This window comes from Hylobates moloch, unplaced genomic scaffold (genome assembly GCF_009828535.3).
Source record: "Hylobates moloch isolate HMO894 unplaced genomic scaffold, HMol_V3 SCAFFOLD_5, whole genome shotgun sequence".
Taxonomy (NCBI): Eukaryota; Metazoa; Chordata; class Mammalia; order Primates; family Hylobatidae; genus Hylobates; species Hylobates moloch.
In genome coordinates, this window is record NW_026652280.1 from 25066142 (window position 1) to 25339647 (window position 273506).

At 38.0% G+C, this 273506-nt stretch overlaps 5 protein-coding genes and 1 pseudogene across 24 annotated transcripts; 1 reads left to right on the forward strand and 5 right to left on the reverse strand.

Annotated features, from left to right (window-relative positions):
- Positions 1-1339: 1339 nt before the first annotated feature.
- Positions 1340-2720, reverse strand: LOC131383560 (uncharacterized). The gene is made up of 2 exons (XM_058439684.1): positions 2589-2720; positions 1340-2465 (listed from the first exon to the last, which is right to left on the reverse strand). The coding sequence occupies exons 1-2, from the start codon at positions 2718-2720 to the stop codon at positions 2034-2036; spliced, it is 564 nt and encodes a 187-aa protein (XP_058295667.1). The 3' UTR covers positions 1340-2033.
- Positions 2389-102671, reverse strand: LOC131383561 (mucin-2-like). The gene is made up of 6 exons (XM_058439685.1): positions 102452-102671; positions 101788-101956; positions 9317-9392; positions 7388-7552; positions 3623-5356; positions 2389-3536 (listed from the first exon to the last, which is right to left on the reverse strand). Exons 1-6 carry the CDS (start codon positions 102669-102671, stop codon positions 2799-2801), a joined length of 3102 nt encoding a protein of 1033 aa, XP_058295668.1. The 3' UTR covers positions 2389-2798.
- Positions 102672-110550: 7879 nt separating this feature from the next.
- Positions 110551-122334, reverse strand: LOC116467783 (uncharacterized; annotated as a pseudogene).
- A 25783-nt stretch (positions 122335-148117) lies between these two features.
- On the reverse strand, positions 148118-172709 carry CUNH18orf54 (chromosome unknown C18orf54 homolog). Of its 5 annotated transcripts, none has more exons than XR_009213452.1 (10): positions 171692-171801; positions 169707-170035; positions 168127-168915; positions 167643-167793; positions 164715-164817; positions 157922-158053; positions 155901-155971; positions 154669-154750; positions 151840-151992; positions 148118-149268 (listed from the first exon to the last, which is right to left on the reverse strand). XR_009213452.1 is itself a non-coding variant. In XM_058438317.1 (9 exons), the coding sequence occupies exons 3-9, from the start codon at positions 169987-169989 to the stop codon at positions 151920-151922; spliced, it is 1602 nt and encodes a 533-aa protein (XP_058294300.1). In that variant the 5' UTR covers positions 169990-170035; positions 171692-171789; positions 172655-172709; the 3' UTR covers positions 148118-151919. The 5 variants fall into 5 exon arrangements, 2 of the variants coding, with proteins under 2 accessions (XP_058294300.1, XP_058294301.1); XR_009213453.1 differs by having other exon boundaries at positions 154659-154750; XR_009213451.1 differs by lacking the exon at positions 154669-154750.
- A 17-nt stretch (positions 172710-172726) lies between these two features.
- STARD6 (StAR related lipid transfer domain containing 6) lies at positions 172727-191578 on the forward strand. 11 transcript variants are annotated; one of them, XM_058438329.1, is made up of 8 exons: positions 172727-172837; positions 174183-174266; positions 176055-176148; positions 176512-176561; positions 178759-178885; positions 184189-184306; positions 186608-186701; positions 191158-191578. In XM_058438329.1, exons 3-8 carry the CDS (start codon positions 176059-176061, stop codon positions 191339-191341), a joined length of 663 nt encoding a protein of 220 aa, XP_058294312.1. In that variant the 5' UTR covers positions 172727-172837; positions 174183-174266; positions 176055-176058; the 3' UTR covers positions 191342-191578. The 11 variants fall into 11 exon arrangements, 10 of the variants coding, with proteins under 10 accessions (XP_058294312.1, XP_058294311.1, XP_058294305.1 ...); XR_009213455.1 differs by adding an exon at positions 190318-190447 and having other exon boundaries at positions 172760-173573; positions 174183-176148; positions 191158-191303; XM_058438322.1 differs by adding an exon at positions 173417-173573 and having other exon boundaries at positions 172762-173085; positions 174183-176148.
- A 2996-nt stretch (positions 191579-194574) lies between these two features.
- POLI (DNA polymerase iota) lies at positions 194575-234241 on the reverse strand. 6 transcript variants are annotated; one of them, XM_032152257.2, is made up of 10 exons: positions 234034-234232; positions 232192-232317; positions 230269-230433; positions 225789-225941; positions 222789-223025; positions 220672-220850; positions 219668-219759; positions 216261-216391; positions 211666-211871; positions 205460-210049 (listed from the first exon to the last, which is right to left on the reverse strand). In XM_032152257.2, exons 1-10 carry the CDS (start codon positions 234143-234145, stop codon positions 209231-209233), a joined length of 2220 nt encoding a protein of 739 aa, XP_032008148.1. In that variant the 5' UTR covers positions 234146-234232; the 3' UTR covers positions 205460-209230. The 6 variants fall into 6 exon arrangements, with proteins under 6 accessions (XP_032008152.1, XP_032008148.1, XP_032008149.1 ...); XM_032152258.2 differs by lacking the exon at positions 234034-234232 and adding an exon at positions 233663-234021; XM_058438319.1 differs by lacking the exon at positions 234034-234232 and adding an exon at positions 233228-234021.
- Between the last annotated feature and the right edge of the window lie 39265 nt (positions 234242-273506).

Sequence of the window (273506 nt, forward strand, 5' to 3'; positions counted from 1 at the left end):
GCATTTATGAATAAGTAGTGAATGGCTATGAATAACATGCTAATAGAAATTGTAATGCTTGTAGATTCCAGTGATAGGGTACTAAAAGGTTCAGTAAAGTTTTGTCTATTGTAGGAGTACATAGAGTAGAAATTTCAGTAGATGTCATGGGAGTAGCACATTTTGCTGATGTGGCATGGTTGCTGTGGCAATGAATGGACTCATTTGAAGGGGCCACGGAAGAGCTGGCAGTATTATGATAGCAGATTATGTAGAAACTGTAATTGCATTTTCTATTAACAGGTAATGATGCTCATGGAGATTGTAAATTGAGCTGACATTGCTAGGGAGTTGTGATCAAAGAGTCAGTTGAGTTAGTAGTGTATGTGTTGGCTTTCATTTAGTTGAGTTGGTGGCAGTGGAGGTTAAAGATGATGTTTTAGTTGTATCAGAAAACAGAATAGATTCAGTAACTGAGTTGGAGGTAGCTGTTGTGAGGGTTGTAAATTCAATTAAAGTGCTGGTAGTAGTGTCTGATGATTTTGTTAAAGTAATAATCATTTGTAGGTTCATTTGACATGAGAGTAATTCATGGTTGAGTTAAAGTTGTTGGATGATTTAGGTAGTTGTAGCTGTAACTGAAGTGGGAGTTTTGGCCACTGTGGATACCAAGAGTGAAACTTTTATTGTAATCTTATGATAGTAGATTCAGTAAAAAGTTACAATGGTTGTAGACTCAGTTAATATGAACCTGGTTGTCATGGCTGTGGCCTCAATTGAAAAGATAATTGTGATTGTGGTAATGTATTCAGTTGAAGGAACAAAGCTTGAAGTTACAGTGATAAGTTTGGATTAAGAAATGGTGCTCACAAATATGCTGACACGTTCAGATGAGGTGCTACCAGTAGGTGGCCTTATAGTAACTTCAGTTAAAGTAGCAGCTGCTGTTGTGGTTATTAGTTTATTTAAAATGGTAGCAGGCCAGGTGTGGTGGCTCATGCCTATAATCCCAGAACTTTGGGAGGCTGAGGCCGGTGGATCACGAGGTCAGGAGATTGAGACCATCCTAGATAACACGGTGAAACCCCATCTCTAATAAAAATACAAAAAATTAGCCAGGCGTGGTGGCACATGCCTATAGTCCCAGCTACTTGGGAGGCTGAGGCAGGAGAATTGCTTGAACTCAGGAGGCAGAGGTGGCACCACTGCAATCCAGCCTGGGCAACAGAGTGAGACTCTGTCTCAAAAAAAAAAAAAAAAAAAATGGTAGCACTACTAATAGCATCTACACACTCATTAGATGAGGTCCATGTTGTTGTTCTGTTAAATTCAGCTGAAGTGCTATATATGGTTGTGTGGTTTGTGGTTAAATTGAAGGAATGGCTGCTGTTGTGATAATTGGTTCTTTTGAAGCAATTGTCCTGGCTCTTATACTTACAGGCTAGTAGAAATGCTGCCTATGATTGTTATGGTAATGACCGTAGTAAAAATGGCGGCTATTTCTGTTTTCCAGGTTTAGTTCAGTCAAAGTGGTAGATGCTGTTGGAGTAGTGGGTTCAGTAGAAGTAGTAATGGGGACTTTTGTGGTTGTAGCCTGAGTCGGAGTGCCTGCAGTTGTTGTGGTGGTCAGTTCAGGTGAACTGGTGGCTGTAGTTGTGGTTGAAGATTCAGTAGAAGCAGAGTTGGGATCATTGTGATTGATGGTTCAGTGGAAGTCCCTGCAGTTGTACTAGTCTGTTCAGTGGGCATCATGGCTGCTATTGTGGTTGTATACTCAGTGAGGGCAATAGCAGTGGCAATTTTGGTTGTACCCACTATGGAAGTACCAACAGTCATTGTGGTAGTCTGTTTAGTTTCAGTGCTAGCTGCTATTGTGGTTATGGGTACAGTAGAAGGGAGAGTAGTGGCTGTTGTAGTTGTAGCCACAGCGGAAGGGCCTGATGTTATTATGGCAGCTGTTTCAATGGAGGTACGGGTTGCTATTGGTGTTGTAGATCAAGTAGAGGAGGTAGTAGTGCTCACCAAGGTGGTAGCCTCAGTAAAAGTGCTGGTAATTAGGTGGCTGGTTGGCTTGAAGTGGTGACTTCTGAGGAAGCAGTGGTGGTGGCTAATATGGTTGAAGACTCAGCAGAAGTTGCTGCACTTGTTGTGACAAACTGTTCCATTTCAATGCTGGCTGTTGTAGTGCCGGGCTCAGTAGAGGTGGCAGTGGTGGTAATTGTGGTAGCAGTATCAGTGGAAGTGCCTGCAGTTGTTGTGGCAGACTGTTCAGTTGCAGTGCTGGCTGTTGTTGTGGTTTTAGGGTCAGTAGAGATGGCAGTGGTGGCTGTGGTGGTTATAGCTTCAGTGGAAGTGCCTGCACTTGTTGTGGCAGACTGTTCAGTTGCAGTGCTGGCTGTTGTTGTGGTTGTGGGTTCAGTAAAGGTGGTAGTGGTGGCTGTTGTGGTTGTAGCCTCAGAGAAAGTGCCTGCAGTTGTTATGGCAGACTATTCAGTTGCAGTGCTGGCTGCTGTTGTAGTGCTTGGTTCAGTAGAGGTGGTAGTGGTGGCTGTGGTCATTGTGGTCTCAGTGGAAAGGCCAGCAGTTGTTATGGCAGACCGTTCAGTTGCAGTGCCAGGTGTTGCTCTACTACTGGATTCGGAAGAGGTGGCAATGGTGGCTATTGTGGTAGAAGTGTCAGTGAAAGTGCCTGCAGTTCTGGTGGCAGACTGTTCAGTTGCAGTGCTTGCTGTAGTTGTCATTATGGGGTCAGTAGAAGTGGTAGTGGTGGCTGTTGTGGCTATTGTCTCAGTGGAAGTGCCTGTAGTTGTGGTGGCAGACTATTCAGTTACAGTGCTGGTTGTTGTGGTGGTGGGTTCAGTAGAGGTGGTAGTGGTGATTGTTGTGGTTGCAGCCTCAGTGGAAGTGCCTGCAGTTGTAGTGGGAGACAATTCAGTTGCAGTGCTGGAGTTTGTAGTGCTGGGTTCAGTAGACGTGGCAGTGGTGTCTGTTGTGGTTGTAACTGCAGTGGAAATACCCCCAGTTGTTGTGGCAGTGGTATCTGTTGTGGCTGTAACTCCAGTGGAAGTACCTTCAATTGTTGCGGTAGACTGTTCAGTTGTAGTGCTGGCTGTTGTTGTGGTTGTGGGTTCAGTAGAGGTGGTAGTGGTTGCTGTTGTAGTTGCAGCCTCAGTGGAAGTGTCAGCAGTTGTGGTGGCAGACTGTTCAGTTGCAGTGCTTGCTGTGGCTGTCACCGTGTGTTCAGTAGAAGTGGTAGTGGTGGCTGTTGTGATTGTAGTCTCAGTGGCAATGGCTGCAGTTGTGGTAGCAGACTCTTCACTTGCAGTGCTTGCTGTGGTTGTCATGACGGTTTTGGTAGAAGTGGCAGTGGTGACTGTTGTGGATGTAGCCTCAGTGGAAGTACGTACCGTTGTGGTGGCAGACTGTTCAGTCACAGTGCTGGCTGTTGTTGCGGTTGTGGGTTCAGTAGAGTGGTGGTAGAGTGGTGGCTGCTGTGGTTGTAGTCTCAGTAGCAGTGGCTGCAGTTGTGGTGGCAGACTGTTCAGTTGCAGTGCCTGCTGTGGTTGTCATTGTGGGTTCAGCAGAAGTGGCAGTGGTGGCTGTTGTGGTTGTAGGTGGTAGTGGTTGCTGTTGTGGTTGTAACTCCAGTTGAAGTACCTTCAGTTGTTGTGGCAGACTGTTCAGTTGTAGTGCTGGCTGTTGTTGTGTTTGTGGGTTCAGTAGAGGTGGCAGTGGTGGCTGTTATGGTTGTAGTCTCAGTAGCAGTGGCTGCAGTTGTGGTGGCAGACCGTTCAGTTTCAGTGCTTGCTGTGGTTGTCATTGTGGGTTCAGTAGATGTGGTAGTGGTGGCTGTTGTGGTTGTCTCAGTGGAAGTGCCTGTAGTTGTGGTGGCAGACTGTTCAGTTGTAGTGCTGGCTGTTGTTGTGGTTGTGGGTTCAGTAGGGTTGGCAGTGGTGGCTGTTGTGGTTGTAGCCTCAGTGGAACTGCCAGCACTTGTGGTGGCAGACTCTTCAGTTGCAGTGCCTGCTGTGGTTGTCATTGTGGGTTCAGTAGAAGTGGTAGTGGTGGCTGTTTTGGCTGTTGCCTCAGTGGAAGTGCCAGCAGTTGTGGTGGCATTCTGTTCAGTTGCAGTGCTGACAGTTGTTGTGGTTGCATGTTCAGTAGAGGTGGCAGTGGTGGCTGTTGTGGTTGTGGTCTCAGTAGCAGTGGCTGCAGTTGTGGCATCAGACTCTTCAGTTGCAGTGCTTGCTTTCGTTGTCATTGTGGGTTCAGTAGAAGTGGTAATGGTGGTTGTCATGGCTGTTGTCTCAGTGGAAGTGCCTGCACTTGTGGTGGCAGACTGTTCAGTTGCAGTGCTGGCTGCTGTTGTGGTGGTGGGTTCAGTAAAGGTGGTAGTGGTGGCTGTTGTGGTTGTAGTCTCAATGTAAGTGCCAGCAGTTGTGGTGGCAGACTGTTCAGTTGCTGTGCTTGCTGTGGTTGTCGTGGGTTCAGCAGAAGTGGTAGTGGTGGCTGTGGTGGATGTAGCCTCAGTGGACATGCCTGCAGTTGTAGTGGCATCCCTTTCAGTTGCAATGCTGGCTGTTGTTGTGGCTGTGGAGTCAGTAGAGGTTGTTGTGGTGGCTGTTGTGGCTGTTGTCTCAGTGGAAGTGCCAGAAGTTGTGGTTGCAGACTGTTCAGTTGCAGTGCTGACTGGTGTGGTTGTAGGTTCAGTAGACGTGGTAGTGGTGGCTGTTGTGGTTGTAGTCTCAGTGGAAGTGCCTACAGTTGTGGTGGCAGACTGTTCAGTTGCACTACTGGCTGTTGTTGTGGTTGTGGGTTCAGTAGAAGTGGCAGTGGTGGCTGTCGTGGTTGTAGACTCAGTGGAAGTGCCTGCAGTTGTTGTGGTGGACTGTTCAGTTGCATTGCTTGTTGTTGTTGTGGATGTGTATTCAGTGGAAGTGTTAGTGGTGGCTGTTTTGGTTGTAGCTTCTGTGGAAATTCCTGCTGTTGTTGTGGCTGTGGCTTCAGTTGAAGTGGTGGCTGGTGATATTGTAATTGCAGTTGAAGTATTATTGGAGGTCATTGTGCTGGTAGGTTCTACAGAAGTGCTTGCAGTGGTTCTTATAATAGTAGGTTTAGGTGAAGTGGATTTTGTGGTAGAATTTATTACAGTAGTGGTAACAGTAGGATGAGAATCTGTAGATGAGGTTATTCCAGTGGCAGATGAGGGTGTTCCATGGCTTTGGGGAAACTGGATAACAATGGAGGCATTATTATTTTTCCCGTTATATACCAGGGATACTATGAGTACTCCAATTGCTGTCGTTATCACACAGGCTAAGAGACAAGCCAGAAAGGTTTTCCATAGAGACCAGTCACAGAAGAAATTTCGTGTCACCTGGAACGGATTTAAATAAAATTACTAAGGATGAAAATAAATATTTTGTGAAAAATTAATGCCATTGTTCATCCTTTTTATATGTTTTCTTCTAGTAGCATTATAGTTTCAAGTCTTACACTTGAGTGTTTTGCCATTTTGTGTTGATATCGGTATATGATGTGTGATCAGAGTCCAATTTTCCTCTTCTCCAGGTGGATATTTAGTTTTCCCAGCACCATTTTTGAAAAGACTGTTCTTCATTGTGTGTTCTTGACATCTTTGTTGAAAAACCAACCGATCGTTAATGTGTGGATTTATTTCTGGACTCTGTCCTCTTCAATTCGTCTGGTTTTTTCGTGCCAATACCATCCTGTTTTGATTACTACAGCTTTGTAGTAGATTTTGAAATAGATTACTTCATTGAAAGAATGTATAAATGAAACCAACTTTGCAAAAATTATAACAGTGAGAAAATTTTGATGGTGAAAGATATTTGATCTAATCAACCCTCATCTTGCCTTTAACCTCCAAACTGTCCTTACTTGTTCCTAGGCATAATAGCCCTTCCCCAAAACTAAACTGCCTTTGTAAAGCTAATGAAAGACCACCAGGTTAGGAGGATGAGAGGAGCCTGAATTCTGATCAGGTGTAGACATAAATGATTACCTGTCATTATTCTGGAGATCACAAGATTTACAACTTCCCCAAATACTCCTGCAGATTCCTTCACTATTGCAGCACCTAAGATTGGTCTTTTGAGATTCCTCTTCAGGTTTTTGCATTTCTGATGACTGGTGGCCCCAAATGGTCCTGTGGCCCCACCCAGAATCAACTTCAGTGGCCATGAGGACCATTTCCCACACTCCTATGATTGCACCCCCAACCAGTCAGTAGCACCCATTCCCTAGCCACCTCTCCTTCTCCCAAACTATGTTTGAAAAACTCTAGCCTCCAAATTTGGGGGGAGGCGGATATGAGTAATAATAAAACTCTGGCCTCCCATTTAGCCAGCTCTACGTGTGTAAAACTCTTTATTGCAATCCCCCTGTCTTGACAAATTGGTTCTTTCTAAGCAGTGGGCAAGAAGAACCCATTGAGCATAAAACAGGAAGATAAAAACTATTTTAAATGACAAACACTGGGGCCAAATTTTAGCTTTTATTAGGAAAGCTTGTACTTTTGTTTCCTTAATGTTCAAAGAAATTTCCACTTATCTCTCATGCTTTCTCATTCACATGAATATATCTTTCTAAATTAAAAAATAATAAATATCTTCTTGGAACCTCTTTATACCTCCCAGGGTACATAAACCATCTAAGTCAAGGCTGAAAACATATGAGGTCAGAGGCAGGAGGGCTACAGGAAGGCCCACGGTTAGGCTCAGAGGCACGCAGGAAGGCAGAGTGAGACAGATCATCCACAGATTAGGGCCTGGACCTCAACACATGACATCATCTTCCACCTGAGCAAGGTTTACAGACAATGTCATTCACTGCCAATGTATTTGTTATGTTGCTACCTATTCAGTACTTCAAAAATAAAAGCCTCTAATTTTTGTTTTCTTTGACCCTCTCTAAACTCCTTATATGTTTTTGTCTTTCTATTAAGATGATTAACTTCTTAAACAAACAAACAGCCCCATAAATCTTCTACCTCTCCTATATTCCCTCTCAGTGACTTCACATTTTCAAAGCATTTCTCAAAAGAAAAATGTTAATGTTGGCCAGGCACGGTGGCTCACGCCCGTAATCCCAGCACTTTGGGAGGCCATCCTGGCTAACACAGTGAAACCCCGTCTCTAATAAAAATACAAAAAATTAGCCGGGCGTCATGGCAGGCGCCTGTAGTCCCAGCTACTTGGGAGGCTGAGGCAGGAGAATGGTGTGAACCCGGGAGGCGGAGCTTGCAATGAGCTGAGATCGAGCCACTGCATTCCAGCCTGGGCGACAGAGCAAGACTCTGACTTGTTTTTCCTCCAAATATTGGATCAAGTGTATTTTCATGTGGATTATATCTTAATCTAGAAAACAGTGTTGTCCCAAGTATTACCTGATAATGTTGGAATTCTCTGTTTGGAAATTCTGAGTGTTCAAGGGTCGCTGGGCTGGTGCAGACACCAGTTAAATTCGTACCAACATCACCAGTTATTTCAGTCGATGTAGAGAACTGACATGCTGAATTGTGAGCTTCATGGTTTCTTGGACTCAGGAAAGGCTATAGGCAGAAAAGAATGGGAAAAAATGTAAAACATATACTACCTATTGAGATGTCTGGCTCCAGGTCAAAATTCTATATGTGACCTTTCAGATGCAACCATAGGCCACTGCAAAGTCTTCACCTGGAAAGTCTCAAAGAAGAAAGCTGCCCTCCCTGAAGATTTGGTGCAGCTGTGCATTGCAGTTTCTGGAGGAAGCTGCAGTCAGGAAGCTGCATTGCATTTGTGTGCTGCAGTCTCTGAAGGAAGCTGCAGTCAGGAATTCAGCCACCCCTTCCCCCATGCCACCCTGGGCAATCATGCTGTTGAGCATATCTTCATTCCTTGCCTAGGAACTTCCATCTGGAGGCTTCCTTGTTTGGTGAGGGGGTAGAAGCAAGGGTTGCCTCAGGGGAGATACTGTTCAAGCACTTATGTGGAGATCTCCTTATCAGGGGCCTTGAAGACAATTTTCTCCACCCTGACTCAGTACTCAGTTCTTTCCCACTTCTAGACCTTCTTCCTCTTTCTCCTTCTATCTCCCAGGTCCATAAAATGGCAGAAGCCCTTTGTTCAGTGCTCCCTTGGCAATGGGGTCATCCTGCTCTATGCTGATCCACTTAACTCTTGCCCAGTGCTGTTATGCGGAGAAAAAAAAAAAAAGGAACATTATGGTGGCTGACACCCTTTCCTCTTTGACCTCTTGCTTATACTATTGCAATAAGTGAATAAGGGCTTAGTCATTACTTTTAGCTTGGCTCAAAGTCCTAATTGAACACCTGGACAGCTAGCAGCTCTCAGCACCTATCACATGACACAGTCACTGTGTTCCTGCCTGTACATCCAAGAGCTATGAAAGTATATGTGCTCCATAAGCCATGGACAAGGAAGTTTGTAATGCCTAACCTTGTTTTCACCAACCCAGTTTTTAGACTCTCCCTTTTTCTCCCTTAATCACCTAGCCTTGTTTCTACATGAATAGACTCTCCCTTAGCTGAGAAAGCCAGACGAACTCTATCTGGCTCCCTTGATTTACAAGACATTAAGGACTCCTTACCATCCCTTTTCCTAAAGGAGTTAACTTGTGTAAGTAGATTCTCAACATATCAAAAGAGTCCAATTAAATGATAAGGTACTAAAACAAGCAATGTATGAAGTTCCCAGGATTTTGCTCAAAAGATAACACCATAAAGCTTTGAGTTTATGTCCGGCATAGCACCCATATCTGACATCTTATGAAGGATTTAGAGCCCCCGCACCTGGTACTGTTGCTTCTCTGTAACCATTTGTCTTTTAAATTGTTTCAATGTAATCATTTGTACTTTTTAATTTTTTTGCATGTTTTACCTCTGTAGAATTATTGCATCTGAACCCCCCTCCCCTACCTAAACCAAAGTATAAAAGAAAATCAAGCCCCTTCCTCATGGCCGAGAGAATTTTGAGCATTAGCCACCTCTAGGTCGCCGGCTAAATAAAGGATCTTAATTTCGTCTCAAAGTGTGGCATTTCTCTAACTCGCTCAGGTACAACAAGTTCACAGAAGCTTGATTCATAACAGCAAAAAATGAAAACAACTCAACCGTTCGTCAACAGGAAAATGGATCGATAAATTATGGTTTGTTTATGCAAATGAAATATTTTACAATAATAAAGAAGAAACCAGTGATATAGATATGGTGATGAGCAACATAAGCCACACACATAAGAGTACTGTACAACTCCATTTATGCAGAATTCAGGAAAACGCAAAACTAAGCTGTGGCAACAGAAGTAAGAGTGCTTACCTCTGAAAGGATGGGGTACTGACTGGCAGCAGCATAGGGGGTCTTCTTGGATGTTGCAAATGTTCTGTATTTAGATCTAGGGGATGTCACAGGTGATCAGTGACTATCTGGGCCAGTGGCATGGGTGGTAAAAATAATTTATCAAAACACTTGTAGGTAAAGAAAGGTAGATTTATCAGAGAAAGGGGCAACATAAGTTGCAAGGAAACAGTGGGCAAGTTAGCAAGAGAGGAGCTGACAGCAAGGAGATAAAGGCTTGCTGGGGATTTTGTAGGATGGTGCCTGTGCTGTGTGCTGAAGAGGGATTTATGCAGTATTGATAATGCCAAGATTGCAGTGAGCTAACTTGCAGGTGTCTGGTGATCAGTTGGGCACAGGAAGATTGTGAATTATTTGCACAAGACAGCTGTGTGTCCTGGACCATGAAGAATGGCAGACTTCAGCTTATCTGCTTTTGGTTTTTGCTTTCTCTTGGTTCCACCAGCCTGACTCCTTTTTCCTAATTAAGACTCTACAGGGGATGGTTACAAAGGTATGTGTTTGATGTATACATGTACGTATATGTGTGTAAAAATTCATTAACCTGTTCACTTAAATATAAGTTTACTTTATGTATATTTTACATAAAGTATATTGTACCTTAATTTTTAAAAATTCAAAATAATGAGTATACTAAGCTACAGCATGAATGAACCTCAATATATGAAAATTTTTGAAAATCATGTAGGACATTGGAGAATCCCAAAATGGAATGCAGAGTAGGATGAAACAAACTGACTATATTACAAATGTAAGAATCAACAACTTCACTGAAGTGGATGGAGTAAAAAGGTGCTGACTAAAGGAACTTTGGGAACAAGTGGAGTCTGTCACACTAAAAGCAAAAAATTGGACACAGCATTGAATCATAGTTGATGAGGTTGTTACCTTAATTATTTCTGGAATGAAATATTTAAGCAAACGGATGGAGGATGGCAGTGTGGGAGCCAGGTTTCTCCCTGTTAGAGTAGAAGTTTACGGATAAGCAAGATAAGAAAGTATAAACCAACAGTAAAATTCTAAGCTGCCCAACCAAATGAACAGACTCACCTCTTGGCCAGGGGATCCCAAAGAACCCTGAAAACCTACTTCAAGCCACAAAACGAAGGGCAGGTCAGACATACTGCATTGTTCCCTCCTCCCTTTGGAATTTAGGCACAACTGACCAGAATTAACATTAAAATAGAGATCATAGACTAACAAAACAGACTCTTTGTAGCAGTGAGATACCCAGCTCCAACCTGACCTTGATTTAGCATCACATGACAGACAGCAGGCACTGTTGGAAATAAAAGAATTTTACTCCAAAATATATTTCTTTGACATATTTTGAAATGGCCCTGCAAAGCCATCTCTTGTGGGGGAAATTTGTGCTTTGTAGAAAAAGCCCCTTCCTTTTCCAGGTGTTTTCCTGCTTCGGGAGAGATTTAACTGAGCCTGACAGCTTTTAAAGTCACATAAGAGGCATTTACCATCTATTCTCTCTAAAGCCTGCCACCTGGAAGCTTCATCTACATAAGAAGAATCTTGGCTCCCACAATCTTCCTTATCTTAACTCAAGCCTTTCTTTCTGCTGATTTCCACTCTTCAGGCAAAGATCAACGCTTTCAACCAATTGCCAATCAGGAAACCTTTGAATCCACCTATGACCAGTGTGTCCACTGCTCCCCCACCCCACCCACTTTGAGATGCCCTGACTTTCCAGGCCAAAACAATGTATACCTTACATGTATTCATTTACATCTATGCCTGCAACTTCTGACACCAGAAAATGTATAAAACCAAAAGCTGTAACACAACCACCTTCGGCACATGTTCTCTGGACTTCTTGAGGCCTTGTCATGGGCCATGGTCACTCATATTTGGCTCATATAAAACCTTTTCAAACATTTTACAGTTTGGCTTTTTTCATCAGAGGAGGCTAGAATGATCCATGGATAATTACAGTTGGAGACTGGATGAATTATAGTTGGAGATATCAATATAAACTCATGTTTAGCTTAATAGCAACACTGATAGTTACATATAGAAATATTTATAGATATGTTTATATGCATGGGTTAGTACACTCACATATGTCTCCTTGCTTTGTTGGCTGAGAGGACCCAGAATCAACAAAATGCCAGTAGCAACAAGCACATCCAGCACCCAAATCTTGGTTTTTAAATACCATTTCCAATAAAAGGACCCAGGGATCCTTGGAGAAATGTCTGATTCTAGTGCTAGAGCAGGAAATATATAAGATGAGCCTGAATATCTTGTAGTATCAGAGAGTAAAAAAGTCTCCACTCCCTCCTTTGGAAAAACCCACGGCCAGGCGCAGTCGCTTATGCCTGTAATCCCAGCACTTTGAGAGGCTGAGGTGGGTGGATCACCTGAGGTCAGGAGTTCAAGATCAGCCTGGCCAACATGGTGAAATGCCATCCCTACTAAAAATAAAAAATTAGTCAGATGTGGTGGCAGACACCTGTAATCCCAGCTACTCCAGAGGCTGAGGCACGGGAATCACTTGAACATGGGATGCAGAGGTTGCAATGAGCTGAGCTCATGCCACTGCACTCCAGCCTCGGTGACAGAGTGAGACTCTGTCTCCAAAAAAACAGAAGAAGACTCCATCTGTGTTTGGTACATGGGTGCCTACTTAAAATTTTTTTAAACTAAATGCATTAAAAATGTGAGTTCAAATGTGAAACATTTTGGGGGTTAGGTTTTTCTTAAAGGGAGGTTGAAAGAAAAACCAATCTCAGAAACAGTTTTAAGAAAAAGGAGAATAATCTGTGTTAGACATTCAAGGGACTGCAAATTGGTCCATGTAAATTTGTTACAATTGAAAAATATTATAGAATTATCTAGAACTTTTTTTCTAATACAACAGTAAGAATATTATTTAAATATACTCTCCTGGCCAGGTGCAGTGGCTCACGCCTGTAATCCCAGCACTTTGGGAGGCTGAGGCGGGTGGATCGCCAGAAGTCAAGAGTTCGAGAACAGCCTGGTCAACATGGTGAAACCTTGTCTCTACCCAAACTACAACAATTAGCTGGGTGTGGTGACATGCACCTGTAATCCTAGCTACTTGGGAGGCTGAGGCAGAAGAATCTCTTAAACCTGGGAGGTGGAGGTTGCAGTGAGCTGAGATAGTGACACTGCACTCCAGCCTGGGCAACAAGAGTGAAACTCCACCTCAAAAAATAAAAAATAAAAAATATAAATAAATAAATAAAATAAATATACTCTCTTGACCTTCTTGATTACCCAATCCTAAATGGATTTTTAAAAAACTATTGACAGATCAATTAATCTCTAAATTCTATTAAAACAATCAAACCATATGTATATGCAGACACTACTCAGTGAGAGACTATACATAAGAATAAAAGAGAGTTTAATTGTGATTAAATACAGTCAAGAAGGAATATATCTGGGTGTAAAGACGTAGCCAGAGTCTAATTTTTCTTAAGGTACAATAGCAAGCCAGAACATTTTTTAGTAGCTATTCAGTGATATCAAATAAGATAAAATCTGATATACACAGGTACTTTAACAAAATTCCATCTGTTTTTCAATCAGAAACTTTGAGAAAAATAACAAAGATTTATCTTTTATAAAAGCTTCACCTGGCCGGGCGTGGTGGCTCACGCTTGTAATCCCAGCACTTTGGGAGGCCGAGGCCGGCGGATCACGAGGTCAGGAGATCGAGACCATGGTGAAACCCCGTCTCTACTAAAAATACAAAAAATTAGCTGGGCGTGGTGGCGGGCGCCTGTAGTCCCAGCTACTCGGAGAGGCTGAGGCAGGAGAATGGCGTGAACCCGGGAGGCGGAGCTTGCAGTGAGCAGAGATCGCGCCACCGCACTCCAGCCTGGGTGAAAGAGCGAGACTCCGTCTCAAAAAAAAAAAAAAAAAAAAAAGCTTCACTTATTCTTCAGCAATTTAGTATACTGAGGGTGATGAACTTAGATTTTGTTGTTGTTGAACTTATATAATTAAGTAAAACCTCACTTTCCAAACTAGCTTGCCTGAATTTCTTTTAAATTCTTTAAAGGAAGGGACACAGTGGGTACCTATACCAAGAATGAAGAACCCACCACACTGGAGCTTTGGGGGTAATATAATTCGTGCTATCTCAGTTTCTCCTGTCAGTCTTTAAAGTTAAAAATTAAAGTTAAAAGTTGTCCTTTTTTTTTTTTGAGACGGAGTCTTGCTCTGTTGCCCAGGCTGGAGTGCAGTGGCACAATCTCGGCTCACTGCAAGCTCCGCCTCCTGGGTTCACGCCATTCTCCTGCCTCAGCCTCTCCAAGTAGCTGGGACTACAGGCGTCCGCCACCACGCCCGGCTAATTTTTTGTATTTTTAGTAGAGTCGGGGTTTCACCGTGGTCTCGATCTCCTGACCTCTTGATCCGCCCGCCTCGGCCTCCCAAAGTGCTGGGATTACAAGCGTGAGCCACCGCGCCCGGCTTAAAAGTTGTCTTAAAGTTAAAAATTGATCAGTTAGGGAGCTATGAATTATACTTAATTAGCTTTTGGTAGCAGCCAATAATCTCCATCATGCATCTGATATGCATTAGCTATACTCAAGGAGTAAAATTTTAAATTCCCTATTCACAGATTTAAAGAGATTAATTTACGAATTTTTGTTTCCTAAGAGGGAAAAACAAACTCCTACATTTTATTTTTATGTGGCCTTCAATTTCTATTCAATCCATTGATCAAAATGGCCCTCAATGAAAAAAAATTTTTTTTCTGTCACTATGTCCAAGTATACACATATAAGTGAAATATTCAGTCAGTGTTAAAATATGTAACCTTTATTTGAAAACAGCATTGTTTAGGAAAACACTCAAGATGACTAACTGATTCCTTACTATTACCAAAGAAATCTTTTATTTGAGTATGTTAACACTGTGAAGACACAGTAACAGATTTGCAGGGCTAGATAGACCATGAAGACTGTCTTCAGGGTAGAGGGGTCCTGATCCAGAATCAAGGGAAAAATTTATCTGCCTTATAACTTCCTTGTTAGTGCATGGAGGGAAAAATATTTTTCCTCACAAAATGTAACTATCCATTCAAACTTACACTGATTTCATTCAGCACATTTCCATTTCTGTTTCCAATATCAAAGACTCTAGTTAGACATGAAGAGTTATATAAAATGCAATCATAAAACATACAGAGCTAAACTGTTTCTTCTAAAAACCTAAACAATAAACAAGGTTGTATGTAATTGAACTCTAAAATATTACCTAAATACAATTCTTTACCAAAAAAGAAATTCATAACTACTTAAGTACAGGCCAGTCTAAAGGATTTGCTAGATAATTTGCTTCCTAGGTCTCAGCTTTACTTACAAGATTCACTTCTGACTCCCAAAGATATGTAGAAATATCTGGGTTCCGACAAATCTAGATACTACACTAACAATCTTGGCAGTTAACACAAAAATCTACACATCACATTTTAAAAGTTTAATTTGCTAATGCAATCAAACCCACGTTTGTTGTCTTATGCTTAAATTATAATAACTGTAAAGTATTAAACATATCATTAAATTGTTACCCCCCTAAATTGCTAATGTCTTAGATCAGTGATTATTTAAAACAAGTTTCTCTGCTATGCATGTATTGATATGCAGAAAAAAATACAAGTTTTCTAATTAATAAGTTGTAATAGAGCAGCTAGAAATTGGCTTCCATGTAAAATTTTAAGAATTCCATTTTGGGAAAAACTATGTTATAATTTTTAAAAATTAGAGTTTCATAAATATTGAAAATAAGACTCTGGACTGTGAGAATATATCACAGTGGTGCCACCAATACTCACTGGCTGGTTTCCAGAGTGTTCAATGTTCACTATGTATTTCCCATGTTTTCTGTCCATTCTTGAACTGCAAATATCACAAACTTAACTCCAGAAACATTTTTCAGCCTCTTCATTGCCCTTTATACCTAAAATCTTGAGAAATAATTGAGTTGATTAATAGTAAATCAACTATGAGACATCAGTGCCAGCGTGGATTAGACTAAATAATAAATAATTATTCTTTACATGGGATCCACCCACCTTAACACCTGCGGTGTTAAGTAATCACGTAAAGGCACAAGAAAATCAATACCACCTCTGTGACTACACTCTCAATACTCCTCCCCAAGCAGCCTGCTTAGTAGAAAGAAACTGCAATCAGATAGATTTCTTCCTTCTCTCCCCTGTCACATCATTTCTCAGGACTCTTCCTTCTGACCTCAAGAACAGCCCAAGACAGGAACAGAATTCTGGTATAAGTGAATGTTTCTGTTGCTTCTTTTCTAACCACATGTGACTGTCTTTTCCTCCAATAAGAGGAAAAAACTTTCAGAGGAAACAACTTTTAGAGGCTCACCACCCACTGCTCATCAAGTCTTGACCTTCTTGGGGAACTTTCCATGCTCTACAACTTTTCCAGTCTATTCTCTCTCTCCCTCTCTCTCTCTCTCTGCTTCTGAAAAAAAATTAATTTGACATGGCTTAGCCTTCCTCAAGCCTCAATACACCACAGATAGTTAATCTGATGAACAAATCTCTACACATCTATTCACCAGGGTCCCTCTTTCTTCCCATCTTGTGGGCTCCAATTGGCATGGCCACCCAAGCGATTACTTCTGATTGTGCTTATGATTTAATAACAGGGTATGTGAGCAAACAAGGCTCTTTCAACTTTTGCAAATTATACTCCAAGGCAAAGGCTTTTTTCTTATCTGTAGAATATCTTTGGCAGGATCTAAAAGACAATTGGCAAAAGTTAAGAGATTATTTTTAACCTCTGAAATGGAAAAAAAAAAAAAACCAACCACCTCCCAATACACGTATCTAGGGAATCTGAAATAAAATTGATGCAGAAAGTTGTTGGCGAAGAATGGTGCTTAATAACCTAAAAGACTAAAAATATCTCTTAATAATTAATCCAGAGATTATTTCTTGCAAATGAAGCAACAAAGACAAAGTAGTTGTACTCTTTTGTGGAAAATGTCTCATGATCAGATATCTACCAGGCTTCAAAGATAAGAACCATCTGATAATAGAGTTGCAAGAGATCCAAGAGATCTTGTAGCTCAGCCATGTCATTTTAAGGTGGAGGCAATTTGTGTCCAGAGAGAGGAAGTGGTAAAAAGCCAGTTACATGGTGGAACCTGGCTTTTTTGCAGTCTAATATCTTCTCCACAACTACTTTATCAGTAGTGACATGGTAGAAAGATGGACAACTTAGTAGGAAGTCAAGGAAATATCCTTTTGAAATTAAAGTAAGACGAAGATTTCAAAGACTTGGAGTTGGAGAGGATCCTAGATGGAATGCCTATTATTTATCTGGCATTACCTGAGACAAAACCAGACTCTCACGGGCAGGATCTGGGAGTCTGAGTTTTGGTCCTGTTTGTCCAAATGCCAAGTAATCTTTATTCAAACAATGTTTGAGAAATATTTTACTAAGCAATGATTCCAAGGGTAATCATGCAGTAGCTTAGTGTCTTTGGGAAGAAAAGTGTGTGTGTGAAGAAACTTGAATTTTCTTAAATAAAAAATGGTTACATTTTAAATGGTTTATTCTTTAACAAGTAATTATGGAGTCTCTACGATAGCCAAGCATTGTGCAAAGTGCTGAGTGTTCAATGGTGAAAAAGAGCGAAGATTATGTATTTTAAAATTTTTTGATCCTTTCTAAAGTTATTTTATAAATGCATTCTTCAGCAAAACATTTCCATTGGAATCCACTGAAGCAAAGAAAAACAGCCCTGGGGCCTATACTACAAAAAAGGCATGAAAAATCTAGGGAAGAGATTTGGTCCAAAAAAAGAGTCCAAAACAATGGCTTCTGGGACTGTATAGGTAGAGTGTTCATGTACTTAACCATCCATTTCAAAATTTCCTTTTGAAAGCAAAAGGAAGCACTAATAGTAATTTCATAGAGATAACAGTATCTCATGCAAACAAGACAGGTGGTCACTTAGCTATAAGGAACCTATGTGAGTTGGAAGATTCACTAGTACTAAACAATACCACTCAATAAGCCACTGACTCCAATGACTTAAAAATCAATTCATATCTCTAGTGAACACATATGTCAGTTGATTAGAATATATATTTTAGTTGAACTATTTTAAAATTTAACAAAGCATTGTAATACTGAGATACAAATATTTAAATTTTGCACTAGAGTTTCGTAACCATCGAGTATGTGGAATTCCACCAATGTATATCATTATTTCAGAAATATATGGAGTATATACATCATTCTGTTATTGACAAAATAATATCAAAGTCCCTCCCTCACTATCATGAATCGATTAGCCATTGCAAGAGCCAAAGTAAGAATGAAAATGTAAATTACCATGTTCTTAAATTTTCAGTGGAAAATTCAAACTTTCACTATTTTTTCAAAGAACATATTTTGTTCATTTATTACATCTTATATCACAGGCCAACCGCTAGAGTAGAGTGCACCTGGATTATTACAATGTGCAAAGAGAATACAGATATCTCTCATTGGTATGCTGAATATCTCCTACAAAAGCTTTTTATATCTGCAGAATTTCAAGCCAAAAAATTTGGAATTCTACATTAATTAAGAATAGTTGACAGTCCTTCAATAAGGGTTTCTTTTTTTAGCCAAAGGAATGTAGAGTCTGTTAATATGTCATCTAGCATTATAAAATGAAGCACACTATAGTCCTAAAGATTACAATGAAATTGATTTATTTATCATGTTACCCACATCAAACATTTCTGTGGCTGAGATTTCACCATGAACTGATAGTAATCAAAACATCTCTGTGTCTCTGCTTTGATCTTTTAATGTGATGAGAATCAATATGACAGCTCCAGGTCTATCATCTTTAGCAATTTTTTGATGCCAGGGCCATTATTATAATTCATCATATTGTGTTGAGTGATCAAATGGTAATGAAATAAATGGATACCATATTTCAAAGGCTTCAGTACAGAATTCAGATTTACATTTCCTGTCAATTAAACTTGAAAAGATAATTGTTCAAAATGCGTGGAAGTTAAACATCAAGTAAAAAAAAAACCAGTAAAATGACTACGTGAAAAAATGATCAAGTGGAAGACTGAAAAAACCAAAACTATCTGAAAATTTGTTCAACAAATCATCTCTGTCCTACCCCTCCAATGACCACCAAAAAATGTGCCATAAATAAATTAAGGGTTATTTTTCCTTGACTTAAGGAAAAGGCTACAAGAGGGCAGTTCAAGTGTATGTGAGAAGTAGGAAAATAAAAGTTTCATCCCTTGTTGAAGAATGTCACTGGGGCACACTAACTGGCTACTGTTCCACACCTGGGCGGCATCTGACTCAGCCACATCTTATTAATAATGTTATTGCCATTTCTTGTGAAGGAATGCCTCTTCCAGAGCATACCACACTGATCATATCTAATCCTTCTAATATCTTCCTGAATTAAATGTCATTACCCCATTTTTCTGATGAAATACCAAAGCATTTAGTGATATTTTATGAGTCCTAAGGTAAGTTTGTGACTCCCCATTCATTTACCCAAGAAGTAGTTATTAAACTCCTAGTACATTCACTGTGTCACATTAGATGCTGAGAAAAAAAAAAAAAAATTGGGAAATGGGGGAAACGAAGATATATTTAGAATCTTAATCTCTTATGGACAGGAAAAAGATCAGAAAGCAACCAGAGACTCTGCCAACACATCTCAATATATTAAAACAATATGATTGTTTATTGACAGCAAGAAAGGGGTGGTGGTAATGCCTAAAAACTTGCCTGCCCACTAGCAAGAGGCTGCTGGAACTCAGACCTAAATTACATCACAGGCTGAAAATTCTCAGGGAGAAGGCAAAGTTTATTATTTTTGCAGACTCGGAACCTCTGCCCAGGGTTCAAGCAAATGATCAGCATGAGAGAAAACAACCAAAAATATCAAGGCCTTCTACAGGTATAATTCAATTAGACAATCCTCAGGAGTCCAGGCATTCATTGACATCTAAGCCATAGTCTGCCTATAGGGAGTAGGGCTCTAGCATCGGAATAGATGAGCCTCCAGCCTATAGGAACGGAAACTGGAAAAGGACAAAACAAGGCTTCCAGCCCTGTTGGAGAATGGAGGAGAACAAAGTGGTTACTAAAATAGGACTCAAAGGGAAACCCAGGAAAAAGTCAGGTGTATAAATTGAGTCACACAGAGAGGGCTTGGGCTTGTAACCTCTGGTATCATAGTTTGATTATCAGATCTGAGGCACCATGGAATTTGGGTTGAGTCCTGATCCTGAGACCAGAATGAAAATACTAGTCATTCGTGTTGTCAAATGTTCTAGCTCTCCCTTTTCCAACACATGATGAGGTTGCACTTACTAGCCTTCTGTGTTTCTTCTCAGTCTCCTTGAATTCAGGTTTCTTTTGGCTACAGTTGTAAGTAAAAGATGTATTTATCACTTTGAAGCCAGAGATTTAAAACTGATGCAAACCATCAGCCATGATCAAAGACAATGTTCTACAAAAAGGCCAGGTTCCATTAGCCCAAGTTTCAGAATGAGGACAATGATAAATGAACAGAGCCCGTAAGTGACCAGTAATGGTCAGATAGTGTGAGCAAGAAATAAACCTTTGTTCTTATAAATCATTGCAATACTCAAGCTGTTTGTTATTGCAGCAAAACGTAGCCTGTCCAGACTAATACAGAGATCTAAGGAGTCACCAGTGGGACATTATACTTCATCAGCTCACAGCTGCAACATAGGTATCAGGGCCATAGTAGACAGAGGAAGATCCTGGCACCTGATTGTTCAAAATTGAAGCTTTAAATATCCGGTCAGTGAAATCTCTCAGTCATGGTGGGTTAGGAATTTAGGCAGGACAGAAGCCATTGTGGGGTGCTGGAGTAGACTCTGGAAGGAGGAATATGGTAAGACAGTTAAGTCATTCAGTATGTACAGAGAGCAAAGGCAGTGACTGATGTAGAATAAAGCCAGTTGCTGATGGCTTCTTGGAGGGCGTGAATCTTGAGCCAGATCATAAAGGATATTAGAGGTTGGCAAAAAGAGCAAAAGTAGGTGTTGTAAAAGAAGAGAGCTTTTAAGAGGAAGTAGAATGGGCAAAAATAATGAATGTTGCTGAGAAAGATGCTAGCAAATACCTTGGTTGTAGAGAAGAACTACAGACAGGAGACTTCCTACTAATTGCCAAGCCCTGTGGTAACGAATCTCATAAATCTCTTCCTCTGGTAAGGACGGAAGCCTCAATGCTGGCCTTCTCTGTCAACTCTCCTCCAAGAATGCAGAGTGATTCTTAAATGCCACCCCATGATGCCACGCCATACTCAACACTCTGATGGATTCTTAATGCATTCAGATAAAAGTCCCAAATCTTTAATAAGGCAAAAAAGGCCCTGCAAAATCTAGCTCCATCTACCTCCTTAGCTGGCTCTGCTCTCCCCTTCAGACACACTCTTCTTTTTTCATGAATTCAACAGAATCCTGACTCAAGGTCTTCTGCTTGTGATATCTTCCCTCCACCCCTGACCAACTTCCCCAGGATCATGCCTACTCATCTAGGCAAAATAATGACCTTCCCAAAAATGTTCACAGACTTAATCCTCACAGATATGTTAGGTTATATGGCAAAAGGGAATTAAGATTAAAGGTGGAATTGAGGTTGCTAATTAGTTGACTTTAAAATAGGAAGATTATCCTGGATTATCCAAATGAGACAAATGTAATCAAAGGGTCATAAAAAGTGGAAGAGGGAGACAGAGTGAGCCTCAGAAAGAGATATGACTAAAATAATGAGAGATATGCAATTTTGAGGGCTTTGAAGATAGAATAAAGGGACCATGAACCAAGGAATGTAGGTAGACTCCAAAAGCTGGAAAAAAGAAAGAAAATAGGTTCTGAAGGCTCCTAGAGGCTCCAGAAAGAACTCAGGCCTGCCAATACCTTAACTTTGTTGCAGTGAGATCCATGCTGGACTCCTAACCACCAGAACTGCAAGATAATTAATCTGTGTTGTTTTGAGTCACTAAGTTTATGGTATTTGCTATAGCAGCCATAGAAACCTAATATATCATCTTCCAGGTCTCGGTGTGAATCTCACTCTCCAATTTAAATTAATTCTTCTACTTTCACAACCTCTCCAGTACTGTGTTCCTTCTTAGGACTTACCACAGTTGGTCTTTAAACATTAATTTTATGATCTGTTTAATATCTATCATGCCTCTTGAATCCAAATTATCATATGGATGGGGACTGTGCAGTTTTCATCATCATTATATCTCCAACACTGGCATATGGTGGACCTTCAATAAGTATTCATTGAATAAACATAAAATAATTCTACACGTCTGCAATGTATTTAACAAGTTTAAAAAATCAAAGTTCAGGAAGGTGGAGGTTGCAGATTTGGAATTCAGACATCAGTCAATCTCATATTAGACCCAGGTCTTCCCTCTAGGCCTGTGGCTGGATCATTCATTATCCTTTTCTTAGCTGAACCTTTAGGAGTAATTATTGCTAACAGTTATTCCCTCTCAGTGAATAATTCTGTCCTTAACAGCTTGTGCCTTAAAGCCACTAGAAGTTCTGCAGTTCATACTCAACATCTTTCAGATTTTACTGAGACCCACTGGCTACCACGTCCATACCTGTCCCCAAACTGATCCACTTGAAACCCCAATGCTTATTCATAAAATAAAAACTAAAATAGAGGACAATAAAGAATGTTAGCCTTCTTTAATTTTGACCTTGAAATAAAGAGATGCATGTCAGGGGTTCTTCATAATTTATATTTTTTAATTAAGTGTACTGAATAAGAGTCAATCAACCAGACAACAATCAGGCAGTGTCCCTCTCTCACTGGCTTTGCCATGACCTTTCATCATGGCACACCCATGCACACACTCATTCATTCGTGCATGTACTCAATAAGTGTTTGCTGAGCCTTTTTCTATGTCAGGCCTGTGTTAAGCCCTTCATAAGCTTTAATTTTTTTTCATTTAATCCTTGCAACTGCATTTACAAGCAGGTAATATTAGTGTTCCCATTTCACACCTAAGGAAACTGAGCTTCTCAGGTGTCAGAACTTGCCCAAGGTCACACAGGCAGTGAGTAATTGAGTTCCAGTTTTCCTCCTAGCAAACTTCTACTTTTCTTTCAAAACCCAGCTTCAACATACATCACCACTTAATCATAGCTTTTGCATGTGGCCTTGGGAAGCACTTCCCCTGTCTTTTGTCCCCATCGCCCTCAGTCTTGCAAGTTAATGGCTCTTAGATCACTGATTTGTGATTATCTATATTTACTTGTATCTTTCTAAAATTTGAGCTCCTCATGGTATGAAATGACAGAAAATTATTTTTTTCCACCATTATCTCTTAGCTAAAAAAATTAGTAAACTAATTAAAGGTGAAGAAAAACTCTTGACATCCAAAAGGGGCCAGGAAGTGTAACTGAGGACTTTTTTTCTTTTTTTATCTCCCATTTTTGGTAAGAATGATTCAGCCTTAAATAACATCTGAAAACTCATACAATTAAAATTAAGGAGAAAACAAGTGTTCCTCACCTAGCACAGTGTGAAATGACCTCAGGTCATACCTTCCCTTCTCCTCCGAGAGTCACACGCCATGCAGCCATGCACGTACTAGTTCACCCAAAGCCTACGCTGCCCTCAGGCTTCCCAGGCCCCAGAAAGGCCTCTGTCTCAGAGGGTGGAGCTGCTCACTTTTTCCAGGTAAGTGGACTCACCATAAAGTTCCGGTCAGCCACACAAAAAGAGCTTGCTCTAGGGATTAAGGGAGGAACTGAGGAGAAAATTACCACAGGTTTGGGTGTTCATGCTGTGGGTCCTAGAAACAAGACTCAGTCTCTTAGGGGCATCCAGGCTCTGTATCAAAAATGGAGGCCACAAAGCCCATCCCCTAACCCATGATGCTTAGAAACTGACATCTTTCCATAATAGAAGTTGTCCAGCACCAATTATTAAGTAGGAAAAAGAGGCATTTGTATTGCAAACCTAGAAATAAAAGAGTCATTTATTTACATTTATTTAACAAACACCTAAATAGTACTTACTAAGTTCCACGATCCCTAATTCTGCTGGGGCTGAGTAGTGACTCGGGAAGCAGTACCTGAATAAGGAGGAAGTGACTTCCAAAGACCATAGCCTCATACAATGAGGTAGATTTCCTAATCCCATGATCACTGAGGCTAAGGGAGCCAAACTGCCCCTTCCTCATGTGGTTTCATCTCTCTCAGTCTGTGTGATTTTTTTCCCCTTCAAACATATACATTATCATTTAAACTTGCACCCAGTCATGTAAATATGCTGGGGAACAGATAATTTACTAAAGAAGAAACCCCAAAAGTTAACAAGCTAAGAAGAGATATCCAAAACCATGAGTAATCAGAAAAAAGCAAATTAAAACACTAAGGCAGCACTTTACACCAGAGAGTCCCTACCTTGGCTGTGCATTAGAATCAATCACCTGGAAAGATTTTTTAAAACCTAAATTTCTCAGGCCCTACCCTGAGAAATTTAAATCTAAATATTCTGGATGGGGCTTGGGCATTGGTTTTATTTAAAAGTTCCTGGGATGTTTTCACAAGGTATTGCATAGCTAGAATTCAAGGCCTATTGCACTGGCAAAAAATGCAAAGCTGAATAAATGCTGGGCAGGGTGGCAGCAATTCTAGAATCTGGCATTACAGGTCCTTGGTAAAATTAAGGCCACACATATCTATGACCCAGCAATTCTGCTCCTAGATGTATGTATGTATACACACACACACACACACACGCACACACACACATAAATTATATATATAACTTTATACATGCACGCGTTTTATATATGTATAATTATATATAATTTATATGTGTGTGTTAGATTCACTCATCCCTCTGAACCTACTTTATATTATATATTTAATCTAAATTATATGTATAACTTTATACACACACTATATATACACTTACCTAAATATATGTGTATATGTATGTATACATAAAGTTATATATATAACTTTATACATGCACTCTATATATGTGTGTGTATGTATATCCTAAATCTCTCTGTGTACATATATTAATATAAATATAAATACATAAAATATATGTGTATAAAGTTTTATATATACATATATGTGTATATGTGTGTATATACAAATAAAATATAGATATAAAACTTAATACACTTACACACTAACCCTATATATTAAAAACACTATATATATAGTGTGTGTATAAAGTTATATATATACTTTATATTATATATAAATACATATACTATATATACTATATTTTATATAGTATATAAAGTGTCTATAAAGTTATATATAATTTTTAAGTTTTGTATATATATAATTGTTTATAAATATATATATTTATACCAGCTCAAAAATAATATTTCTGGGCTAGGCGCGGTGGCTCACACCTGTAATCCCAGCACTTTAGGAGGCCAAGGTGGGCAGATCACTTGAGCCCAGGAGTTTGAGACCAGCCTGGCCAACATGGTAAACCCCATCTTTATTAAAAATACAAAAATTAGCTGGGCATGGTGGCACATGCCTGTAGTCCCAGTTACTCAGGAGGATGAGGCAGGAGAATCGCTTGAACCCAGGTGGCAGAGGATGCAGTGAGCCAAGATCACACCACTGCACTCCAGCCTGGGTGATAGAATGAGACTCTGTCTCAAACAGTAATAATAATAATAATATTTCTATATTAATTCATTTCACCAAAGTAACATTCCATAAATACTTATTAATGCCTTTAATGAAGCAGATACTCAAATACTGGCATTTTATAAATAATTGAATTACACCCAAGCCAAATTAATAAACGTACAATAGTTTAAAATAAAAATAATTTTAGAGGGTCTTACGACAAGACAAAGGAAAACAGAAAATCATACTACTTATACCCCCGTGATTGACAATTCTGACTGAGCAAGAATCTGTGGGTGTGAATTAACACCTTTGAATTGGTTTCACACTTTCCATTTGCTGTTCTGGCTATACCTGAGCTGTGGTTGGTGGCTCTGGTTACTTAGACTCAAGAAAAACTTCAGAAAGGCAGAAACAAAGTAGGTGAATGAATCAGCACACTAGTGGAAAAGAGCTTCCTGCAATAAATGTATTCTGTACTATTCTTAAAAGGAAAATAGCCTCAAAACACTTGGATTCCAGAAACCCAACTGCTCCATGTACTCTGAGCAAGTACTTCATAGTTTGCATTGAGCAAATGAAACAATAAATATTAGGAGTTACAGCTGAAGAAACCAATTAGCAGAAACAACATGTTCCTTCTAGCCCATTGTTCTCCAAACCTGCACATTTAGGTATGTGGTAGTAAATTGGTACTCTTTCCTGCCTGAATACTGTTTCTTTCACTAGGATACGTGCCTCTTTTCTTTAAACACTACCTTCAAATCCACACTCATAATCTGGGCTCAAGTTCAGACTTCCAAGAAACCTCCCAGACCAGTTTAAACTTTCAGTAATCTCCCTGTTTTATTATCGTTCGTATCATGAAATGTATCACTTAATTCTTATGGAAACTTTTGTTATTTTCAGTCAGTTACTGTATCAATATATTTGCTCCCAACTATAGCTTGTAAATATATTGAGGATAAGACTAAGACTTATAATATCTTAAAATCTATAGCTCACCCTCAATAAGTACATATGGGTTATCTGGTAGACTGTAATTCATCACCGAATGTTCTAAACGCTATTTACGCAAAATAATATGCCACCTAGAGCTCTGTCCAGCACATAGCGGTATTCAGACACAGCATACGTAATGGGAGAATATCATTTAAAATAAATGAATAGGCTGTGTCAGGATGGGCCAGTGGGTTCCGAAAGCTGGAGCTGAACTTTCAGGCTTACCTTGGACCTGGAATCACTAACATGCTGGTTCTGGCCCTCCACTCTGGCTTCTTCATGGTCCCCTGAATTGTTTTTAATCCAGCAAACAACTTGGAGGAAATCTGTACTGTCTTTGACAACCTCTTTTAATGATTTGCTGGATGATGGGTTAAGGACAAGCCTTCAGCTGGGATCCACTCATGAAGGTTGATTTTGCTCAGGAAAGCTGGAGCACATTGGGTACAAATTGGTCACTCTATTCAGTAGGATAGCAGCCAGTCCCGGGAACCGAGATCCTAGAGGTCCAAGCCTGGACACACAATCTTAGCCTAATATCAACCTGAACACATTTGAAACACAGTTCCTTTTCCACCAGGACTTTCACGCCTTTATTGTCTGTGTTTTCAGCAAAATTGATTTTTCTGCTATAGCTCTGGATGCCTTCTTATTTAAGAGAATCAAAATTTTCCTGGAGCTGTTTTCCACTTTCGATTTGTATGTCTTTTGTTTCATTGCCAAGCTCTTTCTGAGACGAAATTCTGAGGTCATTTGCAGAAATTTGAGGCTATAGCTGATTCTCGCTCTTACTATTATAATGTTTTTTGGTCATAAACTTTATAACAATCATAGAATTATACCTTCTACAGACAGGAGGGACTTAAAACCTACCCCTTCAACTGGTCTCATATAAATCAAACCAGCAGTTTTATTGGTGTCTCTTTAAAGGAACTTGATTTCCTGACCCCTCCTGCCTTAGCAATAAGCAACATTACAGGAGAAGACTAAAACTGGTTTACTATCTGTCCCCCACTCTAAGATCGGCAGGGCAGACATCTTTGTCGCTTTTGTTCAGTAATACATCTTCAGTTCTAGAAAAATGTCAGCAAATAAAGCCACTCATCAAAGACACGTTGCTAAATGTAAGTAACTTTGTTTTCAACTCCATTAATACTTTCTCTTGCCTATTTTTACCCTAAGAATGTTCCTGGAATCTGCATATCTCAACCTCAGGTTATTTGCTTTTTAATTAATTTTTTAAATTAATTACTTAAAAAACATGCAAACATAAAACTACATTAAATATACTTGTACATTTTAAAAAAAAAGATAAAACTCACACCTACTGCATCACCACCCAATCTGAGATATAAAAATTTACCAGTATCCCAGAAACTCTCTGTATGCCTTCCAGGTCACAGGGATACAGATACCTCCTGCTTAAAGGTAACACTATTCTAATTTTTATAGTAATTACATTCTTGCTTTTTATAGTAATTACATTCTTGCTTTTCTTTATACATGCATATGCAAGTCTAAGCAACTTTTGTTACTCCAATTTTTTCCCTCCACAAGTTTGAATTTTTTATATTTATCCTAGAATTTAGAATTTATCAAAGTCTAAGCTTATTCCAATCCTCACCACGCTCACCCTGAAAAGATAGTAACTTTTGAGCCAATTAACTCCATTTACCCTCCCTCTGACATATATAGACTGTGTTTTCTGGCATTTTAAATGGATCTTGTTGGGGTTTCCCTAACCCCTGTGCATAATATTGTAACTATTTTATACAACCAATGTTTGTTTGCATTTGCTTGGATATTTACCACTTTCTTTGCTTGTCATTCCTTCTTGTCTCTCAAACTTTCCTTCTAGGATTACTTTCTTTGTGCCTGAATAATATCCTTTAGAATTTGCTTTGGTGAGGGTCCTTGGGCGACCAATTCTCTGTTTTAGTTTGTCTTTCAATGTCATTATTTTGCCATCTTTTTTTTTCTGGCTGCTTTTAAGATTCTGTCTTCATCTTTGAAGTTTGATAGTTTCACTGTAATGTGTCTAAGTGTGAATTTCTCTTTATTTATCTTGCTTGCAAATGCCTGGATGTCTTAACCTGTGTAATTGTCTAAATGGGGATGATAATATCTACATCATAGTATTTGGAGGATTAAATAAGGTAATACATGAAAAATTAAACACATGAAAAATTAAATAAGGTGATACATAAAAATGCTTAGTAAATCCTTGATGCTAGAAAGTAATTAATAAATATTAGCTATCATCATCATCACCATTGTCTTTCTGCTATTGCAGGTATCTCTCCTTGTCAATTCATTCTTCTTGCCTCATTTCTTCCTGGAGCATTTTAGTTATTATTTTAGTTATTATTATCTAAGTTATTATTTACTAGTCACTATATTGTGCTATCAAATAGTAGGTATTATTCATTCTTTCTAATTATTTTGTACCCATTAACCATCCTCACCTGCCCCCAAGCCGCCTACTACCCTTCTCAGCCTCTAGTAACCATCCTTCTACTCTCTATGTCCATGAGTTCGATTGTTTTGCTGTTTAGATCCCACAGATAAATGAGAACATGCAATGTTTGCCTTTCTGTGCATGGCTTATTTCACTTAACATAATGATCTCCAGTTCCATCCATGTTGTTACAGATGACTGGATCTCATTCTTTTTATGGCTGAATAGTACTCGATTGTGTATATGTACCACATTTTCTTTAACCATTCATCTGTTGATGGACTCTTAGGCTACTTCCAAATGTTAGTTATTGTAAACAGTGCTGCATCAAACACAGGAGTGTAGACATCTCTTTGATATATTGATTTCCTTTCTTTGGGTTATATACCCAGCAGTGGGATTGTTGGATGATATGGTAGCTCAAATTTTCCTTTCTTGAAGCACCTCCAAACTATTCTCCATAGTGATTGTACTAACGTACATTCCCACCAACAGTGTATGAGGGTTCCCCTTTTTCCATATCCTCGGCAGCATTTCTTATTGCTTGTCTTTTGAATATAAACCATTTTAACTGGAGTAAGATGATATCTCATTGTAGTTTTGATTTGCATTTCTCTGATGATCAGTGATGTTGAGCACTTTTTCATATCCCTGTTTGCCATTTGTATGCCTTCTTTTGAGAAACATCTACTCAAATCCTTTGCCCATTTTTTTAGTCAGATTATTAGATTTTTTTTCCTATATAGCTCTTTATTTATTCTGGTTATTAATCCCTTGTCAGGGTAGCTTGCAAATATTTTCTCCCATTCTTTGGGTTGTCTCTTTACTTTGTTGATTACATATTTTGCTGTGCAGAAGCTTTTTAACTTGATGTGATCCATATTTCCATTTTTGCTTTGACTGCCTGTGCTTACAGGAAATTGCTCAAAAAATATTTGCCCAGACCAATGTCCTGGAGATTTCACCAATGTTTTCTTGTAATAGTTTCGTAGTTTGTGATCTTAGCCTTTAATCCATTTTTATTTGATTTTTGTATACAGTGAGAGATAGGAGCCTAGTTTCATTATTCCACATATGGATACTCTGTTTTCCCAGCACCATTTATTGAAGAAACTGTCTTCTTCCCACTGGATGTTCTTGACACCTTTGTCAAAAATGAGTTCATTGTAGGTGTGAGGATTTATTTCTGAATTTTCTATTCTGTTCCATTGGTCTGTATGTCCGTTTTTATGCCAGTACCATGCTGTTTTGGTTACTATAGCTCTGTAGTATAAATTAAAGTCAAGTAATGTGATTGCTCCAGATTTGTTATTTTTGCTCAGGATAGCTTTAACTATTGAGTCTTTTGTGGTTCCATATAAATTTTAGGATTCTTTTTTCTATTTCTGTGAAGAATGTCATTGTTATTTTGATAAGGATTTCATTGAATCTGTAGATTGCTATAGACATTTTAACAATATTGATTATTCTAATCCATGAACATGGAATGTTCTTCTATTTTTTGGTGTCCTCTTTACTTTCTTTTATACATGTTTTATAGTTTTTATAATACATATCTTCACTTCTCTGGTTAATTCCTAGGTATTTAATTTTATGTGTGGCTATTTTAAATGGGATTGCTTTTCCTGTTTATTTTTTGCATTGTTCACTGTTGATATGTAAAAATGCTACTGATTTTTGAATGTTGATTTTTGCATCCTGCAACTTTACTGAATTTGTTTATCAGTTCTAATAGTTTTCATGTGGAGTTTTAGGCTTTTCCAAATATAAGATTATATCACCTGCAAACAAGGATAAATTGACTTCTTCCTTTTCAATTTGTATGCCCTTTATGTCTTCCTCTTGTCTGATTGCTCTAGCTGGGACTTCTAGTACTATGTTGAATAACGGTGGTGACAGTAGGCATCCTTGTTGTGTTCTAGACCTTAGAGAAAAGGCGTTCAATATTTCTTCATTCAGTATGATACTAGCTGTGCATCTGGTCACATATGGCTTTTATTATGTTGAGTTATGTTCCTTCTTTACAAAGTTTTTTGAGGGCTTTTAATCATGAAGAGATGTTGAATTTCATCAAATGCTTTTTCAGCATCAATTGAAATTATATGGTTTTTAACTTTCTAGTACTTTAAAGAGATGTTTATACAATATAAATCCATCTGAAACACAGTGTTACATATAAGATCAAAATCTATGTATTTGCTAAAAAAAAAAATCAATGTCATAATATTTGCCTACCACATCAATTTTTTAAAATCTCATAGGTGTTCAATTCGAATTTTGTTAATAAGTGGTGAGGTTGAGCCAAATTTTATTTTAAATTACTTTTCCTTTTTGTGCAGATTTATAAGTGTTCTGGATGTATGTATTATTTAGGGTTCCAGTTTAGCTGCTAAAATTGACGTTTAAAATAATAGAAGCTTAAACAAGATTGGTGGGATAAACTATAGTCGAAGCTGCTGCATTTGGTTCCAAGGTCATGACTGATATTCTTCATCTCTCTCCTCTACTACACATTGTAGAGGCTTCACCCCTTAGACCAGAACTTTTGCTCATCCACAATTCTGATGGGGTAATATAGCACTCACCCATGAGTAAAACCTACTTACTTCACCATAGTAGATTGGGCCATAGCTCTTAAAATTGGTCTTTCATTATTATTATCAGGACTAAAAGCATCAAAAATCATTGCAGTATATGTGCTGAATCTCAGATATGTCTTTCCTACTCCCAGCTAGGTAGAAGCCAGCCTATCTCCCCACAATACTCATGATCAAGCGCCCTGGTCAATATATTAACTCCTTTCTTTGCCTGCTGATCTACAGGAATGAGAAGTCCACAATAAGCAGGTCAGCAGCTGTAGCTTTAAGGTTAGTGGAACACGTACGTCCCCCACCAGATACCATTCCCTTCCACCACCCAAGAGCCAGGACTCTAATATAACAGAGCTAAAATTTCTGAGACAGAAAACACAATTTCCCCCCAAATGATCAGCAGAAGTAACGGTAAAGGGACCACTCCAACTTCCACTCCTTGGTTCCTGGACCCATATGTTCCTGCTATTGAGGCCATGGCACATACAATGACCATTTGGTTCTAAGTATCTAGAAGAACAGCACTCTAATGTTGCAGACTATTTTCCCCTCACTGGTACATTAGCTGCTCCTTTAAGATTCTGACAGGCAGATTTCAAAATGGTGCAGGATATTGAAAGACCACTGGATCTGGTGGTTTTGTGCTCACTATTAAACTTTGTTTACCATAAAGTGATTCCCTTTGTCTGAAACCAGTGGTTCTCAACTGGGAGCATTCCATCCCCTAGTGAATATCTGGCATTGTCTGGAGACATTGTTGTTTTTCAAACTAGAGGGACAGGGTACATGATGCTACAGGCATCAAATGGGCAGAAGCCAGCAATGCTACTAAACATTCTACGGTGCCCAAGTCAGCCCCCCATAACAAAGAATTATCCAAATGTCAATAGTGGTAAAGTTGAGAATCTCAATCTAAGACAATGTTATGTGGGATTCTATGTCAATATATCAGAAACTCTGTGAAACCTCAGACAGTGATCCCAGCTGAGGACTGCAGGCAGAGAAGGCAAACTATTGCCAGTGAGGTATTAAAATATGTATTAATCCCTGTAAGGATAAATTGCTATGTGCTCCAGAGTGGAAGGGGTCTGATGTAGTCAATTTATCACTAACTGGCTGGTTGGTTTCCCCAAGAGATGGCACCATAGTGAGGATGTCTCTGGTACTATCAGGGGACACATTCATCAGAGTGGTAGCTATATCAGCCATGGGCAGTGGAAGCTGATGCTGTTGGTCTCAGGTATAGTCTCCATCGTGCCATAATATCTATTCTTCTTATTGACCCATTGTACCAATACTTGGGGAAACAGAGACAGAGGATGGCTGGGCTCCACGGATGATTAATCTCAACCACCTGACTGTTGATGGCACATTCTCTCTTAGACACTTTCTATAGGGCATTGCAGTAGCACAAGCCAAGCCATACATTTTTTTTTTTTTTTTTGAGACAGAATCTCACTCTGTTGCCCAGGCTGGAGTGCAGTGGCACGATCTCGGTTCACTGCAAGCTCCGCCTCCCGGGTTCACGCCATTTTCCTGCCTCAGCCTCCTGAGTAGCTGGGACTACAGGCACCCGCCACTGCACCTGGCTAATTATTTTGTATTTTTTTTAGTAGAGACAGGTTTTCAGTGTGTTAGCCAGGATAGTCTTGATCTTCTGACCTCGTGATCCACTCGACTCGGCCTCCCAAAGTGCTGAGATTACAGGCATGAGCCACCACACCCGGCCAAGCCATATATTTTTAACTGCACCATGGCCCCATTGGTAACTGTTACAGATACATGCAATTCAAAGCCTTTTTTTACTCTTCAACCATACTGCCAGTATGGTAGTTTTATCCACTCACCCAGAATGTTAAATGCCACCACCAAGCCACTCTGTTATCTCAGTGACATTAGGAGCCTGATTCCATAGACCACATCTGGCCTACAGAGGACAGCTATCACTGAGCTTCTCAACAATGCCACCAGCGTCCCCCTCAGTGGCATGCTCCTAGCACTTTAATGAAGAGGGCGCCCTTTGGGCTCCTCAAGGAACATAGTCAATTGGTGGGTTCTCTGGTTTTACAGAATAAATCTCTTTTAACTTGGCCATTTATCTGATCCTTTTGATCCCTTCTCCAATAATTTGTCAAGATAATTCTAGCATATCTACTGTATTTCCTGTGGGCCACCAATGTGCTCAAGCTTCAAAGGAGACATCCCAGCAGGGCATGAGGACTGGCTCCAGGTGTCCTTGACAAGATGTTAAATCCTGGATCATTAGAGAATGTCCCCATATCAATTATCTTTAGCCTCATAGCCTGCCCTCCCCGGCCCGGCATCCTTAGGTTCCATCCCCAGTCATGTTCTCCTAGTTCTGCTGGTACCTATTAGCCAGGTCCCACAGCTCTTTGGGTGAATAAACCTTTTCCTCCCATAGCATAGGCAGTAGGTGCTCAATCCAGCCATGCCTTAGTTATTTACTTTTGACCTTAGTTACCTTGACCTTAGTCATTTACTTTTAAGTACTGAGAGGAAGCAGGAACTGATTTCAAAGAGACAAAACATCTCTTGCAAGGCCATTACCTCAGGCAAGGCATTGCATGGTCTTCAGGACCAAGAAGGCTGTTTTCTCCAGCAATCCAGCCCAGCACATCCCCAAATGAACCTGCCTCAAATCTAAGAGCCCTACTCCATGCCTGTCAGATCCTTGACTTTCAACAGGAGATTTTCCAGGGCAGTGAATTCAGCCTCTTCTGTATCTTCACCTGTAGGTGAAAAATAGGCCCGCAGTGGGACTTGGCCCTTGGGCTTTAGTCTGTAAAGCCCCTTTCTACACAGTTTTCCAGGAGTTTTTCTCAGCAGGATTGAGCTCCAGGTGCCTGCAATATTAACTTGCTAATTTACATGTGCTGTGTATTTAACTCTTACCCTTATAACTTCACTTCCTCATTGCCTAGTTAGTACTTTCTGGGACCTCCTCCCACATAGACTACTTTACTCAGATACTTACCTCAGTGTAGATTTCTGGGTAAACCTAAATTAAGAGAGTTGCTAACAAAAATGAGTATAGAGAGCAGACCTCAGGGTGAAATTCTGGGAATCGAGGCAACAAGGACCCAGGAGGACCTGAGGGCCCCATTTCTCTCTCAAGTATGGTGGTACCTCCAGCACTCAGTAGCATCATAAAATTAGTAGGATTTCCACCAGTAGTGGATTTGGATGGGGTGCAGGCAGAAAGGGATGCACTGACTTCTGCAAACTCTGGAGCTTGAAAGATATGTAGAGCTGGTTAGCTGTTATTACAAGCCATAGCAGCCCTGAATGAAGAAAACAACAGAGTTAGGTCAGCCAAATATCAGCTCAGGGTTCTCTATGAAAGCCAAAAGGCTATTGCTCCTAGACTACGAACCTGTACAGCATGCTATTGTACTGAAAACTGTAGCCAATTGTAATACAATGGTAAGTATGTGTGTATCTAAACTTATGTTAAGATGGAAAAAAATACAATAAAAATATGATATGAAAGATTTTAAAAGATGCATCTGTGTAAGACCCTAACCATGAATGGAGCCTGTAGAACTGAAAATTGCTCTGGGTGAGTGAGTGAATGAGTGATGGGTGAATGTGAAGACCCAGGTCATTACCACACACTACTGCAGACCCTAGAAACACTGTACACTTGGCTACACTAAATTTATGTTTTAACTATTTTTCTTTCTTCAATAATAAATTATCTCTAGCTTACTATAACATTTTTGCTCTATAATCTTTTCCCTTTTTAACTTTTTTACTCTTCTGTAATAGCACTTTTAGCTTAAAACACAAACACATTGTACAATAGTACAAAAATATTTTCTTTGTTTTTATCCTTATTCTATATCTTTTTCTGCTTTAAAATTTTTGAATTTTATTATTTTTAAAAACTTTTTTTAAAAATGAAGACAGAAATACACACATTAGCCTAGGCCTACACAGAGTCAGGATCATCAATACCACTGTCTTCTATCCCCCATCTTTCCCTACTAGAAGGTCTGCAGAGGCAATAACAAGCATGGAGCTGTCATCTCCTATATCATTGCCTTTTTCTGGAATACCTCTCTAAGGTCCCGCCCAAGGCTATTTTATAGTTAACTTTTTTTTTATAAGTAGAAGGAGTACAATTTAAAATAACAATAAATGTATAGTTTAGTGAACTCATAAACCAGAAATATAGTTGTTTATTATCATTATCAAGTATTATGCAGTATACACAATTGTATATACTATACGTTTATATGACTGGCAGCACAGTAAATTTGTTTACACCAGCATCACCACAAACACATGAGTAATGCATTATGCTAAAACATGCTAGAAATTTTTCAGCTCTGTTATAATCTTATGGGACCACCTTCATACATGTGGTCCATCCCTGACCAAAATATCATTATGTAGTGTAAAACTGTATCTCATAAATTTCCTTCTAGTCTTTTTCTATAAATATACAAATATGAAGGTAAATGAGTATCTTTTTGCCAAAAAAGAATCATACCAAATACATAGCATAATGCAACTTGGTTTGTACCTTGAACAGAGTGTCATAGACTTCTTTATGTAACATTTCATATAGATCTACTTTCTGTATTTTGAGTGGGTACATAATATTCAATAGTATGAAAAGACTACAACGTATCTAATCATTCATTCCTCTGCTCATGTTCTTTGGTTTTCAATTTTGCACTATACAAATAATGATACAATGAATATCTTTACACAAATATTCATGCATATTTGCATAATAATTTCTGTAAAATAAATTTCTGTAAGTTGAAGTGCTGGATCAAAGGGTATGTGCATTCCTCGTTTTTTATAGGCTCTATAGGTTCCATTGAATTGAACTTATAGAATTTGTATCAACAACACTATTAATCTTTTTATATTTTGCAATTCTGATAGGTAAAAAAATCATATCTCATTGTAATTTTAATTTATGTGTCTTCTTTTCAGAAAAATTATGTCAGTAATTGACAGAATAGCCCCTCATAATAAATAACTATTATATCATGAACTATTATAATCGTCCAATTAGAATAAAGAATATTATACAGGTAATATTATAATAGACTGTCATAAAGTAATAGCTTTTCTCATCATCTCACCTAAAGATTGTCATATAACAGAGAGTGACACATTTAGCTTCTGGTTGAATGCTAGCTTTTGCAGTTTGCTACTTACATATATTAAGCCCTTAATATATGCCGGGTATTAGACTAATTGCTTTATGTGAATTGTCTTATTTAATTCTCATAACAGCATATGAGGTAGATACTGATAGTATCTCCATTTTACAGGTAATGAAGCTGAGTTACATATAAATGCAAAACTTGCCCCAGGACACATATTGGTAAGTGGCAGACAGGGAATCAAACCAGAAAATCTGACTCCAGAGTTCTTGTCCTTGACTGATATACTCTGCTGATCACAATGTACCACATAGAATCTATGAGAGCTTTACCTTTGCTTTTGTAATAATATAGAATAATAGATAAATCCCCTAATTTTAAGCATAATTTAAATAGAGGAAGATATGTGACACATGATTAGGTAAGTTTTCTGTGGTGATTAGTTGTCTACCTAATACAGAAATATGATAGCAATATTTCCAAGTTGCCTTGATTTTTGGCCTCCTATAAAACCTCATCAGTTATCAACTATCTTTCCCAAAATGACAGGTTTACCAAATAACAAAAAAGCGCATTAAAATTAAGATTAAATTAAAATAGGAAGCCAAAAATTTATGTAACTTGGAAATATTATTATATCTCTGTAGTTTTGTGCATTTTTTACAAATAGTATTTGTTTAGAAATAAATGTTTAAGTAAATTCTGCATCTGAAATTATCAAAATAACCCACGTATGTGTAGGGTCTGAAGAGTCTTCTGTTGTGTTAAAGTGCCATCTACAGGAAACATTGAAATAGCTGCACAAAATGTGTCTGTGGGATATTCCTTTCCATGTTTATTTCAACATCAACTCCTTACATTAAGTCCCACTCCATCAGCCATGGTCCATGTTTACCCCATGGTTATTTTCGTTCATTATTAACATCTCTTGGAATGCAGGGAATATTTTTGAAAGGAAATGAGTCAGGCAGACATATCTGGAGCCTTCACAGATGGCATTTTTTTAAGAATAGTTTTGTTTCCACTTTGCTATTGAAAAGTCCTTCTAGACCCCTTTGCAACATGCAATAATGCACTCACATTAACTGATACATGATGCGTGCTTCTGCTATTTTTCCTGTGCTTCACTTGGCAATTAAACACATGATTTCCCTGCAAATGACTATAATTTTTTGCTTCCATAATATTTATGTCAACTCCAAAGGAGCTGGGAGTTGGCACCCTGAAAACCTGACCATCTGAGGCAATGGCAGCAGCATGTAATTTCATCTGTATCCACTAATTACTGGATGATCAGAACACCAGAAATAAAAAATCATATGCTAAAAAACCATAATGCATGCCCTCAGCTGGCTAAATCAGTAATTTGAAGCTATATGCAAATGAGCACATAACTTTCTGAGTGATTTATTGCTGTTTTGGGAATACAGACTGAGCTCTGAAAATATCTCATTTGACCTGAACCACAAACTTTAAGATGACTGTGACATAAAGCCCCACTCAGATGATACGAAGATGTCTGTAGAAATGGCCCTTTCTATGTCAAAAGGCATGATGAGAGAGCACATGTTTTGGAGAACTGTCCATGAGATTGTCTGAACAAGGTGGCAGTCAGTTGAAGGCAGAATTCAGACTCTGAAACTCCTGTAGTTATTTCTATTTCTGCATTTGGGCCTTGTGAAAGGAAGAAGATGTGCCATTTAAGCTTTTGTTGCAGCCCAGGAACTGCCAGCTCCCTCTTTTCATATTCTAAGTTCACTAAGCCTTCAACATTAAACTAGCCCAGTTGCCCCAGTTTGCATATGATGAAACTGAGGTCAAGAGAGATAAAATCACTTTCTCCAAATGACACATTGAAATAGTAGTAAATGCTGGCCAGATGCGGTAGCTTATGCCTGTAATCTCAACACTTTGGGAGGCCGAGTCGGGTGGATCATGAGGTCAGGAGACTGAGACCATCCTGGCCAATATGGTGAAACCTTGTCTGTACTAAAAATACAAAAATTAGCTGGGTGTGGTGGCGCACACCTGTAATCCCAGCTACTTGGGAGGCTGAGGCAGGAGAACCGCTTGAACCCGGGAGACAGAGATTGCAGTAAGCCAAGATCGTGCCACTGCACTCCAGCCTGGTTACAGAGCAAGACTCCGTCTCACAAAAAAAAAAAAAAAGAAGAAAGAAAGAAATAGTGGCAAATGCCAACTAGGAACCTGGCCCATTCATTCCAGAGTAATTTCCAGGTCACCACACAGGGTCCTGAGTGTTCACAGGTTGGTTCCTTGCTTCACTCTAGAGGATTCACTTTGGCTTGTTGGACTGGGCCTTCCCCAGTCATGGTAACTGCCCTGACCAACAGACAGATCCCCAAGACCCTGGCCTAGCAGAATGTCTTCCCTGCTCTGCACCTCCTACCACATTCCTGGTTTATATTCACTTGGTGAATATTTGGTGGGCACTGACTATTTCACTAAATAAACATATATTGAGATTTACCATTCTCTAAGCCATGGAGCTATAAAAACAGCATGCAGTCAATTGTTGTTCTTTGCAGTAATTATATCCTATCAGTCACCACAAACACTGAATTAGCAAATACTGAACCATTGCTCCTAAGGGAAATATAGGGCTAGGTTCCTGAGAGCCTTTGGTTACAACATTTGAATCAAGTGATCAATACATAACCTTGTTTTATGTATGTTTCTATTTAAAGACACTTAAGATATATTGCTAATTCATTAACACTGAACTCATGGCCAACAGCACTATAACTCATGCCTGAACAAAGCTTATCTAATAAATATTTTCTTTTTTCTTTTTTTTTTTTTTTGAGATAGAGTCTCACTCTCGTCACCCAGGCTACAGTGCAGTGGTGCGATCTCACTGCAACCTCTGCTTCCCGGGTTCAAGTGATTCTCCTGCCTCAGCCTCCCAAGTAGCTGGGATTACAGGTGTCCACCACCATGTCTGGCTAATTTTTGTATTTTTGTATTTTTATGTTGGCCAGGCTGGTCTCAAACTCCTGACCTCAGGTGATCCGCTCACCTCGGCCTCTCAAAGTGCTGGGATTACAGGAGTGAGCCACTGCACCCAACCCAATAAAAGCATTTTCTCAGTAAGTAATGTCACAGCCTTCTTGAGCTTAGGAACACTAGACAACGCATCTTCACTACATTTGAAAGCCATTTTAAGCAATTAAATCAACAACAAAAACATAAAAATTCAAAATACATGTTACTAAATAGAGCAGGAAGGGGACCCTTGTCTACAATATGAGAGCAGAAACAAGAAGGCAGAGCATGTCCTTGTTTGACCTTACCTGGGAACATGCATCTCAGGAGGCTCAAATATTTTGCCACTCTGCACATCTTCATGAATGGCCATAAGAGCACCTTGGGTGTTGATTTTAGAGTTACAAATAAACTTTAGTTAGCAACCATTTACAAATACAAAATCCATGAATAATCAGGATCAAATATGACTCCTGCTCTTGCTGAAGCCATAGAGCTATGTGTTGCAAGAGTCAGAGGAGAATAGATATAGACAGTAGGGTAGCTGGGAAAAATGTCATGGAGGGAAGCATATAAAATGGGTTTTAAAGAACTGCCAAAATCTAAATAGCAAAAAAGGGTGTACAGGTTGATTCTGTTTTTCTTCTTACTCTCTAATATAGTAAGATAAACATGTTTTCTTTCTTCTGGAAAATCTGTTTTAAGGGTCTTGCTACCTTAATACAAAGAAGCAAGAGTTAGTTACCAGACAAGGCCAGTGTGGACTAGAACTCAGAACACTTTTCAGATCTCTTGTGTCATACAATTAATAGAGCAATATATATTCCTCTTAACATCAAACATAGCAGAGGATCATAGAAGAACCTCCAATGCAACAACAGAGGCATTTAGCAACCACAGCTGAACTTCTAGAATGAAGTGAAGAAACATCCACAGCCTCGTGGTTCCTGTCTTGAGACTAAAGCAACAACAGAATGTGTACATGGTATTTCTGAAAGCTCCTAGTCAGCTTAGGAAGGACCATGAGCTCAACAAAGGGGCCCTACAACCTTTATTCATGAGTTAACAATCGGGGCCATCTACACAATCTCTTTTCCAAAAAATAACTTAAGTCATATTAACTACTGGAAGGTCTTTGTTAATACGGATCATTAGACCAAAAGCCTGTGCTGTTATAAAGACCCCTGTCAAATTTATAATTGGATCATTAGACTGAAAGCCTGTGCTCCTTATAAAGACCGCTGTCATTGGTGGTCTGCTAAAGAAGTCTCACTGGCTCATTACACTGGGTATTAAAATCCTGGTAGTAATGGCATTCATGACTATTCCAGGGCCAGCTAAGCAGATTGATGATTGCTCAGACATTTTCACAGTTCTTCTTTTCCAACGAGAATGAGAGGGAAAAGAAGAGACTGTAATATGTATCAGTCAAATGTATTATTTAGAAACTTACTTTTATGAGAATTTGATGGGACTAAAACTTGGAATTGATAGTCAAAGTAGGATTTAGAAGCTATCAACAAATTCTGACATAACAACCTACTTTCAATATAATTACCTTTCCCTGTTTCTCCTTCTCTCTCTCTTCTCTTTTTTCTCTAATCTTTACACTAAATCAAAAAACAACACTTTACTAGCAAATGCAGAAAACCCATTATATAGTCATTTTTTAGGTTTTTTATTTTTGAATATGAACAAAGACTGAATATATTCAAGGTGTGCAATGTGATGATTTGATGTACATATACATTATATAATGATTACTACAGTCAAATTAATTAACACATCCATGACCACTCATGCTGTACATTAGATCCCAGAACCTGTTCATTTATAACTGATAATTTGTATCCTTTGATCACTGTCTGCCTATTCCCCCCATCCCTACTCCCAGCTCTTGGCAACCACTGTTTTCTGTTTCTATAATTTCAACTTTTTTAGATTTCACATGTAAATGAGATCACACAGTATTTATTTTTCTGTGTCTGGCTTATTTCACCTAACATAATGTCTCCTAGGTTCATCCATGTTGTTGCAAATGGCAGGATTTCCTTCTTTTTATGGTTGAATAATATTCTGTGTGTGTGTGTGTGTGTGTGTGTGTCTGTCTGTCTGTCTGTGGTTTGAATATGTCCCCACCAAAATTCATATTGAGACTTAATCCCCATTGTGGTGGCATTAAGAGGTAGAAGGCCTTTTGGCAAGTAATTAAGTCAGGAGGACTTTGCCCTCATAAAAGGATCAGTGCATTGTAAAAGGGCTGAAAGGAACTATTTAGGCCCTTTGCCCTTCAGCCTTCCACCATGTAAGGAACATCATTTGTTCCCTTTGGAGAATGCAGCAACAAGGTGCCATCTTAGAAGCAGCAAACAGGACCCTCATAAGACACCAAAATCATCAGTGCCTTGATCTTGAACCTCTCAGCCTCCAGAACTGTGAAAAATAAATTTCTGTTCTTTATAAATTACCCAGTATCTGGCATTTTGCTATAGCAGCACAAATGGACTAAGCCAAAGAGAGAGAGAGAGAGAGAGAGGGAGAAACATTTTCTTTATCCATCCATTTGTCCACAGACACTTAGGTTGTCACCATATCTTGGTTGCCATGAGTAATGCTGCAATGAACATGGGGATACCAATATCTCTTCAAGATACTTATTTCATAGCCTTTAGATATATACCCAGCAGTGGGATTGCTGGATGTTATGATAGTTCTATTTTTAATTTTTGGAGGAAATTGCAAACTGTTTTTGGACCCTTGTTTTTACACCATATACAAAAATTAATTTGAAATGGAATAAGGACTTCACGTAAGATCTGAAACCATAAAACTCCTAGAAAAAAAATATAGGAGAAAAACTCCTTTACATTGTCCTTGGCAATGATTTTTTGGATATGACACCAAAGGCACACGTAACAAAAGCAAAAACAAACAACTGGGACTACTTCAAATTAAAAGCTTCTGCGCAGCAAAGGAAATGACAAAATGAAAAGAAACCCTACAGCATGGGAAAAAGTATGTTTGCAAACCCTATTCTGATAAGGGGTTAGTATCCAAAATATATAAGAAACTCATACAACTCTATAGCAAAAACAAACTTGATTTTAAAAATGGGCAAAGTACTTGAATAGACATTTCTGAAAATAGGACATAAATGGCCAACAGACATATGAAAATGTACTCAACATCGTTAATTATGAAAGAAATGCAAGTCAAAAACACAAGATATCACCTCATACCCATAGGCTGGCTATTACCATTCTATATCCTTCTAAAATTTCTCTATCACTCTGGTTACTTAAGCGATCTAAAAAAATTATCTCTAGATTAATTGCTTAGCTTAAATAAGCTTGAATAAATAGAGTCCTAACATAATTCTGGAGTAAATATTATGAAGATACCAATGATTTTGAAATTAATTTATAATATATACTTCAGAACAAAGTCTAAAATATATCTGGAGGAATAAATGACTGAGAAAAGCAAAGTTTTGAAAAAAATTCATTAATAGATAGTAAAAATATTATCAAGCCAAAATTTAGAAAATATTTTAAGTGTGTTACTTTCTGTCAAATATAGCAGTAGATTAATAGGGCAGAATGAAATTCAGGAGTAGGCCTAACAGAATATAGTTTAGCATATGACAAATCAGAAATGATAAGTGGTTCTACTTCAATAGATAACTGTTTGGAAAAAAATACATCAAATGAAATTATTACCTCATACCATATGCTAAAATATATGAGATAAATTGCAAAGTTGTAAAGAAGGAAATTACTGAAAGAAGTATTAGGCCTATACAATAGACGGACAGCACCCATTTGTGCCAGCATAAATGACTGTGTATCTCACAAAAGCTTTCCCACTACAAGACACCAGGAAATGAAACTGTGAGGCAATAGAGGGAGTGGGAAAGGACTCTTCATCATAGTAGAAATCAGGGACTGAAGTCATATCTTCCATGAAACGCTATTTGGGGTTTTAATGGCCTCAGCAGGATCAGGGTCAAGGCACGAGGTGAAGATATGAGATTGAGATTCCCACAAATGTGGGAACACTCCATCAGCTATACCCTCAGAGACTAGCCCTCATTCAGGTGTGGAATTAGAATGTACACTCCTTCAATGGGACCAGACACCCCAAGCAGGGGCATTACCTCATATTTCCCAGGCGATTGCACCCTAGGGCATGTAGAAGATGCAAATCCTGGTCCTCTTTGGGGAAAGCCATTCTCAACCTAGGCTTCCCAGAGCTTCCACAGACAGAAACTCACTAAATATAAAATCACAATCAAAAATTCCAAAACACACAAGAAAACAGGAAAACATTGCTGAATAACTGTCTACTTTTGGGGTAGAAAGGGAAGAATTTTCCAGGCAAAACTACAATGAAAAAAAGCACAATTAAAAATAACACTAATAAAATTAATAGCTAACATTTATGGAGCATGTATTAAATGCCAGACTCTGCTAACTGCTCTACATACATTATTCCATTGGGTTTCCTACAGTAATCCTTTAAGGCAAGTAGCATTATTCCCCATGTGCAGAAGCCCCATCGTGTATTAACTATTAGCAAATATTAGAGCGGTTCAGTGGTCATGTGCTTGCAGGGACACAGAATTTCTCTACCCTGAGGAATGAATTATAACTGATGTAATACCACTCTCCTTGCCAGTGATAGGTTTAGGCACAGGCATGTGATGCAATTTTGGTCAATGAAACCTGAGAGTGTGTTTGCTTGATATATTTCTTGTTCTTAAAAAATAACACAGAAGATACTTTATTTTTGCCTCTGGAGTTGTCCATCTGCATATGCTAAAGCCAGCTTGAGAATTTGAGAGAAACCAGTCTAAGGGCATGAGCCAACAGGCTGAGAATGGCAGTGCAAAAAGATCCAAGAATCTACGTCCCGGATGGTGTGGAGCTGCAGGATCTAGAAAGCTTGCAACTACCTGACCTTTTTCTAGACCTGTGCTTCTGAAAGTGGGGTCCATGGAATAGTAGCTATTGTGAACTTTAATAGGCCTCAGTGAGATATCATACGCTAGGCAAAAAGCAGTGTACCATTTCCTTCACTGAGAAAGTCTCACTACCAAAAAAAAAAAAGTTTACCAGTCTTTACTTATCTACTAAACTAAGGGTGTTTGTTTGCTTTCCATTCTGGAGCAGGCTACTTAGCTCATCACTGGCTGGTATCAAATAGTTTGCAAACTGGCATGTAGAGTAGCACTGCTGGAATTTTTTGTTGTGGAAAACAGTAATTGCCTTTACTGTTTAGGTCATTTAGATTTGGGTTTTCTGTGGTTGGCAACTGAAAGCATTTGAACCAAAGGTGATATCAAATACGGTATGTTCAAATAACAGGATGTTATGCACCCATATTTCCAGATGTTGTTTTGTGGTACACCTACAAATATTACATTAAAAAGTAGGATACAAAACTACTTATGCAGTATGACCTCACTTTTCTACATACATGGTAACATATAACAAGAGTAAAAGGGATATATCAAAATGTTATTAGTGAGTTAGCTAACTAACTAAGTAGCATTAAATACATGCTATTAGTTAATGCTAAAAGTCATGGGCATAGTTCCCAAAGTGTTTATACATATTTTCCAAAAGTGCCACAATGAACACGTTAATTTAATAATTATTAAAAATTTTTAAATGTGCCTTTTCAAAGTAATAAAGCCCTGCCCTAAAAGGAAGTTTTATGTTCTGTTTGAAACTATTTGACTTTAAAACAAAAAATAAATGCTAAAAGGTTAAAAGTTTAAATATTAAAATTTTAAAAATATAACGAGGTGTTAAAAAATATATTCATAAATTTGAGGTGAGGAGGAGACTTTCATAAATGAGATGAAACACCCAGAAGTCAAATGAAAAGAGATACATATTTGCACATACAGAAAAATTGGACCATAAATAAAGTCAAAAGATAAATGATGAACTCAGAAAAGATTGCCCCATATAGCAGACAAATACAAAATATAATGTTATCTATAAAAATAGAAAATATACTATGAAACATACTATAAAAATCATGGTTTCAAGTTGATAAGGAAAAGGCACAAGCCAATAGAAAAACGGGCAATGGATATGAAAGACAAGTCTCACAAGAAAAAAATCTAAACTAAAAATACACTCAACTTCACTTGTTATCACTGATCCAAGTGGTAGTACTGATACAAATTCATAATCCAAGAAAATATAGTTTTCCCCCAATATATATTGGCAAAGGTTTTAAGAAAGCAGTATCATCCAGTGTTCAAGAATATGCACAGAAACAGAAGTTGTATACACTGCTGAACACTTACATTTTGCTGGTAAGGTTACAAAATATTATTTTTAGAATGCAATCTACTATTTCAATAACTATTGAAATTTAAAATATCTTTTTAATTTTTTTTGTCTTTTGATTTCGCCTTCTCTCAAGAATCTATCTTGCAGAAATAAAGGCACTATGACACAAGGATAACTATACAAAGATGTATGTTGCAAAGTTGCAATTCCAAGAACTTTAAACCACCCCTGAATGCCCATCAAGAAGGGACTGGTTGAATAGGTTATGTGTCATTCATACTACTTCAACATATTGCAGTTATTTCTTTTTCTTTTTCTTTCTTTCTTTTTTTTTTTTTTTTTTTTTTTGAGACTTTGAGATGGAGTCTCACTCTGTCACCAAGCTGGAGTGCAGTGGCACAGTCTCGGCTCACTGCAACCTCTGCTTCCTGGGTTCAAGTGATTCTCCTGCCTCAGCCTCCCGAGCAGCTGGGACTACAGGTGCATGCCACCACGCCCAGCTAATTTTTTGTATTTTTAGTAGAGACATGGTTTCACCATGTTGGCCAGGATGGTCTCAATCTCTTGACCTTGTGATCCGCCTGCCTTGGCCTCCCAAAGTGCTGGGATTACAGGCCTGAGCCACTGCGCCCGGCCTGCAGTTATTTCTTGATGAGTTTGATATCCATTTATGGTATTCTAAATGTCCTGCTAAGTTACATGCTACTTATTTCACTGATGCCATCTCCACCATCCTTCATTCAGTCACGTATCTCAAGAAATCTCTTCAACACAGGTTCTATTCACCAAAGAAGAGCCTCCCCAAGGCCCCCAAAATTTGATCACACACGCCTTCAAATCTGCATTGACTCTACTGCTTGGTTTTTCAAGCATTCCCAGAAGACCACTAGAACAGGACTCTGGGGCCATTAGCCCTCTGTTTAGAAAGCTGATTTTATAGACCTACCTGACATTGGCCTGCCCCCTTTCCTACAAGGAGTCTGTCTGGTCATGGTTTTCATATTTGTCTTTTGTGCTGTGAGTAGAAGTAATGGTAACCTACCATTACTTAGATGCTATGGCACATAACATCTAAGATCCTATGAGGCTGGGCACATTGTATCACCCTTAAGGCATATGGATTATAGACAGTGGTATGTCAAAGAAAATTTGTACCAGTTAAAACAAGCAGGGAACACTTTATTCAAGACTATTGGAATAGTGGAGAGAGATTCAATTTAACTCAACTGAAACAAAAGGAATGACAGATTTTAAGCATTAGGCTGAGCCAGGGAAAAGGCACTGCAAGACATTAGAGGGGAGGTTGGTCAATGTGATGAAGCCATCTGTACTTGCTAATTGGTGCTTATCCGAGTTGGGCTCCTACTCTTCTACAGAGACTGGGAGACAAGGGCACTATTCTCCTTGATGATTACATCTAAAAGGGATGGTTTCCAGGTCCTTGAGAAAAACAGTCCTGGGTTGTGCAACTAGCAAGACCCTGGGAGAATATTTCAAAGGGGCAGAGAAAGAATTTTCAACAGAAATTTTTCTAAAGTAAATGCCCTAAGAATCCAAGAGGAGCCTACAGTCAGGAAGAAACCTATCTACAGTTTAGTCAAGCTGAGAGGACTGTGAGGTTGTCTTGGCCAGGTGTGATGGTAAGTGCTTAACAATCAGCTCTTGGGAGAGAGGGCCTGCTTTATAGCATAGGACAATTTCCAGAGTATAGATAAATATTCCCACAATGGCCAGTTTCAGGCTATCCACATGATGTCACTGAATGCAGACTTGGAAGGACATGTTGACAGTCAGCTCCTCTGAGCCAGTAGGAGATGGCACAAGCTCCCCACTGGCTGAGAGATGTGTTCACTCTGTCCAGCCCTGCATGTGGCCCAGGAAAGATGTCCATGATGTATTAAGTAAAACCTGAACATTATTACTCTGCTTAAAATTGAGAATATGATTCCATTTTAAACTGTGTATATGGTTGCAAATTTTTACGTAGGCATAGAGAAAGATGAAGAGAATACACATGATTAACAATTGGCTTAACAGTTTATGGTTTATGGTTATGATTTATGTCCCTGTTGGTCATGAACTAGTTTTATGTCTAACCCAACAAATTTATCCTAACATTAACTGTAAATACCTAACTTCTTCAAAGATCTTTAAACCTGTTTTTAAATCTTACTGGTTCCCTTGTTAATTAATGAGTTGAATACAGCCTTTGATATTCTTTGAGATGTATCCATTTTATATTTGCAAGAGAATCATTATAAAACCTTCTTGAAAGTTATGCTTTAACACTTTGTTTATTCCCTGCCTCTTCACATTACAATGTAAGTTGAATGAGGAAAGGGATTTTTGCCTGCATGACCAGTGCCTACTGCCATTCCAGGCATGTTGTGAGCACAAAACCTTGAAAATAGAGAATTTCACTTTCAGAAATTCTACATCATCTTGAACATCTTCTTCTTTCTGTTGACTTTTACACGTGATCCCATAAATCTCTGCTTCTCTTTGACTTTCTTTTTTCCTCATAAGGGCTAGGGGGCACACAGGCAAGAAAAAGGTGTTTAAACTGGTTTCTGTCATGGCACTTCCTTCTTGGTACAAATTTGTGGTCAGACAAGGTACTTAAATGAAATGTCTAGTGAAAGAGAACATGAGTCCCTGAAAAGTACTAATAAATCATGCCTATTGCACACATGAGCAGAGGCAGGTGACCTCAAACTAAACGGAAAGCCACTGACCTGCAAAGAAAACTCATAGTTTCCATCTATTCATTAACTGAAGGAATTTTTATAAGAACTTTGCTCAAGTCATTTTAAATCAAAGTTTGTCTTCTCTCCAACCAAGGGTAGGGGAAAGAATGAAGAAAACACATGAAAACAGGAGGAAAGAATGATTGGCTTCTTATTTTCCAGGTAACCAAACTTGATACCTGCTTTGGCAGCTTAGCCAAATGGATGAATCCAAAAATCCATCAAGGCAAGGACTTGCGCCTTTAAGACACACTAGGAAAGATCTCGGGGAGCTCTATTCAATGGAAATACAATGTAAGCCACAAATGCAAAGTACATATGTAATTTTAAATTTTCTAGTAGCTACATTCCAAAAAGTAGAAATAAAAATGAAATTAATTTTAATAATATATTTTACTTAACTCAGTACATCCGAAATATTATTAGTTCAACGTGTAATCATTATAAAAAATTAATGAAATATTTTGTGTTCCTTTTTTTCACGCGAAGTCTTTAAAATTTGGTGTGTACTTTACACTTACTACACATCACAGTGCAGACTAACCACATATCAAGTGTGTAACAGCCACACATAACTTGTGGCTGTCATGCTGAACTATGGAGGCCTGGAAGGAGGTTATCTTTTTCATATAGCCCTGGACTATACGCATTTGCATCTACCTTTTTGTAATCCAGTGTTATAGCTGGAGATGTTATCTTAATCTGGCTAGGTGAGGAGAGAGAACCAAAATTTGTCAAAAGGCCACCAGAGTTCATACGCAGCAATGATTTTCCTTTTTCATTTTGATTCCTGTAAAGAATAAGGCTTTAGGCCATACCTTTAATCAAAAATGCAGCCCTAAAGCAATTTCTTCCTGAGAGCTTTCTGTCATACATTAGTTAACTTCAACGATGAAGGCAGTTTAAAAAAATGATTTAGAAATATGTGAAGGGTTAGATTTTATCATGTATTATGCTTTGCATTTTTAGGCTTCTTTATTTAGCTTCTTCTAGTTCTATGGGAATCTACACAAGCTAAAATTTATTCTGTGGGTCACCAAACTGCTCTTTTTCCCAGTACCCTCATTTTAACCTAATGACCATAATTGTTTCTAATAATAACCATAATTATCCTTCATATTTATATTGGTTTTTCACACATATTATCATGTTTGAGCCTCAGAGCAATTTCATGAGATAAACCCAGTTTATGGGGGAGGGGACTGTGATCCCATAGGGTTCTGGGGCTTAGCAAGGTCAGACAGCTTTTATAAGTGGGGAAAAAAATCACAGCTGAAATAGGTCTTTGTTCATGAAAACGTGTAAACAAAGATCTTCCTGTAGTGAATTTTTAGATATTTTTGGTGCTGGTTTTATTTTTTTAGAAAAGTTAATTATAACATTATTGATATATAATTGTGAGCATTAGGCTGCATGAGTGTTTGCTCATGAAATTTTCTTGGACTTAAGTAGTTTCCTACACCTATTAAGCAAATCACCATTTAAGTTTTCCGTCTCCCCGAGTTGCCAAAGTCAATGATTGGGAACTATTCAAGAGTAAGCAACCCCTAGCTTATTGTTTGGCACACAGTAAATTCAAAAAATACTTCGATGAATGAATAAACTAATGCACAAATTTGTTTCCAGCCATTTTCAATACTCATGTTGAGGCAATGAAGAAGGAACAAATCATACAATGTATTTGTCTTATTTCATTGAAGAGGAAACTTATACACAGAAAGGTCACCTTGGGTCAACCCTGTCTAGTAGAAATATAATCCAAACCACATATATAATCTTAGATTTCCTAGTAACCACATTTTTAATGTAAAAATAAACAGTGAAATTAATTTTAATGATGTATTTATTTATCCCAATATGTCCAAAATATTATTTCAACATGTAGAAAATGTCTTTTTTAATTACTAATGAGATATTTTACATTATTTCATTCATTTCAAACCCTGGACATTAGGTATGTGTTTTATACTTGCACTGTATCTCAGTTCAGACTGGTTACATTCCCAGTGCCTACCAGTGGCTATTTTGCTAGATGGTACAGTCTCTACAGCAGAGAGAAAGAGGACTTCAGCCCTTTTCCATTCTTCACCATCCCACACATATTTATCAAGTACCCACCTTTATGTGGTACTGGAGATAAAATTTGTGGGGAAAAATCACATGAGGCCGTAAATCACTAAACAGAGAAATTGAATATACAGATGGACAATGGCCAGACCATAAACGACAGTAGAACTCTCACTCATAACTTCTGGCAGCAAGCAACCAACCAGAGAAGTCAAAACACAACCTCAGCAACGATTGGCCTAGACTGGTCAGGACTTCGTCAATGACTGTCAGTTTTCATAATTTTTGCCCTCTCTCCCGGTTCAGGACCAACCAGAGAAAGCCAAATATACTCCCCAAACCAACTAGAGAAGAGAAGCTGCTTCCAGGTAGCCCCTACAGCTGCCCCAAGTTGACACCTCCAGTTGGGCACACCTGAAGCCTTCCCTTTTTATCACTATAAAGCTTTCGCACTCCTCTGCCTGCCTCTTTCTCTGTGACAACTGCAAAAGATAGTGGCTGATGCTCTTGCAAGCTCTGAATAAAGAGCTTCTCTTTGTTCTCTTATGTGTACTCTTCACTTGTTTCCACAAAACCGTCTTCTCATAATGACTAAAATAATCCAATTTCCTCTTAGTTTTCCCTGTGGGTTCAGTTTTTTATATCATTTGCATCATTCATTCACGCAATGACTCTTTACTGTGTTCTATTAGGTGTCAGCCATTGTGCTAAGTCTTAGAAAGTAAGTAAAGGACCAGAGATCCTTTCTAGTCTTTCCCTCAGGGAACTCATAGCTTAGCAAAAGCATACACAAATAAATGTTTAATAAGCTGTACTAAACACTACAAAGGAAAAGTGCACTATGAATGAAAATCTATAATGGGACTTCAACATTTTAATTTTCATAAGATGTGAATGCCAATTCTTTGCAAGAAAGAACTTCTATCCTGCTACTTACTTGAACCTCAACAAATACTTGGCAAAATGAAAAATAGAATTTTCCCAACAGACTTGCACATTGAAGATCAGATATTTTTCTTTGTCTCCCTATTTTATCCCTTTTTGCTTATTTCTCTTGTTGCTTCAATAAACATTCCCAAATGGTTTTGGCATTCCTTCAGCAAAAGATAAAAGAAAGAAGACAAAAATTTTCTATTAAATAAAATAACTATGGCTCACTCGGGTAGTTTAAATAATTGTTCTCTAATTTTATGTTTATTAATAGTTCCCATTTTACTCAGGCAAAGAACTGTGCCAGGGTTTGATTGCATTAAACCTGAAATGTTTTCATTCCAGCTGAATTTCAGATAGTTCAAAAACCAAAAGTGTTTTCTTTTCTTTACTTGGGCACTCTGAAAAATTTCACTAAAATTAATTTTAAATCTTAGAAAAATACGTTTACTCATATTTTTATTTTACACTTATTTGAAAACTACATACTTTTCAATGGTTCTTTCATTTCATGTACCTCAATCTACATGGCTTCTCTTTGATTAAGAAAAACTCGGGGAATTAACTTGAATATTTTGTAAAATAATGCATGAAGTGTTCTGAGATCTGGAGCTCTCGTTAAAGGCATCCAGCACTTAATTTCCCTTCAGAAAGTCTTAAGCAGGTTATCTGAAAATTTTTTACTTCAAAAATGTCTTGATTCATAATGATATGTATGCTCTTATCACCTTTTTGTTGCCAGTACCCAATACCCAGGGAGTTCTCATATCTAACTGGTCTAACATCATAAAATCTAGACTGACTCAATTAATTTGAATTGGAGACACAGCAACATATCTATTGGCCTCACTTAATGATAAGAAGTCACTTTTATCTTTCAAGACCATTAGTTAAATAATTTAGAGATTTTAAACATTGTATATTTTATGAAATTCTAATGTACCTTATCAAATAAAATATGAAAATTCTAATAAAACATTTATTTAAAAAACTTGTGAAAAATAAAAGCCTTTGAGTTCTTCAAAATGAAATAACATCAAACACCAAAATGCTATTATTCTCAAAAGGGTCTCTGAATTCCTGGATAATTCCAAGCAATAACTGCCAGAAGAACTAGAGTTTTTTTTATATTGTCACTTGTAAAAGAAGAGCTTTCATTCAGAGCTTGAATACAAATCAGACACTTTTTGGTCTCTGTGAGTTTCGTAGATCATTTTATATCCTATGAAAATTAAATCAGTTTTGTAAAGCAGTATAACCCTTCAATAATGAACAAAGAAATAAAAGAGGAATAGATATTATAATCCCCTCTTCATTTACTGGTTCAGAGAACAATTTCCTTGCACTTGTGTAAATCATGCTTAGAAGGGCAAAGGCCTCACTGCACACTGAAAAGAACATCTTTCCTGGTAGTTTGTCTATCTGGGTCTTGCATAATGTAAGAAGGCTTTTCCTGTGCCTTATGAACAAGTAGCTGAAGCTTTGGGGTAAGAGATGATAAATGATAGACAAGAATGTCGCTATTTATCCACTTCATGGCTGAGGAAGGAGCCACAGAGATCTGAAAGGGTCTCTGACACAGGGGTCACAGACATCCTGACATACAAATTCTCCCACAATTTCAAATACATGCTCTGTTATCTGTCACTGTCCTCACAGGAACAATTTCTTAAAGAATGACTCCTCCTGATAGATAGATCATTTTATTCTTGCTCTCTATCAGTGATATGGTTTGGCTCTGTGTCCCCACCCAAATTTCATCTCAAATTGTAATCCCCAGATGTTGAGGGAGGGACCTGGTGGGAGGTGATTGGATCATGGGGTGGTTTTATCCCATGCTGCCCTCATGATTGTGAGTGAGTTCTTACAAGATCTGATGGTTTTATAAGTGGCAGTTTTTCCTGTTCTCTCTTTCCTACTGCCTTGTGAAGAAGGTACTTGCTTGTTCTTTGCCTTCTGCCATGGTTGTAAGGTTTTCCTAAGGCCTCTCCAGCTATGTGGAGCTGTGAGCCAATTAAACCTCTTTCCTTTATAAATTACCCAGTCTCGGGTATTTCTTTACAACAGTGTGAAAACAGACTAATATACTCAGTATGAAGTTTAGTTACTTCTTCCTCCAATCCACTAAATCAATCCTCCTTAATGCTGTTTTCCAGACCCTTCAGTCTTTAAGTCTCTACTTACCTCATTGTTTTGTTTTCTTTTTTCTCGCTACATTTCTCCTGACTACTCCTAAGGCATACTTTCTTCTCTAAATTTCTGTAGTTCTTGCTATGGCTACCTGTCATCAGACATGTAACTTATGCTGTTTTTTATTATTTTTTCTATGTTTGTTTTTCCAGTTGGTGTGTGAACAGAAACCATTGTCCTACATTTAGATGTTAACATGCAGGTGATCAAAAATACCTGAAGCAGTAAAAGTCATCCCAAATGATGTTTAAGTCCAGGAGAGGAAAAGAACTTTGCATGGGTTTACATTGTAGAATTTAGGTTACGTTGAAGTTAACTTAATTATAAAAATGCTAAAAACCTCTTAGCAGAAAGACTTATAATGAATTAGGAAGCCCAAACTCTAATCTTCTAAACCATGCCTTGTTTATGAAGAAATATATTACCTGGAGAAGCTGGTAAGTCTAAAGAATATAAAGAAACTTGGTCCTTTGGACTATTTGAAATTTTCAAGGAACATTCCAACAAGAGCAAGCAAGATTTTTTTGTTACATTTTTGCTTTTAAGCTTGTGTTGAACATTTCTTAAATAAAAGTTGTTACTCTGAGAGATTTAACAACAACAAAAAACCTATCTGAATGTCCAAAGGAAGGCAAGAAATACAAATATGTCGCCAAATAGCATGAGGCTACACCAAAATGGACTCCCACCACTCTGTATTTCCTGTGGTTCTTCCAGATGTCTTAAGCAATTGATCAGCTCAGTCAAGTCCTACCCAGCACTCCATCACAAAAGTGCAAATTAAGACCTGGGATCCAGCAGCATTTTTTGTCATATGTCTTGGTTTAGCCAAACCTGTGAGGTTAAACAAAGAAACCTTAAAGATGAAGAGACATCACAATACTTCAAAGAGTGGAAGGATAAATGTCCTTTATATGAATTGAAGAAGGCTTGTTTTTTATTTTTAAGGAATTCAACAATGGCTGGGTGCAGTAGCTCACACCTGTAGTCCCAGCACATTGGGAGGCCGAGGCATGTGGATCACCTGAGGTCAGGAGTTCAAGACTAGCCTGGCCAAGATGGTGAAACCCCGTCTCTACTAAAAATACAGAAATTCGCCGGGCATGGTGGCAGGCACCTGTAATCCCAGGTACTCAGGAGGCTGAGGCATGAGAACTGCTTGAACCCGGGAGGCGGAGGTTGCAGTGAGCTGAGATTGCCAAAATGTCACCACTGCAGTCCAGCCTGTGTGACAGAGTGAGACTCCGTCTCAAAAAAGAAAAAAAAAGAAAAAGAAAAGAAAGAAAGAAATTCAATAACGAAAAACATAGCTGATACTAGCAGTGTTTTGAGCCATGACTCTGTCTCTTGGCATGTTGCTCTATACTAGCTGCTTTACCTCAGTGTGCTCATCTATAAAGTGGAAATAGTACATAATAGTACCTCACAAAGTTGCTGCAAGGATTAACAAAGGAACTCATAACATATGCAAAGTATGCTGTATAAACTAAAAGCCATTATATACTTCTGATGCTTTAAGTCAGTCAAATAGATTTTAACTAGTAGATAACAGTATGTTTAAAGGGCGGTCCTACTGTCATACTAGTTAAAATATTCCCAAGGACTTTCCTAGCATTTATCTCTTTTTATGTATTTCCCACCTGCTTTGGTTCACACTCTGACTCTGAATGACTCTGAGCTTCTAACACCCCATTTTGTCTCTGGCTTTGAGTATAAATTGTTCTTAGTCTCCCCAGCCCATGAAATGCTTCCCCAAGTATTTTGTCTCAGATTAGCCTTTCTGCTACCAATGACCTTAAATAACTCTATTTTAGGGTTCAGTATCTAAATAAAGAACATGTAAATATACAATCAAAATGTAATAGGAGCCTACATTTTTAAAAAAATAAACCTTTAATTTAAAATAATTTTAGATTTGCCAAAAATGTGTAAAGACAGTAGAAAGATTTTCAAATATACCCTTTGCCCAATATCGATTTCCCTTAATGTTACAATCTCACATTACTGTGATACATTTGCCAAGTCTAAGAAACCGAAATTAGTGCACTACTATTAACTAAACTCTAGACTTTTTTTGGATTTCACCCGTTTTTCATTAACGTCCTTTTTCTGTTCCAAGCTCAATTTCATGATACCACACTCCATTGAGTTAATATGTCCCTTTAGTCTTCTTTTGTCTCTGACATTTTCTCAATCTTCCTTTAAAAAAAAAAAATGACCTTATCACCTTTGAAGGGTACTGGCCAGGTATTTTGTAGAATGTTCCTCAATTTGGGTTTGCCTCATTTTTCTCACCATTAGATGGGGTTATGGGTTTTTGGAAAGAATATCCCACAAAGGTAAAGCACCCTTTCTCATTACAGCGTTCCAGGGATATCTAATACCCATACGACATCATTGGGGATATAAGCCTTAAAGGTAAGGTAGTGTTTGCCAGGTTCTCCACTATAAAGTCACTTTTTCTCTCTGGTCTTTGGAAGTGTAACCCTTACATTTTTCAGAGGCAGGCAGATTTAAAATATGCTAGGGGAAACTTAAGGGGCAGCAACCAAAGAAAGAAGCAGGAAGAAAACCCAGAGAAAGTGTTGTTCAAGTAGCCAAGAAAGATAAAGGCATTTGGGGGGTGAGGGCATTGGGAACAATGTCAAATGCCCCAGGAAATAAACTAAGATAATTACTGAAAAATGCCAAATGGGAGGTGGAAATGACTCCAATAAGAGGAATTTTAACTGTGTGATGGAGCAAAACCAAAATGTAATGGGAAGGGGTAATCACAGAAAACGAACCTAGAGTGTAAATGACATATTCTGGAAGCTTGACCACAAATGAAGTATGTGGAACCAACCAATGGGGGCTAGAGAGGGAGTCACAGAGTCAAAAGACGTTATTGAGGGTTCTGTGATTTGTTTTATTAATGTGGAAGAGACTTAAGAAAACTTGTAGGCTGAGAAGAGAGAGAGAACTGAGAAGGAGGGAAAGAGCGACAGAGGGATGGGGATTAAAGATAAAGCAACTTTGCTGGGTAGTGTTAAGTGTACATAGCAGTCACAGTATCTATCACAAGGTTAGTTTAGTCTCCATTGAGCAATATGTCTGAATTATTACTGATTAGTTTGTTGAGAATTCTTAGAGATTTACTGAGATAGAGGCTACCAGCTCAGAAAACACATTCCTTTATAAAAATAAAATAGTGATATCATCTCTTAGAGGTGTCCAAATATCCAAGATGCTATTCTTCCAGAATTTTAGTTGACTGTTTAGATAAGTTGTTAATTTCATTTAGTAATTCTCATACCCTGGGTAAAGTTGCTTCTCTGGCCAGGAAGGCCAGAAACTTGAAAGAAATGTTTGGTTTCTAAAATTCTGTTTATTTTTAGTAAACTCCTTTGGTTCTTATGCTTTCATTTTTAACATGAGAAAGCATATCATGATATTTTCTATGACAAATATTATTGCTTGTCAGCAACTTGAAATTAGGAAGTAAAAGTTTATTTTACTAAAGCATAATGTTTCCTTTTTAAAAAAAATTTAGAATTCATTCCAATGTTCTTATTTACCCTGGGACAAACACAGAGGTTTTTGTGATGGTTGCAGTGGTGATGGGGGTTGTGGTGGTTTTTGAAGAGTTTGTGGGCAATTCCAATAAAGTAAGTAGATTTTTCAAATGCATGTTTTAAACATGAACTAAATATATAGCATGGGACAAAAAACATTTAATAAAACATCATAAATTTAACACAATGGACAACTTTGAACAAAATTTATAAAGACATAATCTGCTACATTTGAGCAATTTTTCTTCTGAGAATTCATAGTACTTTTTATAATGGGTTAATTAGTTAGTGAGTTAATTAATTAATTAATCTGTTTTGGGTACATATTGTAAGGGTGAAAAAATGTGCATATTTTTATTATTATTTGCAGCAGCAAAGCAGTAAAACCATACAGTAAGCTAGAAAGATGTTGACGAAAGAAAAAGCTCTCCTTAAAGGCAAGTTTAAGTCTTATTCATGTTTATATTTCTAGCATTTGGTACAGTGCCTAAACTCAAAATATTTGTTCTTTGCTATATTAATTAGTGATTAAAGAAATACACAAATATAATAATCATATGAATCAACAAATAGCAAACATGACTAGCAAAATTAGGTTGGCTAAGCATCAGTCTCATTCTCAAACTCTATGGCTATCAAATGGTCCCTAACCAAATAGTAAAGTGATCCTGAAGAAGCTAAAAGGGTATTGACAGAGAATAACTTAAAGATAGATACTTAATTGTTATCAAGCTGTTTTATTTCCAGCACAATTGAGATGAAGCTTGGAAATTTGTGGGTTTTTTAAAAAGCTCACCAGGTGATTCTCATGATTGGGCCAGTTGGAGAGATGCTGACTAACACATCTACTCCTTCTAAAGAGCAATATTTATTCTCAGTCTCTACTGGACTTTTAAATGTCAAGATTAAGAAAGACAAGGGCAGATCTTCTGCATGGGGAATGGTCTGTTCCACTCCAAGTGGTAAACCCTGAGATCTCTCCCTGAAACCTACTGTATGAAACTCCTCACAGCCCCAATCTCAGAGGCTGACCCACAAGCTGATTCAGTTTCCTGCGCAAGTCAGCAGCAAATCAGCCACTAAACAGTACCTACTTGCCTACAAAGAAGCTTCCAGAAGTGCAGTTTCTTTACAACCAAGAATGTAAGAAGCGTAGCCCCACCTCACCTACATGAATCTATCATTTCCTTTCTTGCAAAGAAATTAGGCTGCTGACAGGACTGTTCTGTGTGGATGCATTCATGACTGGCTGAAAGGGTTGATGAGAGGCCAGTAATCCTCCCAACAAAACACCCTTTCACACCTCTGACGCTGCCTCCTCACCCTGCGTGCTGAGGGGCTTAGCTTCGGCTGCTCCCACTGGGCGAGTCCACCTGCAGTTGTCTCCCAGCAGTCCCCGGCTGGGCTGAGCTATGGGAAATCTGTTCTCCAATCCCAATTGCAAGGTCCTGCCATTGTGTAAGTTATCTCCAAGTCCTGTCAAATTTGAGCATTGCATGAGATATACATATAAAATGTGCTTTGGGCATCATAAGAAGGAAGCGGTCACTTCTAGCCAAGGGAATTTGGAGAAGCTATCTGGCTGCAGTGCACCTCATCTGGACATTCAAGTGAGAGGAGCTGAATTTGAACATCAGAATGCTGGGAGGACATTGGGGATGGAGAGGAAAAAAAGCAGAGCAACGACAGAAAAAAGGAAAAATGATAGTGTATGGGAGGAAGGGAGGTTTGGTTATTCTTTGCTTCCCAAAATTAATTCTTAGCTAGTTAGTTTTTAATGCAGTTTTATAGGCTTTAATTCTCTCTGGAAAGCCAAACTTACAAAAACTGTTTTAAAAAGAAAATGTATTAGGGAAAAAGGAATTAATTGTTATGGAATACCCTCTAAATTATTTAACTCTTCAAAACAACACCAAAAATATATTATCTACCTCACCATCCTCCCCGTTTCACAGATGACAATAATGAAGATAAGAAGTTAACTTGTCCTGACTCACACCACTTACAAACAAAATCAGAGAAGAGATTTAAACTGAATTCTGTTTGTCCCTAAATCCCACATGGTATCACCTAGACTGCCATTGCCTCTAGAATGACATAAAGGGGTCACATCACTATTGTATAACATTTGTCAGCTGAGATCTGTGCACCTGTGGTCTGAAAATTCTCATTAGAAGAGAAAATTTAGTTTTAGCAGTATAGTATTATACATCACATCAAATTAATGGTATCAATTTGAATTTTATTGGTTTTAAAGTCTCATTGGTATTTAATTTTTTGTTTGTTTGTTTTTTGAGACGGCGTCTCACTCTATTGCCCAGGCTGGAGTGCAATGGCACGATCGCGGCTCACTGCAACCTCTGCCTCCCGGGTTCAAGCGATTCTCCTGCTTCAGCCTCCTGAGTAGCTGGGATTGCAGGTGTGCACCACCACGCCCAGCTAATTTTTATATTTTTAGTAGAGATGGGGTTTCACCATGTTGGCCAGGCTGGTCTTGAACTCCTGACCTTGTGATCCCCCACCTCGGCCTCCCAAAGTGCTGGGATTACAGGCACGAGCCACCGCACCCGGCCTATTTTTTTGCAAGTTAATTTTTGTCATATCTGTTTCATAGCTAAAACTATGAGGCATGCATATGTATTTTTATAGTTGTATATTTCAAGTAACATTATAATAAAAATATTCTTCAACATTCCAAGTTTATGAGTTTTTTTATCCATTGAAAGTTCTCCACATAAAACGTCTCCAGTTCTAAGAAAGTTGAATGAACATGTTACTCAAGAATAACCATTGGTCATAACACACTTTTCTCATGCAGATGAGTCTCTAGAACAGCAATGTGTCTGTACGATGAAAAAGCTGAGATTTTTCTATGACTTCATATTCTTTCATTTGCACCAGAGCAGAAAACAAAGCCCAGGATGGTGTGTCCTGTGAAACTGAAAGTTCTATACTCATGTCTGTTAAACTGAAGTCAAACTTGCTGGGGAAGAACTTCTTTTTGAAACCTATATCATTTTTACATTTCAAAATTTTACAGATAATAAAAGGCCCTGGATTTTTTCGAGTTTTTTCTCCTAAGAAGTAGGTGTATCTTATGTATCCTCTGATCCCAGAAATATTTTAAATGTAAGACACTTTAATCACTTTAGTTATCTGAGTGATGTTCTTCCAATGCATATTTCACATTTCTACAACACATTTCACAATGCACATATGCATCTTAAATATCTGTAATTTATGTATCCCCTTTTCTTCTTCTCATTCCCATTTCCAACCCGTTTCTCCTATCATGAAGTTAAATATTTGAGAGATAATTCCCTCCTTTTAAAGAAGAAGGAGAAATCTCACATCCTGTCTGGCAAGTTTTCAAAAGTAAAAAATTGGAAAAGCCATTGACTGCTGCACCCTTCTCCACACTGGATGACTTTAATTTACTTTTATTAACTTTAACTTTTGACTTTAATTAACTTTAATTACTCAGAGGGTATTAAAGTGAAAATATGCTTTATGTCCATTATTCCAGCCTTAAACCCCGTGCCTTTTGAACCGGATGATGGACACATCATCCTGCAGTCAACACCTAATGGAAGAAAGTCTCAGGCAACCCATCCGTATTTATGACCAAAGACATGTGCCCTCTTGCCTCATTTCTGCTTTACGCCTTTACTTCAGGCTACTGAACTCTGGAAAATCTCCCATATTTGCCCCCATAACCATACTGCCCCTCATTTGATGACCATCAAATCTAGTATCTAGTTTTGATCCTGGGTGCCTTCTTCAGACATGGTTTTGTCCTTGTTTCTGGCTCCATCCTCTTCTGCTTGTTGTAAATGACCAACACTGAAAATACTGCCCAAGTCCCTGTTCTGGAAACTACACCCAACCACGTGGCACTGGCAGGAGCACCAGCCTTGCTTGCATGGTTTCCTTTGATGGAAGATTATAAATATCCAAACTTACATATTAAAAATAAAGTTTCAAATATCAGTCAGCATAAAATAGCACCCTAATATTTGATAGGGTAGGGAATAGAAGAATATATATAGGACAAAACTATCCCAAGTGGTCATCTTCATATCAGTAAATCTGAACATAAAAGAATGAAGAAAAGGCCGGGCATGGTGGCTCGCGCCTGTAATTCCAGCACTTTGGGAGGCCGAGGCGGGCAGATCACCTGAAGTCGGGAATTCGAGACCAGCCTGACCAACATGGAGAAACCCCATCTCTATTAAAAATACAATGGTGGTGCAAGCCTGTAATACAGTGGTGGTGCATGCCTGTAATCCCAGCTATTTAGGAGGCTGAGGCAGGAGAATCGCTTGAACCTGGGAGGTGGAGGTTGTTGTGAGCCCAGATCGCGCCACTGCACTCCAGCCTGGGCAACAAGAGCGAAACTCCGTCTCAAAAAACAAAAACAAAAACAAAAAACAAAAATAAAGAACATTGCTTCTGTGGGAAAGGGACATCTGCTGCCACTTCCACTGGTCCCACATAAAGAACTCCCATTCAGAACAAGAACTTAGAGGGACTCAACTGCTTCATTTGCTACTGTAGTCCACGGCACCAAGGGACAAGTTTTCTTGGAAGCTAAGGACTTTTTATACATGTGTCAAAACGACCATTTTTTTATTTATTTTTATTTTTTATTTTTGAGACGGAGTCTTGCTCTGTCGCCCAGGCTGGAGTGCAGTGGCGCAATCTTGGCTCACTGCAAGCTCTGCCTCCCAGGTTCACGCCATTCTCCTGCCTCAGCCTCTCCGAGTAGCTGGGACTACAGGTGCCCGCCACCACGCCCAGCTAATTTTTTGTATTTTTAGTAGAGACGGGGTTTCACCGTGGTCTCGATCTCCTGACCTCGTGATCCGCCCACCTCGGCCTCCCAAAGTGCTGGGATTACAAGCGTGACAAAACGACCATTTTTTTAACAGCTTTATTGAGATATAATTGACACACAACAAATTGCAACATTTAAAGTGTACAGTTTATATGCAATGGTGAAACCATCAATCAATACTAAGAAATTGAACATATCCCTCCTCTCCTAGAATTTCCTTGAGCCTTTTTCTAATACCTCCCTCCTGCTCCTCCCCACCACTGCCCATCCCCAAGCAACCACTGATCTGCTTGCCTTTGCTATAGATAAGTTTGCATTTTCTAGAATATTATATAAATAGTTACACAGTACATACATTTGTAATCTGGCTTTTTTCATTTAGTATAATTAAGATTCATTCATGTCATCACATGTATCCCAAGTTAATTCCTTTTTATTGCTGAGTAGATTTAATTGTATAGATATACTATAATTTTTATTCATGTGTTGATGGACATTTGGAGTTGATTCCAGTGTTTGGCTATTACACATAGAGCTACTATGAATATTTGTGTACAAATCTTTATATAGACCTATGCTTTCATTTATCTTGGTAACTACCTGGGAGTAGAATGACTGGGTCATATGGTAAGGATATTTTTAACTTTTAAAACCTGCCAAACTGTTTTCCAAAGATGTTATACCATTTTTTACATTCCCCAAAGCAGTGTGCTTACTCTACATCCTTGTCAACAGTTGGAATGGTAGATGTTTTCAATTTTATACATTCTAATTAGTGCAAAGTAGTATTTCAATGTGATTTTGTTTTGTTTTTCTCTAATGACTAAATATGATGAGCATATGCTTATTTGCCATCAAATATTTCCTTAATGAAGTATGTCTGTCTTTTCCTCATATTTTAATTGGATATTGAGTTTTTGGGATTCTTTGTATGTTCTGGATACAAGTCATTTATATATGATGTGCAAATATTTGCTCCCATAGGGAGGCTTCTCTTTCATTCTCCTAGCTATGGTTTTTAAAGAGCAGAACATCTTAATTTGAACAATGTCCAATTTATCAATTTGGTTTCTTTATAGACCATACTTCTGGCATCATATCTAAGAAATCTTTGTATAATCCTAGGTCTCAAAATATTTTCTCCTATGTCATCTTCTAGAAGTTTACACTTATATGTTTTCAATTTAGGTCTGTGGTCATTTTGAGTTAATTTTTGCATATAGTGGAAGGTATTACTTCAAGTTTAGATTTTGTTTTTGCATTTATTAAAGTATTTTCTTTTTCCACCGAATAGACTTTACCTATTTTTGAAAATTAAAGTGACCATACATAAGTAGTTCTACTTCTCAATTATTCATTTTTTCCCATTTATCTATTTGACTTGACACCAATTCCACATTAACTTTACTCTTGTAGCTTTATAATAAGCCTTGAAGTCAGACAGTATAAGTCCTCCAGTTTGTTCCACTTTTAAAAAATGATTTGTGCTGCTATATGTACTTTGCATTTTCATATAAATATTAGAACAAGATTTTCCATTTCTATAAAAAGTTAATGAAATTTTGATTGAGATTCCATTGAATCTATAGGCCCATTTGGGGTGAATTGATATCTTTAAAATATTGAGTCTTCCAATCCATAAAGGTGACATGTGTTGCCATTAAATTAGATTTTTAATTTCTTGCATTTGCATTTTGAATTTTTAGTGTAGGAATGCTTTATATTTTGGTGCCTTTATGAATGGTCTTGTTTTTAATCTCAATCTATTATTTATTGCTAGTTGTATTAGTTTCTTGTTGCCACTATAATTACCACAAATTTAGTGGCTTAAAGCAATAGAAATGTATTCTTTTACAGTTCTTAAAGTAAGAAATCTAAAATTCATCAGTAGACCTGCATTCCTCCTCGAGGAATCCATTTCTTTGGCTTTCCCAGCTTCTAGAAATTTCCTGCATTCCGTGGCTTGTGCCAACACATCTCTCTAACCTCTGCGTCAGTTATCGCATCTTTTTCTCTAACTCTCACTCTTTCTTATAAGGACCATTGTGGTTACATTAGCCCCATCTGGATAAACCAAGATAATCTCCTCATCTCAAAATCCTTCACTTGGTAATATCTTCAAAGTCTCTTTTGCCATGGAAGGGAACATATTCACAGGTTCAGGGATTAGGTAATGAACATCTTGGGAAAGGGCCGTGTTTTTCAATCTACCACACTAGTACATAAAAATATGATTATTGAATATTTTTTGTTCTGCAACCTTACTAAACTCACTTAATAATTCTAGTATCTTTTTTGTAGATTCCATAGTATTTTCTACATACGTGATTATTTCATCTGTAAAAAAAGACAATTTTACATAAATACAGTTTTCCAATCTGTATGCCTTTTATTTCACTTTCATGTCTTATTGCACTCATTTGGACTTCCAGTACGATGTTTAGAAACAGTGGTGAGAAAAAAATACTTGCCTTGTTCCAGATGTTAGGGGCACACTTTATTATTCCATCTTTCATTATTAAATATGGTGTTAGCCAGAGTTCATTTTATACACACACTTTGTGAGGTCAAGGAAGTTCCTTCTAGTCTGCAGTTTGCTGAGAGATTTTTTCATAAATGAATGTTAAATTTTATTAAATGCTTTTTCTACATATATTGAGATGATCATATGGTTGTTTTTCTTTCATCCATTGATAAAGTAAAGTACATTGATTGATTTTCAAATCTCGAAAAAATTGATTTTCAAACGAACCTTGCATTCCTGAAATAAACCCTACTTAGTTAAGATATATTATCCTTTAATATGTTTTAGATTTTATTTACTAAAATTTTGCTAAGAATTTTTAAATCTATATTCATGAGTCATATTAGGCTGCAGTTTTCTTCTCTTACAATGTCCTTTTCTAGGCTTGGAAGCAGGGTAATGCTGACCTTATAGAATGAGTGGGGAAATGTTCACTCCTCTTTAATTTGGGGAATCATTTTGTAGAGAGTTGGTATTAGTTTTTAGAACTCACCATTGAAGCCATCTGGGCCTGAATTTTTTTTTATGGGAATATGTTTAACTTCAAATTCATCTTCTTTAATAGATGCAGGGCTATTTGGGTTATATATTTATTCTTGAGTGAAGTTTGGTAGTTTATCTTTTAAGAAACTTGTCAGTTTCATCTTTGTTATTGAATGAATTGGCATAAAGTTGTTCATACTATTCTCTGATTATTATTTTCACATCTGAGAAATCTCTACTCATATCACTTCTCTCGTTATTGATATTGATAGTTTGTCTTTATCTTTTTTCATGTATAGTCTGACTAGAGGTTTATCCATTTTATTGATCTCTAAGAAACTGGTTTTGTTTCATTGATTTCCTCTAATTTTCGTTTCTATTTTATTGATCTCTCAGGTCTTCATTATTTTCTTTCTTCCGCTTACCTTGAATTTCATTTGTTCTTCTTTTTGTAGTTTCTAAAGATGGAAGCTAAGGTCATTAATTTAAGATCATTCTTTTTTTCCAAAGGAGAAATTTAGTTCCACAAATTTCCCTCTAATTACTGCTTTTGATATATCCCACAAATTTTGGTATCTTGTTCGTTCATTTTCACTCAGTTGAAAATATTTTATAATTTCTTGCTGATTTGATTTTTGATTCATCTGTTACTTAGTTTCCAAATATTTGATGGTTTGCTAAAGACATTTATGTTGTTGATTTCTAATTAAATCCCATTCTAGTCAGAGAAGATACCTTGTATGATTTTTAATCACTTTATATATATTGAGACTTGTTTTATGGCTCAGAATATTATCCATCTTCATAAATTAGACATGTATCCTTGCAAGGAATATTCTGCTATTGTTAGATGGAATGTTCTATAAACATCAATTACGTCAAATTGATTGATAATTGTAAGTCTTCTCTATCCTTACTTTCTATATCCCTATCTTCCGCCTACTTATTCTATCACTTATCGAGTTTGAATATTGAAATCTCTTACTATAATTTTGAATTTGTCTATTTCTTCTATCAGGTTTTGCTTCATATATTTTAAAGCTCTGTTATTACCTGCATAAATATTTGGGATTGTTATGTTCTATTGATGAATTGACCCTTTTCATTGTGGAATAGCCTTCTTTACCCTTGATAATGTTCTTTGTTCTGAAGTTCTACTTTGCTTGATGTTAATATAGCCACATCAGCTTTATTTCAACTAGTAATATCATGCTACATCTTTTTCCATGCTTTTACTCTTAACCTATTTTTTGTATATTTGAAATCAATTTGTTATAGACAGCATATAAATTTAATCATTAATATTATTTTTCATCATCATTAACATATTGTTCCAAAAAGCCTTAATCTTGGCTTCTTTGGAAGACAATTTTTTTCATTTCCAAAGCTTTCTAGGCATTTTTAAATGTTTGAGGGAAATTACCTTCAGGGAATGTAAAAAATTAAATAATATACTGATATCTTTGCTATGTGGAGACCTAATTGATATTTTTACATAAATATTATATCACTTCAAAAATTGAGAACACTTACTCTACTTTTTGTGAAGTTACTAAGTAAGACCACATTATGGGGGCTGTCCATTGTCTGAGTTTTCCTAGTGCAACTTGTTAGCCCCCCACCTCCATATTTACCTTTAAGAAGTGCGGGCCAGAGTGGTGGCTCACCTCTGTGATCCCAGCACTTTGGGAGGCCAAGATAGGAGGATCACTTGAGCCCAAGAGCTTGAGACCAACCTGGACAACACAGAGAGACCACCTCTGTATAAAAAAAATTTTTTTAAAAATTAGCTGGGCATACTGGTATGTTCCTGTAGTCCCAGCTACTTAGGGACCTGAGGTGGGAGTATCGCTTGAGCCTGGAAGGTCGAGGCTGCAGTGAGCCATGATTGTGCCACTGCACTCCAGAGTGGGTGACAGAGCAAGACCCTGTCTCAAAAATAAATAAAAAACAAGAAGTGCCTGTTCTCTGCCTAGGGTTTCTCTACCTGGAGAACATGTCCATTTACCCAATCAGTAGGCTCACAATGTATGTCAGTGTTCTAAATGAGGACAAGTAGAAACTCCTGTAAGAAAAATTTCAGATGCATGTCTGCCAATGATGGGTCAGAGTGTCACCTTTATTAATAATAATTAAAATAATAATTCACATTTGTGGATTGCTTACCATGCACCAGGGCTTTTGCTTTTGGAGTCTTAGAAACATTGTCCCATTTAATCCTCACAACAACCTGAAATGTAGGGGCTATGATTATCCTCATTCTGCTTCAGAGGAAACAGAAGCTTAGAGGAGTTGATAAACTGGTCCAAGTCACTGTACACATAAAACAAATAAAATGAAGGAATAATAGGCCCCAAAGAAAGAAGCCAACTAGCCTTTCAGACAAGAACACAAACGCAGCAACAGTCAGATGAATATCAACATTAATTTGAAAGTCAAAAAGGAAATTATAGGAATTTCCACATAGACCAGTTCCACTATCATTAGACCTTCTAGAGGAAATTGCTATCCAAGAATTCTTAGCTACATTCCTCTTCCTACAGAATGCATCTATTTCTTCTTCATGTAGAAGACAGAAAATAAGAAATCATTCTTCACCCAAATGTCTTTTGCTTTTTATAAAAGAAGTTATTTTCTTCAGATTTCAATCTTTTCAACTTTCATGATCAATCCGATTTTCTAATTTCTCTCTCTCTTCCAAAATTTGTTTAAATGTATATATCTTCAGATATTTTACAACATTAATAAGGGGATTATACAGTAGGAAAAATCACCTGACTTCTTCAGGTGACCTAAATTTGACAAATTCAAAATTTGGGAACTCATTTTTTTGACAATAGGACTGTATAGACTTTTGAGTTAATGAATAACTCTAGTGCAAGAAAGCTGCCCATGTGCTCAAAAAGGATAAAGGAAAGGTAGTTTCATTCCAGGAGCACTTACAACATAGTTGGGGTTCTGCAAATCTCTTTATCTTTTTGCTTTTATATAAACTTTATAGGTGGTAAAATGCAAATGAATTCCTGCGTACAGGAAACATCATATGTAAGAGTAACACAGAGTGTAAAAGAAGCACTAAAGACCTGGGAGGAGATCCAGAAATTTGTTTTTTTATTTTTCACAAAGTTCACGTCATAGTAACTCATCTCCATCATAGCTATCCATACTCTCTAAAACCCAGGGAAGAGTCCCTTTTGACAATTACGGATTAAGAAGGTTGTGTCCTCCTAACCTACATTCTTATTATTGCATGCCTTCTTGATCCCACTTAGCCCATTCCCATGATTAATCTCAAAGATCATTGACTAACTCATCAGCCTCATTAACCATTACTTTGATCCAAGATCTATCTCTAAAGAGAACTGACAGGCAGCGCTGGACTTGTCTTTATCAAAGCATTCATCACACCATGGAAGAATGACCCATCCATTTGTCTCACTCATGGAAAGCTCCCCTGTGGCTGGGACAATGTCTTGTTCACTTTCTGTTTCCTAAAACTGGCAGCACAGCACTAGTGCCTGGGAAATAGGAGGTACTCAGTAAACGTTCTGAATGAGAGAATAAATTCTGCTGGAAAACACATACAAGCATGTCATAGTATGCACTCCCTGACCCCCGCCATGTAGTTATAAGACACTGGAGTTGGGAGAGAACAGTGTTTCCAAATTTTTATTCTAGAGATTTTATTTGCTGAGGACTATATTTAAATTTAGCCCTAAATTATGAGTATAAATTAGTACATTTGGTAAAAGAATTGATCTTAGTATGTTTTTCTGTTTTAAAAAGTCACTAGAGTTAATTTCACTTTTCATGTCCATAATTGAGCTCTACAAAGTATATCTAATTTGAACTCTGAATATGCCAATGAGTGAGACGTAGGGATTGCTACCATATGGGCCCTTAATTCCATCAGTTTCATCTTACAGCTTAAAGAGAAAACAAAACAAACAAGCATGCGCACCTTTGTTTACAATGAAAACACATGAACAGGATGGAAGAGAGATTATTAAACAATACAAACTTATAGCCAGATAGAAGAAACAAGTTCCAGTGCTCTATATCACTGTAGGATGACTATAGATCGCAATAATGTACAAATAGCTTGAAGGAGGCTATTGAACTTTCCTGACACAAAGAAATGATAAACGTTTGAGATACTGATATACTAATTACCCTGATCTGATCACTACACATTATATGTGTCAAAACATCACTATGTATCCTATGAATATGGACAATTATTAATTGTCAAGTAAAAGAGTAAAATTTTAAAAAATTTTAAAAAGAAAAAAGAAAATACCACAAATGTTTTTAAGTGTTTGGCAACAACCTGGATTTTGCATTCTTACTAGGGTTATGCATAGAACAATTATTTTGGGGGTATTTGATTTTGGTTTGCATGTTTTTAATTTCTGTCCTTCTTCCTGACTTTAAGGAAGTATAGCTGAGAGTGACATACTCAAGAAGAGCAGAGGATGTGGTAAGGCAAGAGATTGGCAATAACAAAACCATTCTGGAGAACAATGGTGAGCATGCATCACCCACTGTGGACATTTAGGGACCATATCATGGAGCAACTGTTAAAGTTTTTGGAATATTATACCTAGATAACCCTGTAAAATGACAAGCAAAATTAAAAGGCTCCTTGAAAGGGTATTGGAACTTTCCTTAAGCCCACCATAAAAACTGCAGATACAGCTGCATTTGTCAAATCTGTCCCATATTAACTTATTGGTGAGCTGAGCAGTTTTCCTTGTACAAATAAATTTTATGGCTTGTTTCATATGAATTTTTTTTAGAAAGGAGTAACTTCCTAAATTTATCTATCTCATAAGGCCCTTTGCTGTGGAGATGGGCATGCCTCTTAAATTCTCTCATCTTCTTTGTCAGTTCTAATGATGTGTCTAGACATGCATAAGGAAGTTAAAAATTGAAGCAATCAACTACATAATTTGGACAAAAATCACAAACAGCTGAAATATTGAGTTGATTGGATAAAATGAAATAAACTGCCCACAAGTCTTCACTTTTCGCTGCCTGCTCAGACAGAATTCTTGTCTAGGATGCAGTAACAGGGCTCAAAATTGGCAAAAGTCTATGTAATCCATGGAAATTGTTGATAATCCGTTCAGCCTCACCACAGAAATAGAGATCACTAGTTATCACAAATAAACACCTGCTCTCCCTGGTCACAAATTCCTCGACCAGATCCTAAGTGTGCATGTACAGTACTTTCAAATAACTGGATGGAAATTGGCATTCCAGCCAAATATGCAGATTTGATGAACATGCAGATATGGCATCTGATATTTTGATTTTCAGATTTTCTATATATTTACAAAATGTCTTTTAACTAAACCTTGTTCTACAAATATAAAAGCAAAACTGGAACATTTAGGCATTGAGTGGGGTTGACTGGGAGACAGGAAGGAAAGAAGGTTCTAGGAACCCTACAGATAAGTTGTCTCATATAATCTTCAAAAAAAATCTTCCAACAATTTACTCTGTTCCACAAAAAGTGATTGAGTGCCCCTATAAGAACACAATCTGCCGGACATGGTGGCTTACGCCTGTAATCCCAGAACTTTGGGAGGCCGAGGCGGGCGGATCACGAGGTCAGGAGATCAAGACCATCCTGGCTAACACAGTGAAACCTCATCTCTACTAAAAATACAAAAAATTAGCCAGGCATGGTGGGGGGTGCCTGTAGTCCCAGCTACTCAGGAAGCTGAAGCAGGAGAATGAACCCAAGAGGCAGAGCTTGCAGTGAGCCTAGATCATGCCACTGCACTCCAGCCTGGGCGACAGAGCAAGACTCTGCCTCAAAAAAAAAAAAAAAAAAACACAATCTAACTTAAAAAAGATATTACTTCTGCTCTCAAAGGGCTTACAGGGACTTGACAGCAAATAATTACCACTAAGCTCTGTGCTCTGATGGAAAAGACTGTAATTCTCTAAGAGTAGATGACAAAGGAAGCTGGCCTAGACCAGGGATCCCTCATTTCAGAGATGAGGCCACAGAAGCTCAGAGAGGTTATGGGACTTGATCAAAGTCACACAGCCAAGAAGGAATGGAGGTAGGATTCCTTCTCAATCCTTGCTGGCCCCAGAGCCCTTTCTCTCTTTTTCTATTTTTTGTGTGTGGCGGGGGTAGGGGTACTGCTTATTAAGATGACTGCTTGAGATATGAGAGGCAGTTACAAAACTGGGAGGATTCCTTACAGTGGATTGCACCTCCTTTTCTTTCATCCCATTTAGTTTAATATTTCCTGAAGAGATCTATTCACTTCTGAGGAAAAGGTTTCCAAATGCTCACAGGATTAGTTAACTATGCTTTTGTTTCTACATTGTACCTCTCTGGCTCCATGCTGGGACTTGATGTGGGTAGCTGAGTTGGTCGATGAATTCTTGGTTGGTCATTATCTTTCACTCTTGTATGTTACAAATGCCATTCAAAAGATAGTGATAAAATACTCCTGAGATGCAAAGCAACCACAGGTCTTATAGTAAGAACATGGCTACCTGTCTTTTAGGCCTAGAAATTAATGTTAGGTGGATTCCACACTATCCTAGTATTCGGGGGTGGCACATATTAACCAAGTTTTTCATATCTTGGTACGTCACCATCAGGGTGATCAACTCATCCTACTTTTCCCAGTACTTTCCTGATTTTAAAACTAGAAGTCCAGCATTCTTAGAAATTCCTCAGGCCCAGGCAAACAAGAATGGTTTGTCACCCTAGTCAGTGTGCTACTCAGAGATCAGAGACCTATAGGATGACCATAACTTTGGAAACACAAATAGACATAACAAACAGATTGGTGACATTACATTAAAATACATGGGTGTTCAATGACATTACATGAAAGTTCAGTGTGTTGTTTCTCATTATCAATGCATATTTCCCTATGCTGGGCAAAATGACAATGAATGTAATGTATTAATGTAGCATTACCATCAATCCCTGTACATCCATCTGCAATGTGTTGCCTCAGATGATTTGTATCTTTGGTGCTCACTACATAAACCTATGCCTTTAGCCTACCCTGGAAGAAATAACCAAGGGCTTCTTATCTTGGAAGTAGGCATCTCACTCCACACAGCCACATAGTTCAATAAGTTTTGTTTAACATCATCCCACCAGGTGTGGGATGGTGTGACGGGGGGTCATGCACCACCCTACAGGCCCTACTCCATGAGACCTCCCCCAGCCTGTCAAGTGCAATCAGCATTTGGTGTCTTGTTTTTTGTTTGTTTGTTTTGAGACAGAATCTCACTCTATTGCCCAGCTCATTCTATCGCCCAGGTTGGAGTACAGTGGCATAATCATGGCTCACTGCAACCTCTGCTTCCCCGGCTCAAGTGATCCTCCTGACTCAGCCTCTCGAGTAACTGGGACTACAGGTGCACACCACCATACCTGGCTAATATTTGTAATTTTTGGAGAGATGAAGTCTCACTATGTTGCCCAGGCTGGTCTTGAACTCCTGGGCTCAACCAATCCACCTGTCTTGGCCTCCCAAATTGCTGGGATTATAGGCATGAGCCTCTGTGCCCAGCCTACATTTCACGTCTTGACTAAGTCAAATAAGGTGTGTTTCTAGACTTTATAGCCACACTGTGCTAAAACACCTCTCTGCCTTCCTGGGTAGTATGTATAGTAGCTTTTGTTTATTTTTCATAGAGGATGACCAAATTAACAGGTAAAGATTTCTGTTCACTTGTGTTTATATTTTCTTAGAAATAAAGTTAAGGAGTCAAAACTGATGTACATTTAGCTCAACTTTCTCTACTGAGTTTATTCTTACCAATCCAAGAAGTTGCGAAATGTTGAGTACCAAAATCAAATTGTTATAATAATAGATATACAAAACCTTAAAACATTGAGACGCATATTGTCAGTTTCTTTTACAGCAAAACAATTGCAATTATGGCATGAGAAACTATACATGATGAAAGGGCAGTTCTATATGTAGTCATGCTACAGTCACCATCTGGGTCAGTATCTAATCTCCAGTGGGCACAATTTCCAGGTTCAATTTATGTGTTATGTTACGTGCAAACTTCAGCTTTTTAGAACCTTAGCATACCTCTAAGGTGATCAACAGAAATTATATGCAATTAACCAAGAACAGGTTAGGGATAAAAGTAAATAATTATTCCAGGGTGTTACAGGAAACAACCCATGGCCTGAAAAACATGTTTAGTCATGATTGTTATAAGGTATTATTTTTCTCTCTTTCTTACAAAAAAGAGGTGAAATGTAACTTTTTGTCAATAATATGATGTTATTTTCTCAGTGTTGTTACTTTAGATATTTGAAATAAGCAAAAACCAATAGTTAACAATTCTTACCATTTTCACTTTCAACTTCATCAAACAGAGAGAAAGCTAGTCAAGCCAGCATCACCTTAGAAGGAAGAACTAGCCTGCTTTGTTGCAGATGTTACTCTGTTTACCCCATTCAGTCATTGAAAGTCCTTTGAGGGTTCATGTTCTGCACAATTCTAGGCTAGCACAGGTATATATCATTGATTTTATTATTTTTAACAGCTACTAATTATGGAATATTGGTACCAGACTCTGTCTTAGGCTGTCTGCATAAATTATTATAAATCCTCACAACAATGAATGGCAAAAATTATTTTCTAAGATTTTACAAATAGGGATAGAGCCTCAGAGGGGCTAAGTAACTCTGCAAAGATCACCCAATAGGAGCAGTGGCAGCAGAGTCAGGTATGGGTGTGTGGGATTCTCTATAACATGCCCATATATATAGCACACTGCTTTCAAGTGTTAAACATGGCATAAATTAATATTTTAGTCACAGTAAAACTTTCTCTTCTCTCAGAATTATCTTCAGAAAATGGCAATGTTCTTAATTTTGTTTTGTGTTGTAAATAGGGCATAAACATTATCCAGACAATTTTTACTGTGATATTTTTAATATTATAAACATTCAACTCTAGAATAAAAAATTTTTTGCATATTGTTGGCATCTAGATCAATTTTATTTCCAAGAGATAAGTATTCTACATTTTGTTTGAAGTATCCTAATGTCTATGAAAAGTGTCAGTAGTTGGAGGCCTTGCAGCATTATTTCTTGTTATTGTTGTTGATAGGGACAGGAGGCAGGAAAATTCTGGACAGAAGAGGGCAGGTCCCCAGAGAGGGGCCCACCCTCAAGTCTGGAACTGCAGCCCATAGTGAGAACTTACATCTCTCTTTTCCCACTCGGATGTTGTGTTTTCTAAAACCACCCATAGCCTGCCCTGCCCTCCATCTTGTGCTGCCCATAAAAACCCCAGGCTCAGCAAGCAGAGAGAGAGAGAAACAGCTGGATGTTGGAGACTACGATTGGGCATCAGAGAGAAGGGGCTTGACATCAGAAGGATGGCTTGAAAGCATAGCTTCAAAGAGGAGTCTGGCCACAGGGCCCGCACGGAGTTTTGCTCCTGCTGGCAGTGCCCAAAAGCACTTGTTCCAGCTCCTGTACCCACTAACCTGCATTCTCCCCTTCCTGCAAGGGGTGAGGCACAGCAGGTCCAAAGCTGTCGGATAGTTCCAGTGCCCCTGCACTCCAGTTCCTGCCCATGGAGGGGGAACTATCTTGCTTCATTGTGTTTTAATTATGTTCTCCTCCTTCCGAAAACCAATTTGAACAGAATGGAATGTTAAAAGCTATGTAAAATAAGACAGCTAATTTTTTACAATTATAAAATGACTAGAAATAGATGTGTTAAGTATCCAAAATAAGATAATTATTGAAGTTAGGCACAAAATTTCGTTCTGAATTTCTATCAGTTGTATTAAATAGATAAATATGTGTGAGCATATAATTCTTGTTTTTTGTTGTATTAAAAAACAAACAAATTTCTTAGAATAGTCAAATATTTGTCTGGCAATAAATCTTAAAAGGAAATTTTTAAGATTACAATGGCTACCATTTAGTGAGTATCCACTCAGCTAGGCCCTGGGCTTGGTAGTATATATATATATAACCTCCTAAGAAATACAACCATTAAATACTAAATCTTATTTAAGATCTAGTATTCAGTAGCACAACAGAGTGACTACAGTTAACAGAAATTTACTGCATATTTTAGAGTAACTAAATGAGTAGAAATGGAGTGTTCGTTAACACAAATGATAAGTGCTTCAGGTGATGGATACCCCAATTACCCTAATTTGATCATTACACACTGTATGCTTGTACAAAACATCACATGTACCCCATAAATATGTACCACTACTATGTATCCATAATAATTAACAATAAAACAGAAATACAAAAATAATATTAATCCTTCCAATATGCCTGTGGAATATAATTTTTTTAAATATCTTTGACCACAGTTTTTTAATTACTCTGATTCATTCTTCAAATGAATATTTTTATCTGCCTTCTATAAAAGTAGAAGATATAACATTAACTATTAATGCAGGAAGAACATTTCTGAGAATTGAGATAAAATAAAAGATTATATGGCCTGGCATATTTTGACTTCTGAGGAGCTGGCTTACTGAAGGGATAGAATGAAAGAAATGAGAGAAAGAAAGAAAATTCTTTCACCAGCTCTGAGAAATATCAAATGCCTTAAGTAAGCATTTAGCATGTGCAAGACTGCAGTCACTTTATAGATGAATCCCCTAACATGTTCCTGTGTCATGGTGTTCTTTGTTGCCCCAAAATCCCTCATATGCAAAAAGCAGTGTTAGAATTCTGTAGTCTTGCTAAGAATTCTTATATATAGAATCTGTCATCCTGTCTTTGTTTTAAATATGCTAAATGCATATTTTATAACTTGGAATAGGTAACATTCACATTAGAAGTTGCAGATATACACTGTTTTTTAAAATGAGAAATATGATTATTTAGGACTTTGGGTAGACTGTGGAAATTTGCCTTGCTATTGTATATTCCCCTTCAAAACATTCTGTTTTCATTATTTGAGATAAGCAATGCCTACTTTCTGCAGTTCTTTATTTCTTTGTACTTTTTTAATGAAATGAATCAATCACTAATAAATAGTAGTAAATAAGGCATTTCCACTTTTTTATTTTTTGTATTATAACATTTTTAATGTTTGGACCCATCCAATTCAGGCATCTGCCACAATATTTATGTAAAATGGCATAGTATTTGCATATCACCTATGCACATTCTCCAATATACTTTAAATGATCTCTAGATTACTTATAATATCTAATACAATATAAATGCTATATAAATAGTTGTGATACTCTATTTTTATTTGTATTACTTTTTACTGTTGTATTGTTAGTTTTTACTGTTTTTCTCAAATATTTTCAATTTGTGCTTGGTGGAATCTGTGATGCAGAGCTCATGGATATGCATAGCTAACTATATGTGTATGTGGGTATATATATTATATATATATATACACACACACACACATGCATCACACAAACACACACATGATATACACACACACAGTATACACACATGTATCCTATTGATTCTGTTTTTCTGGAGAACTCTGACTGATACAGAGGCTTTAAATAGCAGACCAAGTAGCAGAGCCTTTCTTCTGTAGTTAATAGAGAGACTTCAAAGATTTCCAAGAACAGAAGTGACTTGACCAAGGCTAAGCTGAGCTGTGGGAATCTGAAAGTGGAGTACAGTATAGTTTAGAAAGGATAGGCCAGAAACAGGATGACCAATTAGGAATCTACTACAAGAGCCTAGTGTGGCAGCATTGAGAAAGGAAAGAGAGGGATAGATGGAAATTTTCAGAAATAGAATCAGTAGAATTTGATGACTGGTTAGAGGTGGAATATGAGCAAGGGTGAGGGAGGAGTAGGTAAGAACAGGTTTGAGGTCAGGGATCTAGAAAAATGGTGATGGCCTTATGAGAATAAGAATGCCAATAAAATGAACTGATATATGGGAAGATGTTTGTGAGTTCAGACTGGAAATACTAAATTTGATTTGCTAGTGGGATATGTAGGTCAATTAGACTATTGAAAAATGAGACTAGCATTAGAATAGAAACAAGCATAAACATTTATTGAGAAATTACTATATACTATGTTCAGCGCCTAGAACCTTACAGGCCTTATCCAATGTAATCTTCCCAAGTATTCTATAAAAAGACTTTTCATTGTACAAATATCCCCATTGTACAAAGAAAACTAAAGCATAGGGAGCTAAGGCTCTTAGCAGAGTGCATGCACAGTGAGTCAGGTAAACAAGAAGGCCAGTGTGGCTAGAAGGCTGTGAGCAACAGATGAGAGGTGTAGAAAGAGAGCTGGGTCAGAGATGGCCTATGTAAGAGTGTTTGTATCAATCTGAAGGGTGATGACAAGTCACTCGGGGAATAAGGGACTCATTTTTAAAGTGACTTAATGTTACAGAAGAATCACTGTGGCTGCTGTATGAGACTAGACTTTAGGGGCAAAAGTGGAAGCAGGATGGCAAGGTAGGAGGCTCTTGTGGTAACCCAGGGCAGAGAAGATGACACTTTGGACCAGGGCAGAGGAGACAGGATTGGACTGGGTGGAAATTAGAGTCTTAAAGCCTTATTTAGGAACTCAGTATGGAATAGTAGAGAGGGAAAAAACAAGCATGACTCCAAGGTCTCTGGACTCAGCCAGTGAAGGCCTAGCAGTACCATTTATCAATATGGGGAACACAGCCCTGAGGGGGAACCTGTAAGAGCAAGGGTGAGGGAGGAGTAGGTAAGAACAGGTTTGAGTCAGGGATCTAGAAGAATGGTGATGGTCTTACCATCACTACTGGTGATGGTGATGGACATGTAGCGGTTATCATCATAATTTAGTTGTAATAATGATATCCCACATCTGGACAGGCTGGATGTAGGCTGACAAGGCAGAATCTGAAATACTGAAAAGCGTTCCAGAGAAAAATACTTTCTCCTTATTACCCATGAAAGATGATCCCTTTGGGGATTGAATTATTTTTATATGTGAACCCAACTATGTTATAAACTCTAAACCAAACAGAACTGCACTAACATATCATATGCCACACCCTAACCAAAACTTTGGAGAGCACCAGTGATGGATGAGGGGCTTAACATTTCCCTAGTGGAGAGGAAGAAGCCAATGATGACTTAGCAGTAACAACATGGGCCACTATTTAATGAAGCTCTACTGTGCTGTCTACCTGTAGGTTTCATTTAAGTGTCACGATAATCATATGAGGTTGATAGTATTATGGCTTTCATTATATAAAGAAATTAGCTAAGCAACATATTAGAAAAATTAAATTGCTGGCAGTCTGCTAAACAGAGTAGAGGGAAAAAGTTGAAGTCCAGGGAACTAGTCAGAAGTCTATTTACAATAGCCCAGGTTTATTAATGAGGGATGGCAGCAAAAATGAAGGAAATGGAAACAGTATTAGAGATGTGTTATGTTAGAATGTAAGCCTCAGGAGGGCAGGAACATGATCTGCCTTGATCACTACTGAACCTTATTGCCTATAGCAATACCTGGAGTAGACACTCAATGAATATGTGCTAAAGAAAGAAAGAAGGAATCATTCTGTTTCAGCTACTCAACATGTCTATCACCTCTATGTAGTTATCACTTTTGCATGGGTGTGTGTGGTAAGAAGATTTTACTTAAAATCTATCATCTTAGTAAATTTCAAGTAAACAATATGGTATTTTTAACTATTGTCACCATGCTGGATAGTTGCCAATTTTTATTAAGTTCAGGAGATCTTAACATATCACCATGTTCAAGATCTCCAGAACTTATTCATCCTGAATAATTGAACATTCGTACCCTGTGACCAACATCTCCCCATCTCCTTCTCCCACCATGTAGATGTATATCAAAACACCAAGTCATATACTTTAAATATATATAAAAAAATTTATATGTCAATGATATCCTAAAAAAGCTGTTTAAAAACGAAAGAAAGAGATAAAGGGAGGCAGGAAGGGGGAGAGAAGGAGAAAGGAAGGAAGGAGAGAAGGAAGGCAGGAAGGATTGAAGGGAAGGAGTGAAGGAAGGCAGGGAGGGAAGATGTAAACAGCAATTATACACTGGGACTTTTTACTGTGAAACTTCTCAAATTTTTGAAATGTCTGTCTAGTTCTCTTTAAGCAAGCTCCGTTTTCTCCATCTAAACTTGCCACCTAGTATTAGAATTTTTTTTCAGTTTTACACCCAACTATGTGTTGGCAATTTAATATAATTACCATTAGGTGTTCACTAACTTCTTCCTTGTTCCTCAAAAGGTGTGCTAAATGTTTGAAGGTGTGCAGGTTTTACTGGAAAGATAAAACACCCAACCATTACAACTGTAAATTGTTGTTATTGTTGCTCATATAATCACTTTACTATATCTCTCTGTATTTTTTTAATTGATTTATACTTACATGGACTTTTTTAATAAATAAGAATTAAGCATAAATAGAAATTTTTGGCCCAAAAAGCTAACATTTTTTATTCAACATATTGGCTGTATAAATGATTTATTTTAAAGTACATTAGTAGCTATTTTTGCCCCAAAGATGATATCTAAATGTACAAATACCTGACAATGTTTTTTGAAAGAATGTACTAATAGAAAGAAAGAAAATTCTCTGAAAATTCAAATATCTTGGTAAACACTATTCACAATATGCACTGAATCTGAGTGACTTGTGTTAAAATAAATTTGACATATGTTGTTTTTCTACTCTGTGTTTTCAAGGCCTCATCCTCTTGTCTCCTTTGCTTCCTTTTTCTTTTTCTCTTTTTCTCCTAATTAGTTACTTATGAATGAGTGTAGGATTCAAGATCCCAGTATTATCGCTCTTGAGAATTATTAGCAAAAAATAAATTAACTAGCTTTCCTGGAATATTGTTTTCACTAATTGCTTCGAAAACATTGTCGCAGATACACTCATTTTCAATGAAATAAAATAATGTTTCTCCCAACAAAATTGTCCTTGAGAACTCTAAGTTTTCTATACTGGACAATGTATAAATTTTGTTGTTAGCAAAGCAAAGGTTAAGAAATAAAAGATGACTCTGTGTTTTGGTGGCAGCATAGGACACTGGTGAAGTGCAAGGCCCTGGAGTCAGGCTGCCTAAGTTCAAATTTGGGCTTGGCTGTTGGTATTTAGTACCTCTGTGTCTCAGTTTTCTCTCTAAAAAATCAGGATGTTGATGATAATAATAGTACAATTATAAGATTAAATGGGTTAATTTACATAAAGAATGATGATGCCTAGCACTTAACAATCATTTCTTTCTAAAGCACACACTGATGATAGACTACTTTGAAGAAATCAAAGTGATAAGATTCTTTACTAATCTAGGATTTAACAGGCATGGAGATTCCCATTTAGAGAAGTTCATCCACATTTTCTGATTTTGATAGGAGCTACCTATGGTTATCATATATTAAGTTCTGGTGGGGAGGAAACAAAAACAAAAAAAAGTAAGATCTATCTCGGTTGTTTTGTAGATTTTAGAAGGCTTGGTGAATAATAGGTTTTTATTTAAGTTCACAATTTCTTTAAATATGCAAACGTCTGGCCCCAGCTCTTCATGTCCTGCCCCAAGAAACTTTTTCTTACAATTTTTATTTCGCTAGTATCCTCTAATTGTTTATTGTCCTCTAATTGCCTTATTCCCTTCCGAACTGAAAGTTCACTAAGGCCTGAAGTCACATCTTACGGACTTCTCTCTTTTTTCCTTCAAATCCAACCACCATATATCAGGCTCTCATAAAGCACTGTTGATCGATTGTTAGTAAGGCCTTAACTTTGTATAGCACTTAATAATTTACAAAGCAGTTCCACCTATAGCATTGCATCGATTCACCTGAAAAAGTATCTACATTTTCCAGTTTAGGAAACTGAAGTTGAGGAAAATTAATTTGTCAAAGATCACAAAGTCCAGTGAGTGATAAAAGCCAAACTTTGAGCCCATGTCCTCAGAGCAAGCCCACTGTTCTTTGCACTACACATTCCCCAGAACCAGTTTCCAATCCTTGATCTCCACAACCTGGGGACTCTCAGGTATGCCAAAACCCTCATTTTACACATTCAGGGGTAAAATGGATTGTCTGAGGCCAAAGTTTGGGATTTAGTGTCCTGACTCCCAGCACAGTGTTCTTTCAACAGATAAGAAATTGTAAGTTATAGAAGAGATAATAAAGTTGATGACTACCCTCTGCACTCACACCCAAAATTTTGGCCACATGATTTGTAAATCCCTATAATTTTAACATGTATATATTCCTTAAAAGAAACCTTGCCTAGGGTTTTTGAGCTGAGTTTGTATAGAAAAACAAACCCTGTACATTTATTCACATGTCGTACTTCTCATCTCCCTTGATACAGGTTATATGCAGTTTCTGATTTTGTTGGGACTTACTCAGACATTTGCCTTTGGTGTGAAAGATCAATATTTTCCCTTCAAATCGATTAGCCATGAATTAATTCTAGTGTAACAGATATGAGTCTCAGTGCACAAGCGCAGGTGTTCAAGAAATATTACCATTTTATTGCTTTTTAATCAACTTAATATAGCACCAAGCCTGCATTTTCATCCCAGTTCTTATGAGAACTCCCTCCATTCTCAGGCTGCAGCAGAATCAATTAGGGTTATGTGGAGTGCAGAAAAGGTAGGAAGAGCCTCTAGCCAACAAGTTGTAGCGATGACCATTGACATCCTCATTCTCCAAGCCAGAGTTTTCCTGGAAGGCCAGAGACTCTGGCCTCCATGCCATCTCCAGAGATTAGGGATCTTCTGTTGGTCCAGAAATCCCTGTGTCCAAGGTCTCTCCTCCCCTAGGTGCCATTTTTCTGGCACTAGAAAAATGGGAATGACTAGAATCTTCCCACCTCCGCAGTCATTGCCCTGACATAATGCCTTCACTCCCACTTCCCATGGAACACTCAAACCTCCCTTCTTATTAGTCTGGGAAGAATCTTCCTCCTAGCTTTCTCCAGACTCTCAAAGACTTTGTCCATTTCCTTTTTCCTGGTAGGACATTTTCATTAGCTCTTAAATCCTCAAATCTTTATGAACAAAAGGAAAGAAAAGACAAAGAAAGGTAGGGCTGCCTCTCTTTTCCATCCCACAAAAGTCCCTGAGCCGTGAAAATAGGACCAGCTAATATTTCAGTATTAACTCTGCCACACTACGAAGGTCTTTGAAATAAGTAAGGCATTGTCACAACATCATTTCACATGAAACAAGATTTAACAAGACTGACTCTTCAAAACTATAAAGTCAAGCACAGTTGAAAGCATGCATTAAGAAGCATTATTCAAACATAAACTTCCAACAGGCCCTGCAGACATGGTGCAAACCTGCTGGATAAACCATAATCTTTCTTCTGGGAGGGAAGTACGTGATGCCATGATGGCTGAGCCTTGCTTAACAAAAGTAGAAATCCCTGACACTCCCAGTGTCCTTTCAGATGCTCCCTGAGCCTTTCACACCTTCACATTTATCCATCTCTTCCAAGGCTCACCAAAGGGGAAATAGAAACATCCCTTGGAGAATAAGAAACAGATTTTTTAAACTTTTCCAAAAATATGTGTCCTTCACTAAAGATATATTTTTGAGTACCAATAAAATAATATTTGGTGGGATCAGGGGTTGGGGGAACAGGTAAAGATGGAAAGAAAAAGAAAGAATGAAACTTTCAAAGCCTATTATCCTAGACATCAGCAAAACATAACCACTCCAGCCCGTTTTTCTGAGTGAGGAGAAAAAATAAAAGTAAAAGAACTGTAAGGGATCATCAGAACTCTATATTACTAACTAGCAACCTTAAAAATCACTTACATAGGAAGAACCACAAGGGCTCCAAAGTTTTCAAAGACAGAAAGTTATCCACATCGTGTTAGTAGCTTTTTGAAGACTATCTCTCTCCAACCTCCTTAACTTCTCCAATGTTTAACTCGTTACCATTAGACTAATGTTAAGACTTCTTTAGGAGATACTACTGGATTTCTTTGTCATTAATGTTTGCTTTGTTTACATTTAGGCACTAAGCTTTGACCTAGTATTGAAAAATGAACTAGACCTTGGAATTATTTGCAATGATTTTGCTCAGATTTATCTATTCTAACACCATTTATTTTTTAGTTGATTATTTATACCAGTATTGATATTTATTTTATACTTTGGGTTATAATCCAACATTGTTTTATTTATTTTGTTGCCCAAATTGTTCCAGCATTATGAAATTAAAAAAAATAATATTAGTGATTTTTAAAACAGCAATCAAAGACAATCTTACAAAGATTAGTCTTTCTCAATTTTTAAAAAGAAAAACTGAGACTCAGAGACCTTAAATAATTTTCAAAAAATAATGATTTGAACCCTTAATTACAAGACTCCAAGGCAAGTAAAAATTTTATACACCATTTCCTCCAGTGATTAGCACAAAAAACTAAAGAAAGGCCAAATTCAGTGTTTGCCTTACACATGCAGGAAAAATGAATGGCCCATTAAAACAAATTATTATAGGACAGAAATGTAAAATGAGCCAAAACGTAATTGTTTAATGTTATTCTATCTGGAAAAAACACCAGGCTGGGCACGGTAGCTCACACCTGTAATCCCAGCACTTTGGGAGGCTGAGGTGGGTGGATCACAAGGTCAAGAGATCGAGACTATACTGGCCAAAGTGGTAAAAACCCTGTCTCTACTTAAAAAAAAAAAAAAAGAAAAGAAAAAAAGAAAACACCAAATAAACGCCTACAAAGAGCAAAAATACCTTTGAGGAATAAACTTAGGGCAATACCAATGTTATTTATCCAAGCATCACCAGCTGGCTCCATGTCTCCAAATTTTGATAGGCTAAAAGTGACCAATTTGAATTCCCTCTCCTTTTCATCCATTTCTTCTATCTGTCTCATTTTAAAAACTGCCTTCTAAAACCCCTGGATTTCAGAGGTGAACAGAACCAGGTGGTAAGGATGTAAAAAGTGATTTAGGAGAATGTAAAAGACCAGGTCAAATCTAAATTGACCCTAGGCTGAGTAAGAATTGTCCATGGTCCCCTGGTAGGAAAGCACACAGAAAAAAGGTCGTGAGGAGAGGCAGAGTGGGTCCAGCCTGCCTTGCCTCAGCCCCAGCCAAGCAACTCTGAAACACGGACACTTTAGAGAAGGGAATCCTAACTCTACTCAGTGCTTGGGATTCCTCCTTTCCTGTGCACTTTCCCAAAGCACACAGTAAATTTAAATCTTTATGATCAGAATTTTGACTCTGAAGGCTAGAGTAGCAAAGCCTACCCCCTACCCTCTCCTGCTTGCATCTGTATACTCACTGACTCCTGCCCAGCTCAGTCACCTTTGTCTACTATCCCCACAATGACACGTGTCTTGCTTCACATGGACCTTACTTCATTTTGGATCCAGCGGACTTAGAATCTCCACTTTATATAGATATAAATTCTATATCAGGTAGAATTAGATTCTACCTGATCCTCAATGCAGCTCATCACCTTATTCTACCAGCCAGACATAGTGCTTTAGAACAAAACTTAAATAAATCATTAGCTCAGAATGGTGTCCTAGCAGAAATAGCTCCATGAAAAGGTTGAGAGCAGATTTCCAACAGTGGCTGCACACTAAAATCATCTATTAAATCATAAGACCCAGGCCATGTTCAAGGCCAATTAACTTAGAATCCCTGGGAGTGAGACTCAGACACTGGCATTTTTATAGTCAAGTTTGAGAACCACCCTGTGGAGACTCATGACCCACTACCAGGAACTAGGCTGGGTCAACATTTACTTCTAATTAACTTCTGAAAAGGAAATAGTTGATGCCGTGAATAAAAAACCACTTTGTCTGCCTTTGTAACACTCTTCTATTATGTCTGTTCAACTTGTAATTTTGGTAACTTAAAGTGATCTTTGAGACCTAAATCACCCTTAAGTTCTGAGAACTTCATTGTAGTCAAACATCTGATTTCCTTAGAAAGAAAGATGCAAGGAGACAAGTCAAAGGAAAGAAAAAATAAAAGCTATTCACCCTAATGGTTGTCACTTATAAATTTAGTGTTTCCATGTAACATTTTTCTGTCTTGTTTTGATTTTGGAGGGGAACTGTTGAAGAACAGAGCTGTTGGGGAAAGGCAATTCTTCAGTTAAAAATAACTACACTCATGTGACACATAGTGACATTTTGGTCAATGACAGAACAGTATACATGACAGTATTTCCATAAGATTATAATGGAGCTGAAGAGCTCCTATTGCCTGGTGATGTCGTAGCCATCCTAATGTTGTACTCTAACACATTACTCACCTGTTAGTGGTGATGCTGATGTAAACAAACCTATTGCACTGCCAATCACATAAAAGTCTAGCACACACAGTTATGTGCAATATAGAATCATTAATAATAAGTGACTATGTTACTGGTTTATATATATACTATACTTTTAATTGTTATTTTAGAATGTACTCCTACTCATAAAAAAAAAAAAACTATAAAATAGCTTCAGGCAGGTCCTTCAGGAGAGATACCAGAAGGCCTTATTATCATAGGAGATGACAGCTCCATCCGTGCTATTGCCCCTGAAGACCTTCCAGTGGAACAAGATGTGGAGGTAGAAGACAGTGATATTAATGCTCCTGACCCTGTGTAGGCCTAGACTAAGTGTGTGTTGTGTCTTTGTTTTTAACAAAAAAATTTAAATGGTAAAAAATAAAGAAATTTTAAAATAAAAAACCTTATAAAGATATAAAGAAATATTTTTGTACAGCTGTATGTGTTTGTGTTTTAAGTGTTATTACCAAGATAGTAAAAAAGTTTTCTAAAACTAAAAAGCTTATAAAGTAAGAAAATGACAGTAAACTAAGGTTAATGTATTATTGAAGAAAGAAATTTTTTATAAATTTAGTGTAACCTAAGTGTACAGTGATTACAAAGTCTACATTAGTGTAGAGTGATGTCTGAGGCCTTCACATTCACTCACCACTCACTCCCTGACTGATATGGTTTGGATTTGTGTCCCTGCCCAAATCTCATATCAAATTGGAGAAGGGGCGTGGTGGGAGGTGATTGGATCATGGGGGCATATTTGTCCCTTGCTGTTCTCATGATAGTGAGTCAGTTCTCATGAGATCTGGTTGTTTAAAAGTGGGTGGCACTCCCCACTTCGCTCTCTCTCTCCTGCCACCATGTGAAGAAGGTGCTTGCTTCCCCTTCACCTCCTGCCATGATTGTAAGTTTCCCGAGGCCTCCCAGTCATGCTTCCTGTTAAACCTGTGGAACTGTGAGTCAATTAAACCTCTTTTCTTCAGAAATTACCCAGTCTCAAGTAGTTCTTTATAGCAGCATAAGAACAGACCAGTACACTGACTTACTCACAATAACTTCTAATCTCACAAGCTCCATTCATGATAAATTCTCTATACATGTAAGTGCCCAGAGTGTACCATTTTTATCCTTTATACCATATTTTTACTGGACCATTTCCATGTTTAGATATGTTTAGATACACAAGTACTTGCCATTGTGTTACAATTGCATACAGTATTCAGTAAGTGACAATACTTTACAGATTTGTAGCCTAGGAGAAATAGGCTGTACCATAGAGCCTAGATGTATAGTAAGCTAGACCATCCAGATTTGCGTAAGTACACAATGATGTTTGCACAGAAATTACCTGATGACACATTTCTCCTCATGATTAAGTGACACGTGCCTGTATTTAGCAACAGAAAGGATGCAATGCATCCTGAGTTAAAGTAGAGCTAGGAATCAAAGGAGGCACAGCCAGACAGAAGAGACATGCCAAAGAAAACTCAGCACACCAGAAAAACTTATCATCATCACAGGATGATCAAACTCAGAGACGTCTCACATTTTTAAGGAAATGTGTAAATTTACTTAAAAATTGTAAAGCAGCTTTTAACCAAATGTAATTAGAAGTAAAACTCTAACTACCACACCTTCACAAACACTAGAGTTTACCTTGAAAAGAAGCAAATACATGTTCATATTTTGTTATATTGTGAACTTCATAGATTTGTTTGGAGAGACAGAAGTATAGTTTCAGTGAAACTTTTGTCTGAGCCAAAGGGAAAAAAGTGGAATTTCAATGCTTCTTTGAATAGCTGAAGAGCAGTTCTTAGTGGCGGATGGCTCTGATGTTTGTAAAGAATAGATCTCCTGTAATCAAGAAGAAATTCACACTGCTCCATGTAGAGCATCAAGCCCTCTCCATACTGTGGGTTGCATATCTGTGCAGATTATGCCTCTAAACAGTGTTTTCTTCATTAATTTGAACTTAGATTGCCCCAACTCTAAGAATAACTATTGTCCCTGTGAGTGGGATATGAGTGTGTATCTGTGGGTGTGCATACACACACATATTCCATTAACCACCTACATGGTACACAAGAGAATGAAGCAACATAACTTCACATCAACCAAAGGTGACCCTGGGGTTTTCTGCTTTATGTCTCTTGTGGCCAGCTCTAGATAGGATAACTCAGAATTTTCAAAGGTGTGGCTGCATTTTACTGTGTCTAAGAATAGTTCATGGGGAGAGATCCAAGGGTGAGAAAAGGATATAGTTTCCTTTAAAAGACTAGAGATGAGACTAAACTTGGTGGCTTATGCCTGTAATCCCAACACTTTGGTGGCCAAGGTGGGAGGATTGCTTGAGCCTTAGAGTATGAGAGCAGCCTGGACAACATGAGATCCTGTCTCTACAAAAAATAAAAATAAAACTTAGCCAGGCATGGCTGCACACACCCGTGGTCTGAGCTACTTGGCAAGCTGAAGCAGGAGGATTGCTTGAGCCTAGAAGATCAAGGCTGCACCGAGCTATGATTGTACCACTGTACTCCAGCCTGGGTGACAGAGCAAGATTTTCTCTCTCAAAAAAAACAAACAAACAAACAAAAAAAAACTAAAGATGTACCTCTGGATGTCTCTCTCTCTCTCTCTCTCTCTTTCTCTCTCTCTCTCTCTCTCCCCCCCACCCCACCTTCTATCTTTTCATCTTTCTCTCTCTCTCTAAAAGAAAAAGGCACATCTGAAATAGGAAATATTGTAACTGAACAATGTCTTTTATAGGATAGAATATCTTCACAAATGGATTTAAATAATTTTATCTCTTATTAGACTCTGGAGATGGCCATATTTGTCATCTAAGTTTCATAGTTTTCTCTGTTTTTAGAATTACTTCTATAGCAGTGATTGCTAGTTATCCCTCAATATTCATTCTCCTCTTTCCATAGTCAGGGAGCCTTTGAGTTTTACCTGGCTTCTTGGCCACCCAGAATATAGACGGCAGCCTCCCTTGCAGCTGGATGGGGCCAGGTGACTAAGTTGAGGCCAATAGGTTGATTGTGAAAGCAATGTGCACAGCTTCCAGGTCATGTACTAGGAAGACCTTAACAGAATGTAGACACAATGGTGTACCATCTTGGACCTTGCATGCAGCTGCCTTGCAGTAGTAAAACAACAAGGTGGAAATCTCTCTGTCCCTGTCATGAAGAAGCACCACCATAACAGCTCAGACTCTTATATGGCAGATAAACAAACTTCCACTTTAGTTAACCCATTACAAATGTTGGGTCTCTGTTTCCATAGCTAAACCTATATCCTAATGAATATAACCTCCAGTTAATTTCCTCAGTAATGTTTTGTATTGGTGGTGTGGTACAGAATTACATAACAGAGTAGTAAAAGATACTGTGTTCTTCTCAACATCACCATTTCACTGATGCCAACATTAGAGTAGCGGCATCATATCATGAGGACAATGGCCATAGGGTCCACGCAGTGGTCACCTATGAAACAAGCAGAGACCCAGAGCCAGTCTGGGTCTCACGTTCCCAGAGATAGGAATATGTGACACCAAGAAATAGCTCAGGAAAATAAAGGTATAAACCCACCTTTACCTAAATAGACTAAAGGAAGAGAAATCTTCCTTGGACGTGTATGTCCACTTGGATTATATCTAAATTTGGACAAATTGAGATGGGAGCAGATGGGTCAGCACACAAACCCACGTGAGGGACATGGGACAGATTTGAGGTTAAGTATCCATTCTACCACTGGCCAGCATATGACTGTGGGCAAGTGACTTGCCCTTTCTTAGCCAGGATTTCCCCATTTGGAAATGGGGTTAGTAACAGCTAATTTCCAAGGCTATTTTATGAATTAAGTTAAATAATACTTGGTAGAATGCCTGGCATATAGTAGGTGCTGAATATATAGCCTTTTAAAAAAATTTCCCACTCCAGCTAAGAGAAAATCATTACTTTTCCTCAAAATACAGACCTTATTCATTCCTGCTTTGGATCACAGTTTCCCTCCACTCATCTAAAGGGCCCTTCTTTTCCTCTCCCTGCAAAGTCTAAACAGAATTTTACCTCCCTCACAAGGCCTTACCTGCTCCTTCTCTCCATTCTCTGAAGTCTACAGATGTACTGTCTTGTCTGTGTCCCTCATTGCCACTTAATCCCACACTGTTTTTCATTGTAACTTAAGACATTGATGTTCGTTAGGTCTGTCTTCCATTAGAGTCTAATTTCAGAGTATGTTCTTTTCCTTCTGATCACACATCCTATTTAATCCAACATGGTATGTTCCCAAAATACTCATTAAAGGGATAAATGATACCCTTCAAACAAATGTGCATGTGTAGCTTACAAAGAGCCAAGTAGAATAAATGTCATTCTATTCATATACTGGGTAACCAAATGGCAGAATACCTTAAACTTTAAAAATCAAATTAATGGAATTTTGACATTTGCAATCATGTGCGAAGCCAATACCATGTACTTTAAATTTTTTCATGACAGGAATAGTTCCCTCCCTAACAGCAGGTAGTTCTAGCTGCATACTCATAGCTGTTTCCCCTGCCATTTTAAAGCCCATCGTGATGCTGTTATTTTGTTGGCTTTACCAAAGTAATATTCATTAATTTCTTTCTCAGTCATTTATGCACTAAGTAAGACTTGGGTCATCAAAAATAAGTAATTCAAGGAATTGCTAATCTAGTATATTTTGCTAGTCATCTACATTTTGTAAGCTATTGTATTATTTTGCTAGGTCTTCCAGAACAAATTACCACAAACTAAGTAGCTCAAACAAATGAAATTTATTGTCTCACAGTTCTGGAGGCTGGAAGTTCAAGACAAGGTGTCAGAAGAAATGGTTTTCTCTGAGGGCCCTGAAGAAGAATCTGTTCCAGGCCTCTGCCCTAGCTTCCCATGGTTAGCTGGACACTGGCATTCCTTGCCTTATGGAAACATCACCCTATCTCTGCTTTCATGTTCACATGATGTTCTCCCTGTGTGCCTGTCTGTGTCCAAATGTCCCCTTTTTATAAAGACACAGTCATATTGAATTAACTGCCCTCTCCCCACTCAAGTCTGATCTCACCTTAACTAATTCTCTCTGCAACTACTCTATTTCCAAATAAGGTTACATTCTCAGGTACTGGGAGTTAGGGCTTCAATGTAAAAATTTTGAGGGGACACTATTTAACCCATAACAACTATAATACCTGTACTTTATGTCCCAAAAATAACCTAAGGGGAAGACAAGAGACATCTGCATTCATTAGAAGCCTGACTTCATGGGAAGATATAAATTACTACTCTGCACATTGATGGTAACTGATGTTTTCAATGCATGAGTCAATTTATGTAAAGAACTTAGAATAGTGCCTGGCAATACTGTAAGTTCTTGACAAGTGTTAGCTATGTGTAGTAGTAGTAATAGTAGTAATACTCATATTATTAAATTTTAGATTTAAAATCACAGTATTCAATGTAATGTCAAAAATAATTCACCCTCAGCTATGAGTTTCAATAACAATTGAAACCTAGAAAAAAGTGGAGGTACCCATTCACAATTGCTACAAAGAGAATAAAATACCTAGGAATACAGCTAACAAGGGAAGTGAAGGACCTCTTCAAGGAGAACTACAAATCACAGCTCAAGGCAATCGGAGAGGACACAAACAAATGGAAAAACATTCCATGCTCATGGATAGGAAGAATCAATATCATGAAATAGCCATACTGCCCAAATTAATTTATAGATTCAATGCTATTCTCGTTAAACTACTATTGACATTCTTCACATAATTAAAAGAAACTGTTTTAAAATTTGTATGGAAGCAAAAAAGCTCATATAGCCAAGACAATCCTATTCAAAGAGAACAAAGCTGGAGGCATCATGCTACCAGACTTTATACTACAAGGCTACAGCAGCCAAAACAGCATGGTACTGGTACAAAAACAAACACATAGACAAATGAAACAGAATACAGAACTCAGAAATAAGACCACACATCTACAACCTTCTGATTTTTGAAAAAGCTGACAAAAACAAGCAATGGGGAAAGGATTCCCTATTTAATAAATGGTGCTGGGAGAACTGGCTAGCCATATGCAGAAAATTGAAACTGGACACCTTCCTTACACCTTAAACAAAAATTAACTCATAATGGATTAAAGACTTAAATGTAAAACCCAAAACTATAAAAACTCTGGAAGAAAATCTAGCCAATACCATTCAGGACATAGGCATGGGCAAAAATTTCATGACCTAATCGCCAAAAGCAATTGCAACAAAAGCAAAAATTGACAAATGGGATCTAATTGAACTAAAGAGCTTCTACATGGCAAAAGAAACTATCATCAGAGTGAACGGGCAACCTACGAATTCGGAAATATTTTGCAATCTATCCATCTGACAAAGGTCTAATATCCAGAATACACAAGGAACTTAAATTTCCAAGAAACAAACAACCCCATTAAAAAGTGGGCAATGGACATGAACAGACACTTCTCAAAAGAAGACATTAATGCAGCCAACAAACATATGAAGAAAAGCTCAACATGATCATTAGAAAAATGCAAACCAAAACCACAATGAGATACCATCTCACACCAGTCAGAATGGCAATTATTAAAAAGTCAAGAAACAACAGATGCTGGTGAGATTGTGGAGAAATAGGACCTCACTTTCTGGTTTATAAAGAGAGATTTTGAGACTATGTGTTAACACATGAAACACACTTTGAACAGTCAGTGCCTGCCCATAGTAAGCACTCAAAATATGTTAGCTATTTAGCTCCCCTAAAGCCTAGCCCAGTTTCTGACATAGAGGATGTTTTTCAAGAAATACTCTGGAATAAATTTCTTGGAAGAAACATATTTTTCTTTGCATCTCTCCCAGAACCTAGCACAGTGACTGATTAACAAATTTTGTATTTCAAGAAAGGCTGCAAGAAAAAGATCCCACCAAAAGGAAGAAACAAAGTCATTAGGGTAGCATTCTAAATGCTCAGGAGAGGTTTTTTTTCCTGGCCAGAGATCTTCTCTTCAAATAGTTCTATTCAAGCATCTCGGTAGTTACCTATTTTGTCTTCCAACACATGAGATCTCTCTGAACTTTACCTCATACCAAAAAAAAAAAAAAAATGTTTACAAAGGAGAGGTGAATATAGACAGGAATGTGAAGGAATCCACCCTTCACTGCTAAAATTGATTGATTTTCTACACTATGTATGATGCTGCCACTACATCTTCCTCAGGAATATTGGAGCCATTCTTCAATAACAACTCATAGAAGCATTACAATTTTGGAGCTAATCATTGGTTTGTGAAACATGGCCAACAATCAGCAATAGGCAGGTATAAGCCTGTCCAGAATGTTATGGGTGGAGTGTAAGTGGTGTGGATCACCCCACTCAGACTAACGCCAGTGTTACTTAAAAACAATTCATTTTGTTCAAGATTACACTGACTTTCTGTCAGATATTTATGCTGTATCTCACCCCAAAATTCTTATATAGGAAAGAGAACTCCCACAAACATAAGGATGAGACTTTGGTTCCAAAGATGAAAATAAAAGAACACTGGAGTAAACATTTTTCAAAAAAAATCAAAAATCTTGTTCTCGCTCCACTCCCTTGTGAACAATATGACTTGTCCCTATAATTCAGAGATTTAATATTTCTGCAATGGGTCAATAATATCCGCCTTGCTTACATTAGGGTATCTGCCTTGCCTACGTTAGGGGATTGTTGTAACCATTTATTCATTTAACAAGCATTTATTGAGCACCTACTCCGGGCCAGGCCGAATGAAAAGTGTTAGGCTAAGAAGACAAATTTGATAGGATCTCCCAAAGAAATATGCTAATATAAACTGAAAAATGGATGGTATCATTACATTGTTATATAGTTGCATTTGCAATTTAAGAATGATAAAGAGAAAACCAAACACTGCATGTTCTCACTCAGAAGTGGGAGTTGAACAATGAGAACACATGGACACTGGAAGGGGAACATCAAACACCAGTGCCAGGGCCTGTCGGGGGGTGGGGGACAAGGGGAGGGAGAGCATTAGGTCAAATACCTAATGCATGTGGAGCTTAAAACCTAGATGATGGGTTGATAGGTGCAGCAAACCACCATAGCACATGTATACCTATGTAACAAACCTGCACATTCTGCACATGTATCCCAGAGCTTAAAGTAAAATGAAATAAAATAAAAGAATGATAAAAAGAAAGATCTTTCGGCAGATCATGGCCTGCTTCACAACCTACTCCACAGGGAAGTGTTCACTTTATCTCCACTTACACCGTATTTTGATTTGACCTCCCACAGATAGGCTTTCTCTGGCCATCGTATCTGAGGTATTCCTCCACTCACTGTTACTTTTTTAAAAAACCATGGCACCTGTTTATTTCCCTCATAGTAAATATTTGTAATTACACATTGTATGTCTGTGTACTCGTTTATTGCTTATTTCTTCTACAAAACATGCATTCCATGAGGTCAAGGATTTCATTCTTGTTGTCTTATTCTTATCAGTACCTAGTATAATACCTGGAGCATAGTGGTGCTCAATGAATACTTGTTCCATACCTGAATGAATGGATAGATAATCATGTCCCAAAGAGTCAGCCCAATTGAAGTGAAACAGATATGATGTTTTGGAAATCATAAGACTGAAAATGAATCCACGAAGGTTGTGGACTCAAATTCTTAGCCTTCGTCTGCATTTGTTGTCTATTCAAAGGTAGAAGAAAGCAAAAGATTCATTGTATACTTATTAGTTTGTTCAATACTTACAAAAACAACCTTTCCAAATAGGTATTTTTAACCCCATCTTACCAATAAGTAAATTGAAGCTTAAGGAGGACACTAACTCAGGGTCTTATCATTGGTAAACGGCCAAGCCTGTTGTTTCTTTTTAACCATTTGCTTCCTGCAGATTGATAAACTACCCCTAATCTCTCCCTTTAGACCCAAGAAATCAGAGAGGAGAGAAGGCAGAAGGAGAGGGATCAAGGCACAATCATACTTGTACATCAAAGAGATGAGAGTTGACAGTACAGTGTAAAAATTCACCTCCCTTTAAAGATCAGAAAACATTGAATCAAGTGTCTTCATTCCTGTGTGAAAAACCCAGAGTAAGTAATTTGTCCAAACTCACAGGCTTCTGCCCTGCATTTCTTTGTAAATTATCAGTAACTCTCCAGTCTAAAATACTCTGCTTCTTTAGCTTTCTTTCCCTGCTCTTTCCTTTAGCCTTTCTCTCTTTGTAAGGAAGCTATTTAAAAAGCTCAAAGACCAAGCAAGAAAAGAGTGTCTGTGTTCACAGAAAGAGGATTTGCCCTTCAATACAGCTATTATAAAGCCTGGTGCTTTATAATAAGGTTTTCATGCATGTGTATTAAATTCCCCTTTGGAGACTAGAGCTATGGCCCAGAAGTCCACAGGAAATCTATTTTTTTACAGAATTCCCCTGAGAGCCACAGCTATCCCATTTGTAAAACAGAAACTTCAGAGTTGCAAAAACTTCTCTGGTGGTGTATGAGCGCCACCTGATGCCCAGAGACAGGGTGGCTTCAGTTTCAGGGCTCTGGTTACAGGCTTGATATCCTAACCACAAAATGTCATCAAAACGCGAGGCCATCCACTTGGATTCCATGAAATTCTTTGTCAATAACATGGAGACAATAACATCCATTATAACTGTTTAAAACTTCTGTTGCAAATATTTGTCTTTATATGAATTTGTACTTGGAGCCTGAGTCGCATCTCCAATTTTATGTGTATATTATGTCACCTCTAAGTTTATTAATTCAACCAATATTTGTTGAACACCTACTATGTGTGACACCCTGTTCTTGCTGCTGCAGAGGGAACAAAAATGAATGAAAAGGAAAAATAAAATCTCCACTTCCAAACAGTTTCCATTCTGCAGGAGAAATAAAATATCTTGATGACTTGGGGGAAAAGTCAGCATAAGTCAACATTCTAAGTGTTACGATTGGAAAAAGCTCAGGGAACATCCAGAGAAGGACTCGCTGTCTGAGGTGAGAAGACCCATAGAGTGAGTCCCCGTGTAATGTGGGCAAGAGATTACCTGGGAGACACCGCACTGGGGAAGGATTACTTTTCTCCTTGAGGCCAGTGGCTTAGTAAGGGTGGGTCATGATAGGTGAGGACAGGCCTCTTTACTGAAACCTGGGGGCTGGGGGAGTAAGGGAGACCCAATAGCATAGAGAGAAGGATCAGGCAGAAGAACGAAACCCAGGCACAATGAGAACTTCCTTCAGGTGTTGATGATGTGTGTCCGATCGATTGACCGGCCAACCAACACTTAAAATGGCACAAATAGATGAGATAAATGAGCTCCAGCTACAGGCTCCTCACCCGGCAGATCTCTTTCCCTGTGGGCTGCTGAGACACCAAAATTGGGCTTTGAATTTAGGAATGCCTCCCGGGGGAAGAACGAAGGCCCTCTGCACTGCCCATGACTTAATCAGAGCTGCCTCCTTTCCATTACATTCTTGTTAGTTCCCTATCGGTCTTTTAATTGACATAAGATTCTGGTGCACACAAAGGCTGTGAGGGGAATACATGGGCTGGACACTGTGGAAGGAGTCAAGGTCCAGGTCCTCGACATTCGTGTCTTTTCTTAAAAGTTATTGTCCCAGCACGGCCTCTGATGGTGAGGCAGGGTCCCCTCCGTCACCGCCCCTGTTAGAATCCTCCTCTCCCTCCTCACAGAAGAATGGCATGGCCCTCCCCAGTTTTACTGTGGAGCATCACCTCAGGCCAGAAAGACCTCCAAGTCACTAAAACCATGGGCAATTTGAAAAAGGATGACCCCTGAGAAAGAGCTCTGTGAGGGCAAACGAAGCCAGTGAAACAGAAAATATGGAGGAGGCAAAGTCTTATTGCATCCAAATGACAAACTCAGGTTAATCTCCCAGCCTGTTTGTATTCCCATTCCTTGCACTCTCTCTTCTTCCCTCTATTTTAGGATGAGAGTTGAGAAGTGGGATGGTTATCCCAGGAATGCATTTGAATGGAATTTTAAAACATCAAGGAAGCCACTTTTTGTCAGAAAGAAAGCTTAATTTGGCTGTTTGGGTTGACGGTGAGGAATGGTTTTGTCAATTAATTATGTGGTGGGCACATTCTATGAAGAGATAACTTGGGTAACTTTCACTTTGGTTTTCTAATGCATTGTCTTCCTTCCTGCCTGCCTGCCTGCCTCCCTTGTAGCTTCCTTCTGTAGCTCCAAAAAATGTATTTGAAGCACAGATATCATATACAATAATCTGATAACCATGTCATTTGCAACTATTTAAGTTTACAATTTTTAATATTTCTATGTAAAATATAAATGTAAGAGGAAATATATAGGTTTTCAAATTATTTGGAGGTGATGCAAGCCAGGAAGGAAGGAAGAAAGAAACATAGGAAAGGAAGCAAAGAGAAAGAGAGGAAAGCAATGCACTAGAAAACCGAAGTGAAAGTTACTTAAGCCCTGTCTTACTGTCATTTTTACAGCCCTAGAACCTGAAGCAGCCATGGTGTAATTTTCATGCCTTACAGCGTTCTCAATCCATAGCCAAATGTCCACGACTTGAATGAGTCAGGATACCAGAGACCCTGTATACCTGTATGACAGGGTCTATGTAAGAAAGAAAACCTGTTCAATATTCTTTAACCCACTGTGTCCCAGATTACTTCCTTTGTGTGTGTATGAGTGTGTGTGTGTGTGTGTGTGTGTGTATGTGTGTTTGTCCTACTAAAATACTTTGAAATGAAGAGATAACCCTAGAGGCAGTAGCAAATGGTCTTGTTCTTCTAGTGCTCCGATGACCAATTTGGAAATAATCCCCTCACTTGGTAACCCATGTTGCTTCGGGCACAGTTTCACTCGTGGGTACAGAGGATTATAGGAATATTCATTCCCCATATTTTGCTGGCTCTTACCCTTGCCTGCCACACAGGTCCCTAAGCCCCTCAAAGTCCTCTTGTATACTTTTTAGAATATCCAAGGGCTGCCTCAAATGGAATCACACAGGCAAGCCCAGTTAGGTATCACATGAAGTCCCCCAGCCACCATCTCTGGTGCCATAAAGTGCTGCCATGCCCACTGGGAGCTGCTTCATGACAAGCACCTGTGCCATTTCTTCCAGGGAGGTCTGCATCCTCCAGCCCCTGCTGCTACCACTAGGTATCATGATTATGCCTGGAACCAGTGCTTCTTCTGCCAGTTGCTATCCCATTTTCCAGGCCTGGCAGCCCATGCTGCTGAGAAGCACACTGTCCACCATGCTGCTGCTCTGGAGCCCTGAAGAAGTCAAAGTTGCTCTGCAGTCTCTGGAATCCTCAGCATGCAGATGACATGTTGCATTCCCTCAGCAAGTGTGGAGAGCCTCTTTCCTGTTGGAGGCTACACTCTGTTAGCTCCATGCCAAAGAGGTTTCTCAGCCCCTAATAGACATAGGGCTTCAGTTGTAGCCAGCCTGCTAGTACTGAAGACTTCCCCAGAGACACATCTGAACCCCAGCAATAGATGTTGCCTGGTTTTGAGCAATGCACCATCCACCAAGCCAACTAATAGTATGGCCCTTGCCTCTGCACTTGCTGCAGAGCTCCCCTCTCCTTTCTCTCCTCCTGTGTGCACAGCAATCAGATTTCCACCCCCACAATTGTACAGGAGCTGATAAAAAAAAAAAAAAACCTGGAACAATTGTTATTGTTTGCAATGATATGATTTGTATAGCTAAAAATATCAACTTGAAATATTTTCTAAAAACAACCAGAGAGCTCAGTAAGATAGTCAGTTACAATATTAATATACTAAAGTTAATGGTTTTTCTAAATATCAAAAAATAATAATAAAATATAAATTTAAAAATCTATTTTTACATAAACTGTGTTATAAGAAATGTGAAAAAGCCACACGAGAAAAACTATAAAATTCTTCTGAATTATATAAAATGTGACTTAAAATATGATTCAAAATATTGTGTTTCTAGAGGAAATGGTTCAATATTTTTTAAATGCCAATATTTTTTCAATTACATGTTTAATACCACCCCAATCAAAACCCCAGCATTCCCTTTTTGAAAAAATAATATCAAGTTCATCTGGAAGAATAAAAATGTAAGAGTAGCTAAGATTGTAGGAGAAAAGAGTAATGAAGTCAGACTTGTCCTTCCAGATACTGAAATGTATCATTGAGCAAGGCCATACCACAAACGACAGACAAATCAAGACAATATATTTGAAATAAAAGCAACATTTTGAATCAATGGAGAAAAGATGAACTATGTATGTAGTAGTGATGTTAGAACACAGACTAACCTTGGATAAATAAATGAAATTCCCTACTTCAGATACCAGTTAACTTCTACTTCATAATAAGGCAAGCCTCAGAGCATAAAAATACCACCATTTGTCTAGTTTACTTTTCTATGGGTCATCAGTTTGGCCTGGACTCAGCAGAGAACCTCCGCTGATCTTGGCCAGGCTCATCTCGGGTCTGCCATCCATTACTGTCCAGCTGACTTCTTGGCTGAGGGTCAGCTGGTCTAAGATTGCCTCACTCATGTCTCCAAAAGTTGGCTTGCTATCAGCTAAATGATGAGAGTAGCAGGGTCATATGCCTCTTGCTGCCTAGCAGGCTTATTCCTATGGCACTGTAAGGTTCTGAGAGAGCAAGCAGAGCATGAAGGGCCTTTGAAGGTCTAGTCTTGGGACTAACAGAATATCATTCTCACTACATTTGATTCGTCAAAGCAAGTCACAAGGCCAGCCCAGATTTAAGAGATGGGAAAACAAACTCCACCTCCTGAATAACAGAACAGCAAAGTCACATTGCAAATGGGGGTTCATACTCAAAAGGGTGCAGAATTGTAGCCATTTTTCTAATCAATCAGGCATACTAAATCTAAATAAACTGCAAATTCTGTATGTCAATGTACTGATAAAATCATAAACATCTTAGAATAAAATATGAGTGACTATTCATATGAGGGATTGCAGACACTTTTCTAAGCAAGACAAGAAAACTAGATCCCACATAAGAAAAGGTAAGCCCAGGCACAGTGGCTCACATCTGTAATCCCAGCATTTTGGGAGGCTGAGGCAGGTGAATCACTTGGGGCCACGAGTTCGAGACCAGCCTGCCCAACATGGTGAAACCCCATCTCTACTAAAAATACAAAAATTAGCTGGGCATGGTGGCACACACTTGTAATCCCAGATACTTGGGAGGCTGAGGTGTTCAAGGATCACTTGAACTGGGAGGTGGAGGTTGCAGTGAACCGAGATAGCGCCACTGCACTTTAGCCTGGACAACAGAGTGAGACTCTGTCTCAAAAAACAGGAAGAAAAGATTGACCTAGTTGACATCTAAATATCTAAAACTTTTGCATAATCAGGAAATCACCATAAAAAAGATAAAAGGTAAACCAGGTACAATGTGTAATACTAACAAATGGTTAATTCTTAAACACCTTTAATAATTTGACAATTTAAAAAAATACACAAGTGATAATTTATAGAAGCACAAATCACAAATTATGAATAAAGATGTAAAAAGATAGTCATCCTCAACAGTAATCTAAGGCATCTACAATTAAAACAATAATAATTTATTATTCTTTGACTATGGGATTGGCAAATATGGCCTTAAATGATAATTCAGAGTATGATTAAGGGTTTGGAGTAAGGAAATTAATGTGCTCTTGGTGAAAATGTAAACTGGTAAAGACTCTCTGGATGGTAGTTTGGCAATAGCCAGTAACATTTTAAATGTGTATAACTTGAACTCAGCTAGTCCATATCTAGAAATATTTCTACAATATCCATATGCAAAAACTGGAGGCATGGGATGATGTGTGGAGTGGCAGTCATTTTTCCATTTTCATTGGGATGATTATTGAGAAAGTGACAGTTGAGCGAAGTCCTGAAGGTGTGGGAGGTTCAAAATCTGGCTAGAGGGAACCACCAGAGCAAATGCTGTAAGACACAAGTGTGCCAAGGGAATTGGAATCTCAGCCCAGAGGCTAATGTGGCTGGAGGGCAGTGAGTGACGAGGAACAAAAGTAGTAAAGATGAAGTCAGACAGGGAGTTGTGGTGGGCCATGGACAGGTGGGACATGGAGAGGGGCAGAGAATACAAGATAGATCACATAGGACCCTGTAGGATTCTAGTTTCTCTCTGGATGACATGGGGAGCCACTGGATGGTTTTGACGAGAAGATGACATGATCTGACTTAACTTAAAGATCCCTCTACTTTTCTAAAAATAGACTGAAAGTGGGATGCAAAGGCAGAAGTAGAAAGCCAACTTAGGAAGTCCCTGAAGCAAGTCGGGAGATAAATGATATGACTCTGCCCAAGGTGGCAACAGTGGTGGTAGCAAGAACTGGTCAAATTCAGGATTAGGTCAGAGTAGACAGAAAATGTGAGAGAAAGAGAAAAGGCAAGAATGACTCCAAGGATTTTTACCTGAGGATAGAATAGATAAGATATTTGGAAGGATAGAATTGCCGGGAACCAAAATGAAAAATGCTCAGGGAGAATAGGCTTAGAACAAAAGATTAGAAATTGACTTTCGTTCCTGTTGAGTTGGAGATGTTTATCAGACAAGCAAGTGGAAATGTCAAGTGGGGAATGCCTACAAGAGTCTAGAGTTTTAGAGAGAGGGTCTAAAGGAGAGATGGGCTTAGCCAGGTAGAGGAGTGAAAGCAAAGACCTCCAGCATCATCACAAGTCATCCAGGAACTGTGCGGTGTGGATTAGGCATGTATATAATTTGATCATGGTTTTCTTTACGGCATGTAAAAGGAGAGCTGTGCACTAAAGGTAAGCTTTAAGTAACTAACAGTCTTCACTATAGTATCCAGTGTTCAGCCTAACACTGCCATGAGAAGCACTAGATGAAAGTTGCCATTAAATTCTTTCCTGGCCAAGTACAGTGGCTCACATCTGTAATCCCAACATTTTGGGAGGCTGAAGCAAGATGATTGTTTGAGGCCAGAAGTTTGAGACCAGTTTGGGCAACATAGAGAGAACCCATCTCTAAAAAAAAAAAAAAAAATTGTAATTAGCTAGACATGGTGGTGCATACCTGTAGAGCCAGCTGCATGGGAGGCTGAGGCTGTGAAGCTGGAGGATGGCTTCAGCTCAGAAGTTGGAGGATGCAATGAGTTATGATGGTACCACAGCACTTCATCTTGAATGACAAAGAAAAACTGTCTCTTAAAAAAAAGTCCTGCAACAGCATGTACAACTCTCCAAAGCTGTGCTCCAATAATGAAGAGAATCAAAGAGGTGGCAAGCACATTCTAGGTAGGTTAAAATCTCTAAATGAAACCAAAGCTTTACAAAGTTGTGTTACCTTTTACCTCTCTCTTCCACAGTGAGACTAGAGGTTCAGTTAACCAGGTAATATCAGTTTCTAGAACAGTTATATCATTATCACTCTCATGTGCTTTGTATCTAGAAAAGCAGCTTTTCAGGTCCATTTTCTCACCTGAAAAAGGAAGGGATTGGACTAGGTCATTGAGTTTCAAACCCTTTTCTGTTTTGTTTGGAGCAGGGCAGGGTGAAAGCTGGTAGAGGCATTGAGCACCCCAGTTTGACTCACCCCTTCTCCAAGCCCAACTCTATGGAGTCCGCTTTGGGCACTGTTAGGAACACACCCTGAGCTTCCTGGACTAGCTGGTCCAGATGGTCCCTTCCCAGCTCTGAGGGTCCCTTTTTGTTAAATTGAATATAGTTGTAGGGTAACAAAGTGACAGTGAGGGTCTGGAAGTCTGCGAGTAGAGTAGCAGACATGTACAGTAGCAGACGTACTCACAAAGGAAGTGGTTTACTACAAGCAGGAAGTCTCTAAAATACAGCAAGAAGCCATGTGGAATTCCAGACACTGAGATGCTGTAGCAAGTGACAGAGTAATCTGGCTGGGACACTTAGTGAACAGCGTTTTTTCTCTCCTTTAAACAAAGACACTTTGGGGAAGAGTTTCAGCTAGTAATTCAAGTCCATACGAATTTCCTATATGCCTATTGTGGATACATGACTGATGGGGCCCCAGTCTTACTTGAAATTCATCATGCAGATCAAGTTGCCCTTAATCAGTGTCTGTCCTAAAATACCTAAAGTCAAATTTTCTACTCATCTTCTTAAGTCCTTTAGAAAGAAGTTTCTGATTCCCTATGACCTTTATATGTTGGGTTTGGGGAATTTTTAGTGCCTGTATATACAGGTTTTTCAACATTTTATGTTGTAAGTCAGAATAGTTCTCATACCCCACGAAGAGGAGCATGCAAGGGGCCTCTCTGAATGAGTCATCACGTCTAGAGTGGCTTTCCCAGAGAGGCAGCTAGCATCAAGTAGCCTAAGAGGAAACTTGCCGGAGGATTCACCAGCTCCTACTCCATATTCCACCACCCTGACTCCCCTTCCTGCTGTCACTGTAGTTACAGGAAGCTCTGTATCTTCTGTAGCATCTAAAATCACAACAGCCATAACTGTTTTCCTCCCACTTCCTCCAATATCCAGCTTCAGCCTAAAATTTTTCCCAGTGCCACAAATGTCAATTGTAACATACAAAGAAGTATTCAGAAAAGAATGCATATTTATCTCATAAATACTTTGTTTCATAACCACTTTGACTACAACTTAAAAATCTAAGTTGACTGCATTCCGATAAATATTCTTCACCTTTAAGGCCAGAAGAGTATGTTGAAAGAGTGGTTAGACATCCTATTAATTTTCTTGATACTGCATTAGGAATTTAAGTTGACAAATTCAGAGAGCTATTAGCTTTTGAATGGTGCATGAAAATGAATGAATTCGACTAGTATTTTGTGAAAACATGACAAAAATTACAGAGCTACTAATATCAACTTTGTACCACAAATTGTCTTGGAAAAAAGAAATCTTCATAAAATTGCCCAAACTTGAATTGATCAGAGCCCTTGGATTGCTTCATCTATGCTATGTGCCTACACAGTTTAAATCTCTTTCTCTCTCCTTCTTTCTCTCTTTCAAACCATACAACATGTTGTTAAAGTTAAATTTAGTGATATATTTCATAAAGTATTAATATGGTCAAACTCACCAGAAGAGGGGAGAAAATCATGAACAAATTATCACCTAAACAAATCATCCCTTTATGAAAGCTAGTAATCTGTTCCAGAATTCCCTCCTCTACTTCTCCCTCTCTCCTGCTTGGGAAAAGGTTGCCATGGAGTTTGACATAGTCGGTGTAGCTGGTATCTACAAACTCCTCCCACTTCAGAAGTTGGGTTATAGTAAAAAGGAGAGCATTAGGCACTGGTTTGGAGGTTTTGTTGTTGTTTGGTTGGGTTTTTATTTGAGACAGGGTCTCACTATGTTACCTAGGCTGTTCTCAAACTCCTGAGCTCAAGTGATTCTCCTGCCTTAGCCTCCCGAGTAGCTGGGATTACAGGCGTGAGCCACTATGCCTGACCTGAAAGGCGGAGTGTTGAAGGAAAAGATGCCACAAGGCAGAGGAGAGCTGACCTTGTCTTTTCCTCCTTTCTCTTCTTAGCTTTCAGTTCTCCCCAGATAACTGCAGAGGAGATAGATCAGGGACAAGCTCAGCCATCAAAGCCACCATGAGGACATGGCTTCGAGTCACTCTATACTATGTATATGCCATGGGTGTCATGACCGAATCAAGTAGGTGACAGATAAAATCCAAGTGTTTGTTTATCAGAGAAGAGAGAAGAAAAAAATGAGAAGCATGAAAATGAAGGAGGAAGCATAAAAGTGAAGAAATCAATGAATTTCCCAAACATAATGTTGAGTAAAAGAAATCAGACATGAAAAAACACATTTAGTATGACTTTATGTACATAAAGTTCAAAAATGGCCACAAGTCTTTTTATCCTATTGGGAAGTGGTGGCTAGAGCGGGCACAAGAGGACTTGGAGTTAATATCACGGTTCTTGATGGAGGCTCAAGGCACTGTTTAGATGGGCATGGGCACATTCAGTGAGCTGAGATCCATCGGGCTGTACACTTAGGATGTGTGCACTTTTCTCCATGGATGTTTGTATTGAAATAAGTTAAACATTAAAAACCTAAGGAGTGGTCATTGAAAATATGGCTGAAATAGATCATGCCTGGGTAGAAAAGTGTCCCATCCAAAAGCAAATATTTTATAGAGAAATGCACAAGTCAAAAAATTTCATTTGGAAGAAAGTTGAAGATTTCTACTGCAGCCCTTGGTCAAGTCATGACATTTCAAAACAAAAACCAGACCTACAGTTTTCCCCTTTATTTTGTGTGTCCCTGCTTCTCTCTGCCCTGTAACTATGTATTTAAAAACTCATTCCCATACCCAGGCTAGTTGGGAGCTCAGTACTACACACTTGTAAAACCATCTACAATGGCTTATTTTACAAGATAAGAAAAAGTATACTTGAAAGGGTAATCCATCCTGGTTGACAGAAATTTTTTCTTGTTGGCTTTTACTATCTAAAACTCTTTATGAACAGAGACAAAACTGTCTCCAAGGACAATAATCGTTTGAGCAGTGCTGATACTGGGGAAAAGGTTATCTAGGTACAAGAGACATTTAAAGGTTTTACATGAATCACTTGAGACCAATTTTACTAGCCATTGTTCTATTTTTCATTGAATTTATACCTGACACTTTAACACCTACAGCACACTGCATCCTTAATACCAGAATAAAAACAAATAAAAATCCCTTCTTCATACCTGCCCAATTTCCTGAAAAAAGATACAAAAATTAATACATGCTTACTAATTGCCTTTTTATCTGGATGATGATTTAAAATTTTAAGTCTGTTCATTAACTGACACCAAAAGTGGGCCTTTTGAATATGTGCTAATGCATTGGCTTACAAAGAATCTAGTGGCTTCCTCGCTGCAGCCCACATGGTACAGTATTCTATGTATGTAGGCTGAACACTGTGGTTTCCTTCTTTTCAGCATGAGCTACTCCTGCACTCTGAACTGAGAAAGAATCTGAATACATCAGGCTCAATTAATAATGTGACAGCTTTATTGGCAGTAGGATGAAGTTGAACATACTGAACCAAGATGAGAGATGAGAAAGACACCAGTTTAGGCCATTTGGGTTTCTTGCTAATGTTGAAAAAAAAAAAAACTAATACAAAATTTTAAACAGTCTTATCTGGATGTTTAAAATTTAGGGATTAGAATAAATCCAAAAAAGCAGGAGCAAAGAAATGTTAGGTGATTTATAAAAAATTGGAGGACTAAGAACTGTTAAGACATTGGAATAGGAATCACTGAAGGAGTGTGTGTTGCCTTCTCTGCAGATATTAAAGCTTAATATAGACCCACCTATTTAATTTTTTTCATATCTGTTAGTGCAAACTCCCTAACAAAGTCTAAATGAACAAGCATTCTTTTTGATGCTCAGGATGTGCAAAGGGCTGGGTTTATCCAGGGCAGGGGTAGGGAGGGAAGTGAAATACAGAACTGAATACAAAACATTTAAATTGTATATTCTCTGAGACCACATCCTATGTCTCTCATAGAATCCTAGCGCGATGTTTTAAGCACATAGTAAAGGCACAATTTTTTAAATGAGCAAGAACTTAATAAAAACAAACATTGAGTAATATTGTATGATTCCACTTACATGAGGTACCTAGAATAGGCAAATTCATAATAACAGAAAGCAGAATACAGGTTACCAGGGCTGGGGCAGGAGAGAATGAGGAGTTGTTTATCGGGTATAGAATTTCTATTTGGAATAACGAAAAAGTTCTAGAAATGGATGGTGGTGATGGTTACATAATATCATGAATGTATATAATGCCACTGCATTGAACATCTAAAAATGGTTAAAATGATAAATTTTATGTTATATATATTTTACTACCTTGAAATTTCTAAATAAAAATAAAAATAGCAAGTATTGAGTGCTTGGCTAGACAGGAATAGTGAATTGTTTTCTCAGGAGGCTCTGGCCACCTCTTCACAGAAGCCTCTGGAACTCAAGCACCCCCGTGTGTAGGAAGCCCCACAAAGGAGCAGCAGTGCTGGTACTGGGGCTGGCTGATTTGTGGGTAATAGAAGCTGTCTCTCCCACTTGAAGATGGTGTATTTGCTAATAGAGACTTCTGCTTCCTGTGAAGCAATCTTTCACACACTTGAAGACACTAGCCCCAAAATACTATGGGGTGGAGGTGGGAAGACCTGAACTTTGGTCTCAAATATCTTACTTGCTGTCTGGGCAATTTAGACTTCTCAGGTCTCAGTTACCATTTCTGCAAATTAAAGTAATGGGACCAGATGGTACATGGCTTCTACCAGCTCTACAATTCTCTGATTCAAATGTATCCCTTAACTGCTTTTTTCTATATAGTTTCTACTTAATTACATGATGAAAATAGTTTCCCGTTTCTTTAGCCATCACTATTATTTTCTGGACTCTCCAGTTTCTTCCCGTTTTTTTTTCTTTCCAGAGGAAGAGTGATCCAAAGTAAACATATCAGTTTCATAAAGTTATGATTAGTGGATAATATGGAGGAGACATCACTTGTAAATTCTAATTATAACACAAAATCACTGTAACTTTTTCTTTCTTTTTTAGTTTTCTAAGCAATAATATTATACTGCTGACTTGTTTTTGACCATTGATAAATTATGGTAGTTGAGAATCAAGTTATACAGTAACAGTAACTATTTTCCTTTCCTTAGATCATTTGAGTAATAAAAAGCAGCCCAGTGGCTCCTCCATCCATAGGTAAGGATGAGAGTATGAACAAAGAAACTTTTATAACCACTTTCCATTATTTAGAAGCAATAAGGAGCGTGCAGTGGTTCTTTACCTAACCTGTAGTTCCTCTATTCAGATTAAATTCATTCCGCTCAGTCAAAGCTGCTGTTAAAAAGAAAATTCTTTTTAAAAATCTTTTTCAACATCTAAGTATATTTTACGTACTATAATTTATGCCATTTCAAATTCATCAAGTGTGGCTATATCATAGAATGTGTGTATAAAGTTGTTAGGGTGAATTCAGTTTTAAAGGAGATTTTCTGTTAAAAGTCTGTTTACCTACATAATAACAAATATCAATCTGATTGAGCAATTCACACTCCAGTACAGTCATCTTTTAATAAATGAAGTAGATACACAAAACCCCTAAAAGCACTTGCGGGGTAATAGACAAACTTACCCTGAATATTAAAGTAGTATGAAGAAATAGATACCATCCCAAGAAAGGGAAAAATAAAACAAAATTCATGAAATGAAAGAACACATTCCCATTGTAAAATAATATACCAAAAATATTTCAATGGGATGTTTTATTAGGTTATTCTTATTTTTAAGGTTTTTCTTTTTTAATTTCATGGTAGATTAAGTTTCTAAATCAGACTTCAAGTATATTACTATCAGAAAATACAGAAAGTTCCTGCACTATATATAATATACATATTTTTTTCTTTTCTTTTTTTTTTTTTTGAGACAGAGTCTCACTCTGTCACCCAGGCTGAAGTGCAGTGGCACAATCTCAGCTCACTGCAACCTCCGCCTCCCAGGTTCAAGCAATTCTCATGCCTCAGCCTCCCGAGTAGCTGGGATTACAGGCGTGCACCATCGCGCCCAGCTAATGTTTGTATTTTTAGTAGAGACAGGGTTTCACCATGTTGGTCAGGCTGGTCTCAAACTCCTGACCTCAGGTGATCTGCCCACCTCGGCCTCCCAAAGTGCTGGGATTACAGGCGTGAGCCACAGCGCCCGGCCCATATTTTCTTTAGGTAATGATAAATCATATTTGAAGAATGCCTAAAAGGAATCCAATAATGCCTCAAATGCACAAACCTATTAGAACCGATTTTATTCAAAATTACAATGACAAAATAATATACAGAGGCAAAAATCTTTATTAAATGACCATATTGTAATCTGATACAATATTTCCTGATATAAGAGAATGAATTATGAACTGGTTTAAAACATATTTTTTAAAACCCAAGGTAAAACAAAACTAGTAGATAAACTGCACACATTATCATTTAAATTTTGTGATTATTTTCTATTTCGACATCCTCTTCCGTATACCCATTGCCCTGTGCTTTTCACTGCGTTTCTCAACTACACTCCCCCTCCTGGATTGTGAACATTCGCTACAAAATCTCTTTAAAACACCAACACCACCACAAACTTCCCATTGCTGCCAGGCTCTCAGATTGTCTAGCTCTCCCAGAAAAGGAGAATAAGCTAAATTCACAATAAGGTGGATCTAAGGGATAACAGGTCTTTTCCAACCTGAATCCTCCCTTCTCCTCCACCCTCACCTCTCACCACTGGGCCTCTCCTTTCCAGCCACGGTAAACTGCTTTCTCACACTTCCACGCCTGGCATGATTGGCTCCTTCAACCTTCACCGTGGAGCAGCCTTCACACACATACATTCCCTCTTCCTCTTCATGCTTTGGCTAACTCTTAATCTTCATTCAGAGAGACTCCAGGAAAACTTCTTGACACCCTCTACCTCACACCCCATAGCTGAGTGTGATGTCTCATTTAGGTATGTATGTACAGATATATCCTTTGTATGTGTGTATATACATATATATCACTTATTATAATGTATACTTATCATAGCACTATTACAATGTGTCACTGTTTTTACTGTGTCTTTCAATAGGCTGAAAGCTATTTCAGGGCAAAGATCATTTAACAGAAAATTTTATATCCCTAACATCTAACATAATGTTTCACTTATAGTCATTGCTTGCAAATGTTTAGTAAATGAATAGCTAGATAAACAAATAGTCAAGGGCAGGGAGAGGTTGTCCTGTTCCTAAAGTACATTATGGAGGTGGCCACCTCCTGCTGCAAAAAGTGAGCCATTCCTAATTTTCACTACATTCTGTACTTGTGGTCAAGTAACCATTCAGAGATAGAGATAGATAGGTCAATGGATGTATGGATGGATGGATAGATAGATAGATAGATAGATAGATAGATAGATAGATAGACAGACAGACAGACAGACAGACAGACAGACAGATAGATAAACACAGATTCTTTGTAGCCTAGGAACAAACAGCCTAAAATATCTTTTTAAATATCCCACTAGATCTCGAGGCAATGACTGAAAGGGGTTGGATCAAAGACATTAAAACCCAGCTATATCTACTTTAAAATTTTATATAGAGTAGCCCAAAACTGTGGTGGTACCCAGTGTACTGCAAGGGTACCAAATACCTGTTGAAATAAATTGCAAACAAGTCTGGGCGCAGTGGTTCACACCTGTAATCCCAGCACTTTGGGAAGCCACGGTGGGTGGATCATTTGAGGTCAGGAGTCCATGACCAGCCTGGCCAACATAGAGAAATCCCAACTCTACTAAAAATATAAAAATTAGCAGGGCATGGTGGTGTATGCCTGTAATCCCGGCTACTTGGGAGGCTGAGGTGTGAAAATCACTTGAACCTGGGAGGCGGAGGTTGCAGTGAACTGAGTTCACGCCACAGCACTCCAGCCTGGGTAAGAGGGTGAGGCTCTGTCTCAAAAAAATAAATAAATAAAATAAACTGCAAACAAAAATCCAGTGCAGATTAGGTCTAAACAAATTATTTTTTACTTAAGACAGTGTCCCCCAAATTGAAAATTACCAGCTTCAGAATCATAATAAAGTATCCTTGAATTCACATTTACAGGCAGCATTGCCAATAGACAAACCATATGCTTCTCAAACACAGGGATGACTATTTGTCAAGTATAAATAGATGATGGTGTGATTAATAAAATCCAAATAAATTTAAAGATGGTATTGAATTTATAATCAGTTTATCATTAAATATTTTCTCAGCTAATGTAAAATAAGTATTAATGAGTTCTTGAAAATGTTGGCATTATTAAAAGTATCTCATGCCAATGAAAAGATTGAGAATTGCTAGTCTAGGGTTCTTTATAAACTCTGCAGAGGAGGTTTGAGTTTCTGGGTTCCAGTGCCTTAATAAGTATATATGTAGGCTAACCTCTTTACTTCCTTTCAGAAAGATTATCAACAAAAATACTTGCAATGTATTAAGTTTTACTGATGAACATGACAAGAATGGACTTACATTTGGAGTAATACATTTGAAGTAATAAAAGGAAAGTAAACAGCTATATACACACATGCTAAAGTCCATATAAAAATCTATTAATTTAATTTATTGGGTCTCCTCCATAGATCTGCTCATCTACAGAGTGTACTGAAACTTTCCCTTAGCACAAAGTTAACTGAGCCCCTCAGGCTGCTTCGAACCTGCTTTCCCGCCTCCACTTTGTAAAGAGCTCCAAGTTCATTAACCAAGTGGTCCTTCTTTAACAGCAATAACAACAAATGGGAAGAATAGATAGGAACTCATCAGCAACTCTAAGGCAGGTTGATTACCTGGTGCTCCTTAAACTGGGGGCTCTTGTTAAATTCACTTTGCTTCCTGAAGAAAGCTGGGTCTGCCTGTAGCCTAGATATAATCGTCCATGTCAAGGGTTTGCAGCTGATAGTGTAAACCAAAAGAAGATACATCAGCATCTACTACTCAGATCCCTGCAGAGGTCTTACAACTGTCAAGGCATTTGCAATACTGCACGGTACTTGGCTACCTACACAGCTGTGACCTCCTGCAAATGGTCACCTTGTATACCAGTTTTGCCTTGCCACGGGGAGCTCACCTTTTCAACTCTGAGCGGTAGGGAGAGTCTGATAACTAGAAGGACTGAAGCATCTCAAACTTTCTTTAGAAGGGACCTCTGTCCTACGGGGGAGGTGATTCTCCTTAAGGATGGAGCAGGACCATCCGTCTTCCCATGAGCAGGACCTAGAGACAAAAAGCCTTCTCAGAACTCCATGCCCAGAGGCTGCCAAGTAATTGGTCCTGGTGCTCTGCAGCCAGAGACTGATGGCCTCTCTGCTGGGGCCAGTAATCACCGTCTGCCGGGCCTGGATGACCAGTGGGCTGGGTCTGATGCTGTCTGCCTTTGTCCCCTATATGGCTGTCACTGTCCTTCTCTTTCTTCCCCCCACTCCTCTCTGACATTACCTCTCTTTCTCACTCTGCCTCTCAATTTCTGTGTGTGTATGTGCACATGCGTGTCTACCTTTCTCACTGAGTGTTTCTTCCTGTGTCTAGGTGTGCACACGTCTGTGCACATCTGCCTGTGAATCTCTGTCTTGTCTGCATGTGTGTCTATGTTTGTGTGAGTTTGTCTTTATGTCTGTCTGTCCTTATGTCTGTCTTTCTTTCTCCTGTGTATAGGTCTGTCTGTATGTAGACATGTGTGTGTCTGTGTGTCTTTCCTTCTATCTCTCTGTCTCTCTACGGGTCTCTGTCCCTCTTTCTGTGCATGTCTGTGTGTCTCCAATTTGTGTATGGCTGTGTTGTTTCTTTCTCTTTGTGTCACTCCCTTTTCATGTCTGTTTCTCTGCGTCTTTCTCTTTATTGGGCCTGTATGTCTGTGTGTGTATGTGTGTCTCTTCCTCTCTGTGCATCTCTCCATGTATCTCTCTCTGTGTGTCTCTGTCCCTCTGTATGTGTGTGACTCTGTGTTTCTCTCTGGGTATATGTTCCCTCTCTCTCTCTGCCTGTCTGTCCTCCTTCCCTCCTTTTTCCCTTCACACTCCTGATGCAAAACACATCCCCATCAGAAGCACTTCCAAGCATCACTTACTCTGATGGGGGTTGGGGGCTGGGGGACTATCCTCCATCAAGGTGCAAATCAGGCATTCCTGAGGGTAGGTGAGGAGTGAAGAACTTCCTTCTACCCCCCAAATTCTGATTCATTTATTTCTTTCCTGTTGCAAGTCGATTCTTGTTTCCTTTCATTTAAAAACTCCATATTTCTATTCTCTTTTTAAAAGATTTTTACTCCCTAATTTGGGATTTGTATTTAATGGTTTTCAGTTGTCATTTTCACCTTTTATAATTTTAAGCTTTAATTTGTTGGTATTAGCCTTTCATGTCACATTAAATCTTGTTTATTTTGCCTCCATATTAATTTTGATTTTTAATATTTTACCTTTGTCATATTTTGCACATACATAACATTTTTATTCTAATCATTTTTCTATTCTCTTTTCTTATTCTTCACTTTTTAAACTTTAACTTGCTATCTTTGAGTTTTCCCTTATTTTCTTACTTATATTTTATTTGATCTCATTTTGCTTTATGATTTGTTCTTATAATGGCTATTGAGAATGATGACCAAGAGGGTGGCAGTAGCAGTGAGACCCACACCGAAATTCGGGATCACCAGAATCCTTCTTCCCTGCCACCCCCTACCAATAACATCTACAGCCAACTTTCCACTCTTTCTCATATAGCTCTCCATAAACCTCTCGCCAGGTAGGCCCAGGAAGGTTTTGAGACCCAGGTGCTAGAATTAGCCAGTCTCCCTCAAAGAATGGAGGGGGTCATCCTGGGAAATGAGTGTCACCAGGATCAGATCCACCTTTGGGCTTAGGCCCTGTTAAGGAGACTGCAGAATTCATCTGTGCTTCTCCGTGGAGGCCTTGTTGGGTCTCCTTGTAGGAAGAACCACAGCCAAGAGAAATGCCTGTCTGTTCCCGGACTCACCCCAGGGAGTCTGCCCAATCAGACTGTTTTACTTCCCACCCAGTCTCAAAAGGCAACCTAGTCCTAAGAATTTTTAAAATATAAATTCCACAATGTATCTCCGTTTCTCAAACCCATCATTTCATCTCATCAAGGAGCCCAGGGGTGAATTTTTTTTAAGCAAGTAATTATTTAATGCAGTGAACAATTTATCTTAGTCTGTTTTGTATACACAGGTCATCATAGATTTCTCAAAGAATGAAAGGGAAGAAATGCTACTTCACTACTCTTGAAGTTTCTCTTCATATAGAATAAACTCCATTTCTCTCTCTCTCTCTTTTTTTTTCTCTCCCCACCCTTTACCCCTCAAGTATACTTGAAAAGAGTAAGTTGGGCATGCTCACTTCGTCTCCTCCCTCTTTTTGCTTGGGAGCTGGCAAACCTTCCAAGAGCATGCACTTTTACTTTATGCCATAAGATATACAAAGACCTGCCTCAACACGGGAGGCCTATCCAATTCTGGGGACCACTATTAGGAAACCCACCTACCCACAATATTAGTACATTCCCTAATACCTGATTTATTACTAATAAAAGTGACTTGGATCTCTATATATTGACTTTTTGATCTTTCAGGGTTCAAAATTTGGAGCATTAAGAGAGAATGTGATATATTGGATCCCTTTATAAACAGATGAGAAGACTATTTGATTCTGCTGTTCACATGTTGATTCATCTGGTTTATTTATTCACTCATTTAATACACATTTACTGAAGGCTCCCTTTGGTCCAGACACATTGCTTAGCAGAATATTGTGCAGAACACTGACACTTGGCAATCTCTCTCAAGCTGACTTATTCTCACCTGGTCTTCAGGGTTGAAGGCAAGAATGAAAAGCAAATCCTAATTACATGTGCTCTTAATGTAATGCGGGGTTCCAATAGTGAAAAATATCACATCTCCAGTGTGAGTGTTGAATTCTATGGTACCCTGAGTGCCAATAATCTCCACCTAAGGAAGAAAAAACTGTCTATTTAACTTTAAGCAAATAAAATGTACACTTGTTGTCTTGGTGAAATTATTGATCATACCCTTTTGACTCTCCAGAGAGCCTAATTTGGATGATCAATTATATGGATACCATCAGAAGATCCAATTCATTATTCAATCAAATATTCATTAAGAATAAGTATTAACAGTGAAGAACAGGTGAATAAAAGCACATGGTTATACATGAACTCCTTAGTAAGGGTAAGAGTGGAAGGTAGAGGCCATCCTTCACTCCTTCACATAAAATCTCCTAGCCCCACAAAAATCAAAAGATATTAAAGTAAATGCTCCTTAAAATGTATTAGTGAGTTCAATACACAGAGTATCATGAAAAAGGGCATCAATTGCCATGTTTTAATTAAGGGTTACAAATTATGTTCCCTAACACAACAGGCAGAAGATTTACATTTCAGTGTTTTACTACCCCCATGACTTCCTCTGCACTTGCTTGGCAAAAATCATCCTTCTGGGATAGCAACATCCTAACAATCTTCCTTAAAAGGGTTAAAGACTAAATGTGTACACAAATGCTCACACACAAACATGACAAAATGAAGTCTAATCCTTGAAAAATCACAAAGCCCTTTTCCGATTCATTATAGTTTTCACTTCTAAAAACATAAAACAAGACTTTCGCTACGATGACATAATGAGTAAATTCCAGTCTGGTTTTAGTTCTTTCTTTCAAGAGGGAGAAAGGTACAGGCTTCTTAGAGCTAAGCCCATTCCATCTGTGTATACTATTGTTGATTTCCCCAGGGAAATCCATGAAACTCTGGAAGAACCACCGTCAAATCATTATAGAAACATGCTACACAGCTTGTTTTTTCTTATGGTACCCATATAATTGATCATCCAAACTAGGTTTTCTGGAGAGTTAAAGATGGTGATCAATAATTTCACCAAGACAACAAGTATACATCGGGGTACCCTGGACAAACTGGAATATGGCCACCCTAACTGATACTCCATGTCTCCCCAGCTACTCACATTCACAGTGCACTGAGAGGCAATCTGTTATTTCACACTCTCCCAAGGGCGGCACCTTCCACTATGCATTACCTGAGGATGCAAAACTGAAAACCTAATAGCAAGTGTTCCAGACTTTCCATCATGGTGATAACATCTTTACCACTTCTGAAATATTCTTAGCCTCTTTTCATGCACATCTTGAATCTTTCTGTCTCATTAAACTCAGAAACTACCTTGCAGGATCTTCATGGTTTCCTCTGTAGCAACTGTGCCCAGAAAGCCATTAGGACTGAGTCATTTTATGTTATTAACAACTGAAGCAAAACGAAAAATTCCTCCCATTTGCTTCTTTTTGCATTAAAAAGTAAATCCCCTCCCAAAAAAATTGTTTAGAGATAAATTACCTTTCCACATCCACTTAACACATAGTGCATTTCATTTGCATTAAAATGAAAATGTGGCTGTCATAATCCATTATAATTCTGTTACAAATTCTGAGTGCACTAAAGGTGAGGGCATTTTGATACTTACAAAAGAAAAAGGAAAAAGAAACCCCATTAGCCAATATCTTACATAGCGACTTAGCAATTCATACAATCATAATAATAATTAACATTTATGCAGCCCTCACCAAGAACGTGCAATTTTCTATGTCTTTTACATTTATTATGTCACTTCTTCCTCACAACAACCTTATAACGTCAGTGGCATTATTCTCCCCACTTTACAAATGATGGAATTCAAATCTAAGTTGGTTGAGGAATTTACCTAGGTCCTCACAGCTAAGAAATGGCAATGATATAATATAACCAGTTGAGCATTTAAAAACAAATGAAAAGAGAACTCTCACAGGCATCCAGTCTTTTCATTAATATAATTATCTATATCAGAAAAGTTTAGTTCCTAAATCCACACTGAAGCCTCAATCAACCATTGAAAACATGATTGCATTATCTGCAGCAAATTTCTTCCCATAGAAAGAACGGGTGAGTTTATGACTTTTGAGAGATACAAATTATAGCAAGTTTTCTATTAATTATATCATAATCTTTCTGCCAATACATTACAGTTTCCTATGGAAGACTAAAATTAAAGGAAATAAATTAAAGGAAATAAAAAACAACTCAATTTCAACAAGACTTTGTCATTAGGAAGAATATAAGATGTACTTTTGAGTCCATTATCCAACTTTTATTATATATACATATTAGTCAATTTTCCCTGGACTTAGCTGACTGCTGCCCTAGAAACACAAATACTCATGCTCTCTTTGTGTCATAACTTCAGGGTGATATGTGTTTTCAGATATGGTACATAATACATACCTTCAGGGTGATACGTGTTTTCAGATATGGTACCTATCTTAAGTTACCTGGAAGCAAGGTCTCAGTTACAGAAAAAAACACATCATCAACATTCAAAGTCTGAAGTTCATCATGTGTGGAAAAGGAAAGCAAGAAAAAACAATCTTCATTCCCCACATTCTTTATCCAGTATAGTATATTTTTAGGGAAGAAGATTACTTGGCCAGCTATAACATTGTACGTGTAACTACTTCACCATCATCATCAACCACCCCAATCTATGCTGTTCCCTAAAATATAAGCAGAAAAACATAACCAACATCATTTTGAAGCAATGTTTCTCAACATCTTTTCATTACTTTCCCTTTAAGGTATGCTTTTAGACTCTGTTTCTATTACCACCCTATGCAATTTTAATACCGTACATATACTGTAGATCAGTATACCGTATAAATCCATTGTTTATATACTCTATGCATATCTATTCTTTATACATAAAAAGGGTAAGACTTTTGTCTCCCTCAAAAGCTGTTGCCCCCTTGGGGGCAATATCACCTCCTATTAAGATTGCATGTTTTATACTTTGGGAGGCCAAGGCAGGTGGATTACCTAAGGTCAGAAGTTCGAGAACAGCCTGGCCAACATGGTGAAGCCTCGTCTCTACTACAAATACAAAATTAGCCAGCCATGGTGGCTCATGCCTATAATCCCAGCTACTTGGGAGGCTGAGGCAGGAGAATCACTTGAACCCGGGAGGCGGAAGTTGCAGTGAGTGGAGACTGTGCCACTCCACTCCAACCTGGGCAACAAGAGCGAAACTCTGTCTCAGAAAACAAAACAAAAACAAAGACTGCAGATTTTAAAGTTTAAAAAGACCGAAGCCACTTGGGGAGGATGTGTGCATGTTCTTAGTTGGTTGTACAGGTACAAATGTATGTGTTTGTGTGTATGTATGCATACAGATATGTGTGTGCTTTCCAGATAAGAAAAAGTCTGCATACAATTTTAACAATAACAGCTAACGTGTAGTGCCTTTACTATATGTCAGGTGTTCATGTGATCACTTTACTTGATTCAGCTTGATTATTCCTTACATCAATCCTATGAAGCATGGTAATATTATTATCCCTATTTTACAAAAAAGAAAACTATGGAGGGAACTTATTTTCCCAAGATTACTCAGCTAATCAATGTGAAAGCCGAGATTTGGACCTAAGCACTCTGGCTCCAAAGTCTATACTTTTTATTCATACTAAACCATATTTTGATTCTGCTTCTATAAAATTCTATACTGTCTCATTCTCTAATCTGTTCCTCAGCATTACCCTGTGAGGTAGGCAGAGAAGATACCATTATTTCTGTTTTACCAGAGACTCATGGTCACATAGTGGAGCAGCCACAGGGGCGGATGAAAAAGAAGTTTTCGTTCTGTCTACATAGACATGCATAACTCAAATCCAGATGGGTATTATATATACAGGGGAAAGGTGGCCCTCTAAAGAGCATGCTCTTCATCCACAAGCAGGGAGCAGCAACAATATGTACCTATTCATATCAGGGCACCAATTACTCCAGATACAGAGCAGAGATAGCATGGGAGTCAATGACTTTGTGGTGAAGCCAGGCACACCAGTCAGCTTGCCCACCCTACTCTCAGAGTCCCTTCCAAAGCTTCCATGAAGACACTCAGAAGCAGAAGCAATCTCCCTGGACGACTGGAATAGAGGGACTTCTTCACATCCTGTTGCTTAGTTTCTTACCCTGATTGTGAGAAACAGTAATCCCACAATTTTCTGGGTATCTAGAGAATATTCAACTCCACATAGCTCACATTATGAACTGTCAGGACTGCCTGAACAACCTCCTCAGGCTGAGCTGGGTCCCAGGGCCTATTTTCAACTAGAGAAGGCTCCAGATCAATTTCCCTAGCTTGAAGTTTCTTTTTAGGGGTCTCGCCCCAGGAAAGTCTACTGAGCTGCCTTTTCTTTTTCCTACTGCTCTGCCACTGCTCAGTCAAGGCCATGAAAATGAATGTTTTAGACATTATCCTCTTTTACATATTTTGTCTATGTGGAAAAAGACAAGAAGTCAGAAAACATGAGCTTTGTCCCTGTGAATCCAATGACTACAGTTTATCTTTAGAAAACCCAACTAATCTCTCTGACTTCCTGTTCTCTTATAAGAAAAAAAAGAATAGTTTGTCTCATATAAAGGAAACTCTAATCTCTCTCTCTGTTATAAATTCTAAAATTGAATGCATTGTCCGAGAATAAAAAAGAGGGCTTTATTAACTACAACAAAAACATCACATAAAATTGGCTCTGCATCTTTAACTAGATCACCAGGGAAAGACCAAACTCTGAAAGCTCTGTGAGGGCTCAGTCACTACTGCTTCCCCAGTGTCTGGAATGCAGAAGGAAACCAATAAATACTTTTGGGAATTAATGAATTATTTGGAATTCAAGTAAGGACACTCATTTTACCTCCAGCTATCTCTGTTTCACTAGACTTCAAGAACATTCTGAAAAGTCTGAACCACAAAAGGGCATCCAATTGGCCTGGTCTTAGAGACTCCAGACTGACTGAACACGGCAAACTACTTTGTTATTCTGGTTGCTGTTATTTTCCTTAGAGAAAAGCTGCTGTTTCTTTGATCATTAGATCAGAGCTGCCGGTTTTAGCTTTGGCTCAGAGGACCAAACAGTGATCTTATTTTAACAATAGTGTGTGAAAAATGATTTCATACTGAAGAAAAGAGTTCAAAGTGATGCCGAAAATAATTTAAACAAACAGACTAATGCTTAAAGGCACTGCTAATTAATCTAGTTGAATATATAGCCAAAGCCTGAATGTTTGTCTATCTCTTAGTTAGTTAAGCAGATTTTGTAACAACTAAAATAATACTCTCAGGACAAAAAACATAGATGCTTAAGAGGATAGTGTGGGCAAACTAGTTATACCTGAGCAAGACAGTCATGTTCATAGGCGTTGAAGTGCCAGTGAAGGGCCTGGAGGCCATTGCTTTTTATCCTAAGGGTCCCCAGAGTCATTTGTGATCTCTGACTGTTCAAGCTGGCGCCAAAGGCCTCTTCTTCATTTCTGAGATAGTCTTTGACATTGTTCCTGTACCGGGCCCACTGGATTGTACCACCAAGGAAGTCAAACGCCTGGAAAACCATAAACAAGCCACCATAAGCATGGAGGCCACCTCCTAAGAGCATGGGGCCTATAGAGTAAGAAGGAGGCAAAAGGGAAAAGGCAATGGTGGTGAGGTGAGTTTTGGAGTCCCAGAAAGGAAGAGGAGGAATAGGTCTGTAAGAGTCCAGGAATGGCAATAGTAACACATGCAGTGCTATCAGTCTAGACCCTGTTAGACATTTAAAGAGACACCTAGGGTGGCAAGAGAATAGGGGAATTTCCATTTGTCCATGTGCAATTCTCTACTCTAGTCAGACATGGAACTATCTACTGAAGAACATTTCTGTCCGAGGTCAACATCAACGCAACTCTCCCCTCTTCTCTATCTCTCACCTTCCTTCATCCTGGCTCACAGTTCATCCCTTCCAATAGAGAAGCTTAGTAAACATGCAATGAGAAGGTGGTTTTAAAGTTGCCATTAAGAATAATTATTTTTCCTAAGGTGTGTGATTCATACTTTAGATTTAGGTAAATGATTAAGAAACTGAAATTCTGGATCAATAGCTTTTGATAACTATGGGAATCATTGTTTGCAGAGGCCAGGCTTCAGGTTTGAAATGAATGTCTGCATGAGTTGCTAATATAGACCAAGGAGAGCATCAGCACTCCTACTGCTGTGGTAATGATGCAGGCCAAAAGACACACCAGGAAAATGCTCACCCGTGACCATAGCCTCTTCTTTTCCTAGGGAAAATTAGAAAGCCATTATTCTCTGCTTAAGACACATTAGAAATATTGCCTCCTTTCTCGGTTCTTAAATTTTTCTTTATACTAACTTCAACTAAAATTCACCGACAAACATGATGAAAGGAGTTATTTTTTAAAATATACTTAAAATGTATGTTTTAATTATTTCATGTTAAATCAGGACATGATCAGAGCAGGTGGTACTACATTTCTTAAGATGATAGCTGGCTTAAAGAGTCTTTCCTGAGCTCTGTGTTAAGGGTCTTAAGGGGAACTAGTCTCAAGATATAAACACCGAAATGCTGCATTGTAAAGAATACTAAAGATTCCAGCTTAGCTTCTATGTCTCATTTTCCTGATGAGGAAATTGAAGCCCAGGGGGGAGCAATGACTTGTGGAAAGCCACACTATTATCTGTAATTGTAGGTGTAGAAAGAGTTTCTCCTGATTCCTCCGTTATTCTACTAAATCAAAGTACTATCACTGCATATCATTTCAGGATCATTAAATTATCTTTTTTGTTTTAGAAATCGAGTCTCGCTGTGTTGCCCAGGCTGGCCTCAAACTCCTGGCTCAAGAGATCCTCCTGCCTCAGCCTCCCAAGTAGCTGGGACTATATAAGTGCACAACACCAAACCAGATCATTAAAATGTAATACTTATGATCCAGCATTCTCAAAGGAAAGCTTACATTTACACACAACTGTAAGGTCACATTTACATTTTTAAAAGAAAATGATAGCATATAACTTTATATATCTAAGAGTAATGCTTTGCTAGGCATTAGTATTTCTTCCTTAATCACTGGCCTTGATCAGTGTTTCTCAAACTTTTTTTTTACTACATTCACATCAAGAAATACATTTCACCCTGTGATCCAGTACATGTACAGATATACATGCACAAACACACACATATACATACACACTACTGAAACAAAAGTTTCACAAAACAGTATTTGTTATTGTATTAATTTTAAAATGGCAATTCAAATCCACAATATTGATTTCATGACTAATGGATTACAACTTGGAGTTTGAAAACCTCCTGGATCCCTTTAAATAGAAGATAGGAAAAATTATTATTCTGCCTCCCCAAATTGATAAAGCAAACACTAAAAGAAGGACAATGAAAAACCAGCTGAACAAATAAATAAATAAATAAACAAGTTTCCCCTTTTAACTTGTCTGAAGCTCACTGATTGGCATGATTAAAGACATTGCCCCTAGAAAATCCCAGTTAAGAGGCATATATTTTACCTGGTGATAAAAGCCATTAAGCTGAAAGCACTCATTAATACTATAAGCAACAATTCAAAGGGAGTTGGGCCATTAAAGAGCTAAATGGGTGTGAGTTTAGAGTTTATGAGAGGGGGCAAATCGAGAAATGTTCATAAGAGGAGATGCTATCTTTCTGAAGAGGGTCACTTAAGAAGAACTGATCTAAAAAGGGGTTCTTGCCTGAGCTCTGCATAAGGTCTTGGAGGGAACTAATCACAAGATATAAATCCCCACCTTACCATTCTAGAGATAGTGTTTATTGTCCCCATAGACAAACTATTCTGTGTTGCATCTTCACGCATTTCAAATGCTGAGCTGTCCGTTGGCTAAAAGGAACAATCAATTCACTGAAAAAGAAAGGAGGGGAGAGGAAAAGATAGCTCTAGCAAACTGGGAGATCCCAGAGGAGAACAATGAGGATTCCTAAGTAAGGGCATACTTGCATAGAGCTGAAAGTGAAGGACATGGAATAAGGAAACTATCTATTCAATCATAATCTTGGATTTAAAAAAAATCCTTGCAAGAATTGCCAAATGAAAGACCAATAAAACACTTCGTTTGGTCCCCAACTCTTTGCCCACTGATGACACATATAGAGATAGTAACAATAATAACTCACACTTATCTCCTTCTCTTACTATGTGCTAAGTACTGTCCTGAGTGTTTTACAAACATTATGTGATATCATTCTTACAGTGGTTATCAGGTGCTATTATTATTTCCATTTTACAGAAGAGGAAGCTGAGGTATAGGGAGGTGTGGTAACTGCCCCAAATCACAGACAGAGCCAGTTTAGTGTTGGAGCAAAGCACCTTTTGTCATAATATTCTTCCATGACATTGGTTCTTTTTGGCATCTGATGGTGGGGGCTTAGCCTAGTAAACTCTTTTTTTTTACTCAAATAAGTCTTATTTCTTAATAATGTAGTTTTCCTAACAGTTTATGAAATAATCCTGTTACCTAAAAGTTACTCTTTACATAAAATTCATTTTGCATCTTTTTTCTTGTGATGAATGGTGGCTGAGTAATCTAAAAACCCCTAATATAATCCACAAAACAGTCAGCCACACTTCTTTCCTTCATACCTTTGTACCTTTACTCCTTCAATAAACATGATGGGTGCCTACTATATTCCAGGCTGTACGCCACTCCTGTACAACATTAAGAGAATTTTGAGTAGCTCATAATTTAGGAGAAGAGGCAGAAAAGAAAGCAAATAACTACAACAAAATGTGCTAAGTGTTATGTAGAAATATATACAAAGTCCTGTGAGTATACAGAAGACTGGTTGTATCTGAGAAAGTAAGAAGGCAAGTCTTCACTGAAATTGCAACTGTGAGCTGAGCCTTCACATCCCAACATGGCCACACTAGGTGGGCACACTTAGTCAATTACATTCTAGTCCAAATTTCTGACTTGTCTCTAAGTGGCTCTATGACAGACCATATGGTAAGAATGTAGACCATATCTGTATCGGGCAGCCTAGGCTCCAAGAAAGGCTGCACGTTAATCTATGATCAAGTGATGGAGAGATGACCTTGGGGCTTTCCTACCGTATTTGATCAAATCTAAAATACACATTTTTCCACATTTTAATATCTCTGAAAATGAGATATGTTTTAAAATGAGTGGTCTTTTTGACTCCATGAAATATAGTGTGACCACTTTTCTTTGGTCTTATCTGAGAATAGTACTATGTGAATCTTCAAAACAAGTTTTACACAACTTCACCATTTACTGTTCTTTCTTGGAAATGTGAAAATGCAGCCTTCTGTCATAAGCATTATCTGGGGGCTGTGCTTAGCATTCATTTAAATGGCAAGACAAACAAATCATTAACTAAACTACACTAAAACCCACTGAAGCACTGAATCAGAGAAAGCTGCAGCTGGATAAGGTCATTTTGATCTTTCTTTTTTTGAGACGGAGTTTCGCTGTTGTTGCCTAGGCTGGAGTGTAGTGGCGCAATCTCGGCTTACTGCAACCTCCACCTCCCAGGTTCAAGTGATTCTCCTGCCTCAGCCTCCTGAGTAGTCAGGACTATAGGCACGTGCCACCATGCCCAGATAATTTTTGTGTTTTTAGTAGAGATGAGGTTTCACCATGTTGGCCAGGATGGTCTCGATCTCTTGAGCTTGCGATCCACCTGCCTCGGCTCCCAAAGTGCTGGAATTACAGGTGTGAGCCACTGTGCCCGGCTGAACTTTGCAGATAAGGAGCCCAAAGAGGCTAAGGATTTTCCCCAAGGTAACAGAGTAAGTCACTGGCAGAGCCAAAACGAAAGCCCAGCTCTCCCACTGAGTCAGCCAGAGCTTTCCCTACAATTTCTATTTGCTGCAGGAGAACTTCATGCCTTTGATATACATGTAAATGGTTCATGGTGAATTGAAGCCATATAGCTGAAAGCAGGAATATTTTTGAAATCATTTAAATGCACATGAAGGTAATTCTATGGTGTAGTGCAGAGGACTCTTGCACCACCACCAATAAAGGGGACACCAGTTCTTCACATAAACCAGAGAAATGCAGTGAGTTCTTTAGACCACTCAGAAATGCTCGGCAGGCTGCTAAGAAAATAGGCAGAATTGTAAACTGAACCAGATTCTACAATAGGAGCCAAATCACTAAGCAAGTGCCAGATGTATAGAAAGAATAGAAAACTGGTGACCCTACTTAGATTTCCTTGTAACTTATCCAATCACCCACCTAATAATTACCTTTAAACAAGAGCCATACTACTTATATACTGTGGCCATGGACAAATGTGGACTAATGCCTCAAAATCGGGAAGAACAATTAACAAATACATGTCCAATACTTCTGTTTTCACTTTAATGTTTAAATTATTGTGCTTCCAATCATAAACACCAAAAATACTTCCTGAGGTTCACTTATTTCAAATGGAATACATGCTCAATTCAAACATAACTAAGATGTACAAATATTTTTATTTACCAGTACCCAGGCTTATGCCCAAAATATTTAACAACCTATTTAACAACCCTGTTAAATATAAATTTTTAACAAAATATTTACTTAAATATTCAAGAACTTAAATACTTCAGAACAGAAGCAGTTAGTTGATATGGCCACGCTAGCATGTACTAGATGAACATCCGTTCTGCAACCAGGGCACAAGTATATAGTGAAGTGGTGAAGAGTCCAAACTCTGGAGCTGGACCACCATGGTTCAATTCCTAACCCCACCATTTATTGACTGTGTGGCCTGGGGCAGGTTATTTAGCCTCTCTGGGCCCCAAGTTATTCATCTATATGATGGGGCTAATAACATTGCTCTCATAAAAGTCTGAGAGGATTAAATTAGTTAATGGATTCAAAGCTTGGGCCTGCATATAGTAAATGCACAAAAATGTTAGTCTTGTTCCTTTTAAATAAGCACAAGTAGGCTTGCTCCACTTCGATAATACATATATTTTAATTGGTATAATAAGGACGCTCCAAATTCATAAAACAGATATTACCCTTCCTAGTAATTCAAAGTACTGCATCCTCACACATTACTTTGGACAATGTATAGAATTACTCTTATTTTACAAATTAGAAAATTAGAGTAAAAACAGCTCCTTACATTCAGCCAATAGTAGAATTGTAACTGAAACCCTGGCCTTCTTACTGCCATTCCAGGAAGCTTCCCATTTGAACCACATCTAAGCACTACAGAGCTGTGGCAGTGACCCTTATCCTTTAACCCTTTTGTTATCTTGAAATGATGGCTTAACATCATTTAAACCATAGTCACTTTAATCTCCAAAATAGGGGGCGTGGAGAGGAGGGCAAGGATCCTTAATATCTATGTAATCATCAGATAGCCACCAAAACTTTATTTTTTAATGAAAGAAACATAAAATTTTCATTAGAATATCACAGTAAAAATTACTGTGGCAAGATCGCTTGATGGGTGCTAAAATTACTAATTGAAAGGTAAACTGTAAACAATATTTGCATATTCTTAAAGTATCTCTCCAAGATATTTGATAATTGCCAAGGGAAAATAGTAATTTTACTTTATTTTAAAATTTTTTTTGTAGAAATAGGGTCTTGCCATATTGCCTGGGCTGGTCTTGAACTTCTGGGCTCAAGTGATCTTCTCACCTCAGCCTCCCAAAGTGCTGGGATTCCAGGCACTTTAGTGTCACCATGCCTGGCACTTCTGGTGAGCCACTGCACCTGTCTAGAAAATAGTGATTTTATAGTGGAGGATTCTGGTAGACACCACCTTAGCCAAGTGATCAAGGCTAACATCACCTCTAATATACATCAACATCACATACCCACGATTTGGTGCACTGAGAAGGGCAGATCCCCTCCAGTCTATGGTAGCCTTCCCTAGAATGCTTAATTTCAATCATGAGAAAACATAAAAAAAAAAATTGAGTGACATTTTACCAAACTACTGAACAGTAATTACTGACTCTTCAAAAGTGACAGGATTATAAAAAACAGAAAGACAAGAACTATTACAGATTGGAGGAGACTGAGGAAATGTGACAATTAAATGAATTGGATCCTGGAACATAAAAATGACATTACAGGAAAAACTAGTGAAATCTGAGTAAGGTTTACAGTTTATAGTATTGTGCCAGGTTTTGAAAATTCTTTTATCATTATGTGGATGTTAACATAAGGATAAGCTAAAAGAAAGTTATTCAGGGAATATCTCTGCAACTCTAAAGTCTAAAGTCTAAAATTATCTCAAAATAAAAATTAAAAAGAAAGAAAAGGGAAAGGAGGAAAGAAAATCATGAAAAATATCCATGACATCTTTTCCCTGGGCACGTGGCTACTCTATCTTTCCCACCATCCCTTACAGTCAGGTTTTGCCATGTGGCTGAGTTTTAATCAACAGACTATGAGCAGTAATGCTGTGTGCCATTTCCAGGCTCAGACTTTTAAAAAAAGAAGGTAATCTCCCACTATTCCCCCTCACCCTTTCAGCAGGTGAATGCAGTGATGCCCTGTTGGGAAGGTCAGATCCATTAGATGGAAGGAGCCTGGGTCCCCAGGTCACTGCAAAGGAAACCCACCAGACCAGGGAAAAACACCCTTTTCAAACTCTTGCATAAACAAGCAATAAAGTTCTGTTGTATTCTACCATTATACATTTGGTAGGTCTATTTTTTACCACAAACTAAAATGAAAACATATTGATAACTTTTCTAGCTCTTATTTCTCACTAGGTTATGCTACAACTTTTATTATTTGAAATGTTTATCTCCATCACAAGGGCTAGACATAACTAATAATAAATTTGGCAAGTACAAAGAGCTGCTGATCGCAGTATCTGTCAAAGAGAGAAACTGAATATATAAGATATAACTCTTCATTATATGATTTGAGTTTATTTTCCTGGAATATATCCAATCACAAAAGAATATTGTTTTCCGCAGAAAAACTGAGCCAAGTAGATTCTTATTTATACCATACTGGTAAAGGAGAAAAAGCAATGCTACTAAGTTCCAATAAGAAATTTCCCCCATCTCTATGTTAGTCTACCTTTATAACCATTCAGGTGGAAAAGGCTGATAAGACAATGTTGGGCAATTCTTTCTAATTACTTCCTTTGAAATGTCTACTACTAACAGGACTGATCAATATTCTCATTATGTAAATGTTTCTTATCTATTATTCAACTTTCATATGACCACTGGATATCAGAGACCTATGAGAATGTACTATATAACAGACACTGGGAAGAGTTAGTAAATTTAGAAGACACAGACCCTTGCCTCAAAGATTTTACAATGTATGATTCACTCCAGCTAACAAATATACAAGGAAAATTAAACAGGAAAAAAATGTGTTTTATGGTATCCTGAAAACAAGATGGTAAAATCACCTTACTGGTCCCATAGATAAAACTTAAATAAGTACTTTAAATATTTTATCACCTCAAAATCCATGCCATACATTTAAATTCCTTTTCGGGAGAGGCTCAATACAAATTCCTGCTGCTCCCACCCCCACAATTACCCATTCCGGCAACACCCTTGTTCTCAGGAGAACCCTAACCCTGCAGGCATTGGGCGGGTGTGGGCTTCTAATACAGGCATCAGAGAATGTTGGGAAGGACCTCTAACCTTGTGAAGTTAAAAAAAAAATGAAAATGTTCTATTCATTCAGCTCTACACTACATAGCAATATGACTTTAGGCTAGTTCCTTAACCGTGCTAGGTCAGTTTCCTCATCTGTATACAATTATGACTGGATTAAATGACTGTCCAGCTATGCCACCTGAGTTGGTGATACAATTATTTTGAGAAATAACATCAAACTGCTAGCTTCCTAACACTCCCATTTTTTGGGATTCCATTGGACATCATGATAAAGATATTCAGGCCTGGCACGGTGGCTCATGCGTGTAATCCCAGCACTTTGGGAGGCCGAGGTGGTCAGATCGCTTGAGCACATGAGTTCAAGACCAGCCTGAGCAACATGGCAAAACCCTGTCTCCACCTAAAATACATAAGTTAGCCAGGCGTTGTGGCGCATGCCTATAATTCCAGCTACTCAGGAGGCTGAGGCATGAAAATCACTTGAACCTGGGAGGAGGAGGCTGCAGTGAGCCAAGATTGTGCCACTGCCCTCCAACCTAGGTGACGGAGTGAGACTGTCTCAAATAAAAAAGATATTCAACATTCCAGCAATTCGTTTTCCCAAATAAGTACTCCATATATAATGTATAATGCCAATCTAATGGTATAATAGAAGATAAGTCAAACTTCAGGATGGCTACTGAGTGATCATATGGACAAGACCAGCTGAGTCTAGCTCCAGAAAACTTCTGGTATAGCTCATGTGCATTCACTCAACAAATATTGACTGAGGACTCACGACGTCCAGGACACTGTTCTAGATGCTTCAGTTTTACTGGTAGACAAAACAGACAAAAATTCCCTGCCCTCATGCTGCTTACATTCTAGTAGGAAAGTCAGAATTAATTAATAATACTATGTTAAAAAGTGATAAGTACTATGAGAAAAAAATTAAACAGGGGGAGGCAGGAGTGTGTGATGTCAGAGGGAGCCATTTTAATTAATAAGGTGATCATATAAGCCTTGTCTGGAGTTTAGCTTAGAGTTATATGCTAGTCTCAGTTTTATTGGTAATATAATATGTGTAGGCAAAGAATATAAATTCCTGTGCCTTATTCACTCTTCAGATAAATGGGTAAAGTCATAAAGGCCACTCCTTGCTAAAAACCCACTTCAGGAATAAGAACGCTTGTTGCCTTGGAAGAAGATTGTGTCTACATCTAGGGTATGAAAAAAAATCAATAGAATCCAGAACATTCTGTTGTTGCCAGAGAGCAATGATGCTTTCAAGAATGTCAACACGATAGAGGCTTTCAAGGGCTCACACAAAGCCAGACTGTGACAATCTGAGCCTCAAATATGTAATAGTTATATTGTGGTTAACTGGAATATATTAAACCTATGAAAGGTCCTATGTTCGTAGTGATACTCTAAGGTTAAAAGGTAATATAGAGTGTTGATAAACGTAGTTGTAATATAAAAGGATAAAGTAATAGAATATATGCTATATTTTATGTATATATTTATTTATCTTATTTTTATTTATTTTTTGAGATGGAGTCTTGCTCTGTTGCCCAGGTTGGAGTGCAGTGGCACAATCTCAGCTCACTGCAATCTCCACCTGCCAGGTTCAAGCAATTCTCCTGCCTCAGCCTCCCAAGTAGCTGGGATTACAGGCGCAGGTCATCATGCCCTACTAATTTTTGTATTTTTAGTAGAGGCAGGGGTTCACCATGTTTGCCAGGCTGGTCTCAAACTCTTGACCTCAGGTGATCCGCCTGCCTCGGCCTCCCCAAGTGCTGGGATTACAGGTGTGAGCCACTGTGCCCGGCCTATATGCTATATTTTAATAAGTTTTAAAAGAGTATTACTATAAGAACTTTGTTTCTTCTATTAATGATATATCTCTTTATAAATTATGAATATATGCTTTTTCTGTTTAGGCACAACAGTAAACATAGAGGAGGGAACCACTTCAGAAGGTTGTGATAAAAATCCAAAGAGAGATTTGAGACAGTATTTTAGAAAAATTTTAACTCACCATAAAATGGAAAGGATTAGCAGTTGTCTCTTCTTCTCCCATTCAGGGGGAAATAAATATACATTTAGATTTCTCACACTCCTGGCAATGCTTCCACATCACTCTTCCTTCAAATCTTCACCTGCCATATTTGCTACAGACCCACTGCAGAGATGGGATAAGATCTATCCATTAATGAACTCCTTCTAGTTAAAACTTAGAGATTTTAGGTAATTCTTCTAAAAGATGATCAATCCACTGGAAGCTGGGTTACTGTTCAGACTTTATTGACATTTCACTGGGCTTCACACACCTGGAACAGTCTCTGCCTTTGACGTCATCCCCTGAACTTGCATACCACAGATGAATTTTTTAATATACAATGGCAAAACCTGAGTTTTAAGAATGGAAAAACAAAGAAACACCAAATATGGTCCTAAGAATGAAGCAACCAATTAAAAGGGCACCCTTTGTCAAAGCCATTACAGCACACTAATGGATCAGTTGACATGCATCAAGTGCCGGTTCTATAGAGACAGCATGCTGAGGAGCTGAGAATGCCAGAAAACATAAACCATGATCTCTACCCTCAAAAAGTAAGCTGAAATTTTCCTTTTCATAGAACCTACCCTGGGGAAAAAATAAACACACTGCAGAGAAACCTCTGTATCATTCCAGTGCCCAGTGGTCATACCAATGACCCAAGTATATAATGTGAGATTGTGGGTAATGACTGCAGGATCTCTGAGGCAATCATACAAGTTTAGAGGAACTTGTTTTGAATAATGGTCCGTGTGTATTTGCTGACAAACACTGACGTTATGGCTACCATTCATGGTGGCACAGATGCTCACTTCTTTTGCGTTCTTAGTATGAATGAACACTGTAAACATGGACTTCTTTTGTAAATTCACAAAGCTTTAGAAGCAAAAGAAATTATTTCTTAAAAAATAACAAACCTTCAACGGTTGCAATTTCATTTCTGGATGGGCCACTTAATGCCTCCAAATACAGCAAGTTCCTTCTGAGCATGGTTCACTGTTTTTACCACCAACGTGCTAAATGCCATTTCCTTTCCTTGCACACATCTATCAAAACTCTCTAATATCCTCAGAACTAGGTTAAGTGCTCCTGTAATACATTCTCAACACACCCTGAATGTTTCATTCAAAGTGTTCCTTTCAGTTAATAATTGTAGAATTATTGGTTACATGAATGCCTCCACTGCCAGACTATAGATTGCATAGAGCAGAAACACCATTATTAAAGCTTAGCATAAAGCCTGGCACTTAGTAGGCTTAAATGAATAAATGATTGACTCTTACGTGATACTTATAATTCAGTACAACCACATTTCTTACCCTAAACCACTAACAAGAAGTGACCAATGCATCCAGCCTTCATCATTCTCTCCTTCTCTTACCTTTCTAAAAGTGTTGTTAACATAGGAGAAAATTTAAGTGGTCAATTAAACCATATACAGTATGGTTTTAAAACACATAGAAATGGTACAGCAGTACCAGATGCTAAATAAGAAATATCAATGTGAATTCATGTCATTTTCCAGCTCCATTACTACCCAAAACAGTCCAACAACAGCTGCAGTAGCTGTACTTTTGCCCTATGTTCACTCTCATATGTTTTGCTAGTATTCAGACTACGGTACCTTATACTATTCTTTACCATGGGGAGCAAGAACTCTTGTTTCCTTGGAAGGAGGTTGTATTTACATCTAGGGCAGGAAAAATCAGCAGAGTCTGGAATATCCTGTTGTTGCCAGACAGCAATGATGCTTTCAAGAATGTCAATACAATAGGAGGCTTTCAAGGGCTCACACAAAGCCAGACTGTGACAATCTGAGCTTCAAATATGTAATAGTTATATTGTGGTTAATTGGAATATATTAAACCCGTGAAAGGTCCTATATTCATAGTGATACTCTAAGGATAAAGGGTAATAGAGGGTGTTGATAAAGGTAGTTGTAATATAAAAGGATAAAGTAATAGAATATATGCTATATTTTCATGAGTAGAAGGGTATTAATATATAATACCCTTTGTTTCTTCTATTAATGATATATTTCTTTATAAATTATGAAAATATTTTTGTCTGTGTAGGCACAACAGTAAACATAGGGAAGGGGACAGTGAGTGAACTGAGTCATACTGGGAAAAGCAGATACAGTACCCAAGATAGGGAGGACTGAGGATCACCAATGATCACATACAGTAACTGGGAAGAAACGGTGCTCAACATTTTATCAGCACCTGTGGTCATGCATAATTACCAAGTAAAAGAAAGATTTGACTGTGTGTCAAAAATGATGGATCGGCTAAATTTCTAAATAGAGAGGGTAATTACAGAGCCAATCCTCATCTCCTAGGAGAAAAAAATCTTCTAGGTGATCTTACTAATTATAGTAAAATTCTTTAAGGAATGAATATGTTTTCATAACAGGACAATGGCTCAGGTATTGCTGGCTATGGGAAATCTAAAGACTAAATTATTTTTGTGATAAACACCATTCAGAAGTTAAGAACAATAAGTACTTAAGAGTCTCATGATACGATACATAAAACTTCACTGTCAAAAGAAAAGCAACTCCATCTAATGTTCCTATAAGCAGGTCCAATATCTCAACCAATAATTAACTTGATATTCAGTTCCTATAACATCACATGAAATTACAAAATCCCTGGAGAAAAAATCAAAATAATAAAACCCTAGGAAGCTATCAAAGTAAGTATAACACTTGGAAAACATAAGATCTAATACATAAGTATGAATTAAAATCATGGTGCTGATGTTTTAGGTTTAAGCATAACTTTAGAAATGGTTTTGAAATGATTGTATTTGTGTATAGTTTATCTTCTGTTAAAAGAATCAGATATACTAGTTTGAGTATAATCTAAATTGCTTCAGGGAATTAATCAACTTGTAATTGTCGTTTAAATGCTTGGAAAAGTTGGATTTTTTAAATTTTATGTATTTAATTCATCACCAAAATGCACAGTGGTTGGTGTTGCTTTCCATGTTCAGAGATCTCTGGGACAAAAGACCTATCAATAAGAATTTAAAATATATGGAAAACTTCAGGCCTTAGGCTGCAATTGAGTCCCCACAAGAATGTAAGTATTCATATGCATTTCTGCCATGACTTAAAAGGTTACTTCAACCCTATATTCTAAGAACACTCTGCCAGAGCAAGGGTTTAGGCTTTGTAGTCCAAGAACTAAAATCAAAGATATTATGTAGGTACTTACATGCCAAGAGAGAAAATTAATTTCAAAACAAATTTATAGATAAAATTTAAAATATAATAATAATTGAGTATAATTTTTTGTAATACACGTCTACTAATGAGAAAAATTGAACTCTTCTTTCTCTTCTTTAGAAGATAACATTTTGCTTAATTGGGGTTCAAAGTTAGTGCTCCTTGTCATAAATGTTCATCTGTTAATGATGAACAGTTGCAAATTGCATCTTTGAAAATGTTTTTGCACACAGATAGGTACTGCCCAATACTAATGTCAATCTATAAACATATTATTTTAGTTGAACATATTCATGATTAGAAAGCATTTATGAAATTCTATTAGATTCTACCTTTGATATTTGCTTTTCAGTATGTCATTACATTAATAACCTCCAATTGAAGGTAAGGTGAAAGTTCCTCAATTGCACAATTAAATGAATCTTTAAATATAGAAAGTCCCTTTGCATTTGAATTGAAGTCCAAAAGTGCTCCTGAAACTATAATTTGAGCTTGGAAATTACATCCACTGCAAATCTGTGTAGGAGTGGAGATTTCACTTCTTGTTTTACCATTTGGAAACATGAGAACTGATGACATTACTTGTGATTCAAATGTTAACTGTCATCAAAATAACTTTACCACAGTATATTTGCATGTATGTGATGTTTTACCTTGTAATTTTAAGTTGAATTCATTAAGAAACATTACGAAGTCTACCTCAAGTGTTAATTTCAAAGCCACATAATGTTCCTTAATAGTTGAAGCTAATTTTTCTCATTCTGAAAAATTTTAATTTTCCCCTAAACTCGAAAGTATCACATAAAACTTAACAACTACTAAGTTATCAAACTGCTGTGTAGTAGGGCAAGAGAGAAGATTAAATTTCTATTTCTGACCCCCAACAAATGCAGAACTGATGATGATTAAATCCACAAGAGTAAATGAAGTTCACTGTTGATACTAGTGGTTCAGTAACATATGGTAGACCCAAATATTTTCCGCAAAGAACTTGCTAATGAATAATGCCATGAATAGGATTTCAACATCCTACATTTTGATAAGATTTGTAAATTTGTCCAACTAAGCTTTTTTTCTGCTTCACACATATTTTTACCACAATGAGTTGTAATAAATCTTAGCAAATTCCATTTCAAGTTTACTGGTTAGTTTTTCTCAACTTCTTTGAAAATACTCCTCCTGTGCTTGTGACTTGCAGACTATTCATAGAGATTAATTCTTTAGACACTTCAAACTTGGGATTGACTCCTTAAATAAAAAACAACTGAGCAGTATTAGTAACATCACTGACTCATCAACAGACAAGCAAAACCATTGAAATGAATTTTTCTCTGCTTTGTATTTGACTATTGATGTCGCTCTCAATGTCTTCAATTCTTTGAACAACTATTCTCCCCAAAGGGCCAATAGTCTTAAACACGTGTATTTTCTCTGCACACATTCCTTCAGTTGCTGCAGTCAAACTCAGTTTAAATAACCTAACATTGATAAACAGATTTCCTTACTTGACCCACAAATGAGCCACTCAAAACTTAGTGACCACATTTCAATTTTTTGTTTTCGTAAAGAAATTCTACAGTGATGCTATTAAATGTTCTAGTTTATCTCACTGTTGCTTTCCTGTCAGTTGGAAATACTGTGATAGATCTTCAGCCTAGTCATGCTCATGTACATTTGTATTCTTTTAGCACAGCTGTAGCGTCAGTGCGTAACAAACACAATGATTTGCCATCTAATTTAATAACAAAATAATCCACACTCCACCATGCCTAAAATTATGACATTTGAAGTTCATTTTCCCCATCTTGTTTGACATTATGGGTATGCACTGGCATTAACAAATAAATAAAATGCTATTGTGGCAGGCCAATTCCCCCGACAATCACACAGACAGGTCTGCACAGTACTTCAGTTACACAAACAAATTTCCACAGCACTGCCTTAACATTGAGCAAATAGTTAAATCTAGGGAAACCAGTGCCCAGGCATCAAAGCTAGAAATGAAACATATGGTCAGTAGGAGCCTTGCATGGGCTTCTCCCTAACCTGGAGCGAGTCAAAATAATAGAGACAAACTTAAATTCTTAGTGCCGGGATCTGTCTGAGAGTCAAGGTAACAGAGGCAACTGTTTGAATAGATTCATTGGAGAGCGCAAGGCAGCTCTCCAGACCAAGCTCTAAAGAAGATAAGATAGAAATAATCACTCTGGTTCCACAGCAGATAGGTCTGAAGGTACTGGGGGTACTGGGGCCCTTTTAATCAGACTTAGCAAGCATTTTTTGCTTCTGACCTTCTAGTTGAAACAAAATTAGTTACCAACAGACTTAGGCGAATGCTGTACTGCACATAGACACATAACCCCAACCTATATAAGCACTAAGAAAATTGTAACACTTTGAGTGAGTTGGTCTGATGGAATTATCTCTGACCTTCTCCCGGTACCCAGTTACAACAATAAATTCCCTTCTTTCCTAGTTTGTCTGCTTCTCATTCCTGGGGCTCGAGAAAATGCAGCCAGAGCCAGCTTGGTTCTGGGAACACTATGGTACAGTTACATGTGCAGAACTCAAAACACTGACAAGTAATAACTACATCACTTTAATTCATAGTGCATGGAGCAGCAGTGCAGTGATGAAAATACCATATATGGTCTCTGTTGCAACTAGTCAGTACTGCCAGTGGAGTGCAAAAGGTAGCCTGTAATCCCAGCACTTTGGGAGGCCAAGGCGGGTGAATCAGTTGAGGTCAGGAGTTCAAGACCAGCCTGGCCAACATGGCAAAACCCCGTCTCTACCAAAAATACACAAATTAGCCAGGTGTGGTGGTGCGCACCTGTAATCTGAACTATTTGAGAGGCTAAGGCAAGAAAACCGCTTGAACCTGGGAGGCAGAGGTTGCAGTGAGCAGAGATCGCACCACTGCACTCCAGCTTGGGTGAAAGAGCGAAACTGTGTCAGAAAGAAGGAAGGAAGGAAGGGAGGGAGGGGTGAAAGGGAGGGAGGGAGGGAGGAAGGGAAGAAAGGAGGAAGGGAGGAAGGAAGGAAGGAAGGAAGGGAGGAAGGGAAAGGAAGAAAGGGAGGGAGGGAGGGAGGAAGGGAGGAAGGAAGGAAAAAGAAGGAAAGAAAGGAAGAAAAGAAGGAAGGGAGGAAGGGAAGGGAAGGGAAGGGAGGAAAGGAAAGGAAAGGAAAGGAAAGGAAAGGAAAGGAAAGGAAAGGAAAAAGGAAAGGAAAGGAAAGGAAAGGGAGAAATTGGCCAGGCACTCACACCTGTAATCCCAACACTGGGAGCCGAGCAGGGATGATAGCTTGAGCCCAAGAATTCAAGATCATCCTGGCAACATGGAAAAAATCCCATCTCTACAAAAAATAAAAAATTATCCAGGCATGGTGGCATGTGCCTGTAGTCCCCTCTACTCAAGAGGTTAATATGGGAGGATCCTGTGAGCCTGGAGTTCAAGGCTGCAGTGAGCTGTGATCGCACCATCACACTCTAGCCTGGGCACAGAGCAAGACCTTGTCTAAAAGAAAAGAAAATACATAAATGATTAACTGTGATTATGTTCCAATAAAACTTTATGAACACTAAAGTTTAAATTTCTTTTGTCATAAAATATGACATATCTTTTAATTTTTATCCAACTATTTCAAAATGTAGAAAACATTCTTAGTTGGCAGGCCATAAAAAAAACTGGTAATAGGCTAGAGTCAGACTGTAGTTTACCTACCCCTGATTTGATCTTACTTCTCCCCACTTCCTGGTTCAGGACCTAAGATGATCTAGAAAGGTGCATGATCAGAACGAGTTAATCGGCACTGACAGGCTGGCTCCTCTTCCAGGCAGGGTAGATCCTGCTTTATTAAAAGGATGATTACTTCTACTAGATTGCTAATAATCTAGCTCAAGAAGAACCAGTGATTGACCATTTTTAACTACCTTTTGGAAAACCTCTAGTCATGTCTCAATTTTGACCTTTATTACAAATCTGTCAACATCAAAATCATTCCTAACTTGCCCTCTTTTTATTCAAGGTGAGATGTGTGGTCCTGAGAAGATGCTGTTTAAATTATTGAACCAGATCCTCGATTTACTTGCCTCTCCCAGATAAGGAGGCCTGTAGAAGGATTTGGCTCATTCTTAACAAGTGAGAACTTCCAATAGCCAGGGAACTCCAGTACACAGTTGGTGCCATGTTTGCACTTTTTCATTTGAGCCTAAGATCACGGGTCATAGAGACTGCGGCTTTCCAAAAACTAGAGCAGGGACTCCATCTCCCAGGTACAATTCAAGATCTGTCATTTATAAATAGTGATGTTCTCAAAGTTTGTATCTCATCCTTTTTCCCCCCCTTCTCTGCCTGCCTTTTTTCCCATCCCACATTTTCTGTTTTTTTCCCTAACTTAAAATAGGAGAGATGTTGGGGAGGCTACACCACTGGTTTAGTCCACTAGGTAGACTTGATTTAATCATGCATATGAGAAGGAGGCCTCAGGGTAAGAAGTAATAAGGACAATTCCTTTGAATCCCTGTTCCTAGCTCACTACATCAAGTCTATGTCTTGCTGAACACCCAAAGCCAATTATTATTACATTTTTTACATTCTCAAGGACCGCCCTTTAGACTAGCAAAAGCCTATGCCAAGGCTAAAACATCCTTCCATTATGTGAGTGTGGGGAGGATGACCAGGGAGAGACCTGGCATAATGTGAAGTTATTAGTGGTCTAAGAGGAATCGTGGGGCTGAGGATGCTAAAGGGAAGGGAAGTGAGTTGGGGCCAGAGTCATAATGCTTTATGGCTACATCAGATTTACAGAAGGAGAAAGGTGCCCTCTAGTGGAATAAAAAAGCATAACAGCTCTTACTATTAATAACGCTTCTGTTTCTACAGGCAGTCATTACTGGCTGAAATTCTGACACCGTGAACTGGCATAATTCTTTTTACCAGCAACAACTAACACAACTCACTTATTATATTCTGGGAACTGTGCTAAGTAAGCACTTTACAAGCATTACCTCACTTAATCTTCACAACCGTATGAGATAGATACCATAGCACCACTTAAGAAATTGAAGATCAGAGGTTTAATTTGCCTAAGGTACTCCAGCTAATAAGAGAAGAAAAAGATTACAATTAAATTTTAAACCCTCCTAAGAAATCAGCCTCATAAAACTATGTATATGCATACACAGAGAGAGAGAGACAGAGACAGAGAGAGAGAGAGAGAAAGAGAACAAGAACTAAATTTTTGAAGTATCTGCTACTCTTTGCTCATTTTTTCTTCCCCCATCTTTTTTAAAACCATTTTATTAAGGTATGATTGATGTTGCTTTGCTCATTTTTAATAGAATATCTATTCTGCTTTGGCTTGGAATGAGCAAATCTGTTTCTGAATAAAATTTAATGTTTCCCCAGGTTTCTCTTTAAAAAATTATTGAATACTTGTGATTTAAAGAGGCATTGACTTTTTAATTGTTAAAGGCACCATCATGAGCCAGGTCATGCACGATATTATTCCTTACTGTCACCAGTGCTTCTGGACCACCTGCCAAAAGAAACTTCTTTGTGTTCATTTCTGTTTTCTTTTACTTGTGTCCCCCAACCCCAAAAAAGTAAATTGTTCAATAAATTAAATATTATCTACTACTGCAACCTAAAATAAATCAATAGCCCTTTTAACATCATTATTAAAATACTATATTCTGGGAGCTTATTTTACACTAAAACATCACAAAAACCTCACGAAGAGTAGCTCTATCTCTGAACAAAAACAATAAGCCTTCATTCTACCTTTCATTACTATCTAAAGAAATTAACATAGTGTATTATTGCCATGGCTTCAGGTTTTAAGGACTGCCTACTAAAAAGAAAAAAAAAATGGCTTTAGTATCTGAAAAAAAGTTCCACTTACTGCAAGCACAAATTAATATAGGGACTAACAAAAAATTAATATTCATTTTAGGCTGCATCAAAAATGCTAATCCCCTTCCTTTTGCCCACAGCATAAATCTAAAATTCTTGGCTGAAAATATCAAGTACCTCAGATGGGCCCCCAAGCCACCTTCTCAGCCTCATTCATTCAGAGAGCAACTATTTTTGGAGCATTTTACATAACTGCTAAGCGTGCTTCTAACTGTTAAGGATACAGCAGTGAATGAAACAAAGGCCCTAACCTCAATATTAATTAAAGAAAAATAAAGGAGGAAAGGGGCAAAGAGTAATGGCGTGAGCAATGGTGGTGGCCAGGGTTGGCCTCTGGTAAATGACGTTTGAGCATACACCCGAAGCGAGGAACTGAATCATGGAATATTTGAGGAAAGACTATCCAGGTGGAGGAAACAGTGCAAAGCTCTGAAAGCAGAAAATCATGTTCATAGTAATTGAGGACAGCAAGACCAATACGGCTGAATTATACAGCAAAGGGAGTGGTAGAAAACGCACTGGTTTTGTTAGGCGAGGGGACTGAGGGATACTGGCATACCATAGAGCTTTCTAGACTATGGTAGGAATTTCTGTTTTACTCTGAAAGGAAGGCACTGGAAATTTTAAGAAGAGATAAACATCACATGACATGTTTGTAAAAGATTGTTCTTGCTGTAGTGTGGAGAATAGAATGGGGAGGGCATTTTATTGCCTTAGAGGCAAAAGCAGCTTTGTCTTATTCCTAGTGTCTCCCTCAACTAAATGTATTAGCCCTTTGGCAATTAGTATTTTCTGAGCTCATATGAGCCAGGCATACGTTTTCTCATTTAATCCTCTAAACGAAACTGCAAAGTAGATATCAAAAAAGAGAGGGAAACCAAAAAAGGCTCAGGCAAGGTCAGGACACTTGTCCACAGTAAAGAGCTAATAAAATAGTGGAATCATAAATCTGCTGATTGTGAAGCCCAGACTTCTTTTACAGCACACACTATTCTGATTCAACAAATTCTGTAGCAGGCTTTTCACCACTCAATCTTTGCACACATATTATCTCCTGGCTAGAAAAGACACCCTTCAGGCCAGGCGTGGTGGCTGACGCCTGAAATCCCAACACTTTGGGAGGCAGAGGCAGGTGGATCACCCGCGATCAGGAGTTCAAGACCAGCCTGGCCAACATGGCAAGACCCTGTCTCTACTAAAAATACAAAAATTAGCTGGGCATGGCAGCAGGCGCCTGTAATCCCAGCCACTCAGGAGGATGAGGCAGGAGAATCGCTTGAACCCGGGAGGCAGAGGCTGCAGTGAGCCGAGATCACGCCATTGCACTCCAGCCTGGGTAACAAGAGTGAAACTCTGTCTCAAAAAACAACAACAAAAACACACACCCTTCTATTCAATTTCCTTGATGGCAAACTTCTGTTCGTTTTTCTGTATCAACTCAAGTATCCTCTCCTGAGTGAAATCTTTCCTGGTTTTCCCCAGGCTACTTAGCTGATCCATCTTCTGTGCTTCTTTATCAGTTGTCCTATCTTCATTTCTCTGAAGCAATACTTACCTCGTTGTAGTATACATTTCTCCATTTATATATTTCCTCCACTGAGTTCCTCATGATAGAGCGACGACTTATTTGTGATCACCCCCCCCACGCACACACACACACACACACACACTCACGCCCCTAGAATAGTGCCAGGAGCCAAATAAATACTAGTCGAATAAAGTGCCATAATAAACTATTAAACATAGAGTCCCCACATTCTACTCTATGAAGTCTGGACATCCGGTGCCACATTAAAAAAAAAAATGGAAAGCTGGAAAGCATCTAGAAAGGTGAAACAGTAAAGAAGACATAAAACTTTTACCAAAGAAATAATTCAGAAACATTGAGCCTAAAGGATGGAACATTACTTCTGTTGATTTCAACAGAAATTAGGAAGATTGAAATATGTATATGAAATTGTCTTAAGAGGCAAAATTGAGCAAAATGTGAAGACAGAAGTGTAAATCATGACTTAACTGAAGCAAGTATATGCTAAGAAACAAAGCATTCCAACTGCAGAGAATTTTCCACTTCCAGAATTGCTCATATAAAACTATATGACCATCTTGATGAAAAGTAATGAAAGGAATGCTCTATGCTCCTGCTATATTGAGGGTGCCATTCATGTAACTCCAGAATATATACAGTAGTCCCAATTTCTAGTTCATGAACTATTTTATGAAGTTATCAAATTCATTAGATTTTGAAAATATTGGCTCAAGGTTTTTCACGGTCCCTCAGTTTTCTAAATGACCTGATATTTTCACTACCCTACCCATATGCCCACATTTCTTGGACAGGCTATGCAATATGTTGCAAAACAAGGAGGGCAAAGGAGGATGAGTGAGACATTTTATATTTACCTTGTGATGAGGTCTCTCATCAAAACCTTCCTACAACCTGATCAGCTTCTGCACTAGTTATCAACGTATGGTCTCTCAGCTCCCAATTCACCCCGGAGGGTCTCTCCTGCTGCTTTCTGGCAGCTGCACCATCAGTAAGAAGCGTGAGTGTGAAGACATCTGGGGCAGCTCTGCCCTAGCCACGCTCCGGTAATGTATTATTCTTAGTGACTTTACAGACCTCATCCAGGCTGGTGATCACCTCCTACGACCCTCCCAAAACAGACACTACTAGTGCCCCTCCCCCGACTCCTTCTGCATTCTCACACACTGAGTCACCATTGTGGCTTCCTGCTTGCCTGGTAACTAAACACCAGCACTGGTCTGAGCAAACCATAACTTTCACCGCAATCCAGCGGGCCACAGTTACCCTTTTTTCAACAAGGTCTGAATCCAGACTTTGGGCTCCCTCTTCCAAGTCTTCCCTCTTTCTTGGGTACTCTCCCTCAACTAGTTTAAAACTTTTATATTAAACTTCCCTTGTTTAAAATGACTGTTTGGTTTGCTTCTAGATTAAACCCAAACTGATAGTGACCATCGAGCCAGGCTTGAAAAAGCAACACAATGCAAAACCAGTACTGTGGTCTGCATGTGCTCCCTAAATTCATGTGTTGGAAACTTAATCCCCAATGCAACAGTATTGGAAGATAGAGACTTTGGGGAGGTATTTAAGTCATGAGCAGAATCAATGTCATTATAAAAGAGCTTGATGAAGGAAGCTGGTGGATCCCTTTTGCTTTCTGTCCCTTCCATCATGTAATGACACAAAGTTCCTCCTCTCCACAGAATGCAGCATTAAGATGCCATTTTAGAAGCAGAGAGAGCCATCACCAGACAGCCAAACATCTGCCAGCACCGGACTTCCCTGCCTCCGAAACTGTGAGAAATATATTTATGTTTTCTATAAATTACCCAGTCTCAAGCATTTTGCTGTAGCAACATAAATGGACTTGACTCTTTATAATGGACTGAATTTTCCTAGATTTAGTCCTAAATCTGTAAAACTGAATATATAACTGATGAAATGGAAAACACTTAAAAACTAAAAAATCTCAGTTTTGAGGGCTCAAGAGGTCAGAAGGCTACAGCTACATCATCCAAAATACAAAACTGTTGCTCCTATTTAATGAACAGGAGCAGCAACATCAAAAAAAGAAATAGCTCCTCCAAAATAGGTTTAATTTACCTCATTTTAAAGTGGATTTTCAGGCAGTTGGAGTTGGGACCAATAGGCGGAGCACAGAGGATTTTCAGGGCAGTGAAAATAGTCTGTATTGAGACAGCCAGGTGGAAATGGGTCCCCAGGGAAATTCCAACAGGCCTGTGCACTGGGATGAGCGTGCACTGGGGTGGAGCCACAGAAGTTCATGCCATTTGCAGCAAGGAAAAGCCTGGCCCTTCCTCTTCCTGAGTGAAACCTGGAATTTGATTTGGGAGGCAGGAAGCACACTAGCAGGGACTCTGGTTTTTCAGAGTCCCTGTTTCCCTTTTTTCCTTTTTGCCCAATAAATTCCATTATTCTCACAATTCAAAGTGTCTGCAAGCCTAATATTTCAGGGCTATGTCACAAGGACCCAGCTCTTAGCTGAACTAATAAGTCCTACAACAGCTTTGGGGCCCAATGTGAGGCTTACGAAGAAGTGAGTGAAATGGGGATTCAAAACCTCTCACTGTCCTTTCTAAGCCTTTTCATCCTCGGACTTCTAAGGGTAGGGGAAACTGTGCTCCTACCTCTGTCACTCCCAGGAGTCGGGGCATTTCCATGGCCTTTTCCTTTTTGGGATAGACAGGCAAGCAGGGGCTTCTCACTCCTCTTTCCCTCCTGGTGTTATCCGGGGGTCTTTGCTCCCAGAGCTCCCAAGATGGCGGTGGGCCACTTCCAAAATGGCAGCGGGCCGCTCTCAAGATGGTGGCAAGCCTCGCGTTCTCTGACTTGGTTTTCTTGGCCTCACAGATTCCGAGGAATGGAATCTTGGGCCATGCGGTGAGTGTTATAGCTCTATTAGAAGCCGTGGGTCACAGAAGAGAACCGTGAAACCCAGTGACTAGTGTTCAGCTCGATTAGAACAAACCTGGGCACTCAGCCGTGCAGGAACAATGGCAAGCCTTTAGCCCGATCCGGAGCGGCAATGGGCGTCTCACTGGATCAGGAACACAGCGGACACCCTGCTGGATCCAGAGGGATGGAAGTCAGCGGCGGGTGTGTGACGGCAGCAAACAGCAGTGGTGGACGGCGAGCAAAAGCTCAGCTCGAGCCATAACAAACGTGGACCAGAAAAGAGTGCAGTTGCAAGATTTAATAGAGTTAAAACAGAGCTCCCATACAAAGGGAGGGGACCCAAAGAGGGTAGCCGTTGCCGGCTCCAATGCCTGGGTTTATATCCCGATCATTGTCCCTCCTGCTGTGCTCTCAGGCAATAGATGCTTGGCTATTTCTTTACCTCCCGTTTTTGCCTAATTATAATTTTAGTGAGCTCTCCTTATTACCTGATTGGTCAGGTGTGAGCTAAGTTGCAAGCCCCTTGTTTAAAGGTGGATGTGGTCACCTTCCCAGCTAGGCTTAGGGATTCTTAATCAGCCTAGGAAATCCAGCTAGTCCTGTCTCTCACTGCTGGGGCTGGGGAATGCCACGAGATCTTCCCCTTCCCCTGCCAAGGGGATCAACTCCAACAGATAGTAATTAAGTTTTTCTCCCTGGTGGAGGCACCAGTTGTATAAGAATAAGATGCTCTTCCTCGGGCATTTTTAAACTGTTTCTTTTCTTCCCCTTCTCCACCCCACCAGCAGTTTAACTTTTAAGTGAGGTTTTTCCTTTTAGAAGATGTTTTACTAGGCTAGGAATGATAAGGATCACTGTTTGTATTCTCTGTAAAGTTTTGTGAAAAAGGATTTGGGAGGCTGGTCTTAAGCTGTAGCCAATCTGGTGTGCTTTGCATGTTTGCATGTCTGCATGGTTCATAGCAAACTTTGCTGCAGGCCTCCATCTTGTTTTACATCCTGGGGGTGCGGCAAGGCTTTGTTTAGCAATCCTGCCTTAGGGAATAAGTCCTTTCTGGTTTGATATCTGTATGTTTTCCTAGCCCGCTCTCTTACAGGGCTCCATCAGGGGATTGAGTTTTCTCCTGCCTGTATGTGTAGCTGTATGTGTTGTGTGTATGATGTCTATAAAAAGAGCTCTAATTAATTTGACCTAAAGAAACACAGCACTTAGATCAAATATTTTTTAAAGGGAAGATAAAAGCTGTGGTACCTCTCAGTTCACATGACTTTAATCTTTGAGAAAAAATAAAATAGCCTTAAAGATTATTGGTTAAAAGCAGATGCCATCAAAATGTAAATAGTTAGACTAAATTATGCAAGTTAGATGTAAAGTTTGCTAAGTGTTTTGAGGTTATAAGCTGCTTTTTGGGTGTTGAGAACTATCCGACTTGCCTGATCCACAACTGTTAAGGCCTGGGGACATATGGAACTAACCGCGCCTTCTGTTATGCTGGAAGGAGTCAAATCTTGGTTGTACCTGGCACACAAAACAACTTACCAGGTTTTACATTAAAGTTAAAATTGCTAGGAGTTACCATTATAACATGTAACTGAAACTACTGGAAATATATTTACATGCAAGGTTTGTAAGAACAGTAAAATGTGTTTTTTAGTAAAAGGTTATAAGAAGGCATGGAAATGTAAGTTTTTGCCTAGGGATAAAGGATTGTTTTAAATTACATAAGATAAAGCTGGAGGGTCAAACAAGTGGTGAAAGGATTGTAAGAATCTTGCAGAAGAGGTTCTCTGTTTGAACATATTGACTAAATTCAAAAAGGGTATTATATGTTTTTTCTGTAAATTGAGAATTAAAATAAAAGCACAACAAGGTATTCTTAAGGTGCTAATCTGCTGTTTAGCAAAATTTGTAAAGGGTTATAAAAAGGTTTTTGCTTCTTTAAAATTTTGGAGTCATCATTTTGGCAAAATAAATAACTTATGGTAATCTGAAATTCTATTTCATAATACCAAGTGCTTTGAACTTCTAACATATTTAATAGGCTTCCCAAAATCAAACTTCAGTTTTGAAATTGTCTTTCCTGATGCCTGGCTTTTTGGATGGATCAGAGGGCCCCGAAACATGCAGAAAACAAGTAAACATGGTTATTTGACATACTTAGTTACATGAGATTGCCAAGATGATGTTCAATCTTCTTTAGGTTATATTTTGGTGACTAATACTAATATATGTTCCAAAATTATATGTGACTTCTAAAATTCTAATGTCTAACTATATGCTATCAATCATAATTAAGGTTGTAAACCACAGAGATAACCAAACTTCTTTGTCAATTGTGTTTCTAACCATCCTGGACATTTTGCTATTGACAATTATTATCTTGTTTTAATCCTTTTCAAAAGATGGTTTATTATAAGCCATAGGACTGACAGGTGCTCTCAAATACAGGTTTCTGATAAGTTTGGAGATTGTGACATTGGAATAAAAGAAAAATGTACAAGACTCAAAGAGCTGAAATGTTCATGAATATCAGGCAAAACGAGTTCACTAAATGGACTGGACTCAGGAAACTAAAGCAAATCTTTTTGACTTTTGCTTGGAACATTGCTGATCCATGTTTTGTTTTTCAACGTCAAGGAAACTTATTTTGCACTATTTATTTTACACTCCTGTGAACAAAATTTGGAGTATGTTTGTTTCTCTCTGCCTGGTTCCTCTAGAATTTGGAAACTATCTGTGAGTATTCTTAACTTATGGCAATATAGTTATTTGCATCAGTGCAATAAGGATTCTTTTTTTTTTTTTTTCAACAGTATGCGATTGGAGAAACTGGTTATTTTACCAAGGCTTTGACTAGAAGGGTATGCTTTCCTTTAAGGAGTCAATCTTGACTTGCAGAGCTGCTAAAAGCCCTGTAGGAAGAACTGGCCTCATACCCTTGCGTACACAGTCCCTGTACAGGGTTGCTGGCCTGTGGTCAGTAAAGAATGTCACTTTGTAACAGGCCTAGGAGCTCCAAGTTTATCTTGGGACCTTAAAAGGAGAGAATCACCCAACTCAAAGGTATTTAAGGATACAAACCCATGGCTAGGCTCAGCTTAAAAAGTCTCACCTGAGATTCCTTGTGGACCAGAGTTCCATCAAAGCCAATCCAAAAGGACGATGTAGAAATAATTATTCTTATTCTTGCTGTACCTTATGCAAATAATCAGGCCAAGTATAAGACTAAAGTCCATTTTGGAAACCACTTAGTCCTATGATGGTTTGTGTTTTTTAAACAAAAATGAGGACTGGTGACAGAAAAATTAGGTTTCAAAATTTATCATACATTTGTTATTAAATTCTAAACTCATTAGTTGTTTTTAAGTTTTCACCTACATTTTAGACTAACCCTACTTGTTCCTCTGAACCAACCAGCAATCTCCAGCTGCACCTCAGAAAGAACAGAGGGATGGGTAATGTAAAAATCAGTATTCTAGTTCTAGCAGTTATCCTGCAAATCCTGCCAGGTGATGGGAATAAATAGGATGCCCATCACTTGGAGGTTTCCGTTATGGGAAAGTAAGACCAAGGGAGCTAACCAAAGCCAAGCACAATGCACCCAAATCTTAGCAGCATAACTATAGCCACCAGTTATCTGGATGTATCACAAGACATCCTTTTCTCTCCCTTGTTGGAGGACTCAATTCCACAGCTTCACCTTAGCATTTGGCTTATGGTAATAAGTCCGTGCAAATCCCCCTGAGACATAGTTCTGTCCCAAACTCAATTCCAAGCTTCAGGTCAAAGCCCTAGGAAGGAAAACTGGATCTGAGTGATCCAGAGGCAGATGATAACGGAAAAGGCACAACACAGGTGAACGTGGCTTATTCCTGTCAATTAAGCCACGCTTCCCATTTCATAGATAAAGGCCATGCTAGTATTCATGGCATAAATGAGGTCTAGGGAATTCAAGGCTATGGACAGCAGGGGAAACAGAACATATTTGGAAAGAGTGGATAATTCCCACCCCCTGGGCCCCGTTAACATGAGTGAAAGCCACTTTAACATCCATGGCGGTACCTGCCAAGGTCGCCAGGACTCAGGGATACAAGGACAAAAGAGGAGAATGCTCACCCTTCTCTCTATAGCAGGTACCCCAGGTATCTGCTAAAAAGAGAAGGGAAACAGGGATGCCTGTTCCCCTCTTTCTAGATGGGTGGCCTTTCTTCTTCAATTTGTACCCCTTTCAAATGCATCCTGAACTCCTAGGACTCTTGAAAAGAGGCTTTTTCTTTTTCCCTCCTTTGTCCTCTCTTCACAGATAGGTAATTGTGTCTCCAAACGACAGAACACTCCCCTCAGATGCACCCTTCATACTGGGAAAAGTTAATTTCCCAAACCTTAAACTGGTTGGCTTAGAATTGGGCTCAGGGGAAGGGAACCCAGAAGCCCAACATGCTGGCAAAAGGGTAGAAGTGTTTATTACCAGTCAGGCTTTTGACCTCCCTATCCCTGTGCAAACTGGTAAAAAGCCTTGGGATCTTTGAGCTGTCCTTACCTCTCCCTTTGTTTCATTTTGACACATATTTTTTAATAACCCGGTTTGTCTGTTCTTGCCTTTAGGCCATCAACAGACGGTCATGCAACCGGAGCCTCCGATGATGGCCCCTTCTGCTGGGAACCCTTAAACAGGCCTATGAAGAAGCTCTGACTGCCATTTTCCCAAAACAGCGTTCCCTGTCATCAGGAAGCAGTTAAGATGGGTCTTCGTCCTTATCCTTCTTCTAACGGCAATTAGATGTACTTTAGAGGGGAATGAGACAGCCAGGTGGGAAGGGGTTCCCAGAATCCAACTGGCCTGTGCACTGAGAGGATTGCACAGTGGGGTGGAGACAAAGTTTATTATACATCTGTCCAAACTCACAGAATGTACAACATCAAGAGTGAAGCCTGACATGAACTATGGACTCTGGGTGATTATGATGATTCAGTGTGGGTTCACAATTGTTCACCACCCTGGTGGCAGACAAGGAAAATGGGAGGTTGGGCATGTGCAGGAGCAGGAGGTATATGTGAAATCTCTGTGAAGATTATTTTCTTCTTCATTTTGCTGTGAGCCTGAAATTGCTCTTAAAAAGGTTTAAATTTAAAAAAAAAAAGTTATCAAAGTGTTTTTTAAAAAGAAATAAAGGATTTCCAGAACCTCACGTAAGTAAAGAATGTGGTCTCTTTATCTTGAACTTACAACTTTATATAGGAAACCAGGTTTAGAATATCAATCAATCAATACTTACAACCACTATGTAAAATGCAGTTTACTTTTTCCTGATTCTGTAAAGCAGTATAAGAGGTGCTATCATCAAGGAGATAAAACAGTCAATCATCTAACATATTTTGATATACATTTCCTTGCCTAGGAATACAACATGGTATAAGAGGCACTACCCAAAACATTAAAATGAAATACAACAGCTAAATGAATGACAGGGAAGGAAAAAGAAAAGCCAACTTACCACAGTTTGGTGGATAGTTAGAATGTTTAGGGACAAAATAAAATACTTGGCCAGAGCTTTAAAGAAATGTAAGAGTAGGCTTTAGATAAAAAAATAAAAATTGAGTATTTCATGCATGAGAAATAATACGCACAAAGGTGAGAATACACATACAAAGTTTGGGGCAATCTGAGTAAAGCAATTTAACTACAGCAAATTTGCTGAAACAAATCAGTAAGGTTAGAGTGGTGATACACAACAGAGTCTTGCCAAGACCAGTCACTCTGGCTTCTGCGTAAAAGACAAAGACAGTAGAGGTTAAAGGTTGAAATAACTATTTGAAAATGAATGAACTAGACCCAATGAAGGTCCTGACGGGTGGATAAAAGTTGCTACATTGTGAGAAAAACTGTTACACAGAAGGGGCTGATCTAGGGTAAGGACAATGCAGAATACACTGGGAGGATAAAAAGCTAAGATTTTTTTTCTTTTTTTTTTGGTCCAAAAACGGAAAACAATCTTAGGGACATATGATTATAAACAAAAAAAGAAAAAGGAAATGGGAAAATAATAACTTCAAATATCACAGGAAAAATATCTAACAATATGCTCTATATATGTTCAGGATTAGGCCTCAATTTACTCCAATCACTGTATGATACGCACTGCAATCCAACGCAACATTTAATTAGGCATGAAATATCCAATTTATACATCTAATAGGAAGACACACAGTCTTGCACATTTGAAGAAACTTCAAGTGCTCAGAAATTATCCACTGTATTGGCCTTTTGCTTCTTTTGTCTTCTTTCATGCTACTTGCCTTTTGACAAGTTCACTTCTGGATAGCACTTCTACCAAAAATGTTCTGAGATACAGAGAGTGAAAGGTGGGACAGAAAAAAAATGAAGCAAAAATTCAAATCTACAGGAGCAATTCCATGTATCTATAACACAGGAATAAACAGGGGACCTTGTCATGATTTATCTTCAGGCAAATATTTTGGTATAACTACATATAATTTAATAACACATTATACACCATTAAATGCTAAAACAATACAAAAAACCCACAATTATAAATTTCAACAAGAAATAACATAACTATAATGACATATACCCAAAACAAACCCAGGAAAACAGTGTTCCTTAATTTGGTCAGAAATCTCTAGAAAGCTGAAATTAACTGTCCGAGAAAAAACTGAAAGTAGAGTTCTTGATAGTAAAGACAATACATTTCAGTCTTGACCCTTCATATTGGTCACACCATTGTCCCTTGATCTCAAATAGTTTTTTTAAATTAGGCTTTTTATTATGTTTTTCATACTCAAAGATCTGAAACATCTTATTAAAATTTCTTAATTTTTTCTATTTAACATTTTCTCAATATGTCTAAAAGAGAGCAAAGGATTGATAAAAATTTTACATTCACAATGCAATTTTAAAAATCTCATGTTCTCATTTGTTTTAAATTCTCAATTTAGCAGTCTCCACAATGTTATCCTGCTCTTTTCCCCTGGAAACCTAAAAAGAACCCTGAGATATTAAAATTGTAAATAAATCTCTTATTTAAAGAATTTCTTGAATGTTTATCACTTAGATTCATTATTTTTCTTAGTTGACTCTCCTAGATATTTCTTATAAGAAGGTTGGAATGAATCATTTTGCTAAAACTAATTCCTTTGTTAGGTAAAGGATTAAACCTCTCCATATTTAAAACAAGAGAAAACAATGTTCCTTTGGTAAGTATAATCAAGTTTCTTAAAATACTGGCTATAAGATTTTAGAACAGGCTTATCTCATTTAGTATTGGAGATATGTTCTCATGAATAGGAGCACTAACCAAATAGGTGCTTTTCAGTCATTATAATTTCCAGGCATAGTATATGTTATGTATGATCAACATATAATATTCAATTAGAAGTTACCACCTGATGCCTTTATCTCCTTGCCTTCTTTAGAACTTGTCTAATAGTGTATTTTTCTAGGCCTAGAACATGACCCACCCAGACCTACCTGATGTTTACCCACCTAAAATCTGCATTTTTAATAGCCAGGCATACTTTAATTCCAAAGTAACTCCCTGTTTGATTATGCAGGCTATTTTCTATGAAGCAGACTATAATTGGAAAACAGTGTCAGTGGCAAAAACATCTCCACAGAATAAAGAGAACAAATCTATTGGTAATTGCCACTCAAACTGGTCAGAGCAGCATGGTAAAAAACTTACTGGCAAAAAAAAAAAAAAAACCCCACAGGGCTCACTGTAGTGTTTGACATGTCACCTCTAACAAAGATATTAAATAATGCTTTATTAACTTGGAAAAAATGCTTTGACTCAATGTGCTTAGAAATTCCTATTTGACAATAAATCTACTGAGGAAAAATGCTATCATTTGGGTGAACTGTTAACCTGTAGTAGTTATATATACACATAGTACTCTGTAATTTGGTCAGGCAGTAATGTGCTGTATTAGTTATGTTTTATGACTTAATTCTCAGTTGTGTTAGTAAAGATGCTTACTACTTATAAGAAGTATTAATAATAAGTGCTTGGTAAAAATTATAGAGCTTTGTTCAGTTCCAGCTGAACAAACTCTAGTTCCAGCTAGAGACAAACTTAAGACTACAGATTGTGTTAAAGAAAGCACAACTCTTACAAAATAGCTCTAAAATACAGAGTTGCTTTCTGATTTTCCGTATTCACTTTTAGTTATCAAATTTGATAAAGCAATTGGCCATTGAGTCACAGTTTTCACTAGTTTGAGCTAACCCCAAAATTAAAATCTGGGAAACAATCTAATATCAAAGTATTAAATTCTTAAATATCCCTCCAAAAAAAGGTTTGGAAACTGTCAAGCACTACCAAGATTATCTTACACAGAATCAAAGTACTAATTAAACGAGGAGGTTCTCTTGAATGTCACAACACAATGTTCCTTTTAACACAGTATCACCCCACTATTAATGCAATTTTCAAATACAATGTATCTTAAATATTAAATTTATGAAAATTTCAAAGTAACAGACTTCCTTATAGATGAGATACACATAACAATTTTGATATTCCTTTAAGCTGTTTGAAAGTGATGCTAACTATATCTTTAAAAAAGTCTATTTAACATAAAAGATTTTGGATAAAAACCAGTAAGTTTCTTAATGATCCTGAACCAGGTAATAAAATGTTGAGGATGCTGAAGAAGGTTAAATCCAGGTAAGCTTCAAGAACAGAAGTCATCCAACTTTAAATATTAGACATTTGCTGGCCAGAAGGCAAAAGTAAGACTTTAGGATACATTGTGGGTCCTTGCAGTTCACATTCTAGTATGTTGGCACAAAATAAAGATAGGTCCCAAAACCTATGAGTATTTTCAAGTTTAGTGTTTTAGAAATATATAATCCTTGAACCAACTACAAAATAATGTATGGCTTATATTTACTTTGTCAGTTTAAGTAATAGAAAAAATGCCTATTTGTTCTGTGGTGACTATTTACTGTGGTGACAGTTTCATTTTCCTCTTCACATTTTCGGTGACTGTTCTCCATTCGTATCATCAACCAGGTCTCTCAGGCGAGATAAATGGTGCAAAGCCCTTCATTAAAATGTATAAAACACATTATAAACCAGTTATTAAGAACTGAATAGCCAATGCAGACAGCAAAAAATAAATAAAGTTGATTACTTTATTAACTTCAAAATTGGTATGAAAAGTAAATTTATATAGAATAAACTTTGAGACTTATTCCTTATAAAACCTTGAGATCTGAATAATTGAGGGTTAAAATAATTTATCTAAAGTTCTATAAACATTTACTTTAAAAATTATACTTTTTGACATTAACTTTTTTTAAGATAGTCTGCCAAGTGCCCTAACAAGAAACAATAGGTATCAGTTGTATCACACTTAACAAAAACACTTTTTTCAAGTAATTTTCACTACAGCTCTGTGAAATGACACCTTTGCTTTTGGTATCCTGTGTGTATTAGTTAAGAAGTAAAATACAGAAATTATTTTTAACATTTACATTCAAGATAGCTATTTTTTAAATAGCATTTAAGGATTAGTTACAGATCTGAACAAAACTCATTTTTATTGATCGTAGGGGAAGCTGCCAACTACTCCAATAAGTCTATATAATGTGTTGTTATACCAACAACCTAGATTTTTCTCTGAAATAATGCCAAGATGGTATTGCAGTTCTCAGTGGAGAAAACTCAATCATTCCTCAAACCAGGAAAAGAGGCCCTTAACTTTCCAAGCCTTCTCTAATTATATTTTTCCAGTTTTTCTCTCCCCCATCTTTCAGTTCCTGGAGGACCACTCAGAAAACATCAATTAGTCATATTTCAGATCTTTGATAAATAAGAAGGACATTAAGGAAAAACAGAGTGACAATATAGGAATTAAGATGTGCAGGAAGGGCCGGAAGCGGTGGCTCACGCCTGTAATCCATGCATTTTGGGAGACTGGGATGGGCATATCACCTGAGATCAGGAGTTCGAGACCAGCCTGGCCAACATGGTGAAACCCCATCTCTATTAAAAATACAACAGAAAATTAGCCAGGCATGGTGGTGGGCATCTGTCATCCCAGCTACTCAGGAAGCTGAGGCAGGAGAATCGCTTGAACCCAGGAGGTGGAGATTGCAGTGAGCCAAGATCACGCCACTGCACTCCAGCCTCCAGCCTGGGCAACAAAAGCGAAACTCTATCTTAAAAAAAAAAACAAAATTAAATTAAAAAAAAAAAATAAGCTGTGTAATAACCTCCAATGTTAGTAATTTCCATTTATGGTGAGCAGAAAGGTAATGACTACAACACTCTATTCTACAGTCTCTAACACACAGTAGTTGTTCAATAAATGTATAATAAAGTGCATCTTCCACTTTACCCAGGACAAGGAGATGGAAGGAAACTAGTAGCATTAATTACTGCACGTATATCTATTTCCCTGTACTCTACACTTGTTGGATACTTTTACTCAAATATAATAAGAAGACTCTCAATTCTCCCACCTTTTTTGGCAATTTCAGTTAATTTTTGAGATTCCCACCTTCATTGACTAAGTGACAATAATTCACCCAAAGTTACTAATCAATCAGAGGTAAAATAACTAAAATTTTAAAATATTCGGCTGGGCATGGTGGCCAGCACTGTAATCCCAGCACTTTGGGAGGCCGAGGTGGGTGGATCACCTGAGGTCAGGAGTTCGAGACCAGCCTGGCCAACATGGCAAAACCCCATCTCTACTAAAAATACAGAAATTAGCCGGGCATGGTGGCACGTGCCTGTAATCCCAGCACTTTGGGAGGCCGAGGCGGGTGGATCACCTGAGGTCAGGAGTTCGAGACAAGCCTGGCCAACATGGCGAAACCCCATCTCTACTAAAAATACAAAAATTAGCCAGGCATAGTGGCATTCGCCTGTAATCGCAGCTCCAATGAGTCTTCCTAGAGAACACATATTTCTAATTGAAGAATATAAGAAAACTGAGTATTTAAGGGACTAGACAAAGGCCAGACTACTAGCTTACAGTTCCCTATGGCTAATGAAATATATCTTAAAACTGGTTAGCCATCCAAATTATTAAAAACAAAAACTGTTATTTGAGGAATATAAAGAGCCATAATAGGACTTTTACCTTAGGAAAGGCCAATAAAGCCTACAAAGTATAATCAGTAACTTTTGAAATATTTTGGAAATATTTTAGAAATTTTGAAATACATTTGAAATATTTGAAGTATGAAAAGATGACCATATACCTAACCAGAATATTTTGCAGACTGGAAAAAGGAATTCTGAGACGTAATTAAATTTAAATTGTCCTTAAAACAGTTAATCTACAGACTGAAAATAACTTTTGTAAGTCTAAGCTTACTTCATTACAGTACAAACATCTTACTGATAATACTTTCGAAATGTAAAGACAAATTAAGACTGCTCCAGTTAATACAACAGAATTAATAACTAAAGGCCATCTAACAAAACATAAAACTTACTCTCTCTAAAAATGAAACTCCATATACAGGTAAGACTATTGATTGCTTATAGTAGAAAAAAAGTTACTATTAAAAAAATTCTAGCAAATGGTAAAAGCACTTATAGATCAGTATCAATTTTTGTGGTGATTTAATGACTTGCAATCCACTGTTAGTTTTCACCAGGAAAAACATCTAGGATATGTACATTAACTCAGAAAACACATATAGGTCTGTGACAAGTGCAGTATAATGCTTTAAAGAGCAATGGAAAACTTACGGTCATTCACCTCAAATTTTAAAGCAGAATGAAATCTTCATACTAGATGGTCAACTGAGGCCCTGTTCTTAGTCTCAATGAATAATTCATCACTATCATTAATGAAAGGAGTGTTAAAAATACAGACTTCCAAATCAGACTACCTGATCTGAATCCCGCTTCTTTTACTAGCTATGTAACACTGGGCAAGTTAGTTTACTACTCCATGCCTATTCTCTGGTCTGTATTATGAAAATAATAATAGTACTTACCTCATAAGGTTGTGAAGATCACATGAATTATATTCAATAGCACTTAGAATACTGACAGTTGGTAAACATTAAATGTTAGCTATTACTATCATTATTCACTGAATTCTATTAGGTATGGAACATTACACCCCAGTACTATGGCAAGCTACAAACAAAGGTGCATCATTTATACCCTAAAGATAATATATTAAGTAGAGAGAAAAAAGTAATCATACATGATATATTTTAACTATGAAAACTATATACACATTTGTGACAATTAGATTCGTAAGTTTACATGCCTAGTGTTTTATTTTTCCACCAGTTCCTTAGATCACAGAAGCCTAAGCAAATTCTCAAAGTACGAAAGGTAGCCAAGTGAAATGGTGTGACTAGAGTAGAAACTTTTAATCTCAGTATTTCCTAAGTTCAGAATTCCATCTTCTGAGGACACTTCATAGTCACACAACAAACTCCAAAATAAACACCCTTCTCTTCTGTCAATATCATGACTATAGAAACAACTTGTATGTTTCTCCATTTTATTATTTAAGACAATGTAACTAAGAAAATTAGACCTATCTTTATATCCAGGTCATTATATCTACTTTAGATTTCTGTAACGATGTTCCAAATAATGATCCATTTATTATTAAATTTATTCTAGAGAAAATATATGAAAACACATTTCATACAAGTTACTATTATAGGATACTCACAAAAATACTATCATAAATTGTTGCTATTACTACTCAAAAATGAGTCTTTCATATCCATTATATTTTAGAGGTCTAAGGCTATCTTATTAGGTCCTTAGAACATTTTGAATAGGAAAAAGCACAAGTTTAAAAGAAAACAATGTTTTTTACTGTAATTAAACAGTGTGCTCCAAGAAGCTTAAATATGCCTAGTACTGCTACTCTTGAAACTACTTACTTCTACCCTGTAACTTTATATATGTGAAAGGAATGGCTAAGACGGATTTGTATCCATATTAGTAAAGAATACTTACTTCTGAAGTGACCTAGTAATAGGAATCATACTTTCCTTCAACTGTAATTTAGAGAAACCATCTTCTGAAACCTATTATTAAAAACACCAAATATAACAAAATATTAAAAATATTATATAACTACAAAATTAAATGGTATTTAAAATGTGATTAAAACATTAAAAAATATTTTCTACATTTCCAAAGAATCCTAATAATTTTCAAAAGAGCATTAAATATTTTTATTTTCCATTTACTGTAAAAACACTACAACTAACAGCCATTTTTCAAGTGTCCTAAAGTATACTTCTACACATATGTTCATTAAAAATCAAGTCTTGGCTTAAAATTATGACTTTATTGAACAGTCTTATATCTCAATGAATGTTTAAAATGAGAGGGGAAAGAACAATAGATTACATATTAATGTTATGATTATTAGAATGTAAGGACAGAAATTAAGAAATACAACTCAAAGGAGCAGACTATGAAGGTTCTCAAAAGCTGATCCATGGCCGGGCGTGGTGGCTCACGCTTGTAATCCCAGCACTTTGGGAGGCTGAGGCGGGCGGATCACGAGGTCAGGAGATCGAGACCACGGTGAAACCCCGTCTCTACTAAAAATACAAAAAATCAGCCAGGCGTGGTGGCGGGCACCTGTAGTCCCAGCTACTCGGAGAGGCTGAGGCAGGAGAATGGCATGAACCCAGGAGGCGGAGCTTGCAGTGAGCCGAGATTGAGCCACTGCACTCCAGCCTGGGTGAAAAAAGCGAGACTCCGTCTCAAAAAAAAAAAAAAAAAGCTGATCCACTCATTTGTAATGAAAACTGAATTTCACAGATCTACTAAATAACAATAAAACAATGACAATAAAAAGAGCCATCATTTATTGAGCATTTACCATGTACCAAGCACTATACTAAGTACTTTATACAGTTTGTCTCAGTTTATCTTCTCAACAACCTCACTGTACAGAAAAGGAAATTGATAAATGAAATAAGCCCAGCACAGAAAGACAGACACTGAATAATAATCTCACTTATATGTAGAATCTGGATGTAGGGACGGGAGTTGCAGAGATGTTTTTCAAAGGATACAACATTTTAGTTAGGCGAGAATAATAAGGTCAAGAGATCTATTGTACGACATGGTGACTAAAATTAAAAACAACACATTGTATACTTGAAAATTACTAATGGAGCAGGTTTTACATGTTCTCCACAAAAAGTATGTGAGGTAATTGGCTCCCCTAGCCATTCCATGATGTTTCAAAACATCATGTTGCACACCCAAAATATATATATATTGTCAATTAAAAATCAATAATTTTTTAAATAGGAAACTGAAACTAAAGAGGTTAAATGATTTGCACAAATATTGCACTTAGTAGTAAGTGACAGAATTAGAATTCACAGTCATATTTGGGAAAACATAAACTCTATGTTCTTAAACACTATACTTTTGTGGGAAAAAATTCATCATATAGAATGGCAGCCTAAAACAGAAACAGATTCTCAAATTCCCGGGAAATACACAAATTGAAAAAATAAAATGGCTCTAAAATAAAACTTGATATAACTGTATTCATAACAGCCAATGAACACACAGTAACAAAATTAAATTTCAAATGACAAAGGTGTGTGAGTGTGTGAAGGAATCTAATACTGAAAAAGTTTTCTAGGCCTCCTTGAATATAACTACCAGAAGATGGGCCACACAGATTAATTTTGTAGAGCATTACAAAACAACTCTTACAACCCTTTGATACTACAGTTGTAACATCATCATAACTAAATAAGATGTTGGATTTATAACCATAAGTTAAATAGAACAATCTGTTTAGAGATAAACACCTACAGAAATCAAACAGAATTAAATGTGAGTACATTACTTCCTAACAAAAAAAGACTACTGCCACTTACAACATGTGTAATGTGGCATGCTTACTAACATAAAACTATAAGTGGGTCTATTATAAGATGTAGAAAAAGATCTTTATACAAATTCACAAATCTCAATTCATAAATCATGTTTGTGCTTACTTGTTTAATCTCTTCTTTTGCATCTGTGGTCTTATTTTGATTAAAACGTTCTTGTACTGCTTGAAGGTTAAATAACATTTGTTTCAGGGCTTCGACAGGACCATGATGTTTGCCTCCAGAAAGAGTACAGCTCTAAGGTTAAAACAAATGATAGTATAAAGTTAACCATCCAAACTCAGGGAAAGAAGAGTTTTACTTTGTATTAATTTCCCCTAATAGAAAATTAATGTAAAACTCCAAACAATATATGTCAATAAAGTATTTTAAAAAATCAAAATTGTAACTCACCACTTCCCCATCCCCAGGCCCCAGGTGAAGTTACTTAGAGACAATCATGATTAACAGTTTGGCATATCCTTTCTAGTCACTGCTGTTTTAAAATAAATACTGCATGTTTATATTTTTGACAAATTAATTTAGCACATTTAAAATCACAAATTGTAAATGAAATGAAAGGTCTTCAGAGGACAGGTAAACCAACATGTTCTTTTCAGCTGATCAAGGACTAAAATTTCAAATACAGTATTCTCTGCACACTTTAAAATATGTTTTTATAACAGAATGCTAGCTTTTCACCTCTTCATGGGCCATACATTCCTTCTACCTAAATAACACTCATAGCTCGATTACCCCGACCTTATTTGTGTTCAAAGAATGCAGCAGTACTTAAGACACATAAGATGGTCAGGATTCTTTTAAGATAATCGGTGAGGGATATTTTAAAATTTCTTTTTAAAAGTCTTACCAGTCTATTATTTTACATCTTTCAAGTCAGTTTCTGTGTTCTAACAGCTATCTACCAAGTAGCAAATAGGCCTCTACAGATGTCTGTAATTTAATATATTTCAGCATAGACTGTGCACCATAAGTACTACTTAAACTTCAATTCTATAGAGACTTGTTGATTAGCCTAAGATACTCAAGGTAAGCAGTATGGCTAAAAAGATTTTAAAGACACTTCCACAGTTATAGAACAGGATATAAGAAACAGGGAGCAGAAAGGTAAAATGCTATAGCCATTGTGGAAAACAGTACAGGAATTCCACAAGAAATTAAACATAGAATTACTGAATGATCCTGCAATTTCCCTCCTAGGTATATATCCAAAAGAAGTGAAAGCAGGGACTTGGGTAGATATTTGTATACCCATGTTCACAACAAAATTATTCACAACAGCCAAAAGATGGAGGCAACCCAAGAGTACAACAGATGAATGAATAAACAAAATGTGGTACATACATACAATGGAAAACTGTTCAATCTAAAAAGAAAAGGAAATTTTGACAAATGCTACAACATAGATGATCCTTAAAAACATTATGCTAACCAAAATAAGCCAGTCACAACAAGATACATACATAATGATTCTTCTTACACGAGGTTCCTACAGTAACAAGTCCATAGGGACAGAAAGTAAAAAGCTACTTACCAGGGACTAGGGAGAGGGCGAAATAGGGAGTTAAAGTTTAATGAGTACAAAGTTTCAGTGTGAGAAGATAAAGTTCTGGCGATGGACGATGGTGATAGCTACAGACAATGTGAAGGTACTTAATGCCACAGAACTGTACACTTAAAAATGATTAAAATGGTAAATTTTATGTTATGTATATTTTAACACAACAATATAAAAACATTTTAAAAAGAAAAAAAAAAACAGGGTAAAAGGATCCAGTTAGGATACACTCCCATACCCTGGGAGATAGCATCTGAGGCATAATCTCCAAATGATCTGCATCCAGCCACTATCTTATTTTAGAACTTCGGCTGCCTTATGCCAACCATAATAGTTACAAAAGGCTGCCTCTGGAATTTATGTCTGAGCTAAGTGACTTTTCATGCAAAGTAGTGGTCAGAGTATCAAAAGAAGAAAGAAAACTAGAAAACATATGAACTGTTTGTGCCAATGTTAATGAATGTTTTTAAAATATTGTATGGATAATACAATTTGTTCTGAGACTTGTCATTGAAACCTGCTAGTAAATGTCTCCGGGTACGTCTCTGTATATCTTTGACTCTTAGAACCATAGTGACATTTCATATATTCAAAAAACAAATTATTTAAACCAAACAGAACAAGAGGAGAACCCAATATATAGTCATCATTGGTTTCTTGGGAGACTGTTTCCAGGACCCTGTGTGAATATAAAAGTTCAAGGAAGTTCAAGTCCCTGATTATAAAATGGCACAGTATTTGCACATAACCTATGCATATCTTCCTGTAAACTTTAAATCATCTCTAGATTACTGATAATAAATACTACAATGTCAAAAGTCTGTAAATACTTGCATATTGTGTTTTAAATTTTTTTTTTTTTCTTTTTTTTTGAGACGGAGTCTTGCTCTGTCGCCCAGGCTGGAGTGCAATGGCACAATCTTGGCTCACTGCAAGCTCCGCCTCCTGGGTTCACGCCATTCTCCTGCCTCAGCCTCCCAAGTAGCTGGGACTACAGGCGCCCACCACCAGAACCGGCTCATTTTTTATATTTTTAGTAGAGATGGGATTTCACCATGTTAGCCAGGATGGTCTCGATCTCCTGACCTCGTGATCCGCTCGCCTCGGCCTCCCAAAGTGTTAAATTATGTTTTATTGTTGTATTGTTATGTTTATTATTATTCTCCAAATTTTCAATTTGCAGTTGGTTGAATCTGCAGATGTGGAACCCACACATACAGAGGGCCAATTGTATACAAAGACAAATGAACCAACTAACAGTATTATAAACAGCACAACCACACCAAAGGGAGTTAGGAAGAAAATAACCTAAGTAACTCTGGAAAACAGTATTTTGTTATGATATTATAAGGCTAAAGACGAAAAAGAGCAATATTCAGCTGGGCATGGTGGCTCATGCCTGTAATCCCAACATTTTCGGAGGTTGAGGCGGGTGGATCACTTGAGGTCAGGAGTTCAAGACCAGCCTGGCCAATGTGTTGAAACCCTGCCTCTACTAAAAATACAAAAATTAGCAGGTTGTGGTGGCGGGTGCCTGTAATCCCAGCTACTTGGGAAGCTAACGCAGGAAACCTGCTTGAACCTGGAAGGCAAAGGTTGCAGTGAGTAGAGATTGTGCCACTGTGCTCCAGTCTGGGAGAGAGAGAAAGACTGTCTCAAAAAAAAAAAAAAGAAAAGAAAAGAAAAGCAATATACAAATAATGTAATCTAGTTAGTAAATGTGTTAATTACAGGAACATGGGTTAGCAATTCTAAAACTACTTTGCATGTGTAATAAGACTGAACAAACAAGTAAATTTACTGTAGATAATGAAAGGATTATCATGGGGAGAAAGTTACAAATAGGGAATGGGAAAAGCTAAAACAAACTGCAGTATTAGACTGGAATCAGAGGTAACAATACTCATGATTTTATACATATAGGTGTTTATTTATATGTACACACACATATATACATATATGTACACAGATAAACAGATAAAGAAATGTACATATGTGAGTGTATGTGGGTTGGCAAACTTGTTTCCTAGGTCTTCCTGCTGACATAGTTTAGAATGAACAACACCCTAGTAGCACTCAGCACAACTAATGCCTAGATCCTAGTTTCTAAATGGCATTTTCCAATACAAAGAACCATGGCTCCTCAAAGAAATGCTCAAAAAAGAATGCAGACATGTAAAAAGGCACAAGAGCCAACATGAAGGAACTCCTAATGGCCTAACCTGAAACAATTTGAACAGCAGCATAACTAATTATAGTGTACTCTAAACCAAGAATAAAATAAATTAGTGAATCTGTACTAATATTATTTACTAAACAAATATAAAGGAAAAGATAGTTTTTCATTATACAAAGTTTTCAGTTAATAAATATAGAAAAAAGATAGGATTCATAAATGGACACTAAAATTAGTAGACAAAAGTTTGAGGAGAAACAGGATATCTGCAAAGTCTCAAAGTGCTAAGATATTTAATAATTACAAGGAAAATTGGTATCTTTACTAAGGATAAAGATCACCCTAACCAAGTGTTCAAAATTAATACAACCAGTTTTTACATATTATATCTTTATTATATATTACTATTATTGCATTAACTTATCAATATATTAATGATATCAATATATAATGAGCCCTCTAAGATAATGCAGTAAGAAGAGCACATCACTTCTTCAGTATTCTTGCCAAAAATGCATAACCTCATTCTAATCATGAGAAAACTTCAGACAAATCCAAACCGAAAACCGCTGCAAAATAAGTGAGTGATCCTAAAGACCTGCAGATGATCTGGCAAACAAATAATTCAAAATAGCTGTTCTAAGAAAACACAGCAAACATCAACAAAACACACAAAAAATAATTGAGAAAGATGCCCAGATACCAACAAACAATCACAAGAAATATGAAAAACCAAGAAAATATGACACCACCAAAGGAATATAATAACTCTAGTAACAGACTCCAATGAAAAGGAAATCAGCAAATGGGTGGAAAAAGAATTCAAAATCATGTTTTTTTAAAAAAAACTCAATGATACAAAAAAACACAGAGAGATAATTTGACCAAATCAGGAAAACAATTCGCAATATGAGCAACAAAGTCAACAAACAGAAATCATAAAAAAGAACCAAACAGAAAATATGCAGTGAAGAATTCAATGAATGGAATTTTAAAATACAATATAGAGAGCTTAACAGACTTGATCAAACAGACAAAAGAATTTCTGAACTTGAGGATAAGTCATCTGAAATTACCCAATCAGAGAAGGAAAAAGAGTAAAGAAAGCCTACAAGACTTAAAAGATACTATAAAATGAACAAATGTTATTATCATGGGAATTCCACAAGGAGAAGAGAAGGCAAAAGGCACAGAAAACCTATTTAATGAAATCATAGCTGAAAATTTCCCACGTCTGGGAAGAGATATGGACATCCAAATCCAGTAAGCTCAAAGGCCCCCAGTAGATTTAAGCCAAAAACATCCTCCCAGAGGCACATTACGGTTACACTGCAAAGGCAATTCTAAAAACAGCAAGAGAAAACCATGAAGTCACATATAAGGAATTCCCATTAGACTGACAGTGGATATGTCTGCAGAAACCTTAAAGGCCAGGAGAGGGTGGGATGATATAGTCAAAGGCTGAAAAAAAAAATCGCAAGCCCAGATACTATATGCAGCAAAGCTTTCCTTCAGAAATGAAAGAAATAAACTCTTTCTTACATAACCAAAACCAACAGAATTCACCACTACTAGACCTGCCTTACAAGAAATGCTCAGGGGAATCCTACATCTGGAAGCAAAAAGATAATCACTATCATGAAAACACATGGAAATATAAAACTTACTGGTAGAGCAGATACACAAAGGAAAAGAATAAAACACTACTATAGAAAACTACCAAACCATAATGATAATATGAAGGGAAAAAAGGAAGAAAGAACATATAAAATGACCAGAGTACAGTAAACAAAATGACAGGAATACATCCTCACTTATCAATATTAACCTTGAATGTGAACAAACTGAATTCCCCACTTAAAATTTGAGATGGACTTCCTGAATGGATAAAAATAACATTATCCAACTATATGTTGCCTACAAGAAACTCCATTCACCTTTAAAGATACACATAAAGTGAATGAATGGAGAAAGATATTCCACACAAGTGGTAACCAAAAGCAAGTAGGAGTAGCTTTACTTATATGAGACAAATCAGACTAAGTCAAGTCAGCAACTGTAGAAAGAGACAAAGAAGGTTATTATTATGGTTTAAGATTTCACATTACAACTTACCTTTAAGAAATAATCACTTGTGGAATATAAATTAGTATTATCAATTATGGACCTTTTTTTTTTTAACACTCAAAAAATCCTCCAATCTTGGCCACCCAAAGTGTTGGTATTACAGGTATAAGCCACCACGCACAGCCAGACACAGGAAAACAGTATGAAGATTCCTCAAAAAATTAAATATATACTAGAACTACTATATGATCCAGCAATCTGACTACTGGGTATATATCCAAAGGAAATGAAATCAACATGCCAAAGAAATATCTGCACATCCATGTTTACTGATGTTTACTGCAGCATTATTCACAATAGTCAAGATATAGACTCAAACTAAGTATCCATCAACAGATAGAAGGGTAAAGAAAATGTGACATATATAGACAACAGAATATTGTTCAGCCTTCAAAAAGAAAGAAATCCTGTCATTTGTGACAAAATGTATGACTCTGGAAGACATTATGTTAGGTAAAATAAGCTAGGAGCAGAAAGATAAATATCATAGTTCTCACTTATATGGGAAAGCTTACTAGCTGATCTCATAGAAATAGAGTAGAATAGTGGTTACTGGAGACTGGGAAAGGTACGAGGGAGGTAAGGAATAGGGAGAGATTGGTTTAAGGATAAAAAAAATTATAGCTAGATAGAAAAAATAAGTCCTAGTGTTCTAAAGCAGTATCAGCTGACTATAACTAACAATAAATTATTATATATTTCCAAATACCTTAAAGAGAGGATTTTCAATGTTCCCAACACAAAGAAATGATAAATATTTGAGATGATGGTATGCAAATTACCCTGATTTGATCACTGTATATTCATGGTGTATCACATCACCATGTATCCCATAGATATGTATGATTATTATGTGTTAATCTAAAAATTTAAAATATTATAAAAAATAACATAATCAATAATTCTGGAAGGAATGATGTGTATTTGAGAGGAGATGAGTCTTTTTTGCTTTAAATTATCTAAGTAACTTAAAAATTAGTATCTACATATTATTCATAAATCTTTTAATAAGTTTTAAAACTTTTAATTTCACCCACCTGATTATCATCATTTAGAAAGTCTTCAAGAACCCCTTTAGCACTCTTTGCCCTTGAAGTTTGTTGAGGACTATCATCAGAGTTAACGGGAACAGGAGATTTGCTAAACAGGATTTAAAGGATGCAAGATAGCAATTAAGTTCCCAATTTCTAAAAAGTAAACAGTATATAATTTAAGAATTCTCATTTAAATACAAGTAGTCACCAAGAAATAATCATCATGGATATGATTCATATTAACGTTGTATGGTAATTCCCTTATCTTCTCCCTAAACTGATACCAGAATCCAACCCCTTCTTATCTCCCTGCTTCTGTCTTCAAGCTTTAAGAAAACACTATGAAGAAACTGAAGACACTAGCATTCCGCTAAACAAGGCCTGAACTACAGACTATGCTCCAAAAGCTCACCTTGTTTGAAATAAACAGTACATTTTTCCAATTAAAGATTGTTACCATCTAATAATCAACAATCCCATGAACTCTTAAAAGTTTTTACTAGAATGGCGGTTAAATGTTCTCCTACTTGAAGGCAACAGAACAGACTTCCCCTTTATAACTGGTATCAACATAAAGGACAGATTATTCTGGGAAAAGAATTCTGAAACTAACATTCCTGCATGCAATCTCAGTCCCACTCACTGTATGACCTTAAGTAATTTATCTGAATTTCAGTTCCAACATTTGTAGTCCCATCTATCTCACAGACATATTGCATAAACTGAATTAATTTTCTATGTACCTAGTACATTTAATAAATACCCATTTCTTTCCTGATATTCACAGGATAGTAGAGGAAAGGGTATCCCCAGCAAAAATAAGAATGTTCCGAGAATCAAATTCTATTAATCACAAAAATGAATTCAACCTATTTCTCTCTTATTCTTACATCACTATGAGGTATGTTTCTAACTCAAGAACTCAGATATCTAAGAATCTTTTTTTAACATTTACAGAATGCTGATTTTTTTCTTAATAAGCATGCTTCTTTATTGACATATTTGATTTCTAATTCACAAGCTCTTTCATACTATCAGGCAGTCCTTTCCCCTATTCTTTGCTAACACTTTGTAGAGCCACCCATCTGTTATTAAAAAACATTTACCAGATTGTTGAAGATGGGTGAAGAGTACATAGAGGTTCATTATGCTATTCTACTTTTGTAATTTATTTGAGCTTTTCCATAATAAAAAGTTTCTTTAAAAAAGCAATGATCTGATTGTGGTTTTGCTCTACCACTTAAAATACTACCTTGAGTACTTCCTATTCAATTTTGTTTTTGATGACAGGTTGATAATAATTTCTCAATCTCTAACTGAGATCTATTCCTTCTCAGCAATTCATCCTTAGTTTTATCTACAAACATTCCCATCACAATATAAATTCAGTCTTCCAAAAACGAATTACTATATGCAAGGTACTGAGCCAAACTATTGATAATATTAATTATACAAGCCAGAAGTTACATTATCAAATAATAAAATACATTAAGTGCATTCAAAAATTTTAAGCACCTCTGATACTACTTGCTTGCCCATTTTGGTTCCAATTAAAATCAAAGTATTGCAGCTATGATACTTTATTAATAATACACAGAACGAGTGATAAAATAAGCAACTAGGAAACAAGAAGGATAAGAGAAGTTAAGCATTACGTGAACTCATTATCAACCCAAGTTGATAAATATATATATGTTTAAAAATATATATGTATATATATCTCAACATATATATATGAAATATATATGGAGAAATGAAGCTAAAAGAAGAAAATAAAATATTCCAGATAATCATCATCACTACTAAAATTTATAACAGAGCTCATCCTAGGTCAGAAACTTCATTTTCATTTTCTAGTCAAATTAATCCTCACAATAACCCTGAAGCAGACATTATTTCTCCATCTTTAAAGTTTAGAGAAGTCAAGTAAATTGTACAAGGCAATACAGCAAGAAAATGGCAGACGTAGGCTTCTAAATTGGAATTATAGTCAATGTCTACATTCTGAAAAAAGACAATCAACTGAGAATGAAAAAAAAAAGAATCCAGGAACTAATAGACTCTCTCTATAACAATGAAAGTTTAAACAACTAAAGATAATAAATTATCAAAGCCTAAGGCATGATATGGGGTTAGCAATAATGCATTTCTGATAATAAAAAATGTACCATCATTTAAGGAAAACAACAACTAAAAGGGAAAGTAAAAAGCAAATGATAAGAAATTTGTAACTCCAGGCCGGGCACAGTGTCTCAAGCCTGTAATCCCAGCACTTTGGGAGGCCAAGGCGGGCGGATCATGAGGTCAGGAGTTAGAGACCAGCCTGGCCAACGTTGTAAAACCCCATCTCTACTAAAAATACAAAAATTAGCTGGGCATGGTGGTGCAGGCCTGTAATCCCACCTACTGGGGTGGCTGAGGCAGAAGGGCAGGAGAATGGCTTGAACCCAGGAGGCGGAGGTTGCAGTGAGCCGAGATGGTGCCACTGCACTCCAGCCTGGGTGACAGAGCAAGACTTCATCTCAAAAAAAAAGAAAAGAAAAAGAAATTTATAACTCCATTATATGGAGAGACTATAGAGGAACACACGAAAAGCTTTAAGTCAGAAGAAAATAACAAGAATTTCATAACACTGCTCTGCAAAATAATTGTTTCTGGTTCTAATCCCTCCTAATAAGACACTTATCAATATTTTATAATGAAACAAAATGAGCATGTAACAAAGACCAACGTTATATAAAGTACCTAAGGTTATGAACCATTATACCACCTTGTGGTAATAAATGAAAAATTCAATTTAAAGCAAGTAACACAAAGCTATGTTCTATGGAATTACAATATTAATTACTGTTCGTTTAAATATAAATCAGATATTCACATGACATTTTTCATTTGGAAAACAAAACAGTTTTTCCATTGTCACTTACTTACAAAGTAACAGGAATATTTTCCCATGATCTTTCTGCCTCAAGTTTATCTAATGAGCAAGGACTGTCATCCTTTTTCATGGACTTTGGTAATTCTTCAGTACACTGCTCTAGATTTCTCTTGGCCTTCAAGATAAGCAATTCAATTTTGTCACCTAATTGTAAAAGATGACTATTAATCCTTGAAGAAAAAAATTAATGTGAAGCATAGCAAAATCTCACAAAGTCAACAAGAGTTCTGATCATTTGGAATGTACATTCATCTATAACAGCAAATTATGTTAAAATGTGACGTTTCAAGCAAAGAAAAAAATGGGAGAAAAGACATTTTCTAGTTACAAAATGCTGTATGTGAAGATTATAAGCATTCTAAAAAGATGTATTACATGAAAACAAAACATAAAAGCTCCCAGATATCACATCAACTTTACAGCACTTCTTCTGGTTTAAAAAGAAGAAAAATAAATAAGCAATAAACAAAGTATTACCACTGAATGGCTTGGTGGATTGTCCTGGGAGAAGTGGATTCTCACATTGACATTGGCTATGTTCAAAATCACATTTGTATTCATTAACTAATTCTTTATCATCACTCAAGGAATTTGAAAAGTTTGAAGGTTCAAAAGCATATTCAAAACAATCTAATTTATTCATAAGCCGAGAAGTTCCTTGTGCCTGATGACTATGTCTAGGGGAACACTGATCATCTTTAAATATTTGATAAACCCTTTGACTATTTGCATCAGGTAGCAAGTCTTGATTGTGGAGCCAGACTGGGTATTTGAAATCAGGTATACTAGTTATCCCTGAAACATTAAGGTCAGATTTCTGGCTAGTGAGCCATCTTGGATAATTCTTTTCAAGACTGTGTTCTGAACTGTCCTTGAAAGACGATTTCTTGGGAAAAGACGAAGATGATTCAGAAATGCAATTATTAGTCCTATTAATAAGTTTTGGGTTTTTTAGCCTACCACATTGCTTTCCATTTATATTTGTGCGTATAACAGGAGTAACAAAGTTATCCTTGCCCATGGGAGTGTAGGGTCCTTGAAAATTTGGATTCTTCTCAATGTCCAATGAACCCAGTCTTTCATGGCATTTCTTGCTTTTCTTGCTCGTTCGGTGACTCCGTCCAACATAAGCACAAGAAAATGATCCATCTGCTGGAAGTCTTAATAGATCATCAGTTGTCAGGCTCATGGAGTCTATGTCATTAATAGTCTGTCTTCTACAGGATATGAAGTTTGAGTGCTTTTTGTGATCGAGGTTTTCAAAAGCTGAAAAACAAAGAACAGTTTTGTTTATTACATGCAAATATTTTATAATATCTAACAGTAAATGAGAATTAATAATTTAAGAGGCATTTTGCTGCTTTCCCCTTATCCTCACTAAAGCTTTGATTAAAAGCATTAAAAGGTATAGGTGGATAAAATAGGATGTGCTTTTTTTCTCACGATTCTTCATTCTGTGTTAATTTCTACATGTTTCTCTCCAATTTCCTGAACTTTCCTGTGTTCTCTAATTTACTGTTTCTTCAACTTTTTTCATCTAGACATATCTGATACACTAATATAATCACAGTAACATTGGTCACTCAATACTGGTTGCAGCACAGAAAAAAATACGCTATTAAACCAGGTGGAAAAATAACTTGTTTTCTCACCTACAAACCCTGCAATGGCATGGATTATACATAAAGAACAGCTGTTCTCATTCTTTTCTTCCAGAATATATTGACCACATCCCTCCAAGAACTGAATACAAACTTTTTCTATTCTAGGGTCATTATGCAAGTGTTCAGTAAAATAGTAATTGACTTATCAACAACTGCATTTTCCAAACTTGTCTTCAAGGAAGGTTTATTATGGACAAACTCTTAACATCTTGTAAATATTACTGTTCCACAGAGAATTATATAATCATTTTACAAAAACACCCAGATCTCAATATTCTAAGTTATTTTTACTCCAAAATAACAAAAATAATGTCAAACTTTATAATACTACGGTACATCTCTCAAATGCTTCAAAACATCTGAACATAAAGAAAACAAACAATAAAAGCATACCATTGTTTGGTTTGTAAATATAGTTGCAGAACTGTGACGTATTAGCAAAATCCTCATCAATGTTAATTTTTCCAGTGCTTGCACCAGGATATATTTGGCTTAGATCAAAATCATCAATATAAGCCTGTAGAGCTTGAGAAGCAGATCTGTACAGCTTATCTTTATAGTGAAACGAGCCATCAGAATTAGAGGAATTACTACCACTCAGGCTGCAGCTTGCCAGCAGCGCAGATACTGAAGATTCCTGAGAACAAAGTCTATGTTTTGTCTTTGATTTTGCCATGGCTTCTTCAAAGTGGATTATTTCTATTCATTTCCCTTAAAAACAACTGGAATACAAAAACGAAATGTCAAGAAGCCAATTAAAATAGTGACCATATACAAACAAAATTACTAAATATGTAAACCTTTTATAATTTTCTTTAAATAATAAAATCCATTATCTATAACAGACACTCCTTGATAGGAATTGTACATTTTTGTTATCTTTATTATTGTGAATTCCTTCATCAATGATTTAGAAAACATTTTTTGAGTACCTACTATGTGCCTGGAAGTATGTATACAAAAATTACCTGAGAATATACATGGAAAATACCAAGGAAAGAGTACTCACTTCTTAAAAAGTCCTAAAAACTACTTATGCACAGTCTTTTCTCTTATGGTGATATATTCTATGACATCACAATACCTAATATTCCCCTATACATCATATTTTTCAAATCATAAGCCTACTACCATGTGCTGCAGATAATAGCGCTCAATAAATTTTTTAAAGCCATCAAATGAAGTATTCAAAAGAAGGAACAATGGAGAATATTCACTTTCAATGTTATAAATGCTAGTACATTTACAACATTTAACTGTAAATAAACTGCAGGTCTTATTCTGGAATGAGCTAGCAATATACACTTTTCCTAAAATAGTTAAATCATTTCCTGACCTTCGTTTTTCGTACCACCCTCCCTATTTTCAATTCTTATGTTAAATGGATTCAGCTCACCTCTTTTAAAGGAAGCTTAAATAATGTGAAAATCAACTCAATGTGTTCTTCTTACTGTTTTCCCATTATTAAAATTGAGAGAATCTCTGTCCACCTCAGTACAGTAACAGGATATATATTTGAAAACCTAAGAAATCACAGAACGAACCGGCACTAATTCAGTCCATGATGACATTCTTTTTAAAATTAAATCAATGGATTTCCTATACTAAAAAAGTATTAATGTTGAGGACTTAACACATGCTATGATGTTATAATGTTTAATTTTTGGCTATAATTTTAGAAATATTTGTTATAACAACTTTTAATGTAATCTTAGTAACTATTAAATTTGGCTTTAAAACATCGAAAGTTTTCTAATTAAGAGACAAAGTAAAACATCCTGCTACCACAGCGTTAGAGCATGCAATGGCCATTACAAGAGATCTGACTGTGGTCAGTGCAAATGGCAGAACATAAGGTAACAGTTGTTTCGTCTCACTGATTTATCTGAATGCTGTAATACTGCTATATCTCTGACGAATGGCTAAACTAAGCCAGCTTTACCTTTTTCGTATCCCTTTTATTTAAAGAAGTTTAAATTCACTCAAGTAAATTTGTTTGGATAAGCCTGACCAAATGTTTTCTTTGAATGCCGAACAGGCTACTGATTTTATTTTACAAAACCTTGAAAGAGAAAGCTGTTGTATTGGTCTCCGTAAGTGGGTGATAACATTTACTAGTTATTTCAACTCACAGGACAGACAAAAAGAAAATGCACAATTTAAGTTTTATTTTGAAAAGTTTTCCAACTTTTCCCCAAAGAGTATACAAAAGTAGAATCGTTCAATAAACCCCTATGTACTCATCATTCTGCTTCCAACAATCACTGAACACACCCCAATTGTAGCTGAAGTGGGTATGGACCCACCCACTTCTCCCCACTTCAGCCACAGGATTATTTTGAACCCCACATATCTCATGCAAATCCCATATATCTTACCATTTCCTCCGTACAGGCTTCAGTTCAAATCTCCAAAAGAAAATCCATCATGCGGAAGAACAGAATGTTAAAACTTATTGACAAGAAATTTTAACTACCTTTGATTCAAAAACAGAACGTTCAACGTTAAATAGCCAATGGGAATATCGCACAGGAAATTAAGAACAACTCTTGGAAATAGCTCTGTGACTGCTAAGTTAGGAAAAGGAACGTTTGTTTACTCGGCAGCAGAAAACCAGGAACCCATCGACCGGCCAGCGAAGGTCGCCCGCCCCCAGCGCTGCGCATCTTTCCCCTACCCGGGGCGCCCTGAATTCCAACTTTTCCAGACCCAATCAGGCGACACCCTCCCTTTGGTGTTCCACCGCCCGTCAGTCACAGACATAGACAAGTTCTTCAGTGAGATGCTTTTCACTTCGAAACCATTTATTCAGCAGCCAGGGCGAGCGCCGCAATGGACTGAAGGAGAAGTGTTCGGAAGCTACAGCCCCAGAGCGCAAGCCCCTTCCCGTAGCCACCCAGACGCCCGTGTCAGCCCCCTCCGCCACGTCCCGCGACCTTCCCTCGCCCAAGGGGCACTCCCCCTACAGTGTTCTTCCTTCCACAGAGTCTCCACAAGTGCCCTCCGAGCCTCAGGAGAGGTCTCCTCCTCTTTCCTCGCCACTCTCCTTTCGCCTTTTCTCGGCTGTCACAGCATGGGACAACCCTCGAAAAGACACTCTCCTTTCCGGCCTCACTCACCCCTAAGGCCCCAAAATAAAAATAAAGGAAAACAAAAAAACCGCACACTTCCACAGCTCTCCCCCGAAAGCTCAGGCCTGTTACCCAACGCGAGACACCGCAAAGCATCCCCAACCCGGACACCGCAAAGCATCCCCAACCCGGACACCGCAAAGCATCCCCAACCCGGACACCGCAAAGCATCCCCAACCCGGACACCGCCCCGACTCAGGCTCGGCTCACTCGCAGCTTCCTCCGCCGTCACAGCGGAGCTCGACGCCCGCGCTCGCTTTCAAACCGCCCCAACATGGCGCCGGCCTGCGGTGCGCATGCGCGGCAGTGGGGTGCCGGGCGCGAGCGGAGGCGAGGGAGCGGCCGAAGAGGAGAGGATGCCGTGGAGCGTTAGGTCGCGACCTCTGCTGGGAGGTACTGTTTCTCTCTCCTTTCTGGGGCTGGGAGTGGGGGGATGTGGGCTGCATCCAAGTCGCTGCCCCCCACGCCCTCCCAACCTCCGTCACAGCTATTCTCGGCCAGTTTGCGCGGGAACTGGCCGATCTCCCTTCGGCAGGCCCCGGGGTCTGCGGGAGGGGACTGGCTGGGGAGGGAGACTTAAGGGCGCTGGCGGCTGTCGTTCCGGTCGCTGAGAGTCGGCCCCACAGCTCCAGTTTTACCAAGTGAGTTCAGCCTCCCCACTTCCAGAGCATCCCCCGCCAAAAATAAGACATCGTCTCAGCTAGTAGGCAGTCCCCCTCACCATTTCTTTCACTCCCTCTTCAGTGCCTTTCCTATCACACCCCGGAGCCTCTCACACACAAAGCAGATGGGAGATTGGAGACCCGAGTTTAGCCAGGGATGGGATTTAACAAACTCCTAGGAAGCCTTGATTCCCAGGGAAGAATGTTAGTGACCCAGCACGGATTGGGGACCCAGTCAGGCAGCCCAGAAAGAGGGACATTATACAAACAGATGTAAAGACCCACTAACATGTGTGAACCTGTCTTCAAGTCTGGAAAGAATCCAGTTTCAATCAATTGGTGTATCCAAAAAAGAGGCCATCCCAATGTTGGTTTATGTTTATTTTCCACTGACCCTATGAGTGAAGATATCCTTCACCATGACTCCATCTGAGTATGTTCCAGCTCATCCGACGTTCCATCACCAGGTAATACAATTGTAGTCTTCCTGTTTGCGCTTTCTTCTTTTTACCCTTTGTAGCCTACTAAATTTTACTTTCCCTTTTCTCTTAGCAAATGAAAAGGTCCGGAAGCTATAACGTTCAGTTTAGTGGTTAAATTAAATACAGGTCTATTGCGCCAGTAATAGTTGGTGACTTGAAAATAAGACATACCCTGCTAGTGGTATGTCCCAATAATCTTCAAAGTCTCTAGATCAATTAATATCAAGTAGGTTCCTAATAGGAAATCAAGAATGGTGTTTTATATGCTAAGACGAGCCCTGGTCAGGGATTAAACAAGGATTGCTAATGACGTGAGCTTAAAAAGTTAGATTTTTGTATCCACGTTCCACCTAAATGTCTTTTTAAACTGAATTTCTTTAAAATAGTTTCTTAAAGATTCTTTTTATAAACAGTATCTTTTAAAGTTTTTTGTACTATCTTTTTCTTTCATCTTGGGGCCTATATGTAGCAAATGTTTCCTAATGAAGACAAAGTATAGATAAAGGACATTGAGAAGATATAAAGGAAATTATCAAATATATTGACCTAATTCATGGATCAAAATAATTCTGCTTCTGCCTTGTTTCCTCACAGGTTAAGAGATATGGAGATTTCCACAAGGATTTGGAGAGGAGCCCCAGTAGTTAATAAAATTCTGCATTAGATCTGTCAGGAAAGGTAAAGAAACCAGGACTCTGCTAGGAAAGAGGAGGTTATAATAATGGTTTACTAAAACTTTTCAAATATAGAGACTATCAACTACCTGTTGTGCCTTGCTGAAGAATTAAATAAGAAAATAGATTTATGATCCAACCTGAAGAGTTTTAAGTGAGAGCTAAGGAAGAAATGTTCCAATAATTAAACTTTAAGGTTTATTTAAGTGCTTAAGGAGGCGGATCTTTGGAGAGTTTTTTAAATGATGGATTTACATGTGTCCATTTTTTTAAAGAGAAACTAACCATTTTGATAACCTGGTATAGGGCTCCACACTGTTTCAAGCATTTTTACATATATTAACTCAATTAATCCTTATAATGATTCAGTGAGATAGATATTATTATCCCCATTCTATAGATATGGAAGTTGAAGTTCAAAGGTTAAACAATTTATCCAAAATAATATAGCTGGTACTAAGTGACAAAGTCAGGATTTGAATCCAGTTCTGTTTTCACCTTACCTGCCAGCTTCCCCTAACTGAAAGCTGGATGTTGAGCCAAAGGACCAGTGAGACTGCAGCTTCCGGAACTCATTCACAGCAGAAATAGTTATGTCTAGTCTCTTACTCAAAGGTTGTTGCTACACCTACCACAGTGCCTGTCTCAGTCCTTTTGGGCTGCCATAAGAAATTACCAAAGACTGAATGACTTGTAAACAATAAATTTAATTCTGAGTTCTGGATCCTGGAAGTCTGAGATCTGGATGCCAGCATGGTTAGGTTCTGGTGAGGGCCCTCTTCTGGTTGCAGACTGCTAACTTCTGGCAGTGTCCTCACATGGCAGAAGGGGCCAGTGAGCTCCCTGGGGTCTCTTTTGTGAGGGCACTAATCCCATTCATAAGGGCTTTGCCCTCATGACCTAATCATCTCCTAATATCACCCTGGGAGTTAGGATTTCAACATATGCATTTTAGGGAGATATAAACATTCAGTCCATTGCAGTTTCTAACTTCAAGTAGGGTTCAATGTGTTTAAATTGAGTTAATTTAAACTTGATCCTATCTGAGGAGGTGACATTTAAGCAAAGATACCTATGAAACAGTTATATGAACACATTGCAGAAGAAAGTGACAAGCAGAAGGAACAGCAAGTACAAAGAACCTGAAGTCAGAAATTGCTTTATTGTATTTGAGGAACAGCCAGGAGATCAAATGTTTGGAGCTAAGTGGACAAGAAGAAGACTGGTAGGAGGTATATTTGAAGAGGAAGCCAGGGGTCAGATCATGTAGTGCCACTGCTACTCACTTTAAAAAGATTAATCCTCAAGAGCACATAACCAACAGCTCATGATGCTTCACAAGACAAAGGATGCATGATTAAACTGTTAGAAATTAAAATTATTAAAAAAAAAAAAAATTACTTATTGAATGACTATCGTATGCCAGGCACAGGATAGAACCTTAAGCATATCATCTCATTTAATCCTCACGCTAATTCTACATGACAGATATTGTATACCTTGAGAAAAATGGAAAAACAGAAATATTAAGTAACATGCTTCACACAATAGGTGGCAGAGACAAGATATGACCCAGGTTTCTGATTCCAAAGTCTAGATTTTTCTACTGTACCACAGTTTCTCATTTGAAAGACTCTAAGGAGACAGCAGTTCATGCATATATGCATTCATCAAGAAATTATGTTCATTTCTATGTGACAGGCACTATAGAAATAATAAAATGTAAGATAGCACTTTTTAAGTTTTTATATGATTACATTCTTACCAGTTGTTTGTTTTTAAAACTTTGCAGACAGATGGACTACAAGGCAATTGCCCAACAAACTGCCCAAGAAGTTTTAGGTTATAATCGAGATACATCAGGCTGGAAAGTGGTTAAAACTTCAGTAAGAAAATAAGTTAAATTATGTTTCAAGAGTTTTTAAGTAAGAAACAATTCATTGTAAAGACTTTTAAAAAAAAATATTTTCTGTGCCAGGTGCAGTGGTGTGCACCTATAGTCCCAGCTACTCAGGAGGCTGAGACAGGAGGACTGCTTGAGCACAGGAGTTTGAGGCTGTCATGCACTATGAATAGCCACTGTACTACAGACTGGGCAACACAGTGAGACCCTATCTCTGAAAAATATATATATATATTTTTTCTTTTACAAACCAGAAAAAAAAGTTTTTTTACTTTTGTTAGTTTTTCATTTTCATTTTTCCTGCATTTGCCAGCTAATTATTTGTGGATTTTTATTCCCCTTTGAGAAAAAGATAACTGTTTCCAGTAAGGCTTCTAGAAAATTCCATGGAAATCTGTGAGTACAATCTTCTATTTACAATTACTGTTTTAAATTCAATGCCATTGATGTATCTGCAATTTCAGTGCTGCTTCATTAGCTATAATAAATTATTTTATAGTAATAAATAGAAATTATTAAGTCACTAGGCTGAAATGTGATAATAATAAAATACAGCAATCAGATACCATCTAATCTTCTATTTTCAAATCTGATGACAATCAGATAAAAAATCTCTTCTAATTGCTAATTCACTAAAATAGGAAATTTTCACTTCAAGAAATAATTACTATAAAAACAGATTGATATTTTCTTACTAACAGTAATATTTTATGGAATTTTAAACCCTTCATGTGGACATTAAATGAACCACTAACAAGTAAAGTTTATTTCTTCATTTTATTTTATTTTTTTGAGACAGGGTCTCACTCTGTCACCAGGCTGGAGTGCAGTGGCACAATCTCGGCTCACTGCAACCTCTACCTCCTGGGCTCAAGCAGTCCTTCCACCTCGGCCTCCTGAATAGCTGGGACTACAGGTGCACACCACCACGCCCAGCTAATTCTGGTATTTTTAGTAGAGACAGGGTTTCACCATGTTGGCTGGGTTGGTCTCGATCTCTTGACCTCGCGATCTGCCTGCCTCGCCCTCCCAAAGTGCTGGGATTACAGGAGTGAGCCACTGCACCCGTCCAAATTTTTTCCATGATAATTCCAACATCTTTATATGATAAGGCCCCCTAAAACATAGTTTCTCCTTCTTGCTGTTTTTCCTAAGTATAGGTCACACTTTTCATATTTCTTTGCATGACTCACAGTTTTTTGTTGAAAACCATGTTTTAGGTAAAATATTGTAGCAACTCTGGATACGGACTCCATCCACCCATCCTGGGTTTGTGGTTATTTGTGTGGTCATTTGTTTATCTGTTTGGTGATATGGCTGGACTAATTCTGTGAAGTCTATTTCCCCCCCAGTCCCTAGCCTCTAATATCTCTGCTCTGACTTTTTACTTGTGGTTATCTTTTAGCCTGGCTTCCTAGGGATCACTCCTTGGTCAACATAAGCCATTTCGTGGTAATTTTTACCCTCTACTGTCAAATATGTATGTGGATTGAAGACTGCTTTCGTAATTCAGGGAGTTTTGTGGTTTTACTCTGGATTTAGCCAGGGACTGGTAGCTTGGAAGTTTTGTCACCAGTCACTTCTCAGAGGGTGCAGCCTTCAGCATACACAGTCTTCCAGACCCAGCTATGAGTATATTTTATTTTAAAGTGGATAGAATAGATTATTTTCCAGTCAGTGATGCATCACAGGTTGTACTATACTTATGTCCCTGAGTCAGTAAGGCATCAGCTCTTTGCTAATCAATCTGAACGTGGCTTGGGGAATACTTACAAGTCTGCACTACATCTTGCTCTGATTGGTACTGAGTAGGCAGAGCCGGTGCATAAACACAGCCTTCCAGACCCCAGAGATGAATGTGCTCTTAGTGGGCCACTTTAGCTGTATGTTTCCCTGCTTCTCTCTGTTAAACTTCTGGCTGGTCCTCTTTGTTTCTATGTTGCTATTAGTTTTATGCAGCTATTAGCCTTCTAATTGTTACCAACAAAAAAATTATTTCTGCCTTACAGCCATATAATATAACTGTAATTTGTACTTTTCTTTCCTTTACAAAGTGACTGGAAAATGAAAGATTAGCCACTGAGTGGACACCCTAAATCAGGGCTTGGCAAAGTTTTTCAGTAGAGGGACAGACAGTAAATACTTTAGGCTTTGCAACCCATATGGTCTCTTGCAACTACTCAATTCTGTCATTATAGCACAAGAGCACCCAGAGTTAACACATAAATGAATGAGTGTGGCTGTGTTTCAATAAAACTTTACAGTTGACCCTTGAACAATGTGGGAGTTAGGGGTGCCAACCCACCGTGCAGTCAAAAATCCCATTATAACTTTTGACTCCCCAAAAACTTAATTACTAATAGCCTACTTATAGAAAAATGAATTTTGAAATAATGTATTTATTGCAATGCATATTTAAATAAACCTTGCTACTTCCAATTGAATATTAATGTATTGAATTGCTGATAGTACCTTCAAGTTTTCTTCACTGCTGTTTGCTAAATTAGCCTACCTTTATGCTTTGATAGTATTATATTTTCAGCTTAGACTAAACTTTTTAAGCTTTGAATTTCCTTTATTTTGTTAACTGTAGATATCGTGTTGAAGGGATAATTCCAGAATCAGCAGCTAAACTATCTGATTTCCTCTACCAAACTGGAGACAGAGTTACATGGGATAAATCATTGCAAGTGTACGATATGGTACACAGGATTGATTCGGTAATTTGTTGTTTAATAGTGGACTTTTAGAACATTAATATATTTTTAGTTTATACCTTAGTGAGTTGATTAAAACTATGTTATGTAGACACAGTATTTTATAGTTTCAAATTGACTTGAAGTCTTTATAAAAGCTTTAAAACTTCCTTACTTTCCAAGAGTTTAATTCCAATTAGCTTTATTCTGCTTGTCAATGCATATTACATTTTGAATCTGGTAAGCTTTCCTGGAATGCGTGCCATTTGTTATAAGGGAACACAACTCAGGGATTCACCTCCAGTACATGGAAAACAAAGGTTAAGTATGCCTTATTGATGGGAAGTCTGTAGACTTATTTTAGTCATATTACATTAGATATTAGGAAACTTACAATCATGGCAGAAGGCGAAGGGGAAGTAAGCACATTTTACCATGGCAGGGCAGGAGAGAGAGGAAGCAAAGGGGGAGATGCCACACATTTTTAAACCACCAGACCTCGTGAGAACTCACTCACTATCACGAGAACAGGAACAATGCAGACACATACCATAAGGACTTAAAGAACAAACGGCATATAATTTTTAAGAGTAGGTGTATGAGTCCGTTCTCATACTGCTATGAAGAAATACCCAAGACCGGGTAATTTATAAAGGAAAGAGGTTTAATTGACACACAGTTCCGCATTGGTGGGGAGGTCTCAGGAAACTTATACTCATGGCAGAAGGGAAAGGAGAAGCAGGCACCTTCTTCACTGGGCAGCAGGAGAACAGCATGGGGGAAACCACCCCCATGATCCAATTATCTCCACCTGGTCCTGCCCTTGACATGTGGGGATTACAATTCAAGGTGGGATTTGGGTGGGGACACAGAGCCAAACCACATTAGTAAAGATAAAGTAGGGAAATAACATTATATAGAAGATTGAAGTTTAGGAACACTTTCAAATACATTATCTCAGTTAAATAGAAAGAGAGAGAATAAAAACAAAGAGAAAACAAAAATAAAGGTAATTGGAGTAGAAAGTTGAGAGGAGAGAGAATTTGAGAGGCAAGTATGGTTTAGAGAGAAACAGAAGAAAGGATAGTATGAGGTAAGGGCAGAATGAAAGCTCAGGAGGAGAAAAAAATGAATGAAATAACAGGAATAATGATACATGGTAAAAAGAGGTTGCATTAGTCTGTTTTCACACTGCTATAAAGAACTACCTGAGACTGGGTAATTTATGAAGAAAAAATGTTTAATTGACTCACAGTTCTATAGGCTTCACAGGAAGCATGACTGGGAGGCCTCAGGAAATTTACAATCATGGCAGAAGGTGAAGGGGAACACCTTGGCATGAGGTAACAGGTAACTCTCCTGTTACCATGGCAGAAAAGGAGAGAGAGGGAACTAAGGGGGAGGTACCACACACTTTTAAACCATCAAATCTCATGAGAACTCACTCACTATCATGAGAACAGCAATTGGGAAGTCTGCCCCATGATCCAATCACCTCCCACCAGGCTGATCCTCCAATTCAACATGATATTTGGGCAGGGACACAAATTCAAACCATATCACAAGTAGAAACAAGGATGAAGAAATGGGATAAGTGATTCCAAACTTTGGTCCAGCACACTATAGATATCTCATTTATTTATTAAGACCATTATAAAAATAACCACCTGGGGCTGAGTGCAGTGGCTCACACCTGTAATCCCAGAATTTTGGGAAGCAGAGGCAGGTAGATCACCTGAGGTCAGGAGTTTGAGACCAGCCTGGCTAACATGGTGACCCCGATTCTACTAAAAATACAAAAAATTACCCAGGCGTGGTGGCATGCGCCTGTGACCCCAGCTACTTGGGAAGCTGAGGCAGGGGAATTGCTTGAACCCAGGAGGCAGAGGCTGCAGTGAGCCAGGATCATGCCATCGCACTCCAGCTTGGGCAACAAGAGTGAAACTCCATCTCAAACATAAATAAATAAATAAATAAACAAACAAGAGTGAAACTCCATCTCAAAAATAAATAAATAAATAAATAAATAACCACCTGGAGGGATGGGGGGATGATTTTCCTCTTTTCCATTAATGTATTAAAATTCATTCTCCATTCCAGTTGTTTGTGTTTTCTCCATCTTAGGAAATCTGTTTTGGGGGGAATCCTGACTTTGTTCCAAAGTCTCCCAGACTGATGTTTATGTTCTTTTGACTAATTAATTCACTTGACAAATACTTCACAAAATACTTCACAAATACTTCACACTTCACAAATACTTTTTGAGCAACTATTGTGAACTCCATACTGTTTCAGTTCACTAGGGACACGTAAGGGAAGAAGACAGAAATTGTTCCTGCCTTCACAAAACTTACATTCTCATCAGAAGAGACATAATAAACAAATAAACAATTTTTTAAAACTTACCAGATAATGAAGGCTAGGATTGGTAAGAATAAATGTTATGTAGGATAATAGTATAGGCAATAACCAGGAGAAGCTAATTTATAGCTAGAGAACTGGGAAAGGCCTGAGTGAGAGACATTAGAAACCTGGGTAACAAAATGGAGGTTAGGGAGATAGACATGCAAAGATCTGGGAGAGAGTAGCAGACACAGGGGAAAGCAAATGCAAAGGCCTTGAGGTGGAAAGAGTTTGGCAGTGTTTAATCAAGAGATAAACAAGGTCTGTGGGGTTTGACCATAAAAAGCAAGGAGAAGAGTGGTTAAGAGGTGAGAGGTTAGGCTGGGATCAGATTCTGCAAGAGTCTCAAAGGTCAGGGGGAGAAGTTTTGCTCTACGTTCAGTGGGAAGCCATAGTGTTTTAAGCAAGGAAGTGACTGATTTGATTTACACTTTTAAGAGACAGCTGCTGAAAGGAGCATGGATTATAAGGGGGTAAGAACGAAATCAGCAAAAACAGTTATGAGGCTATGAGAGTAATCTAAATGAGACATCATGGTGGCTTGTGCAAGAGTAGTAGACATGGAGAGGGAGGTAAGTCAGGGAACCCAAAGATATATAGAGTCAATAGGGCTTATTGATGCAGGGAGAGAGGAATCAGATAAGTCTTCTAAAACTGGATTGTGATGAAATTGCACAAGTAAGTTTCCTTTGGGAAATTCATTGAACTATATACTTAAAATAGGTGAATTCATGGTATGTATATTATACTCAATAAGCTGTTTTTAAAAATAAGTCCTAGATTTTTGGCTAATAATAACTTTATTTAAAAGAGATGAGAATGTGAATGATGGAATAAAACTAACTTTTATGATTTTCACAAATGATTACATTTGTAAAATTTCAGATCACTAGGCCTTTAGTTCTTTAAGTCTCCAACCTGCATTTCATTTATCAAAGCAAACAAAAATAAGTAAATAAATAAATAAATATCCCACATATCTGCCTTCATATTATCATTTATTTAGAACTCTGTAATTTTACCTACTTTTATTAAACTCATCTTAAAATCTAGGGGAGAAGAGTTACAGAAAAGCCCATGAAGGTAAATCTGTTTCATCTTGTAGAAAGTCCTTGATCTTCATCTTGTAAATCAGTTTTATGTTGTAGAGAGGAAGTTCCTATCCACAAAAAACACATGTCCATGATCTTCTTGGGATTTGAACATTCAATTTGAGAATCATTGGGTATCACAAATGAAAATCCAAAAATTTAACTATTTCATTCATCTTTGTATGATACTAATCATACAGTTTGATTAGCACTTCAGATTTTTTTTTTTTTTTTTTTTTTTTTGAGACAGAGTCTCGCTCTGTCACCCCAGGTTGGAGTGCAGTGGCGCAATCTCGGGTCACTGCAAGCTCCACCTCCGAGGTTCACGCCTTTCTCCTGCCTCAGCCTCCCAAGTAGCTGGGACTACAGGTGCCCGCCACCACGCCTGGCTAATTTTTTGTATTTTTAGTAGAGACAGAGTTTCACCGTGTTAGCCAGGATAGTCTCGATCTCCTGAATTCGTGATCAGCCTGCCTCGGCCTCCCAAAGTGCTGGGATTACAGGTATGAGCCACCGCGCCCGGCCCAGATATTTCTATTGTTGTTGCAAGTCATATGTTATAATAGAAGGAATACTAGACGTGACATCCGAAAACCTGAAAACAAATTCAGAGAGATTATGTGACTTATTCAAGGATAATGCAGCCAATATGTGGTAGAACCAGGACTCATACCTGGTCCCCTAATTCTAAATTAGAATTATTTTCCCTTTCTGTAAAGCTTTATAGTATTCATCTCCAGGAGTATGTTTTATTTACTTATTTATTTTTATAATTATCATTCTTTTTAGAGATAGGGTCTCACTCTGTTGCCCAGGCTAGATTGCAGTGTTGTGGTCAAAGCTCACTCTAGCTGCAAACTCTTGGGCTCAAGTGATCATCCTACTTCAGCCTCCCAAGTAGCTGGAATTACAGGCATGTGCCACCATCCCTGGTCAAGGATGTGTCTTAACTGCCTCCTCTTCAACCTACTGGTGAGGGAGAGAGTCCCACTCTAGGATTATGGGGGTGGCCAAACACATAATACCCACCAATGGACAAGTGAGGTAGACTGAAGTTTATTAATCATTAATCACAGACCAAGGAGGGAGAACAAACTATGCCACACAGGGCAACATGGGAACAGGGTGAACACCTAGGGGCTGTGGGAGGCAGCCTTTGTGTCAACAGGGTAGGGTGAGCCCCAGTTCCTGCAGAAGAATGTGATTGACTTGCTTGAATGATTCCATGGGCCAACAGGGAACTGAAACCGCTAAACAGGGATAAATAGTAACTGTGCTGGTCCTGTTGAGAAGGAGGATTGTTTGGCTAGGGGATTTTATCTGCAGAAATGAAGAGGGAAAGGAATGTGCAGTTAGGCCATTCAAGACCCTCCTGGTTTCACCATATGCTGGTTTTACCAGCATACAACACTGGTCTTTAATTTTAGACCTTACACCACAGGGTGCTAAATCAATGTATTTTTCAGAATATATTACTTAGCCTATGTGTAGTAGTAGAAATAGTACTGTATGGGGAATCAGGAAACCTGGGTTCTATTTCTGTACTTATCTCTAGATGTGAATGTGATTTAATCTGTTAGGCTTCAATTTCTCCATCTAAAAATGGAAAGAGTAGATGATCTCAAGATTGCTTCTTGAATTTTCTACACTCATAGATTTAATGCTCCTTTAATGCTCAAAATCCAAGCTGATTTGGTGACGAGGTCTTAAAATTTCAAAGCCCTGCTTTTTCCAAATAGAGGCCAATCATATGCAATAAAATTTGCAGGGGGAACAATAAAAAGAATAGATATTAAATAACGGTTGTTATCATTACGGTTTGATTTGTTGCAGGACACATTCATATGTCATACCATTACACAAAGTTTTGCCATGGGCTTCATTTCCCCTCGAGACTTTATAGACTTAGTGTACATCAAGCACTACGAAGGAAATATGAACATTATCAGTTGTAAGTTGGAATATTTTGCCCATATCTTGGAATTACTGTGAGCCATTAATAAATGTTTTTCCTTTATTCACAGCTTCAAAGAAATTATATTTTAATTATTTCCTTTTTAAATTTACTCATGGGATCAACAATTAGACGTATCATGTAGATATGCCTAGTTACAGTCTGAAGGTGCCATTTATATAATGGTCAATGTTTACAACATCTCTTAGACTTTTGCAGCATATATCCTGTACCACTGAGTATAGATAGATACTCGTAGACTAAAACTTCAGGTATACATTTTTTAAATCCTAAGAAACAAAATTAATTGTTAGATATAATTTCATATTTGAATTGCTTATAATGCACATATCCAATAACTGATAAAACTGTTAAAGAAGTTTCCACTAGATGGCTCTTTACATAAATGTGCTTTTATTTCTTTTAGAAACTGCAGGTTTTAATATATCCCTATCCCCACTCCCAAATATGTCACTCTGTAAAATGTAAATGTGTAATCATTTTCTAACTTGCATTATTGATCAAAACATACCATTTCATACCATAAGAATCTATGGACTCAGATAAGATAACTCATGATGAAGGAACTTTGGTAGCACAGTGGCACAGAGCCTGTTTTTCTCTATAATTTGAATTAATTTCACCATTTCTACTTGGGACCAGGGACAATTACGTTTCGTTAATTATTATTTCCCAAGAAGATTTCAGTTCCTCCGAGATGTCTTTAGTACTCTACATTTCAGAGTCCAGACTGAGTCATAGCACTCATTCAAACCCAGTTAGCTCTTTCTGCAGCATACCACTAAGGGCTGATGTTCATAATGTTCATATATGTTTAGTTGTCTCATTTTTGAAATGAGGGCACATATAATGTATTCACTGCCTACAACATAAAATAGTCTGTCTGAACAGATCATAGATCTGTTATTTTCCACATTTTGAAAGCAGACCATTTCTGTATAATTATTAGTGATCAGAGGGAAGCTTAAAAAAGAAGTAGAGGTTAAAATCAACAACTAGAGGTAATCAACCACGTGGTGCACAAATCACTACTGAATTTGCTTTTAAAAGTTTCCATTGAATGAATTTTCAATCAGTACTCATAGTTTTCTTAACATTTCTTTTTTTCTTTATCCTACCCTGCACCTTGCTTTAAGCTAAAAATTTTGCTTGCATTATCTCACTAGTGAGGAAACTGAAGTTCATGGAAATTAAGCAGTTAAGAAAGTAAGTTACATAGCTAATAAGTAGGTAACCCAGAATTAAAACTCAGATCTTTCTGATTTTCCAAAATAAGTGCTAACTACCACACCATATGCTTCATAAAAGACCTATACCTGTTTATAGACTACAACAGATTTTTTTTTAAAGAAGACAAGCATAATTTCCATATTTCAAACAGGGAAAAATTCTTTTATAATAACATCACTTCTGGCAGTACTATTACAGGCTCTGTTAAGATAATGATATAAGTGATAAAAATGGAAAATTCATTCAACAACTCTAGTCTCCTAAGTTAGTGTTTTACATTGTATTTCCCATGGAATTGAATCGCTTATGTTAAAATCATATCAGAAAATCCATCTTCTCTGACAAGAGCAGGATTCAGTTGCAGAGAATAAACAAATATATTTTTAAAATATTTTTAGAAAAGTATATACATTATCATAAATTAAATCATAAACCACCCCCCTCTGCATTTACATAGAATACAGATACTGGGTTGCATAATTCTAAAATAAACTCTACTGATTTTTAGTTAGAGTTTGAAGTTGGCTACAGGGAATTGCAGAAGGGAGCATTTTAAAGTATCTTTATTGACAGAGCACCTAACTACTTCCAATATTTTATTTAAAAAAGAAAACATGATTAGCACCAAAATCTATGAACCCAGGACCCTAGTAGAATAGTTTTCACCCAAAGCCAGTTAACGGTTTTCACTCAAAACCAGTGAGATTTAAGTTAGTTATCAGCATTAACTATTTTCTGAGATTTGAGCTATCTTTTGCTTCAAATCTCAGAAAATAGTTCAATGATACTTTTAACCATTTTTCTTGTATACAGAAGTTGACAGCATCTTTAGAAATAACTAGCAGGAAAAAGTTTTAGAGGACAATAGTGCTGATACTGGTATTTTCTCAATTTTGGTTTCATATGTGCAAATACACATTCACATATATAAAACTAATGTTAATGCTATTGACTAACTTAAATGCTATATGTTTTTAAAAATATGCTGTTGGAAATAGTTTTTCCTCTGTGAAATAGGTTTCATTTTAATTTTTTAAAATCTCTTAGCTAAAAGTGTGGATTTTCCAGCATATCCTTCATCTTCAAATTATATCCGTGGTTATAACCATCCTTGTGGCTTTGTATGTTCACCAATGAAAGAGTAAGTGTTATTTGCACTTATTTACTTTAACAGGTTTTTTTAGTTCAATTGTTATTTAGCTTAAGATTGCTGGCTCATCAGTAGAAATATGTGCCAGCATATTCTGTTGGGGAAAAATAACTGCCCCTAAATATGATTTTAAAAATAACTTCTTATAATCATTTTCATTTTAAGTATAATCAGAATGGATACTTCCTTATAAAATATGATCTGAGGTTTCTGAGAGCAGTCAAACACACATAAACATTTCCCAGCAGTTAAGCTTCCTTGATGTTTTCTATTTCTCCATTAGAGTCATTTCTGTAAATTATTAAGGAACTTTTGTGAATTAAAAATAAACTTTCCTAGAATTATAACACACTTACATTTATCAGTAATGAATGCTTTACTTTGAATGAATTCTTCCCAATGGACTACCTACTAAGAGGAGATACCTGCAAAATGAGATCCAGTAAGTATATTCAGATAAAAGAAAAGCTGAAGAAATCAGAGATGAGTCACTGCCTAAAGGTGGCCTTGGGATAAAATGGCAGCATAAAATATATATATTTTGTAAAAGCATATACTCAAATTCAATGTATATCATTTCACAAGTTCCTTAAGTTTTAATGTTTGCTAAATGATTTTTTATTAAGTAAAAGATATTCACACATGAAAACAGATGTATTGGTCAGATACAAATGTCTCAGTACCAGAAAAAAAATGTATGTGAAGGAAGCCCAAATGAAATTAAATTTTGGACCTGTATTCCTTAACATTTCCTCTACTGAACTAGAAAACTAAAAAACCTCACAATTATTCATGTTAATGTATAGGATTGTTGATACCGATAATAATAATAACAATGTGTGGTCTTTCTACCCACTTGTCAATTTTGAATCTATGGCCAAGACTTTATTCTCCATAGCAGGAGAAAACAAAACAAATGAAGGGTAATTACTCCAATTCAGCAAAGTAAATCAACTGCTGGCACGGACTATGGTTGGAAAATTACACATCTTAAAGTGTGCTTCACAGGCTAAGTCCCCTTCTTGCACCTTGTCAATGTAGAAGTGCACTCCAGTAAATATTAGAAAGGCTTTCTTATGTGTGTAAAGCCATTGTAAACACAAATAAAGATTTAAGACCATATAAACTACTAGTAAGGACAGTAGTCCCCATTTATCCATGGAGATGCGTTCCATGACCCCAAGTAAATGCCTAAACCCCTGGGTGGTACCAAACCCTATGTATACACCATGGTTTTTTTAATCTCATAATCAAGACGGCTACTAAGTGACTAATGGGTGGGTGGCCTATACAGCCTGAATACACTGGTAAAGGGATGATTTCACATCCTGGGTGGGACAGAGCAGGATGGTGTAAGATTTCATCACATTACTCAGAACAATGTGCAGTTAAAAGCTTATGAATTTTTCTTATTTCTGGAACAGGTTGACCTTAGGTAAATGAAACTGCAGAAAGTGAAACAGAGCTTAAGAGGGAACTACTCTGTTCTTGGTGTAGCCATTTGAGGCACTGTAAAAATAGTATAAACCCTGCATAGAGAAAAGTATAAGAAAATGGACGCTCACACTATTTGTTGGAATGGTGTCTTCCTTGAAAATTTTATAAAACTATATTCTCCCTTGCACATTTTTAAGTTGACATTAAAATTTTTCATATGGATTACACTGATGAAAAGTAAATTACATTCATGAAAATACAATTCCTAGCATGTGCTAAACATTGACATTTTTTAAAAAATGGTTATACCATCCTTATAAACATATCCAGTAGATTATAAATACCATAATTTGAAGCCCACCATTAAATTATTCATTTCAAAATAAATACAACTTTTAACAGTCAGAAAATTTATATCATTCCTTTCCTCGAACTCACATTTTTATTTTTCCCTCATATAATTTTATTCTAACAGAATATATTTTATGCTTTGAATTATTTCGTAGTCATCCTAATTCCCTGTAAAACTGACGTGTTTAAAGTTTTAAAATTTGTTTTATTTCCTATAACCATACTATCTAACAATTAAAAATATATATATGCCTTCTGGATTAAGTTATCATTATATATTGATCAAAATTAAAAATGTTTATATACAAATATTAAACATAATGCAAACTGTTATTAGAAACACATATTTTATTATTAGCAAAACTGAAATAACACTTACTATGTGCTAGGCACTGTTATAAACAATTTGCATATATTGACTCATTTTATCTTCAAAGTAACCCCATAAAGTAGGTAGTGTGACTATGCCCAATGGGAAGGAAAGAAAGTGGAAGCCCAAAGAGATTAACTATCTGAAGGTTACATATAGGTAATAGCAAAGCTCAGTTTCAAACCAAGGCAGACTAGTTCCTGAGTCCACGCTTTTAACCATTACACTCATTTCATTTAACTGTGGGTGTATATTACTGAAAAATAAGACAGCATTCAATATCAAGTCTACTACTGCTTTCATTTTAAGAAAATTGAAGAAAATTTATTAACATAAATTGTGTTAAAATGGAGAGAGTATAATTCCAGCACTGTCATTCAATTAAATAATTTTTGATTTAATAATAAATAAAAATAAAATTTCAGAATTATATAAAAATTTTTATTTTATTTTTATATAAAAAATTTATGAATTATATACCATAAATTATGTAGTGACCTATTATCAAAAAATATTTATCATTAAAAAAAGACCTGGCCAGGCACAGTGGCTCACACCTGTAATCCCAGCACTTTGGGAGGCCGAGGCGGGTGGATCACCTGAGGTCAAGAGTTCGATCAGCCTGGCCAACATGGTGAAACCCTGTCTCTACCAAAAATACAAAAATTAGCCAGGCATGGTGGTGCAGGCCTGTAGTCCCAGCTACTCAGGAGGCTGAAGCAGGAGAATCGTTTGAACCCGGGAGGCGGGGCTTGCAGCGATCCCAGATAACTCCATGGCACTCCAGCCTGGGTGACAGAGTGAGACTCTGTCTCAAAAGAAAAAAAAAAAAAAGACCTGTCAGCTGACAACTCAATTAGGTCCTTAAGTTTTACTGAAAAAAAAAAAGGCATGACTTGGAAAAGAATTTTTTCTCAACTCGCTACTAATCAGATTTTGCCTTTAGCATCTCAAAGATTTTTATATACCAAGGTAAAGCACCATAGTACCATTTAGTGTGGATAACAGGTATGCCTTTGTTGTATAAAGCAAGAGAAGGGCGATTTTGAACAGGCTGATAGCAAAGAAAAAGCTCACATCTCCATCAGAGACATATTTACAGATCTGATTAAGGAAAAAATGCATATGGAAGTTAGAGATTTGAAAATTTATTCTCTTAAAAGTATTCACCCTTTCCGACCCCAGTGTGAAGATCAATGGGCTAGAATATAAAATACCACTTAGAGTGCAGTTTGGAATTAACGTGTCAAAAACTTTAATGCACAAACCTTTGACCTAGAAATTATAAGTATTTATAAAAGTGTAAATGGGGCTGGGTGAGGTGGGTCACACCTGTAATCCCAGCATTTTGGGAGGCCGAAGTGGGAGGATCACTTAAGGCCGGGAGCTTGAGACTGGCCTTGGCAACATAATGAGACCCTGTCTCTTTAAAAAAATTTTAAAATCTAGCCAGGCATGATTGGGCACACCTGTAATCGCAGCCACTCAGAAGACTGAGGCTGGAGAATCGCTTAAACTCAGGAGTTCGAGGCTGCAGTGAAATAGAATCATGTCACTGCACTCCAGCCTGGGCAACAGAGTAAGACCCTGTCTCAAAAAAAAAAAAGCATAAATGGATATATTACAAAGATATTTTACTGCAGCTTTACTTACAGTAGCCAAAAGTGAGAAACAACCTAAATGATAGTCAATAAAAGGACTGTTAAATAGAATATGAAATACTGTCTGTAGCCATGAAAAACAGTTAAGTAGATTGTATGTACAGACACAGAAGGAAGTTCATGGTATCCTATTAAGATCCTATTAAGATAAAAATAAAACTAGCTGCAGAAAAATATCTCCATTAAAAAATAAAACTATATATGTGGGGAACATATTCATTTATGTACATATGTATGCTGTTTTTGTATATATATATAGAGAGAGAGAGAGAGAGACAGTCACATGAAAAGATAACAAAACTATAAACAGTGATTATCTCTGGGAAACAGGATAAGGGAAATAAGGGAGGGAAAATTTTCTTTAATTATGAAAAATTTATATTGTTTAAATTTTCATAATAAGCATACATTACTGTTAGATTTTTTAAAGTCAATAAAATGACAAAAAGGAAAGGGTGCCTAAAACTCAAGATTTTAAGAAATATTCTAGCCACTTAATATTTTTAAATACAATTTTTAAGTATGTCAATGGTGAATAAGATAAGAATCCTGCTCTCCAAAAACCTTTAAAGTCAGTAGTTAAATCTAAAAATTTCTTATCTTTTTTTAACTCTTCTTTTGCTTACAGAAACCCAGCACATTCCAAACTAGTGATGTTTGTCCAATCAGAAATGAGAGGAAAATTGTCCCCATCAGTAATTGAAAAAACCATGCCTTCCAACTTAGTAAACTTCATCCTCAATGCAAAAGATGGAATAAAGGCACACAAAACTCCATCGAGACGTGGATTTCATCATAATAGTCATTCATGATACCAAAAGAAGAAATGAGGCCATTCTGCTATAAAATCATGTGTAGTAGTTATTGCCGTTTACTTCTAAGTCAACACACATAAATAATACTGTTAAACTATTCTAGACAGTATTCTTGTACACATGGCTGAAGATAGTTCATAAAAATAAGAACTCATAGTTGTACAAGAATATGGCATTAAATACAGTTTTTAATCTCACATAAGAATGATGTTAAATAAAGGTGTTATTAGTATATTTTTATCTTTTGCTTTTGTCCCTGTAAAATCCTCTGTATAAGAACCAATAAGAAAGCAGATACAGTCAGAGGTCAGCATTAACTAAAAGTTAAAATACATTTTAAATTGTTTTTCTTTCACTTACTGCTTAAACTGAGAATTGTAGGAAACATGAACATAAAAATTGGAAAGAATTCCACTAAAATGTATGACCAATGACATTTAGAATTTTAAATGGAATGAGTCATCAAACAATTTCTGGTGGGGCCAAGATGCAATAGCCCATTCCTCCCAAGTCTTTCCTCTTAAAACTTAAAAACCCTGCACATAACACAACAAACAACCATAGGAAAACTCAAGCATATGTGGAAAGAATGCAGCAAGCTATCTATGGATGTTGGGACTTAAGAAATGGCATTCAGTGAGTTCTCTGGGTTTCCTTATTGCCCCCCACATATCCCAGGTGGGAAAGAAACACACACACGTGTGCGCGTGCACACACACACACACACACACAACTGTATGCATGAAAAGCCTTCTCCTCCTAGTCATAGGACCAGGTGCCTAACAGAACAAAACACTTTTTTATAATGCCCACCCTACACCAGCCAAGCATCAACCTACAAACCACCCCCATGGTTTCAGAGTGGCAGAGCAAGGAGACACTTTTCCATCCTACTCACCCCCATCCCATAGAAGCAGATGGTGGTGCCCTGACACACCCCTATCCTATGGTGTCTGCAAAGCTGAGCAGGGAGCTAATATCCCATCTTCTACCTGGCAGATGCAGACAGCACTGATTGCCCTTCCAGGTAATGTAGACTGACCAAGCAGGGAGCTGATTTCTATCTTCCACTCAGCAGAAGCAGGTGGTAATATAGGTAGTATGAGTGAAGTCCAGAGACAAAGACAGCTTCCACCCCCAGCTGGCAGCAACAAGACTTAACCAATGTCTTAGTCCATTTTCTGGGGCTATAACAATACCACAGGTTGTATAAATTATAAAGAAAAGAAGTTTATTTAGTTCACAATTCTGGAGACTGAGAAGTCCAAGAGCGTGGTACCGACATCTGGCGAGGGCCTTCTTGCTACATCATAACATGGTGGAGGGCATCACATGACATGAGGGTAAGAGCAAGAGAGAGCTCACTTTCATAACAAAGCCACTTCTGTGATAATAACATTAATCCATTCATAAAAGCACAGGAGCTAGGTAGTGCAAAGAAAGGCTAGTGACCAGGGAGCTTCACTACCCTCTCCCACCCCTACTCCCACCCCTGGAGTCACCAAGGCCCAGCAGGATGCTAAGCCTCCATCCCCACCCTGCATTAGGGTGTAGTGGGAACAGTGATCCACCAAAAAAATGTCCATGTCACATCCCTGGAACTTGTGAATCTGACCTAATTTGGAAAAAGGGTCTTTGCAAAGATAATTAAAGACCTCAAGATGAGATCACCCTGGATTATCCTGGTGGCCCTAAATCCAAAAACAAATGTCCTTATAAGAGATACATAGAGGATAGAGGCATGGAAAAGAGGAGACAGCCATGTGAAGACAGAGGTAGAGACTGGAGTTTTACAGCCACAGCCCAGGAACACTTGGAGCCACCAGAAGCTGGAAGAAGTGAAAAAGGATTCTCCCCTAGAGCTTTCAGAGGGAGTGTGGCCCTGCTCTCAGATTTCTGGCCTCCAGAGTTATGAGACAACAAATTTGTTTTTTTAAGCCACTAAATTTGTGGAAATTTGTTACAGTTGCCAAAGGAAACTAATATACCCTCTCTGGTGTTAGCAGGGTTCAGCAGGGATCTGAGCCTCCATTCCCACCTGGGTATCAACAAGGTGAAACAAAGAGGTAGGACATGAGCCTAGGCAGCACTCCACTTCCTTGTCACCTCCCCTGTGTCATCAGGTTTCACTGGGGAGGTAAGCTTCCAGTCCCACTGGAAAGCAAAAAGGATGTGCAAATCAGTGCCCCACCTTTGCCAGGAGGATGTCAGCAGGGTCAGAAGGGGAGCTGAACTGCCACCTCACCCATCTGCAGTGAGAGGCAGTCTGTGCTCTATCTACTTTTGCCAGAGTGGTGATGGCAGGCCCCAATGGAAGGCTGAACCAACACATCCACCCAGTCCTTATACTACACCTGAACAGCAGGACTGCCTGCTAAAAATGAAGATTAAATAGGATCCAGAGGTCTTCAGAAAGGAAAGAACATTGTAATGGGTAAAAATAAAGTGTTCTCATGAGTATATTAAATCACATTTGATGGGTGACAAAGGTTTAAAAACAATTCAGTGGAACAGCCTTTCCGCAAATGGTGTTGGAGCAGCTGGACATTCATAGGCCTTGATGTAACCTTACACTAAGTATGAAAATTTACTTAAAATGGAATATGGAGTTACATGCAAAATATAAAACTATAAAATATTTAGAAGAAAAACACAGGATAAAGTTTTCAGAACCTACAACTAGGCAGAGTTATTACACTTGACACCAAAAGCATGATTCTTAAAAGAAAAAATGATAAATTGACCTTTATCAAAGTTAAAAAAATGTATGCTATGTGAAAGACCTGTAAGGAGGATGGAAAGATAAGTGACAGACTGGAAAAAAAATATTTGCAAGACATTTCCAACAAAGTACTTGTAACTAAAATATATAAAGAGCTTTCAAAACTCAACTGTGTAAGAAAGCATCTAATTAGGGACAAAGACATGGACATTTCACTAAGATATCCATATATCAAAAGATGTTCAGCATCATTGGCTATTAGGTAAGGGTACATATCAGTACAAGCTTACCAGAATAGCTAAATTTTTTTTAAATAGTGATAACATCAGGTGTTGGCAAGGATTTGGAGAAAGTGGATCACTCAGACATTGCACCTGGAAATGTGAAACGGTAACTGCCTCTCTTGAAAAGCATGGTAGTGTCTTGCAAATCAAACAAATACTTACTGTACAACCCAGCAATTGTACTCTTCACCCCATAGAAATGAAAGCATTTACACAAAAACATGTACACAAATGTTGATAGTAGTTTTATTCCAAATAGCCAAAAACTGGAAACAACCCACATGGGTGAATAGTTAAACTGTGGTAATCCATACATGGAATACTACTAAGTGATGAAAAGGAACAAACTATTGATGCACACAACAACTGGAATTGTCTCAGGGAAATAATATTGAATGAAAAAGCCAATCTCATAAAGTTAAACAGTGCATTCTTCCATTTATTTAACATTTTTGAAATGACAAAATGATAGAGATGAACAGAATTAGTGGTTTCTGGGGTTAGGGAGGTAGGGGGAGGAGAAGAAAGAAAGTAGCTTTCACTTTGAAAGGGTAGCAGGAGGGATCCTTGTGATAAACCTGTTCTGTGTGTTGACTGTGGTGTGGTCACATGAATCTATACATGCAAAAAAACTGCACAGAATTAACACACATGCATAAATGAGTGCATGTAAAACTGATGGTATCTAAATAATGGCAGCAGGTAGTATCAATGTCATTTTCCCAGTTGTGATGCGGTACTGTAGGTATGCAAGATATTACCATGGGGAGAAACTGGATAAAGGGAATATGGTATTATTATTATGTATTATTTTTCAAAACTGCATGCAAATCTACAATTATCTTGAAATAAGTTTTTTTTAAAAAAATAGAAAAGCCTATCCAAGCCAAAAAAGAATGTCATTAAAAACTATATCACAATCAATAGCATTTGTTTTATCATTTATCTACCATATCACTCATTATTTACCAATATATAGTTAATGTGTTTACATTATTAATATTTGTTTGACATTACACTTTACAAGCAATTTCCTTAGTAAAGATTTTGTAATCTCACTCTATGGATTGGAATGATTGTTAAAGAATATTAATATTTAGCCCCAGGAAAAACTCTACTTTTATTCAAAAATATTACATATCAAATCTAAAAAAGTACACGCCTTTTTGGAATTGTGGCTTGAACAGCTCTGAGGCTTCATACAAAAATATTGTCAAAATTCAAGTGTAGGAACATACAGAAATACCATTCTCATCAAAAATAATTAGGTCTTTTCATGGCAGTCACTTCAAACTCCTTTAGTAATCACCCTCTAGCTTCACAAGTTTGTCTTCCAGCCCTCTTTGCATGAGAGAGGATGCACAGAAATCTGGGGACTGGGGACCTGTGGGAAGAAGAAGGGCACAGTTGGGGAGAAGCTGGAAGGCACACGAAAAACCACTACAATTTAAAAGAGCAGCATAACTAAAGGGAGACTGTCTTCTGTTCCCAACTCTCTTCCTAAATCTACTGAGACTCTACTGTCTCTCAGACCACAGTGCAATCAAATTAGAACTCAGGATTAAGAAACTCACTCAAAACCGCACAACTACCAGGAAACTGAACAACCTGCTCCTGAATGACTACTGGGTAAATAACGAAATGAAGACAGAAATAAAGATGTTCTTTGAAACAAAGACACAATGCACCAGAATCTCTGGGACACATTTAAAGCAGTGTGTAGAGGGAAATTTATAGCACTAAATGCCCACAAGAGAAAGCAGGAAAGATCTAAAACTGACACCCTAACATCACAATTAAAAGAATTAGAGAAGCAAGAGCAAACAAATTCAAAAACTAGCAGACGGCAAGAAATAACTAAGATGAGAGCAGAACTAAAGGAGATAGAGACACAAAGAACCCTTCAAAAAATCAATGAATCCAGGAGCTGGTTTTTTGAAAAGATCAGTTTTGTTGATCTTTTCTTGCTAGCTAGACTGCTAGCAAGACTAATAAAGAAGAGAAGAGAGAAGAATCAAATAGACTCAATAAAAAATGATAAAGGGGATATCACCACCGATCCCACAGAAATACAAACTACCATCAGAGAATACGATAAACACCTCTACACAAATAAACTAGAAAATCTAGAAGAAATGGGTAAATTCCTGGACACATACACCCTCACAAGACTAAATCACGAAGAAGTTGAACTGCTGAATAGACCAATAACAGGCTCTGAAATTGAGGCAACAATTAATAGCCTTTCAACCAAAAAAAGTCCAGGACCAGATGAATTCACAGATGAATTGTACCAGAGATACAAAGAGGAGCTGGTACCATTCCTTCAGAAACTATTCCAAATGACAGAAAAAGAGGGAATCCTCCCTAACTCATTTTAGGAGGCCAGCATCATCCTGACACCAAAGCCTAGCAGAGACACACACAAAAAAGAGAATTTTAGACCAATATCCCTGATGAACATAGACGCGAAAATCCTAAATAAAATACTGGCAAACCGAATCCAGCAGCACATCAAAAAGCTTATCCACCACGATCAAGTTGGCTTCATCCCTGGGATGCAAGGCTGGTTCCATCCCTGGGATGCAAGGCTGGTTCAACATATGCAAATCAATAAACATAATCCATCACATAAACAGAACCAATGACAAAAACCACATGATTATCTCAATAGATGCAGAAAAGGCCTTTGACAAAATTCAACAGCCCTTTATGCTAAAAACTCTCAATAAACTAGATATTGATGGCACGTATCTCAAAATAATAAGAGCTATTTATGACAGACCCACAGCCAATATCAGAATAGGCAAAAACTGGAAGCATTCCCTTTGAAAACTGGCACAAGACAGGGATGCCCTCTCTCACCACTCCTATTCAACATAGTGTTGGAAGTTCTGGCCAGGGCAATCAGGCAAGAGAAAGAAATAAAGGGGGCTGGGTGCAGTGGCTCACGCCTGTAATCCCAGCACTTTGGGAGGCTGAGGCGGGTGGATCATGAGGTCAGGAGATCGAGACCATCCTGGCTAACACAGTGAAACTCCGTATCTACTAAAAATACAAAAAATTAGCCAGGCATAGTGGCAGGCGCCTGTAGTCCCAGCTACTCAGGAGGCTGAGGCAGGAGAATGGCGTGAACCCAGGAGGCGGAGTTTGCAGTGAGCGGAGATAGCACCACTGCACTCCAGCCTGGGTGACAGAGTGAGACTCTGTCTCAAAAAAGAAATAAAGAAATACAGGGTATTCAATTAGGAAAAGAGGAAGTCAAATTGTCCCTGTTTGCAGATGACATGATTGTATATTTAGAAAACCCCATCATCTCAGCCCAAAATCTCCTTAAGCTAATAAGCAACTTCAGCAAAGTCTCAGGATACAAAATCAATGTGCAAAAATCACAAGCATTCCTATACACCAATAACAGACAAACAGAGAGTCAAATCATGAGTGAACTCCCATTCACAATTGCTATGAAGAGAATAAAATACCTAGGAATCCAACTTACAAGGGAAGTGAAGGACCTCTTCAAGGAGAACTACAAACCACTGCTCAAGGAAATAAAAGAGGATACAAACAAATGGAAGAACATTCCATGCTCATGGATAGGAAGAATCAATATCATGAAAATGGCCATACTGCCCAAGGTAATTTACAGATTCAATGCCATCCCCATCAAGCTACCAATGGCTTTCTTCACAGAATTGGAAAAAAATACTTTAAAGTTCATATGTAACCAAAAAAGAGCCCGTATAGCCAAGACAATCCTAAGCCAAAAGAACAAAGCTGGAGGCATCATGCTACCTGACTTCAAACTATACTACAAGGCTACAGTAACCAAAACAGCATGGTACTGGTACCAAAACAGAGATATAGACCAATGGAACAGAACAGAGGCTTCAGAAATACCACCACACATCTACAACCATGTGATCTTTGACAAACCTGACAAAAACAAGAAATGGGGAAAGGATTCCCTATTTAATAAATGGTGCTGGGAAAACTGGCTAGCCATATGTAGAAAGCTGAAACTGGATCCCTTCCTTACACCTTATACAAAATTAATTCGAGATGGATTAAAGACTTAAATGTTAGACCTAAAACCACAAAAACCCTAGAAGAAAGCCTAGGTAATATCATTCAGGACATAGGCATGGGCAAGGACTTCATGACTAAAACACCAAAACAATGGCAACAAAAGCCAAAATTGACAAATGAGATCTAATTAAACTAAAGAGCTTCTGCACAGCAAAAGAAACTACCATCAGAGTGAACAGGCAACCTACAGAGTGGGAGAAAATTTTTGCAATCTATCCATCTGACAAAGGGCTAATATCCAGAATCTACAAAGAAGCTAAATTTACAAGAAAAAAGCAAACAATCCCATCAAAAAGTGGGCAAAGGATATGAACAGACACTTCTCAAAAGAAGACAGTTATGCAGCCAACAGACATATGAAAAAATGCTCATCATCACTGGTCATCAGAGAAATGCAAATCAAAACCACAATGAGATGCCATCTCACACCAGTTAGAATGGCGATCATTAAAAAGGTCAGGAAACAACAGGTGCTGGAGAGGATGTGGAGAAATAGGAGTGCTTTTACACTGTTGGTGGCAGTGTAAATTAGTTCAACCATTGTGGATGACAGTGTGGCGATTCCTCAAGGATCTAGAACTAGAAATACCATTTGACCTGGCAATCCCATTACTGGGTATATATCCAAATGATTATAAATCATGCTACTATAAAGACACATGCATATGTATGTTTATTGTGTCACTATTCACAATAGCAAAAACTTGGAACCAACCCAAATGTCCATCAATGACAGACTGGATTAAGAAAATGTGGCACATATACACCATGGAATACTATGCAGTCATAAAAAAGGATGAGTTCATGTCCTTTGTAGGGACATGGATGAAGCTGGAAACCATCATTCTCAGCAAACTATCGCAAGGACAGAAAACCAAACACCACATGTTCTCACTCATAGGTGGGAATTGAACAATGAGAACACTTGGACACAGGGTGGGGAACATCACATACCAGGGCCTGTTTTGGGGTGGGGGGATGGGGGAAGGATGGCATTAGGAGAAATATCTAATGTAAATGACTAGTTAATGGGTGCAGCAAACCAACATGGCACATGTATACACATGTAACAAACCTGCATGTTGTGCACATGTACCCTAGAACTTAAAGTATAATAAAAAGAAAAGAAAAGGAAAATGAACTGGGAGAGAGAGGTGGAAGTATCGTCTGAGAATGCATGCCTGCAGTCTGCAAAGATTTGAGGTTTAATTTGCAAGATAAGAAATTAACAAAATAGTCCAAGTGCCAGCAGAAGCAAGTGCAAATATGTCCTGGAGTGACACATCCTCATCCAGACCTTACAGGAGTTCCACAAATAAAGGCTAGCAAACATGAACACACACTCCACAATCACAGAGCACATGAGGAGAAATGCCAGCATGTGTGAGTTGTCAGCAGAAATAATAAATAAGACAAAGAATTATAGTCCCCCACCAAATAATTCAAATATTTGTATTACTTCATACAGAATAAAAATGATTTTGTTGAAAATAGTAACTAAAACATGACAGCGTTAACACAGACAGTATAAGAAAAAGTGCAAGCAGATTTTTAAAAGAACAGAGTTTTCTATCATTCTGTCATTCTAGGAATAATGCAGAACAATCTAGGTAGTTTAGGCAGAAAGGGGTGAATTTAGTACAGCTAATTAGGTACCTAGGGCATTGTTGGAAAAGTGGGAAGGGCAGATTCTAGGCTCCTGGGGATGCCTCTAAGTATACTATGTAGGTGTCCTACTGTGAGAGCTTCTACCTTTAAGTCTACACTGGAACCATTAAATGCAAGACTGTGTATCACATCTGTAATTCAAATAGCAATACATCATTACTTTTGCTTTCACAAATACTGGACATCCACAAGCTGATAACCCACAGGGCTAATTCCACATCAGTGATGTGATGATGCTAATGGGACTTGGTAAGGAGAAGTGGGTGAAAACTAATTGAGAAACATTTGCAACAACATGGATGGAACTGGAGGTTGTTATGTTAAGTGAAATTAGCCAGGCACAGAAAGACAAACTTTCCATGTTCTCACTTATTTGTGGGAGCTAAAAATTAAAACAATTGAACTCGCGAAGATAGAGTAGAAGGATGGTTACCAGAGGCTGGGAAGGGTAGTGGAGGTGGGTTGGGAGAAGTAGGGATAGTTAATGGGTACAAAAAATAATTAGAGAGAATGAATAAGACCTAGTATTTGATAGCACAACAGGGTGATTATAGTTAATAATAATTTAATTGTATATTTTTAAATGACTAAAAGATTATAAGTTGATTGTAAACACAAAAGATAAATGCTTGAGGGGATGGATACCCCACTTACCATGATGTGATTATTATGCATTGCATGCCTGTATCAAAGTATCTCATGTACCCCTATAAATATACATACCTACTATGTACCAACAAAAATTAAAGATAAAAAAATTGAGAAATTATCTCCTCAAATCCAACAAAAGGCTGACGTTTTTTTTCTAGAGAATTGAGTTTTTTTTCTAGAGAATTTCCAGACTCTCCTCTAGAGGACAGTCAAACAAATGGTCTCTGAACTAGAGAATGTTTGGTTCAGTTGAGAACCTAGGAAGTATACTAAGAACAGGAAGATTAAATGAGTATACATATTGAATGCTGAGATTTCTAGTCCCTTTCCCCACATTGTTCCTGTAACACAGCCAGCCAGCCAGCCAGCCAGACATCCATAATCTAAGTAAGATATTTTAATCATCATATTTGATAAACATAACCAGCCCCAAAGGAAAGATCTAATGATACGGACATCAGGAGTTCCTCCAACAATGACCTAGCCAGATCATCCTGTATGTAACTCAAAGTTGACAAGTCCTACCCAAGCTATCAGAGCTTCCAGTCATATTTTTAGTCCCACATTCTTAATAAAACAAATAAAAGCAACTTCAAGAGCGACTATACAGTATAAGGAAATCTTTGGAAGTTCTATCACATCTTTAGAGATGAGAATATACTGTATCTGAGAAAAAATCAACAAGAACAGGATGCTATGGAAATAAACATTTAGAGAATAAGAAAAAACTTTTTTAAAAAGTAAAATAACAACAAAATAGCAGAAATGAAAAGTCAGCAAATGAAGTGAGCCCTACAATTGCCTTAGCTTACTTACTGCCTGAAGTTTCCAGGGTGCAGCCCTGGAGGAGAGAAGCCAGAGAGAGCCTAGCAGTCTCTGTGAATTAAGGACCTGGGAGTCTGCAGACACCAACAGCTAGAGTTCAGAATTCAGATAGCTGCAGAAATCTGCAGAAAATACCCTTTAAGTCCTCAGTTGAGTATTGATTATTATGTGCATATGAACGCTGAGAAAGGAAGCACCTGAAAGAAGCAGAAGGAGCATCACAATGTAAAATCCAATGTATGGTTTCTCCTGAATGTACATTGTTTTTGCACCATTACGAAGTTGAAAATTTTTAAGTTGAACTATTGTAAGTCAGGGAACATCTGTATTCTGTGTGCACTTTAACAAAATGTTTTGCTGTTGTGTGGACTTTTGTATAAATGTCAATTGTTCAAGTCTTCTGTATCCTTACTGATTTTTTTTTTGTATGTTCATTTTAGCAATTATTGAGAAAAAACTATTCAAATCTTTTGTGTGTGTGTGTGTGTGTGTGTGTGTGTGTGTGTGTGATGGGAGTTTCACACTGTTGCCTGGGCTGGAGTGCAATGGCACAATCTCAGCTCACTGCAACCTCCATTTCCCGGGTTCAAGTGATTCTCCTGCATCAGCCTCCCGAGTAGCTGAGATTACAGGTGCCTGCCACCACACCCAGCTAATTTTTGGTATTTTTAGTAGAGACGGGGTTTCAGTATGTTGGCCAGGCTGGTCTTGAACTCCTGACCTTGTGATCTGCCTGCCCCAGCCTCCCAAAGTGTTGGGATTACAGGTGTGAGCCACCGCACCCAGACTCAAATCTCTTAACTACAATTGTGGATATTTTCCCCCTTGCAGTTTTATCAGCTTTTGCTTTATGTATTTTGAGGATGCATTAACATTTAGGACTATTGCATTCTCCTGATGAATTGACCGGTTTATGATTTTCTGATAAATTCCTTTGCTCTAACAAGCAGTTTTCCTGTTGAAAGCTATTACATCTTTCTTTTGATTAATGTTAGACTCGTGTTTTATTCAATTTTTACTTTTAACATATTTGTCTTTATTTTTAAAAAAATTTTATATACACAGCAGACAGTTGGGTCCTACTTTTTCGTGCAATCTGATAATCTCTGCCCTTTAATTGAGGTTTTCAGATCATTTATATTTAACATGATTTTGATATGACTTAAATGTACCAACCTACTATTTGTTTTCTATTTTCCCCATGTGTCCTATTCCCCTTTTCTCTCCTTTTAAGCTTTTTTTGGGGATTGAATTTTGTGGCTTTTTATTGAAGTCATTCTATTTCTTATCTTCTTTACTGGCTTATTAATTAAAACTTATTTTGCTATTTCAGTGGTTATTTTAGGGTTTATATTATACATCTCTAGCTTACCACAGTCTGTCTTCAAGCTGTAACCCACCACTTCATGTTTAGTTTAAGGGCCTTACAATAATATACTACCATTTATATACTTAAAATTATATACTTCCCCTCCTGGCCTTTGTACTGTTACATTTTACTCCCACATATATTGTAACCCTACAATATATTTTTAATAATTTTTATTTTTGTTTTATATAGCCAACTTTTAAAAAGACACTTAGAAATAAGAAACAGAAAAAGCTTTTAAATATACTCACATTTCTGGTGCTCCTCATTTCTGTGTGTAGATCTGTATTTCCATCTGGTGTGCTCTTCCTGCCTGTTGGACTTCCTCTAATTTTATGGGTAATGTAGGTCTACTGGGCATGAGTTCTTTCATATGTATGCCTTATGTTCTTATTTTACTTTTTTTTTTAAGAGATTTTTACTGGGTTTGGAATTCTAAGTTAACAGACTTTTCCCCCACTTCTTTACTTTACTTGAGGATGTTAGACCACTGTCTTCTGGCTTCCAATATTTTCAAAATTGTTGGTTTTGCTTGTTTTTCTCTAATAGTATGTCTTTTTTTTTTTTTTTGAGACGGAGTCTCGCTCTGTCGCCCAGGCTGGAGTGCAGTGGCGCAATCTCGGCTCACTGCAAGCTCCGCCTCCCGGGTTCACGCCATTCTCCTGCCTCAGCCTCTCCGAGTAGCTGGGACTACAGGCGCCCGCCACCACGCCCAGCTAATTTTTTGTATTTTTTAGTAGAGACGGGGTTTCATCGTGGTCTCGATCTCCTGACCTCGTGATCCGCCCGCCTCGGCCTCCCAAAGTGCTGGGATTACAAGCGTGAGCCACCGCACCCGGCCTAGTATGTCTTTTTGAAGGGATGGTGTTTATCACTGGTTTTAAGAGCTCTGATTAGGATGCTCCTTGGTATAGTTTTCTTCATGTTTATTGTACTTGGGATTTGCCAAGCTCTTTGGACCTCTGGGTTTATAGTTATCCTCACATTTGGAAAAATTTCTCCATTGTTTCTTCAAGTATTTTTTACATCTCCCACCCTCTTCTCTTCTTTGGGGACTTGAATAAGACATATATTAGTCTGCCTGAAGTTGTCTCATAGCTCACAGATGCTCTGTTCATTATTTTTTTCTGTTTCCTTCTGAATAATTTATTGCTCTGACTTCAAGTGAACTAATTTTTTCTCCAGTAGTATCTGCTGTTAATTCTGTTCGGTGACTGATATGCAGCATGATACTCTTACATGAGATATTCAACATTTTATTATAAAACAGTCTTTATTTTTGTTTTTGTTTTGTTTTGTTTGAGATGGAGTCTTGCTCTGTCACTCAGGCTGGAGTGCAATGGTGCGATCTTGGTTCACTGCAACCTCCACCTCCCAGGTTCAAGTGAGTCTCCTGTCTCTCAGCCTCCTGAGTAGGTGAGACTACAGGCGTGCGCCACCATGCCCAGTTAACTTTTTGTATTTTAGTAGAGACAGGGTTTCACCATGTTGCCCAGGTTGGTCTCAAACTCCTGAGCTCAGGCAATCCACCCGCCTTGGCCTCCCAAAGTGCTAGGATTACAAGCATGAGCCACCATGCCCGGCCCAGGCTCTGTCAACAGGCTTTGTGTTAGACGATTTTACCCAAAAGTAGGCCAATGTGAGTTGCTCTGAGCATGTCTGAGGTAGGCCTGGCTAAGCTATGATGTTTCATAGATGTATTAAATGTATTTGACTCATGATATTTTCAATTTACAATGGGCTTATCTGAGCATAACCACATTGTCAGTCAAGTCATACCTATATTTACTAAAGTAGATCACTTTTGGGGCCATAATACACCTCAAAACTTATTTTAAAAGATTCTGTAGTAGGGCCGGGGGTGGTGACTCACACCTGTATCTCAGCACTTTGGGAGGCCGAGGCAGGCAGATCTCGAGGTCAGGAGTTTAAGATCAGCCCGACCAACATGGTGAAATGCCATCTCTACTAAAAATACAAAAGTTAGCTGGGCGTGGTAGTAGGTGCCTGTAATCCCAGCTACTAGAGGCTGAGGCAGGAGAATCATTTGAACCCGGGAGATGAAGGTTGCAGTGAGTCAAGATCACACCTTTGCACTCCAGCCTGGGTGACAGAGGGAGACCCCATCCCCCCCCCCAAAAAAAAGATTCTGTAGTATAATTGGTCTGGTCTTTGTTCAGGGTTCCTGGACACCAAGCTCCTAAAACTCACGGAATTTCCTAAACAACAGGAGTGCCTTCATCATTCATGGTAAGCCCTGACAGTGTATGCTAATGATGTGACCCACAGTGGGCCCCAGACAGCTAATGCTAACAAGATGATCTAGGATGGAGGTAGCTCACATCAAAAAAACAACCATGATTAGGGTATTGAGACTTTGAGCCAGCCTGATGTCCAGACAGAGGAGGGAAACTGGAGATTAAGTTCAGTCACACAGTAAAGGTTTTAATAAATCATGCCTACGTAATGAAGCCCCAAAGAAAACTCTGGACTTCTTGATTACTTGATATGTTTTATTTCTTGACTTGGATAGTTACATAGTTGTTACAATTACTCATTAACATGTTCATTTATGTTTATGTACCTTTCTATATACAGATTTTAAAATAGAAGTTTTTTTAATATTGAAAACAATCCAGATTTGATGGAAGACACAAATCTGCAGATTCAGAATGAACCTAAATCCATGATAAATCTATAGCTAGACATATAATAAAAACTGCATATCTCCAAAGTAAAAGATATTATCTTAGAACAGCTCAAGAGATGTCAGTTCTAAATCTACAGCTCTAAGGACATAATTTCAGAAAGTATAAAGAATTCTACCTAGAAGGAACATCTGACACACAAGAAAAAAGGTAAGCCCCCACCATGTCCCATCAAAAAAGATAAACATTGACTATATAAAATACTAATAATATCCAATTCGGAGATTTAATAAAGAACTTGTGGAATTTAATTAGAATTAATGTTATTTCAATACCTTTGTGTTGTTTGGAAAGGGGGTAGCATTTTTAGATGTTTAAGGATAATCAAAAGGACTTGTAACATTCACATTCCAAATCAGTAAAGGGAAAATATATGATTAAATAGAAAACCCAACTGATCCCAAAAGATAGGAGGAGAGATAAAGGTGGGAAAGAAGCATAACATAGAAAAAGAAATACGTTAAAAAATAAGATGACAAAAAACAAATCCAAATAAATTTGTACTTTGGCACTACAGTGGAATAGATACTTTTTAAGAGTTCTCCTAGTACAAAACACTAGATCTTGGAGAAAACAGACCTCTTAATTCATTGCTGGTTTGTACCATATAAGGGAAATCTCCAGGCCTACACTCAAGACAGAAACCCCCTCTACACCATACACTCAAGAGAGAAACAGAAAAAATAAAAATAAAAATACCCTCTACATTCAGGACAGAAACAGAAAAAAAAAAACAAAAACAAAAACAAACAAACAAAAAAAACAAAAACAAAAACAAAAAAAAAACTTGAGCTGAAACTAAAGCAAGAAAGCAGCAGGAAGCATCAAGCAAGAAGCAAGCTTGAAACATAGGGTTTATCCCTGAAGGCAAATAGCTAACAGCATCTGCCTGTTAGTTTGGAATTGGCCTGCAGAGACAAAACCTTCGGCTAGTAGGAAGGGTCAGGGAGCTTAAACTTAAGACAAGGCATTCAATCAGGATCCTCAAAGGTGAATAGAGTATGCCAAGGAGTTTGTACCACCTCACCCAGAGAAGCAACGAACTCAAATCATACTGAAGGAAAACATACACAATTTAGGCGCTCTGTCTTCTCGCAGATTAACACATACTTAAGGAAATAAGTCACAATGAGATGCAATAATAACCTTAAATGTAGACTTATAAAGACTTAAAATATTGAAATTATCAAAAATATCAAATATTTGACTTTTAAAAATTAGAAATAGACTTACAAGGGACTGTAATGAGTAAACAGGAAGTTAAAAATAATTAAATGAAAAATATATTTATTGAAATTAAAACCATCATTGTTTTAAATAGCAGGTGAGATGCTACTGAAAAATGAACTAGTAAACAGAAAGATAGAGCTGATGAAATTACCCAAAATGCAGTAAAGAGAAACAAGAGGATGAAAAATATGAGAAATTAAGAGACATGAAGGATACAGTAAGAAAATCTATCATTTGTATATAGTCCTAGAATACAGAATAAATATTTGAAGAGCTAGTGGTTGAGAATTTTACAGAACATGAATTAAAAGATACAGGAAGAAGCCAGTATATACCAAGAACAAAAAGAAATTCGCACTTCCAAATAATACAGTAAACTTGCAAAACACCAAAGAAAAAAGAGATAATCTTAAAGACAGAGAAAAAAGATCCCTAAAAAAGTTGATTCTGAGGCCCAAAGATGTTGAGACTAACTTAAAACCACAAAGTAAGTAGCATAACTGTGACATAGCCCCTACATTCTCAATCTATGAAATGTATTTTTAACTATTTTAGCTTCTCTTTTTAAGCTGGCCAAAACCATTTACTTTCTTAGTCATTTTTTCTTAAGACCCTTCTAGCTGTCCAAGGTCCTGAAATCATTACAAGGATTATAAAATGTTTTAATGAATTATTTACAAAAAGTTATATATCCTTTTCATAAGTTTAATTACCTTACTGGAATACTCCATGTAAAAAATACTATGTTCCTTGATTCAGAGTACTAAATATTTGCATGGTGAACAATTTCTGATGTTCTTGCTCCAAGTTACTGTTCTTGATAACCTCAAACTACCTATTTAAAATCTTTCGTGTTAGCATATTTTCAAATTTCAAGGAATCCAAAACCAAGTTAAAATTTCAGACCTGGGGCCGGGAACAATGGCTCACACCTGTAATTCCAGCACTTTGGGAGGCCGAGGTGGAGGATCACCTGAGACCAGGAGTTCGAGACCAGTCTGGCCAATATGGTGAAACGTCGTCTCTACTAAAAATACAAAAATTTGCTGGGTGTGGTAGCGCATGCCTGCAATCCCAGCTACTCAGGAGGCTGAGGCAGGAGAATTGCTTGAACCTGGGAGGCAGAGGTTGCAGTGAGCTCGGATAGCGCCACTGTACTCCACCCTGGGCGACAGAGTGAGACCCTCTCCAAAAAAAAAAAAGAAAAGAAAATTTCAGACCTAGAAGAAAGTATTTTTAAGCTACTCTTTGGTTCATATTTGTGTACTTTATTTTTAAAGTCTCTTCTTTAGATTATATGTGCAAAAATTATAAACTTGAGACCAGGATACTCCCATATTGGTGCTGAGGGATACTTTAGTATATTCTATAAACATCCTCTATGTCTTGCAAATTATATAATACATTCTCAATCTTATATCCAATTTTTAGTATAGCAGGCAAAAGAGGAAGGCAATAACAATGGGAGAAAGAGGACATCCACCAATTTAGTAATGGTCTATATTTGTGGTTATGACAATCTAATATCATCTCCAAATGTAGGGAAGATACAAAAACATGTCAGTACTTTTAGGCCCTTCAAACTAGCTAGAAAGAAATGGACTTCTTCCATTATCCAGTATGCTTATAGGCCCATCACCTTGCATTTCTGGTGTCCATCTTTCCCTTAATTTACTTGCACAGACACCACTGTTCTCTACAACATATACCCTCCTCTCACTTTAACTCCCCACCCTGGCCCTAGCCAAACCATTCATTCAGTCAATGTTTATTGAACGGCCTTTGTGTGCTGTGTATTGTGGTAGATTCTTGGTGTATGAAGAAGCATTAATTGAATATAAATTGCTTTGGTATTTTAAAAGTCAACATACTAAACGTAATGTAGTACTTTAGTCAAAACTATCTATATTTTTAATAGGTTAGTTGGCAGTAGGATTTGCTATTCAGCCTAACAGGCTGAATTTGAGATATTCCACATTTCACAGGAAAAAAAAAAGTGTCCTTTACCATATCATTGCAACTATTTGGCTATTTTTTATATACAAACATATACATCTCCCCACCAATTCATGAAAAATATTCTATGTTGACCATGATATTTTTATTGAAAAGTAATATAAAATGACTTTAGACATAAAAGATAGTATTTTACATTATTTCTTCTGTTATATTTTTATGCTTTGTGCCAGAATTTACTTCTTGCAACTATTCTTGCTTTATCTGGAACAGTTTACTCCATTATTGAATATCTGTTAGTGTTTAATATAGAAGAACTTAATAAACTGCTAATCCAAAAATAATGGTATTCCCTTGCTTTTCAGACCTTTTTGCTGAATATGCTTATTTATGTCCAATGTGGAAATCTGATCCTGTTCTCTTCCACTCTGCCAGCAGTTCCTTTTGTACTACTTCTGGTAGTTCATAAAAAACTTGAGGATCAATGTCAGAAGGGAAAGTAATTTTCTCATCAACAGTATCTGGCTCTCTATTTTCTGTAAGTCCTTCATGAGAGTCTGTTGCTACTGTTTGCTTATGGCTATCTGTAGTGCGGTTTTTGGAGAAAAGTTGCTCACTCTCCAAGTTTGGAAATGAATGAAAAGCAGACACAGCAGGGTTTGAATTTGTAAAGTGGAATCCTTGAGGTTCTTTAGGTCCTTGACTCATTCGTTCATCTTTTAATCTATTATCTAAATAATATGAATAATCCTTTTGGCTAGACATGTAAGAAGAACTACTGCTATTTAAGCCTGATGTTCCTGGTTCACAAGGAGATACAGAGGATACCTGTTTGCTACTGGATAAATGATCTCTAGGATTTATGGGAATATCTTGCATTTGTTTTTTAGAAAAGAAAGATAATACTCCTCTAGAGGCATGTAATGGACGACTCACACTTCCTTTCCCTTGAAATTTTTCCCTAGATTTTCCAGAAAGGATTTCTTCTTGAATATCTACTGGAAGCTGCTTAAAGACTTCTTGGTCAACACCTTCAGGAAGTGAACACAGTGGGAATTCATTAATGTCTTTTTCTTTCGAAAAATTTGTGGTATCTAGTGGAGACTCCCTAGTTCTTGTACTTTCAATTCTTCCACTTGGTAGGAAATCCCGGCTTATTTCTTTGTCTTTGGGAAAATCTTCCGTATGAGTGTCTTTCATTTTCTAGAACACAAGAATAACAGACTAATTTAGGTATCTGGTATCTTTTAAATATCGCTGCTGCTGCTGTGTGCCTGTAGCTATTATCTGACATGTTTCTAACCTACTCAACAAATACAACTCTTTGTGGCCAGTTCCAAACAACTAGAGATCTACTACCACAATTAGTCACACTATCGTGTGAATCTTTACCCACTATTCCAGGAAGAGGTTTCCTTCCTAGATAGCACTGAGACAGAGGTAAATATGCATTTGGAGACCTGGGAAGATTGTAACAATCATGCAACCAAACTTTCAATTCTATAAATAAAAGAATGATGGCCTAGAAAAAGCAAGTTCACCTAAGGGTATTTTTCAAAAAAACATACACATATAGCATCAAGGGCTAGTTTTCCAAAAATTACTATTCTAAAGGGTAACTTTTAACAAAAAGAAAAAAAAAGCCTATAACAAAACCCAACACCATGAAGATATAGTACTAGTTTATATTTATATAAAATAAAAATTTAAAGACACTTTCAACTCTAACTTGCATAATTTTTCTATATAGTTTTTCATTTAAATGTCTCCTTTAGTTTTAAGCACCATAAAAATATAAACATAGTCAAATATAACTCCGTAAACATCCATACAATATGAACTCCAAAAAAGTAAAAAGAGTAGAAAAGATTCAGGCCCTTTTATTTATTGAATACCTACTGTGTGACAAATACATACAAGGTACTTTCACTTATATTTACTTTTCTAATGCCACTATAAATGAGCACTTTTAATTCCAATTTCACAGATTAATTAAAATGTAAAAAGAAAACACTTTTTAAAATTTAATAAATGGAATAAAAAGGGTCACAGAAAAAAGTAATTTGAAGAGAGCATTAACTCACTATTTCCATACACTATCCTGTTCTCACTTTAAACTTAAATGAAAATGAAAAGGTTACTAAAATTATACTGACTATAAAAACAAAAAAGTATTTTAAATTGAGTTAATTATAGGCATGAAAAATTTAGTAAAAAATAATTATTTTTAAGGCAACCCACATTTACTAAATAGTGGTTTGTCTATTAGTAAAAGGGTTGTTTTAGTCGTCTGAAAATGTGACTGGCCTCTGCCTTTCTATTGCCACTGTTAACTTTACAACTATAAAATCAGTAGTCAAATCTATCAATATTGCTATCAAAATTCAATACTATTTCAAAACCAAGAAAATGTAAATACTTTAACAAAAGAATCGTGGGAAAGGTACTGATAGCTCATGTGCTCATGTGTCAGCTAAAAGACAAAAAGATGTGACTTCTCATATCTGAAAATATTTTAATACTTATGAGATAATCCATATTTTTATATACTATAAAATGTGTTAACAATTCCAAAATAGAGAACCTCCATAATGGTTCTCTCTTTTATCCACTGATGCTTATGTTTTCTTCTTAGATCACAGTATATTTAAGGCCAGAAACCATAAGATAGGTATTAGAAACAAGTTAATCACCTAAACAATATCACCCAAAAGAATCTCTAAACTATATCAAAAAGACAAGCACTTAGATTTGTAATTTAACCACACAAATCCCATAAGAGTATACTTAGAAAACTGAACAAAAAAGAGTGCACTTACACAACTGTGCTTGCCAGAGTGTGAAGTTGTTGATAATGATGGCGTTAAATAATAATCAATAAGCCCTTTCTTAGCAGTATTTAGTGCTTTAAGGTTGCAGAAGCACACACTTAGAAGGGTAAGGTGAAATGGCATCTTCACATTCACCATATTTCGAAAAAGTTTCATAAGTATATCAACCATTGGGGTCATCACATCATAATTTCCTAAATAAAATGTTTAAGAATAAACATTATAATTACTATTAAGAGCATAATATATTTTATATTGCTGAGTTTAAGATATTAAAATCCTAAATAAGTATCACTGGGCATCTTGACATTATATACCAAATTAAGACATTTCAATGTTAATACTAAATGGTTAAAAATTTTCAAAAGATTTGAAATATGGGATTTCTGGTTATATACTACACTGATATGGTCAGAAAATCCTCTCTCAAAAAGCTACTATAAAACTGAACAACACTGTCAAAAACAATCATTTTGGTGGAAATCTGGAAATGAACCAAAGGCAAACAAAGTGAGAAGTACTGATTTATGAACAGCTGCTATATGTTAGCTAAGAAAGTAGGAGATAGCAGCTTCATTGTCTGGGACTGTTCGAATGCCCCTTTACATAGCTCCGTTGGTACAGGGTGAAGGCTGCAAAAGCCAGCACTTTCACTTCCAGAGGGGACAGACCTGATTTGAGGCAGTGGGCAAAAGCCCACACTCAGCAGTGTTGCCAGTAAAATGAGCAAACTTGATAGGAAACGAATGGGAAGATCCCACAGCTCTGATAGTCTGAAACTTTAGTCGTGGTTTGGGTGAATGACAGATCAGTGGACCAGCCAGAAATGTCACCAGGAGATTTGGAAATGAGAGAACCAAAGAGGGACTACATAGGCTCCCCTTACAACCCTAGTTGACTAGGAGGCTACATGCAAATAAACGGAAGGCCACAGAGGGCCCAAGCTCTCCATATACTCCTTATTGAAAGGGCTACATGCACATCATGGGGAGACAAAGAGGGCCTAGTAGAAATTAAAATTCAAGAAAAACTTGAAAATGGCCTAACTTTTTTTTCTTTTATACTTTAAGTTCTGGGGTACATGTGCATAATGTGCAGGTTTGTTACATAGGTATACTTGTACCATGTTAGTTTGCTACACCTATCAACTCTTCATTTACATTAGGTATTTCTCCTGATGCTATCCCTCCCTCAGCCCTCCATCCCAATAGGCCCCGGTGTTTGATGTTCCCCTCCCTGTGTCCATGTGTCCTCATTGTTCAACTCCCACTTATGAGTGAGAACATGTGGTGTTTGGTTTTCTATCCTTGTGATAGTTTGCTGAGAATGATGGTTTCCAGCTTCATCCATGTCTTTGCAAAGGACATGAACTCATCCTTTTTCATGGCTGCATTGTATTCCATGGTGTATATGTGCCACATTTTCTTTATCCAGTCTATTACTGATGGACATTTGGGTTGGTTCCAAGTCTTTGCTATTGTGAATAGTGCCACAATAAACATACGTGTGCATGTGTCTTTATAGTAGCATGATTTATAATCCTTTGGGTATATACCCAGTAATGGGGTCACTGGGTCAAATGGTATTTCTAGTTCTAGATCCTTGAGGAATCGCCACACTGTCTTCTACAATGGTTGAACTAATTTACACTCCCACCAGCAATGTAAAAGTGTTCCTATTTCTCCACATCCTATCCAGCATCTGTTGTTTCCTGACTTTTTAATGATCGTCATTCTAACTCACATGAGCTGGTATCTCATTGTGGTTTTGATTCGGATTTCTCTAATGACCAGTGATGATGAGCATTTTCATGTCTGTTGGCTGCATAAATGTCTTCTTTTGAAAAGTGTCTGTTCATATCCTTTGCCCACTTTTTGATGGGGTTGCTTTTTTCTTGTAAATTTGTTTAACTTCTTTGTAGATTCTGGATATTAGCCCTTTGTCAGATGGGTAGATTGCAAAAATTTTCTCCCATTCTGTAGGTGGCCTGTTCACTCTGCTGATAGTTTCTTTTGCTGTGCAGAAGCTCTTTAGTTTAATTAGGTCCCATCTGTCAATTTTGGCTTTTGTTGCCATTGCTTTTAGTGTTTTAGTCATGAGGTCTTTGCCCATGCTTATGTACTAAATGATATTGCCTAGGCTTTCTTCTAGGGTTTTTATGATTTCGGGTCTAACATTTAAGTCTTTAATCCATCTTGAGTTAATTTTTGTATAAGATATAAGGAAGGGATCCAGTTTCAACTTTCTACATATGGCTAGCCATTTTTCCCAGCACCATTTAGTATATAGGGAATCCTTTCCCCATTGCTTGTTTTTGTCAGGTCTGTCAAAGATCAGATGGTTGTAGATGTATGGTGTTATTTCTGAGGGCTCTGTTCTGTTCCATTGGTCTATATATGTGTTTTGGTACCAGTATCATGCTGTTTTGGTTACTGTAGCCTTGTAGTATAGTTTAAAGTCAGGTAGCATGATGCCTCCAGCTTTTTTTTATTTAGAATTGTCTTGGCTATAGGGGCTCTTTTTTGGTTCCATATGCAATTTAAAGCATTTTTTTCCAATTCTGTGAAGAAAGTTAGTGGTAGCTTGATGGGGATAGCATTGAACCTATAAATTGCTTTGGGCAGTATGACAAAATGGCCTAAATTTTTTAAGCCCTCTCCAACCCATACACTTATCCACTGGCAGAGGTAGACAGCTTCCAGACTCTAGTGTTTGAGCAAAACCTTTGCCAACCACTGGCTAACCATGAAACTATACAGACATGGGCAACTTTCCAGAAGCCAGTATTAAAAATTTGAATGGGAAAAAAAAAAAACACTGAGCAGAGAAATCAGTTGCTACACAACACAGGGGAAGTAAATTCTGCAGATTACATTCAGACAAGTTACCTAAAAAAAAGTACAGGAAAGAAAAAAGAAAAAACCCTACAAGAAAAACTTTTAAATCCAGAGTTGCTACAATACATTATCTATGAGGTTCAGTTTTCAATAAAATAGTTCAAAACATGCAAAGAAACAGGAAAGTATGATACATATTTGGCGGAAAAAGCAGTTAACATAAATTGACTTTGAGGTGGACTTAGCAAAGACTTCAAATTCATTATTAGAGATATGTCCAAAGAATTAAAGACAACCATGTTTAAAGAATTAAAGTAAAATATAATGACTACAAAAAAGGGAGAATCTCGATAAAGAAACAAAACCAAACATACAAACAAAAGACAAACAGAAATTCTAGAGTTAAAAAGTACAGTAACCAAAACCAACAAATCACTACAGGGGCAACAGCAGTTATGAGATGATAGATGAATCGGAGAACTTAAAGGCAGCTCAATACAAATTATCCACTTTGTAAGAAAGAACGGAAAAAAAAGACTGCAGAAAAATAAACAGAGCAGCAGAGACCAACACAGGGTGGAATCAGTGTAAGGATAAACATATGTAGACCAATGAAACAAGAAAGTCAGGAAATAAACTCTTACATTTATGGTCAATTAATTTTTGACAAAGATGCCATGGTAATTCAGTGCGTGAAGAATAGTCTTCAACAAATGATGCAGGAACAACTGGATACCCACATGCAAAGCAAAGAATGAAGACCCTTACCGCATACCACACATAAAAAATTAACTCAAAATGGACCTAAACATAAAGCTTAAAAACTATAAAACTTCTAACAGAAAACAGAAGAAAATATCTGTGACCTTTGAGTTAGGCCAAGAATTTTTACATATAACACCAAAACACTATCCATAAAAGAAAAACCACACTACTATATACCGCTAGGACAACTATAATCAAAGAGACTGATAATACAAATATTGGCGAAAATATGAAAAACTGGAACCTTCAAATATTGTTGATGAAAATGTAAATTATTACACGAACTTTGGAAAAAAGTTGGCAGTTTCTTAAACAGTTCATGTTACCATATGATCCAGCAATTCCACTCCTTGAAATCTACCCAAGATAAATGAAAACATATGCATATGCCCATCCAATGACTTGCACTTAAATGTTCTTCAAAATGGAAACAATCTAAATGCCCATAAAGAAGTTATCTCATGCTATATAGCTAACACAGTTTTGTTCTCTTTGAACTTGGAAAACTTTCTTAAATGACTCTTAATTATCTATTTAAAAACAAGGCCAGGTGCAGTGGCTCATGCCCGTAATCCCAGCACTTTCGGAGGCTGAGGCAGAAGGATTGCTTGAGCTCAGGAGTTTGAGGCTTGTCTATCCTAAATATCAAAAAAGTTAGCCAGGTCTGGTAGCATGCACCTACTGTCCCAGCTACTCGGGAGGCTGGGGCAGAAGAATTGTTTGAGCCTGGGAGACAAAGGCTGCAGTGAGCTATCGCAGCACCACTGCACTTCAGCCTTGGTGCAGAGGAAGACCCTGTCTCAATAAATAAATAAATAAACAACAATGTTTTCCAGTGAAAATTCCTGATAGAATAAAAGCATTTAATTGCTTGCTAATTCCCATTGAAGACCCTCCATTTTTGGAGCATATTTCTCGTTCAAAGTTGGCTTATTTAAGAGTTCAACCTGCTAATGAAACTGTTGGAAAACTAGTCCATACCTGTCCCTAGCTTCTGAATTACATGTGAAGGAATAGGGCACTGACGACTCTCACGACCATAGTGCTTCTCAGAGGAATACCGACGGATTATTAATCTCACTGTATGAGGCTTCCTTCCATCTTGGCATACTCTAAAAATAGAGAGAAAGTGGAAATAAAGAATTAGAAAAGTATTACCTTTTTAAATTATGTAACACTTCATTTATCTAAAGGTGCTAGATTTTGTTAAATATAACAATTATACATATAGCAGATAACAAAATAGTAAGCAATAAAGGTCCCTGAGTATCCAAACAATCATTGCAAAGTCTATGCACTAAAACTCTTAATGTTTAGATGTCAAGCTCTCAGGCCTCACTCAGAATTGAGTGCTGTCAGAAATAGAAGAGATATAAGATACAATCATAAGAAGCTGTTTTATAATACAAATCCAAAACAAAACTAAAAGCAATCAATTTTTTTCTTTTTGAGATGGAGTCTCACTCTGTTACCCAGGCTGGAGTGCAGTGGCACAATCTCAGCTCACTGCAACCTTCACCTCCCAGGTTCAAGCAATTCTCCTGCCTCAGCCTCCTGAGTAGCTGGGACTACAGGCATGTGTGACCACACCTGGCTAATTTTTGTATTTTTAGTAGAGAGGTGGTTTTGCCATGTTGGCCAGGCTGGTCTCGAACTCCTGACCTCAGGTGATCCCCCACCTCAGCCTCCCAAAATGCTGGGATTACAGACGTAAGCCACCACACCTAACCAAAAGGCAACAAATTAAAATCAGCAGGAAATTTAAGAAACTGAATCATTCACTGACAAAAGCAAGTAAGTGAAAAATAACAAAAGAACTTTTTTTAAAACTTTTTTCTTACAAAACGAGATTACCAAAAAAAGATTTTTTTTTACAAAATGATATTACTTTTGTTAAAGAGTAATCACTATTACCATTATATGATAGCTTATTAGAGCAATATCTTGAAAGATCATATGCTATATTTAGTATATAATTAATATACAATATGTGTATATGCATTTTTAAAAAGAGTTTCATGCAAATGTCTTGGTTTTGGTGTTGAAACAAAGGTTTTAATGATATGACAAATTCACTTAAGAAGTACTGGAAAAATGTCATCAAAGGATAACATTTCCCTTTTTATACACATGGCAATGCATATAAAACCAAATCTCAAACATAAAATGCAAATATTGCACATAGTTAAACACACTCAACTTGAAGATTCTGATCTGAAAAAAATAGTTTTGGGCCAGGCACGGTGGCTCATACCTGTAATCCCAACACTTTGGGAAGTTGAGATGGGAGGATCACTTGAGCCCAGGAGTTCAAGACCAGCCTGGGCAACATAGCGAGACCTCATCTACAAAAATTTAAAAATTAGCTAGGCTTGATGGCAGGTGCCTTCCCAGCTACTCTGGTGGCTGAGGTGGGAGGATTGCTTGAGCCCAGGAGGCTGAGGCTGCAGTGAGCTGTAACTGCACTACTGCCATCCAGCCTGGGTGACAGAGCAAGACCCTATTGCAAAAAAATAAAAAATAAAATAGTTCTGTAGTAAATAATTTTTTTCTGTCTCTTATTGCTTTGTGACAAAACTTCTCGATGGCTGCTTAACTAGGATAATAAAATACCTTAAATGGTTACTAGTTTAAATATCTTCCAGTTAAACGTGTTCTATTAATTATGCAATTCAAAGAGTATGATATGCTTATTAAGACACATTAGAAAAAGGCTGTATCATAAGCGATCTTAAACTAGTGCCTACAAGATGGATTAAAAATAATATGGTTTTACATTTCTTACATACCTATAGTATTAATCATAACATACTCTAGAGAAAACAAAACTAATTATACACAAATACACACACACACACATACACACACACACACACACACACTCCTGTAATTTGCTTTTTGCAAGTCACTTAGATGGTGTTATAATTCAGTCACTGAAATAAGGGCCCATGGTGTGGGAGAAAAGGAGCCGGCAAGCAGAGATACAGATAAATGGTTAATTTCACAGGTTTTGTATTTTGCAGGTTTAGAGCACCTGGTCTCACTTCTGGGTTGACTCTTCAAATAAGAGAACCTGTAAAACTTAGACTTCTTGTGGTTTTTCTATGTGAAGAACTGTCTCCAAAGGTTAGGCATTTCAGAGTAGTCTTCTATTTAGCTGAAGCAAATGACCCAGTTTCACTAGCATACTCGCAGGCCCAGCCTGAGTCATATCACTGGAGCCCAGTCATACAGCCAGCCCCAGCTGCATGCAGCCAACAATGAGCTGCATGGCTCTGCTCAAGACATTTGAGTGCCAGGTTGCACACGACAGCAAAGTTGGAGGAAATTACACTTCATCAGTTTTCTCAGACTTAGAACTATCCAAAAACCATTTTCTCTAAATACAGTTAGTCCTCCTAGAATCATTAGAGAAGCACACCTACTCTAAACTGTTAGAGACCTGAAGCCACAATTTGAGAAATTTCTAACAAGAAAAGGAGAAACAAAGCAATGGGACGAAAACAGATAATACTCATCTGTGGAATACAAAATATTCAGAAATACATGTATAATGACAAGGAGCACCACAAAATTAAATTTCCTTTTCAGTTTATCTTGTGCTACTCATATATATATAACCCCAGTTGATACTCTTTACATACAGATCAGAAACCCTGCACACACCTGCAGTCACTCACCCTGCTCACACATAGCCCCAGCTAGCCATTCTTTCCTTCGACTCCATTTTATTTTAAAGTCTGAGGCAAAAGAGATACAAGGGTTCTTCTGCTTCTTCCATTACTGTTACTTTAATAATTTCCTATCCTCAACAATCACAAATTTATATAGCTGTTCCCGTATCAGGAGTTTTAGAATGATGACAGTATTATTCCTCTTTGCATTTTTTTCTTCTTAATGAAATGCAAGTAACTATTAGCAGAGACACAGACAAATGGTTAATTTCACAGGTTTTGTATTTCGCATGTATTTGTATTTAGCATGGTACTAACTTAACGAAATGCAAGTAACTATTAGCTTGAGGGCAAAGGCTTTGCAATTGCCACAGGGAAAAATTAAAACAACTTCTTCTCACCTGAAGACTAGAATAAGTCTAGAAATGTTAGAAATATCTGTAAAACCCCTTTAGGTAACTATCTGCAGCTTTAGATTCATAGTATAACCACACTGTTAACAGAATTAAGACCAATGAATTCAATTTAGGTAAGAGCCCCATTACCATCTTTACAATAGTTTATAATGCAGAGAAATCCCATGATAAATTATTTTTACATTGTTTAGTCTCCAGATAATCTGTCAGTTCCAAGATGGAACATCAAATATTCTTTCCACATACCGTATATAGAATGAATATACAGGATGACTTAGCAAAATGGATTGAAAATCACCTGTTTAAAAGACTAGCAAGTAGTTCTTCAATCTTATTTTTAGCTTCAACTTCAGATGAACATTTTTTAAATGAATCTTCTTCACTAAAGGACTATCAAAGAAGCATAAATAAGGATTAGCGCAAACTCAAATAACTATATCTAATTGTTATCAGTGTATACTCAAATAAATATTCAATAAATTCTTCACTAACTTACCTCTTGTCCTTAGTTTGAGCCATTTAGTTCACTTTTATATTAACTGTTTTTTATCTGCAAGCTATTGTACTCAGTAGAAAGTTAATATAAAATATTACTGTATTAACAGTTAATATAAAACAGTTAATATAAAATAATTCAAAGTTAAGAAAACTCTAAAGCTTTAGTACCAACTCCAAGCTTTACTGTATGATTATGGCAAGAGTTCTTAATCACCTAGGACTTGAATCTAAGTTTATCCTTGGACAAGTTATTTAACCTTTCTAAAGTACGGTATCCTCATCTTGAGAGAGAGAGAGAATGGAAGGAAGGAAGGAAGGAAAGAAGAGAGGTAAGAAGGAATGGACAAACAACAGTACTACCTACCTTGATGCTTTGTTGTGAAGATTTAACGGACTAATGTATTTAAAGCACTCAGTAAAGTGCTTGTCCCATAGCAAAAAAATCAGTCAATGTTAACTGGGTGATTATACCTTTCCCATTTGCTAAAGCACTGGACTACTCTGAAAACAAGATTTTTAAAAGATTAAAATATTTTGCCTCATATATGCATTATAGGCTATTAAAATTAAGTTGCACTGTCTTCAATCATAGTAGCTAACTTAAGATATCAAAATACCAATGCTTAAGATTCCATTTAAGAATACTTACTAATCCAATCTATTAATAATAAATCAGCCTTCTAACAGGAAAGGGATCACATACTAAGCAAACTAGAATAGTAAGAACATGGTACTAAAACTAGAAATCTTTATCTCAAATAATGTGATAACCAGTACTTAATTAAAATAAATATCATCATGTACCTGAGGTGGTCCTGAGGGTATCACAGGGGAGTTATCCTCTCCAAAACTGAGCTTCTGGATACGATGAGCAACTGAAATTCCTAATTCTTTTTCTAAAATTTTGGGTGAAAAGGTTTGGAGATCATGCACACTATTGATACCCAGCGCTTCAAGACATTTGGCAGTTTTATAGCCAATACCTAAATAAAAAGAAATGCAAACAATGTTAAAATAGCTTTTCTCCTTAAAATAAAGCTAATTAAAATATTATAAATATATCAATCATATCTTTAAGTTCTGTAATTTATACAGTAGTCCCCCCTTATCCACAGGGGATACATTCTAAGACCTTCAGTGGATGCCTGAAACGATGGACAGTATCAAACCCTATATATACAGTACTGTTTTTCCTATTACATACATACCTATGATAAAGTTTAATTTATAAATTAGTCACAGTAAGAGATTAACAATAATAACAAAATAGAACTATAACAATATACAATATACAAGTTATGTGAATGTGGTCTCTGCCTCTCTCTCTCAAAATATCTTATTATTTTCAGACCACAGTTGACTGCAGGTGATAGAAACTGTGAAAAGTGAAACTGCAGATAATGGGGGACTACTGTATTTTGCAAAGATCAAACCCCATTGCAAACTAGGTTGCTGTTCTTCCACTCAGGGCTCCTGAATTATATGCACCTCTTTGAAGTCCTCATAAAATGCAGTAAAATAAAATGAATACAGAGACAGCCAATAAGTGCTATCTTACTAAAATAAAAATTTTACCACCTGTTTTGTAATATTTCAGAAATACTCAGAAATCATGATTATTAATATACAAAAAGGCTGCCACTAGAGCAATTAAAATAAATTAAGCGTACATATTACGTAACCTAACTGATTCCTATATGCACCACCACACATTTATCCATAAGTCGTATCTAACATTTACCATCCAGAATACAACTATGAGCCAGAAAGCAAACAAACAAAAAATCTTGCTAGCAAAACTGTCACAAAGTTCTTGCACTAAAATTCAGTCATACTTTATTCACAAGAGAAAACAGGCCATTTAGTGTCTCCTTATTCTTTTCATTCAAAAATAATAATTCCACAGTTATCTGGTTTTCTTGCACAGTAAAAGCAGTAAGTTGGAGGAGATGGCTGTGTAGGGGGAATTATTAAAGGAGAGTGACAGATTTTTCATAGCAGAAATAAAAGAAGATTGGCAATTTGGCAATAAGTGAGAAAGCAGAAAGCCTGTTAAAAAAAAAAAAAAAAAAAAGATACAAGAACTCAAAAGTAAAGCCAAGTAAGAATGTTTTGCACCAGTATATAGTCCTCAATTTATTACAACCTGACATTGTTGTTCAGAATGCAGAACCAAAGTCATCCAAAAAAACCTTCAAATTATAGTTATATTACACTAAGGAAGGCAAGGCAGTGTATAATACATTTTGGAATCACACAAGTATCAGTTAAAAATGTGAAGTATCACATCTAAGTTTCAGTGGTATTAGAAATTCACTTCCACAGAACTCTTTTATAACATCTTATTCCCTAGCAATACCACAGAAATGTAGTTCAACATATCGAAGGCCTATAAAAACTTGGGTATTTAATCTTCAAAGATACAAACTTGCCCCATGACCTAAATAGGTAACTGAACTCCTCATGGAAATCAGTTTCTTCATCTTTAAAATGAGGACCTTGGCCTAGATGTTTTGGAAAGTCCATTGTAGCCTTAATATTTTATATGTAATCCCAAAAGAGAGTTAGTAAAAGACGAACTCCCCTCTCTAGAGGCAATGTACAATATAAGAGTATGACCCAGGGACTGGAAATAAAGGACCATATGTTTCTAGGCTGTAACTTTCATGACCATATTCTAACCATACAAAAACAGATAAAATAAGAAAAGTACCTTCACATATTTCTTAATCCAAATTTGCTTCAGAAAACATTACAGTTTTTCTTAGTTTTTTCCAGGAACCAAGTATACACACACATACACATGCACACAAACTCACAAACACCTCTACCTAAGAATTAATTACGTTGTATCTATAATTTTTTAAATTAAAAGAAATACAATAAGACGTATATGTACTTTTCAAATATATTTGTCTTACCAGGTATTTCCTTTATGTGATTCAAACTATGAATAAGATGTTGACAACTTTCAGGTAGTAAGACTGTTTGTTGATTTGGTTTAAAGACACCAGAAACTAATTTTGCCAACAGTTTATTAGAAGCCACTCCAGCACAGCCAGTGAGCCCCAAATGATTATGCATGGCTTCCCGCATCTCTGCTGCAATCTGAGATCCAACAAGTAGTCTGATGTGCAAGATGTCATGTAGGTTTATAGCTTTAAAAACAACAAATGTCATTCAAAGTCACAAGAAAAACCTTTTTCTTTTTTACAAAATAATTTTTAAAAGGTAGAGGGCTTAGTCTATATCCAACCACCACCACCACCACCATCACCTGGTACGGTTGCGATGTTTGTCCCCTCCAAACCTCACGTTGTAATTTGATCCCCAATGTTGGAGGTGGGATCAAATGGGAGGTGTTGGGATCACAGGGGTGGATCCCTCAAGAACAGATTAAAGCCCTCCCTCAGGGGTAAGTTTCTCACTGTATTAGTTCCAGAGACAGCTGGTTGTTAAAAGAGTCTGGCACCTCCCCCAGCCCTTGCTTCCTCTCTCACCATGTGATCTCTGCACACACTGGCTCCCCTGTGCCTTCCACCATGAGTGGAAACAGCCTGAGGCCCTCACCAGAGGCCTAACCTTGACTTTTCCAGTCACAAGAATCATGAACAAAATAAACCATTTTTTCTTTATAAATTACCCAGTCTCAGGTATTCTGTTAAAGCAACACTAAATGGACTAAGAGATCACTGCCACCCTATTAGCCACTTGACTAATCTCTTTCATGCTTCATAGGAATACTGTAAACAAATTCAATAAGCAAATTCCAAGGGCCTGTGATAGTGACTGTATACTGGGAGTGCTTAATAATTAACACATTATGAAAACTGATCTCATAAAAAAATTCCTACTGACATTAGCAAAACTTTTACTCATATTTGCCCATAAGTAAGCATAAAAGTATTACTATATAACAAAAAAGCTAACATTATACTTTAAAGATCTAAATCTTAACCACGCACTAGCTGTATATGCTGCTAGAAACAATCTCTGACCTATACGCAGTTTTAGAACTCTTTTATGAAAAGTGTAAGAAAATTTTATAAAAATAAATTTGCTTTAGGTGTAAAACAGTGTTGGAATTACATGAAACCATCCTAACCTCAAAGAGACTCACACTAAAAGTATTTAGAGATGAAATGTCGGGATGTCTGCAATTTACTTCCAAATAGCTCATCAACCAACTAAGCAATCCATAGAGAGAACAAGAGAAAGCAAATGTGGCAAAATGATAACAACTGGTTTATCTACAAGAAAGGAACATAATGGGCCAGGAGCAGTGGCTCACGCCTGTAATCCCAGCACTTTGGGAGGCCAAGGCAAGCGGATCATTTGAGGTTGAGTTCAAGACCAGCCTGGCCAACATGGTGAAACCCCGTCTCTACTAAAAATAAAAAAATTAGCCGGGTGTAGTGGCACGTGCCTGTAGTCCCAGCTAGCTGGGAGGCTGAAGCAGGAGAGTGGCTTGAACCCAGGAGGTGGAGGTTGCAGTGAGCCGAGATCGCATCACTGCACTCCGGCCTGGGCAATGGAGTGAGACTCTGTCTCAAAAAACAAAAAAAAAAAAAAAAAAGGACATAATGAGTATTTGTTGTACTATTCTGTCAACTTTTCTGTAGGTTTGAAAAAAATTTTAAGAAAATCTGTGTGAAAGAGGAAGAATTAATCAATAATTCCACATTTCCTTTTTTGGATATAAAACCTAGCTCTCTATAATGTACTCTAACCAATAAAATCCAAGTTTGCCTTAAAAATTATATAGAAATATATTTAAAATATTCTTCCTAGTTAGCCCTTTTAAGTTACAAATGAGCACAAGTACAAAAGATACATGAAAAGCTCCATGTATTCTAGAAATTGTGGTTCTACCACTTTTCTTCTATGGAGAACTATTCTGTAGACCAATGTCTAGTCCTCAAAAAAGAGGATAAGAGGAAATGCATGGGGAGGCTTAAGAGCAAAAGGGTCAGACAAGTCTTACACAACAGCAGAGTACCTTGTCTTGTATGTGGTATGATAAGGGAGTCACCAGCAGAGCCGTAAGATGTCTGAAAGCCTAATTAGATATTCACTGGTGCTTCCTGCAGCTTATTTTCAAATGTAAATATCCCTGGAAACACCATCAGTCATTCATATCTCAATACATGAAGGAGACAAACCATTCTGCTTTCTTGCTAACTTTGAAAAAGATTATTTGAACAGATTAAATAGGAGCTTGGAGAAGATTCCAGCACATGGCAGACAGGCCTGGACAACATTCCAAAAGTGCTAACTTGGGAATTCAGAGAGCAACATGAGGGTCTCAGGGGAATCGAAGGGAACATGTAAAAGACACATCAAAGGCAAATCTAGCCTACCCGAAAACTCTGCTTAGAGATTGTTTAAGAATAATAAAAAATTATTCCAAAAAGCATATTAAGAAGCCAACTCTTGTAACTTAAGAATGACCTAAAGAGGTATTGCTTTTTGTTTCCTTAAGAGATGGGATCTTGCTCTGTTGCCTAGGCTGGACTCAAACTCCTGGGTTCAAGCAATCTTCTCAGCTCAGTCTCCCAAATAGCTGGGACTACAGGGGCGCCCCACTGTGCCCAGCTAGGTATGGCTTTCTAAAATGGGAATCGATGCACTGTGTCAGACGAAAACTCTGCACAGATGAATGCTCTGTGCAGATGAACAGGAACAATGCTCTGTGCAAATGAAAAGTGCACAGAACTTTGAGCTACATGTCATCAAAATCTTAATACTTATTATGGAATAGCAGCACCTAATTTTAGCTGTCCTAGACAGATTACTGACTAAATATAACTATACCTCCAACAAAAGTCATGAATCTTTCAGAATCACACAGCAAACTCACTGAACATTAAGAAATGTATGTACTTTTAGTTAGTAGGTAGAATGAATAAGAACCCACTCACACTGATTATTGTATACATGACCCGACACAGTCACCGCAGAAAGTTCATCACTTTGCAGCTGCTGTAGTCTCTTCTCAACCATTTCTGTTAGATCCACAAAATTTTCATCAAATCCAAGTCTCTCAACAACTGGACTAAATTCTTCCAGTAATTCTAAATTGAAATAATATTGGAGCACAGATGTAAATGAAGTTATAACTAGGATAAATTTAACTATCTAGTGCTTAAAAATTTATCAAATTTATTGTTAAAGGTTTTGTATACATTGATAGTTCCGTAATATCTTTAATAAAGCCCTCAGTTAACTGACTTTTTTTCTGTACCACATCTTGAATAGAGGCAATATTTTCTAAAAAGTCTAAAAAGGATATTCCTAGGGCAGTTACTCATGGCAATATATTTAGCTCAATCTTCTACACCTATAATTTTTGTATCTGTAGTACATTAAATATCAATGCTTATAGTAATTGGTGACCTTGAAGAAATGTGTCAAAGAATAAACTATAGGCTGCTTAGGAAAGTTAAAAACAAGTAATAGCATATTTTAGCTATATTTTCCCCAAGAGTTTAAAAGAGGCAAAACAAAATAACATTTAAAATGTCCAATTATTACTGAATAAAACAGAAAGTGAGTCAACTTTCAAAATATACTGTAACACGGTATATTTATTAGCCATTCCCAAGCATATTCCTTAGGACAGAGAGGCAGAGATGAACCACAACTTACAGGTATTCAAATGCCCAGCGTCTAGCACAATATCTAGTCCTCAAGTAAAATGTTTACTAGATTAAGCTGAACCAAAATTCAAAATAAATTCAAAAAAACTATCAATTTTCATATATTAACATTGAGACTAATAACTTTAAAATCATTGAGAAAGTTTTTCACTTCTCTCTGCATCACCTTCTACTGATACCAGCTGGATAAGAGAAAACAAATGCAAGTCTCGTAGTATACAAAAATGCATAGATTCTTAAGGTCATATAATCTGAAGCTCAGAAATAAAAGGACTATCTCATTCCACATAGATCATGTTTTTTCACAAATAACAAAAGTGCTTTTTTGTTTTGTTGATGTCAACATTGACAATGTAAGGGGAAACCAATAAAGGTAACAATGTGACATGGTGAACACCAAAAATCACTCCTGAGAAAACTATTACCTCCTTCAGGACAGACTGACAATATGTCTGATCATAGAAAATGATTGTTTCGCATTTCCTTCATCAATTTTGGCAATTTATTTTCAAAAGTATATACCTGATATGCAAAGTAACATGCAGAAAACAAAAGAGTTTATCAAAAGAATACTACATAAGAAAAATAAAGGATAAGGCTTTACGTACTAAATAGAAAAGCAAGTTAAATACAGAGTCATGCACGAAGCTGGTGGATCACTAAATATTGACTGATTTTAGGTCACAGGACAAATCCCTAATTATCCCATTCCTGAAGGTTTTTGTTGTTGCTATAGTTTTAATGAGACAGGGTCTCACTCTGTTGCCCAGGCTGGAGTGGAGTAGCACACCACAGCTCACTACAGCCTTGACCTCCTGGGCCCAAGCAATCCTCCTACCTCGGCCTCTGGGACTACAGGCACATGCTACCAGCTAACTTTTTTTTGTTTTTTTCACTTTTGTAGAGACAGGGTCTTGCTATGTTATGTTGCCCAGACTGGCCTCAAATGATCCCCTACCACAGCCTCCCAAAGTGTTGGGATTACAGGCATAAGCCACCATGCCCAGCCTCCATTCCCGAAGTTAACCTCTTTCTTGGTATCAACTTCATAAGCAAGATACATTTATTAAACATATAATTATATAGGGCCCAAAAGAGTAGTTTGTAATTAGAGAAAAAAAACTACCTTGAAAAAAGGTATATATGCAGTAGCATCAAAATATGAAATAAATTATAAGGCTATAAACAGGTCAGAGATAAATACAGTAAACGACTAATTGGCTATGCTCCTACTTCAACTCAGAAAAATACTGTGAGAAAAACTGATAAAGTAACTTTTTTCAAAAAATACAAAACACAAAAAGTATTAAGTACTTAGTACTTAGAAAAAGATGAACAACCCAAATTAAAAACAGGCACAAGTGAATACGTTAACAGAAAAAAATACATAAATTACCAAAAATATATGAAAAAATACTCAACCTTACTCATGGAAAACTGCAAATCAAAACAATGACTTACTCTTCTTCGTCTATCAGGCAAAGATTTTTTACCTAACACTCTCATATATACTAGCAATATGTTGGGGCAATCTCAAGTGTAACATGTAACATTACCCAAACTTTTAAATGCAAATCATGTTTGATCCAACAATTCACCTCTAGGAACTTACCTTATGGAAATCCCCTTAAAAGTACGCCAACATTTCTATATGAAAATGCCCAAGAGCAAAAATCTGGTAACAGCCTAACAATCCAACACTATGCAGGGAAACCACATAACTTATCATCCAAAACAAGACATTTTTTGAGTGAAAGAAGGTGCAATTACTAATTAGGTAGCAACAACAGGCATAAAGTTGGACATACTGTCTTCGTATCCCTGAAGAACTGGTTAAATAAATTTGGAATAAATACAATGAAATACTGTGCAGGCATTAAAAAGAGAAAGATCTCTGTGAATGATAAGGAAGATCACTAAGCTCAAAGGCAAGATACAGAATTGTATGTATTATATAATCACTTCTGTGTACACTGAAACTCAAGTTTTTATTTTTTCTCCACAGAGAAAGTTCTAAAAACTAAAGTTCTAATATTTAAGACACACACAATTTTGCATAACAAAATAAGGGATATCTGGGAGTATAATCTTGTCTTTTCTGCTTCACTATCCCTTCTTCTTTCCTCCCATTTCAGCACTGCGTCTTTTCCGCCACAAGTTAACCAAAGTTAAAAACCTGTAATATACCCTCTCATGTTTCTCTTCTTGTTCATATATAGACATACACATATATATGAGAGGAGGCAGTTAGGCCATCATTTTACACATTTGGAAAAACATGGTACATGATTTTGTACCTTGCCTTTTATTCACTCAACAAGGCCTATCTCCATCAGTCAAATAGTATTGCACCAATGCATTCTTTTTAATGGCTATATAATACCCATTATACAGATGTCTTAGTTTATTTGGCTGTTCCTCTTGATGGGCATTTTTCCTTCCATACTTTTGACAATCATAAACGATGCTACAATAAACATTGTTGTACATATGTCTTTATGTACTTGTAGTTCTCTTTCTTTTTTAAGAGACAAGAGTCTCACTCTGTCATGTGCACGCAGGCTGGAATGCAGTGACACAATCATGGCTCACTGCAGCCTCGAGCTCCTAGGCTCAAGCAATCCTCCTACCTCAGCTCCAAAAGTGCTGGGATTACAGGTATGAGCCACAATACTCAGCCTTATGATTTTATTTCTATTCGATAAACACCCAGCAATGATATCACTGGATTGAAGAACATCCATCTTTAAACTCAGTAAGTGTTCTTGATACTTTTTTCTCACATTCCTTTTAATTTGGGGCAAGTATGATAGATACAAAATATCTTACTAATTCAAATTTCCTTGGCCACTAATGAATTTGAGTATTTTTTCCCTATAATTGTTAGACACTGGGTTAGGCTCTTCTTGTCAACTGCCTATTCATATCCTTTGTCCTTTTTTAATAGGTTTATTTTTCCTGTTGATTTCTAAGAGCTCTTTGTATATTATAGACATTTAATCCAGTCATCTGAAAATTGCTATGATAAAACAAAGTAAAAAAGACAAATAATTGCAAAGCTGATCATTATACATTTTTACACTATATATTAAGTAATTGCGGTTTTCGCAATTAAAATTGTGAAAGCCACAATTACTTTGCACCGACCTACTATATTTGCAATGTGCCAGTGCACACTCATTTTCATTTTTCCTGTAATTTACTATAAGATTTAAACCCAAACCTTTGCATAGGAAAGTTTAGCTACATTGTAATATTTAGTATATATATAGAACCTAAGAAAATATTAATATATCTATTATATTTATTAATATTTCATAAGAAATCAGTTTTTAATTATGTTGATCAAATGTTAGAGAAGCCTCTTTCAATTATCATTAGTGCATTAGAAAACAACATATTTCTTCATAATTCATTTAAACTTAAAATTTTAAAGACCTGGCATCTTTTACAGTAGTTTCCCATTTTCTCACTTTTAAACTTTGTTTTCCATTTTTCCCTGTTATATAAACATTAATAATAACAGAGTTAAAATTACTTCCAACTATACATCTTCTTAAAAATACTATTCATAGCATACAATGATCCTTTTATATAATTTTTAAAGTTGACAAGGCCCAAAATAAGAAGTTATTAGGAAAAAGCATCTTATGTTATTTTACATTTATTAAAGAAATTCATGGAATGAACAGGCATCCTACATAAAAATTAATGCTGAAAGTACATTGCTTATCATTTGTACCTGTAACCTTGTAAGACATTTCTCTGTAGCGGGTCAGGTCTTCTCCATTAACCAATACCAGCTGTGGACACTTTTCTTTTGCATCTCTGACATTCATAAGTTTCTTAACTCCAAGTTTCCTAGCTTCATAGTTGCAGGTAACCACCAAATATTTCTGTTGAACCCCTATAAAAAATATTTTATGAGAAACCCAAGCATAATTGAAGAAACATTTAAAGATATTATTTCCATATTACATTTGTCTAAGTTGTAAGAAAATCAGTTTTGATAAGAATCAAAAGCCCTGTCTCAATTAAAAAACATAGCCTCCATATCTCCTAATGCAGAAACATTAGGTTTTCAAGCTATCACCTAATTATGAATTATATACCAATGTATTATTTTTCCATACCCCACTTTTAATCTCTGGTTGTTTTGTCTCCTTGAAGAAGGGAAGTTATTATTAAATAACAAAACACTGAATAACACAGAATTACAAGTTAGACGATAGATCAATTATTCATATACAAAACGCACTCTGTGTATTACATTTCTAAAATTTCATAAAAATGAACCTAAATCAATATATTCTGTGGAATCTTCAATGATAAGATACAAATCAAATCTGTCTAGGATTTGTTTCCAGACAATAGTCTGAGTCAGGCACGGTGGCTCATGTCTGTAGTCCCCGCACTTTGGGAGGCCAAGGCAGGTGGATCGCCTGAATTCAGGCATATGAGATCACCCAAGGCAACATGGTGAAACCCCGTTTTTACTAAAAATACAAAAAAATTAACCAAGTGTGGTGGCACACACCTCTAGTCCCAGCTACTTGGAAGGCTGAGGCAGGAGAATCACCTGAGCCCCAGAGGCAAAGCTTGCAGTGAGCCAAGATCGCACCATTGAACTCCAGCTTGGGCTACAGAATAAGACCCCATCTCAACAACAACAACAACAACAAAATGAAAGACTACTTTAGTTTTCCCCCCAAAACGTGGAGCATTCATATCCCTCACTTCCCAATAATCATTCATTCGTACTTAATTACACTTTTTTTTATTGAGCATTATCTACAGAACATCTTGTAACACAGTGCTACTACTCAGAAATGCCGTCAGGAGAAAAAACTTAGGTTCCCTGATTCTAACTCCTTGGCCCCCTTAGAAAAGTTTTAAGATCTTAGACTCCCCTTGGCATAGCAAAAACTAGTCATCCCTTTGTTCTTCAGTAAATCAGCTAGGCTGGATTGGGATTTATTAAGCCAAAGCGGGCACAAGAGGGTAGCAGCAAGTGAACCAAAAATGCTCTTTATGCTTACACTACAAGAGGAATCTTTCCTGCATGCATGAAAGAAAATCCTTTATCTTTCTCAATTTAAAATATGAATAATACAAATGATAAAACAAGCCAGCATATCAACAAATATCCAATATAAAATTTATTTTGGTTTTTATTTAAAAAGATGCTTATGTTCTTATGGAAAGTTTGCTGTCTTAATAATACTTAGGTTTATGTTCAAAATCCAACTAGTTTGTTAGATGTTACACAATTTAAGAGTTAATTTCAAAAGGGGAGGACAGATGAACACTTCCACTAAAATGTAATAAGAGGTTGTTTTTGAGAACAAAGTCTGTAAAATTTCAAATACTAAGAAAAAGAAATCTGACCAGCAAACTAAGCTACTAACCAGCACAGAAAAGTAAAATTTATTCTGCTTTCTCTTCATTTGTTCTGCCGACTACACTATTCTCAGATTCACCACTTATTAAATGAGGCTTGTAAAATTTACACTTGGTAGTGAAGCAAAAATGACCAGCTATAAAGCACTGTAAGAAGTGCTTCCAAAATCTTTCTTAAGAAGGTTAATAAATCAGTATACAATGAGCATGATGAGCTGCTAATCTAATCATTATGCAATTGAAAATATTATAAATGTACAGTTACCTAAAGGTTTGTCTTTTAGCTCTGGATTTGAGATCATTTCTACTTGTGCATAAAAGCAATCCAGATCCATATGTACTATGACTCTGGATGAAGAATTTCGTGTGGGCAACACTTGATCATGAACTCCTGCACAATATGGAAAGAAATAAAAAGAAATTCAGGCTGCTTATTATCTCTGAGCAACTGACAGTTCCTTAAAACATGGTACCTGTGAAGGAAGAATGCAGAGTGACATTAGTTTTCTCCTGGATTGTGTGAAAGCATCGAAAAATCACAAAGACATGAAACTCCACTTACAGTAGGGTCTTCAGTCCTCTTAATCACTGTTTCTTTCTGCACTGCGTTTTTCTCAGGATAGTAATAAGTTTGAAGGGAAAAAATGTGATAAATAATGGATGATGCAAGAGCTAATACTATCACCTGGAAGTTTATCGTAGCTCTTAGTGTAAACCAGAAGGGGCAGAAAAGTTGAAATGACGTTGATTTTCACACAACTTGAAAATCATTCTAAGCAGCATGCCCTTACATTTAAAACAAACAAAAACTGAAATACAAAATGGCAAAAGACAACCAGTGGGTACCAGTGTGGGCTATTATCTCCCATGACAGCAGGATTATCTGGTTTAATGCTAAATCGCCAGTGCCTAAAACAGTGTCTAGGACATAACAGACCACCAATAAATATTCACTAAATTGAAAGACTGAATAGTTCTTTGATTTTAAAAAGTTGTTAGGTCATTATTTGTGGGGGAGGGAATGACAGAAGCGACTCCTCTCAACACTGGCTAAAAACAAGACAGGCAAAATACAATACAATATTCTGGTTGGGATCCTGGAACAGAAAATGAACATTAGCAGAAAAACTGGTAAAATCTGAATAAAGCGTGTAGTTCGGTTAATAGTATTATACCAATGTTAATTTCCTAGTTTTGACAAATGTACTGAATTTATGTTAACACTAGGGGGATCTAGCTCTGCAACTTTCAGGTAAACCTAAAGTTGTGCCAAAATTTAAAAGGCCAGGAACGATGGCTACCTCCTGTAATCCCAACACTTTCGAAGCTGAGGTGAAAGGATCGCTTGTGGCTGTAGTTTGAGACCAGCCTGGACAACACAGCTACCCTAACCCTAACCCTAACCCACAGCTAATTCTGAAAATTAGCCAGGTGTGGTGGCACGTGCCTGCTGTCCCAGCTACTCGGAAGGGAGAGGCTGGGGCGGAGGATCACTTGAGCCCAGGGGTTCGAGGCCGCAGGGAGACCTTGTCTCTAAATGAATGAAAGAAAACCAGCAGGAAATGAGAACCGATGCCTTTGCATCCAGGCCCTAAGGTGGGCGGTACAAGGTACAGGGCAGTACAAGGTAAAGACCAGAGCTGGAAATGGGTCACCGGAGACGTGACCACAGCGGACCTGACTCCGCCTCGGTTCTGAGCCATCCCTTCCCGCCAGGACTGAGAACCGGGTCCCACCTTCTGCAATGAGCGACAAGGTCCTCAACTTCTCCAAAGTTAAAAGGCCCGGAAGCCTCTGCAATTTTCGTCGGGGTGGCTGAGGGATTCCCGCCCCCCCTCGCCCCTCACAGAGGAAAGGACCGTGCAGATGCACCCTCGATACGTCTTTGTAGTGTGGACTCGCCCCATCCTACTCCTACTGGGTGAAGCCATTCCTCTAGAGGTACCCGCCGCGTAACACAAGGCAGAGAGGGAGGCAGCCCTGTCTTAGAGGAGCCGAGTGGGGCGGGGACGGTCGCGCCCCAGTGGCCGCCGCCCCGAGCGTCCGCCTGCCCCACCCTTCTCATTTACACCCAAGGAGGCCGCTGGCTCCTCTGGCTGCGGCGCACCCTGCGAGCTGGCTGCCGCCCCCACGTCCGTCAATTCCATGGCCCAGGCCTCGGCGTCTTCCCCGTCGTCGCCGCCGCCTTCCTCCGCCGGCTCCACCCCCAGCTTCTCCATCCCGCCGCTGCCAACCGCAGCGCTACTTCCGGCCGCTTCCGCCTGGTCTCCAGCGAAACCGGGGGACGACAGTCTCCAGCCGCTCCGTACCTCTCGCCTGCGCAGTCGTGGCCGACCAGCCTGTTGCCCAGAGTGACGCGCATGATTCCCCTCCAGGGAATCATGGAGGCCCACGTGCAGGAGTTTTTTTCCCGCCGGGTGGAGGCCGGAAGCGGAGAGATTGAAAGCACAAGTGGCTATTTTTTTTTTTTTTTTTTTTTTTTGAGACAGAGTTTCGCTCTTGTTGCCCAGGCTGGAGTGGGCAACAGTGACGCAATACCAGCTCACTGTAACCTCTGTCTCCGGGATTCAAGCGATTCTTCTGCCTCAGCCTCCCAAGTAGCTGGGATTAACAGGCATGCTCCATCAGGCCCAGCTAATTTTTTTGTATTTAGTAGAGACAAGGTTTCACCATGTTGGTCAGGCTGGTCTCGAACTCCTGACCTCAGGTGATCCACCTCCTAGGCCTCCCAAAGTGTTGGGATCACAGGCATGAGAGACTGCGCCTGGCCTAACTTTTTTTTTTTCTTGAAGGCTTTGGAGTGAGGCCCACATCACAAATTTTAGCTTTTTATCTTTGTTCCGTTCGGCTGTTAGCAAAATTGCAAATCCCTAGACCTGAGTGATTAATGTGATGGGGTGGGAAAGAGTGTAACTGATAGTAAAGAGACAGGTGGCCTTGTAAACTCATATGATTAGCAACTATGTTAAGGTTTCCTGTGTTTTGTTTGTTGTTGTTTTATTTAAAGACACTGTGACGAATTCAACCACAGAATTTTTAGCATCAAAACTGAATAGGATTTGATACATGAGTGTTGCAGTCAGACAAAATCTCCAATCCAGACCCTCCATCATGCTGTGTGACTTTGGGCAGGTTACATAACTGCTGTGAGCCTCAGTTGCTCTACTGTTAAAAAAAAGAGTATTGAGATTGAATGAATGGATAAAAGCTACTATATGCTGTAATATCCTAATGTATATAAAACATGTGGCACATAGGAAGTGCTCAGTAAATGTCTGTTCTCCTTGCCTTCTATTAGGATACCATGTGTGCACGTGTGTGTTGGTGTGTGTATGTGTATGTTTTACAATAGAGGAAATTTGGAAATTCCTCCCTGCCTGTATATATGTATATACACTATATCTGTATAAATACCCAAATTCACACATATATTTTGTTTTTTATATGATTCTACTTCTTATCAAATAAAATATTAGAACCTTGAGAAACCCTTTAAAGCAGCCATTCCCAACCTTTTTGGCACCAGGGGCTGGTTTCATGGAAGACAATTTTTCCACAGACAGAAGGGAGGGGGATGGTTTGGGGATGATTCAAGTGCATTACATTTATTGTGCACTTTGTTTCTATTATTATTACATTTTAATAGATAATGAAGTAGAATCAGAGGGAGCCCTGAGCGTGTTTTCCTGCAACTAGACTGTCCCATCTGGGATGATGGGAGACAGTGATAGATCATCAGGCATTAGATTCTCATAAGAAGCATGCAACCTAGATCCCTCGCATGCAAGTTCACAGTAGTGTTCAGGCTCCTGTGAGAATCTAATGCCGCTGCTGATCTGACAAGAAGCAGTGCTCAGGCAGTCCTGCCAGCAATGGAGAGTGGCTGTAAATACAGATGAAGCTGCACTCCCGGGCCCGCTGCTCACCTCCTGCTGTGCGGTATGGTTCTTAACAGGCCAGGGACTGGTTCTGATCCATGGCCTGGGGATTGGGACCCCTGCTTTAAAGGATATGTTGATGCATCCATAAAGAAAAAGGAATAACAAGCAGAGCTGGGTCTCAGTGGTTTGGAAACAAAATCTTCCTCTTTGCATATTTAATTCTTAGACATCTGGACCAGTTCTTTCAAAGTATGCTATCTAGGTTATAAATTACCTATTCAGAGAGCTATGCTACTATCTTTGTGAATGCTGTTTGATAAGTCTAGACAGTTTTTTGGTGGTTTTTCATTTTATGTATTTATGTATGTATGTATGTATGTATGTATGTATTTATTTATTTATTTATTTTGAGACAGAGTCTCAGTCTGTCTCTCAGGTTGGAGTGCAGTGGTGCGATCTGGGCTCACTGCAACCTCTGCCTCCTGGGTTCAAACAATTCTCCTGTCTCAGCCACCTCAGTAGCTGTGATTACAGGTGTGTGCCACCATACCCAGCTAATTTTTGTATTTTCAGTAGAGACAGGGTTTCACCATGTTGGCCAGGCTGGTTTCGAACTCCTGACCTCAAGTGATCCGCCCGCCTTGGCCTCCCAAAGTGTTAGGACTACAGGCATGAGCCACCGTGACCCAGCCTACATAGAGAGCTTTTGAATTGAGTGTCTCTTTGTCCACTAAGTGCTTCTTGGACAACATTCAGGGGTCTGATTACTAACAGACAACCAAAGTTTGTTTTTCTTTTCATTCTTCCAGATAGAAAATGATATAAACCCTAAAATACTGTGGCAGATGAAAACAGTCTCTCTAGAAGAGCCCTAGGCTCACTAACATTCAACATGTTGCTTAAGTGAGACAGTGTTTAAAAACAGTGCACATAATCAAGCCCTCTTTAGTTAGTTGCATTGATTTCCCCGTCCGTTGTTTAATTTGAAGAGTGGCTTTTAATTTCGTGGAAGAATAGAAAAGTAGACCCTTGGAAATCCTAGGGGAGCAAGCAGGGCTGGCTTTATGAGTGTGTGACGCAGGCAGTCACATAGGGCTCAACACTTGATTTCCTATTCTGCTGTTTTGAATTTCTTAATTTTTTAACAAGGAAGCCCCACATTTTCATTTTGCCCTGGACCCCAGAAATTATTTAGCAAGTGCTGGAAACAAAGAAGAGAAGCAGCGCTAAAAAGGACACTCAAAAAACACCTGTATGTCAAGCACAGGGCTAAAAGCTTGAAATAGGTTATTTCATTCAATATAATAGCCCTAGAGGGTAGGTGTCGGCATCCTCATTTTACCAAAGATGAAACAGCCTAGGAGAGATTAACATGCTTGCTCAAGGCTATGAGTCTAGCAATGGCAGATCCACTTTTCAGAATTTTCCACAGCGAAGAATTCATTAATAATGTTTTCTCCATAGAGGAAATCAATTAGCTCTGACCATTTTCCTCGCTGCTTCAAACACCAGACGACTTGCAGTGGGGAGAATAAACATCCCTCAAAGGTATTAAGAGGCACAAAAATAAAATTTATATAAGCTAACGTGTCTCATTGTTTTGGAATGTTTTAGGAAAAAAGGATTTCGGGGTTTGATTCTAAAAATCCCTACTCCCAGTTTTAATTAATAGGATCTAATGTAGAATAACTTCAGGAAATAGCTGTCTTGAGCTTGGGTCATAACTGTATATTTAAGTGCCAAATGAGGAAAACAATTTCAAGGCAGAATAGACATAGTTAATTAAATAATATTATGGTCAAACAAAATTTGTGGAGGAGCATGGATTTACAGAGCATGGCTAGTGGATAAAGAAGCTGGAGGCATTTTAGAGCTTCAGAAGTCAAGACATTCCAACACGGTATCTCACATCTGTAATCCCAGCTACTCAGGAGGCTAAGGCAGGAGGATTGCTTGAAGCCAGGAGTTTGAAGCTTCAGTCATGTATGATTATGCCACTGTACTCCAGCCTGGGCAACAGAGTGAGACTCCATCTCCAAAAAGAAACAAAGAAAGAAAGTCAGCACATTGTGAACTTAAATACATTTAAAAGGATAAGCATGAACTCCCATGTCAGTGGATGGTAAGAAATAGGCATCAGTGGTTATTTCTCTCCTCTTAGCCAAATTGGCCACATACTGCTCAGAGGAAGAACACTAGACAATGTTCAAGGTCTTTCATATGAAGAAAGTGAGGGTGTTTGTTGAGTGAATGTTGGTGGGTGGCTAAGTGGGTAGAGGTTGACCATGGAGTCAAAGGAGCAATTTGAATTGGCAAAGGCACAGAGGACTTGATTTTGTGAGGTCTTTGGCCTAATGCAATCGTTTTCAAGCAAGATGATTTTGTTCCCTAGTGGATATTTGGCAGTGTCTGGAGATATTTTTGGTGGTCACATCTCTGTGTTGGAGCTCTGTGCTACTGGCATCTAATGGGTAGAGGCCAGGGATATTGCTGAACCTCCTACAGTGCAAAGACAAACCTTTATGACAAAGAATTATTCATCCCAAAGTGTCAATTGGTCCACGGTTGGGATACCAGTAGTGTCTACATCACCTTGCTCCCAACTAGCCTCTTCAGATTAGGGTCTCCAGTTGTAATGAAGAATTGGTCTTCAGTTATGTGCTTTTAATTATAAATAGGACCAGGTTTAGTGGCTTATGCCTGTAATCCCAACACTTTGTGAGGCCAAGGCAGGAGGATGGCTTGAGCCCAGGAGTTTGAGACTGGCATAGTGAGACTTCATCTCTAAAAAAAAGTAATTAAAAAAAAATTAACCAGACCTGGTGGGACATGGCTGTAATCCCAGCTACTAGGGAGGCTGAGGTGGGAGGAATGCTTGAGCCTGGGAGGTTGAGGCTGCAGTGAGCTGTGATTGTACCACTGCACTCCAGCCTGGGCAACAGACTGAGACTCTGTCTCAAAAAAAAAAAAAGAAACGCACACACACAAAAGAAAAGAAAAGAAAAGAGGGTATAAAAGACAAAAATAAGTATTATTTAGTTGCTTTTCACTGTGGGAATTTACATTCTGATACTAAAAAACAAATGGAATGCATTTGCTGGAAAAGAAATTTAAGAAAAATATCCACGGCTTGGCGTGGTGGCTCACACCTATAATCCCAGCACTTTGGGAGGCCAAGGTGGGCTGATCACTTGAGGTCAGGAGTTCAAGACCAGCCTGGCCAACACAGTGAAACCCCGTCTCTACTACAAATCCAAAAATTAGCTGGGCATGGCCCATAATACCAGCTACTCAGGAGGCTGAGGCAGGAGAATCACTTGAACCCGGAAGGTGGAAGTTGGCAGTGAGCAGCGGTCCTGCCACTGTACTCCAGCCTGAGCGACAGAGACTGTCTCAAAAAAAAAAAAAAAAAAAAGAAAAAGAAAAAATATCCGCACTTTTATGGAGCTTATGAATTGCCCCTAGGGTGAAAAGCTAATGAGTCAGAAATAATTTGAAAGGCGAAGAGACTAAAACCAGAAAACACAGGCTTCAAAGGTTAAAATCAAACTATAATTATGCTATGCTGGCTGTAGTACAATGTACATGTCCTGCAGTATTTACTTACCTTTCATCCACGGGTCTCAAACCTTTTGCATGAACATTTCAATTGTCACAAAGAAACCTTTTTTTTTTTCCACCATCACATTGCCCACCATAGCTGCAGACTGCAGTTTCAGGTTTACTCTGTGTAACCTAAAAGTATCTGCTGCACACCATGTGATTGGGGCTGAAAGAAGGTGTAAGAGACTGGAGTTTTTCTAACAGTCACCTTCTTGCTCTGACTTTTCTTTGTGGTGCTATAAAAGTCTGATGAAAAGCCTGCATAGTCATTTCAGTAATGATATTTTAAATGTTGTTTGCCAGGGTGTGCTCAATGGACCTAGCCTCGTCATTTTGGATGGAGAGAGGTGCAGACCAATGTGATCACAATACAAGTCATTTGGTCCTAGTTTGTAAATAAAGTCTGCAAGGTTCAGCCATTGACATTAAGAAACTACGTGGTGTCATGTAGAAAGTACAAGCAGATCAGTGGAGATCAGGTGTACTCTTTTAAGTTTATAGACATTTAACTTTAATGAAACATTTTGTAAAGTACCTCTTTTTCTGATTGCAAAAGTAATACATTATTATAGAGAATTTGCAAAACATAGGACGTAAGAAAACAATGGAAATAATCTGTAATAATCCATAATCTTGATGCTCAGGAAACCATGCTTTAATCATTTTTTCACAAAGCATGACAAAAAGAAAGTTGCGGTTTTTTTGGTTTTTTTTTTTTTTTCGAGACAGAGTCTCTGTCACGCAGGCTGGAGTGCAGTGGCATGATCTCGACTCACTGCAACCTCCACCTCCCAGGTTTAAGCAATTCTCCTGCCTCAGCCTCCCAAGTAGCTGGGATTACAGGTGTGCACCACCATGCCCTGCTAATTTTTTTGTATTTTCCACGAATAAATTTGTGTATTTATTTACCAAACCACAAAAACCACTGTAAGATGCATTGCCTAAATAAATGACATAGAAAACTTTCTATCCATTTATTTGTTTTTAATGTTAATTTGAAGAACATGAATAAAGACAGTCTCAACTTCATCTTGGAAATGCTAACAAATTCAACTTAAAAATTTCCATTTTTCTGGTTTGAGATTAATATAAACTCTCTATAAAGAAAAGTAATGCTTATACTTATAGGACTTTTTCTTACTGTTGCTTCAAAGACTTCATTGAAGTACTTATCAATCCTAAAATTACTGCTTCTGTGTCTACTTAAAATTTTTTTTTCTTCATATCCATTGTTTAAGAAATCCTACTAAAACAAAAAGGTGTAAGACATAAAGTTAAAATCCTTCCTAATCCCCACTCCACCTTGAGGTGACCATTGCTAACAAAATTTGATACATTTCAGACTTTTATTTATAATATATTAATATAAGGAAGACACAATGAAAAATATTCTAATTCACATGAGTGGGATCACACTATGTATACTATTTGCATTAGACTTTTTTACCTAGTATATCTTGAACATCATTTCCTTTCTGTGCACAAAAATTTACTGCATTCTTTTTAATGGCTACATTGTTTCACCAATTCCATAATCATGGACACTTACTTCTGATTTTTTGCTGTTACTAGTAATGCTGCAGTGAACATTCTTGTTCATATACCTTTGTGCCCTTCTTCATGAGTTTGATCCCACCCTTCCCTAAGACAAACCGAATCTCCTAAAATTCTAGAATAATGTTATATTTTCCAAATTCTCCATCATAATCATAGATTACTTTTTCAATTAAAAAAAAATGAGGTACTGGCTGGATGCAGTGGCTCATGCCTGTAATCCCAGCATTTTGGGAGGCCAAGAAAGGAGGATTGCTTGAGTGCAGGAGTTCAAGGCCAGCCTAGGCAACATAGCAAAATCCCATCTCTACAAAACTTTAAAAATTAGCCAAGCATGATGGTGTGTGCCTGTAGTCCCAGCTCCTGAGGAGTCTGAGGTGGGAGGATTGCTTGAGCCTAGGAGGTCCAGACTACAGTGAGCTATGATCATGCCACTGCACTCCAAACTAGGCAACAGAGGGAGATTCTGTTTTTCAAAAACAAACAAAAAATGAGGTACTTTAAAAATCACATTAAAGTTAGATGTCTATAAATTTAGCACAGTGTGCCTGATCTGTGTTAATCTGCTTGCACTTTCTGTATGACATCAAGTAGTTGCCTTTCTCTCAGTGACTGAAACTTGCAGGCTTTATTTACAAGCGCATTATGACACATGAGGCCTGCCGGGTCTACCTCCAAATGTTCTCTCAAATCCCTCTACTTCTCTGTGTCTGTACTGACACTACCCCCACCCCCGTGCCCCAGCCCACATGCATACAGTTATCTCTTGCTTGGCCTGCTGTACTGGGCTCCTAATATCTGCTTCTTACAATCTGTGAGCCTTAGGACAGCCAGAATAATCTTTTAAAAATGTAATATCTAATTTCCTTTTCCTGCCAAGAATCCTTCAAAGGCGTCCTACAATACCTAGAGTAAAAACCAAACCCTTTGCTCGCCATGGTCCTCAAGGCCCTGATGGAACAGGCTCCATCTCTTCTCTACTTATCATAGCAAGTGACCATCTTTTCCTACACTTGGGCTACTCTAGCCCCCGCTTTTTTCCTTTTTTTTTTTTTTGAGATGGAGTCTTGCTCTGTAGCCCAGCTAGAGTGTGGTGGCACGATCTTGGTTCACTGAAACCTCTGCCACCTGGGTTCATGTGATTCTTCTACCTCAGCCTCACAAATAGCTGGGATACAGGCGTGCACCACTATGCCTGGCTAATTTTTGTACAGACAGGGTTTCGCCATGTTGGCCAGGCTGGTCTCAAACTCCTGACCTCAGGTGATCTGCCTGTCTCAGCCTCCCAAAGTGCTAGGATTACAGGCGTGAGCCACCAAGCCCGGCCTCTAGCCCTTTTTCTATTCTGGGGACACATATTAGTTATGGGTTGGATACCCAGAGGCCCAGGAGAGCCAGTGGTACAGTTCTAGTCTGAACCAGAAGGCCTGAGAACCAGGAAAGCTGATGATGTAAGTTCCAGCCCAAGCCTAAAACTCAGGCGAAGACTGATGTCCCAGCTCAAAGACAGTCAGATGGAGGGTGCAAATTCTCCCTTACTCAACCTTTTTGTTCTATTCAGGTTTTCAATGGATTGGACGACGCCCATCCACAGTGGGGAGGGAAAACTGTTTTACTCCATCTGCTGATTCAAATATTAAGCTCATCTACAAACACGTCAAAGATACTCCCAGAATAATGTTTAAACAAATATCTGGGTCCACCATGACCCAGTCAAGTTGACACATGAATTAACCATCACAGGACAATTTTCTGCCTTCAAATCATTCTGAAGTTTGGAACGTTTTTCACAGAACTGGTTTGTTCTCTTTTGAGTTCTCTGTTCAAATGTCAACACCTCAGACTGACCTTTCCAAACTGCACTGACTCAGAAGGCCTCCCCCAGAGTTACCACATTCTCTCATATCTTACTGAGTTTCATTTATAACACTTATCCCAATATGTAATTATCTTATTTACAACTTACTTGTTTTTAATATCTCTCTCTCCTATTAGAACATATTAGGGTAGAAAACTTGTATGCCTTTTACTTTATTAGAATCCGCCAAAAATATATTTGCGGTAAATAAATATTATTTCTTTCTTTTTTTTTTTTTTGAGATGGAGTCTCATTCTGTCGCCCAGGCTGGAGTGCAGTGGTGTAATCTCTGCTCACTGCAACCTCCGCATCCTGGGTTCAGGCAGTTCTCCTGCCTCAGCCTCCCGAGTAGCTGGGATTATAGGAGCATACCACCATGCCCGGCTAATTTTTTGTATTTTTTTAGTAGAGACTGGGTTTCACCACGCTGGCCAGGCTGGTCTCGAACTCCTGACCTTGTGATCCGCCCACCTCGGCCTCCCAAAGTGCTGGGATTACAGATGTGAGCCACCCCGCCTGGCCAACAAATATTATTTCAACATCAGTGGAAAAATTGGACACCTGAATGATGTCAGATTTAAAAGACTGTTATAAACAAATTTTCCTTACCAAATTCCAAACACTATATGTAGATAAGCCCTCCTGTAGGAAGGCTAATCTCCCCATTTCCTAATCTCCCCCTTTTTGCTGGTGGGCTAGACATAGTGACTGGTTGCTGAAGAACAGAGTGTAGAAGGAGAGGAATATGCCGGGTCCAGTGGCTCATGCCTGTAATCCCAGCACTTTGGGAGGCCGAAGTGGGTGGATCACCTGAGGTCGGGAGTTCAAGACCAGCCTGACCAACATGGAGAAACCCCGTCTCTACTAAAAATACAAAATTAGCTGGGGTGGTGGTGCATGCCTGTAATCCCAGCTACTCGGGAGGCTGAGGCAGGAAAATTGCTTGAACCCAGGAGACAGGGTTTGCGGTGAGCTGAGATTATGCCATTGCACTCCAGCCTGGGCAACAAGGGCGAAACTCTGCCAAAAAAAAAAAAGGAGAAGGAGAGGAATAGGGCTGGCCGCACTGGCTCATGCCTGTGATCCCAGCACTTTGGGAAGCCGAGGCAGGTAGATCACTTGAGGCCAGGAGTTCGAGACCAGCCTGGCCAACATGGCGAAAACCCATCTGTACTAAAAACACAATAAATTAACCGGGCACAGTGGTGTGCACATGTAGTCCCAGCTGCTTAGCAGGCTGAGGCAGAAGAATTGCTTGAACCCAGGAGGTGGAGGTTGCAGGGAGCGGAGATTGCACCACTGTACTCCAGCCTGGGTGACAGAGCAAGACTCTGTCTCAAAAAAAAAAAAAAAAAAAAAAAAAAAAGAGAGAGGAATAGTAAATTTATAGTGGAGAAATCTGCAGTCACTAACAACCAAATAACCACATGGATGTATCCCTTATAAAAGGTAATCGGAAGGGCACAGCATTGCTTCTGTGGAATTCTTGCCCAAAATGCATAATCTCAATCAAATCATAAGAAAACATCAAAATTGAGAGGCATTCTACAAAACCAATAATTAACCAATATTCATCAAAAGTGTCAAGGTCATAAAAGACAAGATGTTTATAGAAATACATTAATTTTGGTTTCTACTTAAATTTTATTTTTTAAAATAATTTTTTTAGAGATGTGGCCTTGTTAGTTGGCCAGTATGATCTCGAACTCCTGACCTCAAGTGAGCCTCCTACCCCAGCCTCCCAAAGTCCTGGAATTACAGGTATGAACCACTGCATCCAGCCATGTTAGTTTCTTAGTTTTGACCAATGCAACAGCATGGTGATGTAAAATGTTAACAACAGGGGCAACTGGTAAGGGGTTTATGAAAACTCACTTTATTATGTTTGCAACTATTCTCTAAACATAAATTTATTCCAAAATAAAAAGTTTATTTAAAAATATCACAAACCAGAATCTAAATAAACCACAATAGATTTTTCAAGTCTTCACAAATAAGAAGAAAAAACTAAAATAGAAAGTCTTTCTAGAGGCCAGGTGCCATGGCTCTGGCTCATGCTTGTATTCTCAACACTTTTGGGGTAGGCGGGCAGATGCAGGGTGGGCAGTGCAGGCAATGGTGTCCTGAGATGGGAGGTTCAGCTGAGCTAGGGAAGGTCAAGGTTCCAGTGAGCCAAGATTGCACCATTGCACTCCAGCCTGGGCAACAGAGTGAGTCAAAAAAAAAAAAAGTTATCTAGAGTAATACTCATATATTCCTAGCAGTACTCAAAAGTGTAATATAAACCCTGCCTTTTAATGTTACTAACATACATATATTTGATAACTACTATCCTTTGAATTGTTTAAAACTTTTTTAAACCTCTTAGGTCTCACTTATTCTTTTTCATTTCTGTCACCATGCTTTAAAATCTTTAAACGATGCTATCATTAGAGTTAATGACTATGTAGTGTTTATAATTGAAGAATATTTTTGAACAGATTGGTACCAAACAGACAATTACTGCTATTGAAATAATCACTTCTTTAAAAACTTTGTACGTAAGATGATTCTTACTTGTCTATAAGCTTTGGCTTATTTTTCTTTTGAATAAATGCCAGAAAGATTATTAAGAAATCAATGGTAGGCCAGGCACGGTGGCTCACGTCTGCAATCCCAGCATTGTGGGAGACCAAGGTGGGCAGGTCACTTGAGGCCAGGAATTCGAGACTAGCCTGGCCAACATGGTGAAACCCCATTTCCACTAAAAATACAAAAATTAGCCGGGCGTGGTGGCACGCGCTTATAATCCCAGCTACTCAGGAGGCTGAGGCATGAGAATTGCTTGAACCCAGGAGGCGGAGTTGCAGTGAGTCAAAATTGCGCCACTGCATTCCAGCCTGGGTGACAGAGTGAGACTCTGTCTCAAAAAAAAGAGAAAGAAATGGTAATGAGTATCTGACATCAGAATTCACAAATACTGTGAAGGCCAAGGAATCTCCTGTCCATCTGAGGATAAGATAAATGGAACGTTAGCTATGGAGTCTTCTGCCAGTGTCTGAAATGGTTCCTATTATAAGGTGGCAACTATTCAAGAATAAGAGGAGTTTGTTCTTTTTGGTTACTTGGGCAGTTAAATTCAAGTCGGTAATGCCATTTGCTACACTCACTTGTGTAATGACAAATTAATTAATAATCCACCATAGAAAATATCCTGGGTTTGGATTTATAAAGAATTACCTGAAAAATTGATACTTAAGACACTAAAGAAAAAACTATTGACTTGATTCACATTTCTTTACCTTCATGGAACCACAGATCAAAGTCATGAAAGACAAAGAAAGAGTGAGAAATTGTAACAGTTTGGAGGAGACTAAGTAAATATAATAAATAAATCAAAGTTGAGATCCTGGATCAGATTCCAGGGCAGAAAAGGGACATCAGGGGAAAAACTGGCAAAATGTGAGTAAGGTCCGTTGTTTGGTTAATAGTTTTGTTCTAATGTTTATCTCCTGGTTTTGATCATTATACTATGGTTATATAAGTTGTTAGCCTTAGGGGAAACTGGGTAGAGAGTAGATAACAACTTTCTGAACTATTTGGACAACTATTTTGCAACTTCTGTAAGTCTAAAATTATTTCAAAATAAAAATATTTTTTAAATTACATTGAAAAATTCCTCAGGAAGTTGTTACTTCAGGGAGAGGCATAGTATTTCTCAATGTTCTAATTGAGATTTTCTTCCAGCTTTGAGGCAGAACGTTGTTTCTTCACTTGAGCAGCAGATAAAGAAAGTGCAGTTGGCTTGTGGTTTAGTAGTATTTTGCATAAAAGTATATATTTTTAAATACTAGAATTATGCTCTGTACACTGAGATGTTGATCCTTGTGAGAGGCCATTGAAAAAAAGGTTCACATTTCTTATATTTATGCCAGAGTATTTGCTCATTGAGAGAAATATTGGGCTGATTTTCCCAGATAAATTAAAATTGAGGGATTTTTTCCATTTTTTTCTTATCAAATGCATATAGTTGAATTTAAATATCTTAAATGTAGATATCATGTGACTTTACTGTGATCCAATGGGGGAAGTAAATATTTAGGAATTTTGCTAAGCCGGTTATGGGAGATTCATTCTTTGAGATTACCCTGTAAATTACAATCATTAAAAGGAGGCCCTTTTGGCAGCTCAGCAATTATACACTATTTTATAATAGTGACAACTCATTAATCACCTACCGCATGCTTGACCATTAAACTGTCTCTAGTCTAATACAGAATCCAGCAATGAAATGTCCCATTTCCTTAGAGATGAAATGGAGGCTCAGAGAAATTAAGTAACTTGCCTGATCTAGGCTTCAAACTCAGTTTGGTCTGTTTCTAAATGTCTGACTATTTACTGGTTGACCTACCCTGCAAAAATTCTACCCTTAGTGAATTGTGGCATAATGAGATTTCAATATAGAAGTCTTTTGACTTACTTGAAATATCTTGTTAATTTTAAGAAAAAAATAGGATATTTCATTTGAACATAGTCATAGGTAATTATATTTTCTTCAAAATATAGAAAGTCAAGAAAACCCAAAGTCTTCTAGTAATTAATTGAATTATTAGGTTCTGTTAACAACAGAATATATTAAGCTAAAAATGATATATTTTGTAAGTACATTGACTTAATTGTATCAAGATCCTAGAATGCCTTTGAAAAATGTGTAACTATAGTACTCTAAATGTATTTTGTTTAAGCAAGAAAAAACATCAATGATCTGAAAGAAGTAACTCTTAATGTTTACTTTCAAAAGTCTACTTTGGCCCTGGGTGGTGGCTCACGCCTGTAACCCCAACACTTTGGGAGGCTGAGGCTGGCAGATCACGAGGTCAGGAGTTCAAGACCAGCCTGACCAACATAGTGAAACCCCATCTCTACTAAAAATACAGAAATTAGTCAGGTGTGGTGGTGCTCACCTGTAGTCCCAGCTACTTGGGAGGCTGAGGCAGGAGAATCGCTTGAACCCAGGAGGCGGAGGTTGCAGTGAGCCAAGATCACACTACTGCACTCCAGCCTGGGTGACAAAGCAAGACTCCGTTTCAAAAAAAAGAAAAGAAAAAGTCTACTTCCTTGGCCCTATATTTACCATTCAGAACCATAGTAAAAAATTAATGGGTAATCTCCTTGGCTGAAAGGTATCCTTTCAAAGCAGAAACAAATAATCACCCTTACTCTGATCTCATTGAGAGTTTCTAATAAAATATTTAATTATGGACTTCGGATATGGGAAATATTTTCTAGCTGATCTTTTATTCCAATACGTATGCTCTATAATTGGATTGAGTGACAAAGATCATTTACCTGATAAAGAGGGCAATTAAACTTTGTGGCTATTGTTGCTTTCACCTTACAATTAAAAGTGACATAATTAGATCCTATACTTTTGCACCCTGTTATAAGATACAGGTTTAAACCTATCCCTTACATCATGAAACCAACAAGTTTCACTCCATCTGACCCAGCAGCCCTTCTCAGTGGAGCTGATGTGCATTAAAGTGGTTCTGATATCCTCTTTGCCTGAGTAGACAATGTTCCCTCAAAGCTCTCTAATAAACACAGAACACCAATGTTCCCTACTGGAGTTTTCAAAACTAAAGTGTGACCTAGACGATCAGTTCCCAAACATTCCTGGTCCCAAGAATCACCAATCAGTTATCATTAAAAGTACCTTCTCTTAGGCACCTCATCGAGAAATTATGGTGAAATAGATTGTGCAGGGGCTTGAAGATCTGAATTTTAGACAAATGTCACTGGTGATCAGGCATATTTGAGGCATTGGTCTCAAATTTCAAAACAGTAACATACAATAAAGCATCAGTTACTCTTGTGGGGTGTTATTAGGGTACTGGAAAGAATATGAACTTTGTTATTAGATAATCCTCATGTTTCCCCATTTATGAATTCTTTAACCTCTCTCTTAATGACTGTTTTAAAAGATGATAATATCTATCTCTCAAATTTATTGTAAGTATTAAATATGAAGGATCTGGATTTGTGTGGATAAAGTGTGGTCTGGGAACCAGCAGGTAGCAGTCGCTAAAACCTTGCAAAAAAAAAAAAAAAAAAAAATGCAGAATCTCAGGTCTCTTCCCAGACCTGCTGGATCAGAATATGCTTGTTAAAACAATCCCTGGATGATTCACATGCACATCAAAGTCGGAGGGAGGCACTGACCTAGTCACTAAGTGTTCAGAAAATGCTAGATTCTTCCCTTCTCATTATGTTTCTTGTACCAATATTTCAACTCAGCTGGGACTCAGTGTCTGTCATCGCTGCTTCTTACTGTTGGTTTAAGTCCATCAGGTACACTTTGAGCTCTTGCATGAAGGAAAGGCATTCATAAATAAACAAATGCATGGGCTGGAAATCAGGCTACTGCAAAAGGTAACTGAGGATTTCTCTCTCAGACCTTTGCCCTCGCATGCTGCTGCAGGCGTGAAGCTGACAACACTCATTTTTCAATCTTTTCTAAGCCTGGTTTCACGGCTTCTTATATGGGCTTTACTAATAGTTTCCTACACAGCTTTTACTACCATAGGAATTGTTAGCAGGAGAGACCTACAGCTAATAACTAAACCTGTTACTGCTTGAATAAAAATTGGGGGAAGGCTTCGTGAAAAGGTTTTGAGTTTTTTTCATTTCCAGAGTTTATCATTGAACCCCGTGGAGTCAGAGAATTAGGGAGAACCTGTCTTACTGCATCAAAGACATATTCAGTAACTGCCTGTAAGATGTATGGCACGTGTTAGTGTATGACAAATGAAAATGAAGATTATATTTTGAATTTTGGGGGTTCACTGAGGGAACAATGGGAAAGGCTTGCTGTTGCAATTAATGTTTTTGCTGGGGCTAATTTTATGAAAATGTCACATGAATTTAATATTGCTTTTAAAATAAATAGACTCACTCTCAGATTTACAAATATTTTAGCCATAGAAAGACTTCTCCAATGCCTTGAGTTTCTTTTTCTTTTTCTTTTTTTTTTTTTTTTGTTTTTTGTTTTGAGACAGAGTCTTGCTGTGTCGCATAGGCTGGAATGCAGTGGTCTGATCTTGGCTCACTGTAACCTCCGCCTCCCAGACTCAAACGATTCTCCTGCCCTGCCTCAGCCTCCTGAGCAGCTGGAATTACAGGTGCATGTCACCAAGCCTGGCTAATTTTTGTATTTTTAGTAGAGACGGAGGTTTCACCGTGTTGGCCAGGCTGGTCTCAAACCCCTAGCCTCAGTGCCTGCCTCAGCCTCCCAAAGTGTTGGGATTACAGGCATGAGCGACCACGCCCAGACGTTGTGTTTCTTAAAGAGTTTGTTGTCCAACAGAATTTATTGAGATCTGGTATTTGTAAGTGTTCTATCACTGATATATTCCCTATAAGAATATTCTTCACCTGAGGTCGGGAGTTCGAGACCAGCCTGACGAACATGGAGAAACCCCGTCTCTACTAAAAATACAAAATTAGCCAGGTGTGGTGGCGCATGCCTGTAATCTCAGCTACTCGGGAGGTTGAGGCAGGATAATCACTTGAAACCGGGAGGCAGAGGTTGCTGTGAGCAGAGATCGCGCCATTGCACTCCAGCCTGGGCAACAAGAGTGAAACTCCGGCTCAGAAAAATATGTATATATATTATTTTTTATTTACCCTTTAACACCAGTGAACACCCATCCTCAGAGGCTTCTGGTTACACTATAGTCTGTAGCTAAGCCCACAGCTTCACTTCAACCATAACACACCTCTTGCATTTTCCACAGGTCCTATAGAAAGTTTTAAGGTGTGTTTTCACTTACTGTTCCTAACTTCTTGGAGAAAGATCTGTATGTTGAAAGACTGACACACCAAGCTGGGTATGTTAGAATTCCACATGGTAGGTCTTTGAATTCACTGTCCGCCATTTACAATACTATGCAGGGTAAGCTTATATACTCCTTTGTTTCAATAACATAGATTCAGCGGGATTAATGAGACATGCCTTGAAATTGAGGAAATAAAGAAAGAAGAAGTTTCTTTCACTAAAATCAGTGGATTATCATGGCCAAGTGCAGTGGCTCACACCTGTAATTCCAGCACTTTGGGAGGCTGAGGTGGGAGGATCCCTTAAGCCCAGGAGTTCAAGGCCAGCCTGGGCAACATGGCAAAAATCCGTCTCTACAAAAAATACAAAAATTAGCTGAGTGTGGTGGCACACTCAAGTGATCCCAGCTACTGGGGAGGCTGAGGTGGGAGGATCACTTGAGCCTAGGGGTCAAGGCTGCAGTGAGCCGTGATCATGCCACTGCACGCCAGCCTGGGAGACAGTAAGACACTGTCTCAGAAAGAAAAAAGGACGATTTTCTTTTTGGTCTAAATATCTGGCACAGAAATCACTGAGTGTCCTAAAATTTATAATTTATAATGGTTATTGGTTTTAGTGGCTATTACTTCTACCATAGAGACTGGCAACCATTTTCTATAAGGGCCAGATAATAAATGTCTAGGGCTTCTGGGCATAAGGTCTCTGATGTTTATCACAACTATTCTACTCTGCTGTTTTAAGTGAAAGCAGTCATAGAGACATAATGTAAACAAATAGGAGTGTTTCAATCAAACATTATGGACACTAAAATTTGAAATTTCATAGAATTTTCACAAATCACGAGGTAGTCTTTCTTTTCTAACCATTTAAATAATTTAAAAACCACTCTTAGCTCAGGGTTTCTACAGGAGCCAATGGCTGGGGGATTTGGCCCTTGGGTCTGATATACCACAGTTTCCCCCCAAACAACTGAAGCCTGTGAATTCATGCTTGAAATCAGCCTTAAAGGTCATCTAGTTCACTGGCTTTGGGAGAAAAAAAAAATGTTTTGAAACAATGAGAACTTCAAAAAAAAAAGTAAGTAAAAAAAAAAAAAAAAAAAGGAATGCTTCTCCAGTTAAACGGGGACAGGGATAGAAGGCACGCCTGGCATACTTCCTGCTTTGCTGTTTTGGGCCCAAAATACTTTTCCAGAATCCACAGAAGAGTTTTTAAATCACTGATCTAGTCCAAAACCAATTTTTCCAAGAATAGTCCAAGACTGCATAGCTACTTAGAGGACAAATGTGAACCAGAATTCAAGTCCATTGATCTGTGTATGAAATACTACATGAAATTCTTCTCAGCTCTATTAAAAGTCTTGTGACATTGCTAAATGGCTTAATGGCTGTGCTCCTATCACTGCTTTTTTCTTTTACATTTGATTTTGAAATGATTCAGACCTACAGAAAAATTTTAAGAATAATGGAAAAAAACTATCACGTATCCTTTACCCAGGTTTATCACTCTTTAACATTTTGAGACACACACACGTGCACACACACAAACACAATTACTTATTTTTTCTTAACTATTTCAGAATACATTTTTCACATCATGTCCTTTATTCCTTAGTACTTCAGTGTGTGCTTCTTGTGTCCTATCACTTTTTAAAGCTGTAATTCTGTAGGCACAAACTTTGCTTTTACTGCAATCTAACCATCAAGTTTATATCCTTTCCTAGTCTTACTTTTATCCAACATGGTACATGATATGTTTCTCATATGCTATTCCTTTTCAAGTGTTTTTATGCCATTAGTTTTCTCATTAATTTTCACCTAGCTATGTAATGAAGGTTTCCCAATTTTTCCTCTTTCCTCATAGCTTTGCTTCTCCAAACACCTCTGTATATTTTCGGTACATTTCTGGTAAGGGGGGAGCCATAACTGAATCATAACTGTGCTCCACACTGTAGCCTCAAACCTAATCCTCAGAGCTCAGCTGTTATTTTACAAACCATTGTAATTACCCTCCTATTCATATTACAATAAAGCACTGGTTATTTTATTACTTTTATTTCTATTATTAACTTTGAGTTTAAGTGTAGTGTAGTTTCAGTAGTTAAAGGAAGTATCACTTCCTTTAGAAGTAATTCATGCATATGACTAATGATTCCAAGCAGTTATACTTCCTGTTGTGTGTGTTTTTGTGGCCTATGTAGAAATTTGCTGGAATCAGAGCATCTGAGTTTATGTTCCAGTCCTGTTATTTACCAGACAGTTAATTTTTTTTTTTTTTTTTTTGAGGCTGAGTCTCGCTCTGTCACCCAGGCTGGAGTTCAGTGGTGTAATCTCTGCTCACTGCAACCTCCAGCTCCCGGGTTCAAGGGATTGTCCTGCCTTAGCCTCCCGAGTAGCTGGGACTACAGGTGTGTGCCACCATGCCCAGCTAATTTTGTATTTTTAGTACAGACGGGTTTTCACCATGTTAGCCAGGATGGTCTCAATCTCCTGACCTCATGATCGGCCCACCTTGGCCTCCCAAAGTGCTGGGATTACAGGTGTGAGCCACTGCTCCAGGCCCCAGATAGGTAATTTTTACCAATCACCTTGTATTAGTCCATTTTCACACGGCTGATAAAGACTTAACCAAGACTGGACAATTTACAAAAGAAAGGGAGATTTAAGGGACTTATAGTTCCATGTGGCTGGGGGGGCCTCACAATCATGGCAGAAGGTGAAAAGAATGTCTCACACGGCAGCAGACAAGAGAAGAGAGCTTGTGCAGGGAAACTCACCGTTTTAAAACCATCAGATCTCCTGAGACTTATTCATTATCACAAGAACAGCATGGGAAGGACCTGCCCCATGATTCAGTTACCTCCCACCAGGTCCCTCCTGCAACATGTGGGAATTCAAGATGAGATTTGGGTGTCGACACAGCCAAACCATATCACACCTAATCTCCCGTAACCTTAGTTACCACATCTAAAATGATACCCAACCTATCTATCCTCTAAACTTCTGCCTTATCTATTTCAGGAATTCCTGTGAGGAAAAAATAATAAATGTGAAAGGGCTTTATAAGAAATGCCAAAATATTTAGAAACAGTAGATATCCAAGTATGCAGAATGTGGAAGGGATCATAGAGATTATCCAATTGAATTGGGTTATTATTTTACAGATAAGGAAACTAAAAACCAGAAAGAACTTGCTCACAATTCTAACTCTTGGGCAGAATCAGGTTTTCTGGTTCCTAGACCAGTACTTTCTAACTTCAGCAAACTGTCTTCCTAGGCAGAGTCCACTTCTTGGTGGCTCAAGTTTATCCTCTCCATATCATGGTTTGATGTTATAAAGAACACAAACACAAGAGCCAAGTATTTTTTTAAGCACCCACTGTAGAGAGTTTAAATAAATATGAAATTTAGAAAAAGCTAGATGATTTAAAGAAAATACACAAGAATTGTATGTGGCTTCAAATTATATTTAACATTATTTGAAATATGCCAGGACATTATTTGAAATATGCCAGGACATTATTCTTGTCCACTGAAGTGCAGGTTTTATAAAAGTGTCAACAACCAGGATCTATATTGAGCTTGTACAGATTAGCCTTTAATTCAAGGTCAATAAATGGCCAATAAAAGCTGCCAATAATATTATCTTTTTACAATTGACTTCATTATAAGATGTTAAAATAGTAAACAGGTTAATAGCAGAATAGTCATGCCTGAAACCCAGTTCAGTATTGATCTGAAAATTTAGACTTGCAATTATTGAAGAGGATGCTGTCATAACTTGTAGATGAAATAGGCAACAAATTAATTTGTCTATCGTGTTAGGTGTTGGAAGAATACTCTCTGACGTTGGGTTGAACTACTCTTTAGTCCATTCAAACAGATCTCACTGATTGAATATAAGTAGGTTAAAAGACTGGCAAGACTTGAAGTCCACAAATCTGAAAAGGTTTTTGAACTGTTCTGATAGCAAAAGTCTTTTACTGTATGCCCTATTTAATTCAAACCTTTTATTCACGAGAATTATATAAGGAGATATTAGTAGATTTGAATCAGAGAAAAGACTGCAGTTTACAAAGTTCAGGGCAATTGTCTTAAGATAATAGAACTGAAAAGGCCTCCAAAACGTCTGTCAGATATAGAACCTTCGTAATCTCATACACCAGATTAACCCTACTGTCAGTGAGGGTTTGAATGGCCAGATCCAGGATTTTATAGATACTTTTATAGGTAATAAATTTATGATAACACTAAAAATTATTGAATTCTCAGATGGCCTCATATGAGTTTGTACCTCTAGCTAGCTAACTAATCATGGAATTTATTTTTTATTTTTATTTTTTTTCTGAGACAGACTCTAACTCTGCCACCCAGGCTAGAGTGCAGTGATGTGATTTTGGCTTACTGCAATCTCCACCTCCTGGATTCAAGCCATTCTCCTGCCTCAGCCTCCCAAGTAGCTGTGACTACAGGTGGGTGCCACCATGCCCAGCAAATTTTCGTGTTTTTTAATAGAGATGGGGTTTTGCCATGTTGTCCAGGCTGGGCTCCAACTCCTGACCTCAGGTGATCCACCCACCTAGGCCTCTCAAAGTGCTGGGATTACAGGTGTGAGCCACTGCACCCGGCCAGTCATGAAATTTTAAACTTTAGAAGGATAAAGTCAATTTTGAAGTTTTTACTGATTTGTTTTTAAATATCTGGAGAAAATTTCAGGAACAAATCAATATAATTTATAATGTTGATATAATTTACAATTGTATAATGTCAAAGAGGGTATTCTTCCAACACCCACAGGTATTTTAGATGTGCCTCCAGCTTATGATTTTCAATCAGAACATTTAAATTATTTTATTTTTATATTTAATGATTCCCTGACCCCCCCGCCCCCCACAAATTTAAAAGCAACATGATAATCCTTCATCAATTGTAGAGGTTATGTTCCTGAATGGGGCTGTGGTTGGCAAAACTATTATTGCTAAGATCATGATCATCAAAGAATATACAGTTTTAAGGGGAAAATGTATGCCATAAAAATATTATATGCATTTTTAACTCAGTAAATAAAAGTAGACGTCATCTGCTTTTGAAACAAACCAGATTTGTTGGCATTCACACCTGCTCTGGTATTTTCCCTGAGTCACCTTTATCAATTCTTCAAGGAAAAATTCCTGAGCTTCTCAGGTTAGCATCATGTTATCAGACTATAGCTCTATTTAATGCTTTTGAATCAGCCCTTTCTGCCTTGAAATTTACTGTTTCTTTTACTGATGCTTTCCTCTGTTTCTTTTAAGTCTCAGCAAATGCCTGTGTAACACCCAGCCTTTTTACAAGGTATCTAAATACTTAAGTATTGGAGGAGAGAGGAGGGAGTCTGATCTTGAAGGCATCTGCAAAGAAGGTGGGACAACAAACAGAGTTCTCCATTACCTGCATTTCCGCCGAGCTGAGCAAGTCGGCCACGGAGGGAACGGAACAGCCACGTGTTTCCATAAGTCAATCACAGCGTTTTATTTTTGTTGTTGTTTTTTAACCTCAAAGCCCATAGTTAAAATCCCCTCCAGATTCTACTAACTCAGAAATAGACCCAAGAAGGTAAAAAATGTTTTGATTCTCAACTTTATTAGCAGTAAAAGTGGTTATGGAGGGGAAAAGGAAGTTTTCTCCTGAGGTCTCCTTCCTACATCTCTCATAGCTCTATCCAAGGTGAATTGGAAATGAAGAGCCCCATGTGAACAGCAAACCTGAGTCTTCCACTTAGTGGCAGGGTGAGAGGCTGCTTTTGAGAGAACAAAGGCCTGTCGGGGCCTGCAGGAGGCCAAACACACCTGCCAGCTTACTGCTGAGAACCTGAAGCACAGTGAGCCCACAATGCCTTGGGGGAGGAAACCCAGAAAGGATTCTAAAGGCTGGGCCACAGCACCATTAACCCCACATACAGCCTTATGATTGTCAGACTCTCCTCCTCTCACTAATTAAGTAAACATCTGTTCTTGCCTTGGGGAAGAACAAAGATGGGGGGGTGGGGCTGTGGAGAGACACAGAGAGAGAGAGAGAGAGAGAGTGTGTGTGTGTGTGTGTGTGTGTGTGTGTAAATACAGCATCTCTGAAAGAGGAGAGCAGAACTCTTCATTATTCAAATGATAAGGAGCAAAAGGGTTTGAAAACTCTCCCCTCTCTAGGTTGAAATTTTGTAGAGACAGGGTTTTGCCCTGTGGGCCAGGCTGGTCTCGAACTCCTGGGATCAAGTGATCTGCCCACCTTGGGGCCTCCCAAGATGCTGGGATTCCACACCTGGCCCTGAGAAGATGCTTAACATTACTAGTCATCAGGGAAATGTAACTTAAAATCACAATGAGATGCCAATGCACACCCATTGAAAGGCTCAACTTTTTTTTTTTTTTTTTTTTTTGTGAGATGGAGTCTCCCTCTCTCCCAGGCTGGAGGCTGGAGTGCAGTGGAGTGATCTTGGCTCACTGCAACCTCTGCCTCCTGGGTTCAAGCGATTCTCCTGCCTCAGGAAAGTCTCAACTGTTTTTTTTGTTTGTTTTAAAGAAAAACTGACTCTACCACATGAAGATGAGGATATGGGGCAACTAAAACACTTAGATACTGTTGGTGGGAATGCAAAATGGTGCGGTGACTGTGGAAAGTAGTTCGTAGTTTCTTAAAAAGTTCAATATACATCTATTATGTGTCATTCCTCTTCTAGGTATTTACCCAAAAGAAATGAAAACATATGCTTGTATAAAGACTGCAAATATTCATTGCAGGCTTCTTAGCAATAGTCAAAAACAATCCAAATGTCCATCAATACGTGAATAGATATATTGTGGTACAACCATGTAGTTGACTACTACTCAACAATAAAAAGGAACAGAGTATTGATGTTCACTGTTTACCACAACATGGATAAATCTTAAAATAAGTTGCTGAATGAAGGCTGGCGTTGTGGCTTATGCCTGTAATCTCAGCACTTTGGGAGGCTGAAGTGGGAGGACTGCTTGAGTCCAGGATTTAGAGTTGGAGACCAGCCTCAGCAACATAGTGAGACCCTATCTGTACAAAAAAAAAAAAAAAATAGCCAGGCATGGTGGTACTCACCTGTAGTCCCAGCTACTACTCAGGCGGCTGAGGTGGGAGGATCACTTGATCCCGGGATGTCAAGGCTTCAGTGAGTTGTGATCACACCACTGCACTCCAGCCTGGGTGAAAAAGCAAGACCCTATCTCAAAAAAAAAAAAAAAAAAAAAGAAAGAAAGAAAAAAAGTAGCTGAATGAAAAAAGGCCAAAAAAAAAAAAAAAGTACGTACCGTATAATGCCATTTATGTAGAAGTCTGGAACATACTAATTAATCAATGGTTACAGAAGGCTCAGTGGCTCTCTGGAGAAGGGGTTGGAGGCAGGGAAGGATTGCCAAGGGGCAAAGGAAACTTGAGGCTTATGAAAACGTTTGTTATCTTGACTATAGTATGTATATATGTTAAGACTGATCAAATTGTACTCTTTAAATGTGTGTGGTTTGGTGTACTTCAATTATACCTCAATAAAATTGAAAACAACAACAACAAGATACATTGAAAAAGCTAGCACTTCAGGATCTTTCAATTTAGGTCCTTTCCTGGCCCCATTGCAGAGGAGGAATCTTTGTCAGTTAAAAGCATATACCAAGGAATCTACTCTGTTTTCTCTGTTTGGAAAATTGTATCATGAACCTCTTGCAGCCTACAGTTGACTAAAACTATAGCTGACAGTCAAGACTAGACCTTGTCTGATAAAATGCATATAATCAGCTCTTGGTGGTAGGAGAGTTATTTATTCAGATGCATGGCTTAATCAGCCACACAAGATGGGTTATCATGTGTCACTGTAGGAGAACATGAATGTGATCCTAAGTGGGTTCAATAAACCCATAGGTTAAAGAGGTGACATCAGTAGTCCTGTTATCAGACTAGGCAGATATGGTCAAATTATAAAATAGTGCTATAATCGAAGGAGGAATTGAATGTAATTATTACTTGATGAGGCTCCTGAATTTCTTAGATTTATTTACCGGCTACAGGTCCAGGCTTCCCAATATACTACTATCATTGCTCAAATTGTTTTGTGGCTTTCAAATGTTTTTCAAGCAACAGACCCTTTAGTCAAGCAAAATCTCCAAAATCTCACTCAAAACACCCACCTCGGGCTGGGCGCGGTGGCTCACGCCTGTAAACTCAGCACTTTGGGAGGCCAAGGCGGGCGGATCACGAGGTCAGGAGATTGAGGCCATCCTGGCTAACACGGTGAAACCCCGTCTCTACTAAAAATACAAAAAAAAATTAGCCAGGCATGGTAGCGGGTGCCTGTAGTCCCAGCTACTCAGGAGGCTGAGGCAGGAGAATGGCGTGAACCCGGGAGGCAGAGGTGGCAGTGAGCCAAGATCGCGCCACTGCACTCCAGCCTGGGCGACACAGCAAGACTCCGTCTAAAAAAACAAACAAACAACAAAAAAAAACACCCACCTCAATCACCACCCCTGCTGTGCATAACAGAATAATTTTATGACTATGTATTTACTTTTTAATCCTTATATAATCAATAAAAATAATGTAACTAGAGAATAATGGCCACACGATTTCCCAAAGAGAGTTTGTGGATGACGGTTGGTGATGTATCAGCATCGGCATTCATTTCTATATCTTGTCTGTGTGAAATTCCAGATTCACACAAACAAGAAGTTCCAAATGGTGGTGGCTGTTTCTCTTTTTTTTCTTTTTTTTCACCAGTGCCAGCTGAAAACTGAGTATACTCTGCAATTAAACTGATTCAGAAGCTTGAGAGAGGATGACAACAAATATTTGCCTCTAAATTGAATCACTAAGGATATCTAACAATTGATTTCATTCCTTATAAAAAAAATTCAGGCAAGAAACACAAAAATTTAAAATAAATGTCAAAATGATCTAATGTGAAAACACCACAATTCAATATGCTGTACATTTACTTGTTACTGATAATTCACAATGGTACCCACATGTTCTAAGAGTGTTTTTAGTTGTACAATTTTATGTGTTCAGACATGCAAAAACCTAAATTAAAATTGACGAGAAAAAACAAAAAGCTAAGTCAGAACAGTCAATAACCATTAAAGCAATACAAAAACTTTGGCCAGGCTCAGTGGCTCACACCTGTAATCCCCAGCACATTGGGAGGCCAAGGCGGGTGGATCACCCGAGGTCAGGAGTTCAAGACCAGCCTGGCCAACATGGCTGTACCCTGTCTCTACTAAAAACACAAAAATTAGCTGGGCGTGGTGGCGGGCACCTGTAATCCCAGCTACTGGGGAGGCTGAGGCAGGAAAATCGCTTGAACCAGGGAGGTGGAGGTTGCGGTGAGCCGAGATCGTGCCACTGCACTCCAGCCTGTGCAACAAGAACGAAACTCTGTCTCAAAAAAACTAAACAAAACAAAACAAAAAACAAACACTTTAAATATATTAATCCAGATGGCAGAAAAGTTGTGGTGGTCAGAATCTTAGGTGTGACCCTGAAAAGCTATAGATTTTGTATACTCCCCTCCCCTTTGAGTGTGAGCAGAACCTTTAAATAACTTTCAACGAACAGAATATGGCAAAAGTGATGGGCTATCACTCCTGTGATTATGTTATGTCAGCTGACAAAGGTAAAGAAATTTTGCAGATGTAATTAAGGTCCCCGGTTAGTTGGCTTTATGTTAATCAAAGGGAAATTATTCTTAGTGGGCCTGATTTAACCAGATGACCCCTTTCAACAAAGGGTATTCAGATGGAAGTCAGAGGCTCTCCTGCGGGTCTTGAAGAAACAAACCATCAAGAATTCTATAGCTAGCTGGCCGGATGTAGTGGGTCACATCTGTAATCCCAGAACATTTGGAGGCTGAGGCAGGAGGATCGCTTGAGTGCAGGAATTTGAGACCAGCCTGGCAACATAGTGAGACTCTGTCTCTATAAAGAATACAGAAATTAGCTGGATGTGGTGGCTGTGCCTGTAGTCCCAGCTCCTTGGGAGGCTGAGGCAGAAGGATCTCCTGTGCTGGGGAGGTTGTTGCTGCAGTATGCTGTGATCGTGCTATTGTACTCCAGCCCCAGTAACAGAGTGAGATCCTGGCTCAAAAAAGGGGGTTTGGTAGCTGCAAGGAATGAACTGTGCTAACCACCACATGTGCTTGGAAGAGGAGTCTGAGCCTCAGATGAGACTGTAGCCCTTGTCAACACCTTCAATACACCCAAGAGCATAATATTCGGAAATGAGACTGATGGCAATGGCAGGCCATCTGGAGTGGCTGCTACCATCATGCTGGCTGCAGCAGGGAGGCACGAGCAGTGGCAGCAGGGGTGGCTGTGGGAGCAGCGGTGGTGGCGGTGGGGTGCTCTGTGCCCCGCATTTCCGACGCAGCCAAATGTGCCACCCCTACCTCGCACGGCTGGGCAGGACCTGCTCTCAGGTCTGGAGCCTCCACTGTGGCCTCAACCTCACTACCCGCTGCATCCCAGGAGCCCACGAGCACCCAGCTGAGGGCGCAGCCGGGACTCACAGGGCCAGCCCTGGAAGCACTGGGTTCATTTGTGTGGGGATGGCCGGGGCCAACGCACTGCGGGGAAAATATGAAGAGAAGGAACCCCAGGGCTGTGCGGGGTTCCACTGAGCCTGCTGGAGCCGGGGACAAGTGGAAGCTGTGCCCCTTCTGAGTTGGTGGGGCAGGATCTCCCCAGGTGTGACTGCAGCCGCTCAAGCCTTCTGTGACCTGAGCACCCCTGTTCTCTTGGGAGCCAGGAGTTCCCCAGGCCCAACTGCAGCTGCCCAAGTCACGGCTGCCACCCAGGTACCCCTGTGCTCTTGGGAGCCAGGAGCAGGCAGAAGCTCTACCCTCCCAGGCACAGCTGCAGCCACCCAAGCTGTGGCTGTGGACCCAGGGATCTCTGCACTCTTGGGGGCCCAGGAAGCCCCTGCTTCCCCTGCAGGCTTGGAAGTGCCTGCTCCCGCTGTCCGGTTTCTCCCCACTGTTGGCTCCCACTCGGATTGCCCAATCCAATCTTGAAGCAAAGTTGAGGCTGAACCCGAGTGCTGTTGCAGCCTGGCAGGGTGTGCACAGGCTTGGGGCAGTGCTGACACAGCAGCCTCCTGCCATCTCAGACCCCTCCAGACTTTGGGTGCCGACAAACATGAGAGGGAGGCCAAGGGGGTGCTGAGGACAGCCCAGCACTGGCCTGCAGGCGGCCCTTGGCACGAACAGCCTGGGCATCATGAACAATGGCAGGAGGCAGACAGGCTCCTGGATGGAAGGGGGTGGGTCCCTGGTGAAGCGCCACCTTCAAGCCTACTGGGCCTGAAAGCCTGGGGGCCAGGCTGCCCATCCCCGGGGTCAGAGTGGGAACTTGTGGTGCTTTGCCCTGGGACCGCCCATGGCCACCCATAGACCAATCAGCACACACTTCCTCCCCTCTGAGGCCCATACCCCCACCTCACTCAGCCAGACTTGAGGTGAGGATGGAGAGAGACACAAGACAACCAGCTTCCAAGAGGGACTACCCTCTCTGCTGAGAGCTGAACACTCATCAGGACACCCTGGCTATGGAGAGGAGCTACCCTCTGTGGGTCTCCTCTGAGCTGTTCCATCACTCAATAAAGCTCCTCTTTGTCTTGCTTAGCCTCCACGTGTCTGCATACCTCGTTCTTCCTGGATGCAGGACAAGAACTCAGGACCCGATGAATGTCAGGGCTAAAAGAGCTGTAACACAAACAGGGCTAAAACATGCCCCTTGTTTGCCACATTGAGGGTGACTAGAAGAGAGAAGCAGAGAAGAGCTGCAACCCTTCAGGGAGCCCTAGACGCTCCCCAAGCCAGGGCTGTGACACCCTCTTTAGGGATCTATGGTTCCTAGTGTCTCCAAGCTTTTGGGCACCACTGCATTCCCCAGTGTCAGCTGTGGAAGCTGCTTATGGTACACCTGGTCTAGCTGCAGCATCTCAGGGAGCCGGTGCCTGTGCTGGGCCTGGAGCTGCCCACCCCACTGCAGCCAGCGTGCCTGGCTATGCACAGTGGCCAGCCCCCACGCTTGCTCACAAACCCTTCGCTGCTCCGTGCCTGGCTCACCCTTGGCAGACATGGGATCCAAGCCGGTAGTGGAAGCTGAGCGCAGCCTGCCAGGCCGAGTGGGCAGAACAAGCCCAGTGGGCCAGAGCAAAACTTGGGCAAAGGCGCCACTAACCACAGAGGTTTCCAGCTGGCAAAGCAACGCCCCAAGGATCCCATGACAAGACCATTAGTAGAGGACCCAGCGAAGCCATTTCCACACTCCTGACCCATGTAAATGGTGTAATGACAAATGTGTGTTGCTTTAAGTGGCTAAATTTGTGGTAATTTGTTATCTAGCAAAAGAAAACTAACACATATGGTTTATTCCCAGGCAAATAAATACTGAGAACAGTTCAGGGTTATCATTCAGTGTTAAAATTTCTTTAAGCTCAGAATTACAGCTGAGCATAATCTCTGAAATGCAGCTCAGTTAGAGAAAAATACAGTATGAAGAGTCCTTCAATATTATACTAAGAACCTGAGGAAAACAATGAACTGCTTGCTAAGCTCTATGCAAAAATTAGTTAAGCCAGCAGCATAAAATGACCTCCAATAAATTAAAAGTTGATGTATGGCTGGACACAGTGGCTCACGCCTATGATGCCAGCAGTTTGGGAGGCAGAGGCAGGCAGATCACGAGGTCAGAAGATCAAGATCATCCTGGTTAACACGGTGAAACCCCGTCTCCATTAAAAACACAAAAAAATTAGCCGGGCGTAGTGACACATCATTGTAGTCCCAGCTACTCAGGAGGCTGAGGCAGGAGAATCGCTTAAACCTGGGAGGCGGAGGTTGCAGTAAGCCGAGATCGTGCCACTGCACTCCAGCCTGGGTGACAGAGCAAGACTCTGTCTCAAACGAACAAAAACAAAAACAAAAAATATCATTGAGACAATTGTCAGAACTTGAATGTTGTCTGAGGATCATAGTAATATATCAATTTTAATTTCTTTATTTTGATGGTTACATTGCCATTATTAAGTAGGAGAATGTATTTGTAAGAATTACAAATTAAAATATTTGGGGTTATAGAAGGTCATGTTAGCAATTTTGTTTTAAAATGGTGAGGAAACAGATGTTCTTGCAATCTTTCCGGAAGTTTGAGATTGCTTTAAAATGAAAAGTATACAAAAAGCTATAACTTGGACTTTAAAAAAATTATGCATTTGGGAAACGCCTCAAAAAATTCCCATGAAGCACTGTTTTAAAAGCCTTTTCTTCAGAAAAATAACAGCGTTTAGTGAAACTATTTCTCATCTATATGGCAACCATATAATTTTTTATTCATTTTTAAAACTAAAATTTATCGTTTTTTAATTTGTGGTTTCACTAATTACTTGTTTCCTTTGTGATAGATCATGATTTGGCTTTGAAAAGTTTGCAGAAGATATATGCTAAAATAAGAACAAATTTCTCTTTTCATATTTTCATACATCTATTAATTCTCCATTTCTCTCTATAATTAGTTTGATGCCAGGCATAGTGGATCATATCTGTAATCCCAGCACTTTCGGAGGCTGGGGCAACAGGATCGCTTAAGCCAGCAGTTTGCTATGGCAACACAGCAAAACTCCTGTCTCTACAGAAAAATTTAAAATATAGAAATTAGCCAGGCATGGTGGCACGTGCCTCTGGTCCCAGCTACTCAGGAGGCTGAAGCTGGGGGATTTCTCGAGCAATTTTTAAAAATTGCTACTAGATTCCAAGAAGTGTCATCTTCCTATGTATTTACTCTAGACAAATGGCATGTTTAGAAACATTTGCAAACATTTCTGTTTGTATGTCTTTTAAAGAAAAAATATTTCTCATTAAATGTTTTGATATTGCTTTAATCTTTTTATTTACTTTTATCTTCATGAAACTCCAATATTAGAACTCCCTGATTAATAGATGAAAGAGATGAGTAAGGGGAAGGAATGAGGTCATAATTCTCACTCAAAGAGCAAGCTTTCGTCTCTGTCTCTCCTAAGACTGCTGCTCTAATATTCAGCTTTGTAGTCATTGAACCTACAGGGACTCTGATTTTCTAGACACAACTCTCCTTCTTTAACAGATATTTTTATTCTCCCTTCACCAAGCAATCAGACTTGCCAGTAAACACCATGAACAGTTCAGAGCTATCACTCAGTGCTAAAAATTTATTTTGGCTCAGAATTACAGCCGAGAGCAATCTCTGAACCTCAGGTCAGCTAAAGGAAAAACAGGAAGAGTCCTCCAGTACTATATACTAGGAGCCTGAAGAAGATAGTAAGCTACATGCTGAATACGTCGATTTAAGGAATTATGCCATCACAAACAACAGTGACTCAAATGTACATAAAGTGCGCACAGGGAATAATTAGTTAACGTACAAAAATTAAAATTGCATATAAACAAAGGTATAGTTGTACTTACCCACAATGTGTAATGGAAAGAGCCTAGGTTTTAAAACTAGAAGGACCTAGGCTCAACTTCAAATTTATTATTTGTCATTTGCGTAAACAGCGATGGGTAATTTAATCTTTCAACGCCTTAGTTTTCTCATCTGTACACTGAAGATAATAATATTTACTTTGCATGGTGTTGTGATGATTAAACATAATGCATGCATAGTGTCTAACACAGAGGCTGGCATGTAATAGCCACTCAGGAAAAAGAGATAATTAACCTTAATATCATTAGGTTGTAAGTGAAGGTACCAAAAGAAAATCACATTACAATTTTTAAAAATTGTCAAATTTTATTCAAAATAATACAGGCACATGGTTCAAAAAGTTAAAGAACAGAAGTATATAAAGGAAATATGCAGTACCTTGTTGCATCTCTCTATTTCTTAGTCCCACTCCCCAGAGGTAACACATTTCTGCTTTTTTAGCTGCTTCCTCTAGTATAGGTTCACCTTTCTAATTTTTGATTCAATCACTTAACCACTGTTACATACTACAAAATATCACTATATTATGACTATGATTATATTTCTTTTCTTTTTTCCCTTCATCAAGGAAGTTCATCAAAGAATTTCCTCAAAGTTCAATGATGACCTCTTTTTAAAATTTTCTTAGTATTCTATGTAACTATCACTGATCTTTTCCCCACATGCTCCAAGAGCTTTTTAATATAATTTTCTACATAGCCATCAGCACAGATAACCAATACTCTTTTTTTCCCCACTAGAGATGTGCCTTCCTTAACCTCTGTCCTCTTCCTTTAACCTGGAATATTGTTCTTCAGGCCTGTTGTGCAGATAAGAGCTTCATTCCTCATCATCCTGGAGTTCCTTTCCCTCTCTCTTGTGCTGGACTCCCTCTTGCCTGGATCCCCCATCTTCATAAATCTAGTTTACTCTTTTGTTTTGGTAGAACACATCCTCCAGCAACTTTCTAGGGAAGGGTGCTTAAGAAACATATTTTTTGAGATCTGCCTTGTACTTCTGAGGATGATTGTTGACTGGGTATAGAATACTAGTTTGAAAATAATTTAAAAGCAAATTTTTAAATGCATTGTTTCTTTGCCTTGTAGCTTTCAGTGTTGTTGAGAATTTCAACGATATTCTTACTGTCAATCCTTTATATGCGAATTTTCTTATCTCTGAAGCTTTTATGGCCTTTATTTGTGATGTTCTGAAGTTTCATGACATTGCATGTAGGAGTGGGATTGCATTTTCTTCATTATGCTGGGTTCTCAGTGGGCCTTTCAATCTGGAGGACTCATGTCATGAAAAATTCTTTAATTAGAAAAAAATCATTTCTCTATGTAATGTCTGTTATTTGTTTCTGGAACGTCTGTTTTGTTTCTGGACCTCCTTGTTTGACCTCCTTTTTTTTTTAACATCCTTTTCCGGGAGATTTTCTTAACAATTTTCTAATATTTCTATTGATTTTTTTAAAAATTATGCTATTATAGTTACATTCCTACTCTTCTTTATCCTCCAATTGTTCTTTTTTGTTTTGTTTTGTTTTGTTTTTGAGACTGAGTCTCAGTCTGTCGCCCAGGCTGGAGTGCAACGGCATGATCTGGGCTCACTGCAAGCTCCGCCTCCCGGGTTCATGCCATTCTCCTGCCTCAGCCTCCCGAGTAGCTGGGACTACAGGCGTCCACCACCACGCCCAGCTAATTTTTTGTATTTTTAGTAGAGATGGGGTTTCACCATGTTAGCCAGGATGGTCTCAATCTCCTGACCTCGTAATCAGCCTGCCTCGGCCTCCCAAAGTGCTGGGATTACAGGCGTGAGCCACCGTGGCCGGCCAATTGTTCTTTTCTAATATTGTCTGGTTCATCCTAAAGGATTTTCCGAGTATGTTAATCTCTGAATAATATTATATCATCAGATTTTTTAAAAGGTTCTTCAGTTCCCTTTGTTGCCTCTGTTTCTGCCAAAGTTATTTTTTCCGCTGTTTTTTTTTTTTTTTTTTCTTGCTCTGTTTTTCCATGTTAAAGGCTTTCTTCAAATGCCTGGAGATTCTGGCTGCCCATATTAGTGAGTAAAACATAGGAAAGCTGTTTGGAAGCTCTGCGTATACGGGCAGGAAAGACCCTTAAAATGTCTTGAATGAATAAGAAAATAGTACAATATACAGAAAGCAGGGCTTCTACGTACCTAGAAAAAAAACTTGGAGATATGTGCTGAAAAGTTAAATAGTGTCCTCCTAGAAAAATTTATTTTATATAAAAAAAATGGAAGAAACAAGATAGGAAGACACCAACGCGTTCTGGCCAACCTGCTGATGCATTTGAAATGTAATCAGCTGAAGGACTTTATCTGTTTAAGACAAAGTGAGAAGGCACAGTAAGAACCTAAGAATGGGATGGCCTGATCAAGAAGATAGTGGGAGAAAACATTTGGAAGTGATCAAGAAGATAGTGAGAGAAAACATTTGGAAGTGATCAAGATGATAGTGAGAGAAAACATTTGGAAGTGAGTTAAGAACAGGCTGTTGTGCTGAAGAATCTGGTGATATCATAATGTTAGTTCAAGGAAGCGAAGTTAGTAGCCTGCACATTCTGCTATTTCTATGGGGCTGAAAATCATCTGCCCTCTGCCTATGGAAATAAGAGCAACACCAAAGTATCCATGAGTAAAAGGAATGTTAAAATTTGACATCCTGATTATTTCTTTTATTTCTACAATCCAATTATCTGAGCAAGGGACATGCAAAAAGTACCATCTGCACAACCCAATCCCCCTCCAATTCAGCTGTATCTTGGAAGAGTAAATAACACATATTCTAAAGTCATAGTTCTTTGGCAAAGAAAATATATATATTCTCACAATGGTCACAAAAGGCTCATTTAAAAGAAGTATGTTCAGAGATTATCTCCTTATCTTAACTGTTTCATGATAAAACAAGGTTAGGCAAAAACTAGACCTGAATAAAATTGTATTTCTTTTAAATCACATTACTGACTTTTTTTTGTGCTACCCCTACCTTTACAATATATGTCCCAGTGAAATCTCCAAACTTGCTTTACTTTACTGAAATAATACAGCAATATCTTGTCCTTCTATCTTTTTGGACCGTTTAGATTTTATAATCTGGTATTCTAAATTTAATATTAATTCATCTGAATATTTTCCAAACTTCTGAGAAAAAATACCAACACTTTAACATATAATTTTTTTAAATTTCTTTTAAAATTGTCCTGGGTCTGTAGTAGATATATATTTATGGGGTAACATGATTTTGAAACAACAAGGAAACAGTTTTTGGCACTCACAAATGATATTACTATTAAAGGGGAATGTCACCTTTCTACTCCTGTTTTTAAACAGTGTTTTATTGTTGTTGTTGTTGTTGTTGTTGTTTTCCTTCTTCCTCTCTTCACACTTGTGGTCTCTTTCCCCAGTCCCCTGAAGAGATAGAGTGAATGGTGAATTTGGAAAGAACAGGATCTTGGTAGCTCAGCTCCTTCCTCTCTTTTCTTCCTTTTTTGGCATTTTCCTGCCTGCTTAGCACATTTGTTCTTGGTTATTCTTGGTCATGTTACAAAATGTAACAGTAAAGGCCAGACCTCAAGAAGTGGATGGAGAGAGACTGTCGAAAGCCTAATTATAGCAAGGTAGATTAGGCCATTAAATTTTGGAATTCAGTGACAAGCCCATTCAGCTTTCACACATCCTCTAAGCGATACTTCCTCAAGATGGAGTTATTCTGGATGTCATTTTCTCATTCCTTTTCTTGTTTCTTAATTAGTTTCACTACTCAGGATGGACAGAGGGGTACTAGTTTTGGGACCTCCTCAAGACCTCAAAAGTAGCCAATGAGTGTGATCTTTCATCTGGAAAACTGCTATAGGGTTATCTATAGCATATATAGGATGATCTTGCTGATGCTGTACAAGCCATGTTGTCATTGGAGGGCAAGGGTGAGTTCCTGTAGCTAAAGCTGGTGAGTAGGTGACATTGACAAGGCAAAGCAGGTAGAACAAGCAGAAAAGGCACGTAAAGATGGAACCTGGGAGAACAGATCATTTGAGGAACTATCCAAGAAAAAATGTATACCAAACAGAACTGGAATGTAATAGAAGGAGAATCAGAAGGGTATAGTATCTCATAAGCCAAAGAGAGAATTTCAAGATGGGTCATGAGAGACACACTTATTAATTTCTCAGAAATCTCATCACATAGGAAGAAAGAATTTGATGGTGAGACTGAAAATTAGAGAACTGTTTCTCAAAATTGAAAAAGGATATAAATTTCTTTTTCAAGGAAAAAATTACTGAGGACTTTATTCCTATTCCACAGTGTTGAGTTAAATAACAATAAGAATTACTATTATTTTGAGACGGGGTCTCACTCTGTTGCTCAGGCTGGAGTTCAGTGGCACCATCTTAGGTCACTGCAGCCTTGACCTCCTGGGCTCAAGCAAGTCTCCAGCCTCAGCCTCCTGAGTAGCTGGGACAACAGGCAGGCACCACCATGCCTGGCTAATTTTTTGTTTTATTTTTAGTAGTGACTAGGTCGCACTATTTTGCCCATGCCTGTCTTGAGTCTTGAGTTCCTGAACTGAAGCAATCCTCCTGCCTTGGCCTCCCAAAGTGCTGTAATTACAGGCATGAACCACCACACCCAACCTGTGTTATATTATTGTTCTGATGTTACATAAATATGTGAAAACATAAAACTCATTTTAACCTCATTTAACTCATTTTAACCTTATGGCTCTTACGTAATTATAAAAATTGAATAAATTTATAAGTTAAATACAAGTAAAATTATTAAACAGTAGTCAAGTCAAATCGCTATTATAGATTATTATTTTCCCAGAAACCAAATTATTGATCCCAAAGTGATGATACAAATTGACACTAGTCAGATACTTTGGGTTTTGGCCTATAGATTCCACTGTGTCTTCAGGTGACTAAGTTTTCCCACCACTTTTCTCTGATGGAATGAATACAAAACTTTCATTCAATGTGCCCTGAAGTCTTCATATGCACAAACTCATTATTTGCATATTATGTGGGCATCTGTTCCTTTATCATTAGTCAATGTCATTCAAAGTAGCACCGCTTACTACCAACTAGATCAAGCTGGGGCAGTGAAATAAGGAAACATGACTCAGATACCAGATGATTATGCAGACAGTCCATTGTATGCTTATGTTGGTGCTTAAAAGAAAATAAAAACATTATTATTGAAATGAAAATTTTATGCTAAAATTTTGGGTAGGGAATTGGCAAACTGAGTCCATCTGTGGATGTCAGTTGGAGAAACGCTGATCAAGGGTCTTCTTCCCCATACCTGTTACTGTATTCAGAAAAGAGGACAGTTGCTATGAAATGATCAAGTTCAAAGATAATTTACTGGGCCATACCTTCTGGAGCTGGAGCTTGCATTGTGCCTAGCAAGGGAATTAGAGCCCAAGTAGAAGTGGCCCCTTGGAATGCCTTTCTTTCCCCCAGAGTGTGAAAGGGAGATTTCTCCTGGACTGCTGCTACTAGGGGAAAGCCTCCTAATCACTTTCCCCTGCTCTCTCTCTCTTTATATTTCTCTCTGGCTTCTTCCTTTACTCTTTGCAATCCCTTACACCGAGGTCTCAAGCTTAGGAGCTGCCTGAATTTTAGCAAGATTTAAACAATCCATTAAAGGAAGAAATTTTATTTCAGCAAAAAATGCTTTCTGCTGCAGGTATCCAAAAACTAAACAGTGGTTTAATCAAACATGGTCTTTCTCATGTAACAAAAAGTCTGGAGATAAACAGTTGCAAGACAGTTCAGCTGCTCAATAATGTCATTCAGCTCTCCATTTTCTGGTTCTGCTATTCTTAGGCTGCTGGCCTTTTATCTTAGTGTTCTTTGCTTCATAGTTGCCAGACGGCTGTCACAGCTTCAGAAATCACGCCCAAGTTCCAGCAAGAACAAGGGCAAAAGGGGGATGCCGATCATATCTTTTTTATTTCTTTTATTTATTTATTGAGATGGAGTTTTGCTCTTGTTGCCTAGGCTGGAGTGCAATGGCACGATCTCGGCTCACTGCAACCTCCACCTCCCAAGTTCAAGCAATTCTCCTGCTTCAGCCTCTTGAGTAGCTGGGACTACAGGCGCCCATCACCATGCTTGGCTAATTTTTTGTATTTTTAGTAGATACGTGGTTTCACCATGTGGGCCAGGCTGGTCTTGAACTCCTGACCTCAAGTGATCCACCCACTTTGGCCTCCCAAAGTGCTGGGATTACAGGCCTGAGCCACTATGCCCAGTCTCTCTTTGTTTTTTTTGATAAAGAAGTAAACGGTTTCCCACAGTCACTCTTGCTTCTCTCCTATTCTTGCCTAAGCAAGATTGGGAGAGTGAGTATTTACACTTTCTAGTTTCTATAGAGAAGGTAGGCAAGGGAAACTCAAATTGCTAATGGGTGTTTGATTTTGCCAACCAGTGTGTCTGCCACAGATGGTGACAGAGAAAGTTGCTGGGTCACCATTGCTCTAATCCCCCACTCCAGAGGACAGACTTCCAAGATAATAGAAGGATATGAGGCAATAATAACAGCTGCCTGGAGAGAAGCAATTGTGTACAATGGTGTATAATTGTGATTAACTTGTTGGGGAGTCTTGAGGTAGGTAACGATTTGGGATACAAAGTCTGAAAGTGTTTCAGAACAAGGTCACTGGGCCAAATCATGAGCCCTCTATTAGGTTTTTAAACTATGCTCAAAAGTACTACAGATTAGGGGCCCATTAGAAATGAGCAAAGCCATAAAGAAAATACCCTGACAACTTTGAAGATGGTTCCAAAATAAAAAGACATGAGACACATGTGAGTATATATAACTTAGACTATTAGGAGGAGTCAAATTATTTGAAGTCAAATGAGCGGAAACATGAATGCAGATAAATATTTCAATTCAGAAATAGTTTTTTAGAAGTAGTCATTTTGTGATTATCTTTTATGATATATAATCTACAATATTTTTGAGGAGCTACTGAACAGTTCAAGTTAAAGTTGATGTAGAAGAGACTAAATAAAACATCATAACTGTTATAATCAAGCATATTTATAAAATGAATTTAAGCCTCATTTTTAGTTAAAATAAAGTTAAATTCTGCTTATCTACCCAAAGTTAAAGAAATTATTAGAAATCATTATATCCAAAATATATCCATACTCATATGTTTATTGCAGCACTATTCACAATAGCAAAGATATGGAATCAATGTAAGTGTTCACCAACAGATAACTGGATGAAGAAAATGTGGCATATACATACAATGGAATACTATTCAGCCATAAATAAGAATGAAATCATGTCTTTTGCAGCAATGCGGATGGAACTAGAGGTCATTACCTTAAGCAAAACAAGCCAGACACAAAAAGTCAAATATCACTGTTCTCACTTACAAGTGGGAGCTAACTATTGTGTACATATGGACATAGAGTGTGGAATAATAGAAGATGGGGATTTGGAAGAGTGATGGGTGGGGGAGGGTGGTTGCTGAGAGATTACTTAATGGGTACAATGTATATTATATGGTTGATGGATACCTTAAAAGCCCTGACTATCACTACACAATAGATGCATGTAACAAAATTGCGCTTGTATGCCACATTTATGCAAAAAAGTAAAATTTATTGTTAAATATCTCTTAGGCATGGAAAACTTTTCAAATTTTCAAAGATTGGATGAGCTGTGAATTTCTTTTTTATATAATCCATGTGATTATACTTCACTGAGAAGGAAATATGCTGCTCATTATTTTAAGACTATACAATTTTTACAAAAGGGTCACCTAAGGTCAGGAATTCAAGACCAGCCTGGCCAACATAGTGAAACCCTGTCTCTACTAAAAATACAAAAATTAGCTGAGCATGATGGCAGGTGCCTGTAATCCCAGCTCCTCAGGAGCCTGAGGCAGGAGAATCTCTTGAAACCAGGAGGTGGAGGTTGCTGTGAGCTGAAATCATGCCACTGCACTCCAGCCTGGGTGACAAGAGCAAAACTCCGTCTCAAAAAAAAAAAAAAGTATTAATTCAATGTATTCATCAGGTATCTAACGAACCCTTCCCATGTGCCTGACAAGTCCAGTAATAGGCACGGAGAATGCAGTGGTGAATATGAAAAGTGCCTTGTGGGCTGGTGGGGGACAAAAGACAATTAAAAAACTAATTCAAAAAGTACAATAAATGGATGAGGAAGTACCAAATGATACTAGTGTGGCACACAGTATACAACCTGGGGGGCACCGAATCAGCAGTGGGGTTTCTGAGGAGGTTAGAAAAGGCAACTTGGACGAAGTGATGTCTAAGGTGAAACCTAAGAGATAAGTGGAAATTAGCCAAATGGAAGGTTGGGGTGAGAG

Bases quoted from the DNA above. Each gene is read 5' to 3' on its own strand.
- LOC131383560 (XM_058439684.1), bottom strand. From the start codon at position 2,720: ATGACAACTACAGCAAGCACTGCAACTGAACAGTCTGCCACCAGAACT. The intron at 2,466-2,588 runs GCAACTGAACGG...GCAACTGAATAG, and splicing joins GTAGAGCAACACCTGGCACT to TCTGCCATAACAACTGCAGG.
- LOC131383561 (XM_058439685.1), bottom strand. From the start codon at position 102,671: ATGGCTGTTGTGATTTTAGATGCTACAGAAGATACAGAGCTTCCTGTA. The intron at 7,553-9,316 runs GTAAGCACTCTT...TTCTGCCTATAG, and splicing joins AGTACCCCATCCTTTCAGAG to CCTTTCCTGAGTCCAAGAAA. The intron at 5,357-7,387 runs GTAATACTTGGG...AATCCGTTCCAG, and splicing joins GAGAATTCCAACATTATCAG to GTGACACGAAATTTCTTCTG.
- CUNH18orf54 (XM_058438317.1), bottom strand. From the start codon at position 169,989: ATGGCAAAATCAAAGACAAAACATAGACTTTGTTCTCAGGAATCTTCA. The intron at 158,054-164,714 runs GTGGGTGAAATT...TTTTAACCTTAG, and splicing joins TTCTAAATGATGATAATCAG to AGCTGTACTCTTTCTGGAGG. The intron at 151,993-155,900 runs GTAAGTATTCTT...ATTTTAATGAAG, and splicing joins ATTACTAGGTCACTTCAGAA to GGCTTTGCACCATTTATCTC.
- STARD6 (XM_058438328.1), top strand. From the start codon at position 175,924: ATGCATTCATCAAGAAATTATGTTCATTTCTATGTGACAGGCACTATA. The intron at 176,149-176,511 runs GTAAGAAAATAA...TTCCCCTTTGAG, and splicing joins GGAAAGTGGTTAAAACTTCA to AAAAAGATAACTGTTTCCAG. The intron at 176,562-178,758 runs GTGAGTACAATC...TGTTAACTGTAG, and splicing joins AGAAAATTCCATGGAAATCT to ATATCGTGTTGAAGGGATAA.
- POLI (XM_032152257.2), bottom strand. From the start codon at position 234,145: ATGGAGAAGCTGGGGGTGGAGCCGGCGGAGGAAGGCGGCGGCGACGAC. The intron at 232,318-234,033 runs GTGCGCCGCAGC...CATATTGTGCAG, and splicing joins GGCGGCAGCCAGCTCGCAGG to GAGTTCATGATCAAGTGTTG. The intron at 225,942-230,268 runs GTACAAATGATA...ATTTCAATTTAG, and splicing joins AATGTCTTACAAGGTTACAG to AATTACTGGAAGAATTTAGT.